Source organism: Salvelinus fontinalis, chromosome 10 (assembly GCF_029448725.1).
Source record: "Salvelinus fontinalis isolate EN_2023a chromosome 10, ASM2944872v1, whole genome shotgun sequence".
NCBI classification, from domain to species: domain Eukaryota; kingdom Metazoa; phylum Chordata; class Actinopteri; order Salmoniformes; family Salmonidae; genus Salvelinus; species Salvelinus fontinalis.
In genome coordinates, this window is record NC_074674.1 from 3,925,518 (window position 1) to 4,201,528 (window position 276,011).

A 276,011-nucleotide genomic window follows, 5' to 3' on the forward strand; every position below is an offset into this window, starting at 1 on the left:
AAAAAAACTCACTCAGAAGAAGCAGTCCTCCATAGAATGAATGGAATTCAACAGTATTTCAATTAAATGTTTCAAGGACAAAATGGCATGTATTTTGTTGTATTGGGGACAGTAATATTCTAAAAATGAAAGTGAAAATCCAGTCTACTTTTTCAAATTAGTCCACTGTTAAAAGGTCCCACAATGTTATGCATGTCTGCGTTAAGTTTTGGACGTGCAAGAAGCAAAGTGTTGCCGGCCACATCCTGATGATACAAACAGTGGACTAGTGGAAAAAAATACCTGAAGATAGTTTGATTTTCCCTTTTAGTGTCTAATAGAATAAATGTGTCAAAAACAAAATGTAGACATAGAAATGCTTTTCTATAACTCCCCCACTTACAACGGTGGGGGAGTGCCAAGATGGAGGTGTAACAGTACTCTTCTTGCGTTGTGTACAATCAATCAACGACACGAACTTCAACTTGTAGCACCAGTCATGGAGATTTATTCTGATAGAAACAGCACAGAATTGTACGTCATGCAATGCACGGCTCACCATCCAATGCTGCACTCACGCACGCTGGTTTGGTGCTTGTTCACTGGGCAATGTAGTTACCAAAATACTACAATTACAATATAATATTTTGAACAATGTACCTGATAGAAACAGCACAAAATTGCGCGTCATGCAATGCACGGCTCACCATCCAACTCTGCACTCACGCACTGTACAAAATATACGAACCCCCCCCCCCCCCCCCCCCCCCCCCCCCCCCCCCCCCAGACAGTAAGTTGCTAGCTAGTATTAGCTGGAATTCTCTACAACAAATGTGCACTAAAAACGCCACATCTTATGTGTGGTGTTCTAATAACATTTACAAACAAATTGATATAAATTGTACATTTAAAATCATCACTTGTGAGTATAAAAATCACTTTTGACGTACAGTGCTTTGCAACCAACAACTTACCGCTGGTTTGGCGCTTGTTCACTGGGACGATTCTAACTGAAACCTCCTCCCTCGTAGGCAAGCTACGCAAACTAGCCAATAAGATGCCATGTTGAGTAGGCGGAGGCAAGACAAAAATAAAACCAAAAACCCATTGGCCTAACAATGAAGTGGCCAAGGGCCTGCTGGATGCCCTGTTAGAGGCACGGTGGCTTTAACATCGGACCCCATCAGTCATCTAGTGTATATACACTGCTCAAAAAAATAAAGGGAACACTTAAACAACACAAGTCAATCACACATTTGTGGCCTGCTGGATGTCATTTTGCAGGGCTCTGGCCGTGCTCCTCCTTGCACATAGGTGGAGGTAGCGGTCCTGCTGCTGGGTTGTTGCCCTCCTACGGCCTCCTCCACGTCTCCTGATGTACTGGCCTGTCTCCTGGTAGCGCCTCCATGCTCTGGACACTACGCTGACAGACACAGCAAACCTTTTTGCCACAGCTCGCATTGATGTGCCATCCTGTATGAACTGCACTACCTGAGCCACTTGTGTGGGTTGTAGACTCCGTCTCATGCTACTGTAACAGTATAACTTTAAACCGTCCCCTCGCCCCGACACGGGCGCGAACCAGGGACCCTCTGCACACATCAACAACGGTTGCCCACGAAGCACGGTCGTTACCCATCGCTCCACAAAGGCCGAGGCTCTTGCAGAGCAAGGGGCAACACTACTTAAGTATCAGAGCAAGTGACGTACCTGATTGAAATGCTACTAGCGCGTACCCGCTAACTAGCTATTTCACATCCGTTACACTACCACTAGAGTGAAAGCACCGCCAGCATTCAAAAGTGACCAAAACATCAGCCAGGAAGCATAGGAACTGAGAAGTTGTCTGTGGTCACCACCTGCAGAATCACTCCTTTATTGGGGGTGTCTTGCTAATTGCCTATAATTTCCACCTTTTGTCTATTCCATTTGCACAACAGCATGTGAAATTTATTGTCAATCAGTGTTGCTTCCTAATTGGACAGTTTGATTTCACAGAAGTGCGATTGACTTGGAGTTACATTGTGTAGTTTAAGTGTTCCCTTTATTTTTTTGAGCAGTGTATATAAATCATTGGTCTGTACTGAAGTCAAAAATATAATTTGAAGTGGTCAGTACATAATGGAAAAGATACTATAATGTATAATTAGTTGCTCATCCATAGTTATGTTTCATCCTCATACATACCCGCCATACAGGACTATGAATGACATTTATATCGGTGTTTTCTCATGGTGATAAAACAAAAGAACAAAAGTACAAGGAAGTACTTAAGGCTTTATTTAAACAGATAGTGACATTGAAACGATATTGACGTAATCAAACGAATAGACTACAGGTTTCTAACATTAGCAATATATTTGAGTATTTAAAAAAAAATACAATATTTTCTTATCTACATAATAAACTTCCTATTTGTCCCCCTCAAATATCACATCGATTATTGCCTATCCTTATTAACATATTTCTTCAATTTAATTTAAATTCCACATCCAAATCAACACATTTTGTTGATGAATTTGACTTTTAGCAAAATTTCAGGAATCCAGCTTTGTGGATCTGCATAAATTATATTAATGTTAAACAAAATGTATTTTGATATTGAAATCTTTCTGCTTGTGGGTTTGTCTTTATCTCCATGTTGCCAAATTCTACCTTGTAATTTCCCTTATACAACCTATTGTGTTACTCTCGTTTGTTTCTCTTTTTTCCAGAAAAGTTCTGTCGTTTCTGACCACCCCCTCCGCGTGGCCCTCCACGACCCCTCCCTCCTCCCTCTCTCCGTCCCTCCCACATGGGCATGGGGGCCTCAATTTCTCCTGGCCGTCCACCCCGGTCTGGTACACTGCCCATCAATACCTTCACAGAGACAGAGGAGAAGACAGAATAATCAGAATAGTTCATCTCTTTATCTTCATTCTAAAAATCAAACAAAACTCAAAGCTAGTTAGCTACAGCATACCTTGTAGACTTCAGTGCTTTCCCCTGCCTTTACTGGTAAAATGTAAGATTGGTCTTTTCTTGCTGCAAGCAGAAGAGACATGGAGACTTGGGATACGAGGGGAAGTGATGAGAGTGGAGGTATTGAGGCAAGCACTTCACTGCGCTCCTGTGGAGAACATGGAAACAGGTTTACCATTAATATACATGTAGCTACTAACAATAAAGGAATATAGAACTAAACAATATATTTTGGGGATCTGTGTTACTGTCAAAAGTCTATATTCAGATATATATGCAAAAAGTTAATGCTGACTTACACAGATCGTCAATCCTAATTTTCTTGCTGACTGTGGAACTCCACTTCTGGTTCTGACTTCATCCCTGCGCTTTGCTGTGCTCTCAGTAAATGCTCACTGAATGCAAAAAATTCTGTTGCTCATCACACCATGGTGAAAGTCTCAATCCTCTTCCTTGATTTTACATCTGAGGACTTCAACTTTTTGCTCCTGACTGACATGCCTTAACTTGCTGTTCACTGCAAAGACTCTCCCTCTCAAGATCCTCTGACCCTATTCAATGAAAACCTGTCACCTGGTATCCAGGGGGGAGGGGAGGGAAACATTGCGCCAATGCAAGAAAAGGGCATGTTTATGTTTGTTTTATACTGTAATGTATTTTTGTGGAATATAATTGTGGATTCTTGCAACTCCAGACATTTTTTACTTATTCTGGAGATCTAGGTCTGATGGAATATGGTCCTAAGGAGTTGGAGATCTTATCACACTACCATATTTAGCAGATATGATCCAAAGGTCAGTGCTGGCAACGCCTTACAGACTGTTCCACAAGGGGCGCAGCTTGCTGCCCGAAGCTGTGAAGATAGGAACAAAGTCCATTTCTGTGCTGTGCACATGCCTGCTAATTCTGCTCGACGTGGCCTTGCGTTTGCGCCCCATTGACTACAATTAAGTAATTTGCACTCAAGTGCTTTTAAATGTGGACATACATTAGGAACACCTGCTTTTTCCAATGACAGACTGACCAGGTGAAAGCTACGACCCCTTATTGATGTCACTTGTTAAATCCACTTCAATCAGTGTAGATGAAGGGGAGGAGACAGGTTAAAGAATGATTTTTAAGCCTTGAGACATGGATTGTGTACGTTTGCCATTCAGATGGTGAAGGGGCAAGACAAAATATTGAAGTGCCTTTGAACAGGGTATGGTAGTAGGTGCCAGGCAGACCGGTTTGAGTATGTCAAGAACTTAACAGTATCCCGTTTGTATCAACAATGGTAAACCACCCAAAGGACATCCAGCCAACCTAACAACTGTGGGAAGCATTGGAGTCAACATGGGCCAGCATCCCTGTGGAATGCTTTCAAAACCAAAGAATTGAGGCTGTTCTGAGGGCAAAAGGGGGTGCAGCTCAATATTAGGAAGGTGATTGTAATGTTTTCTAGTATCGATTTAGCCTGCATATTAAGTAATGTTTAGTAAAGAGGCAGTATTGCATACCTTTTCCTTCTCTCCCCAGGCAAAGGACTGAAGTGTGACCTGAAAACGTTTGATCATCATTTGGCGTCGACAATGATAGTCCTCTAATAGAGCCTGATTTATCTTCTGGACATGCCTCTAAATAGGTGGAAAACCAATACAGAAATGAATAACCTGGTGAATAAATAAGGTACCAAATACACTGACAATCTTCAGCACTGTCATGAGGAACCCCCCCCTTTGACAACCTACCCATTGCTCAGAGTTGAGATTGGTGTCCAGCAGAGGTTCTGTCACATCGCCACACGGCAATATCGCAAGACGTGACTTCACCTGAATAGTAAAGTGTGATAGAGAAGTGGGCACTGTATCAACAGCAACATGCTGCAGACACTTTTCATATCACATCCTGTCTGAGTCGGTCTCCTCCTTACCTGATGGCACACATCTGTAAGCCGTGAAGACTCGTCCATGTTTAGGGTTTTAAGCAACAGAGCTAATTCACGCTCTGTTTCTTCCTTCCTGTCACCTTGTTCCATCTCCTGGCCATCTTCATATTCTTTACACCAGTTCTTTGTATCAACAATGCTGGGATCTTCCGCTCTCTGCTCTTTCTCAGATTTACCTTCACTCTTCTCCTCCTCTGGATGTAATTCTTTATGTTGAAGTATGCGTGCTGCTTGTAATTCTGACACCATGAACTCTGCAAATAAGACCATAAGGACAATAGCGTCAACAATACACAACTTACATTATTCACTTCGTTTCAACACTTTGACATTTCAAGAACTCCCACCTGCCTAATCTCTCTCACCAGTGACTTTGTTGAGGAGAGGAGGACTCAGTAGATCTGTGGTCAGTGCAGCGTAGGGACAAAGTAACTCGGTCAGCAGGGTCCGCAACTCCCCCACTAGGACAACACCAGTCTTTCGGTCTGAAATGCGTGCGTACCAAACACACACACCATAATTGAGCAGGGCACTTAGCTCTAATGTGCTTCAGGGACACCATACTACTATGACTGACCCTGTAAAACAACACATTTCACTTCATCTGTCCTGTGTATGTGAAAATAAAAATCATATATATAGTGTGCATAGCTGTCATCAAGGCAAAGGTTGGCTACTTTGAAGAATCTCAAATATAACATTTTGATTTAACACTTTTTTGGTTACTACATAATTCCATGTGTTATTTCATAGTTTTTTTGTCTTCACTATTATTCTACAATGTAGAAAATATAAAATATAAAAATCCCTGGAATTAGTATATATAGCAAGTGTCTGTAGGTGCACCTTCTAGCTGCTACCCTTGTATCATGTACAATTGCATGATGACTTAGTTGTAAGGTTATACCCTGTAACTCTGAACAGACAGCCCTCAATTCTGACGCCAGCCAAGTGAGCAGCGGACAAGGAAGCTCATCACACCTGCACCGTCTGACACAGACACTGCTTGTGTACCTGAAATAATGTTAAAGTAATGACCGAGATCAAGCAACACATGTAATAGATAGATAGATAGTTAAGGTTCAGAAAACACAGTGGCGAAAGCAAACGTATTAAACTGAGTCACTCAGCGACTAGCTGAGCTACTATTGTGCTGTTTACTTGTGTATCCCATCTGGCACGTGCAGTACGTCTGCTAGCTAGGTAGCAGACATAACCTAATCTGTTTTAAAAATACACGTACAAACTCACCCAAGAGCCTTTATAGCATATATTGTTCCTATATCTCTCTCCATTATAGACTCAATAGAACACATTGAAACATGTAGCTATTGCATTTGCAACAAGTAATTTTCCTTTCCCGTCTTTTCCAAATGTTCGGTTAAAAAGTTGCAGAAGCTCTGTACTTCCGGGTTCTGTACGTATACAATGGATTCAAGGCAAGGTTAATAGATCGAAACTCCACTTTGATGCATCGATGCGAATGTCACATTTTATGAATAACACATTACAGGACATATGCATGGATGAAATAGCCAGTGTAGCTTTTAATTTATGTGGGTAAATTACAATAATTATCGTGCATTGGGACATTTTATTATAATATCCGTTACCTAAAGGTGTTATTCTGCACTATATGTTTTACTCCTTTACACTGTGCCTTTAAAACAGGTTTCAAAGGTTATAGGCACAGCTGCAGGGGGTTAATTAACAGTATCTGTTATAGCTATGTGAGTCTGATCCATAATTAAAATCAACTTGTGACCAGTAATCAAGAAACATGACAGAAAAAAAACAAAAAAAACAAGTCAAAGTCTTCAGATTTTATTCTCAAATACAAAAAGAGTAAGTTTTGATTTAACACAGAACCACATGCAGATACTGTTTTACATACATGGTATATGGTATAAAAAAGTTTTACAACCACACATGAAACTAGTTAATGATCACAAAGATTGGAAAAACAAGTTGGAGGGACAATAGATGACCACCACTGTTACATAACGTTTTAAATGGTGTGAAACAAAACATTTTGGTAAATGTTGTTTTACAAGCTCTCTTTATACAGGTTATAGAAAAAAGTAATCAAAATGTTTGTCTTCAAGACTTCAATTTCAATAAATATGGGCAAAATATTAATGGATTAAATCAAAACCTCAACAGTTGAAGATACATTTTTTTGTATATATATAATTAGTCCAGACTCTACACCAATTTCTTTAAAATGTATGGTTCTTTGATCTAACATTAAAACTAAAAATGACGCGTAAACAGCAAAATATTAAAACAAAAACAAAATGTTGTCCTACAATCTTCCATCTCTCTTAAAAACACATTGAAATGTACACATGCAAATCCCAGCTACCTTTTATGAGCTCTAATAAACATTCACTGCACAACACTGAAAAGTGTACTACATATGCATGTTAAACTACACCACTGTTGCTCATTTAAAATAGCCAGGGTCTACAAACAGGCAAGACAAATAAGCTGAATGTTACTAAATGGTTGCAGGACCTACTGCAAAAACAATGCTAATGTTGTGGCGTGACATTAAAAAATAATTCCTATACCAGAAAGGCAGGGAGAAAAACCACTAGACCCTGAAAAGAAAACCTTGAAAATGTTAGCTATAAGAAAGGGAAGACTAATCATTAAGGAGATGATGGATGAGGACGAAAAGACAGGTGTAGCCTGCAGGCAGGATAAGCAATGGAATGCTGCTCAGGGAATGGATCCGTCTCATCAGTGCACTACTGTAGGCCTACTGCGTGCCTTGGGAGCCCTGAGAACCCTGGCTGTAGTTGCCATAGTTGCCGTATTGGCTGTAGTACTGATTCCATTGGCTCTGGTTCTGGTAATACTGCTGCCACTGCTGTGCATACTGGATCAGAGAGGGAAAGAGAGCAAGACATTATGAAGTGAGTTTTAGACAGGTGACAGGTTAACGTTGAAACTAAGAAACTGGCTAGTCACCTGTTGATACTGCTGGTTGTAGTTCTGCTGCTGCTGGCTGTAGGTCTGTCCAGTGGCGGCAGGAGCAGCAGCAGCAGCGGCAGGAGCAGCAGGAGTTTGGCTATAGCTCTGGCTGTAACCTGGGTATTGGCTGTAGCTGCCGTAGTTGTAACCTTGGTTGTAGTTGCCTTGATTGTAGCCTTGATTGTAGCCCTGATTGTATGTCTGTGGCTACAAGTTAACACATACAATGTCAGAAAGTTGGAAGGACTGGTGAAGTGTTGACAGAGGAAGAACCACATGTAAGGAGATGCCATTAAAGGGAAACACCAACATTTTGCAACTTCATATTCATTATCTCCAGTGGTGCATTTCTATGTTGTTGTAAAAAGATAGGAAGATAAGTGTTTCCAATTACATCATGAGTGCGAGTCGTGTGACTTTGACCAGTTGTGAGTAGGCATTGCCTTCTAATTGGTTGATGACGTCATTATCCGTTTTACTACAAAACATAAACACAGCATTTTCACACGTTGATGTTGGTGTGGTACTGGAAACAATGAATATGAAGGTGAAAAAATTTGTGAAAATTCCCCTTAACAAACAAAGTAACCAAGATATTAGACAGCTTACCTGTCCTTGGCTGTAACTGCCAGTGGCTCCCTTGTTATATTGTCCTTGGCGGTGTTGATTGTAGCTCCCTACAGATTGTTGGTTGCGGTTGTAACCATGTTGCCCTCCTGCTGCACCATCACGGTTGCCTCCCCAACGATTCTGCTGGTAGCCTCCACGGTTATAGCCTGTCATGTATAAAGGGCAGGAAGTTAAGTAGGCTCACAACACAAATTTAGAAAAACAAAACAGTTGAGCAGAAACCTTGCTCCTCACCTCCTCTGAAGTTGCCACCTTGGGGTCCACCACGACTTTGGTAGCCTCCCCTTCCTCCTTGGGAGCCACCACGGTTGTCATAGCGCTGATAAGGTGCATCGCGACCACGGAAACCTCCTTGGCGGTTGTCGAAGCGTTTGTCAGGGGGTGGGCCGGCCTTGCGGCCCTCCTCGTTGTACTGCTTCACCAGCGTGTCAGCCTCTTCTTTTTGAAGCTCGATGAAGGTCACGTTGTCAAGAAACTCACCAGCTTCTGGGAGCACAAAGTTGGCTACAGGAAGCAGAGGGGTTGGACGTTGTCAGGACGAGTATAGCGGCGCCGTCGAAAGACAAAGAAAATCATTATTACTATCTGATAGACAATAATAGGAAGGGGTAGAAAGGGAAAAGAGTGAAGTGGGGGAGAATACATGTTAGGTGAGAGAGTGGAGTTGCACCAGAATTGGAGCAAAACATTACCTCAAGGGACAGGGGAGAATTTGCTCCAGTTTAGGGAGGACAAGGAAATAGAGGAGAAAAATAAAATAGCAAAACTAAGGAGAGTTATGAATATGTAGATAGGGGAAAGTTTGCAACTGCAAATCACAAGCATAGCCTATGGGCGTATGTATGTCCTCAGTTCTTAAGTGATAAATGTTTAATATTTCCCTCCCTTGGTACTGGAAATTGCACTGCCAATGGTTTTGTTTAAAATTTAAATTGATAATCTATTAAAATCTCATCCTTCAAGGGTCAGAATCAAAACCAACACTTGAAATGGACGTCACCCTGAGTTTGCAGTGCTAAATAGATGAACGAGAAGTTTGACAGAAATGGTTCAAATAAGAGAATGATGGATGATAGGGGGAAAGTGGGAATAGCTCTCTGAGGGGAAGGGGATAAAATAAAAAATAAAAAAAATACATAGGAAATGCATTGTCTTTTTAAATTTTGTTATCCATGGAATTCCTACCTTTCATTTCTAATACGGCATGATCGGGCACATCCTTCCCTTCCTCATCAGTTCGCTTTAACGTTCGCTCTTTTAAATCCTCGTCCGTGGGACAAATTACAATAGCCTTGCGTTGAAAACCTTCAAAAGGACGCATTTTTCGTCTCTGGGCTGATCCATATACATTTGTCTAGCAAAGTTGACAAGAAAGAAGTAGAAGCTGTTCATTATTGTTCACTTGTCTGGTTTTGTTACAGCTTTGCGTTCCATAGGAGGGAAATTGGATTCCTGCAATGATGAAAGTGAGAGTTTTTTTTTCTTCATGCCTATATTTACTGTTCTGGAACTACATATGGTTGTCTCTCACAACTTACCGTTGTGTCTGGAATGCATTTCCTGTGAGAAAGAACTTTGGGGACCCATGTTAGCCATCTATTGTGTTAATTCTTGCAAGTTCTCAACGGGTCAACGTTTCCAATGAATAGCTAAGAACGTTAGCTACTTAAAATGTAAAATACTACATTACACAAGAATAGTAGCATCTTTAAACATGTTCCATCTTTGAATCTATTTTTGCCATATTGACAGCTCACTCTTACAAGCTTGAGCAAATAGATGAATGTTCCTGGTAATCCCTTCTTCCACAGAGCTCACATTAACTTCCATACAATTAACAGAAGAAAAACATCTGTAAAATCAATTGAATTGTCTCCAGATAAACCCTTTTAGGGCAATCAATGTACTGCTTTTCAAACTATTCTCTGTGCTGTCATTGAGTTCATGTAACTTGCTGAATAAACCAACAATTAATAGTTTATAGAGCTGCGTAATATCTTGCCTACAGTAACAGGGCCCCCCTATTTACTTACCAGAACTTACCTGCTTGTCATTAGTCCATCTGTCATGACAATAACAACATACACTACCTACCTGTCAATACTCACCAATTCCATGGCATCCATAAGAATGTCCAAGACCTCACCTACCTTGAGTAACTTGAACAAACGCCCTGAAAATTCAAACATGTTAGTTTTCACTTACCTTAATGTTTTATTCATTTTACATACAACATTCAAAAGTTCCATATGCTGTCTGTATAAATCAGCTATCTTACATCAAAGGTGATGCGAGTTTGAACTAATCTTACAGTTAACGAACAACAGAAGGTGTATTTCTTACTCACCACCCGGCAGTGTTTACTTGTTTTTCAACATCTTATTATAGACATGGACTATTTGTACAGCTTAGAGCTCTTTTTCAACAGGACATACAGAGAGGAAATAAAAAAATATTGAGTAAAAACATACAATGTCAATACTGCTTTCATTTAAGCGAAAACAGAAATAATGATTTCAGCAGCAGGTTCAGGACAATGAAAAGTGTGATAACTTCCAGGAGTTGTTGATCAAGGCTTCTACACTAGAGACAGTATATCAAAGAGTGCATTAATGGACATGTGCATCAGTGAACAGCAGTGGGCGGGAGGTTGAGCACATTAACATAGAATGGGGTGAGAAATCAGACAGTAGATACCTGATCCAGGATGTAGTTACGCTTCTTGCGGGCAGCGATCTGGATCAACCTGTTCAGACACTGTGTGGCCTGCTGGATCAGGACATCCCAGCGACCAGCATAGTTCTTCTGGCGACGCAGTCCCATCACCTGAGGGTGGAGGTTTTCATTACGTTAGTGGGGAACTTTACACTAAAGACCAAGACTGAAGGATTCTGTGTTCAAACAAAGATAACTGACCTTCATCTTCTCCATTATGGCATTGGTGCCCAGGATGTTGTATTTCTTTGCAGGGTGCTCTGTCGCGTGCTTTGAGGCCCAGGTGGTTTTCCCAGATGCAGGTAGGCCAACCATCATCAAGAGCTAAGGTAAAAACAAGAGACAAACACGAGGAATAAGTCCTGGCATCTCACAGCTACTGACGACAGAAGGAATCTAGTCTAATGATCCAAATCAACAAACCACTCAATGAACCAATATGGCAGACACGCACCTCACAGTCAGCCTTGGTTGCAGGCCCAATTGTTCCCCGTATCCTGTTTTCCAGAGGGACGTTCTGAATGAAGGTGTATCCCTCGGGCAGGGGGAAGAAGGGCTCCTCTTTCTGGCCAAAGTTAAATTCAATTGCACAGTTCTTCACAAGAACGTGGGGAAAGAGTGGCTGTTTAGCTAACTCCTCCCGTGACACACGGAAGGCCACATCCAGCCACTTGCCGTTCTTTGAGAAGGCCATCTCCACTTCATCACCACTATCGAAGTCCTGAACCAGACATGGAGAGGAAAACATTTAGGCTTATTGAGTACTCAGCTTTTATTAGGCAGACGAATCTAGGTAAATCTTCTGTACTATCACAAATACTTACAATGTAGCACCCAAGGACATCATTTTCACGAAACTTTTCCCCGTAATCCTCAAATTTACAATTTGAAGATTTCTTGCCAGTTCCTCCATAACCATAAGATAATTGTTCTTCACCTGGTATAGAGTCAAAAACAATGAGTTTTGTGTTAGTTTCAAATCGCATAAAATATTTATAATAACAATGAGATAATCCCAAATTTTCCAGCTCAAGTACAGCAGCATTTTCACAAACTGACCGAGCTGGGTGTTGCAGGTATCCAAGGACCAGCCAATGCGCACTACATGTGGATCAGGCTCACTGCTGGGAAGGTGCTTCACAGAAATCTCCTCGTTTATCTGGATAACAAAACATGCACCAAATTCATATTTATTCAAATCAATGAGACTCCTCAATCGGAAAACACAACCTGAATATTCCATCAACAAAGCGCCTAAGTGAAATGCAACTTAATTTAAACAGGAAATACCTTCATTTCAAAGCAGACTTGCCCTTTGTTGATGCCATAGGAAGCTCGTGCACCTGACCACAGGTATGCAAAACCTTCGATGGTGAGCGGGTATCCACTATACCGGTCACGTGATACCTTGAAGTGCAGATCGCAATTATCTGTGAAAAACAAAACCATACCCCCAAAGGTAAATAAATACAGTTGAAGTCAGAAGTTGACATACACCTTAGCCAAATACATTCAAACTCAGTTTTTCACAATTCCTGACATTTAATCCTAGTAAAAGATTCACTGTCTTAGATCAGTTAGGATCACCACTATTTTAAGAATGTGAAATGTCAGAATAATAGTAGAGAGAATGATTTATTTCAGCTTTTATTTCTTTCATCACATTCCCAGTGATTGCCTTTAAATTGTTTAACTTGGGTCAAACGCTTCAGGTAGCCTTCCACAAGCTTCCCACAATAAGTTGGGTGAATTTTGGCCCATTCCTCCTGACAGCTGGTGTAACTGAGTCAGGTTGGTAGGCCTCCTTGCTCACACACACCTTTTCAGTTCTGCCAACACATTTTCTATAGGATTGAGGTCAGGGCGTTGTGATGGCCACTCCAATACCATGACTTTGTTGTCCTTAAGCCGCTTTGCCACAACTTTGGAAGTATGTTTGGGGTCACTGTCCATTTGGAAGACTCATTTGCGACCAAGCTTTAACTTCCTGACTGATGTCTTGAGATGTTGCTTCAATATATCCACATAATTTTCCTCCCTCATGATGCCATCTATTTTGTGAAGTGCACCAGTCCCTCCGGCAGCAAAGCACCCCCACCACATGATGTTGTCACCCCCGTGCTTCACGGTTGGGATGGTGTTCTTCGGCTTGCAAGCATCCCCACTTTTCCTCCAAACATAACGATGGTCATTGTGGCCAAACAGCTCTATTTTTGTTTCATCAGACTAGAGGACATTTCCCCAAAAAGTACGATCGTTGTCCCCATGTGCAAACTGTAGGCTGGCTTTTATATGGCGGTTTTGGAACAGTGGCTTCTTCCTTGCCGAGCGGCCTTTCAGGTTATGTCGATATAGGACTCGTTTTACTGTGGATATAGATACTTGTGTACCTGTTTCCTCCAGCATCTTCACATGGTCCTTTGCTGTTGTTCTGGGATTGATTTGCACTTTTCGCACCAAAGTACATTAATCTCTAGGAGACAGAACACGTCTCCTTCTTGAGCGGTATGACTGCTGCATGGTCCCATGGTGTTTATACTTGCGTACTATTGTTTGCATGTGGTACCTTCAGCCGTTTGGAAATTGCTCCCAAGGATGAACCAGACTTGTGGAGGTCTACAATATTTTTTCTGAGGTCTTGGCTGATTTCACCCATGATGTTAAGCAAGGAGGCACTGAGTTTGAAGATAGGCCTTGAAATACATCCACAGGTACACCTCCAATTGACTCAAATTATGTCAATTAGCCTATCAGAAGCTTCTAAAGCCATGACATCATTTTCTGGAATTTTCCAAGCTGTTTAAAGGCACCGTCAACTTAGTGTATGTAAACTTCTGACCCACTGGAATTGTGATACAGTGAAATATAAGTGAAATAATCTGTCTGTAAACAATTGTTGGAAAAATTACTTGTGTCATGCACAAAGTAGATGTCCTAACCGACTTGCCAAAACTATAGTTTGTTAACAAGAAATTTGTGGAGTGGTTGAAAAATTTGTTTTAACGACTCCAACCTAAGGTTATGTAAACTTCCGACTTCAACTGTATGTTGTTAATGCACACAATAAACCATTCAACACAAATTCTACTACCATCACAAAACAAACAGTACTTTCACTTACACGTATCAATAGCCACAAGAGTGTCATCAAAATCTTCTTCCTCTTCCTCTGCTGGGGGCTGTGGTGAACGTGCCCTGTGCGCGAGAGCGTGGAGCATAAGCTAGGGGTATAGTTCGGAAGAATGTTTTCAAGGCACTTTAGTGAAGTCGTTTTCAAACCTGTTCCCCCACACTTACCTTCTTTCCTCTCGGTGTTCATAATAGCCATAGCCACGGCCTTCATCGTGTGGCCTCTTACGGTTGCATCGGTCATCCTCCGTTTTGGCTTGGCTCACCTGCTCAGCCTCCATGGCCTCGCATTCATTGGCAGCATCTGGAAGATGTGCCTCTGGCTGCTTTGGCTCCTTCTTCAACTGCTCCTGCTGCAGAGGTTCATCTGCCTCTTTTTTCAACTCTGCTTTCATCACAATCTCATCTGCACCAAAGAGGACAATGTTGTCAATAATTACAGCGTGAGCAGCAGGGTGAATTAAGAGAATATACTAAGCACTAATCTGTTCATTTGAGGTATGTTATTACTGACCTGGCTTAATTTCAGACATCTCCACATGCTTTGCTTCAGGCTCAATTGATGCTGGTTCCACTGGCTCTGGTTGCACTGGTTCAGGTTTCATAGCCTCTGGTTGTGGTGGCTCTGGTTGCACAGGTTCTGGTTGTGGTGGCTCTGGTTCCTCCATCTCTGGTTCTGCTCTCTCTGGTTCTAACACCTGTGCCCCTTCTCGGCTGTCTTCCTGTGCCCCATCCCGGCTGTCTTCTTCCTGCTCATCTTCACTCTGTTCACCATCACCTTTCTCCTCATTAAACTTTTCTTCTTTAGCCTGCGGGACAAACTGTACTTCATCGTCCTCACCATCTTGGTCTTCTTCCCCATCATCTTTAACTAGTATGGAAAACACAGTGTCAGTATCACAACCTGCTTGATTTACAACTTTGGAATAACAGCAGTTTCATCCGCATGTTTACAATTGACAGCCCACTAGTCACGTTGAAACAAACAGTACCACCCCCATTTAAAAACGGAAAATCTGTTAACAACAGTCAACGTGGCTCTACCAATGCAATCGTACAACTGTCTACATACACATAGAAACCCCTAAATATTTGTTTACCTTCATCTGAGTAGTCGTCGCCATCTGCGCCAATATCGTGTTCCTCATCCCCCCCAACATCAGCAGTCGGTGGCCCGCCCTCTTCACCTGCAGCCTCGGTCTCAAGTGCTGATTGCAACCTTATGACAAGATCCGCCTTCAGCCCACGAGTATCCAGGCCTCGCTGCTGAAGTTCCTCTTTCAGCTCGTTGACTTTGAGCTTCTTCACATTGATTCCACTCATCTTTCATGCAACTTATTCAGTGATCAGAAATCCCAATCTGTAAGAAATTTGTTTACATACAAGGAATGTAGTTTAGTAGACGCCTAGCATTGGCTATGTTTGCTACTGTATCCATTTCGTTCCATTACAAAATCGTACATGGACATCGCTCCCGTTAACAGAAACATAAAATCCACGGCAAAACAACGCATAGGTCCAAAGCCAACAGTTTTCATAAAACTAACTAGTGCCTAGTTACATTATAGACTTCACTACGGTCTTTGCTACGCCAGTATTGCCTGCCAACTACCGGTAGTTAGCATTAGCAACTAGGCACATTTTTACAGGATAGTCACCTAAGGTCGGACACCAAAACAACGGATTCTGAAACGTCATAGCTAGCTAGCTGTATACAAACATATGTGCATGATAACTAGCGTCGCTACTATTTGTAAATCATGCGAGTTTACATTCAAAATACACTAGCGTACATTACTAACCTCTTTTCTCACTCTTTTAATTTCCTTGCTTGATTCATGCAGTGACCAACTCAACTGAAACAAAATGGACGATTCTGTTGTAGCCAGAAAAGGTTAGCGCTTGCTGTCTGCTCTGTGATTGGCTAGAGGCCTTGTAGGTAATATTTGAACAACAGTGTTCCAGTTGCTGTGCCTTTCTACAGGCAGCAGAGGGCGAGGAAGGGTTGCTGTTTGTTACAGCTTAATACAATTATTGCAAGCCGTTAAATAGATACGTTATTATGTTAGGTCTATGGTTCAGACAGATGAAATGGGTTGGCTATCAGTACCTTTGGTGTATTGTATTTTTTAAATACTCCGACAAGTGTTTTTTTATGTACAGTTTGCAACCCTTTAAAAGTTGTATGGGTTTACCTCACGTGTCCTTCTATAGGCTACAATTTTGCACATAAAAGCATACATAAAACATCTGTATATAAATATAATAGGTTCAGAGGTTTAAAATCATATTTGCCAATTTGTCTGGTAAATGTATCTAGTTATGCGTAAAAGGGAACTTAAAACACCCAACCGTTGTTGCAGCCGAGGGACGCTTTTGTTGCACAGCTGCATTATTAGTACCTACATTAGTACTTCCAATATGGCGGTGTATTAGCGAAGTTGCGCCCTTGTTACACCAGTGCAAATATTTCATTTTAATTTATGAATAATAAAGGATCTAATAAGGTAATGTGTTTGCCTCATTTTGTGCTGTAATTGTTGTTGTCAGTAAAGTTATTTTGCACAGGCAGGTGACGGCTAACTTCCGTCACCTAACTAGCATAGCCGGCTAACGTTATGGTTGGTAGCTAACGTTATCTGTTTGTAACCAAAGTGCGCCAGGGTTTGCTCTTATTTTTCCATCGCATGTAACTAACTAGTAAGTTAATTTAATGTTATTATTTAATTTAACTTTGTTTCCGTGTATGTTTAGAAGATGGCCTCAAATAACGGAGAAAGTGCTGGTGTGAGGACCAGTGTGGCATCACAGTTTTTCAATGAAGACGAGGACACGGCTATTGTCGATATGACCACCAGTGAAAAGGTATCCCCGAACAACCCTTGGAATGATTTGGTTCATATTTGAATAAAATCGCGTCAAATTATCTATGTTTGACAGTTCCAACATATGTACCTGATTGTCTGTTCTCAACTTACAGGTTGTTGATCTCCTGAACCAAGCAGCTCTTATTGCTACAGACAGCAAACTCACGGTTCTCAAACAGGTTTGTGATCAGCTCTCTGGCAGGCCAGTATAAGGCCATCAGTAATAAGCTCCTTCAAGAGATCAGATAGGAATGTTAGGACGGCTATACATTATACCCTTTTCTTCAGACCTGTAATATATATGGGGCGGCAGGTAGTCTAGTGGTTAGAGCATTGGGCCAGTAACGGAAAGGTTGCTGGATTGAATCCCCGAGCTGACAAGGTAAAAATCTGTCATTCTGCCCCTGAGCAAGGCAGTTAACCCACTGTTCGCCATTTGGCCATCATTGTAAATAAGAATGTTCTTAACTGACTTGCCTAGTCAAATAAAGGCACATTTTTTTTTTTTTTTTAAATATATATATAATATTTACAAGTGTCTTTTCATCATTCAGGTCCAGGAACTGATCATCAACAAGGACCCCTCTTTACTTGACAATTTCTTAGATGTAAGTATGTAGTTATAACTGTATATTGGTTACCACTAGATGAGGAACGCTCAGCTCCATTCTCTTGTATCGAGGGCAGAGTTGAGTTTTGATAACTGGTTGCACAATTTGCTAGGAACAACATTGTCACCATCAGTCGATACTTGTAGAAATGTCAATTCTGAAAATCCTTACCTGTACCTATGTTTGTCTTGTATAACTTTTATCGAATAACACTGACTTTTTCCTAATTTGTGTTGCTCAACTGGAGACGTAGTGGCCTTGACATCACGTAAGCTGAGATTCAGTTGGCACATGCACTCGCGCTGAGTTGTGCAACACATGAGGAAAAAGTCATTGGTTGTATTCAATAAGTTTTTATTAAAAGTAGGAATTTCAGCACCCTGCGAAAGGACTGCGGAGAAACATAGGTACAGGTAAGCTTTTTCAGAATTGTCATTTTTACAAGTATTGACTGATGGTGACACAATGTTGTTGCTAGCAAACCGTGCAACCAACTCCGCCTCGATATACTATAACAAAGTTGAGCGTTCCTCAGCTAGGTTAACACCAGTTGTAAAAGCAATTTTATAAACTGGGTGGTTTGAGCTCTGAATACTGATTTTGCTGAAAGCCGTGGTATATCAGACCGTATAACCAGTTTATAATAGCAATAAGGCACCTCTGGGGTTTGTGGTATATGGCCAATATACTATGGCTAAGGGGTATATCCAGGCACTCTGCGTGGGTCGTGAATAAGAACAGCCCATAGCTATGGTATATTGGCCATATACCACACCCCGTCAGGCCTTATTGTTTAAGTGTAAAATGCGCTCTCTCTCTCATTGTCACCCTTTGTCTGTAGGAGATCATAGCCTTTCAGACAGATAAGTCAATGGAAGTAAGAAAGTTTGTCATTGGCTTTATTGAGGAAGCATGGTAAGTGTTCATCAGTCTCACACACACATATATAGAACAGTTGTTAGAATATCAAGTTTACGAAAGTCATGTATGTTGATATTTTTAACTTGGGGTGTTTTTGTCTTAACAGTAAGAGGGACAACGAGCTCCTGCTTAAACTGATTGCCAACCTGAACATGCTGCTGAAGGACGACAGTGTCAATGTGGTGAAGAAGGCTATCCTCACACTCACTCAGCTCTACAAAGTGGCGCTGCAGGTACACGCTTTCATGAATCAATGCCTTCTCATTGTTATCCCATTCAACCCATATTATGTACCCATGTGTGTTGCTGTGTGCTGTACTGAGGCTTGTATGTTTTCTATGCCAGTGGTTTGTGCGTTCCAAGACCATGTCAGACATGCAGGAAGCATGCTGGGACATGGTGACTCAGATGAAGGAGGAAGTTCTGGCTATGCTGGAAGTTGACAATGATGGAGTCCGCACTCATGCTATCAAGTTCACAGAGTCTCTCATCATCACTCTTTCACCGAGGACGTCAGACTCAGACACTCCCAAGCGCCAAGAGGGAGACATCAGCCTGGATAAAATCTCCAAAGACCATGCCTATATCCGCTACGGTGAGAGGAGATGATTTTCTTTACTGTGACATTTTAAAGCTTTACATACATACATTTTCAGTTGAGTTTTCCCTAATGTGTTGTGCACATTAGGTACTTCTGGGTGGTTTGAGCCCTGTATGCTGATTGGCTGACACCCGTGGTATATTTAACCAATAAGGCCCGAGTGTTGTGGTATATGGCCAATATACCACGGCTAAGGGCTGCTGTTATCCACGACGCATTGCTATTATAAACTATTTATCAACGTAATTAGAGCAGTAAAAATAACTTTTGTCATACCTGTGGTATATGGTCTGATATACCACGGCTTTCAGCCAATCATTCAGGGCTCAAACCACCCAATTTATAACAGACCGTATGGCAAAACATTTATTTTTACTGCTCTAATTATGTTGGTAACCAGTTTATAATAGCAATAACGCACCTTGGGGGTTTGTGGTATATGGCCAATATACCACAGCTAAGGACTGTATCCAGGTACTCCGCGTTGCGTCGTGCATAAGAACATCACATAGCCGTGATATATTGGCCATATACCACACCCCCTCGTGCTTTATTGCTTAAATGTAGCATTGCTGTCTCTACATGTCTTGATGCACCTTACACAATGTCTGCAATATCTTCCTAAGATACCCTGTGTGGGGAGGGCAAGTCTGCGCTGGAGCAGCTTCTGAAGTTCATGGTCCACCCTGCTATCTCCAGCATCAACCTGACCACAGCCCTGGGTTCCCTGGCCACACTGGCCCGACAGAGGCCTATGTTTATGTCTGAAGTGGTCCAGGCTTATGAGACTCTGCATGGTCAGTATGATACTACAGTGAGATTAAACACAAGATTCACAAGCTTATGTGTATGATACCTGAAGCATTTTTATTTTTTTATCAATGCCCAAGAAATTGATCTTGGTCTCCTATTTTGAGTACAGAATCTGATTTTGAATGAGTGGTGAACTGGCTGGAGGTGAAGTTCAGTTTAATTTAAATCATATTTCACTTGTTTTTGTAGCCAACCTACCCCCAACGCTGGCCAAGTCTCAGGTGAGCAGTGTACGCAAGAATCTGAAGTTACACCTGATGGCAGTGCTCAAGCACCCCTGCAGCCTGGAGTTCCAGGGCCAAATCAGCACTCTGCTCCTAGACCTGGGGATGTCCCAGAATGAAATAACCCGCAACACGCCAGCCCCACGTGAACCGCGCAAAAGGCCCCGCCATGAGCCATACACAGAGGGCAAAAAGCTCAAGATTGGTTAGTTGTAAAGATATTGCACCAGTTACCATTCAGACTGATACCTTTTTTAGAAGTACCTAGTTGACTCCCACACCCCATAAATCCAGAATCAACCTGTGGTTCCATATGCTAGATCTGTAATCTAATGTTGTTTTACTTTCAGAGCCCGCTCTTATAGAAGATGATGAAGATAAAGAAGAGCCAGCCCCCCCTTCCATCTCCAAGCCCTCCTCTGTGCCAGTAGCCCAGTCAGCCATCGACCTCACTGCAGAGTTCTTGCGCCCCCTGCTCTCCCCAGAGAACGTGGCCAATCTGGTAAACTGCTGTGGTAGAATGTGATTTATTCATTTTTGACACCTGGAGGATGTGAGGGCCATTCTCATGTTTGTGTTCCTCTTCCACATACAGGTTCTAATCAGCATGGTGTACTTGCCTGATGTCATGCCAGCATCCTTCCAGGCCACATACACACCAGTGGAGTCTGCAGGAACAGATGCCCAAATCAAACACTTGGCCAGAATGATGGCCACTCAGATGACAGCAGCTGGAGTTGGACCAGGTTAGAGAGAGGGGGGGGGGGGACTAGGACAAGGAAATAAAGATAGCAAAATGACTGAGCACAATGGGCCACCCAATTCACAGATTTCAAAGATGGAAATGTTGGTTTTAATTTCTGAAAATCTGTTCTCCAAATTCTTAATTCTAATTAGATCTGTTTCAAACTTTCTCCAATCTATCCCTTAGGACTGGAGCAGTGCAAAGCAAGAGATGAGAAAGCTGGAAAGGAGGAGGGCATGGATGAAGGCATAGGGGAGTCCTCCAAAGACCTGCTCATCAAGCGTAAAGTACCAGTTATGGGCCAAGCCATCTCTGTGGTTGGAGGAGGCTATGGAGATAAGAGCCAAACTGAAACGGGGGAAGCCCCCCAGGTCAAGAGGCTGCCTGAGCCCATCCTCCCCTCCACACAGATCAAGTGAGTCTGAAGCAGTACAACTATCACACATAAAAGCAAACCTGGTACCCTATAACCACCCTGCCATTTAACCATTCTGACTGTTTCATTTGTGTCTTTTATTTGATTTGATTTTTTTAGAACACCTGGTGCAAGTGGGAAGAGGAAAGTGTTCAGATTAGCTGATGTGATCCAGCCTTTGACAGACACCCAGCTTGAAAAGTTGACCAACATGGCCGTCAAGCGCATCCTGCACTCAGAAAAAGCTATAGCACAGAGTGGGATGGCCCATGTGAGTGTTTCAAAACATTCTTCCTCTCCAGTAGAGAAATAAAAGAAGGCATCAATTTCCATAGTAACTAACATCTATAGGAAGAGACAAACATCTTATTTGAGTCTATGATGTAGCCATATGTCAAATTTGATTGGGTCTCGTACACATTTTGTGGATGTTATCGTGGGTGTATCAAAATGCTTATGTTCCTAGCTCCAACCGTGCAGTAATATCTAACAATACACGCAAATCCCCCAAATTAAAATGAAGAAATCTATAAATATTAGAACGCATGGTCAGTATGGTACGACAGTGAGATTAAACACAAGATCACATACTTATGTGTATGATACCTGAAGCAAGGTTTTTTTGATCAATGCCCCAGAAAATGATCTTGGTCTCCTATTTTGAGTACAGAATCTGATTTTGAATAAGTGGTGAACTGGCTGGAGGTGAAGTTCAGTTTAATTAGTTGTACTGCTTCAAATTAAGAAATCTAGTAATATTAGAACGAATGCTGTCTGAGTCCGGAATATAAATATATATGTACTCTTCCTGGCAGGTGCGCGTGAAGCTGCTGTCCAGACTTGTGACTCAGTTTGAGGGGATGATGAAGGATGATGTGCTGGAGTTCATTCTGGAGGACATTAGGACCAGGAGCGACCTGGCCTTCTCTCTTCTCTACCAGGAGTACAACACATACCTCAGTCAGCAGCCCACTGGCTTGTTGGACAGCTACGACCACTGTCTCTTCACTCTACTGTCCGGCCTGCAGGAGAAGCCCGAGCAGAGGGATGGGTGAGGACAGTTACGTTGTTCTTCTGTGGACACCAGCTAAAGGGCTCCGCAGTCAAATAGCAATTATCTAATCCACTTTCCTATCCATTTCTATCCCATCTCCTAGGCTTTTCACAAAGATTGTGCTGGAGGCTCCGTTAATCACAGAATCTGCTTTGGAAGTAATACGACGGTACTGTGAAGATGAGGTAATGACATTCGATTGTCTTTAAACTTGAGCAAAAAATTACAATGACGTACCGGCTTTGTCATCATGACACTAGTGATTTTCTTTCTGGTTGAATGTGTTTCAGTCGCGGGTGTACCTCGGCATGACTACTCTAAAAGAGCTGATTATAAAACGGCCCTCAAGGCAGTTCCAGTACCTCCACGTGCTTCTGGATCTCAGCTCACATGAAAAGGAGAAGGTAACATAGTAAAATGAACAAAACTGAGTCTCTGTTGCTGCTAGCTTGTGTTTTTCTTTAGTTAACTGTTTTCTGTCCAGGTGCGCTCCAATGCCCTGTCCTTCATAAAGCGGATGTATGAGAAAGACCAACTGAGGGACTATATTGAGAAGTTTGCACTGAACTACATGCAGCTTCTCGTACACCCTAATCCTCCGTCGTTACTTTTTGGGGCTGACAAGGATACAGGTTTGATTTCCAGTTTAACTTTTATACACACACGACAATGTCTCTCTCTTCCCCACTGACCCAACCATGCCTGTTTGTCCCTCTCACTCCCACAGAGGTGGCCTCCCCCTGGACAGAGGACACAGTGAGGCAGTGTCTGTACCTCTACCTGTCCCTTCTGCCTCTCAACCACCGCCTGGTTCATGAGCTGGCCTCTGTCTACACTGAAGCCATTGCTGACATCAAGCGCAGTGTGCTTCGAGTGATAGAGCAGCCAGTAAGCCCCTTCTTCTTACCCACTCTCTTTAGTTTTGTCTAATTCCTTACACTCTCCCTGCACCAGTCTCCCTGGTCCTCTCTGCTGTTTGGCTTGCTTGTCCACCAGTGTGTGTTCGTGAGTTTTCTCCCTGCCCAATAGATCCGTGGAATGGGAATGAAGTCTCCACAGCTTCTGCTGTTGGTTGAAAACTGTCCTAAAGGAGCAGAGACTCTGGTCACTCGCTGCCTGCATATTCTCACTGATAAAGGTAAAGTGTATTTCACTCCACTGCCCAGCTTATTCGCAGATGGTCTGTGTGCTTGGCAAAAGGGAGATGAGATGGGATTGTCAGCTTCTACATGGATTCTTGTCTTTCCTTAGTGCCTCCGTCACCAGAGTTGGTGGAGAGAGTGAGGGACCTGTATCACAAACGAGTGCCCGACGTTCGTTTCCTAATTCCTGTCATCAACGGCCTGGAAAAGGTAAGTTCCTCAAAGAAACAATGGTGTCATTCACAAAGTGTAACAATAGGGAGATAACTGTGATATTAAAACAACAGGATCAGTGTTACATTGGTCAAATCAAATTTTATTGGTCACTTGTGCTGAATACAACACGTGTGGACTTTGCAGTGAAATGCTTACTTACAAGCCTGTTCCAACAATGCAGAATTAAAAAGTAAGACAAGTATTTGCTAAATAAAAAAGGAAACCGTAACACTGGAAACAATAACAAAGCTAAATACAAGGAGTACCAGTACCGAGTCAATGTGCAGGGGTACGAGATTGAGGTAACACAGAATGTACATTTGGGTAGGGGTAAAAGTGACTAGGCAATCAGGATATATCATAAACACAGTTCTCCCTGATTCTGCTGTGTTTCTGTGTACAGAAAGAGGTGACCCAGGCTCTTCCCAAGCTTATCAAGCTCAACCCCATTGTGGTGAAGGAAGTCTTCAACCGTCTCCTGGGCACCCAGCATAGTAAGATCCCGTCACATCTTCCAGTGATTGCTGTCCACACTTGTATGTCACAAGTGTGAATGACGTGTAATAACGCTGTCATCTCTCGTTACTAGGCGAGGGTAGTTCCTCAATGTCTCCTCTCACCCCTGGCGAGCTTCTAATTTCTTTACACAATGTTGACTCAACAAAGTGTGACATGAAGTCCATCATAAAAGGTAAGTTGTCTTCTACCTGAGAACAATTCAGTTTTGTTTTCTCTGGTACACTATTACACATTGTCATCAGTGATATTTTTCTGATGGAACATTTCTGAGCTGATCAAAGTGTATTATTTGTGTGTCCATGTCTGCAGCCACCAACCTGTGTTTTGGGGAGAAGAATGTGTACACGTCAGAGGTCCTGGCTGTGGTAATGCAGCAGCTGATGGAGCAGAGTCCTCTCCCCATTCTGCTGATGAGAACAGTTATCCAGTCCCTCAGCATGTACCCCCGCCTGGGAGGCTTCGTTATGAACATCCTGTCCCGACTCATTGTCAAGCAGGTCAGTAAACGAGGAGGTTTTCCCCTACACTGAGCATTAGGTTAAGCCAACATTTAGACGCAGACTTGATTTGACGGCTTTGCTGTTTAAGAACACAGGATGCCGGTAACCTGCTATATGTTATACACTACCGTTCAAAAGTCTGGGGTGACTTCAGAATTTCCTTGTTTTTGCAAGAAAAGCAAAAAGAATTGTCATTAAAATAACATCAAATTGATCAGCATTTGTTGGTTCGATTACAGGCTCAAAATGGACAGAAACAAATAATTTTCTTCTTAAACTCTTCAGTCTATTCTTGTTCTGAGAAGGACAAGTACATTAGAGTGTCTAGTTTGAGAAACAGACGCCTCACAAGTCCTCAACTGGCAGCTTCATTAAATAGTACCCGCAAAACACCAGTCTCAACGTCAACAGTGAAGAGGGGACTCCGGGATGCTGGCCTTCTAGGTAGAGTTCCTCAGTCCAGTGTCTGTGTTCTTTTGCCCATCTAAATCTTTTATTTTTATTGGCCAGTCTGAGATATGGATTTTTCTTTGCAACTCTTCCTAGAAGGCCAGCATCCCGGAGTCGCCTCTTCACTGTTGACGTTGAGACTGGCGTTTTGCGGGTACTATTTAATGAAGCTGCCAGTTGAGGACTTGTGAGGCGTCTGTTTCTCAAACTAGACACTCTACTGTACTTGTCCTTTTGCTCAGTTGTGCACCGGGGCCTCCCACTCTTTCTATTCTGGTTTGATCCAGTTTGCGATGTTCTGTGGAGGGAGTAGTACACAGTGTTGTATGAGATCTTCAGTTTCTTGGCAATTTCTCGCATGGAATAGCCTTCATTTCTCAGACCAAGAATAGACTGATGAGTTTCAGAAGAAAGATTTTTGTTTCTGGCCATTTTGAGCCTGTAATCAAACCCACAAATGCTGATGCTCCAGATACTCAACTAGTCTAAAGAAAGACAGTTTTATTGCTTCTTTAATCAGGGGGGAAAAAAACGTTTTCAGCTGTGCTAACATAATTGCAAAAGGGTTTTCTAATGATCAATTAGTCTTTTAAAAGGATAAACTTGGATTAGCTAACACAACATGGCATTGGAACACAGGAGTGATGGTTGCTGATAATGGGCCTCTGTACGCCTATGTAGATATTCCATTAAAAATCAGCCGTTTCCAGCTACAATAGTCATTTACAACATTAACAATGTCTACACTGTATTTCTGATCAATTTGATGTTATTTTTTAATGGACAAAAAATGTGCTTTTCTTTCAAAACAAGGACATTTCTAAGTGACCCCAAACTTTTATTTACTACCATTCAAAAGTTTGGGGTCACTTAGAAATGTAGAAAATAATACAAATAAAGAAAACCCCTTGAATGAGTAGGTGTCCAAACTTTTGACTGGTACTGTATATACAAATGTGTGTCCCTGTTTGTTGTGCAGGTGTGGAAGTATCCTAAGGTGTGGGAGGGCTTTGTGAAGTGCTGCCAGAGGACCAAGCCGCAGTCCTACAGCGTGCTGCTGCAGCTCCCACCAGCTCAGCTTACCAGTGTGTTTGAGCGCTGCCCGGAGATGAGGGAACCTCTTCTACAGCATGTCCACTCTTTCACCCCCCACCAGGTAGCTAGCTAACGTTATCTCTTTATTTTAGTGGGAGACATTTTAAGCTCATACCAATGAAATGCACCAGTGTAAGAAAGTCTCTCTATTGTTTATCAAACTGATCCAGCTCCCTATTTATTAGTCTCTCATAACAAAACCTTACCTGGTTGTTGTTACAGCAAGCCCACATTCCCGCCTCCATCATGACAGTCCTGGAGGCCAACAGCAAGCAGCCAGAACCAGAGGCCATGCAGCCTGTAGTATTGGAGAGACAGGTAATGGGCACAGAAACAACAGATGGCTATGTGTCTGTCACTAACGATTGTCATGTCTAAACTCTTAATTATGTCTTTTACTTTTTTATTTGATTATTCTTCTTTCACTACATACAGGTTGAGACACCTGTTGCAACCATCGCACCCAATGTAACCTTCGCACCTGTTGCAACCTTCGCACCTGTTGCAACCCCTCCAGTACGGGCAGAACCTATTCCAGTACCACTGAGAGATCCAGAGCCAGCAGTCCAGCAGCATCTGCCAAATAAAAAAGAAGAAGAGGAACCCATGGAGGAAGGAGAGACGGCCCCCGCTAGTCAAGAGGAAACTGCAGACACCACTTTGCAGGTAAGTCGAGACTATTGTCATCCTTTTGTCGCCGTTACAGCAGTTGGTTGTATTTATGTGGAAAGTTTTGAAAAGGTGTAGATTTACACAACTGGTGTCTTGCAACTGACAACAAGCAGAATAATCTAGTCACTGAGCTTCCCCTCAAAATAACACTTATAAAAGCCATGCTGAAATATTATTACATATAGATAGGTAGTGTGTGTATATACACTGCTCAAAAAAATAAAGGGAACACTTAAACAACACAATGTAACTCCAAGTCAATCACACTTCTGTGAAATCAAACTGTCCGCTTAGGAAGCAACACTGATTGACAATAAATTTCACATGCTGTTGTGCAAATGGAATAGACAACAGGTGGAAATTATAGGCAATTAGCAAGACACCCCCAATAAAGGAGTGGTTCTGCAGGTGGTGACCACAGACCACTTCTCAGTTCCTATGCTTCCTGGCTGATGTTTTGGTCACTTTTGAATGCTGGCGGTGCTTTCACTCTAGTGGTAGCATGAGACGGAGTCTACAACCCACACAAGTGGCTCAGGTAGTGCAGCTCATCCAGGATGGCACATCAATGCGAGCTGTGGCAAGAAGGTTTGCTGTGTCTGTCAGCGTAGTGTCCAGAGCATGGAGGCACTACCAGGAGACAGGCCAGTACATCAGGAGACGTGGAGGAGGCCGTAGGAGGGTAACAACCCAGCAGCAGGACCGCTACCTCCGCCTTTGTGCAAGGAGGATCAGGAGGAGCACTGCCAGAGCCCTGCAAAATGACCTCCAGCAGGCCACAAATGTGCATGTGTCTGCTCAAACGGTCAGAAACAGACTCCATGAGGGTGGTATGAGGGCCCGACGTCCACAGGTGGGGGTTGTGCTTACAGCCCAACACCGTGCAGGACGTTTGGCATTGGCATTTGCCAGAGAACACCAAGATTGGCAAATTCGCAACTGGCTCCCTGTGCTCTTCACAGATGAAAGCAGGTTCACACTGAGCACATGAGCACATGTGACAGAGTCTGGAGACGCCGTGGAGAACGTTCTGCTGCCTGCAACATCCTCCAGCATGACCGGTTTGGCGTTGGGTCAGTCATGGTGTGGGGTGGCATTTCTTTGGGGGGCCGCACAGCCCTCCATGTGCTCGCCAGAGGTAGCCTGACTGCCATTAGGTACCGAGATGAGATCCTCAGACCCCTTGTGAGACCATATGCTGGTGCGGTTGGCCCTGGGTTCCTCCTAATGCAAGACAATGCTAGACCTCATGTGGCTGGAGTGAGTCAGCAGTTCCTGCAAGAGGAAGGCATTGATGCTATGGACTGGCCCGCCCGTTCCCCAGACCTGAATCCAAATGAGCACATCTGGGACATCATGTCTCGCTCCATCCACCAAAGCCACGTTGCACCACAGACTGTCCAGGAGTTGGCGGATGCTTTAGAAAAGGTCTGGGAGGAGATCCCTCAGGAGACCATCCGCCACCACATCAGGAGCATGCCCAGGCGTTGTAGGGAGGTCATACAGGCACGTGGAGGCCACACACACTACTGAGCCTCATTTTGACTTGTTTTAAGGACATTACATCAAAGTTGGATCAGCCTGTAGTGTGGTTTTCCACTAATTTTGAGTGTGACTCCAAATCCAGACCTCCATGGGTTGATAAATTTGATTTCCATTGATAATTTTTGTGTGATTTTGTTGTCAGCACATTCAGCTATGTAAAGAAAAAAGTATTTAATAATAATATTTAATTCATTCAGATCTAGGATGTGTTATTTTAGTGTTCCCTTTATTTTTTTGAGCAGTGTATTATAACTCTAATCAATTATGTTTTGTACCAGGTGGATTTGCCAGTAGTGGAAGAAAACCCCACTCCGGATCCTATAGAGACAGTGGAAGACCCAATGGAGGAGGCACCTACTGAACCTTCAGATGTCACTGACCAATTAAAAGATGTCACCGAAGACAGTACCGCAGAACCTGAGACTGGCACAGGAGATGCAGAATGATGTTCCATCTAAGGAGAAGTCATAAAGTAGAATATAATGAACCGAGTGTGAACTGTTGCGAAATTGTTTTGACTTCTTGGTCATCCAAAATGGTCATTGAATTCTTGGTCATCCAAAAATATCTATGTTATGTGTCCTTAGTTTTGTATTTGTCGAAATTGCGAAATGCACTGCGGAACTCTAGTCAGGAAAAATATTTACTACAATTTATTTTACTTTTGAAAGTCCTTAATAGAAAATGTATTTGTCATGAAAATAAAACAGATTTGTTTATTTGTTCCATGTCTTTTTATTGTGCCCTAATTAATTATACAAACTATGTATAGCATATGTGTACTGATCAACTCTCTGTCGAAGGTGGTCAATGAATTCAACCTTTATTTCATGCTTCGATTGAGAACCTGCAGCAAGATCCTGCATGTCATTACATTTTTAAAGACTGTTAGGAGTGGAGGATATGCTGAGACTAGTGGACATTCTATGCATGAAGTACCACGAGCACAGCAACAGTATTGTTTACCCTAGAAACAGGCCACTGATGATGTGGACTTTCTGGAAAGGAACTTGGATAGCAATTTTAAAAAGCTATGTTGAGATTTGCCTTTTTAATGTTTTGGAAAAGTGTTGATTTTGCCGCATGATGAACAACCTAAAGTTAACCGCGACACTGGGGCGTACTGGGTGCTAGCGAGTTGTTTTCACAACAGGACCGTTTTCTGTTGTGTTGTTGGGAACGAAAGAAATATGGAGTCTGAGGGAGCACCACTGAACAATCAAAGGGAGCAGACATCGATCTGCTTCAAGGCCTTTATGCTAAAAAATAGCACAAAAAGTAACCTCAACCTGTGAGTTGAGGTTGATGAGGTATGATTGCTATAGTGGATGGGTGATGCTAGCGTGTAAGTATGACACTCTTCTCCAACCTTTCCAGCTATGACCATTTTGCACGGGTACTGACCAAGGTGATGGATGAGCGCCCAGAAAATGTGGTTGACGTAATTGAAGACATGAGCCATGAGGTGAAGCGGGGATTGCTGCTGGACAAGCAGAGCACATTGAGAGACATACCTCTGTCAGCTGCTGCACAGCTCCTGGCTGAGCAGCAGATGCTGCTGTTTTCACGGGGAGGGAGTGATGATGGTGACCAAGAGGTAAGGTGGCCAGGGCTACGTTCAGTACCAAAAATGTAATAGATAGTTCAATTGAACGGAAACGCTGCAGTACTGAAGGACCTGTTGAAAAACAAACACACAATATATACAAAAAGTATGTGTACACCCCTTCAAATGAGTGGATTCAGCTATTTCAGCCACACCCGTTGCTGACAGGTGTATACATTTGAGCACACAGCCATGCAATCTCCATGGGCAAATATTGGCAGTAGAATGGCCCGTATTGGAAGAGCTCATTGAATTTCAACGTGGCACCGTCATAGGATGCCACCTTTCCAACAAGTCCGTTCGTCTAATATCTGCCCTGCTAGAGCTGCCCCGGTCAACTGTAAGTGCTGTTATTGCAAAGTGGAAACGTCTAGGAGCAACAACGGCTCAGCCGTGAAGTGGTAGGCTGCGCACGCTCACAGAACGGGACCGCCGAGTGCTGAAGCACGTCTGTCCTCGGTTGCAACACTCACTACCGAGTTCCAAACTGCCTCTGGAAGCAACGAAAGCACAAGAACTGTTCGTCGGGAGCTTCATGAAATGGGTTTCCAAGGCCGAGCAGCCACACACATGCACAATGCCAAGCGACGGCTGGAGTGATGTAAAGTTCACCGCCATTGGACTCTGGAGCAGTGGAAACGTGTTCTCTGGAGTGATGAGTCACACTTCACCATCTGACAGTCCGAAGGATGAATCTGGGTTTGGAGGATTCCAGGAGAACGCTACCTGCCTGAATGCATAGTGCCAACTGGGAAGTTTGTTGGAGGAATAATGTTCTGGGGCTGTTTTTCATGGTTCAGGCTAGGACCCTTAGTTCCAGTGAAGGGAAATCTTAACGCTACAGCATACATTGACATTCTAGACAATTCTGTGCTTTCAACTTTGTGGCAACAGTTTGGGGAAGGCCCTTTCCTATTTCAGCATGACAATGCCCCCGTGCACAAAGCGAGGTCCATACAGAAATGGTTTGTCGAGATCGGTGTGGAAAAACTTGACTGGCCTGCACATAGCCCTGACCTCAACCCCATCAAACACCTTTAGGATGAATTGGAACGCTGACTGCGAACCAGGTCTAATTGCCCAACACAGCCAGACCTCACTAATGCTCTTGTGGCTGAATGGAAGCAAGTTCCCACAGCAATGTTCCAACATCTAGTGGAAAGCCTTCCCAGAAGAGTGGGGGCTTTTATAGCAACAAAGGCGAGGACCAACTCCATATTATTGCCCATGATTTTGGAATGAGATGTTCAATGAGCAGGTGACCACATACTTTTGGTCATGTAGTGTATATCAAAGTCTGTTCAGGAACGTTTTTGGGAAAACGTGTTGTTCAGCAAACTGAACGACCTATTTACCACAGCCACAACGTCTTTATTGTAAAAATACATTGTGGGAAAAAATTTACTTTTTGGTCTTAATTTAAGGTTAGGGTTAGGCATAAGGTTAGCAGTGGGGTTAGGTTTAAAATTTGATTTTAAGAAGATACATTTTAGAAATATCTCTTTGTGGCTGTGGTAACCAGTGACGACCCCGATTTAGGTGTCCTGTCTAGAGCTGTCCCCGGAAATGTCCCTGGTTAGTCCTCAGAAAGAAAAAAGCAACTCTGATGTTAAATTGAGGCTGATTTAGCCATCCTATCAATAATTAAACGCTGTATTCGCATGTAAACATGCTGTATATCCCTGTACCCAACTCGTTTGCTCCAGCGGCTTTGCAGCCGACCTTTTATGAGAACGTTTGGTTAGTGATACATTGTAACCACCGCATGATCAACCATGCCCATGGTTAGAAAGTGCATCCAACAGCATAGGCTACCAAACATGGGTGATTCAAAAATGACTAAATAGGCTAAGATTAATAAAACGGTGGAGGGGTAATACATTTCTGTGTTATAATTAATACAAGTACTTGAAAGTACTCACTGCGGGTCCGCTCATTGGGCACGGGCAGCCGCCTATGGTGGCATATTGATGAGGGTGGCATTTTATGAGCTAAACTTGCCGATACGCACCACCAACAACAACACAAAAAACTCACATAATTCTGTCAAAAAAGAATGACAATTTATCTCAAACAGTGGCATATGGGCTTTTTAGGTGTGCGCTGATGTCGCCCTGTGCCGCAAAATATTTTGTGCGTTGATGCCGCAAAATATTTTGCTTGTCCATTCCCAGCGCGCCTCTCCAGGGTGCTTTTGGAAAGATGCATCGCTGCAGCGCTCCACCAACGTTCCGTCAAAAAATCTAATAAAAAAATCTAACATAAATCATGTAGCAGATATAGGACATGGTATAAATAGTTTGTGACCTTTTCATTAGCCTACAGGCTGGAGATAAAATGTATGACAATGTAATGAGACACTTTTTACATCATGCAGGTTTTTCAGATCAAATAGCCTAACCTAAATGACACTCAATCAAATAAAAAAAGCGCTGTCATTTTAACAAACAACATACACTAAAAACAGCACAGGTCAAAGTAAAATGGACAATATGGAATGGACAATGACAACTGTTGTCCTTGAGTTTCACCCCATTGTCATGATCAGTGTGGTTTCCTGTTTGTATCAGCAGATTTTTGACAAGCTGATCATAACGAAAAATAAAATGATTCTGCATTTCCTGCTGTGTAAACACATAGCAAATAGGCTCCCTATAACTCCTTATAACTTTTGGTAGGAGATATTCAGAGCTTAAATAGCCAAATTGATTAGTCACAGGAATCAGGACTAATAAAGCCGATGTAATGGCCTGTTTTACAAACGCTGAGCCTATACCACATGGACGGGCATTCATAAAATTTAATTGCGGGCCGAAATGGTAGTCTACACCTCAGTAAGCACGAGCCGACGTTTTTTGGACTTCTTTGTTTGTGTTTTACAAACGGTAGGCTTACCACAGATGGGAATACATAAAATTCAATTTCAGGCAACACTGTGGGCTACACCTCAGTAAGCACGGCCGGGCGACGCCTTTCGATGTCTTTTTTGGTGCAGTTACGGACCGGCCTTGATTTCCACATCCACATCCACATTGGTTTTTGGTCCGGTCCGGAACAAATCTGAACCAGTCATAGACGTCGATGTGTGGTCCAGACTGGCCTTTATTTCAATGCCCACGGTCATTGATTTTTGGTTCGGTCTGGACCAAATCTGAACCAGACATTGACCAATCATAGAGGTCTATTTTTGGTGATTTTGTCCAGTCTGGACCAGCCTTGATTTGGCCAAAACATATGTCTATAAATTACTTATTTTCAACTTGCATTCAGAACCAAAAACGAACCTGATTCCAACATCCGGAAAATGCGTATTTTTCAACGTCCGAAAAATATGTATTTTCAACGTCCTGGAAAATATTATTTTAAACACTCAGAAAATATATTTTCACCTTTCATTTTGCTTAAAGAGACTGTTCTAGTTTTCGGGGCAGCATTGGTCTGGCAGAACGGCAAGGACCGGCCCTGATAAGTGCTATAGTGAAAATTGATGGTAAAATAAAGTTCCATTCCAATGTTTTTATATATTTCTGCGCAGCGACACCCCTCATTTTCTTTTCCAAAATCAGATCACTTTACCAAGAGGAGGAACTGGTAAGAAAACAAATTACGATAGTAGTCCTTGCACATTCACTTTACCAAGACTGATCTGGGGATTGGATGAGCAAGTTGTATAGTGTGATCAATAATTATTTCAATGTGTCTATGTCTCATTAGGTAGAAACACCGCTCCCCAATGTGAGTGAAGTCGGCTTTTTACTGGAGCAGGCTGGAGTGGGACTGGGCAGAGAGGAGATGCTGAAGGTTTTTCTGGCACTCAAGCAGTTGGTAAATTCCCAACCACTAGCACGCTGCCGACTCTGGGGTAAGATCCTGGGCACTGAGGGCAACTATCTTGTTGCTGAGGGTGAGTATAGAGATGAGGAGGAAGGGATTCATGAGGAAACAGCGGAAGACGCAGAAGGAGAACCTCGGGATGATGATGAGGAAGCTGAGATGGTGGAAGTGGTGAGTTACTGAAAAAATCTGTCTGACTATGTTGCTTTCATATTACGTTTCTTCTTTTATGAAAAATGTATAATGACTTTACTTTTTAGATTGATACACTCCCAAGATCCACTTTCAAGCCGCCACCTGTGGTGCCAAAGGAGGACAACCGCACAGGTGTGAACAAATTCACTTACTTTGTGTGCAGAGAGCCTGGCCTTCCCTGGATGAGGCTGCCCACTGTCACTCCTACCCAGATTACAGCTGCGCGCCACATCCGCAAATTCTTCACAGGGAGACTGGAAGCCCCCATTGTTAGCTATCCTCCTTTCCCTGGCAATGAGGCTAACTATTTGCGAGCCCAAATTGCTCGCATCTCTGCCAGCACACAGGTCAGTCCCCTTGGGTTCTACCAGTTTGGAGAGGAGGAAGGTGAGGAGGAAGAGGAGGGAGCCCGAGACAGCTTTGAAGAGAATCCTGACTTTGAGGGTATTCCTGTTCCTGAAATGGCAGAATCTCTATCCACCTGGGTGCATCATGTCCAGCACATTCTCCAACAGGTAATTCTGACTTAAAAACATTCATTTTTTCTGTGTGATTTTGATCAACAATTTTCAGGTATACTCCAGACCATTTTTTTTTTGCCCAGTAAATTATCATATGGCCTCTCCTAGGGTCGCTGTGTGTGGGTGAACCTGGCTGAGAAGCCTGAGGATGACTTTGAGGAGGAAGCAGAGGAAGAGGTGAAGGAGGAGGCTGATGAGCCTGAGCCAGAGGTGGGCCCCCCCCCCCTCCTCACACCACTCTCTGAGGATGCAGGTCAGTCTATTCTAGTCTGTGTTGGCCTACGATAAGGTGAAGAGACATTTTCACTCGATTCTGGTAGCATGTTATAAAACAATTTATGTATTAAACAAATTTTGACTGTTTGCTTGTATGTGCATTTCAGAGATTACCACCACCCCTCCCTGGAGCTCCAAGATGTCCTCCACCCTCATCTCTCAGTTTGCTGTTGCGGTGCTACGCTCCAACCTCTGGCCAGGGGCTTATGCTTATGCCAGTGGAAAGTAAGTTTGGGTTCTTTATTTGCTGAATGTTATTCAGGGAATGTTTTGTTATATGTTGTTGTAACCGTGGCATAGACAACATCCCCAATCAAATAAATGTTTTTGTTTCCTAATTTAGGAAGTTTGAGAACATATACTTTGGCTGGGGCCTGAAATTTGCAGGGGAAGTCTACACTCCAACTTTTCCAACAATGCCCCAGCGAGAATACACCAGCGGGCCAGAGATCACAGAGGCTCTGGACCCCAGTCTGGAGGAAGAGCAGGCCCTGAAAGCAGCCCTGGAGGAGCAGAAGGCTGCCCAAGATGAGACAGGGGGCCTGGGAGGAGATGAAGAGGAGGATGATGATTGAGGAAGACTTTGTAGGAAACAGACACTACATTACAAAATTGACTGTTGACTAAAGCCATAACTTGTCAAGCTATCACAAATTAAACAATTCGCAGAGCAATGTCCTGTGCCTCTTTTTTTTTACAATCACAAAGCTGTTTTTGAAGATGAACTGAGAAAATTATGTTTGTGCATTTAATTCACATCTTTTTGTTTAATAATCTTTCTTGGACATCAGACCGTAGTCAGATGTGTTGGCATGGCAGACTTCACTGTTTATTCATTTCAATATGAAGCGGACAAGGAACTCATTACCTCAATGATAACTCCTGTCAGAATGTGTGGGGTGTTCCTTCAATAAGATATCTCTATAACCATAAATGAGCATGACAGAAACTACAGAGAATAAGAAAAATACATAATTTTAAAAATGTATTTTGCATTACAACAAAACATGTAATGTAATGCAATACAAGTCTGAGGTCAAAAATCTAATTAATATTTGATTAATCTGCCATCCCAGGGAATTAGGTTAAAGTCCATTCTGTAGATCAAATGAGGCAGACAATTATATGGATAATGAACTGCTTTTATTTTTCACTGCAAACTTGCACATCCTTCAATCACAGTCATCTGTAGCTGTGTAATACAGCTGTTTGAGTAATGCATACTTCAATGTACATGCACAACATGTTACCTGTTATTAATCAAGCCAGAATATAATTGAAAACCAAATGTTTAATCAAGATGTGAAATAAATAAAAGATGGGATAATACAGGTTAATCCATGGAATCATCCTAGTTCTGCCAATAGCACTGAGGTAATCCAGCTTCCTGTGTAGGAATTTAAAGAGATCCCCTTTGGAATGACAACATAAAAATAGTATCTACAGTATAATAATAAAACAAAATTCAAAATGTTCACAGTTCAGAGATCAATAAATAATGATTAAAAGGGGAATGGCTGCTAGTAGACACACTGAAATAATTATACTCATCAACAGAGTTAAACATGTGTTCCATCTCTTCCAAAGTCTTAATTCAATATAAGATAGTAACTAAAACATTTTTGGCTGATGAGACTTTGCTATTGTGTAACACAACAGCAGCATAATTGAGCAATGACCAATATATTTAAAAGTAGAAGCCTCAATTTATGACTAAAACACTGTTTTTAATTAACTAACCAATTTAAGACATATACTGTATGTTCTAGTAGAATATACTGTTGCCCCTGGAAATGTCCAGTTCAGACATGACCTAAAACCATTAACACTTAAGACAGTTGTGTGGAGTTACTATTACAGAAAATAACACAACAGAAATAAACTATAACAAAGTTATTATCCACCTCATTTGGATGGGCTAGCTAGTACACCTTTATCTACTTGGTGCTATTCTACACAGGTTTTAGCCAGTAGTTCTTTGGGGTCTGGGCCAGAACCCTTATTGCTTGACAACACATCACACAGATTAAGAAGTGGATAGACAGTTATGAAACACTAAAGGGTTCAATGCCTGGTGATTAAAGGATGAAAACACTCAGAGAGAAACATTTAAGATTGGTAAGTTATTCAGGAATGGGATGTGATAAAGTTCCAGGAGTAGTGAGGGAGATGATGATTAGTTCTGATGGATTAGAAGAGGGGAGGGGATTAGCGAAGGTCGCTCTCGTCATCCTGTATTTGTTTTTTTATCCTCAGTAACATAGTAGTGTTCCACTGATCCAATCTTGAGATGGAGTCAAAGTCCTTCACCTGTTAAGAGAAGTAGAAATGGTTTAATAGACAAACATAATTCAGTGATCATGGAATGGCAAGTATAAGAAAAACCTACCGCATCAGTGAATGCATCAACATCCTGCTCCTCATATGCATCTAGAAGTTTCTGTTAAAATAAGCATAAGCCATGTTTTGTATACAATATAACACTCAGGAAATGCCATGTTTTATTTTTGGTTTCTACTACAAATACCATAAATGTTATATTCAGTATGCACTCAGATAAAAAGCCATTTAAAGAGCTGTTTAACTTTGAAACACAATAGACTTACCTTAACCAGTTTGCACTCTCTAGCATCTGAGAAGGCTGGAAACATATCCTCATATCTCTGTACAGACAGCTGTTGGTAGACAAGAAATATGAACAGGGTCAAACCTAGTACATAGAGGCTGTGTGATGTAGGTATACAGAAATAAAAGTCTCACCCTTGCATTAAGCATGTCCACACAGAAGTGACAAAGAGCTGCTTTGAAGAAGTGGTCTTTAGCGCCATACTTCAACAGGACGCTATCCATTGCATAAGTTCCGATCTAGGAATTACACAAAACAAACTCATAATGAGGTAATTGGGAAAGCCCACTAAGTTAATTGGTGATTTAAATCACCATAATATACAGTGCATTCGGAAAGTATTCCGACCCCTTGACTTTTTCCACATTTTGTTACGTTACAGCCTTATTTTAAAATGGATTTAACAAATCTCAATCTATGCACAACACCTCATAATGACAAAGCAAAAACAGGTTTAGATTTATTTGCAAATGTATAAAAAAATATCACATTTACATAAGCATTCAGACCCTTTAAATCAGTACTTTGTTTGTTGAAGCACCTTTGGCAGAAATTACAGTCTCGAGTCTTCTTGGGTATGACACTACAAGCTTGGAAAACCGGCATTTGGGGAGTTTCTCGCATTCTTCTCTGCAGAGCCTCTCAAGCTCTGTCAGGTTGGATGGGGAACATCGCAGGTCTCTCCAGAGATGTTCGCTCGGGTTCAAGTACGGCCTCTGGCTGGGCCACTCAAGGACATTCAGAGACTTGTCCCGAAGCCACTCCTGTGTTGTCTTGGCTGTGTGCTTAGGGTCGTTGTCCTGTTGGAAGGTGAACCGTCCCCACAGTCCCTGCCACTGAAAAACATCCCCACAGCATGATGCTGCCACCACCATGCCTCGCCGTAGGGATGGTGCCAGGTTTCCTCCAGACGCGACGCTTTGCATTCAGGCCAAAGAGTTCAATCTTGGGTTTCATCAGACAGCTTTGGTAGGCAATATAGTGGTGTGTGTGTGTGGGGGGGGGGGGGGGTGGGGGGGGGGGGGTTGCCATTTCACAGGCTCCTAACCAAAATGGGCTATTTCTATATTTTCGCATTTTTTGTAACTAATTTTGTACATAATGTTGATGCTGCCATCTCTTATGACCGAAAAGTGCTTCTGGACATCAGACCAGCGATTACTCAACTCGAACTGGACAAAGATAATTTTCTTTAATGAGTCCGATGCGATGGATATACTGCTTTGTCAAGAAAAGGGCCAAATCCCCATCATCAGCATGACGAAAAGATGGAGAAAAAGGGGGAGGAGGGCCTTGTAGGGGGAGGGGTGCCTTGTAAGAATTCGCAGACGAGTGGGTAAACCACCACTTCCCTCCATATTATTGGCCAACGTGCCATCATTGGAAAACAAACTGGGCGATCTACAATCAAGACTATCCTAACAGCCGGACATTACAAAAAAAAAACGAAAATATTATGTTTCACCGAGAAGTGGCTGAACAAGCCCCCATTAACATCGACAGGGCTGAAGTGGAGCGGGTCGAGAATTTCAGGTTCCTTAGTGTCCACATCACCAACGAACTATCATGGTGCAAACACACCAAGACAGTCGTAAAGAGGGCACGACAACACCTTTTCTCCCTCAGGAGACTGAAAAGATTTGTAATGGGTTCCCAGATCCTCAAAAAGTTCTACAGCTGCACCATCAAGAGCATCCTGACTGGTTGTATCACCGCCTATATGGCAACTGCTCGGCCTCTGACCGTAAGGCGCTACAGAGGGTAGTAGGTACAGCCCAGTAAATCACTGGGGCCAAGACTCCTGACATCCAGAAGCCATTCTCATGGCTTCTGGAGGGAAATGCTGTTGGAATGCTCAACCGGTGTCGCTCATTCAGCCGACAGAAACTTTCAACCGGTTTTCCCCATTATGTAGCGAGTCGGAGTCTGAGTCTGAGTCTTCTCTTGTCTCTACTCCTCCCGTTACGGGGTCTGAGACGCCGAAGGCTCCCACCGTTAGCTCTGACAAATTGAAAACCCTAGTCATTGGCGACTCCATTACCCGCAGTATTAGACTTAAAACGAATCACCCAGCGATCATACACTGTTTACCAGGGGGCAGGGCTACCGACGTTAAGGCTAATCTTAAGATGGTGCTGGCTAAAGCTAAATCTGGCGAGTGTAGAGAGTATAGAGATATTGTTATCCACGTCGGCACCAACGATGTTAGGATGAAACAGTCAGAGGTCACCAAGTGCAACATAGCTTCAGCGTGTAAATCAGCTAGAAAGATGTGTCGGCATCGAGTAATTGTCTCTGGCCCCCTCCCAGTTAGGGGGAGTGACGAGCTCTACAGCAGTCTCAGCACTCAATCGCTGGTTGAAAACTGTTTTCTGCCCCTCCCAAAAGATAGAATTTGTAGATAATTGGCCCTCTTTCTGGGACTCACCCACAAACAGGACCAAGCCTGACCTGCTAAGGAGCGACGGACTCCATCCTACCTGGAGGGGTGCTCTCATCTTATCTACCAACATAGATAGGGCTCTAACTCCTTTAGCCCCACAATGAAATAGGGTGCAGGCCAGGCAGCAGGCTGTTAGCCAACCTGCCAGCTTAGTGGAGTCTGCCAATAGCACAGTCAGTGTAGTCAGCTCAGCCATACCCATTGAGACTGTGTCTGTGCCTCGACCTAGGTTGGGCAAAACTAAACATGGCGGTGTTCGCCTTAGCAATCTTATTAGGATAAAGACCTCCTCCCTTCCTGCCATTATTGAAAGAGATCGTGATACCTCACATCTCAAAATAGGGTTACTTAATGTTAGATCCCTCACTTCAAAGGCAGTCATAGTCAATGAACTAATCACTGATCATAATCTTGATGTGATTGGCCTGACTGAAACATGGCTTAAGCCTGATGAATTTACTGTGTTAAATGAGGCCTCACCTCCTGGTTACACTAGTGACCATATCCCCCGTGCATCCCGCAAAGGCGGAGGTGTTGCTAACATCTACGATAGCAAATTTCAATTTACAAAAAAAAAAATGGCGTTTTCGTCTTTTGAGCTTCTAGTCATGAAATCTATGCAGCCTACTCAATCACATTTACATTTACATTTAAGTCATTTAGCAGACGCTCTTATCCAGAGCGACTTACAAATTGGAAAGTTCATACATATTCATCCTGGTCCCCCCGTGGGAATTGAACCCTGGTCCCCCCGTGGGAATTGAACCCACAACCCTGGCGTTGCAAGCGCCATGCTCTACCAACTGAGCCACACGGGACCAATCACTTTTTATAGCTACTGTTTACAGGCCTCCTGGGCCATATACAGCGTTCCTCTCTGAGTTTCCTGAATTCCTATCAGACCTTGTAGTCATAGCAGATCATATTCTAATTTTTGGTGATTTTAATATTCACATGGAGAAGTCCACAGACCCACTCCAAAAGTCTTTCGGAGCCATCATCGACTCAGTGGGTTTTGTCCAACATGTCTCTGGACCTACTCACTGCCACAGTCATACTCTGGACCTAGTTTTGTCCCATGGAATAAATGTTGTAGATCTTAATGTTTTTCCACATAATCCTGGACTATCGGACCACCATTTTATTACGTTTGCAATCGCAACAAATAATCTGCTCAGACCCCAACCAAGGAGCATCAAAAGTCGTGCTATAAATTCTCAGACAACACAAAAATTCCTTGATGCCCTTCCAGACTCCTTCTGCCTACCCAAGGACGTCAGAGGACAAAAATCAGTTAACCACTTAACTGAGGAACTCAATTTAACCTTGCGCAATACCCTAGATGCAGTTGCACCCCTAAAAACGAAAAACATTTGTCATAAGAAACTAGCTCCCTGGTATACAGAAAATACCCGAGCTTTGAAGCAAGCTTCCAGGAAATTGGAACGGAAATGGCGCCACACAAAACTGGAAGTCTTCCGACTAGCTTGGAAAGACAGTACCGTGCAGTACCGAAGAGCCCTCACTGCTGCTCGATCATCCTACTTTTCCAACTTAATCGAGGAAAATAAGAACAATCCAAAATTTCTTTTTGATACTGTTGCAAAGCTAACTAAAAAGCAGCATTCCCCAAGAGAGGATGGCTTTCACTTCAGCAGTAATAAATTCATGAACTTCTTTGAGGAAAAGATCATGACCATTAGAAAGCAAATTACGGACTCCTCTTTGAATCTGCGTATTCCTCCAGGGCTTAGCTGTCCTGGATCTGCACAGCTCTGCGAGGGCCTGGGATCGGGAGAGACACTTAAGTGTTTTAGTACTATATCTCTTGACACAATGATGAAAATAATCATGGCCTCTAAACCTTCAAGCTGCATACTGGATCCTATTCCTACTAAACTGCTGAAGGAGCTGCTTCCTGTGCTTGGCCCTCCTATGTTGAACATAATAAACAGCTCTCTATCCACCGGATGTGTACCAAACTCACTAAAAGTGGCAGTGATAAAGCCTCTCTTGAAAAAGCCAAACCTTGACCCGGAAAATATAAAAAACTATCGGCCTATATCGAATCTTCCATTCCTCTCAAAAATTTTAGAAAAAGCTGTTGCGCAGCAACTCACTGCCTTTCTGAAGACAAACAATGTATACGAAATGCTTCAGTCTGGTTTTAGACCCCATCATAGCACTGAGACTGCACTTGTGAAGGTGGTAAATGACCTTTTAATGGCGTCAGACCGAGGCTCTGCATCTGTCCTCGTGCTACTAGACCTTAGTGCTGCCTTTGACACCATCGATCACCACATTCTTTTGGAGAGACTGGAAACCCAAATTGGTCTACACGGACAAGTTCTGGCCTGGTTTAGATCTTACCTGTCGGAAAGATATCAGTTTGTCTCTGTGAATGGTCTGTCCTCTGACGAATCAACTGTACATTTCGGTGTTCCTCAAGGTTCCGTTTTAGGACCACTATTGTTTTCACTATATATTTTACCTCTTGGGGATGTTATTCGAAAACATAATGTTAACTTTCACTGCTATGCGGATGACACACAGCTGTACATTTCAATGAAACATGGTGAAGCCCCAAAATTGCCCTCGCTAGAAGCCTGTGTTTCAGACATAAGGAAGTGGATGGCTGAAAACTTTCTACTTTTAAACTCGGACAAAACAGAGATGCTTGTTCTAGGTCCCAAGAAACAAAGAGATCTTCTGTTAAATCTGACAATTCATCTTGATGGTTGTAAAGTCGTCTCAAATAAAACTGTGAAGGACCTCGGCGTTACTCTTGACCCTGATCTCTCTTTTGACGAACATATCAAGACTGTTTCAAGGACAGCTTTTTTCCATCTACGTAACATTGCAAAAATCAGAAATTTTCTGTCCAAAAATGATGCAGAAAAATTTATCCATGCATTTGTTACTTCTAGGTTAGACTACTGCAATGCTCTACTTTCCGGCTACCCGGATAAAGCACTAAATAAACTTCAGTTAGTGCTAAATACGGCTGCTAGAATCCTGACTAGAACCAAGAAATTTGATCATATTACTCCAGTGCTAGCTTCCCTACACTGGCTTCCCGTTAAGGCAAGGGCTGATTTCAAGGTTTTACTGTTAACCTATAAAGAGTTACATGGGCTTGCTCCTACCTATCTTTCCGAGTTGGTCCTGCCGTACATACCTACACGTACGCTACGGTCACAAGACGCAGGCCTCCTAATTGTCCCTAAAATTTCTAAGCAAACAGCTGGAGGCAGGGCTTTCTCCTATAGATCTCCATTTTTATGGAACAGTCTGCCTACCCATGTGAGAGACGCAGACTCGGTCTCAACCTTTAAGTCTTTACTGAAGACTTATCTCTTCAGTAGGTCATATGATTGAGTGTAGTCTGGCCCAGGAGTGTGAAGGTGAACGGAAAGGCTCTGGAGCAACGAACCGCCCTTGCTGTCTCTCCAGGGCCGGTTCCCCTCTCTCCACTGGGATTCTCTGCCTCTAACCCTGTTACTGGGGCTGAGTCACTGGCTTGCTGGTGCTCTTTCATGCCGTCCCTAGGAGAGGTGCGTCACTTGAGTGGGTTGAGTTACTGACGTGAACTTCCTGTCTGGGTTGGCGCCCCCCCTTGGTTGTGCTGTGGTGGAGACCTTTGTGGGCTATACTCGGCCTTGTCTCAGGATTGTAAGTTGGTGGTTGAGGATATCCCTCTAGTGGTGTGGGGGCTGTGCTTTGGCAGAATGGGTGGGGTTATATCCTTCCTGTTTCGCCCTGTCCGGGGGTTTCTTCGGATGGGGCCACAGTGTCTCCTGACCGCTCCTGTCTCAGCCTCCAGTATTTATGCTGCAGTAGTTTATGTGTCGGGGGGCTAGGGTCAGTTGGTTATACCTGGAGTACTTCTCCTGTCTTATCCAGTGTCCTGTGTGAATTTAAGTATGCTCTCTCTAATTCTCTCGTTCTCTCTTTCTCTCTGAGAACCTGAGCCCTAGGACCATACGTCAGGACTACCGGGCATGCTGACACCTTGCTGTCCCCAGTCCGCCCGGCCTTGCTGCTATTCCAGTTTCAACTGTTTCTGCCTGCGGTTACGAAACCCCTACCTGTCCCAGACCTGCTGTTTTCAACTCTTAATGATCGGCTATGAAAAGCCAACTGAGATTTATTCCTGATTATTATTTGACCATGCTTGTCATTTATGAACATTTTGAAAATCTTGGCTCTCTCTAATTTTCTCCTTCTCTCTTTCTCTCGGAGGACCTGAGCCCTAGGACCATACGTCGGGACTACCGCCCGTGGTGACTCCTTGCTGCCCCCAGTCCGCCTGGCCTTGCTGCTATTCCAGTTTCAACTCTTCTGCCTGCGGTTATGGAACCCCTACCTGTCCCAGACCTGCTGTTTTCAACTCTTAATGATCGGCTATGAAAAGCCAACTGAGATTTATTCCTGATTATTACTTGACCATGCTTGTCATTTATGAACATTTTGAAAATCTTGGCTCTCTCTAATTTTCTCCTTATCTCTTTCTTTCTCTCGGAGGACCTGGGCCCTAGGACCATGCGTCGGGACTGCCGCCCGTGGTGACTCCTTGCTGTCCCCAGTCCGCCTGGCCTTGCTGCTATTCCAGTTTCAGCTGTTCTGCCTGCGGTTATGGAACCGCCACCTGTCCCAGACCTGTTGTTTTTCAACTCTTAATGATCAGCTATGAAAAGCCAATTGAAAATTATTCATGATTATTATTTGACCATGCTTGTCACTTATGAACATTTTTGAACATCTTGGCATAGTTCTGTTATAATCTCCACCCGGCACAGCCAGAAGAGGACTGGCCACCCCTCATAGCCTGGTTCCTCTCTAGGTTTCTTCCTAGGTTTTGGCCTTTCTAGGGAGTTTTTCCTAGCCACCGTGCTTCTACACCTGCATTCTAGCTGTTTGGGGTTTTAGGCTGGGTTTCTGTACAGCACTTCGAGATATTATCTGATGTACGAAGGGCTATATAAAATAAAATTGATTGATTGATTGATTGATCCAGGACCTATATACTAGGCGGTGTCAGAGGAAGGCCCCAAAAAATTGTCAAAGACTTCAGTCACAGACTGTTCTCTCTGCTACCGGAAAGACAAGTCTAGGACCAAAAGGCTCCTTAACAGCTTCTACCCCCAAGCCATAAGACTGCTGAACAATTCAATCAAATGGCCACCCAGACTATTTACATTGAGACCCCCCCCCTCTTTATTTTTACACTGCTTCTACTCGCTGTTTATTATCTATGCATAGTCACTTTACAAATTACCTCGACTAAATTGTACCCTCGCCTCAATATTGACATGTAATGTTGTTGTTCTACTTATTTTTTTAAAATTCACTTTAGTTTATTTAGTAAATATTTTCTTAACTCTATTTCTTGAACTGCATTGTTGGTTAAAGGCTTGTAAGTAAGTATTTCACGGTAAGGTTGTATTCGGTGCATATAACAAATACAATTTGATCTTGTTTCTCATGGTGAGTGTCCTTTAGGAGCCTTTTGGCAAACACCAAGCGGACTGTCATATGCCTTTTACTGAGGAGTGGTTTCCGTCTGGCCACTACCATAAAGGTGGAGTACTGCAGAGATGGTTGTCCTTCTGGAAGGTTCTCCCATCTCCACAGAGGAACTCTGGAGCTCTGTCAGACCAAGACCATTCTCCCACAATTGCTCAGTTTTCCCGGGCGGCCAGCTCTAGGAAGATTCTTGGTGGTTACAAACTTCTTCCATTTAAGAATAATGGAGGCCACTGTGTTCTTGGGGGCCTTCAATGCTGCAGAAATATTTTTGCTACCCTTCCCCAGATCTGTGCCACGACACAATCCTCTCTCAGAGCTCTAGAGACAATTCCTTTGACCTCATGGCTTGTGTGCCTTTCCAAATCATGACCAATCAATTGAATTTACCACAGGTGGACTCCATTCAAGTTGTAGAAACATCTCAAGGATGATCAATGGAAACAGGATGCACCGGAGCTCAATTTCAAGTCTCATAGCAAAGGGTCTGAATACTTATGTAACTAAAGTATTTCTAAAAACATGTTTTCACTTTATTATTATGGGGTATTGTGTGTAGATTGATGAGGGGGAAAAAAACAATTTAATACATTTTCAAATAAGGCTGTAACGTAACAAAATGTGGAAAAAGTCAAGGGGTCTGAATCCTTTCTAAATGCAATGTACATGAGTTAATACACACCTGTTCATAAATGTCAATGGCTTTCTGGTACTGTTCCAGTTGGGCAGTGTAGGTGGCAACTTTCAGAAGGCATTTATTTGCAGCACTACAATGAGATTGGCAAGTAAATAATCAGTTCAAAAGACATTTACACAACACCAAGAGAAAAGTATGAAAATTGGGATGGAATACACCAGTAAATCCCATAAGGGATTATGCAAGAACGTTAAAATACCTCTTTGACTCTTCCCCTTTGTAGTAATCTGCTGCCTGTTCATAGTGACAAATGGCCTGTGGATAAAAAAAAAAAATCACATTTACTTTTCCTGGCCTCTCATTGATATCAAAGGCTGAAATATGAGCGAAAGATCTATGAAAACAGTACATCCAGGCTGTATCACAACCGGCCGTGACTGAGAGTCCCATAGGTCAGCGCACAATTGGCCCAGCATTGTCCAGGTTTGGCCGGTGTAGGCTGTCATTGTAAATAAGAATTTGTTCTTAACTGACTTAACTACTTAAATAAAGGTTAAATAAATAAAAAAAGATCAAATATATTACAGGATACTACATTCTCTATTAGGCTCTTATGAGTGACTGGCCTTATCAACATCTAATAGCTCACTCTCGTAGATCTCAGCAATAGATATGTGGTGTTTGGCTGCGATGGTGAAACGGCCCTGCAGACAAGAAGAGGTGAAATAATAATCAACACACCATACAACTAGTGCTCCTGAACACTAGGCACAACTGTCTATCATTGAGCAGGCTTGAGATTTACTTCTTTAATATTACACTGTGTAGTGAATGCAGAAATTCTCCCAGCTTCTCACCATGTCTGTGTAAATTTCAATGGCTTGGTTCAGGCAGTTGATGGAGTCTGTGGAGATAAAAAGTACATTCAATTAGAAACCCAAAGTTACATTATAATAGGGCATATACAGTGGCATACATTTTTCAACCCTTGAGAATATAATAACATGTATATATGTCTGTCCCATAACCCCAATAAATGTTGACAATGCAACTAATCTTTTTCAGAGTGTAAAGTAAAACGGATGTACCCTGTGGGTCTGCTTTTTTGAAAGCATTGCCTGCATCAAGGAAATTGATGGCTCCATCAAGTTTGTTGTCCATCTGCAGATGAAGGTGTGCTGCTTGAGAGAATGCGTTGCCAGCAGCTGGAACAAAATATGAACCAAGATATTATGTTGGTGACACCCCACACACCCCTTGCAGTTCTAAATGTACACTATTCAATTCTAACCAAATCTTACCACTCCAATTCTTGGCCATTTTGAACATGTTTGCTGCCCTCACATACATGTCACAGGCTTCCTCATACTTGCGGGATGAACCTCTGGAGAAATAGACAGAAAATGTTATTTAGACCTAATACTACATATCACTATCAAAACATGTTGGTCATGACAACGAAGGAACAAGACAAAAAAAGGTGTTCCCGATATTTTTTCCCATCCAAATGGAGACAGATTTTTATGCAAATATTCAAAAAATCGTTTAAAAACAATATGCAGTGTGCCAACTCTGGTATTGGCACGTGGTTCTAACCAACAGCGCTGTTGGCTAGAGTGCACATATAGCCTACATGATGAGATTATTATTATGGACAAAAGAGCGAGACTATTTCTGTTTGTCAAATGGAAGCCAAAAATCGAGTATAGCGTCACCAGAATAAGACCCTCGATAGTGCTGTGGGCTAGAGCAAACTTGCCAATAGCAGAATATATAAAGCAACAACAAAAAGTGTGATTTAACCATCAGTAGAGTGGAAAATGCGATGGAAACCCATTTAACGTGTATGTTTTATTTTGTGCATGGGAATTTAACCGCAAAATGTATTTTATTTTCACTACGTCATCGCGCACATGCCTTTTATCTGCAACAAGTCCAATTTGATGGAAACATCTCTGTTGGGAAAATGCACATATAGTTTTTAATGCGGATTTTTGAATAGTAGCATGAAAATCTGTTGCCAATTGGATGTTAACAAAGTTTATGATTAAGAAAGCGGAGGGGGAACATTATGTGATATTCTCGATATTTTAACTTTCCTTACAATCAATCTCAAATCCTTTTTGTAATATTTAATGTAAATGTAATGTTTTGATGCTAATTTCCTCGTTTGATTACAAAAACTAGAGAAATATATAGGAAATAAAATCATAATAATATGATTATGATATGGAATAAAGATCATTCAAAAAGAGAAGCAATAAAAAAAAAGAGATGATGCAAAACAACTAACGTTAACTCATGAAAGAGAAAAGGAACAGAGATATGTTGTTGTTGTCATTATCTTGTTTAAAAACATTTGGGGGGGAAGGTGTTGGCTAAACCATTTAACAGGTGGAGCCAGCAAAGTGACATGACAACACTGTCAGTAGACCACAGATGAATAGGGAATCTGAGTAGACTGCGGCTAAACATTTGGTGTGTGTGTGTGACATAGCTAGTTAGTTAATGTTATCGTCACTGTACATAACGTTATTATTTTAGTGGTTTTTATTGTGTTTCGCAGCTACATTCTTTCATGTTAAAATAAATGTATGGGATCTGGAACAAGTAGCGAACGTTAACTAATACAAAACAAACACGCGAACGATAACTACTAAAGGTTAGCTAGGCTAGTTTGCGTTTACCCGAACAACGTCCCAAATCCTCGTGAGGATTTCATCTTTTTATCAGCCTCGGCCATGAGAGTCAAAGCCTCCTTCTCTTTCCCGGAATTATCCATCTTTTTAAAACAAATTATTATTCGTGAGCTCTGAAAATCGTACGTGGTATCCACTGCAGAAAACAGTAAACTCAGTAAAATGTATTTATGCTTAACTACGCGTCACGTCACACTGAAACCGGAAGTGTAAAATCAGGTGATCAGTAATAAAAACACGTGGTGGTATGGTACTTTTGTGAGACATTTTAGCGAAGGTTATCTATATCATTGACAATTACTACTAACAATGGAAGGCTATAAACCACTCAAAGGAAGTTTATATGGAAGTTTTGGCTTTAAATTGGATGCGAAAGGAATCTTAACAGACAAAAGCATAGTTTACTGTTTCCATTGCGAACAGAGTTTTTCCTACCACCGCAGCAAAACAAGCTTGCAATACCATTTGCGAAAAAAACATCCTCTTGTCACTAAAGCTAAACCTAGTGATGATGTAGAGTCAGACTCGGAAATCACAGGTATTTTTGCATGATCATATACATTCATTTGGTCAAAATTGTATTTGGTTATTTGAATGTTTCTCGTTTTTCTCAGCGCATGCACTTTTGACTATAACCCAAAGTGTTTGATCAGTTCCCGTTCAAAGGTCTCTAGTTTGATCGAGATGGCCTTATTTGAATCTACGGGCGCCGTAATGTTATTTAGCTATTCAGATAGAGTTCCGATATTTGTGATACATTTAAAAAAAGAAAAAAAAATATATAATAATCAAATTATTCTGGACTCGAGATAATTAGTAGTTGGATATAGTCGTTCATCTCAGGTGAAATATACCATTATCAAAGATCATTGGACCTTAGTCTGAACTGACAGACAGGCCAGGTACAAAGGGACCTCTAACTCTTTGGAGAAAATATTTCTGTCAGGAGAACATCTTGAGATCCTTAGTCATGTTTTGAGATAGAAAAGGAAATCAACATGCATGCCAAACATGATGGTGTATCATACAATTAGTGCATGTTTTCTGTGCCCATTTTAATTAGCTGTTATTGCCAAAGTAGTTAAATGGCAATTATTTTTCTACATCTTAATATTTGGGAGCTATGTAAAAAGTCACAGATTGACCTAACATTGAACAAATGTGTATTTATCTTGCATTCCAGTGATCTCTGACAACTCTAACATGGATTTCCGAGGGTACCCGTTGTGCAGCAGTCTGGGACCAAATTTGAGGAGAAGGGGGGATCGGGGAGCATCAGGACTGGTTCTGGATAGACGCAAGTCTACAGTTTGGAATTACTATATCCAGCTTAATGAGATGTATGTTGAGTGTAATATATGCAAGAGACAGTTGTCTTTTCACAACAGCACTACGACTATGAGGGAGCACCTTGTCCGCAAACATAATATACGCGACAATGGGCCACCTGTACTCCATAACACAGTGGTGGCCTTGGCCCCGATTCCAGCTACATCACTTCAGCCAATGGCCCAGCCCAGATTCCCCTGCAACATCTCCACTACATCTACTACTGCCAACACATGCATGTTCCAGCCAGATTTGCACGTAGTTGTAAAAGAGGAGCAGCAGGATGCTGGCTTATCTCCTGAACAAGGGACGGCCAAACGTGCACGAATCACATGTGCTCCCCAAGATGTAGGATGCGGTGCCAATGCAAACCCTGTCTGCAGCCGAGATTTGGAACCGTCAAATTCAAATACTGGATTACTATACAGTGAGAACAACCACTTTGGTGATAGCAATCGCAGTGGCACTTGTATCAAGGAATCCAATGATAAGCGAACTGGGTTCCTGACTGACCTAATATTAGAAGTGGTGTACAGGGACTTGCAGCCACTGTCTGTGGTGGATGAGAGGGGATTTCGTCTTCTATTGAGCTGCTTAGAACCACAATACCCAGTGCCGTCTCCCTCTCAGCTCGGCAGCCTTATTTGGCATCGCTATGATGTTCTTAAACGGCAACTGCAGCAGTGTCTTCAGTCTGGCCTGGCAACACGTGGCATAACACTTTGCACTGAATACTGGAGGTCAGTAGCAGGTTGTGAGGTGGGAGCAAGCGGCCGGCTGTTCTTAACTGTAAGTGCACATTTTATTGACAAAGACTGGCGCTTGGCCCGTTGTGTGCTGCAGACCCGTCCCATGACCGTTATCAGAGAGAGGGCTTGTGGAAGTGGGTTCACTCAATTTGGTGACACCCTAAAGGCAGTTCTCTCCGACTTCCATCTCCCCCAGAGCTCTGTTTTCTGTGTTGTGCACGATACTCCCAGGATCTCAGAGGCCAGAGGGACTGCGAATATGGGACTTCAGAAAGAATATCAAATTGCTGGACCAGGCCAATCGCCTCAGGATCTCCCAGAGAGCTGGGTAGCATTACACTGTGCAGGGGAAGCCCTCAAACTCTGCATCCAGGAAGGACTATGGATGGAACCTGTCAGACAGGCTCTTTCTGAGGCCCGCAGGATTATTTCACATTTCCAGCATGACACACCTGCTGCTGCCGCTCTGATCCACAAAGCAGAAGCTGCTAATAAAGCCGGTGCTTGTCTGGCGCTGGATGACCCAGGGCGCTGGGCAACTACTATCGACATGTGTGAGAGTCTGCTAGGGCTGAAATGGGTGGTGAGCTCCGTTCTAGAGGAGCAGAAAGCTGCTCCAAATTTAGTGGACCACCAGTGGCGTCTCCTCCAGGAGCTGGTGCCAGTTCTTAAGACCATGCGCATCGCTGCCTCCTTTTTGAGTGAGGACATAAATGTGTCCATCTCCGCCCTTATGCCGTGCCTGCATGGCGTATTCCGTGTCCTAAGGCAACACATCGCAGAGAGCAGCTGCCCTGTGGCTCGAGGAGTCATGGAGACCGTGCAGTCAGGAATGGAGCGACAGTGGAGACTGGGTGAAGAGGAGGCCTTACTGGACAGCCCTGCCGTCCTCTCCTCATTCCTGGACCCGAGGTTTAAGGAGCTGCGTTTCCTCAGCCCACATGCACGTAGTAAGCTGCACGACAAGGTTAAAGAACTGTTATCTGCTCAAGCGCAAATAGAGGCAGAGGAAATAAGCAGAGAGCGTGATAAAGGAGGTGATGATGAGAAGGGCGAAGAGGGAAGGGAAAGGGGAGTGACTAATATGAGATTGATTAACTCTCAGTCAACAATCGTTCATCTGCAGCCCCCTTCCTATAATCAAGTGAGCCCAGTGGCCAAAACCATGTACGACATACTGCTAGGAGAGGATCCCACTGAGCGAATGCCTGAGATCCACCAACAGCTGGAGAACTACATTGCAGAGCCGTTGTGCACACGTAGCCTGTCACCTCTCCACTGGTGGCGTTCTAAGGAGCATCGCTTCCCTGCCGTGGCCAGACTTGCCCGTACATTTCTGGCTATTCCTACTACGGCTGTGGCTGCAGACAGAGCTTTTGCTCCTAGAGAGACTACTGTTGCTCAACGCAGGGCCATTCTGGGGCCCCAGCATTTGGATCATATTCTTTTCCTTCATCAGAACAGTGACTATGTGGAGAAACTGATGGGAGGGTCTACGGGGCATGGAGAAAGGGGCAGTGACAGGAATGGAGCCAAGAAGACAAGAGAGACTCTGTATCAGTCTTTAGTGTCCTATGAGAGCAAGACTTGGTTGGGAGGGGAGGAGTTGTGAGCTTGTAGTCAGTCTAAATACCTTCCTTTATCATAGTAAGAACAGAGTTGTGGATATGCATACTCAACATAGGCCTGTGAGAAAATATCTATCCATTCCTGCCTAAGATTTAGCTGATTTCAACTCATCTAGGTAAAGAGTTGAAAAATCAATGACAAGGCAAACAAATAATGCAGCTATTGGGCTCAAAGCCACACTTGTGTGCCGTCTGTTTTTACATGTAAAAAAGTGTCTGGCCTACATATCTACATGTGAGCTGTGAATTTTCATCAGAAGTCGTTGTAAAGTGCTTTCAATGTGTACCATACCAAATAATATGTATCCTATATGTAAAGTTGTGAGGAGTTGTTGCACTTTGTCCTTGGTTTGCATGAAGTAAAAACACTGGTTCAGCAGAGAAGCTTGTACAATAATTGCAGAATGATGTTCATTTAGAAGTAAGAAATGTCTCAACACTATCCGTGAAGAACTGTAGCATTAAGGGAATGGTTAAACATTCAAACATTTTCAAACAAACAAAAGTATTTAACATTTATTTTAAAACAACACCTGAGTGAGACAAATGTAACTTTCATCAACACTCTCACAATAGAGGAAATACCACTTAGGTGAACAAAAATATATACGCAACATGTAAAGTGTTGGTCCCATGTTTCATGAGTAGAAAAAAAATCCCAGAAATGTTCCATATGCACAAAAAGCTTATTTATTTATTTCAATAGACGGATTTCCTTATATGAACTGTAACTTTTTAAATTCATGTTGCGTTTTATATTTTTGTTCAGTGTAATTTGAGTCCCGGATTTATGTTTTCTATGTTACGCATAGTCTATGAGACCAGTCTGCCAAACTAACTGGCCTGACTGGCTGATGAATTGCATAGGCATACTTGCTTTCCTATTAGTCTTCTGGTTTGGCACAAGGGCTGCCAATTTTTTACAATTATTATTATTCAATTTTTTTGACCCTTTTTTTCCCCATCCAATTTCGTGATTACAATCTTGTCTCATCGCTGCAACTCCCCAACGGTAGAGGGAGAGGGGAAGGTCGAGTCATGCATCCTCCGAAACATGACCCGCCAATCTGCGCCTCTTAACACCCGCTCGCTTAACCCGGAAGCCAGACGCACCAATGTGTCGGAGGAAACACCGTTCAACTGACAACCGGTGTCAGCTTGCAGACACCCAGCCTGCCATTAGAAGTCGCTAGAGCCAAGTAAAGCCCCCCGGCCAAACCCTCTCCTAACCCAGACGATACTGGGCCAATTGTGCGCCGCCCTATGGGACTCCCGGTCACGGGCGGTAATGACACAGCCTGGGATCGAACCTCAGGCTGTAGTGATGCAGCAACACTGCGATTCAGTGCCTTAGACCGCTGCGCCATTTGGGAGGCCAGGGCTGCCAATTTTTATCGGTACCATGTGTGTCCGAGCTTTTTTTTTTTTTATGTCCGAGCTTTTCTTATTCGCCTTCTCAGTAGAAAATTGCATTGTTTCACTCCTCCACCGAATCCCAATTGATATGACTGTGTTCGGTGCACTTGAACAGCTGTGGTCAACACCCATCTCCACCCTCTGAGCATGTCCCCGAGGCAGCATCGGCTCAGGCAGCTCACGCCACTGTGTTCTATTCACAATTTCCAGCTCATTCTTTGCAATCACTACTTTTCACATTCTTCTACAGCAGAATAATAGACTTACCAACACTTCAAGGACCTTTATTTGTTCTATATTACTCCACCATCATGTCTAGTGGGGGGCTGAAGGACAGAAATGCTGAAACGCTGGAGGATGTAAACGCAGTCACAAAAGAGCTCAAGTATCTTTACTATAAGAGGCTGCTTCCCATAGAGAAGCAATATGGCTTCCAACACTTTCACTCTCCCAGCTTTGAGGATGCCGATTTTGACAACAAACCGATGGTGCTGGTGATGGGTCAATACTCGACAGGGAAGACTACTTTTATCAGGTGACTAAGTTATTTAATCTATTATAATGGCTCACGGGCCTATGGCACAGATACAATATTTGCCATACAAATGTCTTTCTTTTATATGGTGTATGTATGTATATTGCTTATTTATCTCTGTGTGTGTGTGATAAAGATATCTCCTTGAGCAAGACTTTCCAGGTAGCCGTGTTGGTCCAGAGCCCACCACAGACAGCTTCACTGCCATCATGCATGGGGAGGTAGAACAACTAATCCCAGGCAATGCTCTGTCAGTAGACCACAAAAAGCCCTTTCGCCACCTCAATTCTTTTGGAAATACCTTCCTGAACAGGTAAGAGGACATCAGGGCAAAGTTAGTGGTTGTTGGCAAAATAAATGTTTTAATTGAGGTGCAGGGACAGGAAATATAACCATGCCAACAAAGCAAATCAAGGAGTGGATGGAAAACTGAGAATAGGGAAAGGGGGGGACATGAGAAATGAAAAAGTGAGCTGCATTAACTTTAGTGCTACCAAAGAGGACAAGCTTGGAAATGTTATTTAGAATTTCAATTTCAACACATACTGCATCTTCTGTGATGTTTGAAAAACATGCAAAGTTTGATGCAGTCAGTCAAATTCTTGTTTTCTCTTTCCCCAAGATTCCAGTGTGCCCTGCTTCCAAATCAGGTCCTGGAGAGTATCAGCATTATTGACACACCAGGCATCTTATCTTCGGCTAAGAAGAGAATGAGTCGAGGTCAGATGCAAGAAAGATAAATTGAATGGGGGATGGAGAAGTCCTACTGTCCTAATATATTATCTCAAATCAATTGTTTGAATTGAAAAACTTTTCAGCAGTCCATGTATTCTGCGTATACCTTACCCTGATGGAATTTTGACTTATAAGACGGGTGTTGATTTAAAAAACAATAATAATCATTTGGAGGGTGCTTATATTTGTACAAGTGTGTTTAATACACTTGTGAATTGGAATAGTTTTTGGGGGATATCCCAACTCTCCCTGAGACACCCTCGGTCCTCAGAGAGAGGGTGGGGTCTTGATTTGAAGCAGAATGTATGATGTCAAATTATTGTATGGGATGGGAGGACTCTGCAGATTATTTTTACTCTGGAGATATTCATCCAAGGGTGGAGCTGCTAACAGCCGCTCAATCAAATGAAATATTTTAGGTCCACTGGGATTATGCATGTTGACCTAATTCATAGAGTTATTAAATTTCACTGTTCCACTTCTTTTAATGGATTCATACAACTTCTGTGCTGTTCTTTTTTAATTTAGGATATGATTTCCCAGCAGTGCTGCGCTGGTTTGCAGAACGTGTGGACCACATCATCCTTCTGTTTGATGCACATAAACTGGAGTTCTCTGATGAGCTCACACGTGCCTTTGGGGCTCTGTGTGGCTATGAAGACAAGCTGCGTGTGGTACTGAATAAAGCAGACAGGGTCGACTCTCAACAGTTGATGCGAGTGTATGGTGCTCTCATGTGGTCACTGGGGAAGGTGTTTCAAACCCCTGAAATACTCCGGGTTTACATCGTCTCCCTCTGGTCACAGCCACGTCTGTTGTCTGACCACTGTCAACTGCTGGAGCTTGAGGAACTGGATCTTTTGGAGGATATCCGGAACCTGCCTCGAAATGCTGCCGTACGGAAACTTAATGACCTAGTTAAGAGGGCACGCCTAGTTAGGGTGAGGCACGTTTATTGTCTATATTCATTTGATATAATTGTTTATAAATAAACATAAGTGTATATTTGGAGAGCATTTGCACAGGCATGAATCTATAAAAATGACGGACTCTTTTGAAACCAAGGTTAAGTGCTTCCCATCTTTGTCCTCCTCACTCTAGGCCCATGCACATATCATTAGCCATCTCAAGCAGGAGATGCCCACAGTTTTCTGCAAGGAGAGCAAGAAGCAGAACCTGATCTATGAGCTTCCTCTCATCTTTTCCAAGATTCAACAGCAACAGCGAGTACCAGCTGGTGACTTCCCTGACTGTGCCAAGATGCAGGTCTGCTACCCTCCCAATTTTGTTGCATGCATATTTGGTTGGATTACCTATTCCGTTTGTCCAAGAACTCATAATTAGAGTCCTATGTTTTGTGCAGTCATAATGTGACATAGTAAGATTTTATCCTGTATTTTAAGCCATCCAGAAATAAGAATTACACAAAAAAATGTAAGCAATTGTCTGACGATGGCTCTGTACCAAAAGGGAAGAATTTTTGGAAAAAGCTTAAAATAAAGGTTCAAATCCAGTCACGTCACATGATTGCACAAAACACAGGGTCCTACTCATAATGGTTATTTATTACAGGAAACAGAAAGCTCTCAGGATCAGTACAACTTCTAGAAAATCAGACCAGTTGATTATCACTTACTCAAAATCATGCTCGTATGACTTTCCTGCTTTTTTCTGTTCTCAGGAACGACTAATGGGTCAAGATTTCACAAAGTTCAAGACACTCAAGCCCAGCCTAATGGCTTCCTTGGACAAGTTACTGTCCAATGACATTGCAAAGCTGATGCCTTTACTACATCAACAGGATCTGAAGAAGGCTTCCCTGCCAGGGATTCCGGATGGAACCTTCTTGGAAACTGGCAGGTCTCTCTTTGAGCAAGTTACAAAGAGTGGAGAAAGCAGGGAAATACAGAAGGATGAATGGGTGGTGACAAAAGATAAACAAAAATATGATGAGATATTCTACAATCTCTGTCCAAATGAGGGCAAACTGAGCGGTACTAAGGCCAAGGAGTGGATGGTCAGCACCCACCTGCCAAACTCAGTACTTGGCCATATCTGGAGGCTTTCTGATGTGGACTGTGATGGCATGCTGGATGATGAGGAGTTTGCCCTAGCCATCCACCTCATTGAGGCCAAGCTGGAGGGCCATGGGCTCCCAGGAGAGCTGCCTGCCCACCTGGTGCCACCTTCGAAACGTTTGCATAAAGGATTAGCTGTTTAGGTTAGTCTGGCAGGTTGAACAGGAGCCTATGATAGGCTGGGCAAAGCAAAACTAGAGAACATCAAATAATGCAATCAAAAACAACAACCCTTTTGAATGAAGAGAAATAATTAATTAAACAAAACATTTGTTCCTAGAAAAGATGACTGGACAGGATAGATTTCCAACAACTTGGTCATGTCAGTCATGTCATTGATTTTCCCTGGGAAACCACAATCCTGGCAGGATTTTCCTTCCAAATTATGTACTGTCTACAAACACTACGCATTTATATTGTGGATGCTGACACTGGTTCACTCCAATAGATCGCTAGATTGTGAATTGGACTCGTTCTGTCATTTCCTGATTTCTTGTTTTGATTATATGTATATTTCTATTGTATTTTAAGAAATACAAATCACTACAAGTGAATTGCCAGTGACAACAATTTCACCGAAATGCAAGTTACTCAAAATAATCAGAAAAAGGTCAGGGGTTACAATTGTATAAAACTATGATAGAGTTGTAAGAATACATTGTTATGTCATTGACTAATTCTAGAGATTTTATTACATTTGGGGACAGATTTCAAATATTTGTTTTTGTGTATGTAAAATTGACGAGAGAGAATTAAGAAATGAACAACTAATTCAGTAGCTTGTTTTCATTTGAATAATATATTACATCTTTCATTGTAAATACATGGGTCTTATTAATGAGAAAGCACATGTAATTACTTAACTCGCTCCAAAGTAACTTCAGTCGTACTCACAAAACGTGTATAGTAGTTTCCCCTTTTTTTAAATCACAAAACATGCTATTAAAAGTTATTACAATGGTATAGTTTGTGCAATATTTTAAAGTGAATTTGTTTTACTTCATTTGAAATACAACATTTGTGAGGGAGCAACCAAGCTTTCTTCCATAAAATGTCAGTAATATGTCTACATTCCAGAAAAATTTCCCCCGAGAGAGATCTTGTTCTTGGAATGTAAACGTTACCTTAATAAATTTCTTATCCAGCTGGGGGCAACCATACAACATAAATTGTGCCTCTGTCTTGACATGTTCTACAAAACACAAATTAGTTTTAATTGAGTAAATCCTGAAGGTATTGCTTTGCATGTAGAATTAAATTATTTAATGTAATGAGAAGTTATGTTTCTAAGAACATTCTATAAGAGAGTATATTCCCGTTATCAAGCAAAAATATAATGGTTATTTCAAATCACTTAGGGAAGAATAAAGACTTGTTTTTAACAATATCTTTGTTGAAGAAGTGTTTTGTGGCGGGAGAAGATGTGGACATTACGCATTTTCCAGGCTAAAAGGGCTTCGTCCTCGAAAGTCTAGTGGTCACGTGAATGCAACGATGACGTGGTTGGAAGGTCGAATTTCCCAACCAAACCATTTGATGCAAGCTTTTAGGGGTAGACAAAATTGACTGTTTTATATATTTACTTATGTGAATAAATCTATGTATGAAAACGTTATGTATATGCATAGAAATAATCAAGACTAGAACATGCACTTATTCTTGCCATACTTGTTTTCATGTGAAGTATTTTGGTAAAGCTAAAAACACATCTCTCCTCCTTGGTAAAGATGTGTTCTCCTGTGTGAACGGGGGACCTCATGAAGATGATTCGTGGGTCGCTCCGCCTTATTTATTTCATAACAACGTCAAATATCAAGGAAATAGCCTTACACCGACAACTCTTTTGCAACTACTACCTCTCTCAGAGAAGGGCTGCAGCGACTTGCGATATGGGAGTCAAAGTTCATATCATCTACTGGTAGGTTGCTATTTTTACTACTGCTGACGGTACAGTTTATCCTCCAGGCAGGGGTTTATTTAGGTAACATTACCGCTTGGTTGCGTTTGAAAATTGCCAGATTGATTGTTAGGTAGGGAGCAGTCCTAGGCCTTCACCCAAATTTGTGGTTCTCTGAAAATGAGTTGCTGTAGCTATTTGCTTATAAAGTTGCATAGACACAGTGAAATGAAAGCATGTTTGTTTGACACAGTGTTGCTAATCCTCTCTGTTTCTTATGCCTAGCGGTGGATGAGGGTACAGGCCCAAGGTACGTGTCCATTAAATGTACATGTACTAGTCCATTTTTTTAATCAAATTGTATCTTTTGATTTAATCATTCTTTCTACATCTGAGTGATATTTATGCTTTAAATTTTAGTTCACCAGACTCAAGACACAGCTTGAGGATGAATTCCCAGGTGATCTTGAGATTGTGAGTCATTTTAAGTAGCCTAAAGAGTAGAAAATTGCAGATGAATGTTACCAGATGTTTGTTTCAAGTTACTATAATGACACCCCTCTTTCTCTCACACATCCTTTCTATCTATCACTCACTCACCAGACTGGTGAAAGCACACCTTCAACCTCTGGGTGGTTCGAGGTGGAGGTGAATGGCAAGTTGGTCCACTCAAAGAAGGTACAGTATCAAACAGTGGAACTTGTTTCTTCACCCAACAAAACATGTGTGCACAGTATGATTTAATACAATATTTTAAAAATACAAACATTTGCTTTCTGCAGGAGGGGTCAGGCTTTGTGGACAACGAGCAGAAAATGTCAACATTGGTTGATGCAATTGATAAGGTGTTGGGGAAATAAGAGTGCTGATTGTGGAGGTATGAACCACAGGAGGTTGGTGGCACCGTAATTGGGGAGGACGGGCTCATGGTAGTGGCTGGAGCGGAATAGGTGGAATGTTACAAAATAAATACATCTAACACATGGTTTCCACGATTGTTACACAATGTAATTTTTTTATATTACTTTGGCTTCTTTCTTGTACACTGTTACTGGTAGCAGCATACATCCATTTCAGTGTACATTTTCTTAATTTTAATCATTTTCTCTTTCCACAGTCTGTTTGTCATCTCCTTGACATTGCATAATGATGGTGGTGCTCCAATTGTCAAAGACATGGGTGCTGCTTGATGAAACCTGCTCTGCCAGGGAGGTGCCCTGCAGATTCCTTCAACTCCTACAGTGGCACTGCTTTTGTAAGATGGAGGGTGATACAAAGGGAGAATATACTGTTTATTTGTAATTGAAACATAACATTTTAATTGAGCTTCTTACATTGTTCCATTATTTTTACTTTTAGGCATGGTCAAGCTTTAAAACATTTAACATTGTATGTATCTTTCCAAATGTTGATGCGACTATGAAATGCAAGTTCTTAACTTATCTTTTGTTTATATGTCAACTTTCTTCTCTTAGTTTGTCTGTATTTTAAAAAGGCCTGACGTTTTGATTAAACAAGGAAAGGAAGACGCAACACCTTGACAGAATAGAAATGCATATTGCAATGTCCAGTAGACTAGTGAGTGACAGTGACACCCTTGGTAGACATGCCTCATGGAAAGTTATAGAGCTGCACTGTCTGGTTCTTGAGTGTCTTTTCCATGACAGATAAATAGGATACATTTTCATCTTAAACAGCATCTACTTAGTGTAAGAACAAGACGGTTAACCATTTAGTGTTACACATTCATTTGGGGTTTTATACACATTTCTATAAACATTACAGTAGTTTTAATCTACATTCAAGATTGGTGTTACATGTATCTTCTTTTAAACTAGATCATGTATAATGAAAGTTGAAACTGAAATATTTGTCAAATGTGATATCTGAGACAGGCAGCCTGTAGGCATGTGAAACATGATCCCCTTGCCTAGGTATGGTAGATACCAGTAGGTTGTGTACTTGTTAGAGGAAGAGTATACTAAGTGTACAAAACATTAAGGACACCTTCCTAATATTGACTCCAATGCTTCCCGCAGTTGTGGTAAGTTGGCTGAGTGTCCTTTGGGTTTTGGACCATTCTTGGTACACACGGGAAGCTGTTGAGTGTGAAAAATTGAGCAGCGTTGCAGTTCTTGACACAAACCGGTGCGCCTGGCACCTACTACCATATCGCTTTCAAAGGCACTTCAATCTTTTGTCTTCCCCATTCACCCTCTGAATAGCACACACACAATCTGTCTCATGTCTTAAATATTTTTATATTTTTTACCTGTCTCCCCTTCATCTACACTGATTTGAAATGGATTTAACAAGTGACATCAATAAGGGATCATAGCTTTCACCTGGATTCACCTGGTTAGGCTTTGTCCTGGAAAGAGCAGGTGTCCTTAATGTTTTGTACACTGTATAATTGTCCCTACCAAGATGGCACATGTCCAGACACATTCTAATTTTCACATGTCTTTCCATCAACAGAAACTTCTGTGATATTTCATTATAAATGTGATTCTTCAAGGTCCTATGATGTAATCTTCTAGATCCAACCCCTCAATAAAAGTTAGGTTTTCATTAGTCATTCTGAATATTAGTTCAGGATACCAAAATCAGTTAACATCTGTTTTCAAAATGGTATATCACTACACCTTCAGAGTGAAGCTGGTAAAAGGCAGAAATTAGCATTATGCAGATAGAGACAGTGGCAGATGTAAGTGTCCCTATGTGAAGGATTGCCATCTGGTTCATTCTCAACAGTAACAGCAGAGATACTGTATATAGTGATGAGATGGTCTTGTCTCCGCCCTAACAATGGGAGTTGCTCTGCTTGACAGATAAGCAGAATCACTGTATTCCCACGTGGACAGATTTTGACGGGAGTGTACCCTCTCGCTTCGCCTCTTCCTCCCTGGTAACCGCCTCCAATTAAGGTAGAACAACCTATGCATTTGATGCATTAAAGCAGTGGTTCCCAACCAGGGATACTAGGACTTGAGTACTTGAGAAGACTCATGAGACCATAGGCTTACTGGTAAAATGCACATGAGTGGGTACTTCAGGGGGACTCCGGGCAGAGCAAAATTAAATTGGTGGTACAGTAACCGAAAACGTTTTGGAACCACTTCATTAAAGTGGCAATATGTGAATGCTACATACATTTTCTGACTTTTAAATTAATTCTATATATTGATTCTTGAAAAATACATAAAACTAAGCCTCATGAGCTTAGTTCAACTGTCACACTCCATCAGAACCCAAAACATAAGCTTGTTTTTCTCCATTGTAAACAATGTCATTCTAAAAAACACTAGCTTCAAAACATTATTAAAACTATCCTGTCCTTCATCTATAGCCCTGTCTATGAATTTGATAAGCCATTTAGCCAAAAAGGTGGCGGGGAACCAATTTGTTTGAACTCCAGATTCCCCTTTAACGTACATTGAAATTATATTAAACAGCAAAGGTCAAGAAGAACATAAGCAATTTTATTTGTATTTATTTAACCAGGAAGGGCTCATTGAAATTTAGATAGGCAGCACCAAGTCATTACACAATTACAGACAGATAATCTAGTAAAAAACCATAGCATTCACAACAGTATTACAAAATCATAAAACAGCCAATTAAAAATATTGACAGGTCAGGGAATCAACCTCAAAATCCTTCATCAATAATTTAAAAACACCAATCAGGACAAGTTATTCCAGTTTAAAAGTATTTTGTAAGGCGTTCCAAGACGATGGCGCAGAGTACATAAAAGCCCTTTTACCAAATTTAGCTCGGACATTTGGAACAGTTAGAAGGATAAAGTCCTGTGGACGAGAGAGTACGCACCACATTTCTGAACAATAAAAATGCCCAAATAAAATTGTAGTAAACCCAAAATGGCTTTGTAAATAAAAGTATACCAGTGACTGAGCCTACGAGTGACTAGAGAAGGCCAGCCAACCCTGGTATATAAAGTGCAGAGGTGTGTAAGGATTTTGCAGTTTAAAATAAATCGCAATGCTCCATGGTAAAGGGTATCAATTGATCTCAAAAACTGAGCGGAAGCTTTCATATAAAATATCCCCAGACCTAGTATAGGCATAAATGTAGCTGATACTAGCCTCCTGGCTTCAGAACAGGTAGATCTGTGGGTGCACTGACAATGTGACATTTGCAGTTGTGTGATATTTTAATACTGAACACATCACCTCGCTGGACAAGGGAGATATAGTGCACTAGATACAAGAACGTGTCCAACTGTTTGCACATGATAGACACATGTACTTTCCCAGGGGTGAGTTCAGTTCGATTCCTTTGAGGTATGTTTGCTCCCTTTCTATGGTGTGGCCTGGTCAATATGGGCGTGACCATTTTTGAAATCTCTAAACTCCTGTAGCACACCGTAACACAATCGCCCTCTGGGCCACCATAACCACAACGTTCTTCAACTGGTTGTTCAGTACACTACCAACTCCATTGAATTTAACGTTGCACACCGTTCTGTTGTACTAAACATACCCCAGGTGAGTCACTGACTGCTCATGTTCAAGTAAAAGTAAGCGCATGTTCTAGGAATGACTGCCATCTGGGTTATTCTCAACAGTAAAATAAGTGCCTCTGACCTTTTGTCTTTAAAGGAGTGTTGTATTTGAGAGTAACCCAGATGGCAGTCATTCCCAGAACATGTGCTTACTTTCCCAGAACTCACTTGGGGTATGTTCAGTGCACAGAACGGTGTGCAACGTTTAATTCAATGGAGTTGGTACTGTACTGAATGACCAGTTAAAAGAAAGTTGTGGTTATGGTGGCCCAGAGGACTCCCGAGTGGCACAGCGGTCTAAGGCACTGCATCTCAGTGCAAAAGGTGTCACTACAGTCCCTGGTTTGAATCCAGGCTGTATCACACCCGGCCGTGATTGGGAGTCCCATATGGCACATAAGGCGGTAAACAATTGGCCCAGCGTCTTCCGGATTTGGCCGGGGTAGGCCGTCATTGTAAATTAGAATTTGTTCTTAACTGACTTGCCTAGTTAAATAAAGGTTAAATAAAAAAATCAACACATTTAAAATACATTGAGGCCAATAACATAATGAGCATGGAGCAGGTATATCTGATTTTGTTTCCCCCTAAGGATCGAGTCAATGGAAATTTCATATTGGCAGTGGTGGAAATGAGGGGGATTCAGGGAGTGAATTATTTCAGCATTCAGTTCGAACCCAGATTACCCTTTGTTGGGTTTTCTCAGTGAATCCAGTCCACCATTGGACAGGCCTATAAGTTACACTGAATAAGAACATTTTATATTTTCATTATTGTAGTGTACACAAGTACCGTGCAAATAATGTTTTTTGTAGCTTTTGTGGTTTCACTGGGCATTTACATGTATTTTATTATTTTTTGGCCCACCTCCACCCTCCACAATGGAAGGACAACTTCATTATTTAGAAATACTTTATAAAAAAAAGGGTGTTTCAGATAAAGAGTTAGTAGTGTGGGTCAAATATACAGCGCCTTCGGAAAGTATTCGGAATCCTTGACTTTTTCCACAGTTATAGCCTTATTCTAAAATTGATTCAATATATTTTCTCCGAAATCTACACACAATACCCCATATTGACAAAGGGAAACGTTTTTTGAAATTTCTGCACATTTATTATAAATAAAAAACAGATACCTTATTTACATAAGTATTCAGACCCTTTGCTCTGAGACTCAACATTCTGCAGCATTGAAGGTCCCCAAGAACACAGTGGCCTCCATTATTCTTAAATGGGAGAAGTTTGGAACCACCAAGACTCTTCCTAGAGCTGGTCGCCCGGCCAAACTGAGCAATCTGGGGAGAAGGGCCTTGGTCAGGGAGGTGACCAAGAACCCAACGGTAACTCTGACATAGTTCTAGAGTTCCTCTGTAGAGATGGGAGAAGGACAACCATCTCTGCAGCACTCCACCAATCAGGCCTTTATGGTAGAGTGGCCAAACGGAAGCCTCTCCTCAGTAAAAGGCGCATGACAGCCCACTTGGAGTTTGCCAAAAGGCACTTAAAGGACTCTCAGACCATGAGAAACAAGATTCTCTGGTCTGATGAAACAAAGGTTGAACTCTTTGGCCTGAATGCCAAGTGTCATGTCTGGAGGAAGCCTGGCTGCATCCCTACGGTGAAGCATGGTGGTGGCAGCATCATGCTGTTGGGATGTTTTTCAGCAGCAGGGACTGGGAGACTAGTCAGGATCAAGGCAAAGATGAACAGAGCAAAGTACAGAGAGATCCTTGATGAAAACCTGTTCCAGAGCGCTCAGGAACTCAGACTGGGGTGAACTTGAACCTGATCGAACATCTCTGGAGAGACCTGAAAATAGCTGTGCAGCAACACTCCCATCCAACCTGACAGAGCTTGAGAGGATCTGCAGAGAAGAATGTGAGATACTCCCCAAATACAGGTGTGCCAAGCTTGTAGCGTCATACCCATGAAGTCTCGATGCTGTAATCGCTGCCAAAGGTCTTCAACAAAATACTGAGTAAAGAGTCTGAATACTTATGTAAATGTGATATTTCAGTTTTTAATTGAATAAAGTAGCAAAAATGTTTTTAAAAACCCTGTTTTTGCTTTGTCATTATAGGTTATTGTGTGTAGATTGAGATAAAAACAACAACAATGTAATACATTTTAGAATAAGGCTGTAACGTAACAAATGTGGAAAAAGTCAAGGGGTCTGAATACTTTCTGAAGGCACTGTATATAAAAGCAAGTACACCAGGCACCAAATATGAGCTAGTATCTTCTTGATACCCACTCCCGTCACATAGCTCTTTACCCTCCCCATCCCACCATTCAACAGTACATACAACTGTTTATTATAGTGAAGAAGGTCAACTGCAACAAAAAGGAGAGAAAGAGCAGAAAGGTTGGGTAAGAATAAAAAAAGAGGAGCAAGCAAAAAAATAAATAAAGGAGAAGTCAAAACAGGACAAAACAAGAGATGACCAGACTGGAGAAGACAGGACAGAATGGAACGGAACGGGACAGGACAGTTAGCAGAGAGCTAATCATTAGGAAGGATGTGCCATATTTGATCTTGTCTGTGGTTGCCTGGGGGAATGTAGTATAGTATTGGTTCCCAGATTATGTTAAAGTCCTTCAGTTGTTATTTCGTTTTAAGGTGGATCTCTCCAGGGAGGCCAGGTCAGACAGTAAACTAAGCCAGTGTACGGTTGGAACATTGGATCTGGTTTTCCAGTTGAACAGTATCACTTTTTTTGCAGATTGTTAATGAAATGAATAGGAACAGTCTTTTGTCCTTGGGGATAGCAAAAACACAGGGGATGTCATCATCAGAGGAGTGCAGTATACAGAGTGATGGGGATCTTTGTCCCCATGTGCAGCTGCAAACCGTAGTCTGACTTTTTTATAGCGGTTTGGAGCAGTGGCTCCTTCCTTGCTGAGCGGCCTTTCAGGTTATGTCGATATAGGACTTGTTTTACTGTGGATATAGATACTTTTGTACCTGTTTCCTCCCGCATCTTCACAAGGTCCTTTGCTGTTGTTTTGGGATTGATTTGCACTTTTCACACCAAAGTACGTTCATCTCTAGGAGACAAGTTAGCAGAGAGCTAATCATTAGGAAGGATGTGCCATATTTGATCTTGTCTGTTGATTTGCACTTTTCACACCAAAGTACGTTCATCTCTAGGAGACAGAACGCGTCTCCTTCCAGAGTGGTATGACTACTGCGTGGTGTTTATACTTGCGTACTATTGTTTGTACAGATGAACGTGGTACCTTCAGGCATTTGAAAATTGCTCCCAAGGATGAACCAGACTTGTGGAGGTCTACAATATTTTTTTCTGAGGTCTTGGCTGATTTCTTTTGATTTTCCCATGATATCAAGCAAAGAGGCACTGAGTTTGAAGGTAGGCCTTGAAATACATCCACAGGTACACCTCCATTTGACTCAAATGATGTCAATTAGCCTATCAGAAGCTTCTACAGCCATGACATCATTTTCTGGAATTTTCCAAGCTGTTTAAAGTCACAGTCAACTTAGTATATGTAAACTTCTGACCCACTTCAATTGTGATACAGTGAATTATAGGTGAAATAATCTGTCTGTAAACAATTGTTGGAAAAATGACTTGTGTCATGCACAAATTAGATGTCCTAACCGACTTGCCAAAACTATAGTTTGTTAACAAGAAATTTGTGGAGTGGTTGAAAAACTTGTTTTAATGACTCTAACCTAAGTGTATTTAAACTTCCGACTTCAACTGTATGCACTAAAACCGAATTTCTTAAGTGCCAAGTTCAGGAAGGTCAGATTGACTGTCAGATGCCTTCTCTGCATCCAATGTCACTAATGCGGTAGGAATATCGGTTTGGGAAGCGAGATGCGGAGTGAAATTTGTTGGGAGTTAGCGCAGTATATATAGTAGTTTGGAATAAAATACTTTGAAGATGGAATTAATATTTTCATTATGGTTGCTAGATTAACGTTACCTTCAATGTTTTTAATAGAGTGGATTACCAATTTTTCCTTGAGTTCATGGTCATTTTGTTGCGTTCTCATAATTAAAGCCTCTGTTTCTGCAGAAATAATTAAATTAAATTCGAGTTAGGCCTGTAATAGTCGCTTATGAATATCATCGGTTTGAGTGGATGTGAAGAGGGTATCAAGCTCCTTGACAATTTTTGCAAATTCTACTTTTTTATTTTCCTTATTTTTCTTCTTTGCTGAGCAGAAAGATTTTTTTTCCTCTAAGTACAACTTTTGCAGTTTCCAAGAGTAGTGTCAGCATTCATTCAGCCGTGCTAGGATAGGGGGCAGCATTTGGAATTTTGGATGAAAAGCGTGCCCAAATTAAACTGCCTGCTACTCATGCCCAGAAGCTAAGATATGCATATTATTAGTAGATTTGGATAGAAAACACTCTGAAGTTTCTAAAACTGTTTGAATCATGTCTATGACTATAACAGAACTTATTTGGCAGGTGAAACCCTGAGGACAAACCATTCAGATTTTTTTTGAGGTCACTCTCTTTTCAATGGGATTTCATTGGGAATCCAGATTTCTAAGGGATCTCCTTGCAGTTCCTATCGCCTCCACTGGATGTCAACAGTCTTTAGAAATTGGTTGAGGTTTTTCCTTTGAGAAATGAAGAAGTAACACTGTTCAGAATGAGGCTCGAGGGAAGTGTACTCTTTGTTAGAGGCGCGTTGCACAGAAGCTCGCTACACTTTGTTTTCCTCTGGTATTGAACACAGATCATCCCGTCTTCAATTTTATCGATCATTTACGTAAAAAAATACCTAAAGTTGTATTACAAAAGTAGTTTGAAATGTTTGGACAAAGCTTACAGGTAACTTTTGTAGTCATGTTGCGCGAGTTGGAACCGGTGTTTTTCTGGATCAAACGCGCCAAATAAATTGACATTTTGGATATATATTGACAGAATTAATCGAACAAAAGGACCATTTGTGATGTTTATGGGACATATTGGAGTGCCAACAGAAGAAGCTCGTCAAAGGTAAGGCATGAATTATATCTTTATTTCTGCGTTTTGTGTCGAGCCGGGGGGGGGGGGGGGGGGGGGGGGTTCTGGGGTTGAAATATGATGGTCTGTGTTTTTTTTTGCTTGGGTGCTATTCTTAGATAATAGCATCGTTTGCTTTCGCCATATAGCATTTTTTTAAATCTGACACGTTGGCAAGATTCACAACAAGTGTAGCTTTAATGTGGTATATTGAATGTGTGATTTCATGAAAGTTACATTTTTATAGAAATGTATTTGAATTTGGCGCACTGCATTTTCACTGGATGTTGGCCAGTTGGGTCGCTAGCGTCCCACATATCCCAGAGAGGTTTTAAGCTCAATGAATTTGTTCCATTTCATATTAAAATGCGTATCGAATTTGGAATCTGATAGAAGCAAGGTGTTACATTTCCATATTGAAGGATGACGTTCGGAGTTGATAGTTAAGACAAGGCTGATCAATGCGTAATCGGAGGTGCTACTCGAATGAATTTGGGGTTTGGAAATTTGGGATTGCAAAAAATGCATTACAGATGAAAAGGTTTATACGGGATTACGTTTTATAATGAGGTGAGATACAGGTAAACTCTCTCTCGTCCGGATTGAAGAGGCGCCAAATATCCACCATACCTTGTTTTACCATGTAGCTGTTAATGGTTTCTGGAGCGCTTGTTGAATGCATGTGCGTACTGCCATGGGACTTGTCAGCTAGTGGATCAATAACAGCGTTAATGTCTCCTCCAACTAGAATTCTGGAGTTGGTAAAATCTTGTAAATGCTTTAAGATTAAATGGAAAAATTGAGGATAGTCAGTTTTGGGACCATATAAATTCAGCATGGTGTATGATTGATTGTTGATTGTACCATGAATTAAAATGAAGCACCCTAAACATATATTAGTTTAAATGGTGTTTCTTTGTTGATGAGGAGGGCGACCCCTCTGCTCTTGGTGTTAAAGGAAAAATAACACATTTGGCCAATCCACTTTATTTCTAATGTTTCATGTTCAAGATCAGTTAGATGTGTTTCTTGTAATAAACAAATATCTGATTCGACCAGACTGAGTGATGCCTTTTATTACTTTATTTGGTAACACTTTATAACCTTTCATGAATAAGCATTTATACACCATTAATAAGTATTTCATTATTTGTTAAAATGTATAAAGCATTTATAAAACCGCAAAATGGATTGTTCATGAAAGTTATTAAGTATTACACATTATTTGGCTAAAAGATATAGTCTATTTGTAAGTTATATAGCTAGGTCAATATGTATCATGTTGGTTTCTGAACTGGTTCTAATCTGGTTCAAAAAGAGAAACCTTCAGGACACCTGCTTAAACACACTCAAATTCTCACACATGATAAAACATCCACATGGTCAGAGGTTAAGTCTATTTAAGGAGACACCTGCACCCCTTCTGTCCAGACACCAACGAAGCAACCATGAAGGTGATGATCGCTCTGCTTCTGAGCACTTTGTGCTTTGAAGTCCTCAATGCCCAATGCCCAGAAGCCAATGCGTTGAAAGACGCAGATGGCGTGAAGCTTTGCGCACGTATGTTCGAGGACAGTCACTATTATTACGAGCAGAGTTGTGGGGGAGAGTACCTTGATGCTTACCCAGGTGAGGACGTCCCTATCATCCCATGGCGCTGGAACAACCGCATCTCTTCCTTGGTGGTGTCAAGGGGTTGCAGCCTTACTGTTTGGAAATACACCAAGAAGAGAGGAAGCAAATCTAAATTCGGTGCTGGAATCAAATATCGCCTCAAAGAAACGATGCAAGGTCTTTTCGGTGATTGGGAAAATGACATCTCTGGATACTACTGTGTGTGCTAGAGGCCAACATCATCACGTTCACCAGACACTTCTACCCATTCCTCTGAATTGTTATGCGCAATTAGCCTGAGGACGAGTTTAGAGATCATGCAAGAAGAGAGTCTGCCAACAGGAGAGTCTTCCAACAGAAGAGTCTGCCAACAGAAGAGTCTGCCAATTAAAACAGAGACTATGTTGAGTGCATGATAATGATATCCTGTGTCTGGAGAATAAATGTATTTCTGCAAATCATCTTTAGGCCTATGTGAATTTATTTCAGGGAAAATGTTTTGTCCAGTTCAGTTCATAATAGCAGGCCTTAAAACAAAGTACCCCTTTTAAAAATGTGTTGTGAATGTATTCATTGACTAAATGTTAAGGGTAATGGCCAGTCAGCATGTTATGGAGCGAAGAAAACAAGTTTAAAATGCACCAGAATAGTCTCAGGTATAATCTGAACAAGTTAGTGTCTGACAATGGGCCGTCATTATCGTCTGCAGAATTCATTCAGTTCAATGTGAAGTATAGATTTTAGCACAATATATAATAATGAAACATAATAATAGAGTTAATTTATATAGCAAAAAAAGTGCATGTAGTGCTTGGGCTGGAAAATGATCTTCAACAGAGGTTGGTGCCTCCCGGTCACATCCAACTCCGGTGGGCTGCACAAAGGCCTAGCCTAGAACAATTATATCATCAACAAGTGTACATAAACTGCTGTTATTTAACCTATAAACATCTCAATGACTCACCAGCTGCTTGGCCCTCTGTGGCAACTTCCATATGTAACGGATGTGAAATGGCTAGCTAGTTAGCGGGTACGCGCTAGTAGCATTTCAATCAGTTACGTCACTTGCTCTGAAACTTTAAGTAGGGTTGCCCCTTGCTCTGCAAGGGCCGCGGCCTTTGTGGAGCGATGGGTAACGATGCTTCGTGGGCGACCGTTGTTGATGTGTGCAGAAGGTCCCTGGTTCTCGCCCGGGTCGGGGCGAGGGGACGACGTAAAGTTATACTGTTACATTGGTGCCGTGACCCGGATCACTGGTTGCTGCGGAAAAGGAAGAGGTTGAAAGGGGGGTGAGTGTAACGGATGTGAAATGGCTAGCTAGTTAGCGGGTACGCGCTAGTAGCATTTCAATCAGTTACGTCACTTGCTCTGAAACTTTAAGTAGGGTTGCCCCTTGCTCTGCAAGGGCCGCGGCCTTTGTGGAGCGATGGGTAACGATGCTTCGTGGGCGACCGTTGTTGATGTGTGCAGAAGGTCCCTGGTTCTCGCCCGGGTCGGGGCGAGGGGACGACGTAAAGTTATACTGTTACACATACATGGTATGATATATCATTACACCATGGTCTAGACCCCTCAAATTTAAATCTGGACCTCGAAGCCACTTCCACTGCAATTTCTCATTGTTCCCCTCTTATCAAGGACTGATTTAGACTTGGAACACCAGGTGTGTGCAATTATTTATCAGGTAGAACAGAAGTCCAGAAGGCTCCGGACAGAGTTCAGTACCCCTGGTCTAGACTCTAGAGTAAAAGTTTGATAAAATAACATGAATTCAATAAAAAATCACCATTTAACAGAACACATTTCTGTGGGCAAACTATCCACCTGTGCCCCAGCAGAGAAAGGGTTAGTCTAGAAGGGCTAGCTTGTTGGGCTGGCTGGAGCCCCCTACTTGCAGTGAGACGACCAATTAATGCAGGAAAACACCTGCTAATGAGACGCTTGGCATTCAACTATGAGGCAGGCACTGTGCCCCCTGCTGTTGTCTGGCAACCCTGCAAGCCCTGCTGGAGATACTGACAATCCATGCAGTACTATGAGTTACTGGAAGCTTACTGTAACTGCCCTTTGAGAGATTTCACTTCACATTCTATATCAGACTGTCAGGATCCCTAGCCGCACAATGAATTATGATAATAGGCTAGCTATATGTATTAAACATTCCGTATTACACTCCATCAAGAGTATTTTAAGATAACGATGATATTCTCTCCCTTCAATCCCAACAGATAAAATGTGTCGAGTCTGATACGAAGCTTCCTCTCTTGTGTAATCTTGCAGGTACATATTTGTTGAGGGAGTATGTGGGAAAACAACCACTGGGCATATCTCTCATGACACCGGTCCTGCCTAAGGCTCTTGGTTACACGCAGATCACTGGCTTAAATAATTACATCCAATAAGCATTACCCAAATTTGCAAGAAAAATTATGAGAAAAAAAGTACAACCTTTACAACAAAATTACAATCTCTTTTTCCAAAGAACGATCTAGTTGTCTGAGGTAAACCGATCAAATTCTAGTCTAATTGATGACAAGCAAATGATAAAGAAAGGAAGGTCACACCCCACGTCGCCTGCTACTACTGTTGCATTGAGCCCAACATGGGGGTAGAAAGACAGCTAATTATAAGAGGAGGCAACCTATTCAAGCACTCCTCCCCATCTTACCCCCTAATCTCTCTCCATTTGGAACTCTAAGTGGGTGGAGTGTGCCTTGTTCAACTATCACACCTCAACTGTAGAGCCCTGGAACTACCAACCCGTCTGTCTTGTTTTTGTGGTAAGTGGCTAATTAGATTCTTTGAATTAGATTGTGCTGATGTTTATGTGTTGTAGTCCATAGTGACAGTGACATTGTGTTTTGGCAAATAAAACATACATTTTACTGTGTTCTGATATAGGCCAAAAATTATAAAGTTTTACATATTTTTTGTTGTACAGTCCATTAAAGTGTAGGTCATGTTATGTAAATGTTCATGTCAAAAACAAAACTAGTTTTCATCATCAGTTCATTCAGTTGTCTATGAAAGAAAAGTCTGAGAAAATAAACTGCAGTTAAGTTTGGATGTTTCACTGCCCTCTGAATGGGCATAGTGGGCAACAGTCATCAAGAGACAAACTGTGCCACATGATTACCAGCAACAAAATTGGGCATTGTATATGGAGTGATGAGAGAAGTGATTGTTATTTTCTTTATTCACATGCAATGCGTAAGAGAACGAATGCTACTTTTAATCATCACAAATACAGTACGATCCTCATTAAACGATAATAAGTGTTAAGCAAATTTAATTTACAAATAGATATACAGATACAGAGAAACAAGTGAGGTGCCCCCTGGGTAATGCTGCTGCCTATGCATGCCCCTCCCTGCACCTCTCCCTCTAAGGCCCTCACTGTAACACTTCCAGCTGAGACCCAGGCAGCAGAAGCAATAACAAGCACATGAAACCATTACACACTATCTCTTTGGCATGTATGCGTTGGCATGTATGTATGATGGAAAATGGCACTACGCGTGTAACTGATTTTAAGAAAATTGTGATTTTGACGATTCTTGTTAATTGCATTAAATTAATGCATAATCTACAAACAGTTGGACCAGGCTGAGGTACAGCGAGAGGAAGCAGGATGTCCAATAACATGGCTAAGATTGCAGATGCTCGCAAGACAGTGGAACAGCTGAAACTGGAGGTCAACATTGAAAGAATGATGGTGAGCAACGAATGGTTACAAGGCATAAGAGCTGGAGTACCAGTAGTAGATTATCTCTTCATGTTACCGAATAAGCTGTTGATTATCAATAACTACACTGTAAATAGAGCACATTGTCTTTTTCCCCACTCTCCAATCTTTTATCTTTGTCTTTATTAACCATGTTTTATATGTGCAGGTGTCTAAAGCAGCAGCTGATCTAATGGCCTTCTGTGAGGCTCATGCCAAGGAGGACCCGCTGGTGACACCAGTGCCATCCTCTGAGAACCCCTTTCGGGAGAAGAAATTCTTCTGTGCAATACTCTGATCCCCACACTTATAACCCCAAGTTTTGTGTCATTATTAGCAATAATTAATTGCCAGTTCTAAGGAATAAATCTGATAGTAACAGTGAAGAACAATTGAATATGTTGGTTTTGGTATGCCTAGTCAGGGTGATGATTTTGTATTTAAAAACCTGTATAGTAAATGCTTTAAATATTTATCTGTATTGATCTGATTGACTGAAATAAACATTATCGAATTTCATTTGAGTCTGGCATTTACACTGGCCTCTCCCTTCCAGCAAACACCTCCCTGAAAGTAAGAGATTACACATTAACTGAAATTGTGCCTAAGTCCTCCTAAAACCCCCAGCAATACTCTACTGTAAAATGCCTGACATCTGAGAGTTCTGTGACCCTTTTCAGAGGTTACACAACAGTGTTGAACAGGGCTGTTCAACTCCGGTCATGGAGGGTGAAGCCACTTCTGGTTTTTATCCTCTCCTTCTAATCAGGGACTAATTCAGACCTGGGATACCAGGTGAGTGCAATTAACTATCAGGTAGAAACAAAAAACAGAAGTGTTTCAGCCCTTCAGGACTGGATTTGAACAGTCCTGGTATAGAAAAGTCAAATTTCGGTTATTTTGAAATTGACAACAAAATAGCTACCTGCCTTCAGAAAGTACTCATACCCCTTGACTTATTCCACTTTGTTGTTACAGCCTGAATTAAACATTTATTAAATCAGGGGTTTTTCTCACCCATCTAAGCACCATACTCCATGATGACAAAGTTTAAACATGTTTTTAGACATTTTTGCACATTTACTGAAAACGAAATACAGAAATATTTTACATAAATTTACATAAGTATTCACACCCCTGAGTCAACACTTTGTAAAAGGACTGTCACGTTCCTGACCTATTTATGTTAGTTGTTATGTGTGTTAGTTGGTCAGGATGTGAGGTTGGGTGGGCATTCTATGTTTTCTGTTTCTGTGTTGGTTTTGGGTTGCCTGGTATGGCTCTTAATTAGAGGCAGGTGTTTGGCGTTCCTCTAATTAAGAGTCATATTTAGGTAGGCGTTGTCACAGTGTTCGTTGTGGGTGATTGTCTTCCGTGTCTGTGTTATGTTTGCACCATACGGGACTGTATACGGTTTGTTTTGTTCATCGTTGTTTTTGTGTAGCCTGTTTTCTCTATTCGTGCGTTCTTCTTGTTTCATGTAAGTTCGTCGTCTAGGTCTGTCTACACCGTTTGTTGTTTTGTTAGTTTTTCCAAGTTCGTGTTTCTTCGTTAATAAATATGTGTTCAAACTCCACTGCGCCTTGGTTCGATAAATACTCCTCCTTTTCGACTGAAGAGAGGGAGGACCACCGTTACAAGGACCTTTGGCAGCGATTACAGCTGTGAGTCTTTATGGGTGTCTCTAAGAGCTTTCCACACCTGGATTGTGCAATATTTGCCCATTATTATTTTCTAAATTCTTCAAGCTCAGTCAGATTGGTTGTTTCAGGTCTTGCCATAGATTTAAGTAAGTTTTGACTTAAATCAACTCGGCCACTCAGGAACATTCACTGTCTTCTTGGTAAGCAACTCCAATGCAGATTTGGCCTTGTGTTTTAGGTTATTGTCCTGCTGAAAGGTGAATTCATCTCCTAGTGTATAGTGGAAAGAAGACTGAACCAGGTTTTCCTATAGGATTGTGCCAATGCGTAGCTCCATTCCGTTTATTTTCTATCCTGAAAAACAATTACAAGCATACCCATAACATGATGCAACCATCACTATGCTTGAAATTATGGAGGGTGGTACTCAGTAATGTGGTTTATTGGATTTTCCCCAAATATATTCAGGACAAAGTTAATTGCTTTGCCACATTCTTTGCAGTATTACTTTAGTGCCTTTGTTGAAAACAGTATGCATGTTTTGGACAATTTTTATTCTGTACAGGCTTCCTTCTTTTCACTGTCAATTAGGTTAGTATTGTGGAGTAACTACAATGTTGTTGATCCATCCTCAGTTTTCTTGTCACAGCCATTAATCTCTGTAACTGTTTTAAAGTCACCATTGGTGAAATCCCTGAGTAGTTTCCTTCCTCTCCGGCAACTGAGTTAGGAAGGACGTCTGTATCTTGTAGTGACTGGGTGTATTGATACACCATCCAAAGTGTGATTAATAACTTCACCATCCTCAAAGGGATATTAAATGTCTGCTTCTTTTTTTATACCCATCTACCAATACTGTAGCTGCACTTCTTTGCGAGTTACTGGAAAACCTCCCTGGGCTTTGTGGTTGAATCTGTGTTTGAAATTCACTGCTCGACTGAGGGACCTTATAGATAATTGTATGTATGGGGAACAAAGATTAGGTAGTCAATCAAAGATCACATTAAACACTATTATCATAGACAGAAGGGGTAACCCAGACATGTCACAGGGGCTGTAAAGCTGAAGCACCCGTTTGAACTATTTTGGGTTAGTTATAAATTATTTGCTAATATTGCACACAGAGCGAGTCTATGCTACTTATTTTGTGACTTGTTAAGCAAATGTTTACTCCTGAACTTATTTAGGCTTGCCATAACAAAGGGGTCAAATACTTGACTTAAGACATTTCAGCTTTTCATAATTAATTGGTACAATTTTTGAAAATGGGGTAGGGGGTATTGTGTGTAGACCAGTGACCAAAACAATATCAATTTAATCCATTTTAAAATCAGGCTGTTACAACAAAATGTGGGGGGAAAAATCAAGGGGTGTGACTACTTTCTGAAGGCACTGTATATTACTAGATCAAACTGTTTGCATATGAAACCGGTATTTATTAGCCTATTGAAGTAGGCATAAACACTGCAGGTGTCTCACATAATTCCATTGATGCACTACAATGATCAACAAAAAATACATTAATTTAATAAATAGATAATTAAAATAAGCATACCATGTGTTTCCATTTGTAATTAGAACCCTGGGGGCTGTGCTCATTGGTCGCAGTCAAGTCATGCAGAGCAAGCAAGAGCAGCGTCGCATGATGATTTCAATACAGGTAGACAAGCAGGTGTAGACAGGTTACTGTTATTGCAATTCATCTCAACTAACAGGATTCACTGATTTGAGAGGGAGCAGTCGTCCAACTGCTCTGTAACAACAAACAAGGTATGCACATTTTAAACTTTCTCTGGATTTTTATGGTTGTTTTGTATACAGTTTATTAATAGTGGAAAAAAACAGTGTTCTTTCTTGTTTGATGAGTAAGGGTACAAAGTCTCTGGTGTTAATCTGGTAACGGCCCACATGTCAACAAGTCTGACGGTTTCATTTATAGGACCAGACAGAAGAGGAGAAATACTCAAATTAAACTCAAAATCAACAATTCTTAGTTTTAAAAATGAACAGAAAATAAGGCAATATTTTATGCAATGTTGAATGCAAGGCGACCGGTCGAGAAAAACTTGTCTGACATAGTTTACCACTCCTCTTTTTTAGCTCACACACACACACACACACACACACACACATCCTCTGTCAAACTAAAATAAACAGTAACCAACCAAAGGTATACAATACATTACACCAACAACCAAAAAATAAAAAAGATGGAACTCCAGCCTACTGTGATGCCTAATAAGTAAGTGACATCCCACCAGCATGACTTAAAGGACATCACCCGCACAACCAACTCTTGTTTTTTTCCCCAGTACAGACAACATAGCAACATTGACCTATTATACACAGCACATGCATATTCAACTCAGTACAGCATTTCTTTAAAGGTAAAATTTACTATGATCACACAAGTGCTTTTTTATATCAATTATCTGACATGACTGGAAACTACAAACCGGTGTGCAAACTCCAGAATTGTCTAACCTTGGTCCCTCTCTCTTTACTATGCACCTCTGTTATCTCTAACCATCTAGCTCTCTTTTGGACTGCACAAATGGATTTGCATTTTAATTTGCAAGATAAATGTCTTTAGGACTGGTATCTATCTCCCGGATACATGGGAGTCATTGCCAGGACACAATGCGTGTTCTAAATTGACCTCAAGATAAAAAAACAAATATACTTTCATTCTGGATGACTGAATAGTCCTAGTACAAAATCATTTCCATCTGCATCGTTTAGCTCATACGCACCTTTTTGCATATTTTATTAAAGTTGTGAAAATTGTAAAGTTGCTCAAACAATTACTCTCTGTGGTACTTTCTATTATCACAAAACAACTTGTTTATGATTTATTGCTCATTTAATTTATCATTCATATTTCAAATTTTTCAGTTTTGACAGGAGGATGGCCAACTTCAAGGGACATGCCCTTCCCGGCAGCTGCTTTTTGCTGTTAGGCCTGTGTTGGTCAATGAAGTACCCTCTCCGCCACTTCTGGAGGAGGCGTCAGCCTAAAGGAAGACAAAAACTGCCCCTGTTCTTTAACAGAATCGACTTAATCGAGGGGGCACTCATCATTTTCTTAGCCTTTGTGGGTGAGTGTCTTCCTTGGTGCACTTATTTGTACCACTCTCTCTTTCAGGATTTTACACTATGGAATCTCTCAACCACATTTGACCTAGATGTTGTTCTGTCATTCTGTAGGCATCATGGCAGAGCAGTTTGTGCCCGATGGGCCCCATGGCCACCTGTACCTCAGAGAGACTAAGTCCTGGGTGAAGCTGATGAACTGGCAGCACAGCACAATGTACTTCTTCTTCGGCATTTGGGGAATTGTTAAAGTCCTCAGTATGTCACCGCTTCCAGTCCCACTTGGTCTTGACCGCCTTGCTCTCTCTCTGGCTTTTTTCATTGAAGGTACAGTGTCAAAAAGGTTGATTGTACATCTCTAGTCATTAGCAGACTTGAGGCGTATTTTAATTTGCAGGTATTCTTACCATCAGGATAATTGTTATAGTTATCACAAATAGTATTTCCTTGCTCTGAAGTGTAGACACTGACTAGATGTTATCTTCATGTTGTGTTAATATTCCAGGATGTTCCATTCCCCTCCAGGGTTTCTGTTTTACTTCCATGTGCATATGCGCCCTCCTCTGGATACCCACATCCACTCCCTGCTGTTTGTGGCAGTGTTTGGTGTGGCGGCCAGCACCCTGTTGGAGGTGTTCATGCGAGATAACATCATACTGGAGCTGCTCAGGGTCAGCCTAACCATCCTGCAAGGCTCCTGGTTCTTTCAGGTAATACAGAAGCAAACCATCACCAAAATAACCACTTTCATTTTCAAACGAGTCGATCTCATGAATCACACTCTCAGAGAAACTGAGCAAATATGTGTTTGTTCTTTCAGATTGGATTCGTGCTGTACCCATTAAACGGAGTACAGTGGGATCTGAAGGCACACGATAACACCATGTTCGTCACCATGTGCTTCTGCTGGCATCTAGCTGTGGCCCTGCTGATCGTTGGCATCAACTACTGGATGGGCTGGTGGTGAGCATCTTCCTTTATCCACGTTTCATCCATACGCTTTTATACCGTCTCCAAATAGGTCAGTTAACTTTATCCCTACTAGCACTGACTTTGCTGATAGCTAGTTTGAGGAAAAATGTGTTTACTATGACTGAGATGTGGATATCCCACCTAGCTATCTTAAGATGAATGCTAAATGACTAAAATGTACATTTCAGTTTAACTTGAACGAAATAAACTAACTCATTACATTAATTTAGCTTGGGTAAATTCACTGCCAGTATCGGCCAACTTCCACCTATGGCTTCTTCTTCTCTGGTCCTAACAGCTGTGTACAAAGATGTGCAGGGAAGGGAGGTGACATAGAGATCGGGATGAGAAAGACATCCAGCTCCCAGAAGGCTCTGCTGCAGGATTCTGATGAAGAGTAAGTGGATGGATCATGAAGTGTACCACAGGAGGTTGGTGGCACCTTAACTGGGGAGGATAGGCTAGTGGTAATGGTTGGAGCGGAATAGTATCAAATACACTACATCAACACACATGGAAGTGTTTGATGCCATTCCATTAGCTACGTTACAGCCATTATTGAGTCGCTCTCCCCTCACCAGCTTCCACTGGTGTGTACAGTAGTAGATCACTGTTATTGTTTTCTGCAATTGTTATTTTTTTGTCTGAAGTTTGATTAACATTTTTTTAACATTAACATTTGTATCCGTGCTAGCGTGTATATTTTTTATTTTGAGTGATATTTTTCAATGAAATAATGAGATGTGTTGTTGAGTTCAGATTAAGGCCAAATTAATTGCAAATAAAATGATTTACAAATGCATGTAATTCAAACTATAAAAGCTAATTTATGATTGTCAAGATAAGTGAAATGTACTAGCATTCCTTTGAGGTTTCCTCCCTGAAGTGAAACATGAACACCGGACATTGTTACCTGACAGGGTTTCCTCTCCTCTTAAGACGGTTTAAACGTGCTCATCCTGCCTGTGGCTATAGAGCACGTACTTCCTTCCATCCTGGAAACAACACAATGTCTAATGGATTACCAAAGAAAATACACTGAACAAAAATTGAAACGCAACATGTAAAGTGTTGATCCTATGTTTCCAATCTGAATGTGTGGCATATCAAGAAGCTGATTAACATGATCGTTATACAGGTGCACCTTCTGCTGGGGACAATAAAAGGCCACTTTAAAATGTGCAGTTTTGTTACACAACACAATGCCACAGATGTCTCATGTTTTGAGGCAGGGTGCAATTGGCATTCTAACTGCAGGATTGTCCACCAGAGCTGTCACCATACAATTGAATTTTAATTTCTCTACCAGAATCCGCCTCCAAAGGAATTTTTGAGAATTTGTCAATACGTCCAACTGGCCTCACACAGACCACGTGCATGGAGTCGCGTGGGCGAGCGGTTTGCTGATATCAACGTTGTTAACAGAGTGCCCCGTGGTGGTGGGGTTATGGTATGGGCAGGCATAAGCTATTGACAACGAACACATTTGCATTTTATCGATGGCAATTTGAATGCACAGAGATACAGTGATGAGATCCTGAGGCCCATTGTCACGCCATTCATCCACTGGCATCATCTCATGTTTCAGCATGATAATGCATGGCCCCATGTCACAAGGATCTGTACACAATTCCTGGAAGCTGAAAATATCCCAGTTCTTCCATGGCCTGAATACTCACCAGATGCTCTGGATCGACATGTACGACAGCGTGTTCCAGTTGCCACCAATATCCAGCAACTTCGCGCAGCCATTGTTCTTATTTATTTAACTAGACATTGAAGAGGAGTGGGAGAACATTCCACAAGCAACAGCCTGATTAACTAAGGAGAACATTACCTGCCCCAATTCATAGTGCCAACTGTAAAGTTTGGTGGAGGAGGAATAATGGTCTGGGGTTGTTTTTCATGGTTCTTGTGGCAACAGTTTGGTGAAGGCCCTTTCCTGTTTCAGCATGACAATGCTCCCGTGCACAAAGTGAGGTCCATACAGAAATGGTTTGCCGAGATCGGTTTGGAAGAACCTGACTGGCCTGCACAGAGCACTGACCTCAACCCCATCGAACACCTTTGGGATGAATTGGAACACCGACTGCGAGCCAGGCCTAATCGCCCAACATCAGTGCCCGACCTCACTAATGATCTTGTGGCTGAATGGAAGCAAGTCCCCGCAGCAATGTTCCAACAGCTAGTGGAAAGCCTTCCCAGAAGAGTGGAGGCTGTTATAGCAGCAAAGGGGGACCAACTCCATATTAATGCCCATGATTTTGGAATGCGATGTTTGATGAGCAGGTGTCCACATACACTACATGGCCAAAAGTATCTGTGACCAACAGTATTCCCAGTCATGTGAAATACATAGATTAGGGCTAATGAATTTATTTAAATTGACTGATTTCGTTATATGAACTGTAACTCTGTAAAATCTTAGACATTTTTGCATGTTGCGTTTATTGTTGTTCAGTATATATTTCCAATAAATCGCAAAAATATTTTTTTCATTCATTGTACTGTAGTTATTTATTTTTTAGGTACAAAATACTTCTACTTTCACAACCACAGAAAAAATAAGACTATATTACAACCAGAATCATCAAGAAATGAACAACGACAAATCACTGACAAGGATGTCAAGAGAGGTTACTCTGCAATCATATTTTATACCATGTCTTAAAGATGGAACCATAAACTTTGCATTCAAATGGTCAGTAATTGCAATGATAAGGCCCTCCATAGACTTAGAGATGAAGGATACCTAGAACAATGTATCTGCTTACTGGATAAGACATCATACCAGTCTGGCTTTAAATTGGATAGAAAGAAATAGCAATCAACTTGAATTTGTTTATAAAGATCAATGAGTAAGGTGAAAATACACTTTGTCTGTTTACCATTAGTAGAAACTAGGCTAGTTTCAGTCTAGTTTGTACAAGCTGTTGACCGAGCCTTGCCTGAAACCTACTGTAAGAAAGCTTACAGTAAGGATGGATTGAAATTGACATAATGGGTACCTGGAGGAAAATGGGGGAGGGTCATGCTTAGTCAATTTTATTCAAGAAGAGTGTTAAGTATTTTCTCCATCTAGTCCAGGGGAGCGTCATCATTTGTAATTGATGAAATGTCTATATTTCTCAGTGTTTTAGAATTAGTTGCGTATAAGGCGATGTGTGCCCGATGCCACCCCTCATCTATGATTCTCCGCTGGGCATGCTATTTAAGTGCCCTTATACGCTATTTAGTGTGGTCTCAATCAAATGACCCATACCCTATAGGCCAGGGTTCTCCAACTGGCGGCCCGTGGGCCACATTTTAGTTGGTCCCACAAGTTTCTTTTGGTGTGGAATTTTCATTGTTGGACATAAGACTGTAAAAACACCAGGAAATCAGCTCCAAGTGGTTTTCATTGAAGAAATCTGTTGCCAAGTATTTCCACGCATAATAGAAAGACACGTGATCATATACAAATGTAAATAAGGTTTGAAATGATTGTTTTAGTCAAACATTAAATCAGTTTGGGCTTCTTGTGGTCAATCTGCAGTCTACAAATGATTTGTAATTATGTTCTGGCCACCTGACCATCCACTCCAGGAAGAAATGGTCCCACGGCTGAATCTAGCTGATGATCCCTGCTGTAGGCTATGAAGTGCATCCTCAGACAAGCACAGAACAAAGTTATATTTTATTAGGCCTAGTCCAAAATATTCACTATCTTGCCCATGGTCTGTTCAGTTCAGTTTGAGAAGGAGGGTGAAGATGAGGAGGATCGGAAGTAAACTTTGATAGCTTGCTACAATAATAGATTTGATTAAAAACAATATGTTTCTTTCCCATGATGTAGGCCTATTTACCAGAGTTAAATAATAAGCCAGGTTCGAGCAACTTACATTGTGGTGCTGAGAGCAGCAGCCACGGCACAATCAATCAGAAATGGACAGCTCATGGTGCTAAAAGTAGGCATAATTCATTTGAACCATATTCATTTTTATTAGACTTTACTAACAAGAGGGCTGTTGGAGCCTGTTCCTTCTTATTTAAGAAATAAGAGGTAGGCCTACCTGTTTGACAGAAAAATTAGGCTGCTGCTATATCCATACATTTGTCAGTCAATTCCTCCACTCTTTAAATAGCCTACCTCCGTGTCATTGAAGGGCTGTTAAGTTAAAACCAAGACTCGAATTGAGAGGGTATGAGATGTTATGTCATATGCCTACTTTTTACTAAAGAGAATGGCAAAAAGCACAGCCCTACCCCTTGTTATCTTAAGATTTTGAAGAAAATAGAATGGATCCGATTATATAAAGTGATCGATAAAATCGCTTTCGTCCGCGATGCTTTATGCTAGAAACAATCTGTATCATTGTTTCGTTTCTTTGACATTGAGAGGCTGATCTACAACCTCTTATATCCGAGAAGACAAAAAAAATACTTCGCTTGGGAAGCAATCTAATTCTGTCACTATCAATTGATTAAGCTATTCACTTTCTGTACAATAAAATATGTTTAAACCCAGACAGCTTTTAGGGAAGCACTTACGACCTTCTCTCACTGGGTTAAGCCATGGAGGAAGAGTAGCCAGCAGTTAAATCTTACATTTTTCTGCGTCAGTAGGCCTACTCTGTCTGGGGTGGAAAGGTAGACCTACTCTGTCTGGGGTGGAAAGGTAGGCCTACCCTGTCTGGGATGGAAAGGTAGGCCTACTCTGTCTGGGGTGGAAAGGTAGGTCTACTCTGTCTGGGATGGAAAGGTAGGCCTACTCTGTCTGGGGTGGAAAGGTAGGCCTACCCTGTCTGGGATGGAAAGGTAGGTCTACTCTGTCTGGGATGGAAAGGTAGGCCTACTCTGTCTGGGATGGAAAGGTAGGCCTACCCTGTCTGGGATGGAAAGGTAGGTCTACTCTGTCTGGGATGGAAAGGTAGGCCTACTCTGTCTGGGGTGGAAAGGTATACCTACTCTGTCTGGGGTGGAAAGGTAGGCCTACTCTGTCTGGGGTGGAAAGGTAGGCCTACTCTGTCTGGGGTGGAAAGGTAGGCCTACTCTGTCTGTGATGGAAAGGTAGGACTATGTCTGGGATGGAAAGGTAGACCTACTCTGTCTGGGGTGAAAAGGTAGGCCTACTCTGTCTGGGGTGGAAAGGTAGACCTACTCTGTCTGGGGTGGAAAGGTAGACCTACTCTGTCTGGGGTGGAAAGGTAGGACTACACTGTCTGGGGTGGAAAGGTAGGACTACACTGTCTGGGGTGGAAAGGTAGGTCTACTCTGTCTGGGATGGAAAGGTAGACCTACTCTGTCTGGGGTGGAAAGGTAGACCTACTCTGTCTGGGGTGAAAAGGTAGGCCTACTCTGTCTGGGGTGGAAAGGTAGGACTACGCTGTCTTGGATGGAAAGGTAGACCTACTCTGTCTGGGATGGAAAGGTAGACCTACTCTGTCTGGGATGGAAAGGTAGGCCTACTCTGTCTGGGATGGAAAGGTAGGCCTACTCTGTCTGGGGGGGAAAGGTAGGACTACACTGTCTGGGGGGGAAAGGTAGGACTACACTGTCTGGGGGGGAAAGGTAGGACTACACTGTCTGGGGTGGAAAGGTAGGACTACACTGTCTGGGGTGGAAAGGTAGACCTACTCTGTCTGGGATGGAAAGGTAGGCCTACTCTGTCTGGGATGGAAAGGTAGGACTACACTGTCTGGGGGGGAAAGGTAGGATTACTCTGTCTGGGATGGAAAGGTAGACCTACTCTGTCTGGGATGGAAAGGTAGACCTACTCTGTCTGGGATGGAAAGGTAGGCCTACTCTGTCTGGGATGGAAAGGTAGGCCTACTCTGTCTGGGATGGAAAGGTAGGCCTACTCTGTCTGGGGGGGAAAGGTAGGCCTACTCTGTCTGGGGGGGAAAGGTAGGCCTACTCTGTCTGGGATGGAAAGGTAGGCCTACTCTGTCTGGGATGGAAAGGTAGGCCTAACTTTTGAAAGTACCATGTTCAGATTCATAATGACATCTCAGATGTAATTATTTGCAAACAGGGCCAGTGTCGTTGCAAACAAGACACACTGATTTGACATTGGAGAAATATGACAAGACGAACAGATAGGCCTCTCTCTCTGTCCCTTCGTTTGGTAATTTGTGTGGCATTAAAAAAATATTGTAATATGTAAAATGACGTAGAACTGCATGACATGATACTAGATTCATGCAATGTTTTTACTATAAAGCAGATCTTTCCACCCCTGCTCTTGTTCACATTGGTCTGCGAACCCACAACCTTCTGGCCCACAGCCATGTGCGCTCTCAAAAGTCCTTTGTTGCCATGTAATGCTTACAGGACGAAGAACAGTTTGTAAAACTGCATATGTAAGGCTCTGGTCTGTCCCAGAAGTGAGTCTAAACGCTAGACGTACTCTGCTATCCACTTAGGTTTATTATTAGTGTGTTCAGGGAGGGTTTAGGTCAAATATATTTTGCTGGAGGGAGGGCCATTCATTTTCATTTCAAAGAGGTCCAATTTTCTCCATGTAACTCTTATTATAAATAACAATTACTCCCTAAATGCAGGCTATTTCATTAGTGTTGCTGAAACTTAGCCTTGCACAACAGATATGTCAGGTGAAACCACTGTCTATAAATGGTCTAGTGATATGCTGTCCTGGGATTACTCCTGTGTTCATCTGCTGCCAGATTACTCCTGTGTTCATCTCCAGACATCCGTCCTAAACATTGAGAGAGCAGAGTTGGGCTATGGCTACTAAGCATCACCTGCCTCTGGAGCGGTGGCACTGCACAGAGCAGTAGCTGGCTTAGGGAATGCGTGTCACTGTGCTGGTGGTGGCGGGTCCGGGGCCCGTTTGGGTGAGGGTGCGGTGGTGACTACGACAGTGGACATTGACTTGGGGGAGCCTGCTGCAGAGCGCTGCTGGGCTGGCACCGTCTGGATCCGCACCTGGAGGAGACAGATACATCAGCCACTCCTACCAACTACTATACCTGATGGGTCAGGAGTTCCCCCATCACATGGTTAGGAACAATTCTTGTCCTGCAACAGAATGTAGTTTGTTTGGGAGCTGGGTGAGTAACGGATAACAGGTGAGCTGCTGACTGACCTGTGTGGCCTGTCCCTGCTGCTGCAACTGCTGTAACTGTTGAGCCGTGACAAAGCTGACTGGCTTGTTCCCAGCTATCAGCTTGGTACCGGCAGGCATGGTGGTGAGGATGATGTTCCTGCCCAGACTGCTGATACTGCACCGACCATATACATACACAGTGAGCTACAAAAGTATTGGGACAGTGAAAATGTTTTGGTTGTATTGGCTCTGTACTACAGCACTTCTGAAATGACTGAGGTTAAAGTGCAGACTGTCAGCTTTAATTTGAGGGCATTTTCATCCATATATCCAACAATTACAGCACTTTTTGTACATAGTCCCCCCATGTTAGGGGACCAAAAGTATTGGGACAAATTCACACATCCTGAATGAATCGTGAATAATGATGAGTGAGAAAGTTAGAGGCATAAATATCATACCCCCCCAAAAAATGCTAAACTCCCCTGTTATTGGTAATGGTGAAAGGTTAGCATGTGTTGGGGGTATGTTATTTGTGCGTCTAACTTTCTCACTCATCATTATAGACGATTAATTCAGGACATCTGTAATTATGGTAACATCCACATTAATGTAGACGTGTTTAGAAACACATTCTATTCATTTTGCTTCATAGGATGCTGCGTTTTGCATCCTATGATAATCAATAATAATTCAACATAATTTGGGAATGATTTGTGTATTTTTAAAGTTACATATCTTCAAAACTTGATTGCTGACAAGCAAAACATTTTGGGACTATGTCAACAATGGACTAAAAGATAGTTTTGGGGTAGAGTTTTCCTTTAAGGCTGAACTGAACATGAGGACTCACTTGGTACTGAGGTTTCCTTTCAGTATGGGCGTGGTCATCACACTCTTACTTTTCAGTGGTTGGCTGAGGACAGACAGAGGCACTGTGAACCGTGCTGGTAACTTCCCCTGGGGAAATAAAAGAGGGAGACAATCATTGGATGATCCTTTAAAAGGTGGGGTGGTGGGGGCTATAGAGAATGGGGCTATAGAGAATGGGGCTATAGAGAATGGGGCTATAGAGAATGGGGCTATAGAGAATGGGGCTATAGAGAATGCGGCTATATAGAATGGGGCTATCGAGTCTATCGAGAATGGGGCTATCGAGAATGGGGCTATCGAGAATGGGGCTATCGAGAATGGGGCTATCGAGAATGGGGCTATCGAGAATGGGGCTATCGAGAATGGGGCTATCGAGAATGGGGCTATCGAGAATGGGGCTATCGAGAATGGGGCTATATAGAATGTGGCTATAGAATGTGGCTATCGAGGCTATCGAGAATGGGGCTATCGAGAATGGGGCTATCGAGAATGGGGCTATCGAGAATGGGGCTATATAGAATGTGGCGATCGAGAATGTGGCTATAGAGAATGTGGCTATCGAGAATGTGGCTATATAGAATGGGGCTATCGAGAATGTGGCTATATAGAATGTGGCTATAGAGAATGTGGCTATAGAGATTGTGGCTATATAGAATGTGGCTATATAGAATGTGGCTATAGAGAATGTGGCTATGTAGAATGTGGCTATAGAGAATGGGGCTATAGAGAATGGGGCTATAGAGAATGTGGCTATCGAGAATGTGTTACGTTCCCCAGTTTCTGTGTTCTGTTTTGTATTTGAGTGTGTGTTTCAGGAGATGGCTTCCTGAAGTACTCCCCAACCAGCTGATTGGTCAACCCCAGGCTAATTGGTGATTGGAGCTGACCCCGCCCCCTCGTCAAGAAGCAGCTGACTCTAATCACCATTGCCACCTGAAGATAAAAGCCAGTGTTCTGCCCAGGATTGAGAGAGAGATGAGATAAGGAGTAGAGATTTGGAGAGGAGAGAGATGAGATAAGGAGTAGAGATTTGGAGAGGAGAGAGATGAGATAAGGAGTAGAGATTTGGAGAGGAGAGAGATGAGATAAGGAGTAGAGATTTGGAGATTGAGAGAGAGAAATTAGATTGTGATATAGTGTTGGTTGTGTATCAGAAAGTTTGGTATGTACTGTTGTTGTTGGTAGCAGTTTTTCTATGTCCTGTGTTTGAGTGTTTGTGAAATCATTAATAATTACTCTGTTTCATTTGTTCCCAGGGGGGAAGGAGAAGGCACTTTGGGAGTGCTTAGGCAAGAGGCCCGCGGGCATACATATACCCGTAGTATATTTACTGTCTAGGCACACTAGGTAAGACCTGGGCGGACCACCCCCTGTATTTTGGTTAGGGCACCATTCGGTGTTAAGTGGGTAGGCAGGTTAGATAGGAGAGGGGGAACTTTGATATTTACTTTCTTTGCTTTGGTTCCGTCCAGCCCCTTTTCCCCATATTACCGTGTAAGAAAATAAATTCTAGTAAACGGTAAATTCTGCTTTTGTGTCATCCTTACTCGCACCTACAGTCCATACCTCTTGAACTTCAGAGAGTTGAGTTGTAGCAGGGAGTTGCGTTCCCTCTTCTCAGAGGCGTGCGTAACAAATGTGGCTATATAGAATGGGGCTATAGAGAATGGGGCTATAGAGAATGTGGCTATAGAGAATGTGGCTATAGAGAATGTGGCTATAGAGAATGTGGCTATAGAGAATGTGGCTATATAGAATGGGGCTATATAGAATGGGGCTATAGAGAATGCGGCTATATAGAATGTGGCTATCGAGGCTATCGAGAATGGGGCTATCGAGAATGGGGCTATCGAGAATGGGGCTATCGAGGCTATCGAGAATGGGGCTATCGAGGCTATCGAGAATGGGGCTATCGAAGCTATCGAGAATGGGGCTATCGAGGCTATCGGGGCTATCGAGGCTATCGGGGCTATCGAGGCTATCGGGGCTATCGAGGCTATCGGGGCTATCGAGGCTATCGGGGCTATCGGGGCTATCGGGGCTATCGAGAATGGGGCTATCGAGGCTATCGAGAATGGGGCTATCGAGGCTATCGAGAATGGGGCTATCGAGGCTATCGAGAATGGGGCTATCGAGGCTATCGAGAATGGGGCTATCGAGGCTATCGAGAATGGGGCTATCGAGGCTATCGAGAATGGGGCTATCGAGGCTATCGAGAATGGGGCTATCGAGGCTATCGAGAATGGGGCTATCGAGGCTATCGAGAATGGGGCTATCGAGGCTATCGAGAATGGGGCTATCGAGGCTATCGAGAATGGGGCTATCGAGGCTATCGAGAATGGGGCTATCGAGGCTATCGAGAATGGGGCTATCGAGGCTATCGAGAATGGGGCTATCGAGGCTATCGAGAATGGGGCTATCGAGGCTATCGAGAATGGGGCTATCGAGGCTATCGAGAATGGGGCTATCGAGGCTATCGAGAATGGGGCTATCGAGGCTATCGAGAATGGGGCTATCGAGGCTATCGAGAATGGGGCTATCGAGGCTATCGAGAATGGGGCTATCGAGGCTATCGAGAATGGGGCTATCGAGGCTATCGAGAATGGGGCTATCGAGGCTATCGAGAATGGGGCTATCGAGGCTATCGAGAATGGGGCTATCGAGAATGGGGCTATCGAGGCTATCGAGAATGGGGCTATCGAGGCTATCGAGAATGGGGCTATCGAGGCTATCGAGAATGGGGCTATCGAGGCTATCGAGAATGGGGCTATCGAGGCTATCGAGAATGGGGCTATCGAGGCTATCGAGAATGGGGCTATCGAGGCTATCGAGAATGGGGCTATCGAGGCTATCGAGAATGGGGCTATCGAGGCTATCGAGAATGGGGCTATCGAGGCTATCGAGAATGGGGCTATCGAGGCTATCGAGAATGGGGCTATCGAGGCTATCGAGAATGGGGCTATCGAGGCTATCGAGAATGGGGCTATCGAGGCTATCGAGAATGGGGCTATCGAGGCTATCGAGAATGGGGCTATCGAGGCTATCGAGAATGGGGCTATCGAGGCTATCGAGAATGGGGCTATAGAGATTGTGGCTATAGAGATTGGGGCTATAGAGATTGTGGCTATAGAGATTGTGGCTATCGAGAATGGGGCAATATAGAATGTGGCTATCTAGAATGGGGCAATATAGAATGTGGCTATCTAGAATGTGGCTATAGAGAATGGGGCTATATAGAATGTCTTGAAAATAAGAGAGATCCCACATTAGCCCTCCCAACAGAGGCAGAGAAGGTGTCTGGATAAAGAATTGCTACACTCCTGTTATTACACAACCATCCTGAATCCCACAGTAGATATAAGAGGGGAGTTAATGGTGATGTTGATGAAGCTGTGGGTCTTACTGGTTGTGTGGACACCACTGTGGCTGTGACGGGGACCTGGCGGACAGTAGATGTGGCTGTTCCCAGAGTCAGGGAGCCTGAGGCAGAAGAGCCTACCGTCACCCCTTTAGCTCCGGCCAGTACGCTGGTGGCTATGGTGACAGTGGCGGCTCCAGTGGAGACTGGTTTGCTGCCAGTGGTGGTAGTCATGGTGATGGTTTGGCCCTGTTTCTGTGGGATGATCCCGAGGCCGGGCATGATCCGTATGGTGGTGCTACTCTTCGAGTCAGACGAGGAGACGGTGGAGAAGGTTCTGGTCTTCTGCTCGGCCATAGTGACTGCTAGGGTGGGCATCAGGCGGATCGTGTCCCCTGCAGCCTTCAACAGGGTGGTGGTGCCAGCAGAGGCCTTGCTGGTCCGGACTTCACCCGAGGAGGAGGCTGGGCTGGAGGTGGAGTGGGGTGGAGTTACATGGAGAGTAGCAGATATGCTCTTGGTAGTGGCAGTGCCTAACATGTCGGGGGTGAGTTTGACGGTGGTGAGAGGGGACTTAGTTAGGGTGGCCATCATGTCAGGAGTGATCCGCAGCACCGTCTGTCCTTTAGAGTCTGTGGTGATGGAGGAGGGGGGCAGGCGGAGCACATCCTTGCCCTGGATGCGAAGATTGGTAGCCGTTATTGGAAGACCCGGTCTACCTTGAGACTTTATGCCCAACTGGCCTGTGATAGCCACCTTTAGAGAGATAAATTACATGAGAATAAAACATACAGGAAATACTCTGACAAATGAAAAAACAAATCTCTTTCATGAACACATTACAGCGAAACTATAAATATCTTAAACCTTATTTACATGTAAATCCTTAAATGCCTCCTAATGAACTGTAATAACTTCCTGTTCACCTGTTTGATGATGTTCTGGCTGGTGACTCCCTGTCGGACAGCGGGGGAGGTAGGGTTGTGTGCTGGGCTGCCAGGGGACGCAGTCTGAGGTTTGAGTACAGTAACAGCAGTGGTCAGGCCTGACACTGACAGGGTTGTCTGCCCTCTGGACGCCTGCACCTGGATGGGGCTACCAGCAGACTGGGTCCTCAGTGGTAATGACACCACAGCCTGCTCAGTTAGGGTGGAGAGAGGAGAAACACAACCCTTCAATCACATGCACCAGTGTATTACAGCAACACATGCCTCTTATCTGTGGTTCAAGACCATGTCTGATTAATACAGTTAAATATGGTGCAAATTCCAGGTAAATGTTTTTAACTCAAAATCGATGTAACACCGAAGAGACTCAGTTCTCTGGATAGTAAGCATTGCATTGTTTTGTGGGTAACAGAATAGTCAGTGATTAACCTGCGTGATGCCCTTGGTTCCCATGGTGACTGGCACTCTGATTTGATGAGGGGTTTGGTGCAGCAGCGTGGCATGCTGTCCTCCTGCTGTCTGGGAAGAAACCACTCGTACCTGTGGGAGAGAGCCTGACTGGTGGCCCACTACCCTGGCTGTGTGTTGGGAGGTAGCTGGCTGAGAGACCTGGGAGCCAGACTGGCTGCTGGACAACAGGGTCCCCAGCTGGGGCATGGGGGGAGGAGACACCAGTAGAACACTAAGGGTGAAGAGAGCAGTGCATTAGTATTAACATAACATAAAGAAGTTCTATAATTGAGCCTGATAAGAGTTCATCCATGGTATCTGGGTTATACTGACCCAGGACTGGTCTTGACTGAATCTGGGATCCCAGCTTTGGTGGGGGTTGTGGCTACAGGGGCGAGGGGTGATTTGGGGGTTCCAGGGGTGCTGGTAGTGGGGGTGGTCGGAGTTGGGGACATGGGACCCCCCACATCACTTGCTTCCAGGCCTCCAGGGGTCTTCCCACCCCCCTCCTTACTTCCAGACTTCTATAACACACAGGGTGCATAGTCACCATCAACACATACCACAACCATGACATACAGTTACAGCCAGTTATATTGGCATCATTGCCAATATAAAAACAGCTTTTATCTCGAGGCAATCAGAATGTTAAATAGCCATTAATAGCCGGCCTCTGAGCAGTACCCTGCCCTGAACTTAGTGACTGTTACTAGCCGGCTGCCACCCGGTACTCTACCCTGTACCTTAGAGACTGCTGCCCTATGTACATAGTCATTAAACACTGGTCACTTTAATAATATTTTCACACCGTTCCACATACTTTATTCTAGTCAAGGCTCATCCTATATAAATACTTCTGTACACACCTTTTCTATTCATATACTGTCCATGTCTACAGTGCCTTCATAAAGTATTCACACCCCTTTACTTTTTCAGGAGTACACCTTTAAGTTGGATGGACTCACTCTGTGTGCAATAAGTATTTAACATTCTTTTTTTAAATGACTATCTCATCTCTGTACCCCACACGTGTATAATGTTTACATAGCTTTACTCATCTCATATGTATATACTGTATTCTATTCTACTGTATTTTAGTCTATGCCACTCCAACATTGCTCATCCCAATATTTATATATTCCTTAATTCCATTATTTTACTTTTGGATTTGTGTGTATTGTTGTGAATTGTTAGATACTACTGCACTGTTGGAGCTGGAAACACAAGCATTTCGCTAGAACCCGCAACAACATCTACTAAACGTGTATGTGACCAATAAAATGTGATTTGATTTGACATACAATTATCTGAAAGGTCCCTCAGTCGAGCAGCGCATTTCAAACACAGATTCAACAACAAAAACGAAGGAGGTTTCCAATGCCTCGCAAAGAAGGGCACCTATTGCTAGATGGGTAAAAAAATAAAAAAACACAGACATTGAATATTCCTTTGAGCATGGTGAAGTTATGAATTACACTTTGGATGGTGTATCAATACACCCAGTCACTACAAAGATACAGGTATCCTTCCTAACTCAGTTGCCGGAGAGGAAGGAAACCGCTCATCGATGTCACCATGAGGCCAATGGTGACTTTAGAACAGTGTTAGGAGAAAACTGAGGATGGATCAACAACATTGTAGTTATTCCACTATACTAACCTAAATGACAGAGTTAAAAACAGGAAGCTTGTACAGAATAAAAATTTTCCAAAACATGCATCATGTCTTTTTACCTTTATTTAACTAGGCAAGTCAATTAAGAACAAATTCTTATTTACAATGCCGGCCTACCCCAGCCAAACCAAGACGACGATGGGTCAATTGCGCGCCGCCCTATGGGACTCCTAAACATTGCTGCTTGTGATACAGCCTGGATTCGAACCACGATGTCTGTAGTGACGCCTCTAGCACTGAGATGCGGTGCCTTAGACCGCTGCGCCACTCAGGAACCCCAGTCGGGTAAAATGTATGGAGTAAAAAGTACATTATTTTCTTTAGGAATGTAGTGAAGTAAAAGTAGTCAAAAATATAAATAGTAAAGTACAGATACCCTCCAAAACTACTTAAGTAGTACTTTTTACTTAAATACTTTACACCACTGCAAATTTGTGCCTGAAATTTTTGAGAAATGAATGTGTGTGTATGGAACATTTCTGGGATATTTGATTTCAGCTCATGAAACATGGGACCAACACTTTACATGTTGCGTTCATATTTTTGTTCAGTATTTTTGTGAAGAAATAGGGAATTATTTAAGAACAGTGCAAGGGTGCCAATATATTTGGTCGCAACTGTATGTTAGACAACAACAGAGCTCATTCCATAGTAACAGTCTGATCAGCCTATCATCAGGATTCTAGACAAAAATGACAAGTGGTGTAGCAAGACTTTCCACATTCAAAGTTGCAAATTCTCCAGTCTACATACAAGCTGAGAGGGTATGTCAGTGCACAATAGCTGAGAGGGTATGTCAGTGTATATGAGCTGACAGGGTATGTCAGTGTACATTAGCTGAGAGGGTATGTCAGTGTACATTAGCTGAGAGGGTATGTCAGTGTACATGAGCTGACAGGGTATGTCAGTGTACATGAGCTGAGAGGGTATGTCAGTGTACATGAGCTGAGAGGGTATGTCAGTGTACATGAGCTGAGAGGGTATGTCAGTGTACATTAGCTGAGAGGGTATGTCAGTGTACAATAGCTGAGAGGGTATGTCAGTGTACAATAGCTGAGAGGGTATGTCAGTGTACAATAGCTGAGAGGGTATGTCAGTGTACAATAGCTGAGAGGGTATGTCAGTGTACATTAGCTGAGATGGTATGTCAGGGTACATTAGCTGAGAGGGTATGTCAGTGTACATGAGCTGAGAGGGTATGTCAGTGTACATTAGCTGAGAGGGTATGTCAGTGTACAATAGCTGAGAGGGTATGTCAGTGTACATTAGCTGAGAGGGTATGTCAGTGTACATTAGCTGAGAGGGTATGTCAGTGTACAATAGCTGAGAGGGTATGTCAGTGTACATGAGCTGAGAGGGTATGTCAGTGTACATGAGCTGAGAGGGTATGTCAGTGTACAATAGCTGAGAGGGTATAAAACCTCAATTTGTTGGATGTACAGCAATTACAGCAGAGTAGAGGCAGTGGGACTCACAGGCTTAGACGCAGGTTTAGGTTTCTGCTGCAGAGCCTTTCTGGCCTTGGCAGCAGCAGCTTGAGCCTGGTGAATCCTCTCTAGATGAGGACAGAATGATTAGTTGTAACAATGTGCCTGTGGGCTACTGAGGAAAGCAATGTCAACCACATTCAGATCTTATCACTTCCCATTGTTAGAAAGTGCTGCTCACCAAACTCCTCCTGACCGCGGTCGCGGTGCAGGTAGATCCACAGCTTGCGGCCGATGTCATACTTCACACAGGGGTCCTTCTCATAGTGCAGCCTGTCCAGAGCCCCACTCACAACCGTGTTCACCTGCAGGAAACATTACATGAGGTGCAGTGCTCAGTCACAGACAAACAAGGACAGACCGATAACAATAACCCAGTCGCCGTGAGGATCCAACCTGAGCACTGGTGACATCTGGTGCCAGGAATTGAGAGTCCTTGAGCAGCTCACAGATCTCAGCTCTGGTCCCCTCTCCGTTGGGCAGCCGGGCTGCTGCGTCCCGCACTGAGGGAGAGGAGGAGGAGCAGAATAGTCCTATCTAACCTGTGGCTACTGCAACAACACCACATACTGATGGCAGGTGTATACATGACTGTGACTGGTTATATTGAATGGGTCAGTCTTACCCAAGGAGAGGATGGTGACATAAGCTGGGCGGTCGGAGCGCAGCAGAGTGTGTTCTCTGGCTTTGTTGAGAGACATCTCCTTGTCAAAGACCCCCTTAACAGGCCCCACCACAGACTCAAAGCCATGCATTCTGAAGGTGAAGGCTTTGTGTGGCTGGTCATACCGCTGCTGCTCCTGATGATCAAAACAAGAACATGGACGCATAATGATTACAGAGAACACTGTGTGATCGTTGTAAATAATACTCAATACAGAACAAACCCTAGACTAAAAAGGTAGAGACGTGACACGGACCTGCACTTGGAAAACATGCCTCTCGTCTCCTGTGCTGGGCCGCACCACGAAGTCAGTCCAACTGCTTAGTTACAGATAGAACAGCAAACAGTAATTCAATCAAATCTAAATCCCACTATGGCAATAAACACATACACTACCCAAGTCATTCAGAGTAAGAGCATTTGTGAAATGAGTATAGTGGAAACTTACACTCTAGGGGTGGGAGAAGTCATCTCTGTTAGTTCTTCACATTCTGTCTGTAGAGGACATTGTTTTTTTATTCAAGTGTATTAGAGGGAACAGAAAACGACCATACTGACAGAGTAGTGAGAAGTGGAAATGTGTACTTGCAATACCTTGACCACAACCAAGTCCTTGGAGTCGACCCACAGCTGACACAGAGCACTCAAATCCTTCTCTCCATCCTGACTGGGACCTTCGAGACATGAGATCGAGACAAACCTCTATGTCTCAAACTATAATTATTTTTATTTGCAATGTGACAGAATTTGGACAGATCATCTGACAGACAAAAAGGAGATCTTACCAATCCATTTCCATCGCTGTGAGTTTTCCCTGAACGCCACATAGGGAGTGAAGCCACTGGGAAGAACCAACATACCGACTGAGTGAGAGAGAGGAAGACATTGAGCGAAGAAGAGAGAGAGAGAGAGAAGAAAGATGAGAGGATGCTGATATTACTGCTTTAACGATGCAGAGAAGAGGATGTCTGCCTGGTCACCTTTAGTCTCCCCAGCCAGGAAGTGCAGGGCCGGCAGCACCATCTCTGACCAGCAGGAGGCCGAGGAGAACCAGGGGTTCAGGGAACTAGCTGGAGATGTCTGCCACTGTTGGACCTTCTCCTCCAACTAACAACAGGACATACACAAATCATGATATACTCTTAAAGTGTTACAACAGTTCCAATTCAAAGTAACAGTTCAGTTCATCACATACCAACTCAGTGGTCTTGTGGTTAGTGTCCGCCCTAAGTCATACCAAAGACACTAAAAATGGGACCTGATGCAACTCTGCTTGGCACTCGGCAGTAAGGAGATAGATTGTGGGTAAGGCCCTGCGATAGACTAGCGTCCTGTCCACGGGGTGTGCTTGTACATCAAGCTGCCTCACACTACAGAAACAGGAGATAGACTAGCGTCCTGTCCAGGGGGTGTGCTTGTACATCAAGCTGCCTCACGCTACAGAAACAGCAGATAGACTAGCGTCCTGTCTAGGGGGTGTGCTTGTACATCAAGCTGCCTCACGCTACAGAAACAGGAGATAGACTAGCGTCCTGTCCAGGGGGTGTGCTTGTACATCAAGCTGCCTCACGCTACAGAAACAGGAAATAGACTAGCGTCCTGTCCAGGGGGTGTGCTTGTACATCAAGCTGCCTCACGCTACAGAAACAGGAGATAGACTAGCGTCCTGTCCAGGGGGTGTACTTGTACATCAAGCTGCCTCACGCTACAGAAACAGGAAATAGGCTCCTGATCCTATGAGCCTCTCTGCCTCGCTTGTGCAAAGCTTCTTACTGATCACATACGTCACCATGTCGCCAAACCTACTAGCAATATACTTGTGAAGGTATAACTGAGTGAATACCATGGTGGTGCTGGCGAGGCCATCTAGTTTTAGGATGTTCTCCAGCAGGTTGAAGAAGCTCACAGCGATCTCCTCCACCATGACAGGGCTGTTCTGCACCTCCTCCATCGGCCTGCAGAGAGAAAAGTACGGTGTGCAGTGTGCAACTGAATTCATGATAGCATCTAAATATCTGGAGCACAAGAATATCAGTCAAGCTGTCATTTTGCTTCACTCATTGAATGTCATGTTAGAACATCTCTGTTCATACAACAGCATCAATCAATCAAAGGTATTTATAAAGCCCTTTTTACATCAGCCGATGTCACACAGTGCTATTTAGAAACCCAGCCTAAAATCCCAAACAGCAAGCAATGCAGATGTAGAAGCACGGTGGCTAGGAAAAACTCCTAGCCACTCTACTCTACCCTACCCTGCTCTGCTCTACTGCACTGTACTCTACCCTACTCTGCTCAGCTCTACCCTACTCTGCTCTACTGTAGCATGTGATATTTCATTCCTAACATGTCAGGTAAAAGTGCCATCTTTGTGGGATGAGTACATAGACATCGCACTGTTACCAGTGCCTGTAATCTGCTTTGGGTTATTAATCAACCTACAAGGGTGTTTACAAACACAAGATCATCCACATGTATTGATCACATTTTTACTAATACAGTAAAACTTTGTTCTAAAGCTGTATCCGTACCCATTGATCACAATATAGTCCAAACGCTCCAAACGCTGGGCCTAAAATAGTGTATAAGAAATTATTCAAAAGATTTTGACTCTTATGTGGATGATGTTAAAAAATATTTGTTGGTCTGATGTGATAAGGAGCATCCAGACGCTGCACTTGATGAATTTATGAAACTCCTTCCTATTATTGATAAACATGCACCTATTAAGAAACTGACTGTTAGAACTGTTAAGGCTCCTTGGATTGATGAGGAATTGAAAAACTGTATGGCTGAAGCTGAAAGAGATGGGGCAAAAGGAGTGGCTAATAAGTCTGGCTGCACATCTGACTGGTTGATTTACTGCAAATTCAGAAATTACAGTTGAAGTTGGAAGTTTACATACACCTTAGCCAAATACATTTAAACTCAGTTTTTCACAATTCCTGACATTTAGTCCTATTAAAAAGTCCCTGTCTTGGGTCAGTTAGGATCACCACTTTATTTTAATCATGTGAAATGTCAGAATAATAGTAGAGTGAATGATTTATTTCAGCTTTCATTTCTTTCATCACATTCCCAGTAGGTCAGAAGTTTACATACACTCAATTATTATTTGGTAGAATTGCCTTTAAATTGTTTAACTTGGGTCAAACGTTTTGGGTAACCTTCCACAAGCTTCCCACAATAAGTTGGGTGAATTTTGGCCCATTCCTCCTGACAGAGCTGGTGTAACTGAGTCAGGCTTGTAGGCCTCCTTGCTCGCACACACTTTTTCAGTTCTGCCCACACATTTTCTATGGGATTGAGGTCAGGGCTTTGTGATGGCCACTTCAATACCTTGACTTTGTTGTCCTTAAGCAATTTTGCCACATCTTTGGAAGTATGCTTGGGGTCATTGTCCATTTGGAAGACCCATTTGCGACCAATCTTTAACTTCCTGACTGATGTCTTGAGATGTTGCTTCAATATATCCACATAATTTTCCTTTCTCATGATGCCATCTATTTTGTGAAGTGCACCAGTCCCTCCTGCAGCAAAGCACCCCCACAACATGATGCTGCCACCCTGTGCGTCATGGTTGGGATGATGTTCTTCGGCTTGCAAGCCTCACCCTTTTTCCTCCAAACATAACGATGGTCATTATGGCCAAACAGTTCTATTTTTGTTTCATCAGACCAGAGGACATTTCTCCAAAAAGTACAATCTTTGTCCCCATGTGCAGTTGCAAACCGTAGTCTGTCTATTTTATGGCGGTTTTGGAGCAGTGGCTTCTTCCTTGCTGAGCGTTTGGAAATTGCTCCCAAGGATGAACCAGACTTGTGGAGGTCTACAATTTCTTTTCTGAGGTCTTGGCTGATTTCTTTTGATTTTCCCATGATGTCAAGCAAAGAGGCACTGAGTTTGAAGGTAGGCCTTGAAATACATCCACAGGTACACCTCCAATTGACTCAAATTATGTAAATTTACTTATCAGAAGCTTCTAAAGCCATGACACCATTTTCTGGAATTTTCCAAGCTGTTTAAAGGCACAGTCAACTTAGTGTATGTACACATCTGACCCACCGGAATTGTGATACAGTGAGTTATATGTGAAATAATCTGTCTGTAAATAATTGCTTGAAAAATTACTTGTGTCATGCACAAAGTAGATGTCCTAACCGACTTGCCAAAACTATAGTTTGTTAACAAGAAATCTGTGTGGTTGAAAAACAAGTTTTTGAATCCAACCTAAGTGTATTTAAACTTCCGACTTCAACTGTATGCACTAAAACCGAATTTCTTAAGTGCCAAGTTCAGGAAGGTCAGATTGACTGTCAAATGCCTTCTCTGCATCCAATGTCACTAATGCGGTAGGAATATCGGTTTGGGAAGCGAGATGCGGAGTGAAATTCGTTGGGAGATGTGTGTTTGAGCAAATACAATGCTACTTCTCTGGTAACAAATTAACAACAGATTTTCAGCATGCTTATAGAGAAGATTGCGAAAAAGAAATTGAGAAAAAGAAGATTGCGGGAGCTATACTGTTAGAGATCAGTGCAGTCTTTGACTTTATTGAACATAACCTACTGTTGAAAAAACTTGTGTGTTATGGCTTTTCAACCTCTGCCATATCATGGATTCAGAGCTATCCATCTAATAGAATTCAGAGGGTTTTCTTTACAGGAAGCTTCTCTAATGTCTGTGGTGTACCGCAGGACAGCTCTCTAGGCCCTCTACTCTTTTCTATTTTTACTAATGACATGCCACTGGCATTAAACAAAGCATGTGGGGGCCTCCCGGGTGGCGCAGTGGTCTAGGGCACTGCATCGCAGCGCTAGCTGTGCCACCAGAGTCTCTGGGTTCCAGGCTCTGTCGCAGCCGGCTGCGACCGGGGGGTCCGTGGGGCGACGCACAATTGGCCTAGCGTCGTCCGGGTTAGGGAGGGTTTGGCCGGTAGGGATAACCTTGTCTCATCGCGCTCCAGCGACTCCTGTGGCGGGCCGGGCGCAGTGCGCGCTAACCAAGGGGGGCGGGTGCACGGTGTTTCCCCCGCCACATTGGTGCGGCTGGCTTCCGGGTTGGAGGCGCGCTGTGTTAAGAAGCAGTGCGGCTTGGTTGGGTTGTGCTTCGGAGGACGCATGACTTTCGACCTTCGTCTCTCCCGAGCCCGTACGGGAGTTGTAGCGATGAGACAAGATAGTAATTACTAGCGATTGGATACCACGAAAATTGGGGAGAAAAGGGGGTAAAATAAAAAAAATAAAAACAAAAAAAAACAAAGCATGTGTGTCCATGTATGCTGATGATTCAGCCATAAACAGTTAAATGCCACCCTTTTTCCACATTTTGTTACGTTACAGCCTTTTTCTAAAATTGATTAAATACATTTTTTCCCCAATACATCTACACACAATACCCCATAATGACAAAGCAAAAACAGGTTTTTAGAAATGTTTGCAAAATACCTTATTCACATAAGTATTCAGACCCTTTGCTATGAGACTCGAAATTGAGCTCAGGTGCATCCTGCTTCCATTGATAATCTTTGATGTTTCTACAACTTGATTGGAGTCCACCTGTGATAAATTCAATTGATTGGACATGATTTGGAAAGGCACACACAGTTGACAGTGCATGTCAGAGCAAAAAGGGTCAAAACAATTGTCCGTAAAGCTCAGACACAGGATTGTGTCGAGGCACAGATCTGGGGAAGGGTAGCAAAACATTTCTGCAGCATTGAAGGTCCCCAAGAACACTGCTTCTTGACACAATGCCCACTTAACCCGGAAGCCAGCCGCACCAATGTGTCGGAGGAAACATAGTGCACCTGGTGACCGTGTCAGCGTGCCCGGCCCGCCACAGGAGTTGCTAGTGCGCGATGGGACAAGGACATCCCTGCCAGCCAAACCCTCCACAATCCCGGACGGCGCTGGGCCAATTGTGAGCCGACCCATGGGTCCCTGGTCGCGGCTGGCGGCGACAGAGCCTGGACTCGAACCCAGAATCTCTAGTGGCACAGCTAGCACTGCGATGCAGTGCCTTAGATCACTGCGCCACTCGGGAGGCCGTGGCCTCCATCATTCTTAAATGGCAGAAATTTGGAACCACCAAGACTCTTCCTAGAGCTGGCTGACCAGCCAAACTGAGCAATCAGGGGGAGAAGGGCCTTGGTCAGGGAGGTGACCAAGAACCCAATGGTCACTCTGACAGAGCTCCAGAGTTCTTCTGTGATGATGGGAGAACCTTCCAGGACAACCATCTCTGAAGCTCTCCACCATTCAGGCTTTTATGGTAGAGTGGCTGGACAGAAGCCACTCCTCAGTAAAAGGCACATGACAGCCCGCTTGGAGTTTGCCAAAAGGCACCTAAAGGACTCTCAGACCATGAGAAACAAGATTCTCTGGTCTGATGAAACCAAGATTAAACTCTTTGGCCTGAATGCCAAGCATCACGTCTAGAGGAAACCAGGCACTATACCTACGTTGATGCATGGTGGTGGCAGCATCATGCTGTGGGGATGTTTTTCAGCGGCAGGGTCTGGGAGACTAGTCAGAATCGAGGGAAAGATGAACGGAGCAAAGTACAGAGATCCTTGATGAAAACCTGTTCCAGAGCGCTCAGGACCTCAGACTGGGGCGAAGGTTAACATTCCAACAGGACAATGACTCTAAGAACACAGCCAACATAACGCAGGAGTGGCTTTGGGACAAGTCTCTGAATGTCCTTGAGTCACCCAGCCAGAGCCCGGACTTGAACCGATCGAACATCATTGGAGACCTGAAAATAGCTGTGCAGCGACACTCCCCATCCAACCTGACAGAGCTTGAGAGGATCTGCAGAGAAGAATGGAAGAAACTCCCCGAATACAGGTGTGCCAAGCCTGTAGCGTCATACCCAAGAAGACTCAAGGCTGTAATGCTGCCAAAGGTGCTTCAACAAAGTAATACATTTGCAAAAAAATTCTAAAAACCTGTTTTTGCTTTGTCATTATGAGGTATTGTGTGTAGATTGATTAGGGGAATTTTTTGGGGTCAATTTTAGAAGAAGGTTGTAACGTAACAAAATGTGTAAGAAGTCAAGGGGTCTGAATACTTTTCGAATGCACTTTACACATCAACAACCACAGCTAATGAAGTTACTTAAACCCTTAACAAAGAGTTGCAGTCTGTTTGGAATGGGTGACCAGTACTAAATTGGTCCTGAACATCTCTAAAACTAAGAGCATTGTATTTGGTACAAATCATTCCCTAAGTTCTATACCTCAGCTGAATCTGGTAATGAATGGTATGGCTGTTGATATTTCTTGTTTTCATAAGAAACATTCATTTGTTATATCTGGAGTATTTCTCCTGTCTTATCTGGTGTCCTGTGTGAATTTAAGTATGCTCCCTCTAATTCTCTTCCTCTCCCTCTCCCTCCCCTCCCTGAGGAACTGAGCCCTGGGACCATGCCTCAGGACTCCCTGGCCTGATGACTTCTTGCTGTCCCCAGTCCACCTGGTCGTGCTGCTGCTCCAGTTTCGACTGTTCTGCCTGTGGCTATGGAACCCTGACCTGTTCACAGGACGTGCTACCTTGTCCCGGACCTGCTGTCTCTCTCTACCACACCTGCTGTCTCTAACTCTGAATGCTCGGCTATGAAAAGCCAACTGACATTTGAGGTGCTGACCTGTTGCACCCTCTACAACCACTGTGATTATTATTATTTGACCCTGCTGGTCATCTATGAATGTTTGAACATCTTGGCCATGTTCTGTTATAATTTCCACCTGGCACAGCCAGAAGAGGACTGGCCACCCCTGGTTCCTCTCTAGGTTTCTTCCTAGGTTCCTGCCTTTCTAGGGAGTTTTTCCTAGCCACCGTGCTTCTACATCTACATTGCTTGCTGTTTGGGGTTTAGGCTGGGTTTCTGTATAGCACTTCATGACATTGACTGATGTAAGAATGGCTTTATATGGAACTCCCTTCCATCTTATATAGCTAAAGTGAACAGCAAACCTAGTTTCAAAAAACACATAACGTAAGACCTCTCCCCCATGTGACCTACTTGTTGTGTGCATGTACTGACATGTATATGTAACTGATAGATGCACACACATACTACATGCTAATGTTTTAAATGTATGTCAATTGTAAAGTATTTTGTCTGTAATGTCTTCTTCATTATGTCGGACCCCAGTCAGACTAGCTGTTGCCATTGGCGTCAGGGAATGGGGATCCTAATTAATTAAATCAAATCTCCTGTAACCCTTTAAAAAAAATGTATTTTAGGCTATAGATGCCAGGACAGTGATGTTTTGCTAACCATAGAGGGGTTGGTTGTTTAGCAACAAAACCTACGCGTGCTTAACTATGTGGCAAAACAGATGGTGTTGGCTTAGATTGTTGACAACATGTAAACTATATTTCTAATGAATCAAATCAAATCGACTCACTCTTCCTTGACACTGGGCAGTGGAGTGACTGGGGTCTCAGGCAGAGCAGCTGTGATGTTAACTGATGGAGCTGGGGCTTCTGAAGGCATCAGAGCCTCACAGGGATCCTCAGACTCCACTTTAATTGTCCTCATCTTCTTCTTTCTCCTCTCCTCCCTCATCTTCCTCTTGGGCAGAGCCAGGTCAAACAGTGCTAGATCATAGAAGATACTAGTTAAGAATGTTTCTACACTAGTTGTGCCTTACATCATTCAGAGGATCTAATTGAATCTAGCTACATATACTACAAACCAAAAGTATGTGGACACCCTTTGAAATTAGTTTATTCGGCTATTTCAGCCACACCTGTTGCTGACAGGTGTATAAAATCGAGCACACAGCCATAGACAAACATTTAGCAGTAGAATGGCCTGTATTGAAGAGTTCAGTGACTTTCAACGTGGCACCGCCATAGGATGCCACCTTTCCAACAAGTCAGTTCATCAAATTTCTGCCCTGCTAGAGCTGCCCCGGTCAACTGTAAGTGCTGTTATTGTGAAGTGGAAACATCTAGGAGCAACAATGGCTCAGCCGCAAATTGGTAGGCCACACAAGCTCACAGAACGGGACCGCCGAGTGCATAGCGCCCAAAAACTGTCTGTCCTCAGTTGCAACACTCACTACCGAGTTCCAAACTGCCTCTGGAAGAAACATCAGCAAAATAACTTCATCGGGAGCTTCATGAAACGGGTTTTCATGGCTGAGCAGCCGTACAAGTCGGCTGGAAACGTGAAAAGCTTGCCACCATTGGACTCTGGAGCAGTGGAAATTCTGGAAAATCTTAACATTACAGCATAAAATGATTCTAGACGATTCTCTGCTTCCAAATTTGTGGCAACAGTTTGGGGAAGGCCCTTTCCTCTTTCAGCATGACAATGCCCCCATGCACAAAGAGAGGTCCATACAAAAATAGTTTCTCAATATCGGTGTGGAAGAACTTGACAGGCCTGCACAGAGCCCTGACCTGAAATCCATCGAACAACTTTCGGATGAATTGGAACACCGACTGCGAGCCAGGCCACATCAGTGCCCGACCTCACTAAATGCTCCTGTGGCTGAATGGAAGCAAGTCCCGCAGCAATGTTCCAACGTCAAGTTGATAAGGGAATTATATGCTTAAAGGTAATTACTAAACAAATTCCACCCTGAAACGTAATTATGACATGATGTAACAGATATAATGAATAATTAGACAAACGTAACTATTAGTGATTATTAGTTTATGTAGCATGTATAATGAATAATTAAAGTACTAAACGTAAGTTCAATAAGGTTCAGTAGAGACATGTGAGGGAGAGAAAGGTGTGTGTGTGTGTGTCCAAGAAAATACCGAGAACAATTCAACTGTGTTTCAACTGGCTAGAACTCTGAGAAACTTATGATAGGACAGGGAGTCCTTCTCAAGGTTCCTCTAATCTCAGGGGAATGGAACTGTCGGCTGGGTAGTGATAAACAGTGGTGAGAACACACCTACTGTTCGTGTGTATATATGTGCGTAGGATATCTACTGTTTGTGTGGAGGTATGTGCGTGAGTAAGGAGCAAGTTATAAAATGGATGTCTTTGTATTATGGACTTCAGAGCGCTCTCGTGAATAAACTATACGAACCTTTTGCATAAGCTGACTCTTTGCCTAATTATTATTAAACCCATGGTCTTACAAACCTCTGGGATTGGTCAAAGCTATTGATGTTAGTTATTATTATTGGGATTGAAAATTCTCGTGACACAAGTGGAAAGCCTCCCCAGAAGGGTGGAGGCTGTTATAGCAGCAAAAGGGGGGACCAACTCCATTTTAATGCCCATGATTTTGGAATGAGATGTTTGACGAGCAATTGTCCACATACTTTTGGCCAAGTAGTGCATGATTAATTTGGCTTTATGATTATGAATTTGGTGTTTTGGTTATAGACTTGACTTGTACTCACTCATCATGGAGCCTTTACGACCTATGTTCACTCTAGACATCATGTCACCCAGGCGGATGTCAGAAGTCATCAAGTCTGGATGATCCTGTGCAAATAAGAAGGACTAGAATTAGGATACAAGGAAATGTTGTACAAGATGGTATTAGGTAGATAAACAGTGTCCCCAATTTCCATTCACACCTTGATTTTATGAATAGCACAATTCTCTGCTGTTTTTGTGAATGGAGAAGCATAGAAGAAACTAACCGGTTGTCGTCTCCTCTTCTCTCTATGTCTCCGTAGCATGGCTCTCATGTCCTTCTCTCCCAGTTCTTGCTTATCTGTGTAAGCAGGCACCACATATCTTCAATCACTACATCTGCAGAGTCTTTATGTACATTACAGCAGTAGGGCTGGGAATTGCCAGGGACCTCACGATTCAATATTATCACGATACTTAGGTGCCGATACGATATGTATTGCGATTCGATGTTCAAAACATATTGTTCACTATATGTCTGCTGGGTTAGGGTTAGAGAGCAAGAGAACTCAAGTTTTGATCAATCATGGAAATACAAGTGCTGAAAACATGTTGGCTCACTATTTAAAAAGAAAATGGAGAACAAGCTATAGGACGAAAAATACCGGAGTTTTGGCACAGTTACAGCTGACTAGCGCAAGATAGTGCTATCTAGCAAAATCGATACTTGGAAGTCAAAGTATCAATTTAATATCGTCCAAAACAATATTGAGATATGTAACCATAAATGTTTTTCCTCAATCATTATACAGTAGCTGTATAGATCTACTGTAACTGACCAGTGGTCTTCATGTCCTGGGTGGAGAGACTGGGCAAAACCCTGACAGAGACTGTGGGCGTTGGAGAGGAAGGAGATTGAGGTGTTGGCAGCCAAGAGGCTGTATCTGCAAATACAATGCAAAGGACACGTATGTGACATAGAGAAAACATTGAAAGATGAATTCTGACACTTATTCAATGCTGCTAAATGCAATTACATTTCAACATTCTAGGCTGATGAAAGCAGACTCACCATCATCGTCGGATGAGGCATTGCTGTCTCCACACTCAGTTTTAACTTCCCTCAGTATCCGGCACACTCTTCCTCTGACCCTCTGTTCCTGCACCTCACCGTGTGTCTGGGTGGGATACTTTCTGTTCACCGCAATGTCAGGGCCACTGCGTACAGCCAACTCTAGCAGTTCCTAAACACACAGAAATTATATACGTGAACATACTGAGAAAGGCCATTCACCTTGTTCTTGAGAATGAAGCTTGAAGATATATGCATACCTTTCTAGAGACCAGGATCTGTTTAAGGAGTTTGTGGTAGTACTGCTGCAACGAGTTCAGCTGACGTTTTTTCTGGGACTTGGCACACAGTTGTCTGTACTTAACCACTTCTGGATTGAAATGGCCATCTGGGGAGAGCACAGTGGTACACGATATCACTGATATGCCATAAACAGTCCAAAAACGTACTCAAAATCAAGCCGTTTGAGAGAGGCGGAATGTTACCTTGGAACAGTTTCTGTGCAAGGTGCAAGGGGTTTCCGAAGCAGAAGTTCTGTTTGTTGAAGAGTTTGCTGATGGTGCTGTCCTGCTCACTAGTGTTGTCTTCTTGAAAGTGTGGTAACAGTAGACGGAGATGTTGCCTCTGGTCATCTGTCAGTACTTCAGACCAGGTGCTTTCACTCAGCACAGAGAAGAAGATTTCAGGCTGTTTGCCCAACAAAAACAAAACAAAATATATAAACAGAACTGTAAATGCAACAATCAATATACAGTACACCTTTATATATACTGTCTATGCAGTGTACACAATGGATAAACAGCATATGATAAAGTTAACACAGAAATCATTTGCAGTATGCTATTATTAGCTACTCACATCCTCAAGCAGGTCTTCTGGAAGACTCACTTGACAGTTTCCCAACATGCACTCTTCAGTGATGCGCCCATCATTGCCCTCCCCTGGGTCTAGGGGGTCGGTCAGCATGTGATCAAGGGCATCCATTCTGATCTTCCTTCACAATCTGAAGAAAAAAAATGAATTGCATTGGTAGCTACAGTAACGTTCGCTATCTAACGAAAATCACTAGTCCATTGGCGTTGTTAGCTAGGTAGCTAACGTAAAATAGAACAGTTTAGTCTGCATTTCTACAGAAAACATTATCGATCTTGTTAGATGGCTAACTAGATATTACATTATCATGTCTAGGATGAAATACAAACCAAAAACACATGTCAACGTGAGCTACTAGCTAAATTATGCTAGCCAGCTACCTAAGGCAAGATAACTACACCAGGAAAGATACGATTCAATTAAGTATTCTGCGCACTTTGGATATGATTATCTAGTTAGCAATGTGAGCTTAAACAATAGATAACTAGTTTAGCTAACAAAGCCAAAATTACCTAATTTACCAGAAAATAGAGCACACTGGACATCGGATAAAAGACTCAGAGGGGAATCATAACAACGACGTACCAATACGGTTTCCGTCCCGTCCGCTAAGTCTACCGTGAGTACTTCCAATTTCCTCGATTCTGGTTGCATTCGATGCACGAAATGTTCAGCGATGATTAAAACAAGTTCTTTAGATAATACACAACAAAAGACATTTCCCTTCAGACTCATTTCCCCAATCATACAGGGTATTGTAATTTAATATGAAATGAGGCTTTACATAGAATTACACTGAAATAAGGCACATTGGCACTCCCACAATCTAAATTTTTCAGAGAATGGTGAAATTACTGGAGAGTACATTACAATAATCACAAACTCAAGTAAAAGCACAGGTTGTCATGACCCTGAAATTCAACAAATACACGAGTACAAGTCTTTTTGGTGTTGTTACTAGGCCTTTGTGTATTACAAGCCCAGCTTGACACTCACACAACATACACGTTTTAAAATTATCAATAAAAATGTCCTAAACTGTACACAAGAAAAAATATCTAATTTACATACCACAACTAATTAATGATATACTGTAAGCACCAGAATGGAATGGATACATAGAACAGAGTATATAGGCTGCTTAAAAAAGGCAGCCCAATTTTGATATTTGTTTCCTTTTTTGAGCAATCAGATCTTTTCTAAACACCAGCTACTGGAATAAAGATCAGAATTGGGCTGCCTGTGTAAATGCTGCCATAGTAATGTTAACATCACTTGTTAAAATGTGTACTAGGAGCAATGAGATGTACTTTCAACTAATGTATAAACCTAGACAAGGACCAAGCAACCAACCATATTGACATACTATAAACCAGAAATATATTACACACCAAACGCTCTCTATACTCTATGACATTTACATATTGATTACAAATTTAAATCTGCCTAGGGAAGAAAATATAAAAATCAATGAACTGAGTTTAGTATAAAATCACGAAAGTATATCTAAAATGTTTGTGTAAAGTATAGCTCTCTGAATATGTGAAATATCTTCCTTTACCATTTTCCTGTTCAATCAAACCATTAACTGAGTTTCCAGGACAGTCATTATTAGTCTATGGTATCTCAGAAACCCAGTCACCTGTTTTGACCGAAAAGGGCCCTACATCTCAGAGCATATTAGACAGTAAAAAAAAAATGGGGTACACAAGCTGTCAGGTTTACTGAGGTACAGCAGTCTGAAGATCAATTCAAAAATAAATATAAACAGGCAATGAAAACATATCCTAAAAAGAAGACACCTACATTAACAAAACATAATATAAAAATACAAAGACATATGAGATTTTAAGCTTCATATAACATATAACTTTTGGAAAAACAAACGATTGCCTAGGCAATGTAAGGATAAGAATTCTGACACATGAACAAAGCAAATTCTAAACAAAGAAACCCAGGGGGGAAAAATGCCTACAAGGTCACAAAAGCAGGCAATTTAGTGCACTTGGGTGCAAAAATCCATCTTTAACCTGCAACCAATGCTTGCTAAATATTTATTTAAGCAACATAATAACACAGCTAATGTAATGCCCAGTCTATTTTTAAGTAAGTGTATGTATAAGTATGTACAAATTGTATTTTCTGTATAAAGTAATACTTTTGGATAGAACCAAACATCACGTATAAGTGTAAAATAAGGAAAACTCCTTGTTGAGTCTTGTAGAATCCCAGTAGTCAATAACTGTAGTGTGCATACCAAGGTTATTATAGTCTTGTTTTTAAATTCGTTTTTTATTTCTATTTGTTTAATTTTTTTAAATTTGAAATTCAGTTTAGTTTAAGTTAGTTTTCGGACCTGATTTGCTAGTTTTTATTTAGTTTGAGTTTTATAAAAAAATATGTATATTTAGTTTTTATATTATTTAGTTTCAGTTTTAGTATTGCTACGAGCCATTTGGGTTGTATAGCATGTGTGTTGTTTTTGGGATGTCACTTCTTACCACTGAAGTGTGTCATGTAAAAATATTCCCAGCGTGAAATAGTTTCCAATAAAAGTTTAACATGACAAAGGGCAGTTATACACAAGGTGATGGGCCAGCTCATAGGCTAGGTTTACATTATAAAGTCAATCTCATTGTGACTTGGATTTAAAGGTAATAGAGCGGAGACTGGTGAAAAATAATCATGTAGAAGGAAACCCCATATTTACACCAATCCAATGCTTTCAAAAAACTTAGTAGTACATGTAAGAGGAATCAAGTTAGCTACCTAGACAATTTTTTCCCTGTTAGCTAGTGATAGCTAGGGATAGTGATGCACAAACTAGGCCTATTTGAAACATCACCATCTCCTGGAAGCATTTACCCACCAGATTCAGTAGCTTAAAAAACCCCTAAAGCTTAACAACTTTTTTACATTTACATTTGAGTAATTTAGCAGATGCTCTTATCCAGAGCGACTTACGGTATTGAGTGCATACATTTGTCAGGTATCAGTTGCAGCCTTCATCTGCCTTTGAACCCCATTGAAAACCCAATCAGAAGTTTAGAAAAAAAACTAAAACTGAACATAACTCATTATGGTTTTTATTTTATTTTAGTTCGTTTTGGAGTGAAAGATAATAGTTTCAGTATAGTTTTAGTTTTTTGAAACAGGTTTGTTATTTATTTTATTTCAGTTTACTAAATCGTTTTTTCAAGATTCATTTTTGTTTTAGTTTCTGCATTAGTTTACTATAATAACCTTAATGCATATCAATCAAAGGTCTGATGATTTAAAAAACTTGGACAATGACCAATCTTCTGAGGGCTAAGTATTGCTCAGGCTTGACAACCAGGTTTCCCACTCAGCTAGACCCTGGTCTTCTCAGCTACACCCCAGTCTTCTGCTTTATCCAGTCCCTGTATTTGGTGACTTGGGTGTAGACGCCAGGCTTGTTCCTGCGGGCACAGCCGTCACCCCAGCTCACCACTCCGGCCAAGAAGAAACGTCCACTGTCCTCCATGGAGGACAACGGACCTCCAGAGTCTCCCTGTCAGAAGGAGCAGGGCAAAGACAGCATGATGATGATGATGATGATGACGTAAAGAGGGGGAAAGTAAATATGCAACAAGAAAGATCATCTAGCTTCTGGCTGGGTTACCTGACAGGCATCTACTCCTCCGTCCAGTACACCAGCACATAACATGTTGGAAGTGGTCTGCCCTTCCATCAGGGTGTTACATACTGTGGCATTGATGATACGGACCTCTGCCTTCTGCAACATTGCTGCCTCGAAACCTGGGATAGTGAATGACACTCAGTCAGCATCAACAGTAGTCAGAGGTTAAAACATGAGGAAATGTCAAGTGTATTACTACAGAACAAGGTGGGAGAAACTACTGCAGCTATACACCGGATTCAACTCACCCCCCTCTCTGGTGGTCCCCCAGCCAGTGATCCACACTGGCTTGCCAGCAGGGAAGTAATGCCTGGCCGTGGGCAGGCAGATTGGCCAGATGTTCTGGTTGAGTGTGACAGGACTGTCTAGTTCCATAAGAGCTATGTCATTGTCATAGGTGTCAGCTTGGTAGCCAGGGTGCTGGATGATCTGTTTCAGGTTCTTCTTCAGCGTCCACTTGTTAGTCTGACTCTGAACATGAAGTCCAAGGTATGCTTCCCATTGTTGAGGTTGAGAATACCTGTTGGATAACACACTCTTAGTTCACGGTCCTCAATCCTCAAGAACACAAAGATTTTGAAAGCTGAAATGTAAACAGGAGAGGTTACAGGGAACAGTCCTTAGAGCAGTAAATAAATTGGGGAAACGTACAATGGTGTGAATTAAACGTAGAAAGAGTAGGAACAATAAGGTGAGCACGTACTTGACTTTGATGTCATCCTGGACACAGTGGGCAGCAGTGACGAGCCAGCGGTCGTTGATAACTGAGGCTCCACACACATGGCTAGACCCTCGGATGTGAAGGCTAACCTGCCAGGGCCACTCCCCCTCAATGGAGGCCTGCCCACCCACAATACGGGAGTGTCTGTAAGGCCGTATACCACACTCTGCACACAGACACACGCAAAAAACAATCAGTAAATAAAGGAGGACCACAATGGAAACAAGTCTGACTTTTTGTCTACATAACCCTCTGCGATTTCGGTACATGTATTGTTTGCCTGTTGTTTTAAATAGTCAAATAAAATATAATCCAAATGACATTCAGAAGTCAGGGTAATGGTGGTAAAAGTTGGTCTGATAATGTAGAGGAAGCTGTGTGAGATATCTAAACTTACGACAGTCTGCCTCGTCGGAGCCATCATCACAGTCCTCTTCTTCATCGCACTCTGGGTTCAGCTTGCTGATGCACATGTTGTTCTTACACTTGTAAGTATTCTCTGAGCATTGCAGGGCTAGAGCTGGATACAAGGAGATTAGGAGTCAGTCACACAAAGGTCAAAGGTCATGTTTATATGGTAGCCAGTTGTATTCTACTACAGCTATTTATCTTTGGATACGTACATTTTGCGCAATTTGATTCATCAGAGCCGTCAGCACAGTCAGCACGGCCATCACATTTCAGTCTCTCTGAGATACAGCTTCCAGTTCGACAGGTAAACTCACCTGATTTACAACTCCCTACAGAGAGGACACAGTAATACACAGTGGTAACAATGATGATATAATCTTGTGTGACCTCTCTACTGATCTATATTGTTGACTTACCACAGTTTTCCTCGTCTGTGCTGTCCCCACAGTCATTGACTCCATCACACTGCCAGAACTTGACTTTACAAAGACCATTTCTACATTTGATTTGATCTGGCTCACACTCTGTACAGAGACAAGACATCAACTCAGATTACATCATACTCATTTGGAGGTAACCTAATCTCTCTTGTAGAGGCAAATCAAGCATCTGTTTACAAAGGTGACGTTATAAAACTTAAACACACTCAGATGGAAACACTTGAGAAGAATAGACATGTTATAACGTAGTTATAGGTCTGTACTCACTGCAGATCTGTACTGATAACAGGTTTTAAAGTATACACTGTAGATGTTAGTTTAAGAAACAACTGTGTACTGATAACAATGTTTCTGGCTTACGAGTAGTTGGCACAAAGGCTTCAAACTCAGCAGTGAAACCTGAATCCACATAGGACATGTCAGAGTTAAATATCACTACTATCTTGTTGACTGTGCTGGTGACCACAGTGCTGTATGGCTTATCGCCACATAGCCTGCAACACAAAAGGTTAAAGAGGCAAAGATCAGCAATGTTCATCAATTAGGGACATTGCAGAGTCATTGCTGATATTAATATTCAATTCTTCCAAATTCCTAACGGATATACTGACACCAAAAAGATCCCATGACTCACTTTTCACTGTTGATCTCTACGTAGTCCTTAGGACAATTATTATTGTTCTGTCCTGGCTCAGACATCAACAGCTTGTTGAACTGCACCTTGACAGACTTCCCTTTTGGGACCTGAAAGAGAATAGAATGGTAGGTGGAACTTCAGAAATAAATACATTCTCACTCTAAAAGGTCAGCAGCAGGCTCCACAACACAAATGGAACATTTGTTTACCTCAATGTCCCAGACACAGTTGGTCAGAGGTGGGTAATGGGAGGGAAAGTTTGGAGATGTGAAGGTGCCATTAAGTCCTGATAATTGACCACCACAATCTACACAGAAAGAGTAACAGATAATGAGTCTCGTGACCATTGGGGACACAACATGGTACACCCCATGATCATCATAATAGTAGCTGCACCTTGGCTATTGAGGGGAACCTGAGAGTAGGTGGCTCTGAAGCCAGGGAAGTTCTTCTGCTTGTTGGTTACCAGAATCAGCAGCATGACGTTTCCAGAGGAAATGAACGACAGAGGCTCATTGCGAGTGTAATATCCACATTTCCTGAACAGAGATCAACACATGATTTAACTGAGGCAGACAGTTGCACTTGGATGGAACTCATGAGTCATGAGGCTAGCATCTGAAGGAAATATCAATGGGAAAATGTAGACTGTGTTTCTTGTCTCCACTTTCTCTTGATCCTAAAAGTACTGTACAACTCCTCACTACTCACTCTGCCATGACCTGCTGCTCCAATGGCACCAGGGAGTCATACACCTTGATGAAGTCATTCTGACAGTCAGCCTCCAAGTTGAAGGTGTCAAACTCCAGTTTAATCCTGTAGCCTCGGTCAGCATGTAGTCTCCACGACACATATGTGTTTGGAGGGTATGGAGAATCAGGAAAGCCAGGTGACTGTAATGTGGCCGTGTGATTCTCACTGATGTGATAGGAATAGGTTTGGGGGGCTGGGAAACGGACAGACAGATACAGTAGACAAGCTCAGTGAGCTGTACAAGGACGGCCTGTGACATCCAGAAAGATAATAGTTGAAACCATAACAGCGAATGTTGTTTCTCACCATTCAATAAGGCCTGTGTCATACGTGCATCCAGAGCTGTGAAATGGAGGCACATATGAGACATTAGCATGGAGCAAATAAAAACATCTACTCTGACCTTTAACAGCTAATTTTTTAACTGTGTGATAGAGAATGTGAAGGAGATGACTACAAAAGCTCCTATTAACATAGGTCTTAATAAACAGGGATGCATACAAGAGTATAGGTAACTTTTCACATCCCAAGGCAGAGTGATGTTCACCCTTTACTGTACCTCCAGACATCACATTGTTGATGAGCAGGGAGCTGGATGGCCGGCGACCCGTCCCCATCCTCCCCTTCGGACTTCCCTCCATCGGATCCATGGAGCCAATAGCTGCATCCACTGCAGACCCCCGACCGATCGGTACATCAAACTCAGACAGGTAGTAGGCCACTACATTGTCCTCACTCCCTCTGTTGCCTTCACTACAGTGGAAAGACATAGAGCATTGTAATTTTGAATATGTTAAGCAGCAAGAAAACATAACAATTGTGGGTTGAATTGAAACAAATGTACTGTCTGCTACCCTTTGTTGTAATGTCTTTATAATGTTATCATCTTCAAGTAAGCAACCAAAACTATCTCTGAATTTCAAAGTGACCTTAGGGAAGTGGTTAAATGGGGAACAAATACCTGAAGGCTTGCACTGTGGATCCCACTAAATATTTATCCAGATCTTTGTATTTAGAGTAGATCCCCTTCAGCTGAAAAGCAGCAAGATGAAACGTGTTATTGTAGCTACCAGGACTTGCTACAAATAATAGAGAAGTTGATCAAGTAGAAACAACAGAAAACAGTAGACACACAAATACTTTATACAACAGCCATTTAGCAATGCGTGGTTTTAGTGTAAAGCACTCTTAAAGATCCAGATCACCATCACCCTGTCTTACCTGCTGTGACACCTGCATGGCCAGTTGTTTGAACTCATTGCTGTTGGGGTTGTCGTAGGAATCTATAAATCTTTGGTTGGTGATACTCATAGAGCCAATGTACATCTTTGTCAATCGCACCTCTCCTCTCCGCACTGCAAAATAAGAGAGGGACAGGAGTGAGGACCAGAATAAGTATACTACTGGAACCAGAATAAGTATACTAATGGAACAGAATAAGTATACCAATGAGGCCAAAATAAGTATACTACTGGGACCAGAATAAGTATACTACTGGAACCAGAATAAGTATACTACTGGGACCAGAATAAGTATACTACTGGACCAGAATAAGTATACTACTGGACCAGAATAAGTATACTAATGGGACCAGAATAAGTATACTAATGAGGCTAGAGTAAGTATACTAATGAGGCTAGAGTAAGTATACTAATGAGGCCAAAATAAGTATACTAATAGGACCAGAATAAGTATACTAATGGGTAATGGCTCTATAGGGGTTCAGTCAAGGTGGACAATATACTCACAGTGAAAATGCCAAACCAGCAGGCCTGTCGTCAGCGCAATGACTGCTGCCAACCCCACGAGGCCAATCCCAACAAAAAGTGTTTTACTCCCTCTATTTTTCTCCAGCTTCTTGGTGTCTGGGGCTGGCAAGAATATGACAGAATTTTCCCAGTCATCATCCTACAAGTGAGAAAATAATGTTATTTTACTTGCATTTAATTTCAACATAAACATTTCAGTGCTCATGTCAATGGCAGCAAAAGAGAAATGTCTCCCTAGATAGTAATTGGGTTTATATCGACAGCACATTCAATCAATCCATGACAACATGAATATACTAACTTGTCAAATGATCTGTCCTTAGGTGTTATACTACTTATGGTGCCTGCATAACACAGTTATATTCATTGTTACTGCAATTGAACTAACCAGTGCGAGTCAAGTCCTGTCAGATTCAACAGTAACTACATTTTCCAACAACCACACCCTACTTGAACGTATCAGTTATAGACTACTCTTTCGTGTCTAAAGAGCCATACCCTTTTTGACAAATTGACTCACATGCAGCCTAGGCCATATGATCTACCAGGCATTCCAATTCAAAGGGAGCAGCACTGAGAGGAATGCTGCTTACATAATACACCGTGCATACAAAACATTAAGAACACCTGCTCTTTCCATGACATAGTCTGACCAGATGAATCCAGGTGAAAGTTATTATTCCTTATTGATGGCACTTGTTAAATCCACTTCAATCAGTGTAGATGAAGGGGAGGAGACAGGTAAAAAATATATTTTTAAGCCTTGAGACAATTGAGACATGGATTGTGTATGTGCCATTTAGAGGGTGAATGGGCAAGACAAAAGATTTAAGTGGCTTTGAACAGGGTATGGTAGTAAATGCCAGGCGAACAGGGTATGGTAGTAAATGCCAGGCGCACTCAAGAGACATGGATTGTGTATGTGCCATTTAGAGGGTAAATGGGCAAGACAAAAGATTTAAGTGGCTTTGTGGGCCAGCATCCCTGTGGAAGCTTTCGACACCTTGTAGAGCATGCCCCACGAATAGTGGAGTGAAGTCCACAGTGTTCGATCCAAATTATCCCAGTCTCTTGTTTTTTTTAAGAGATAAGACTGAACTACAACATCTGTTTAAGAACTAAACAGAACTCAACAGAGTTTGGAGTAAAATGGTTTTGTTGATTTTCTGTTGCTTTTTTTTTTAACAGAATCGGTGCAATGAATCAACCCCTGGTTTCCACTCTAGAAATACACTGAGTGTATGTATGTAGGAATGTTTTGTACAGTCAGTGTATTTCTAGAGTGGAAATCAGGGGTGTATTCACACTATTATATTACAATTACACATAGCCTACATTTGATGAAACGTGCTATAAAGATTTGCTTAGATTAGACTAAATAGATGATCGATAGCGTTATAACAAATGTATTAGTAGCATTACAATACCTGCGTTTTCGGGGTAAACTTCGTTCCAGAATCCAACGAATCCATGACTGAAGAACGTCACGTGTGGAAATTGACCCAAATTTAATTTCACTGTGCTTGAATTTTTTTATTATTTGTCTAGTTTCGGTCAACTTCTACAAGCCTTGAGAATTATTATCGACAGCCTCGGTCCATTGTCTTCAATAGGATGGCAACAGCGACAGGTGTCTCGCAGGTAAATCCACACGTCATTACGAATAGGTTGTAATTTTTCCCATATAGAAAGTATTCTGAAGGATATCAGAACAACCGAAAAGTTAATTAATTCCGACACTAATTTGTGTTTATTTAGCTAACTAAAAAAATGTCGATATTAGGCCTATTGTAGACAGAAACCAAGCCGCCTATCCATTCGACTTCCTGTGTACAGGTGATACACTGAACAGTGGGGGAGAAGGCGACTGACTGAATAGAGAGATGAACGAGGAAATAAAACCTGTGGCACATATTCTGCTCATCCATAAGTTACTATTACAATCCTGATGTCTTCAGTTTAGACTACCCTTTCCTGGTCATAGTTTTGTATCCTGTAATATTTGTTAATTTTGAATCACATAAAATGCTTGGTGTACAGGACCAACAGCTCTGAGTTCATCTCAGGGCTAGTGACTATCAAACAGAAGACAAATCACTGCCATTTAGATCAAATAAAGATATGGAAAGAAGTAGACTAGTTGAGGACCTGAACGGATGTCATTATACGACTACAAATTGGTATGCTTAGGCCACACACTGTATATTATACGGTATTTGTCTCTCACTGGAGGGCCAGTAGTCTGTCTGATCCCGCAACACTAGAGGGCGTAGTATACCATTTCAATATGACAGTGAGTCTACGCGATTACTATTGTTGTGCAGTTAACAATAGCTCCTGCGTCATCAGAGTGGTGTGTTTCGTGCAGTTTCATTGCAGTTTGACAGCATTGGCAGTATCGTAAAAACAACAGCCATATTTAGATCTGGGCAGAGAGCTGTACTGAAAGAACAGCATTAAACACCCTGGAAAAGACACAGTTGGATGAGTTATTTGTATCTTAATCAAATAGTTATTGAGATAATTCACCATAGTCGCGGGAAGTAGTTTGAGAGTGGGTTGCTGCGAATTTTTTGCACGCGCTGAAGAGTCAATATTGGTCCTCTAATACAGGATTAGTAAAGGCCCAGTGCACTACTTTTGTGAAAAAAATGTAAACTAAATGTATTTGAGTGTTTACCAGCATTTTCAACTTGAGTTAATCTGATAATACTTGTGGACTATAAAATTACTTGCTTGATGTATTTTTTCCAGTTTCTGCAACATATTGTGAAAAATTTGTGGCCTGCTGGAGGTCATTTTGCAGGGCTCTGGCAGTGTTCCTCCTTGCACAAAGGCGGAGGTAGCGGTCCTGCTGCTGGGTTGTTGCCCTCCTACGGCCTCCTCCACGTCTCCTGATGTACTGGCCTGTCTCCTGGTAGCGCCTCCATGCTCTGGACACTACGCTGACAGACACAGCAAACCTTCTTGCCACAGCTCGCATTGATGTGCCATCCTGGATGAGCTGCACTACCTGAGCCACTTGTGTGGGTTGTAGACTCCGTCTCATGCTACCACTAGAGTGAGAGCACCGCCAGCATTCAAAAGTGACCAAAACATCAGCCAGGAAGCATAGGAACTGAGAAGTGGTCTGTGGTCACCACCTGCAGAACCACTCATTTATTGGGGGTGTCTTGCTAATTGCCTATAATTTCCACCTTTTGTCTATTCCATTTGCACAACAGAATGTGCAATTTTTTGTCAATCAGTGTTGCTTCCTAAGTGGACAGTTTGATTTCACAGAAGTGTGATTGACTTGGAGTTACATTGTGTTGTTTAAGTGTTCCCTTTATTTTTTTGAGCAGTGTATATATTTTTAAAGTAATTATTCTCTCTTAAAATGGAATTCCTTCAACACTACAGGTATATTATAGAAATCAAGTACTATTTCCATTGTGAAAATCTCATGGGATGTAGTTGCTTCATTGTCTGTTTTGGTTGGTGGCCCTGGACCACTCTGTGATTGTATGCTCATTACGGAGTGTGGCTCTGACTCTGCTAGACTGTAGCCAACACTCCAATCCGGTAGGTGGCAACACGGCTGTTTATCTACTATTAACCAAATACCGGCAATGCACTATAGAAGTTGTTCAGCGGTGGATGACGTCTGGACGAGATGGTTGAAACATGCTTGGATGAGAAGGAATTTGATGACTGGTTTATCGAGTCTTTGGAAATGTAAGTATGAGGTATTTTGTGAAAGTGAGTTGAGACTTCGATGATATCTTTTAGTTGCATAAATCATGCTTCACATCGCACGTCTCTGTAGGAAAACACCAAGGGTACATTCACAGGCGTAACGTTTTAGGACGTTGCAGATAGGACTAGATTATAGATAAAAGTAATCCCTACACCTCCCTTTAAGATACAATAATATTCATGAGTATCAACTTGAACATCCTACAAGAGTAATTGAATGGACCGCAGAAAAAAGTAGGCCTATTCATAATTGGCCCATGTTATAAGGCATTTGGATTATATGTACATTTGGATTATAACCAACATCATTGATTGTGTTTCATTGCCCTTTTGTCTTTACCCCACAGCAATCTGTGTCGCAGGTTACAGTTTATCTAAACATGAACTTTTAGAGCTGCTTTTGCCTATGAAGCTCTTTGCTGATGACAATCAGGTAATGGATTGAAATGATAAATGCTTCACGATATCAGTGATGAATTGGCTGCCAAGGTGTCTGTCTATTCAATGTGTGCAGAGCGAGATTTCGAAGTGTTCCATGGAGGTTTCTCAGATGGTGCCATTCATTGCCTTAAACACATTCCAGGAACAAGGTAGATGGATCATAGTAGCCATTGCTTATGTAACTTCCTTTTGCTGTCATTAATATTCATCTTCTTACAGTTTTTCTCAATCGTGTACAAGCAATTTTGGGATCTGTATTGAAACGCATCTATAGCAGAACAGCAATGGCCAAATGCTCAAATATACACACCTTCTGTTCTTTTTCTTTCTTTTGTACCTCACTTGCATATCTTAAACCACTTTTTGCAAAACTTTAAATACAAAATGTCATTAGTAAATACAAAACACACTTAAGTGTTTTGTTTACGTAATATTAACACATTGTTTTAATCAGAAGAGAAATGTCTGCAATTGTGTGCACTGTTTCCAGCAATCAGTAAATACTACTGCACTACATTTCTAACCATCCCATCAGGTTCATACCATGTACAATATAGGGAAAGACCTAGGCAATAGGTGCTGTCTATTTTTTTCTATGATTTTTTACAGTATTGTGGACATGCAGAGAATGTAGTTGGTGTCTTCAAAGTAAATAGGGGTACTTCTAAGTTATCATCTCGAACATTGACCATCCCTTAGGCTATAGGGCTTCGCTTTGGTGTGGATTGAGGCTTTACATTCATATCAGTTGTGTTTCTCTATGGGATTCACCTTTCCTTATTTCTATTGTGGATTGTGTTTCTGTGAGCCAATGAAAAGTCTACAAAACTATGAGCAAACCATCCTACAGTGCAGTCGGAAATTATTCAGACCCCTTCACTTTTTCCACATTTTGTTAAGTTACAGCCTTATTCTAAAATGTATTTTTTTTTTAAATCCCCTCATCAGTCTACACACAATAGACAATAATGACAAAGCAAAAACAGGTTTTTGTATTTTTTTTAAATGTATTAAAAATAAAAACAGATCACATTTACATAAGTATTCAGACCCTTTACTCAGTACTTTGTTGAAACACCACTGGCAATGATTACAGCCTCGAGTCTTCTTGGGTATGATGCTACAGGCTTGGCATACCTGTATTTGGGGAGTTTCTCCCATTCTTCTCAGCTGATCCTCCCAAGCTCTGTCATGTTGGATGTGGAGCGTTGCTGCACAGCTATTTTAAGGTCTCTCCAGAGATGTTTGATCGGGTTCTAGTCCGGGCTCTGGCTGGGCCACTCAAGGACATTCAGAGACTTGTCCCGAAGCCACTCCTGCGTTGTCTTGGCTGTGTGCTTAGGGTCATTGTTCTGTTGGAAGGTGAACCTTTGCCCCAGTCTGAGGTTCTGAGCACTCTGGAGTAGGTTTTCATCAAGGATCTCTCTGTACTTTGCTCTGTTCATCTTTCCCTCGATCCTGACTAGTCTCCCAGTCCCTGCTGCTGAAAAACAACCACAAAGCATGATGCTCCCACCAGCATGCTTCACCGTAGGGATGGTATTGGCTAGGTGATGAGCGGTGCCTGGTTTCCCCCAGATGTGACACTTGGCATTCAGGCCAAAGAGTTCAATCTTAGTTTCATCAGACCAGAGAATCTTGTTTCTCATGGTCAGAGTCCTTTAGGTGCCTTTTGACAAACTCCAAGCAGGCTGTTGTGTCTTATACTGAGGAGTGGCTTCCGTCTGGCCACTCTACCATAAAGGCCTGATTGGTGGAATGCTGCAGAGATGGTTGTCCATCTGGAAGGTTCTCCCATCTCCACAGAGGAACTCTGGAGCTCTGTCGAGTGACCATCAGGTTATTGCTCACCTCCCTGAACAAGGCCCTTCTCCCCCGATTGCTCAGTTTGACCGGGCGACCAGCTCTAGGAAGAGTCTTGGTGGTTCCAAACTTCTTCCATTTAAGAATGATGGAGGCCATTGTGTTCTTGGGGACCTTCAATACTGCAGAGTTTTTTTGGTACCCTTTCCCAGATTTGTGCCTCGACACAATCCTGTCTCGGAGCTCTACGGACAATTCCTTCGACCTCATGGCTTGGTTTTTGCTCTGACATTTACTGTCAACTGTGGGATCTTATATAGACAGGTGTGTGCCTTTCCAAATCTGTCCAATCAATTGAATTGATGGACTCCAAGTTGTACAGATGGACTCCAAGTTGTAGAATGATGATCAATGGAAAAAGGATGCACCTGAGCTCAATTTTGAGTCTCAGCAAAGGGTCTGAATATTTATGTAAATAAGATTTCGGTTTTGTTTTTATAAATCTGCAAAATTTCTAAACCTGTTTTTGCTTTGTCATTATGGTGTATTGTTTATAGATTGATAAGTATTTTTTTTTTATTAATCAATTTTAGAATAAGGCTGTAATGTAACAAATGTAACAAAATGTGGATAAAGGGGGGGGGGGGGGGGGGGTGTCGAATGCACTGTATGTATTGAATACATGGAATTGGATTGTGATGAATAAGTCCTGCACACAATGTGCTTATTTTCTTTTCTTTTTTTTATCAGGATTAATATTTCATTTGAGGTATATGGAATTGTTTGCTGAAATATGCATGAAAGGACAGTAATTACCCATAATTCTGCACCTTTGGATAGTTATACTTCCAATTTTGATCGTCATGATTTAGTGACTGCAAAATATGTACTGGGCTTTTTAAAAGACAGATTCACTTTTTGTTTTGTCTGCATGGACCCAAGAGATAAGTATGGTTGCATTAGTCTTTTTGCAGGCAGTAATTTTTTTAAATTCATGTATTTGCAATTATGACAGTATAATATAGTTTTGATGACTATTTTAAAGACTATTTATATTTTAGGAACTACATTTTGAAAACACATTTACTGTTTTGCAACAGAGTTCTGTGTATTGTGGACTTGTGGACTTTTAAAATCGTCAACATTGTTCCAAAACATGCTTGTACGCAAATGAAAAAACTGTAAATGGCTACTTTCAAACTCTTGTTTCTTGTTAAGAGGTGTCGTTACCAATGATGGCTTCAGCTCCAAGCTCCTGGTGTGGGACTTGATTGTGGTGAGTAAACCTACTGTCTCCTCGTCATATTTTCAGTGTATTGCAGTGTAATCGACTCTCCACTTTATACTGTAGCTACATCCACTAGGCATGGATGATTTACAACCTGATTAGGTCACAGTACACATTGGTCTTGCCCACATTGAAAGCACATTTCTGTTGCGTGATTTGTCTTCAAATGATAGATGTCATAAAGACTACTGGAGACATACAACTAAAGAGTGCATCGTCAGATAAAGGTGTCAAGGTAGCCTCCGGTTCAACTGGAAACCCCTGCATTCTTCATGGCTCTCAGATCAGCGATATTCAACTGACTGAGCTGATGTCAGGGAAACCACTCTACTCTGTAGGTAATAACCTGTTTTATATACACTGTAGCCTTTTTGGACTGTGTCAATTTAAAATTTCCTTTACAATATGATATTGGGTGTAGAAACACATCTATAACAGTTATTTTGTTTCCTTCTATCGCAGAAACAGACAGTCCAGATGCACTGAGCTCCCTGCAGTTTGTGAGTATTTCTCGCTTGTGCCTGCAATGGTGACCTGTATGTGGGGGACACACGGAAGCCTTCAGCTCTTCAGCAAACCCCAGCTGGAGGGAGAGGGAGCCCAATGGTGTATGGGTGTTAAGACAGACCTGTTCTCATCAGACACATCCTCCTGTAGTGTAGCACGGCTCTCCTCCTGCCAAGTGTTTGTGTCTGATCTTAGGGACCTAAGAGCCCCCAGCTTGATGTCCAGAGGAAAACTACCGATAATGACCTCATGAAGGTGACATGGGCGCCAGCTTTAGACCACTGCCTTGCTGTTTCAGGTAAGCACAATGTCACTCTTTCATTTTTTGTTGGATTAATGACATTAATGAATGTCTTATGGACAGAACAAAGTTGTTCTTGCTTTTTTAGAACGGCTGTCATAATAAAGCAACTTGTCCTCAATTATCAATTGAATTTATCTCCTCTTCTAGGTTTTGATGGAATGGTGCAAATCTACAACACTGCCTCTTGGAGACTGGAGTTGGTGGAATTCCAGCCTCTTTTTGTCCACCGTGGTCACATGATGTCTGAGGATCAGTTTGACACTTCATCAGCTGTGGTCACCACTCATGTTTGGCATCCAAGTCGACCTAAGACTGTCCTCTCTGCTGCTGTAGACGGGTCTGTGCATGTATGGGACTGGGTCGACAAAGCCACTGCCAGCTGTTGACATTCAAACAAACTTACAGTTCAATGTTAATCATTACGCAGCTTTGGACCTTGCCTGCAGTCTAAATATGTTTTTCATTATGTAAATATGTAAGGAAAAAACATCCTCTGTATAGCACATTTTATTGTGATAGGATAAGATGATGTAAAAATTACACTGTTATGAGTAGTTTTTCAATGCTATGAGTAGTTATTCCATACTATGAGTAGTTATTCCATGCTATGAGTAGTTATTACATGCTATGAGTAGTTATTACATGCTATGAGTAGTTATTACATGCTATGAGTAGTTATTACATGCTATGAGTAGTTGTTCCACGCTATGAGTAGTTATTCTTATACTGTACACAACGTTGCATTATGGAAGAGGTATTCTGAGTTTATACTATTATACAATGCATTCAAAAATATTCAGAACCCTTGACTTTTTCCACATGTTGTTACGTTACAGCCTTATTCTAAAATGGATTAAATATTTTTCCCCTCATCAATCTACACACAATACCCCATAATGACAAAGCGAAAACAGGTTTTATACATTTTTGCAGATGTATAAAAAATAAAAACAGAAATACCTTATTTACATAAGTATTCAGACCCTTTTCTATGAGACTCGAAATTGAGCTCAGGTGCATCCTGTTTCCATTAATCACCCATGCGATGTTTCTACAACTTGATTGGAGTCCACCTGTGGTATATTAAATTGATTGGACATGATTTGGAAAGGCACACACCTGTCTATATAAGGTCCCACAGTTGACTGCATGTCAGAGCAGAAACCAAGCCATGAGGTCAAGGGAATTGTCCGTAGAGCTCGCAGACAGGATTGTTTTGAGGCACAGATCTGTGGAAGGGTACCAAAACATTTCTGCAGCTTTGAAGGCCCCCAAGAACACAGTTGCCTCCATCATTCTTAAAGGGAAGAAGTTTGGAACCACCAAGACTCTTCCTAGAGCTGGCTGACGGTCCAAACTGATCAATCAGGGGAGAAGGGCCTTGGTCAGGGAGGTGACCAAGAACCTGATGGTCACTCTGACAGAGTTCCTCTGTGGAGATGGGAGAACCTTCCAAGACAACCATCTCTGCAGCACTCCACCAATCAGGCCTTTATGGTAGAGTGGCCAGACGGACGCCACTCCTCAGTAAAAGGCACATGACAGCCCGCTTGGAGTTTGCCAAAAGGCACCTAAAGACTCTCAGACCATGAGAAACAAGATTATCTGGTCTGATGAAACCAAGATTGAACTCTGGCCTGAATGCCAGGCGTCACGTCTGGAGGAAACCTGGCACCATCCCTACAGTGAAGCATGGTGGTGGCAGCAGCATCATGCTGTGGGGATGTTTTTCAGCGGCAGGGTCTGGGAGACTAGTCAGAATCGAGGGAAAGATGAACGGAGCAAAGTACAGAGATCCTTGATGAAAACCTGCTCCAGAGCGCTCAGGACCTCAGACTGGGGCAAAGGTTCACCTTCCAACAGGACAATGACCTTAAGCACACAGCCAAGACAAAGCAGGAGTGGCTTCGGGACAAGTCTCTGAATGTCCTTGAGTGGCCCAGCCAGAGCCTGGACTTGAACCCAATCGAATGTCTCTGGAGAGACCTGAAAATAGCTGTGCAGCGACACTCCCCATCCAAGCTGACAGCGCATAAGAGGATCTACAGAGAAGAATGGGAAAACTCCCCAAATACAGGTGTGCTAAGCTTCTAGCGTCATACCCAAGAAGACTTGAGGCTGTAATCGCTGCCAAAGGTGCTTCAACAAAATACTGAGTAAAGGGTCTGAATACTTATGTAAATATGATAGTAAAGTATTTTTTATTTATTTATAAATTTGCAAAAAATTATAAATTATTTTTGCTTTGTAATTATAGGGTATTGTGTGTATATTAATGATGGGGAAAAAAGCCATTTAATCAATTTTAGAATAAGGTTGTAACATAACAAAATGTGGAAAAAGTCAAAGGGTCTGAATACTTTCCGAATGCACTGTATTTTATAAGAAAGCAAGATTGTTCACTTTTGTTACATATTTGATAATAAAATGTTACTAATTAAACTGATTTCTTCTTGTACCTGGTAAATAAGTCAAACCCTGGCCTGGAGATAAAGGTGAAAGGCAGTTGCATCACATTGTTTGTTCACAACACTTTGTAAATCAAAAAGCTAAACATAGTTTATCAGATTTTTAAAATGTATTTTCAAAAGATAGTTCTGCATGCCATTCACAGAAATTATTAACAATATGTTTCCTGCATAGCCAAGGATACAGGCAGGGACAGGATTGTGCAGGAAGTTGAGACAGGACTATTATTGTAGCATTATTTAGAGATGGGAAAATAATCTAATTTGGCACATTGGAGTTCTCAGCAAATGAAGCTGATCTGTCCTTTAGCAGACACTTTTCAGAGTGGCTCACTGTCAGTGAATTACAGAGGGTCTGAACAACAGCATAAATTATATAAATAACATTCACAAATTACATAGTCATAACATTTATAATGCTATGGGGAATGTTTGAACTGTCCAGACAGGGATACAATGTGCTTAAAGACAGGGTTGGATAGTGTGGCATTGGGAGGCCCATGCAGTTTGAACAGATGAGTCACAGTAGATAACAAACAACTTCATGATTGAGGGATGTCTGTTCATTCAACAGGGAGCAGAGTTGTGGCCTGGTCATGGCCTGTAGGTGGTTGTTCTTTTCACAGTGTGCTTGGCAAGCATGAGGAACTGAATCCTTTGAATCAATGTAGAGGTGAAAGGAGTTACATTGCAGAACTAAGTAACAAACGTATGCTGTTTAAATAGACTGTCGTCCCATGACAGCATGCATTGCAGTCCATAGTCAGACATCATAAAATGATCACATCTACAGATTATATCACATTTAACTATGATTGCATTTCAATTAAATTTGACTGTAAGTTTCCTTTTCTACACAAAACTTTGATATAAATGATCATATTCTTTTCAGATTGCTTCTTTTTCTATACTAATAAAGTATAGCGATGATAATGCATCTACTGATCACTGAATCTGATTGGAGTACAACCCTAACGAAAACCTAGAAGGTTTTTTCTTTCTCATCAATGGTCTGCATGACATCACTGAGTGGAAAAGACACAAAAGCAATCTGTTCAATCTCACTCTTCTCCCCACATTCCATCAGGCAAGCAAAGTGCTCAGTGTCCTCACTGTAGGCCAGGTCTGAGTAGCCACTGGGTCCACTGTGGACGATCCAGGGCCGGTCCCAACCTGACGTGTGCAGTGGGGAACGGTTCAAATACACGCCCAAGTCTTTCCTCGTCCTCTTATTGGTCGGGTGGGTGAAGAGTAGCCAGGTTTGCGTGTCTGAGGCCCGTGGTGATGATGTGGTACCACCCATGCCCTCTTCACCTTGCTCAGGGGCAGGGAAGCCAATCACACTACCTTGGCAACCACCATGACCTGGCTCCACTAACCTCGGAGCCAAGCGAGGTTTGTCATAGTAAACCCCACTGCTCTCACTCAGAGCCTCCACTCTGTGTCCTCCATGGCGGGCATTGCAGTACAGGTGACTCCTGCCCTCGTGGTCTATGATCTCTGCCATCTCACATTCACAGGACTTTCTTTGAAGCATCCTGCCCATTTGCCATGTCTGACCGAAGTCGTCACTGTATATTGAGAGAGCATGAGGCTGTACCATGAAGGGGAAGGGGAAGGAGAAGCATTTGAAGTGGATATAATAGGCATAGGTAGGTATGATCAATCTTCCACTCTCCATTTGAATGCCATGGCCTGGTCCCACAGCAAATGTAGCCCACCTTCTGACCGTTTTGCCAATCACACTCTCTGTCAAGTCCTTTGTCTGGCTCCAGCTCTGGCCCTCATCATTACTTGTGATGTAACACAGGTGGGCCTTATTCTTGCCTGTCCAGATCTGATGGTGCTCTGAAGTGTTCCCTAAAATGCAGATGAAAAACAGGAATAGAGTCTTGGTATTCTTCTCATAAACCGGGCAGGGGTTCATGGTGCGATGGTCTGGTAAACATGCTGATAACAGCTCCTGGGATTCTGACCACTGGGGAACAAGGGAAAAGAATTGAAACAAAAATTAACAAGTAGAAACTGTAAGTATTATGTAACAACTCAATTAAAGATGAACACCTTCAACTGTGTATTATGACTGTGATGTGTTTAGATTTGGAGGGGACATTTACCTGAGTGGATCCATTTTGTTGAGTTCCTCGCCTCATAACAATACTTTTTGCATCACTGTCACTGAGGGAAGAGCGCTTTTCTGCAAAGGCGAGGAATGTCTGACTCTCTTTTAGGTAAATGAGAGCTGGAATTCTGTATCTTGTCCCAGTTTGCTCCTGTTTGAACAGAGTTGTTTTTGCAGGTTGCATTTCGATTCCTGGGAAATAACTCCTTGATGATGTATTCCCCATAGCTGAAATTGCTGGTTCCTGCTAACAGAGGGATTCCTTCAAACACAAATGACATATCACCTGAGCCACTAAATTCACTATATTTATTCCATTGACATGAAAGGCGTATTGGTTGGATCGGATAAACGCTTCGCACGACTGCTAGCTTACATTCAAGTAAATCATCAAGCTATTTTACATGCAAAAAGATGGTCTACTACGTCGACGTCGTAATAAGCCAAAACACATACTTACAGGAGCAGGCTTCTTAGCCTACAAATCACACCGTTGAGTCGTGTGACCCAGTTAAAACGACCATAGCTTAGCTACCTCTAAAACTATTTATTATTATTATTTTTCCTTTCGCTATTAAATGTGGAACCGTATCGTGAAATAACAGCGTACGTAGCTCGTCTGTGGTGTATTCATTACGTCCTGCAACGGAAACCGTTTGCCGTTGAAGAACCAAACGGGGGCAAACAGAGCATATGGAACAACACCGCTACCAGAGGTGTAATCATTACGTCGATTATTTTGCAAAACCGTTTACTCCAAACGGAAAACGCAAACGAGAGATTATATTGGACAAATTTAGAGAGGTCCTTCAAAGTTTCGTTCTGTTTGCTTTCGTTTGCTTCTTAAACTGTAAACATTTTCCGCAATAAATAGCCTACACACCTGAATTTGTCCAATTGAAACTCTCGTTTTTGTTGCAAATTTGCACATTTCCATTTGGAATTTTGCAACAGATTAAACGTTTTGCAACATATATGTTGTAATGAATACACCCGTGTTGTGTGAAAGTCAGTGGCGGCAAAAGAGACCAAAATATTCTATACTGCCAACAGCTGGAGGGAATGTAGTCCCGATTTGTTGACGTGTTGCTAGGATACTGGAGTCTTGACTGATTCGATGTTTATCCATGTTCGCACATCATGAAAATATATATTTTTTTATGTCTGGTTGGTAAATGAACAGTTATGGTAAAATAGGTCAACTTGGCCTGTAAATTGTGTAAATAATCTGGATAGCTCTCAACAAAAAGGTACTTGCTGTAGATGTAACAGTGGACGTTAATGGCTGCAGCCGGACTCTACAAATTAGATGTGGGAGACAGTTACCCCGCCAATTGTTTTCCCGTCCGACCATTGTTTCATCAACGAAAAAAAGGTATGAATTCACCACTCTCTAACAGCAATAGTATTCACTGTTCACTGTAGTCTTATCACTTCACTGATAGGCCTATAGAATGGCATTTGATTAATCTATCCAAGACTGTCTGGAATAAAATAATTCAGCATGGTGCTTGTTTTCTGTTGATTCGTTAGGGGCTGGTCACTGGCTGGTTGCTCACAGAAATGCAGTGGAACATAAATACAAAAATACACGAACTAAGAAATCAGAGGGAAACAGTTTTGCCTCAAACTCAATTGTGTCTGAGTGCACACGGGTTGAAGAGTGTGGTGCATCAGATATTCCTGGCTATACATTGGATGCTCCTCTCCTGGTAAGCAAAGAACACATTTGGTTTACAACTCTTTTTCATTTGAGAGAAAACCGCAAACCCATGCAGTAAACAATGAACAATGTATCTATGAAATAATATATTTAATCTCATTAGTTAATAAAAATAACTATTTTGAGATTGTTTTATATTGCCTTGTAGTTGTCATTGCATTGTGTGGACAAGCCATCTGACCTGTGTTCTGTTGACATCAGTGAGCAGAGATTGAATTTGGTAAGATTTGCTCTTTGAGCGATTCATTTAATTTAGTGTTGGATGAATTCAAACAGTCTTAGAATTCCAAGGGGAGATAGTTTATAGGTTTATAGGAAGTTTTTCTCTCTTTCTTCAACAGATCAATACAGAAGATTTCCTGGATTTTGAGAATGTTGCTTATGTCAACGCATCTGACAACAGTCTTACCATAGGTATATCATGTAATTATGTGTTTTTTTCTTCATTATTAAACATCTTATACATAAATGTTAATTTAAACAGAATAGAAAAGTAACAACAACAAAAATTATTTTCTGTTTCAGAGCCTTTTGGTAAATTCCCCTCCCTGAGGGAACTTGAGCTATCATTGAATGGCCTCTGCAATGTGACACTCAATGCGGAAGATTTCCCTCACCTGGAGGTAAAATTACACTATGATTCTACAATACCCTGTACTCTCATGATTAACATGTTGGCAAAGGTATATTGGAAAGGCAGATACATTCATTGTTTAAGCCAGATGTTTTTAGATGTTCTAATTGAATCACTACACTGACTTGGATTGAGTAGGAATTACCTTAATCTCTGCCAACTAAATGATATTTAACTGTATTTCATGTGACACAGGTGTTGGATTTGTCTTACAACAATCTGTCTGGTGATGACATCATGTCCATTGGTCTACTTCCCTGTCTGAAAGTCCTTCATCTCACCGGGAATCAACTTCAGTTTCTTCCTCCCAACCTGGCAGCCCCTCCCCATGGCCCCTCACAACGGTAAGTTTATGTTACTGGAATCAAATTGTTTTTATTGTAAATAGTCAACTTTTTACTGTAGGTAGGTGCAGTTTTCTGGTTTAGTTCACCCAGTCATTGATGAAACATTCCTACTCAACAGGGTTTAACCACAGGAATGAAATGAGTGGCTTCCTGGTGTGCAAGTGTTCAGAAACGTGGCTCTTGTTAATTGTTATCTGCTTAAAGTTTATGGTGTAGTACCCTACATTCCATTGGGTGGCAGTATAGAATCACAAAGAAGAGAGATTTACATTCTGTCTCGTTATACAAGTTTGCACCGAATACCTGCAAACAGTGATGGACAATACACACTTAAAGTAATGTTATGAAAACTATAAGTATGTGGAATAATAAGCTAATATTACCTCCTACTGAATAGCGCAAAGGATAATGGCATGCGATTTCAAACTCTTGAAGTGCTGATGCTAGATGACAATAAGCTGTCTTCTGGTGTCTTCAGCAGCCTTGCCAACCTGAAAAGGTCAGTCATTGTTTATAAAGTTAGTACTTTTACTGTCCACAGTATGGTAAATTAAGAAAATACTCCCAATACATTACAGTACATAATACACACCTACCTGTATACCTACTGTATATATCTGTAAACTTCCATAGTAATATGGAATGTCCATTTTAGGCTACAGCATTTAAACCTGCAAGGGAATCGTATCTCAGAGGTACCAGAGGTGTTGCCGAGGAACCTGCAACAGAAGGGATATCTGCAACACCAGCAGGTGTTTCACAAACAAAATTGTGACGTACAGGACCTCAGGAATCACCGTGTCTCTGAGGGGTTAGAAACTGAATACATGAATGGTTGGTATGCCATATTTTAAAAATAACGTAGCTGGCTTGTACACTTCTTTGGACAATATTCATGTGTTTCCTATTTCTTAAATCTAGCCCTCTCCGGCGTTCCGAAACACCAGCATGAACATATCAAGAACAGTTCAGAGGTACAAAGTTGTTATGGGGATTTGTATCACTTCTTTGTGCTTTTATTACTTCTTCATACTCTATAACACTAACACTTGCAACTTATTGCTCTTTTTTCTGCATGTTCTTTCTATTATAGGATGACTGTGGTCAATCCAAAAACTATTCCCCCATTCGCATATCCCTTGACACTGAGGAATTTTCTGGAGCATACGGTTTGCCACTACCAGAGCTTTGTTTCCTCAATCTGGCTGACAATAAGGTCTGTATATTGTCTTAATATATTTGGGAAGACTATACTGTAAGTAAGTGAAGTCACTTGTGTCTCATTATTGCCTCCAGATTGTTGAGGAAGAAGCACTGTTGTCTGTGGCCCTGTTTCCTATGCTCAGTGAGATTGTTATTCACTCCAACCCACTGACCACACAGAGAAGTGGTATGTTGACTCTCCATATTTATTTGAAGCCTTTATTAGATATGAATTTGAGCTTTTGTTAAATAATCTATTTCAGTATGAACACAGACATTTTATTAAAGTTCCAATGCAGCCATTTGAATCTCACTATCAAATCATTTAATATGGTAAAAAAAATAACCAAAAATAGCTTCTTAGCAAAGAGCAATTTCTCAAGCAACATTTTTGCTTGGACTGTCTGGGAGTGGTCTGAGTGGGTAGGGGAAAACTGAAAACTTGCTGTTGGCAGAGAGGTTTGGAACTCTCTTTCTTATTGGCTAATTTACCGCCTGGTGATGTCACCAGGAAGGCCAATACTCCAACCTACCAAAACAGGCTGCAATTTCAGGTGGTCTTTTCAAACAGTTGTTACACAAAAAGGGCATTTATCAGAATTTTCTTAATTTCACAGTATTGTTCCTAACTCATAGTGTGGAAATATATATAAAACACAGGAAATAAAGTGTTTGACTGCACTGGGCCTTTAACTTTTTTTTCTTATCATTCATTGTATTTCCATCCAGGTGACCCACCACTTCTGACATACTTTCTCCAGGAAAGGTTGGGTATTAGAATTAGGCGCAAGAAGACATCAGAAGTTGTGAAGCCCCCTTTGATATTATGTATTGACTCAAAACGAAAGGTTTGAATGCAATATTCTTAATCCACATTTTGGCATAGCACATACTCATTTAACTAGGAAATAAGATATAACTGCACATTTTTGACTGCACAGTCTTAGTTTTAATTTAAATATTTTTCAAACTCAATGCATCTTACATCATTCGAGTCTAACAGAGACTAACTTTTGATTTTGAAACTAATTGAGGAACATTCATATTTATCTTTTTCTTCAGGTAAAAACCAAAATCCCAAAGGTAACAAAGGTGTCTTTATTGATTCTCCTTGAAGCACCTTGTAGTCCTGTCTTACATGATCCTGGCTCTCTGGAGGAGAAGCATGTTGAAGATCACTGTACGAATCCTCTCTCAGTAGAGAGAAAGTCAACAGAAAAGTCTGGCTGTTCCTCACGCGCAATGGATGAGGAAAATAAACAGGAATCCATGGGAACTGCTCATAGAGTCGAGGCAATAGAGGAGGCAATAGAATCATCAGATGATACCTTCCAAAATGGAGAGTCATTCTTTGTGACACAGGTGATTTGCATGGTCTCTTTCATGATATTCAGGAGGACAGTTATTTGCTTTGGTTTAACATGCCAATGTACAGTATGGTGACATGAGTATAATAGTTCACTTGTTATTCTCAGGTGACAGATTTACATGATGAATCTGAATACCATCTGCTATCTGACGAGACAGAAGAAGTCAAAGAGATTGAGGAGAAAAATGAGTCAAATGCAATTCCAGGAAAATTCAGAGGCTTTGAATTGCTATTGGATGCCAAACCAGATCCAGACATAGTGGAGCCTGTTGGTGAGGAGGACCCTTTTATGAATCATTTAAGTAGAATTTTCCTACGAGTTAACGGGATTGTGGGCAATTTCAATGCTGCACTCCCTTAAGTAATGTAATGTTATGTGTTCTACAGGACTACAACATACTGTGAGAATGTTGGAACAAAAACTCAAGAATCTCCTAGTTTACAGAGATTCCAAACCTAACCTTGATTGCCTGCAGAAGCCATATGAAGAGAAGGAGAAAAGGGTGAGCTATGTGAATAACATTCGAAGCACATGCCTACTAGTGAAAATGTCATATGATCTTATCTGTCACGTGTTATCTGCTTCAACCTGTTGAGTTGTGTGTCAGTCATCCATATTTAATAATAAAACAACAACAACCTTTAATTCTCAGATTGGAAATCTACCATCTCTGAGACCAAGAAAGCAGAGAGGAGAAAGAGTTGAAGAGATGCTCATACAAATAAACGAGAGGAAAACAATCAGCGAAATCCCTCTAAGTACTAAACCTCTTTTTATTGTCATCAATAACATGGGAAGTGAATATCTATCTATCTATTATATGGAATATTATTTGTTAAGTATGTAATCCTGTTCTTTCATAGCTAACGTCTTAGAAGGCAAGGGCGTCTTCAAGGATGAGTATGAAGAGGCTTTGACTTTGCTGAGGGATATGAAGAAAAGGTACAAGATGGTTCACATGAAGGCAGTGGAGCAAGCAACACGTATTGAGTATGAGAGGACCACCAACCACAAGTAGAGATTCACAAACTCTGTTACTTTCATGAAACATGAACATTAAACAGTCAACCAAAAACTCGTCTTCCAAGTAATTTAGGTGAAGAGAATGATCAGCTACAAATTCTTTCTGGGCTGAAGGGAAAACGTTCTTATTGAGTTTATTTAGCCCATCTATGACAACTGTTATGTATAACATTATCATCATGCATGTGTTTGTCTGTTTCATTATTACATAGCTCTGTTTCAACGTTATTCAACCTTGACAAGAAGGTGACAGTGGATCTTGCAAATGGAGGCTGCTGTCACCCAGGTTTATTTCAGTGGGGTATCAATCAAATCTGTTTTAATAAATTAGTTGGTAAAACAGTCTAACAAGGTGCCAATGTGATATGGGGTGTCGTGTCATCACTTCAACTTTGTGTGTCATTATGATGCTGTACAAATACTATGCAACAGACCCTGAACGCTTGATACTCTTGAACATATCCCGCGCAAACACTCATGACAGGAAGTAAATAAAGGGCCGTAAATGACGTCGGTGTGTTCCCGCCTGAAACCGAAACGGAGGAAAAAGAGCTATCGAATAGATAGCAACATACATTGGACAATGGATGACCTATATTTGGATAATATTGATGAATTTGTCAACGACCAGAATAAAATCGTAAGTCACTTAGCTAACTAATCTATCTTGACCGATCCAACTAGCTGTTGGGGTCGGCTATCTGACTGCTCAGGCTAGCTACACTAGATAGCTATCACTTGCCCACCTTGCTATTGTCGAATGATGCAGTGTAACGTTAGTTTTAAGACCGCAACAGGCCCCCAAATTGTGTGACTACACAGTTGGTTCGGGAAACTTCGAGCTGTATTCCTTCCTAGAAGATAGGAATATAACGTACCAGATCGAGCTTGCAAGTCTCAGGGTAAACTACATAAATTGTGTCGGGAACTAGAAGCACGAGCATTTCTCTACACTCGCATTAAAATCTGCTAACCTTGTGTATGTGACCAATACAATTTGATTTGTATGGATCCCACAGATCTCTGTTGACAACAGACGTTTTTTTTGTTATTGTGTGTGTGCTAACAGGTGACATACAAATGGCTGAGTCTCACTCTTGGGGTCCATGTCAACTTAACCAAGCAGTGAGTATCCAGATCCAACCTCTTAAACTGCCTTTTGGGGGGTGGGGGTTTAAACCACCACCTGTAAATTACAACCAAGTCCATCACGATGCGTATATTTCAGAATGCTATATCATTACCTGGACCGCAAGAGGAACGAAAGCTCAACTCTGCTCCATGCTACCTACCTTGTGTCTGGCAAGTTTGTCAAGAATGGTACCACGGTAAGAGAACAAGCCAAAATGCCCAATTTCATTCACCATGCCCCTACATAACACGACATAAAACAGTAGGCCCATTTGGAAACAAAACGTTGGACATATACGATTCTTGCTTTGTTTTGGTATGTCTGTGTTTGTACTTAGTTATTTTTCAATGCTTTTTTCCCCCTTCAGTGTCACAAGGTGTCAGTAGTGCAAGAGGATCAGTTGGAGGGTAAATGACCAGTTCACCTGCCTCCTTTCCTAACTCCATCTAGATGAATATGAAGTGTTGTGAATGTATAAATGTCATCTGCGATGTGTTGTAGATGTGAAGTCGAAGCTGAGCCTGACCGTCAGTGTACACGTGTCAGTGTTCAGAAGGCAGTGCTGAAAGACAGTGGTCCCCTGTACAGTGCGGATTATGATGCTGTGAAAGAGAACCTAAGGAACTGCAGCAGGTATATCCGTCTTCGCACTTCCAACTTTACTCAGTCAAAATGATAGATTGAGCAATTGCTGTTAAATATAAAGTTTGGTGAGTTATTTATCAGAACATACCAATCTATTTGCAGGTACAGTGCAATTCGCTGTGCCGATGCAGTACCCATGTCCTCGACAGAGGTGCAGCAGGCTCATGAGATAACACAGGCCCCACCGCCAGAGACGGCGCACACCAAATCTGGCGTCAATGGTCAATCTAGTCTGGCCTCTAAACCCACCTCCAAGCAGTCCAAAGGCGTTATGGGAATGTCTCCAAGAATCAAGAGTCAAGCAAGAGAGAACATTGGAGCAGAGAGAGGATGCACCTGTGGTACGTGTTTCTGTGCTCTGCAAAAGCCATGTGATGTTCATTTCATCCAGTGCAACCCATAATGCTATACCTTGTGATGTCACATTTATTTGATATTGTAGGTTGAGACCTCCAGAACTAAACCAGCTCCAAAGACACATCCTATGAGTAACTTCTTTGGGAATCAAGCAACCAGTGAGTTTTTCAACATTCACATATCATATATGGGGATATCGTTCTATAATTTCACATGTAAATACTGCACTATTGTCCTTTACATCTCTTAAGATAAATCCTGTATGTCCGGCACAGAAAAACCTGACAAATCCATCAAGGAAGAGGTAGAAGCAGCCCAGATGTCCTCTTCAGTGGATGTGAAGCCCTCAAGCTCAGTCCCTAAAGCAGAGACTACTGTCAAGGAGGAACTACCAAAAGATGCTGTGGTTGAGAAAGATATTAGGTGTGTATTATTAACTCTTGTAGGAGTCCTTGTATGAATATACAACTTGTGTCGTAATTAGAAGTACCAGTGATTATAAGAGAAAGTATTTGTTTGACACAGAGCTTGTATATTAGAACCAGTGATGGATCTCAAGGATTTTGGTCACCAGCCAGCCGGGCTAGTAGACTGATAGATTAAAAAATATATATTTTTTTTTTAACTAGCCTGGGTATTATTCCTATCCAAAGTCTGTGCCGAGCGATACTTGTTAAAAAAAAATAACAATAATTCACTGGCCACCGGGCTAGTTTGGCACATGTTCTACTAGCCCAGTCTGATAAGTGCTAGCGGGCTAGCTTAACTTCCATCCCTGCTCAGAACCAACATCTCTCAGAAACCTTGTCGTCTTGGTGAATGGTGAGTGTTTTGAATGGCATTTCCAGAATATGCTTTAACAGAATATTTTCCTTTCAGTAGTAAGAGCAAGCGTCTTGACCATTCCGATAGTGAAGAGAAGAACGGGAGTCAGAAGAAGAACAAGTGTCGGAGGATAAAGAAGCCCCAGTCAGACAGTAGTGATGATGAGGGTAAGATGAGCTGTAAAGGGAGGGCATGCTTATTGCTCAGGCTCCCCTCGACATTCACACTGGACTTCAGAGTTCAACTGTTTCATGGTTAATAACAGAACTATTCTATGTTAGTTATTCCAGATTCTCATCCAAGGTTGCAAGAACAGAGGGGCCCATCACCAAGCCTTGTGAATAAAAAAAAAGAACCTTTTGCTATTTCTCATTCAGATGTAAGCTTTCACATTTTATTTAAGTACTAAACTGTTGAAGTTGCAGGATATAATTAGTAAGATTTCTTTTTAATGAATCTGTTTTTTTTTTATCACCAATTTGTAATGGTCGTTATCTACCTATCAATCCATGCAGGAACGTTCGGATTGTAAGCGGAGGAAGAGGAGACGCGTCTTGAAATCGCTCACCTTTTTGGATGACGAGGGATGCATTGGTAAAATATAGATTTTTTTGTTTGTTTCTATTCTATGTTTCTATTTCTATTTTCTTGTAAACATTTTGCCTAAGTATAACGCCTCTGACATACACACAACGCCTATTTCTTCTCCTTGAAGTGTGTGTTAAAGCTAAGATATATATAGATAGATAGATAGATAGATAGATCAGCATGTATGTGTGTGTGTATATGTATGTGCTGATCAATGTCTTAATGATGTCGGATCTCAAAACCATTTTAAACTGTCTACCTTCCAGTGACTGAGAAAGGCTATGAGAGTGAATCCTACTCTGAGACAAAGGATGACTTTAAGGCAAGTAAATCATCCCAGAAGAATCCAGACCCACCAAAACCATCAACTGGCATGAAAGGGGAGGAGAAGAGAAGGAAGAATGTTGCAGCCTCTAATAGATCAACTAAGCAGGCTTCTATTATGGGATTCTTTCAATGGAAATGACCGACATACTCACAATGTACTGAACACTGAGAAGATTAACATCTATTTTGAGGGACTTGAGGCCTAGACTGACGCACATGATCAAATGCTCCGGAGGATGGATGTAGTTACTTGACTGGCAACATTTGGAAGAATGCTGTAATTTTTTTCCTATTTAAAAAAGAAAGAAAAAATAATTGGAATATATTTCCACATTACTGTATATGATAAAGTGGCATAAATATATCCACAACACATTGTAAAGTACCGTCAGAGCTAATTGACCATTGCCATGTTATTGTAGCATTTATTTTGTGGGTGTGAAACTGGTTACAATTCTGCAAGTATTTAAGGGTTCATACTGTGGGGAACCAGAACAGATTCTGAACAGCCGCAGTACGGCATGCTCTTACCTGCCTCTTCAACTGGTGCCTTTACTTGTGTTCGCTACAGTATATTAAAGCCAAGTTGAAACATTTTCAATATTCACAATATACAGTCTGATCAATCACAGAAATGGTTTGTGTAGAAAATGTGTATTCCCAAACTGGGGTGCAATGCCGTCGGGGGTATGCCAAATAAAAATGTGAATCACATAAAAATATATATTTAAAAAAACATTTTAACTTTTTCCCCCCTCACTTTTAAACAGTCCATTTATATTTTCCAACAGGGCTATACATTGGGTGAGGTTTTTTTCTTGCCTGAGTAGCCTCGTTTCACTGCCAAAAATAAAATTAAACCATCTAGTGTTCAGTGAAATAACACAATGTCAAATACAGGTAGCCAAGTCAAGTAAGTAACATCCAATCACATTAACCGTTAATCTCTCCTGGGAATTCCACTAACGTCTGTATGTAGCCAAACGTAGCTGCTGCTCATGTTGGTATCTGTACTGATGGTGCAAAAGACAGGACGGAGACAGTGGAGTGGTAACGCGTGTGCAAGCAGTTGCTCCCGACGTCACTTGGGTACACTGCAGCATCCACCGAGAGGCTCTTGCTGCCAAGGGAATGCCTGACAGATTGAAAGACGTTTTGGGCACTACAGTGAAAATGGTTCACTTTGTTAAATCAAGGCCCCTGAAATCTTGTATTTTCTGCACTATGCAATGATATGGGCAGCGACCATGTAACGCTTTTACAACATACAGAAGTGCGCTGGTTATCAAGGGGCAAAGTATTGACACGTTTTTTTAAATTGAGAGACGAGCTTAAAGTTTTCTTTACTGACCATAATTTTCACTTGTCTGACTGCTTGCATGATGAGTTTCTCACACGACTGGCCTATTTGGGTGATGTTTTTTCTCGCCTGAATGATCTAAATCTAGGATTACAGGGACTCTCTACAACTATATTCAATGTGCGGGACAAAATTGAGGCTATGATTAAAAAGTTGGAGCTCTTCTCTGTCTGCATTAACAAGGACAACACACAGGTCTTTACATCAATGTATGATTTTTTGTGTGCAAATAAACTCAAGCTTACGGACAATGTCAAATGTGATATAGCCGAAGCACCTGAGTATGGGTGTGACAAAAACTCACTCATTCTTATGTTTAATAAATGTATTGTATAGTGTGTGGCAGGCTTACAATGATGGCAAAAAAACAACATTTGAGAGTGCTGACCCTGGATCTAGAGGGGGTACGCAGCTGGAGGTTGAATGTTTGAAGGGGTACGGGACTATGAAGTTTGGGAACCACTGGTGAAGAAAATACAATGGTGGCATTTTAGATGCATCGTATCTTTGAGTAATAGGTTTGCTTCCTATGGTTTTGACATGCATGATATTACTTGGGCACAATCAGGCACTCAGGTTATGTTTGATACACAATGGTCTGCCTTTGGCAGGGCTTAACTCTGGAAGCACACTTTGGAATCAACTGCTGTCTGATCCAGTGCCACAGCTGTGTTATTGCTTGCCGCATGGCTTGCAACGTCCCTTGATGCAGGATAGTACCCGGTCCCTTTGACAGGCTTATCAATTGAAACTGGCTCTCTGAATTTCATAGGACAAGATGAAATTACATTCATGTGCTTTGGGAATGTATGTTTGGATTAATTTAATCAATCAACAGTTACCAAATCTGAACTGACCCCAATCTTACTTTTAGGTGCTCTGGGTCAAAAGCATGAAAGTTGTCTTATTTTAGATGCCAACATAAGGCATTACACATTTGTAATAGATCATATTATTGAATAATAAAATAACACATTGCGTGTGCCATGCAGTAAGCAGAGTTGCTTTCATGAGTAAAAGGCAACTGTTGAGCAAACCCATGCAATGGAAACACAGGCCATGGATGGTCTACACTGAGGCAGGGTTCCCTCTCCATGACTTGGCTATGCAATGAGGGAACATGATGAACTGTTTCCAGGTTTCTTCAAAGGTACATTCGTGTGAGGGAGGGGCTGGGAGATTCATACACTATCATACGCAGCAGGAAAGAACTCTACGAGAGGATGGGGCATGCAGGTATGTGGACTAATAAATCTTTGTTTTTTGGTACATAAAAGAAAACAGTCAAAATCCCTGCATCTAGACTGATAAAAGTGTTACTCAAAGAAACTGTGAAAGCTGTGAACAAAACAAATGAAACCAGGCAAATAAAAGTGAAAACACAATTACTTATTTGCAGATCTGAAGTTTCCGAGCCCAACAACAGCACAACATCAAATATACTCTACAGATAGTTACCTACGGAGTCTAGAAGCCTATAGCATTATGTATTATTAAAAACTGACATGCTGAGACTTTATGATTAAAACTCAATTCAAGGAAAGAAATTAAAACACAGTGTCAGTCAGCTGTGCGTTTGCTAAAGGAGGGAAATTATTTCACAAATTTCATAATTAGTTATTCAATCAGCGTAGATTAAAGATCTCTACTGTGTAACATACAGTCAATTACAAAGTACTCCGACATTGTGGTTTAGTGTTGCCACACCACCTGAATGTGGTACTGAATGTGCACTCACTGCCCATCCCTTGATCACTTCCCATCCCTTGATCACTGCCCATCTCTTGATCACTGCCCATCCCTTGATCACTGCCCATCCCACATATTGGTTTCACTGCCCATCTCCTGATCACTGCCCATCTCTTGATCACTGCCCATCCCTTGATCACTGCCCATCCCACATATTGGTTTCACTGCCCATCTCTTGATCACTGCCCATCTCTTGATCACTGCCCATCTCTTGATCACTGCCCATCCCTTGATCACTGCCCATCTCTTGATTACTGCCCATCCCACATATTGGTTTCACTGCCCATCTCTTGATCACTGCCCATCCCTTGATCACTGCCCATCCCACATATTGGTTTCACTGCCCATCTCTTGATCACTGCCCATCTCTTGATCACTGCCCATCTCTTGATCACTGCCCATCCCACATATTGGTTTCACTGCCCATCTCTTGATCACTGCCCATCTCTTGATCACTGCCCATCCCACATATTGGTTTCACTGCCCATCTCTTGATCATTGCCCATCCCTTGATCACTGCCCATCTCTTGATCACTGCCCATCTCTTGATCACTGCCCATCTCTTGATCACTGCCCATCCCACATATTGGTTTCACTGCCCATCTCTTGATCACTGCCCATCTCTTGATCACTGCCCATCTCTTGATCACTGCCCATCCCACATATTGGTTTCACTGCCCATCTCTTGATCACTGCCCATCTCTTGATCACTGCCCATCTCTTGATCACTGCCTATCTCTTGATCACTGCCCATCCCACATATTGGTTTCACTGCCCATCTCTTGATCACTGCCCATCTCTTGATCACTGCCCATCTCTTGATCACTGCCCATCCCACATATTGGTTTCACTGCCCATCCCTTGATCACTGCCCATCTCTTGATCACTGCCCATCTCTTGATCACTGCCCATCTCTTGATCACTGCCCATCTCTTGATCACTGCCCATCCCACATATTGGTTTCACTGGCCATCCCTTGTTCTGTCCCTCTCCTTGATTACATGGTCTTGCCCACCTTACGATTTAAAAATGATACTTCAGCCAGGCAGATGTGGAATGCACTTCAAAACCCAGGTGGAACAAATCAGTGGGCATTAAAAAAAATATATCAAGTGATTCCACATTACTATATTCAAACAGGCCTTGAGCACTGGATTTCTTCCCAGTCTCTGAATACATTAGATATGATGTTGTCTGTGGTAAACAGGCGCAGCCCATGCACATTCCTTCTGCAGTCTTATTTGCAAGTATCTCTGTCAATAATCACATAAAACAACTAACATACATTACATTCATATTCTAACAAGCAGAAATACATGTTGAAATCTGAAGATAATATGGCATGGTAATTTACCTGCACATTTTAGTTAGAAGTGTTATTAAAAAACACTTGCCTGTAGAAAAACATCTATGATTGATTTCATGCATACAAATAATAAATATGTTGAGTTGCGTTTAAATACTTTCTGTCATCATCACATGAAATCCTATGATTTACAGAGTACATCTGGAGGTTGTTATACAGTTCATTCGTTGCTCTCCTGGTTTTTTTTATGTATAAAATAATGTTTGTGGTTATATTTATGTTTATTTTAGGTCCGCAGAAAACCCTAAATATGAAGTTATCTCAAGGTAAAGCATGTTGTAATAGATCTACAGCTACAATGTGAAGACATACTACACTATACATATACAGCACCCATTTGACTACTGGCACAGCCACTGCTCAACCTCTTGATACAATTGACTAAATTGCAAAGGCACCTATTGCCAGTAATCTTTATTGAACATATCTCTCTCTCTCTCTCTCTGATTCTAGATGTTAGAGAAACATGTGGTTGTGAATTGCGTTTGAGAAAAACAGTTTGAGAGAAAAAACGTTTTTGTTCTTGTCTATTTTGAGTTCTTGTTCAGATTAATATCAACAAACAACTTTAAAGGGAAATAAACATTCACTTGTAATCTACTTTTATAATCCCTTTCTTTCTCTTCTTGAAAAACTCTTCAAAAGAAAATGATTAATTGAAAACAGGTTTTTACACATGCTCTTAGGACTTGGTGATGTAATAGAATCTGGCTCTGCTCTCTGTCCAAAAGAAAACATAGGCAGACATAGCTGGGAAAGGCAATGAGGAGTCTGAGGATCTTCAGGAATTTATATCCTCGGGTCAATTTCAGTGTATCTGGGTGCGCCAGTATCTCCACATCTGGCTTAATCGTTGCAATCAAGCCTGAGAGATGTTTGGATACAACTGTTGTTTTGGATCATAAATTGAGGCCTAACAGTAGGAGAATACTACTGTGTGGGGAGACTGAAACAGTTCATTTGGCTCTGGGGCCAAGCAGCTGATTACCTCACCAACACTCCTCATTAATCAATGTGCCAAATGAGTTTATTCAAGATTGGCCCCATTCATCATAGTCTTTTTGATGCACAAGTATACTTAGAAACTGTAGTACACACTTAACATGAAATCATAGGGAGAGTGATTGAATGGTCCATAATTGTACATTTGTAGTACATTTTTCTCTTGAACAATAATCATTTCAGCGATGAACAAAAATATTCCTGTGAAACCTGGTCTTGGTTTATCAATCATGCCTCCATCACAAGCATGTGTTTAAAAATGTGAACCTCTAACAGTGGGGTTCAGGAAAGAGGGTGTAATGACTGAAGTGTTTATGACATGAATCCCAGTATTGTCCATATTTTCTTGGCACTGCCCAGATCATCAGCTGAAATGATCAGGGCCAACTTAATTAAGGAAAGGGGTAGGGTGTAAAAAACAGTGCCCTTAATAGATTTCGGAAGTATTTTGATGAAGCAAAAACTCAGGGGTTCTCTTGAACACCTTAATCAGCTATGAAAGCAAACACATCTATCAGACTTAATTAACTTAACACAATTTGGCTCCCTTTGAATCAAAAGACTGCCTGATTGATTTTCAATGCCTCAGTTCCTCACAAACACTGTTTCTGTGAGGCACCATAATTATGGTGTAGCAGCCTAGGGACAGATATTTCGAATATTTATTTAGTTTGCTCACCTCACCTGCCTCCATCTACTGCAACTAACTGCTCGCTGTAGCCCGTTATCAACAGGAAATGGCTACATTTCGGATAGGTTGTGGGCTCGTACAGTAGGCCCATAGACTGTAGCTATCTTGTAGCATACAATAATATATTGTTGCTACTCACACGTTGAGACACTTTTCAATAGAACTACAGATGTAATTACAGTATTGTAGTAAATATTCTTACTCCGATTCTAACCCTTAATGTACTTGAAATAGTGAGGTTTCTTCAGTTCTGTGAGAATTCCCTGGTTTGACATATTCTCTAACAATGGGCAGCAGCAGGGTTGAGTAGACATGCTCCTACAGAGAGCTGACCCCACTAGCTGATTTATACCCACTGACTGCCCCCAGCTGTTACCACTGCCTGAGCCAAGACTAAGCATGCATAGCTGAATTGGCCAAATGCTACTTAGAGGGAATTTGAAACGTCCTCTCCAAAAAATTAACAGACCATATAAATGCTGAAAAGTTTCAAGATTTTCCACCAGCAATAAAATAAATAACCGTTAATGTGACAAAAAAATTCAGCACCACCACCCCTGTTCACTACCTGGCCTGCCACAATGAGGGATGCTGTACTTTGCGTTATTATCCGGGATCAAGTTACTTTCTCTAAACATAACACTGCATTCTGGCATATAGCAAATACCTTCTCATTCATCAATTTGGAAGAGAAATAAGATGTGTTTTTTTATGGAGAAGTGGAAAGAGGCACATCTACCTCCTTTATGGAAGAGGACCACCTTGAACCTCTCAAAATAAGATATTGCCAGGAACTGTCAAGTCCAACAGCCTGTTGAAATAAGTCACAGCTTCATTGTAAAACTATTAAGGTCTACAACTGAGGGGCTTCTGTTTCAAAATATTTTGTCAGGCCTTTAGTGAGAGATGGGCAGCAATGTCTGGCGCAAAGTGTGAAGCCAACACAATGAGTCATTGTAGTTGTGAAGGGAGAGAGTGGACTGTTGGGGTTCACAGATGAGGGATATTAGTCACAAGTCTGTGCACTGTTCCCATATCGACAGGACTCGGTGTATGGCTCTTATCTACTGCAATGAAAATGGCACAGGGATAAATGGGCTTATCTTACACCTGTTGACCTAAACAAGCCTTTTGACAAGCTGTTCACAGGGCAACTCAACTCAAAGGCGAACATGGATTTCAGATGATGTGATCATAAGCCAGCTTCTCAATGTGTGTAGAACAGTAATGACATGCTATTTCAATAACTTGTCATAATAGTTATTTGATGTGGTAGAACAACACTCCAATAATATCCTACATTTTTAAAGACCAAGGATTTATTTTTCTTGGGTTTGGTGTATTATACATACGGCAAAGAATCAAATTGTGTCTAACTATTTGACAAGCATGTTACTGTTGTGCTCTATCCCAGTGTGTCCCAAACTCGGTCCTGGGGCCCCCCCTGGGTGTACGTTTAGTTTTTTGCCCTAGCACTACACAGCTGATTCAAATAATCAAAGCTTGATGATGAGTTTGTTATTTGAATCAACTGTGTAGCGCGAGGGCAAAAAACAAAACGTGTACCTGAGGGGCAGGACTGAGTTTGGGAAACCCTGCTCTATACCTTTTTTTAAAAGACTGGGTCATCCATCAACAGTATTCTTATTTTTCAATATTATTCCTCCCTGAGCCCTCTCTTCTTCAGTTCTCTGTATTGGAAAATGTTGGTGTCCTTCCAACTCATGACCTACATTTATATCAAATTAACAGAGCTCTATTGTTGTGCTCATCCTGTTAGGCCATTACAACCCTTGAGAAAACAAACTATAGCACTGGAGCACAAATCCAAATTACAGGCACAATTTATAAATGAGAAATCCCCCTGGTCCGACTGGTCCGACTGGGTTCACTGGAGGGTAGTCAAAGGAATAACAACAGTCTGATTTGTGCAGGAATTCTTGCCTCAGGTAGAGCTCAACTAAATCATATTTTTGGTTGGCTCCAACTTTTAGCCTTGTCAATCACGTGCAAGAATGCCTTGCCACTGTGCAAAGGGAAAAAAGACCCATCAAGTACTGAAATCCCACATAATCCTATGGAAACTTGGTCTGTAGAAAACTGGCTAAACATAATGATAAACACCTCAGAGAACATAATAGAAAGTAGTTCCAGCAAACCAATGTAGCCACTCTTATGACAGAATACATACAACTGCTGTTGCAGGGCAATACCGATGCCCAGATATCAAACCCACATTTTCTGAGGAAAGCCCTATATGTATACTGCCCTACCAAGAAAAAAGTCTGTAACTGCTCATAGCGTGGAACTGAGAAAAATTGATTTTATTTACCTTGGTTTCACAGTAACTTTATGCAGTTACTGCTAACATGACCCCCATTTTCTCCAAAACACAATAGAGGCAGGATACTTGTCCACATGATTAAGCATGTACAGTGGGGCAAAAAAGTATTTAGTCAGCCACCAATTGTGCAAGTTCTCCCACTTAAAAAGATGAGAGAGGCCTGTAATTTTCATCATAGGTACACTTCAACTATGACAGACAAAATGAGAAAACAAATCCAGAAAATCACATTGTAGGATTTTTAATGAATTTATTTGCAAATTATGGTGGAAAATAAGTATTTGGTCAATAACAAAAGTTTATCTCAATACTTTGTTATATACCCTTTGTTGGCAATGACAGAGGTCAAACGTTTTCTGTAAGTCTTCACAAGGTTTTCACACACTGTTGCTGGTATTTTGGCCCATTCCTCCATGCAGATCTCCTCTAGAGCAGTGATGTTTTGGGGCTGTTGCTGGGCAACACGGACTTTCAACTCCCTCCAAAGATTTTCTATGGGGTTGAGATCTGGAGACTGGCTAGGCCACTCCAGGACCTTGAAATGCTTCTTACGAAGCCACTCCTTCGTTGCCCGGGCGGTGTGTTTGGGATCATTGTCATGCTGAAAGACCCAGCCACGTTTCATCTTCAATGCCCTTGCTGATGGAAGGAGGTTTTCACTCAAAATCTCACGATACATGGCCCCATTCATTCTTTCCTTTACACGGATCAGTCATCCTGGTCCCTTTGCAGAAAAACAGCCCCAAAGCATGATGTTTCCACCCCCATGCTTCACAGTAGGTATGGTGTTCTTTGGATGCAACTCAGCATTCTTTGTCCTCCAAACAAGACGAGTTGAGTTTTTACCAAAACGTTCTATTTTGGTTTCATCTGACCATATGACATTCTCCCAATCTTCTTCTGGATCATCCAAATGCTCTCTAGCAAACTTCAGACGGGCCTGGACATGTACTGGCTTAAGCAGGGGGACACGTCTGGCACTGCAGGATTTGAGTCCCTGGCGGCGTAGTGTGTTACTGATGGTAGGCTTTGTTACTTTGGTCCCAGCTCTCTGCAGGTCATTCACTAGGTCCCCCCGTGTGGTTCTGGGATTTTTGCTCACCGTTCTTGTGATCATTTTGACCCCACGGGGTGAGATCTTGCGTGGAGCCCCAGATCGAGGGAGGTTATCAGTGATCTTGTATGTCTTCCATTTCCTAATAATTGCTCCCACAGTTGATTTCTTCAAACCAAGCTGATATCTATTGCAGATTCAGTCTTCCCAGCCTGGTGCAGGTCTACAATTTTGTTTCTGGTGTCCTTTGACAGCTCTTTGGTCTTGGCCATAGTGGAGTTTGGAGTGTGACTGTTTGAGGTTGTGGACAGGTGTCTTTTATACTGATAACAAGTGCAAACAGGTGCCATTAATACAGGTAACGAGTGGAGGACAGAGGAGCCTCTTAAAGAAGAAGTTACAGGTCTGTGAGAGCTAGAAATCTTGCTTGTTTGTAGGTGACCAAATACTTATTTTCCACCATAATTTGCAAATAAATTCATTAAAAATCCTACAATGTGATTTTCTGGATTTTTTTTCTAATTTTGTCTGTCATAGTTGAAGTGTACCTATGATGAAAATTACAGGCCTCTCTCATCTTTTTAAGTGGGAGAACTTGCACAATTGGTGGCTGACTAAATACTTTTTTGCCCCACTGTATTTAATGTAGAAAAAATGACATTAACTCATTTTCAACCAAATGAGCAGTTACTGCCTTTTTGCTTGGTAGGGCAGAATAGCCCAATGAACTAAAGCCATGGCGTCTCAGGCAAGGACCTTCCAGTACAAACTCAAATGTCTACAGAATGTACAAACAAACATGTCAAACAAACCAATGTTGTACACTCTGCCTCAAAATGACATCTGTTAGCATATTTGTATTTACAATAAATATGTTAATTAATATTTCTCGGTACATTCTGAAAAGGCATACAATTTCAAACAGCAGTATTTAGCAGAACGGTAAAGTGATTGTAAATATGGTCTACTCTATAAAGGTGTTATTGCCAGATGGCTGTCTAATTTACCCAGTGTATTTTTCTATTATATACATGTACACCTGTATTTTTTAGATAACTGTTTTTACTGTATTTCAGTATGCCAGAAAACAAAAATGAGATATAACTGTAATTAATTTAAAGTATTTTTTGTATTTTGGTTTCTTCTACTACCAAATGCTACCAACAATGTTGACAATTCTGCTGACAATATGGAACATCACATTGTAATGAGTTATGATGACATTTAAAAATAAACAAAAGCTTGTTATTCTATAACCAATAAGCAGTGCTATGTTTCATGTTTAATGAAATGCATATGAATGCTGTGCATTTTCCATTGATGTCAAAGTCAGGGGATGAGAGTTAAGAAGAGCACAGGCTTTCTAGCTGGTCTGGGTACAAGAACTTCACTACCTCCCTGATCCCATCCTCACAGGTCCTGGTCTTGGGAAATTCCTTCTGATTGTCTTCTTCCTCCTTGAATCTTTTCCAAGTCTCTGTATAAAAAGAACAAAGAATTGACATGTTGCCATCCAACAGCAGACAAAAAGCGTACAAATCCATAACTTTTTTTCCCTCAGCAGGAAACAAGATGGTCACTGACAAGAGGAAGCAGCCATTTTTAAATCAGTTGAAATGAAATGAAATTTCCTTTGGTCTACAATATGTCTGGTTGGTCTATGACCTTATGTCTAGAAATGGTTTGAGCTGTATTGCCTAACAATTCAGATTGGCAAAACAATGGAAAAGCTTTACTTAAAAGAAACTAAAGGATTACAACATTTATAACTAGAGGACTTTTAAATGACCGGAAAATAAAGGTACGCATACAAGAAAAAAAAACCACACACACAAAAAACATGGATAAACTCACCTTCATCCAATGTTGTCAGTAAAGTGTAGTCATCTGGATTATCTAGAAGATCTTTCTTCAGAACATCCCCAGTTTCCATTAATTGTAAAACTCCTGGGAAAAGTGAAAATACATATTGGGTGACATTCCAAATAGTTAGGTAATCGACAGCTGGAGCTTTGTTATTAACACTGCCATGCTAGTGCCCTCTAATGCTTCCCCCCTCCTATTACCTCCTACTGTCTTCCATACTTGCACTTCAACTTCAGCAGTCCCTTGTCTTTCAATAGCAATTATCCTAACTGTGTCCTCTGTGTGAACCTTTGACGATGGCTTAACTTTGTACACCAAGAGGTTGTTATTGTCATGTCCAAGATTCATGTTTATGTAACAGTCAGTCCTGTTGCTCTCAGCATTATGTTCTAGGGGCAGAAATCAGAGAGATTAAAAATGTATATTGCTCAAAACCTATGCTTAAAATAATTTTCTGAATTGCATTGTGAATACTGCTGAGCTACAGTACCTGGACAAATCTTGCAGCATTTCCCCTCGGTTTTAACGGGATTTTGGCATGGATACTGGCTGGGACATGAGAGGCGTTTGCAGTCCTGTATGCCATCCTTACAGGTGCACAAAATGCACTCCAGGACCTTCCCCAGGACTGGGTGCCACACATCACCATGAGAGTAGGTGTTGCCGCTGTACTGACATGCTGAGAGAAATAGGAAAAACATATATGCTCTAGTACTACATATTATTACAATCACAGATATAAGAGTTAGAATATATTGACTGCTCAATGACCAGGGAAGTGACTCCCTATTGTAGGCCATGAAAATAGTACTACTATTAATAGGATAATAATAATAATAATAATAATAATAATAAGATGAATAGCATTAATTAATATTATTAATATTATTCATTATTGTAGGGCTATCATTTAACTCACCCTTCTGGTGCTTTTTCTGCAGCAGGAAATTCACAGTGGTCTCTGCAGCACCTTTGAAGTGGAGCTTGGGCAGGCTCAGGCCTCTGGGAGTACCCCTGACTGTGGATGGAGTAGAGCGGACAGACCGCCCTCGGAACTGCTCTCCAGCACACTGGTCCACTGAATGCCTCTTGTGTATTCACAGAGACAAATAGACACAGTTATTATGGGGTTATTTTGGATTTATGTGCAGTTCCGATGCCAGTGAGTTGGAACCCCACCCCACTCCAGGTAAACTTGATTTACATGCCCCACAAATGACGATTAAATATTAGTTGTTGTCTTCTCTGCAAAGGTGTGGTGTTTTGGATGTTATGGTTTGACAAATCTACAAGACTAAACCCATCAATGAATGAACAGAAAACCACCTACAACGCCTCGGTTCAGCTGTTGGCCTACATCCTCCACTGATGAGTACCCATTAATGCCACCATCTAATCAAAGACAAATGAAGAGGACATACATTGACTTTGATTACAACAGAAAGTAGGGTGAGAATCTGTGGTAAGAAACAAATGTGATCACCTTTGCACACCAGACAGCAGGTATCTGGGAATGAGACTGGTGAGGAGCAGGTCAGCGGCTGGCAAGTTTTCAGAGCACAAAAAATATTTCCATTCTAAAAACAAATGTGGAAGAAAGCCAAAGGAAGAACAGAAGTGATTGCAGACATTGCCAGCCCTAGCTTTTTGGGGGCCCGAAGCTACATGTTGTTTCGGGGCCCCCAACTCGCGAGCAAAACATTTTAGTGGCTTCCCTATAGAGATAATTTTCTAGAGATAATTTTTTTAACAAGTTAATTTCCTGCAATTCTACTCATTTTGCCATTGTGCGGAGATAGAAATGTGCAGTTTTAGAGCCAATTTCCTGCAATTCAGCACAATGCCATAGGGTGGGGGATACATTTTTGCAGTTTTAAAGCTAATTTCTTGCAGTTCTACACACTTTGCCATATCTTTTGCCATGTTAATATGATATCTGAGTGAGAGTGACTAACAAAACCAATGGATAGAAATTTGGGAACATGCCCTTTCTTGCCCGGTCGATAATTCAACCAGGATTATTACAAGTTTAGATAGTTGGCTAGACTAACATACCAATCTGAAAATGTTTTGCTGACATTGGCTAATTGAGTGATTGTCAGTGACTGAAATAACAAGAAAAAAACTGCTGATGCTCAACCAAATATTAAAATTGCACCTTGTGTATTCTACTATTCTAACTCTCAACAGTAAGTTGAGACCAAACTGAGTTCCTAAAAAATAAATTAAAAAAAGAGTCGCTTACTGCCACAGGGAATTGTAGATACATTAAGAGCTCCAGTATTACAGTATTATGGCTGACGCATGAGGAAAAACTCCCAGTTACGTTCTCAGAGTAATGAGCTGTACACCATAAACTAGAGGAAGAGAGAGTGTGACTTACTGAACATGTGCACATGACACACTGGTTGGTTTGTCGAGATGGGAAGAGGTCATGGTTGGCAAAGGTCTCCCCTGGTTGGTATAAAGTTCCATTATACCTGCAGGACTTCACTGAGGCTCTCAAGCCTGCTGGAATCCTAGGCTCATCTGAGCAGATAATGAATGGTAAGCACAAGATGAGTAAGTGAATGCCAAAGCAGGATGTTTTTGTTTTACACACCTCTAGCCTTATTTTCCTCAAGGATAGAACTGGTGTATGCAATTGAAGATCAAGTCCTGTGACTAGACATGGCATAAAAGCACACAGGTACTACTATACCAAATGGAGTCATAGAAATTATTAAATAACTTTATCGTACTGCCTGTGTGTACTTATTGTATGAGAATGCCTGATCCTACCTGTACAGCGAGGGCAGCACTGCTGAGAGTCAGTCACTGGGTTGTCACATCGCAGAGTAGGGCACTTAATTGTGTTACATTTCACATGGCCTGTCTATGAGGGAAACGTTACATGGTTTACAGGCATACCTTGAAATCCCACCCACCAAAACCCTTTAAAGCAACTGCCAATATGATGTATAGCCAGTAGCCTAAATCCTATTTGCACACAGTAGCCTACAATCCAATACTCAGGTTTAGACAGTTTGATACAGTAGCGTATAGGGCAGTGTTGGGCTTCTTTTGGTACACTTTTACATGGTTTCATATTAGGCTACAGATGTGACAAAACTGACCAATGATGTACTCTAATTCTATTGGTACAGTACCTCAGTGCAGGAACACCGCATACAAAACATGAAACCAAAGGGTTCCAGATAAGGATGCCAGCTGTCTCCAGGACTGTATGTTTTCTCTTTGAAAGAACAGAAAACTGCAGACACTGGGTGAAAAAAAATGGAAGATGGAAAGTTATTCTAGCAGTAGAAGCACTTTAATATGAAGCAAATCAGGAATTGTCATAAACAGAAAACGAAAGAGACTAATCTAATAAAAAAGTATCTTCTATGGCTCACAAACCTGTCAGAGTAATAACTGCTAATATCTTCTGGCAAAAAAAACATGTGGATTAAATCAGTATACTGTCATAATTGATGTTATGTGGTTATATAATTAATGTTGTGGTTATAATTAATACATTTCAACCGGAATTAGCACAATTTAATACAGTTTAATACTACACTGACCTTATAGACACGCTGTATAAACTTGCCAAATATACAAAAAAAAGTTGGTTGCAACAATGATGAAATCCAGAAAAGGAAAAAGATAACATAAACCCATGTTTGATCGCCAGTAGTGAGTAATGGTAGTGTGTTCCTATAGTAAAACTCTTCGTTTGATTTGAGCTACAGACTCATTTCATCAATTGTGCATAACGGCTTAACTTTAGATTTGCAGAGACAGTCTGTCCTACCTTTTCTTGCTCTTATAACATCCGAAGCACAACCAACGAACAAACAGATGCAAATTAATAAGAATATATGCTTCATGTTGGGGGATAAATCCTTGTCAATATGAAATGAAATAGCAGCAACTGCGACAGCAAACCCCAGGACAGTGTGAAACTCCCCATAAAAATCACGAATTTATTCTTGGTTTTCATCGAAGGCGCCTCCTACAGGAAGAATACGCCAATTTATAAACTGGGTGAAGTGAATGATGTGATGTTGTCAAAGAAAATGGAATGAATAAATCTAAGTTTGTTGGTTGTCAAGTAGGCCTAAAGTAGGAATAAAGCCTATAAATAGTCAAATATTTCTCTCAAATGCACAGTAGCCCTAACATAAACATGTACAGTATAACACCCTGCTAGACATGTCAGTGACATTATGGGTGCGTTCGTAAATTCACTCTGGCTATCTACTCCGATTTCAGAGCACTCTCGTCTGTGTGCCAGAGCGCAGAATAACTGATGAATTTACGAACACTTAACACCCGTTGAATATAGCCGGTGTCAGTAAACGTCGCCAAAAAAACATAATTAAATTGTCAACAGCAGTTAGTCACCAACGCTCTGGACAACATAACACCCTAACCAGCTCTGCTAGGGTGAGTAAAATGGTCAGAATGAGATTCTCTCATTTGTGTCTGGAGGTAGCTAGCAAGCGAGCCAATGTTAGCTTGGGTGCTTGACTGCCGTTGTGGGGTCAGAACGTTCGGATCAACCCTACTCCTCAGCCAGCACAACACTCTGAATTTACTAATGCCCAGAGCACACTCTGGCACTCCAGATTGAACTCACCCGCTAATGAAAGCGGGATGGGAGCCTGTGATGTCATAATAAAAATGTGATGGGAGCCTATGATGTCATAATTGAAATGACCTCCCTGAGGTCAAAAGCCTGCCACTAATTTGTCAAAGATTCTAAGGCAGGTAAGACCTTTCAATACGGAGAACCACATTCCTACTGGAGCACAATGGTTAGAACCCGTGCGCAAGTGGCGCTGCTTGCTCAACGCAACAACCAGCATCTGGGTCGCCGTGGAGGGCCACAAAGCCTGAGGCCCCGTCATGACAGACCTCGGGGAGAGAGGCCTCGGAGTCGACGCCCCCGATGTCAAGTGGGTCCGATGGTTGAGAAATGGAGATGGCCACGAAAACGATTAAGCTTGCTTCCACAGTCAAGATCATTCGCAGATGTGAGACGAGGACTGAAGGGCCGACGCGTGGTACTTCGTGTTGGAGAATTGCCCAATTAGAAATGAAAGTGCAGATTGATGCCTCAAATCTTTAAAACTTTTGTAAAGATACTTTTAGGCCTACTGTTTTTGTTCTCTAGACATCTAGCTACCCTTCTAAAAATGGTAAAAGGGCCTACAAGTGCTACCAACACACTGCAATGTTATGGGACACAACATAAAAGGCGTATTAAATCAACATTTCTCCAGCATTTATTAAAACATACAGGAAACATAAAGGGATTAAAATGGTTACAGCTAGATGCCATCATGCCAACATCTTTGCAGACTGAGCAAGTGAAATAGCGCATAGAATAAAACATTGACAACACAGCATTGTCCACATAGCATAGGACACTTATTTCAAACCTCATTTAAAAATGTGACATTCAGTTTGACCAGACTACACAACGGAGCAGAGTTGTATTACATTTGCTGAAGGTAACAATGATTTATAGACATTGAGATTCAAACAGTGCTTTGCGTCTCTAAATGAGACACTTCCCCATGAATATGACCCCAGAAATGTAATCATCATCAACTTGATGTTTGCTAGTAGATCTACCATGTAGGCCTACAAACTGCAGTGGTTTCATTCTCAAAGTAAGTCTTCAGCCCCCATTCACTTTTCATTTGTGGGATCGAAACACTGTATGGGCCTGAGAACAAAGATTTAGGGCTTTATTCAAGCCGTAACGCAGAAGTTCAGTGTTACCCTCTGGGCACAGCCGTCAATTCAACGTCTATTCCACATTGGTTCAACGTAATTTCATTGAAATGACGTGGAAACGACATTGGTTCAACCAGTGTGTCCCCAAGTGGGTACAGCGTGATTGACATTTAGCGGAGACTGCATTCACAGTAAACGCTGCATATGTCAGCTCAATCTGAAATTACCTTTCTATCAGGTAATCTGTAACGCTTCAGCGATGAGACTGAATAGAGCCCATAACGTAGCTAAAAACAAACATAATAAAAAAATATCCTGTAACTCCTAACTGCCACGATATGTCACAATAGGAATTATTTTCCTTGTAAAAGGTGAAAACAGACAAATGCTAAACTATCGGCAACCTGCTGTTGCCCCTCATGGTTGTGCTACTCTCCTCTTTGCTTTCACTGAGAAAAATGATTCATTTGTGTGGGAGAAATTACAGGACTTTGGGGTAAAAGAAAGAAAGCCAATAGACAAAATGCTCTTAATCAGACTTCCACACGACCAATTTGGTCGGAACATAAAAACAGTCAACCCGAGTCAAGGACAGAGGAGAAACATAATTCAAGAACCTTCCTTACATACCCACAAGTTTCACCTACTGTATATGTCCTGGGAAACATGTAGGATCTTTCAATGTAGTAGGCCTCCTGTAGGTTAATACAGATGAGGTACTCCCTCTGTGCCCCTCATACGTTTTCTCTCTTTTACACTCAGTCACACACACACACACACACACGCCCTCTCAAGAGGTGGAGGTGCTCCCTGCCCCGGTGTCTTCATCTCCTGTCTTCTGACGTTTCTTGGCCCGAATCTCATTCATGGCCTGCTCTATGGAGCGGGTGTCCCTTTTGTTGGCCACAGGTACTGAGGGAGGAGAGGCAAATATATTTTGTTACGCAAAGAACACAGCACACACCATGAGGAGATGTGATTCTCTGAGGATGAGAAATCAATACTGAGCCTCTTCACACTGACCCATGCCATATGCCTGGTTGGCCTCTAGCGTATGTGCTGCATCCTTAGCAGAAGAGGTGCCGATCAGATGGCTGTACTTGTCACGGTAATTGGAGCTGGGAGACGCTGCCCTCTTCTGTGTCTTACAGGCGGTCTCCTCTTCTAACGCAGCCTGCTCCTGAAGAGTAGTGGACAGGTTTAATTATCAAACACTTTCTTTGAGCAATAGCTCTGAACCCAACCTATACTCCGTAGATATTACGCTGAGTGAACAAAAGACAGCAGCATATTATAGAGCAAAGGGTTACCTGCAAAATGTCAAGGACTACAGCTAGAGTGATTAGATCTATTAAGGTGCAATTTGGTTTGATTTGTTTGATCTTAGCTAGCTACATAGCCGTCTTTGTATCAAAGATAATTGTGTAGTTTAGAGCAATTATCTAGGTTAGCTAGCCAGCTATTTTCGTCCTTTTAACGTAACGTAATCAACACTGCTAGCTAGCCAGCTAGCCACCGAATAGCAGCACTGTAGAAACTATTACATTCAACGGAACAACGGAACGACTTGATTAGTGTAGTGTTAGCTAGCTACATAGTTGTCTTTGCTGTCTTTGTATCTAAGATAACTGTGGAGTCTAGAGTAATTATCGGTTAGCTAGCCAGCTATTTTCGTCCGCCGCGCTGCCGTTCTCCTACCTAGTCAACACTGCTAACACTGCTAGCTAGCCAACTTCTACCGAATAGCAGCACTGTAGAAACTATTACATTACAACGGAACGATTTGATTAGTGTAGTGTTAGCTAGCTAGTGTTAGCTAGCTACATAGTTGTCTTTGCTGTCCTTGTATCTAAGACAATTGTGTAGTTTAGACTAATTATCTAGCCAGTTACCGAGGTTACCTAGCCAGCTATCGAGGTTACCTAGCCAGCTACACTTTCAAACAAAGTCAACAACGCAGCCACTGCTAGCTAGCCTACTTCAGCAGTACTGTATAATTTTAATCATTTTAGTCAATAAGATTTTTGCAACGTAAGCTTAACTTTCTGAACATTCGAGACGTGTAGTCCACTTGTCATTCCAATCTCCTTTGCATTAGCGTAGCCTCTTCTGTAGCCTGTCAACTATGTGTCGGTCTATCCCTGTTCTCCTCTCTGCACAGACCATACAACCGCTTCACACCGCGTGGCCGCGGCCACCCTAACCTGGTGGTCCCAGCGCGCACGACCCACGTGGAGTTCCAGGTCTCCGGTAGCCTCTGGAACTGCCGATCTGCGGCCAACAAGGCAGAGTTCATCTCAGCCTATGCTTCCCTCCAGTCCCTCGACTTCTTGGCACTGACGGAAACATGGATTACCACAGATAACACTGCTATTCCTACTGCTCTCTCCTCGTCTGCCCACGTGTTCTCGCACACCCCGAGAGCTTCTGGTCAGCGGGGTGGTGGCACCGGGATCCTCATCTCTCCCAAGTGGTCATTCTCTCTTTCTCCCCTTACCCATCTGTCTATCGCCTCCTTTGAATTCCATGCTGTCACAGTTACTAGCCCTTTCAAGCTTAACATCCTTATCATTTATCGCCCTCCAGGTTCCCTCGGAGAGTTCATCAATGAGCTTGATGCCTTGATAAGCTCCTTTCCTGAGGACGGCTCACCTCTCACAGTTCTGGGTGACTTTAACCTCCCCACGTCTACCTTTGACTCATTCCTCTCTGCCTCCTTCTTTCCACTCCTCTCCTCTTTTGACCCCACCCTCTCACCTTCCCCCCCTACTCACAAGGCAGGCAATACGCTTGACCTCATCTTTACTAGATGCTGTTCTTCCACTAACCTCATTGCAACTCCCCTCCAAGTCTCCGACCACTACCTTGTATCCTTTACCCTCTCGCTCTCATCCAACACTTCCCACACTGCCCCTACTCGGATGGTATCGCGCCGTCCCAACCTTCGCTCTCTCTCCCCCGCTACTCTCTCCTCTTCCATCCTATCATCTCTTCCCTCTGCTCAAACCTTCTCCAACCTATCTCCTGATTCTGCCTCCTCAACCCTCCTCTCCTCCCTTTCTGCATCCTTTGACTCTCTATGTCCCCTATCCTCCAGGCCGGCTCGGTCCTCCCCTCCCGCTCCGTGGCTCGACGACTCATTGCGAGCTCACAGAACAGGGCTCCGGGCAGCCGAGCGGAAATGGAGGAAAACTCGCCTCCCTGCGGACCTGGCATCCTTTCACTCCCTCCTCTCTACATTTTCCTCTTCTGTCTCTGCTCCTAAAGCCACTTTCTATCACTAAATTCCAAGCATCTGCCTCTAACCCTAGGAAGCTCTTTGCCACCTTCTCCCCCCCCCCTCCTCCCTCTCTGCAGATGACTTCGTCAACCATTTTGAAAAGAAGGTCGACGACATCCGATCCTCGTTTGCTAAGTCAAACGACACCGCTGGTTCTGCTCACACTGCCCTACCCTGTGCTTTGACCTCTTTCTCCCCTCTCTCTCCAGATGAAATCTCGCGTCTTGTGACGGCCGGCCGCCCAACAACCTGCCCGCTTGACCCTATCCCCTCCTCTCTTCTCCAGACCATTTCCGGAGACCTTCTCCCTTACCTCACCTCGCTCATCAACTCATCCTTGACCGCTGGCTATGTCCCTTCCGTCTTCAAGAGAGCGAGAGTTGCACCCCTTCTGAAAACACCTACACTCGATCCCTCCGATGTCAACAACTACAGACCAGTATCCCTTCTTTCTTTTCTCTCCAAAACTCTTGAACGTGCCGTCCTTGGCCAGCTCTCCTGCTATCTCTCTCAGAATGACCTTCTTGATCCAAATCAGTCAGGTTTCAAGACTAGTCATTCAACTGAGACTGTTCTTCTCTGTATCACGGAGGCGCTCTGCACTGCTATAGCTAACTCTCTCTCCTCTGCTCTCATCCTTCTAGACCTATCGGCTGCCTTCGATACTGTGAACCATCAGATCCTCCTCTCCAGCCTCTCCGAGTTGGGCATCTCCTGCGCGGCCCACGCTTGGATTGCGTCCTACCTGACAGGTCGCTCCTACCAGGTGGCGTGGCGAGAATCTGTCTCCTCACCACGTGCTCTCACCACTGGTGTCCCCCAGGGCTCTGTTTTAGGCCCTCTCCTATTCTCGCTATACACCAAGTCACTTGGCTCTGTCATAACCTCACATGGTCTCTCCTATCATTGCTATGCAGACGACACACAATTAATCTTCTCCTTTCCCCCCTTCTGATGACCAGGTGGCGAATCGCATCTCTGCATGTCTGGCAGACATATCAGTGTGGATGACGGATCACCACCTCAAGCTGAACCTCGGCAAGACGGGGCTGCTCTTCCTCCCGGGGAAGGACTGCCCGTTCCATGATCTCGCCATCACGGTTGACAACTCCATTGTGTCTTCCTCCCAGAGCGCTAAGAACCTTGGCGTGATCCTGGACAACACCCTGTCGTTCTCAACTAACATCAAGGCGGTGGCCCGTTCCTGTAGGTTCATGCTCTACAACATCCGCAGAGTACGACCCTACCTCACACAGGAAGCGGCGCCAGTCCTAATCCAGGCACTTGTCATCTCCCGTCTGGATTACTGCAACTCGCTGTTGGCTGGGCTCCCTGCCTGTGCCATTAAACCCCTACAACTCATCCAGAACGCCGCAGCCCGTCTGGTGTTCAACCTTCCCAAGTTCTCTCACGTCACCCCGCTCCTCCGCTCTCTCCACTGGCTTCCAGTTGAAGCTCGCATCCGCTACAAGACCATGGTGCTTGCCTACGGAGCTGTGAGGGGAACGGCACCTCAGTACCTTCAGGCTCTGATCAGGCCCTACACCCAAACAAGGGCACTGCGTTCATCCACCTCTGGCCTGCTCGCCTCCCTACCACTGAGGAAGTACAGTTCCCGCTCAGCCCAGTCAAAACTGTTCGCTGCTCTGGCACCCCAATGGTGGAACAAACTCCCTCACGACGCCAGGACAGCGGAGTCAATCACCACCTTCCGGAGACACCTGAAACCCCACCTTTTTAAGGAATACCTAGGATAGGATAAAGTAATCCTTCTGACCCCCCCCCCCCCCCTTAAAAGATTTAGATGCACTATTGTAAAGTGGCTGTTCCACTGGATGTCATAAGGTGAATGCACCAATTTGTAAGTCGCTCTGGATAAGAGCGTCTGCTAAATGACTTAAATGTAAATGAAAATGTAAAAAGACTCAAGTGTGAACCATCAGTACTTGCTATGTTATAACAAGTCTACATTACTTGAAATCGGATCTCTCTCTGTGTAAATGAATGTATTCTGCCAAATGATATACAGTTATGGACATGTACAATAGAGTATGTGTTTCTCTTCAGTTTTGTTCATCAGTGAGTGTGACTGAGTCTCCAGTCTTACTTTAAGTCTGCGGCGGTATTCAGCTTTTTGGGGGTCCCACTCCTCTCCTTTCCGGTAAGCCTCCAGCTCATCGTCTGATGGAGCAAACTCCTGCCACAGTCATTTTGAATACATACTTTCAGTTACACATCAGTAAGAATAACACATATACAACAAATAATAAAATGCCACCACTATGCATGAAAATAATAGTGCAACTCATGGGAAGGGCATGTAAATCTGGTGATATTTGTGAATGCAGCCATAAAGAACACCCAAAAGAGGTCTGACCTTCTTAAAAATCATGACGTATCTGCTCTCCTCATCCTCTCCGAAAGAAAACGATGCCAGACCAGCGACTTCTGCAACATCATGCCTTTAACAAGCCAGGATGTCAGTAAAAGTTTACATGCAAACTGTTACATATTATGTTTGTAGTCCTCTCATAAAAAAAAAACGTATTACATAATGCTCTCTATTTATATATTCAAGGATATATTTTTAATTTTTCACTTACAATATGCTCCTTTCAATCTTTCCCATGGGATTGTACTTCCTCTTCTGTTGCTTAGTGTCTTGAATGAATTCTGACACCTCTTTCTCCATCTGAAAAAGAGATGAAGGCAGTATAAACTCGATTGTTCTTTAACCACCAAAGATCAGTCAATGAAGAATTGGAAAGAGTTATTGGATTTGTTTCTTGGGATTTGGGTTGTCCAAGTTACTGACTGGACATTCAGCTGGATGAGCAGAAAATGAGCCCACAAAGGAGACAGAATATAATCCTCCACCTGCAGGCAGAGCCTCTCACCCTTTTCCTGAACTCTGCTTTCTTTTTCTTCTCATCTTCCTGCATCTTCTTCATTCTTGCTGCCTGTTCTGTTGAGGGATAGAAAACAAGGTTATATTATTCAATTGTTTTCATACTGAAAATATAAGCCTATTAATTCCCATGAGATGTTATAACATATCGATTGTCTGAAAAGCATATATTTCCTATACCATACTTTAATTACCTGGACATCACTTTAATAATGTTGGTAAACTCTGGATTTAGTGTCATCTGAGCAAATTAATCCATAGAGCAACAGGATCCTATGCTATAGCTGCTTAAGTGTAATTCACATCATTTTTGGATGAGGGACTACTGACATAGTACATGTGACTTGCATAACAAGTGTTCAGTATGATGTTCATTATTACCAAATAACACACCCACTGGGCACACTACGTCATTTCAATGTGGATAATATTTGGTTGAGACGTTGTTCAATAAGATAACCTATAAGTTAGTTGAATTTCTAATGTGTTATCACTATGCTTTCAACAATCTAAAAGCACAACCAAATTCCAAAGGAAAAACAATGTCTGTTTTTTGTTTAGTTGTCACCCAAATGTCAATTACAGCGCTTTCAACCATTTAAAAGTTAAATAAAGGTTACAGTGCCTTGCAAAAGTATTCATCCCCCTTGGCATTTTTCCTATTTTGCTGCATTACAACCTGTAATTTAAAGGTGTTTCTTTATTTATTTGGATTTCATGTGAAGAAAAAAAAGTATTGAAAAAAATTCATTAAAAAAGACAAAAAAATGAAAAGTGGTGTGCATATGTATTCACCCCCTTTGCTAGGAAGCCCACCTCCAGAAGTCACATAATTAGTTAAATAAAGTCCACCTGTGTGCAATCTAAGTGTCACATGATCTCAGAGAGATATATCACTACACACACACAAACCTGTTCTGAAAGGCCCATAAGTCTGCAACACCACTAAGCAAGCGGCACCATGAAGACCAAGGAGCTCTCCAAACAGGTCAGGGACAAAGTTGTGGAGAAGTACAGATCAGGGTTGAGTTATAAAAAAATATCTGAAACTTTGAACATCCCATGGAGCACCATTAAATCCATGATTAAAAAATGGAAAGAATATGGCACCACAACAAACCTGCCAAGAGAGGGCCGCCCACCAAAACTCACAGACCAGGCAAGGAGGGCATTTATCAGAGAGGCAAAAAAGAGACCAAAGACAACCCTGAAGGAGCTGCAAAGCTCCACAGTCGAGATTGGAGTATCTGTTCATAGGACCACTTTAAGCCGTACACTCCACAGAGCTGGGCTTTACGGAAGAGTGGCCAGAAAAAAAGCCATTGCTTAAAGAAAAAAAATAAGCAAACACATTTGGGGTTCGCCAAAAGGTGTGTGTATGGGAGACTCCCCAAACATATGAAAGAAGGTACTCTGGTCAGATGAGACTAAAATCGAGCTTTTTGTCCATCAAGGAAAACGCTATGTCTGGTGCAAACCCAACACCTCTCATCACCCCGAGAACAACATCCCCACAGTGAAGCATGGTGGTGACAGCATCATGCTGTGGGGATGTTTTTCCATTGGCAGGGACTGGACAACTGGTCAGAATTGAAGGAATGATGGATGGCGCTAAATACAGGGAAATTCTTGAGGGAAACCTGTTTCAGTCTTCCAGAGATTTGAGAGTGGGACAGAGGTTCACCTTCCAGTAGGACAATGACCCTAAGCATACTGCTAAAGCAACACTCGAGTGGTTGAAGGGGAAACATTTAAATGTCTTGGAATGGCCTAGTCAAAGCCCAGACCACAGATTCTCAATTGGATTGAGGTATGACTTAAAGGTTGCTGTACACCAGCAGAACCCATCCAACTTGAAAGAGCTGGAGCAGTTTTTTCTTGGGGAATTGGCAAAAGCTTATAGAGACATACCCCAAAAGACTTGCAGCTGTAATTGCTGCAAAAGGTGGCTCTACAAAGTATTAATTTTGGGGGGGTGAATAGTTATGCACACTCAAGTTCTGTTTTTGTGTCTCACTTCTTGTTTGTTTCACAATAAAACATAATTTGCATCTTCAAAGTGGTGGGCATGTTGTGTAAATCAAATGATAAACACCCCCCCCCCCCCCCCCCCCCCCACAAAAAAATATATTTTAATTCCAGGTTGTAAGGCAACAAAATAGGAAAAATTACAAGGGGGTGAATACTTTTGCAAGGCACTGGGCACTTAAAAAATAAATAAAATGCACAGTAATGTTCAAATGGAAATACAATTTCAGATATATAGTTTATTTACACAACAGATTGTGTTATCACTGTGCTTCATCTAATAGCAGAACCAAATTCCCTGGATTGCAGTTGAGATCACCTTAAAAAATACATGGTGCAAGTGATCAATGTCATTCGAGATTCTGAGCAGATTATTACAGCAATGTGAAGATCTCCACTGATCTGTGATGACCTATGCATGCTCTCTTGAACATAAGAAATGTATAGTTACAATAATCTCAAAATGTGGCCACGGATGTTATTAATTTTAAAGGTTAAATGTTATAAACTCAGCAAAAAAATAAACGTCCCTATTTCAGGACCCAGTCTTTCAAAGATAATTAGTAAAAATCCAAATAACTTGACAGATCTTTATTGTAAAGGGTTTAAACACTCTTTCCCATGCTTGTTCAATGAACCATAAACAATTAACGACCGTTCCACAGGTGCATGTTCATTAAGACACTAACAGCTTACAGACAGTAGGCAATTAAGGTCACGGTTATGAAAACTTAGAACACTAAAGAGGCCTTTCTACTGACTCTGAAAAACACCAAAAGAGAGATGCCCAGGGTCCCTGCTCATCTGCGTGAACGTGCCTTAGGCATGCTGTAAGGAGGCATGAAGACTGCAGATGTGGCCAGGGAAATAAATTGCAATGTCTGTACTGTGAGATGCCCAAGACAGCGCTACAGGGAGACAGGATTGACAGCTGATCGTCCTCGCAGTGGCAGACCACGTGTAACACCTGCACAGGATCGGTACATCCGAACATCACACCTGCGGGACAGGTACAGGATGGCAACAACTGCCCGAGTTACACCAGGAATGCACAATCCCTCCATCAGTGCTCAGACTGTCCACAATAGGCTGAGAGAGGCTGGACTGAGGGCTTGTAGGCCTGTTGTAAGGCAGGTCCTCACCAGCAACAATGTCGCCTATGGGCACAAACCCACTGTTGATGGACCAGACAGGACTGGCAAAAAGTGCTCTTCACTGACGAGCTGCGATTGTGTCTCACCGGGGGTGATGGTCGGATTCGCGTTTATGGTCGAAGGGATGAGCGTTACACCGAGGCCTGTACTCTGGAGCGGGATCGATTTGGAGGTGGAGGATCTGTCATGGTCTGGGGCGGTGTGTCATAGCATCATCGGACTGAGCTTGTTGTCATTGCCTGCAAACTCAACCCTGTGCGTTACAGGGAAGACATCCTCCTCCCTCTTGCAGTACCCTTCCTACAGGCTCATCCTGACATGACCCCCCCCCCCCAGCATGACAATGCCACCAGCCATACTGCTCGTTCTGTGCGTGATTTCCTGCAAGACAGGAATGTCAGTGTTCTGCCATGGCCAGCGAAGAGCCCGGATCTCAAAACCATTGAGCACGTCTGGGACCGGTTGGATCGGAGGGTGAGGGCGAGGGCCATTCCCCCCCAAAATGTCCGGGAACTTGCATGTGCCTTGGTGGAAGAGTGGGATAACATCTCACAGCAAGAACTCGCAAATCTGGTGCAGTCCATGAGGAGGAGATGCACTGCAGTACTTAAGGCAGCTGGTAGCCACACCAGATACTGACTGTTACTTTTGATTTTGACCCCCCCTTTGTTCAGGGCCACATTATTCCATTTATGTTAGTCACATGTCTGTGGAACTTGTTCAGTTTATGTCTCAGTTGTTGAATCTTATGTTCATCCAAATATTTACACATGTTAAGTTTGCTGAAAATAAACGCAGATGACAGTGAGAGGACCTTTCTTCTTTTGCTGAGTTTATTAGTGTGTGTAACTTCAGGCTATTTACTGTATTACAAAAGTAATAGACAAAAGTTACAGAATAGGACTAAATCAAATCAAACTTTAAATGCACTTTATATGAAGTTTGATTTGATGTAGTCCTATTCTTTAACTTCGATTGTTGGTTAAGATGAAGACTTGAATCCAACATATCAATTTGAAATTCAAACAAACTGGAATTAAAGCCAGACTAAGTCAGATGCAAAGATTGTCCAATCCAAGCAGAAGACATCTCCTTCAAAATGTTGATATTTGGTTGCGTTGACACCAAACAATTCAATATAATTAAAAAAAAAAAAGTTATATATATAAAAAAAAAAAAATCCACCCTAGGCCTAATTTATTGTCTATTTTTTGTTGAATTCAAACAGTTGCTCGGTGACTTGCAAATGCTATAAACAGTGCATTCAGAAAGTATTCAGACCCCTTGACTTTCCACATTGTTACGTTACAGCTTTACTCTAAAATTGATTTTTTTTAAAAATGATCCTCAATCTACACCCAATACCCCATAATGACGAAGCAAAAACAGGTTTTATGAAACGCTTGAACATAAAATATTAAAAAAGAATTACAAAAAAAGACCCTTCCCTAGAGCTGGCCGCCCAGCAAAACTGAGCAATAGGGGGAGAATAACCCTTTGTCCTGAATGCCAAGTGTCACATCTGGAGTAAACCTGGCACCATACCTACGGTGAAGCATGGTGGTGGTGGCAGCATCATGTTGTGGGGATGTTTTTCAGCCGCAGGGACTGGGAGACTAGTCAGGATCGAGGGAAAGATGAACGGCACAAAGTACAGAGAGATCCTTAATGAAAGCCTGCTCCAGAGCGCTCAGGGCCTCAGACTGGCACAAAGGTTCACCTTCCAACAGGAAAACAACCCTAAGCACACAGCCAAGACAATGCAGGAGTGGCTTCAGGACAAGTCTCTACAAATACAGGTGTGCCAAGCTTGTACCATCATACCCAAGAAGACTCAAGGCTGTAATCGCTGCCAAAAGTGCTTCAACAAAGTACTGAGTAAAGGGTCTTATGTAAATGTGATATTCATTTTTTTTTTTATACATAAAAAAAAAAAAAAAAAGGTTTTGCTGTTTCATTATGGGGTATTGTGTGGATTGGGGGGGGGGGATACATGTTAGATTAAAGCTGTAACGTAACACAATGTGGAAAAAGTGAGGGGTCTGAAAACATTTTCCGAATGCACTGTAGGCCTAAAAAACATAGTTGGTGATTGACAAAGTAAGGTCACATTTCATTTGCTCTCTTAAACCTACTCTTTGGAATGACTTCAAAACCAACAGTGAAGTTAAGTGCAGATCTCTCAACAAATCATTCTCACGACTGTGCATGGGTAATAGTCAGTGTCAAACATAGCTGGGCTTGGTTAAAACCCCTGGAAGGGAGCCCAAAGGGCAGATAGATAGTTCTCCAGTAGGAGGTGCTGCCCAGACTATTTTGTTTTCTGATAGCAGATGTTGAAAGTCTATTATTTTAATAGGTATACATTCAACACTTTATACAAGGTTGGTCTGTTTCAATATTTGGTAACCATGCGGAGATAATCATGTAGTTTAAGTTTATTACTTTTTTCAAATCAAATGTATTTTTCACGTAGATTCAACGTCACAATACGTTGACAAATTACATTGAAACAACCAGTTTGTGCTGCTTTGCGAGCGCAAACAAACAATGAATGATGGATCATTTGGCCAATGAGAGCACTAGAAGGACTGACTTTGACCAATAGGATGCATCTTAAACAAAAACGTAATTCACTACAAGGGCAAATACTCGTTCGTGACTGGATACTTTTCTGTACAGACGATAGGGAGGTTGAGAACTCCACGGAACAGCTACATTTACGAAATACTCTTATCTTTACAATCGAATAATACAATCGAATTGAGGATAAATAACTGTAGAGTATTACTGAATATACCTCGGGCCTTTCGTCGGCTCTCCTTGTCGCCGACTGTGGGAGGTTTTTCCATCGAACTCAAGATTGAGCCCAGAAGGTCCGCCATTTTGGACTGAATGATCACTACCGGAAGCATGATCTTTAAAATCATTCGTGGGTAGGGGATACGCATGCGCATATCAACAAAGAATATTAGAATAATCGGCATAACAGGCTATTTATTGTAGCCTTCTATTGACAAACGATGGGTTGTATTAGTGAATGTACTGAAATAATATATATATTTGGTTTCTTGATGGTAATTACGGTGCCTTTTTTGTTGTCTGTAAATTGTCTGTGTATGCTACAGTACACAGAAAAATGTAAATTAAAAACACGTTTTTTCAATGTATTGCAATTTGCAATATACGTTTATCAAATTTTTATAATAGCTCTAATCAATGATAGAACATTTTCTTCATGAAATTAATAGCAGGTAGTCCAGCGTTAGCGGTTAGGAGCATTGGGCCAGTAACCGAAAGGTTGATGGTTTGAATCCCTGAGCCAAGGAATTTAGGTGAAAAATCTGTCTATGTTCCCTTGAGCCTAGTGATCAACCCTAACGGCTCCTGTAAATTGCTCAGGATAAGAGTGTCTGCTAAAATGTAACATATAAAACATTAATATCCCTTTTCATGAAAAAATACAACTAGTGATTGATCAGATGAAGGGAGGATTATATCTTTTATTTATTTTTTTTATTTTTTTATTTCACCTTTATTTAACCAGGTAGGCTAGTTGAGAACAAGTTCTCATTTGCAACTGCGACCTGGCCAAGATAAAGCATAGCAGTGTGAACAGACAACAACACAGAGTTACACATGGAGTAAACAATAGACAAGTCAATAACATGGTAGAAAAAAGAGAATCTATATACAATGTGTGCAAAAGGCATGAGGTAGGCAATAAATCGAATAATTACAATTTAGCAGATTAACACTGGAGTGATAAATCATCAGATGATCATGTGCAAGAAGAGATACTGGTGTGCAAAAGAGCAGAAAAGTAAATAAATAAAAGCAGTATGGGGGTGAGGTAGGTAAATTGGGTGGGTAGTTTACAGATGGACTATGTACAGCTGCAGAGATCGGTTAGCTGCTCGGATAGCAGATTTGTAAAGTTGTTGAGGGAGATAAAAGTCTCCAACTTCAGAGATTTTTGCAATTCGTTCCAGTCGCAGGCAGCAGAGAACTGGAAGGAAAGGCGTCCAAATGAGGTTTTGGCTTTAGGGATGATCAGTGAGATACACCTGCTGGAGCGCGTGCTACGGGTGGGTGTAGCCATCGTGACCAGTGAACTGAGATAAGGCGGCACTTTACCTAGCATAGCCTTGTAGATGACCTGGAGCCAGTGGGTCTGACGACGAACATGTAGCGAGGGCCAGCCGACTAGGGCATACAGGTCGCAGTGGTGGGTCGTATAAGGTGCTTTAGTAACAAAACGGATGGCACTGTGATAAACTGCATCCAGTTTGCTGAGTAGAGTATTGGAAGCTATTTTGTAGATGATATCGCCGAAGTCGAGGATCGGTAGGATAGTCAGTTTTACTAGGGTAAGTTTTGCGGCGTGAGTGAAGGAGGCTTTGTTCCGGAATAGAAAGCCGACTCTAGATTTGATTTTGGATTGGAGATGTTTGATAAGAGTCTGGAAGGAGAGTTTGCAGTCTAGCCACACACCTAGGTACTTATAGATGTCCACATATTCTAGGTCGGAACCGTCCAGGGTGGTGATGCTAGTCGGGCGTGCGGGTGCAGGCAGCGAGCGGTTGAAAAGCATGCATTTGGTTTTACTAGCGTTTAAGAGCAGTTGGAGGCCACGGAAGGAGTGTTGTATGGCATTGAAGCTCGTTTGGAGGTTAGATAGCACAGTGTCCAGGGAAGGGCCGGAAGTATACAGAATGGTGTCGTCTGCGTAGAGGTGGATCAGGGAATCGCCCGCAGCAAGAGCAACATCATTGATGTATACAGAGAAAAGAGTCGGCCCGAGAATTGAACCCTGTGGTACCCCAGCAGCATACCACCCTGCATACCACTGCTGGCTTGCTTCTGAAGCTAAGCAGGGTTGGTCCTGGTCAGTCCCTGGATGGGAGACCAGATGCTGCTGGAAGTGGTATTGGAGGGCCAGTAGGAGGCACTCTTTCCTCTGGTCTAATAAAATATCCCAATGCCCCAGGGCAGTGATTGGGGACACTGCCCTGTGTGTAGGGTGCCGTCTTTCGGATGGGACGTTAAATGGGTGTCCTGACTCTGAGGTCATTAAAGATCCCATGGCACTTATCGTAAGAGTAGGGGTGTTAACCCCGGTGTCCTGGCTAAAATTCCCAATCTGGCCCTCAAACCATCATGGTCACCTAATAATCCCCAGTTTACAATTGGCTCATTCATCCCCCTCCTCTCCCCTGTAACTATTCCCCAGGTCGTTGCTGCAAATGAGAACGTGTTCTCAGTCAACTTACCTGGTAAAATAACGGTAAAATAAATAAATAAAAATAGAGACTGCCAGAGGACCGGACAACATGCCCTCCGATTTCACACACTGAACTCTGTCTGCAAAGTAGTTGGTGAACCAGGCAAGGCAGTCATTAGAAAAACCGAGGCTATTGAGTCTGCCGATAAGAATATGGTGATTGACAGAGTCGAAAGCCTTGGCCAGGTCGATGAAGACGGCTGCACAGTAATGTCTTTTATCGATGGTGGTTCAAGTCACACTAAACGTATGAAAAGAGGACCTCCGTAAACAGTTGTAACAGAAGTCTAGTAAACCATGCAGTGTGTATACGGATGCGACATTGAACTTCATTGGCATTGTATCAGTCAATGTGATTTCTATCTTTCAAGAGGTGAAGAATCTTGTTGATCTTAAGATGAGGTATGAATCAGCTCTTTCATTCACACACAAATGGAAGGAGCAGCAAGTAGAACTTGTAGCACTTGTATACCGTTTCCAGCAAAAAGATGGTGTTTCAACGATGTAATCTGACATGAATTCTGGTTTTCCAGTATGTGCAGTGCATAACACAGAAGCGGTCAGGATTGGCAACACAACAAGTAACCTTAATGTCTCTCCCCGCTCCCCGCTTCTCACTCTGCAAAGGTCAGACCTCCAGTTGTCTCGAGGGTTTACTTCAACACAGGAAGTGAGGCAGAAGGAGAGAGTCAAGGAAGTAGTGATGACAGACTAGTGACAGACAGCAGACTGGAGGGGGAAGATGTGACGTGCAGCAGTGAGAGTGCAAGCAGACTCACCAGGACACTTTTGTACTCTGGCTGGCTACACATAGTGTCTGTGTGCTGTGAAAAATACATTCCACATGGTTGAGAAGAGCCTGTAAATGCACTAGGAACAGATGTTGGTCCATGAAGGTGTGTCCATTAGGGATGGTGAGCACAGTAGGTGCTGACCAGTCACACAGGCACAAGGTGGTGATGATGAATGTCTTATCGTCTCATCTCCAAAATACCTGTCCACTGCTGCCAGGGTAATGATTCTCTTGACGTTCCCCTTACATGAATTCTGTCTGCTAAATGTAAACCACCTTGTTTTCTTTCTGCTCACACACAAATTGATAACCAGATCGCTCAATGAGTGACTGTGTGCGATGAATATGTAAATAACATCAGATTTGATGCATACAGTATAAGGGATGCACTAATAGAAAGCCACTAGAATATTTTCTATAACCTGTTTGTAGCATGCAATAACTATCAACATACCTGTCATTGAAATACTGCTCATCCCTGTTCAAAAATGCAATATTGTAAAACACTTTAGCCATTTAATGGTTATTGTGGGAACATGGATATAGAGTACTGAAACTTGATATTATTTAAAATAAATGAAAAATATTTATCTTAATTTTCACCATAGTCGGAAGGCAGACAGACCATGGAATCTACTGTGTGTGTGGCCCTACCAAGCTGCCAGTATATCTGTTTGCATGGCAACCTACAAAAGACATAGGAGTTATACGAGATATAATTTTCTCTGATATTTTAAGGGCGAGCATAATACATTCAAAACAGGGATTCTTTCTCTCTTTTTTACTTTTCTTTGTTTCAAGACAGTAAAATATAAGTTATGCAGGCAAGTTACAGTCTAGGCATTTATGTACATTGGGTAGTTGATTTTCAGTTCAACTTAGATTCTGTTAATAATGTTACAGAAACACAGAACAAAACCACATGTCAAGCTGGTTGGATCTGTCATTTGCTCACTTCAGAATCTTCACATGAATTCAACATATTCCAATTAATAACAGTAAAGTATTTACATACACCAGGGATTAAAACATAAACAGACAAGTATCAAAAAGCACCGGGAACACTGATCAGTAATGACAGGGGGATAACAATGGTGGAACAAATCTCTCTCATTCCAAATTCACTAGTGCCCTGGAGCATTTCCTGAGCCTTATCACAAACCAAGGGTTTACATGACAGGGTCACATAGTAGGAGTAAATCCTGATACTGGGGGTAATATCTACATGTAATTAACAGATGTTAAATAGTGACGAAAATTGACAGAAATATATAATAAAATTGGGAGAGATTCGACAATATTTATATTTGGTTTGAAAGAAAAACTACAATGAGCCACAGAAATATGCTAAGCAGCTGTGTGTCCAAGCTGTCCAATAAAATACACAATATAATCTGCTTCCAAAACAACAGTCTAAATCTCAATCAGTCAGAATCATCATTTATGTCCCTGACCCCAAATATAACACCTCCCACCAGTCTAAATCCTGATCGCCCTTAGGTCCTGTGCATTTATTTGCATCTTTTGCAACATATAGAAATATACTTTCACAGGCTGATGACAGTGTAAGCGAGTGTGTACATGTGTTTCTGTTTTGTTGAATGTCAGTGTGCTCACCCATCATTTGTCCACTGCTAAAAGAATTCCTAACTTCCTATGTCTAAAATGATAGTCTCATCAATTCAAACACCCGACTGGGCACAGACGTCAGTTCAACGTCTAGTTTTGATTTGCATTTGGTTGAGTTGTCAAATAGTGTGAATTCAAGTTTAAATCTACAACAAAAATGGCACCCTGTCATTGGATTGAGGTTAAAGGTTGGGTGAAAAAAAGACGACATTCCCCGACGTTGATGACTTTTTACAGATCCAATCAGTTTTCCACGTTGATTCAACATCATCACATTGATTGTTTGGGAAATTACAACGTTGATTCAACCAGTTTTTGCCCAGTGGGACTTGACTTCACTCTGCTACCAATCTCTCTGTCTGACTCAGTCCCAGTAAGACTGAACACAGACAACATTATGGGGTGAACATTGCACTTTTAGGACACCGGAATTCTTGATGTAAAGGTTATGATTTGCATGTTATCTGGCCTCATTTAAATTGTTTTTGTTGCTAAAACAAAGCATCATAAACACATTAAAAGACTGCTAGTTTACCACAGTAGGTTCTACCCTGTGTCTCAGGCTGAGTAGGAATGATCTACTGTGCCTCTCATTACGGGGTCTACACTCCAGTCTTTAATGAAGGAGTAAAGAGGTTCTTCCAAACAAGCAGGGAAAGCCTTGGTGTTAATTGTCATTGACGCAGAAATGGTTTGATATGGAGGACAATACACATCACATGGACACAGACCATGTCAGCAGGCTGCAAACAGTAAATAAAGCGAAGCTCCACGATGTGCCTGCCAGTGCAGAGCCTGGATCAGCCCATCCCACCTGCTAGTGCAAAAATACTGCTTACAGGGGCACTGCAAATCTGCACAAATAACTAAAGCCATGCCACATTTACACCCTGCTTGGGCTGGTCTCTCTTAAAGGGACATGCGCACAGTTTACACACAGAGAAGATACAAAGGAAGAAACTGCTGTTAAAGGACATAGAGTGACAGGCCAGTCACATACGGCGATGACGAGATGATGCTAACCTTTGGCTTTCTGCTGGGTACTAGGCATTCTACGGACTCAGAGGCAGCTGCAGAGAAAGAGTGTACTATGATAGCGCTGGTCACACATTCAGTGAGAGAGCTGAGCCTCATGTTGCTTCATGGCATCAAAGAGTTCTCCTCTCATTGATAACACCGTCATGTTTGATAAAATAGAGTGCAGCGCCTCCTTCATTCAACCACCATCTCTCTCCATCTCCAACTTTGCCCTCATTGGTCTCTCTGGAAGACAGAAACCTAATGGTCCATGATGCTTTGGCCTCTGTTTGTGGACATGATCAGTCAGTGAGGGATCTGTAATATATAAGATCTAATTAAGCAATAAGGCACAGAGGGGGTGTGGTATATGGCCAATATACCATTGCTATGGGCTGTTCTTATGCACGACGCAACACAGATTGCCTGGACACAGCTCTTAGCCGTGGTATATTGGCCATATACCCCAAACCCCAGAGGTGCCTTATTGCTATTATAAACTGGTTAGCAATATAATTAGAGCAGTAAAAATAAACGTTTTGTCATACCTATGGTATACGGTCTGATATACCACGGCTTTCAGACAATCAGCATTCAGGGTTCGAACCACCCAGTTTATAATCTTTGTTTTTGCACGTTAAAATATTTCCTTTTTTCGTACATGGTACAATGCAATGCGCAAAATGGATATGCGCAAATTCTTGAAGCAAAATGTTGCTGAGAACATGCAAGTTGTTGATTATACTGGATGGTGAAAGAGCGATGTTCCTTGGCTTTTCTTCATCTTTCTCTGATTGTCTTTGGCTCCATCTTTTCCTCTTCATGCTCGCGACTCTTTCTTAGAGTGGGGCTTGTTTCCCAAGAGTGAGTCAATCTCAGCCACGGTCTGAGGAGTCATCTGTGAAATAAGCTGCAGGCGTAACATGTCAGTTTAGGACGAGGACATAATGGTCTGGTGTTTGTTCTATAATGGAATTTTAAGTGACATTAATAAGAATGTCTGAAAATAGTTTCTTTTTTTAATCATAAAAATATATTAATGTATATATGCAGGTATGCTTATATCACGACAATGTCATTAGTTTGATGAGCTCTGATTGAGTGTGCATTGCAGTGTAACATCAAGATGGTGTGATGTTGAGGGGAGGGTGGTTACCCTAAGGGCACCCAGGTTTTCCACCAGCTGGTCAGTGTTGGAGACACCCATCAGCACTGAGCTCACTCCCTCACTGCGCAGACACCAGGCTGAGAGGACAGAAAAGAGGGAGAGAACACAGAGAGGGCTTAGAGATGGAGGCTGTGTTGATGTGGCAGATTGACACTTCCTTTTAATTTAGTTTTTTAATTCTAAACAGTATGTTAGGCTACGTTTATCCAAATTCTGAGATTTTTTCCAATAATTGGTCTTTCGACCAATTACACCAGATCTTTTCACATCAGATCTTTTTCAGAGCTGATCTGATTGGTCAAAAGACCATTAAGTGAAAAATATATCAGAATTCAAATCAAATTAAATTTTATTTGTCACATACACATGGTTAGCAGATGTTAATGTGAGTGTAGCAAAATGCTTGTGCTTCTAGTTCCGACAATGCAGTAATAACCAACGAGTAATCTAACCTAACAATTCCACAACTACTACCTTATACACACAAGTGTAAAGGGATAAAGAATATGTACATAAAGATATATGAATGAGTGATGGTACAGAACGGCATAGGCAAGATGCAGTAGATGGTATCGAGTACAGTATATACATATGAGATGAGTAATGTAGGGTATGTAAACATAAAAGTACATAGTTTAAAGTGGCTAGTGATACATGTATTACATAAAGATGGCAAGATGCAGTAGATGATATAGAGTACAGATTACAGAGGTATAGAGTGCAGTAGATGATTTTCGGCTGCCTGTTTAAACGCAGCCTCTGAGTGTCAGACAGTCATAAGATAACAAAGATGGACAAAACAATTAACACACATACACACACTCACAGAGTCACATACACATACACACACGCATACACAAACACACACCATACCGATGGCTAGCTGTGCGGCGGTGCAGCCCAGTCTATCGGCCATTAGGTGGAGCTCTTTAATCTTGGCCAGCTGCTTGCGTCCCTCCTCACTGTTGACACGCTCCTTCAGCCACTGGTAACCCTGCACCAATATTAGACGGAACAAACACGGAAATATTTAATGGTGTCATTCACGGTTGTAGGCCTAATAGACACACAGTCGGGTAGCACCTACAGAACTCCAATTAAATAGAAAACACAGGGGAATATCCACTAATTAAAAACATGTTTATTTTGTCTGGAGAACTCACTTTCATATTAGCCCTGGAGATGTCAGGTACACCCTCACTGTACTTCCCTGTAATCAGTCCACATGCAAGGGGAGACCAGGTCATTGCCCCTACACCTAGACAAGAGAGGGAGAGACAAAGATCCTGTTGAGAGGACATTCGGTGCTGTTCGCTGGGCTGTGTGAGTGTGGATGACTGACCTATCTTGTGGTAGAGTTCAGGGAGCTGCACCTCCACCTTGTCCCTCTGGAAGTAGTGATACTCAGCCTGCTCACATACAGGTGGGATCAGGTTGAACTGACGCGCCACTGAGTACGCCTCCTGGTGGCAGGGAAACAGAATAACACCATCACCACAGAGAACTCATGGCGTTACGTCGTTGACTGACAAGAGCAGGTGTTGACTGCAATGTATTAGATAACAGGGAGAGATAACAGGGGACTCACCATGATCTCCATGGCACTCCAGCGAGAGGTGCCCCAGTACATTGCCATGCCCTGATTTATTACAAAGGTCATGGCTCGGACAATCTCTGCAAATAACATGAACCAACTTGTTACACGCTGGTAATAAACATACTGTAACAAAGACATTACATGCTTAGAATGTAAACATTAAGACACTTTTTAACGAGTGCATTTAGTAATAAATGCTACAAAGGGTTGTGAGCAGAGCAGAAGACACATTTCCGTTGTAACAGATGGACAATACAGTCGAAATACTGGTGTGACTATGACTGACCTTCCATAGGGCTGTTGACGTCGTTCCGGTTGGCAAAGACAATGTCCACATAATCTAACTGGAGTCTGGACAGGGATCCTCTCAAACCTGCAATGTAATGGGCATCATCATCATCATCATCATCTTCATCAGTATGGTCATCATCATTCACATCATCATTATCGTAATCATCTTCATAATCATTATCGCCACTGTATCCTATTATAAGTCAATTTGACTCTACCTTCAATGATGTGCTTTCTGGAGAGTCCCCTTTCTGTCTCTGCCCTGAGTGATAGCAACAATACAGAGTCACTTTGTCAGAACAATGAAGAAATTATGACTGTTATATCTGACATATTTTTCCCAGGATACTTACTGCCCTCCCCAATAGATCTTGGTTGTCACAACATAACTAGAACGCCTGCCAAAGAAATAGGAGGAGAGGTTAGAGGGGACAAGGAAATAGACTATCTTTTCATCACATAGTAATTTGAGAAACTAAAAGACTGACAGACAGAGAAACTAAAAGCATTTTTAAAAGTGCCAACAGAACCAGCAATAATAAAATAAGTATGAAAATAAACAATCTATTTATTCAAACAATCATATTTTAAAAAACAAGGTCGGTCTGTTCTTAATAAATGTGAAAAGCAAAGTTCACAGAAAAATATTTATGATGTAATATAGTTAGATAGACAGCTATTCATATCCACATGAGTCACATTAGAAATATGAGTAATATCACCTCCATCTTTTCTTCTTGACGATGTTCCCTAGGGTGATTTCAGCCCTGTGGAGAGAAGATGTGATGGAATAAAAATCAGTGGGGAGACAGAAAGATTGACAGAAAGAGATGGAGTGATAGACAGAGGCAGGAAGTGTATACAGACAAAGAGAAGGAATAGAAGAGAGCAGAGAAAGGAGGTGTGAAAAGCTGACCTGCCGGAGGCATACACCTCTGCTGTGTCAAAGAGGTTCACCCCGGCCTCATAGGCAATGGTCATCAGGTTCTCAGCCATCTGAGGGGACAGAGAGACAGACACTGAGAGAGAGAAGCTGAGGGAGAGACAGTGGACAGAGAGAGACTGAGAGAGAAAGAGAGAGAGACTGGGACTGAGAGAGGGACAGAGCGAGAGAGAGAGAAAGAGAGAGAGAGAGACAGACATAGACACTAACATTGTGATAGAGAGACTGAGAGGTCAAAAAGGTGCAGCCTCAGAATGGGGTCACCCTTTCCTGCAGTCAATGACCAAAAACGCTCTCTTTGGCCTCATGGGTGGAATGTTATTAGTATTTTTTATAATTACATAATTCATTAAGATTATTAGAAAAAACCGAAGTCAAACAGTTTTGTTATATTTCAGTAATGTATATAAAGTGTAATATTGGGATGCAAACTCAAAATATCTAACATGGTAAAGGTGTCTTCTTTTTGTTAAGCCCATAACCATGTGTGTGAGATGTACACATTTGTTCCCAAGTAGATTTGTTCAAGACTACCAAGAAACACTCTGTGTGACCCTGGTTTAGCACACTGCAGTAATTAAACAGGGTGTCCCAAAACATTGTTACATAACTCACCTCGTCAGATATCTGTGATCCAAATGTCACCCAGGTGCCTACGGTCAGACAGACAGAGAGACAGACAGACAGGCAGACAGATGGCGAGAGACAGTTCTGTTACATTGCTGAGGGAGTCTCTATTGCCAATTGTTATCAGTTCTGTTACATTGCTGAGGGAGTCTCTATTGCCAATTGTTATCAGTTCTGTTACATTGCTGAGGGAGTCTCTATTGCCAATTGTTATCAGTTCTGTTACATTGCTGAGGGAGTCTCTATTGCCAATTGTTATCAGTTCTGTTACATTGCTGAGGGAGTCTCTATTGCCAATTGTTATCAGTTCTGTTACATTGCTGAGGGAGTCTCTATTGCCAATTGTTATCAGTTCTGTTCCATTGCTCAGGGAGTCTCTAATGCATATTGTTATCAGTTCTGTTCCATTGCTCAGGGAGTCTCTAATGCATATTGTTATCAGTTCTGTTACATTGCTCAGGGAGTCTCTATTGCCAATTGTTATCAGTTCTGTTCCACTGCTCAGGGAGTCTCTAATGCATATTGTTATCAGTTCTGTTACATTGCTCAGGGAGTCTCTAATGCATATTTTTCTGGTCCATTTATTTTGTACCCACCCAGCCCTAAGCAGGACACACGCAGACCAGACTTCCCCAGGTTCCTGAGAAAGACAGGGGTCAGGGAAGAGAAAACAAGGCAACAGTAAACATGTTGTCCCCCACAAATTATGCAGCCTCCCCCCATGGGCCAATTGAGATATCGCGTGTGGGGGCCTCCCGGGTGGCGCAGTGGTCTAGGGCACTGCATCGCAGTGCTAACTGCGCCACCAGAGTCTCTGGGTTCGCGCCCAGGCTCTGTCGCAGCCGGCCGCGACCGGGAGGTCCGTGGGGCGACGCACAATTGGCATAGCGTCGTCCGGGGTAGGGAGGGTTTGGCCGGTAGGGATATCCTTGTCTCATCGCGCACCAGCGACTCCTGTGGCGGGCTGGGCGCAGTGCGCCCAACCAAGGGGGCCAGGTACACGGTGTTTCCTCCGACACATTGGTGCGGCTGGCTTCCGGGTTGGAGGCGCGCTGTGTTAAGAAGCAGTGCGCTGGTTGGGTTGTGTTTCGGAGGACGCATGGCTTTCGACCTTCGTCTCTCCCGAGCCCGTACGGGAGTTGTAGCGATGAGACAAGGTAGTAATTACTAGCGATTGGATACCACGAAAAATTGGGGAGAAAATGGGATAAAAAATAAAATAAAAAAATAAATAAAAGAGATATCGCGTGTGTAATCAGTGTAACTTTGTAAATGCCTGATCTCTATGGCAAGACGCATCATTCACCATCAAGTTCCAGCAAAATCATCCCCGTGCTTTCTGAGATATCGCGTGTGACTAACGTAGGAACGAACGGAGACAGATCCACAGTTCCCTACCCGATGACAATAAGAGTTATGAACACTTTCTTAGGGACATGACAAAGATGTACAGTATACCATTACCCCAAAATCTACCTACGTTTGCACTTCTTGTGCTTTCTAGCATAGTACGCACAGTCACAGAATGAGGTTCCTAAATAACTAGGATCAACGCCTACACCTCTCAACTAAATTTTACAACACAATCTGCAGATACGCATTCTGAATAACACTGCTTTATCAATCTGGATAAGTGAGTGTATTTCTGGCAGTGATTATCACCTGAGTGCCCAGACGGCCACTGTTGAACAGGTGACCTCTACCCTTCTCACATCAACAGTTCAGTGTAATATAGTGTACTTGGCTATAATAATAGGGCACTGGGTGGTTTAACCCCTACACCGGATAAAGCTGTACAGTATATACTCGTATATCTATAATAACATATTCTCCTTTCCACATGGGTTGATTGAAATTGTTTATATGGTTGGAGAGTCCAGTGCTGGGCATGCCACATCTGATTACCAGAAAGCTGACTGTTGAAGGGAAGGATAGAACTGGAATCAGAGAGCTGCAGTGAGCCCTGGTCATGCAAGCATGTGCCACTGAAATTCTGCGGGCTTCATCCCTGCCCTCCTCCTCCTACTCCCCTCCTTCGCTGGCGCTCTCCTCCATTCTAATTGGCCGAGGAGCCAGCTGGGAAGGCAGCAGAATTGCAGCAGAACTCATTGCTGCTCGCTGTCTTTTCATCTCCAGCGCCTCGCCTCTCTACCTCTCTGCCTGTCTGCCTCTCTACCTGTCTACATCCCTGTCTGTCTACCTGTCTGTTTACCTGCCTCTCTACCTGACTGTCTGTCTACCTGTCTGCCTGCCTGTCTCCCTGCCTGGCTATCTGCCTGTCTTTCTGTTTGCCTGTCTACCTGCCTGTCAAACGGTCTGTCTATCTGCCTGCCTGCCTGTCTACCTGCCTGTCTACCAATCTGCCTGCCTGCCTGTCTATCTGCCAGCCCGCCCGCCTGCCTGTCTGTCTGTCTGTCTGTATACCTGTCTACCTCTACCTCCATGCCTGTCTGCACACCTGTCTATCTGCCTGCCTGTCTGTCTGTCTGTCTGCGTCCGCTACAAATAGCTCTATGGAAAGAGACAGACTGTCAGAGCGTTTAGATCGAGGCAGACGAGAGCTGCTTTATTTTCCCTGCTCTATTGTTATTTGCCGGGCCAGCTATTTTTAGAATTGTGCTTTTGTGTGCCCTTGTGTGTGTATGTACATAGGCATGTTGTGTGTTTGTGTGCCTGTCACATGTACTCTCAAGAAATGTGTAATTGATCCAATGTAGATGTATTTGCAAGGAGTGAGGATGGAGTACTTTTTTTGTAAATTACATTAGTCATTATTTTTCCCCCAAAAAATCCAGCCTCTGGGCAACAGTCTAGCTCTCACTTTCAACACTGTCAGGGATTCAAATCACAACATACTGACCACAACAACACAGATATATTACAATTTAGCTGATATCTACAAAAAATCTCAAGCCTTTCCTGAAAGCTTATGTTTTCACAGCTCCCCTATGGGAGCTATATACTGTATATATATATGTATATATATATACTGTATAGCTTATGTACCTACACTCTTAGAAAAAATAGTTATTTCGCTGTCCTCATAGGAGAACCATTTTGTGTTCCAGGTCGAACCCTTTTGGGTTCCATGTACAGTAGAATCCTCTGTGGAAAGGGTTCTAAATGGAACCCAAAGGGGTTCTTCGAAGGGTTCTCCTACGGGGACAGCCGAATAACCCTTTTAGGTTATAGATAGCACATTTTTTTCTAAGAGTGTAGCTCAATATGCTTGCTTAAATATATCCTCAAATTTCTTTGGAGAACACAAACTGAGGCCGAAGCCTTTAGCGTATATCATGCATCAATGTCACTTTGAGAGTTGAAATCAAGTTAATATCTGGCCCTGAGACAGTCAGAGAGACAAACATACAAACAGAGGGGCATGTATGAATTAGAGCTGCCACTGCTAGATATGCAAAACACACTTATTATTAATATTCATATACATTGTTCATATTCAGATTATTAACATTCTTATTCTTATTATTATTATTTTGGGTTCTGGGTGACGGAGTGTCACTGTCATTGTCAGTATGTGTGACAACTGCCCCCCCCCTCCTCCCTCTGCAGTGTTCTGATCCACAAAGCTGCTGTCTGTCAGTCTGTGGGGCACTATAGGGACACACACATGCGAGCACACACACACACATACACAATAACAGAAAGAAAAAAGCATAAGGACAAACGAAACATACACAAATAAACATACAGTACACACATAAACGCACATAGCCTACAGTACATATTGCAGTACAAACTACAGTATATAGCCTACAGTACATACTACAGTATATACCCTACAGTACATACTACAGCACATACTACAGTATACACTACAGTACATACTACATTATATAGCCTACAGTACATACAACAGTATATAGCCTATAGTACATACTACAGTTTATACTACAGTATATGAGCATAAAAACATGCGTACATGTGAGCTGGTCTGTGAGCTGGTCTGTGTGTTGGTCTGTGAGCTGGTCTGTGTGTTGGTCTGTGAGCTGGTCTGTGAGCTGGTCTGTGAGCTGGTCTGTGTGTTGGTCTGTGAGCTGGTCTGTGTGTTGGTCTGTGAGCTGGTCTGTGAGCTGGTCTGTGAGCTGGTCTGTGTGTTGGTCTGTGAGCTGGTCTGTGAGCTGGTGTTTGAGCTGGTCTGTGGGCTGGTCTGTGGGCTGGTCTGTGAGCTGATCTGTGAGCTGGTCTGTGTGTTGGTCTGTGTGTTGTTTTGTGAGCTTGTCTGTGGGCTGGTCTGTGAGCTGGTCTGTGTGTTGGTCTGTGAGCTGGTCTCTAAGCTGGTCTGTGTGTTGGTCTGTGAGCTGGTCTGTGAGCTGGTCTGTGTGTTGGTCTGTGAGCTGGTCTGTGAGCTGGTCTGTGTGCTGGTCTGTGTGCTGGTCTGAGCTGGTCTGTGAGCTGGTCTGTGAGCTGGTCTGTGAGCTGGACTGTGAACTGGTCTGTGAGCTGGTCTGTGTGTTGGTCTGTGAGCTGGTCTGTGAGCTGGTCTGTGTGTTGGTCTGTGAGCTGGTCTGTGTGTTGGTCTGTGAGCTGGACTGTGAGCTGGTCTCCACACAACCTTCTCCTAACAACCCTACCCTGACCTTGTTCTTCTGGCATTCTTCCATCAGCGGCTCTTCTAATCTTGGGCCCGTTTTCCTGAAAGCATCTTAATGCTTAGCACTTCTTAGAACCTTTGTTGGAGCATTGTTAACTCTCCGAGCTGATTCCCAAAAGCATCATTATTAACATTGCTCTTGAAAACATTCAGAAGCCTGCCTCAGACCACTCGTAGAACAGCAAAGTGCTTCGTTAGATGCATTTTTGCTCTCCCGCGTCACTTTATACACAGAAGATCTCCGCTAAATATAGAATCATATGGTTTATCTGTCTCTCTGTGACCACCAATAATTTCAGAACAAAGTTGCCATTGTCTTTGCAATTGATACAAACAAGCCACATATAAAAAGACGGTTCAAATGAAAACCGAGATGACGCATGCAAATATAAATAGTCTACAGTAAGCTATAGGCCCATTTCATTCATATTGAAATAAATGTAATGTTCAATAAATTATATTTTGCTACTTGTGGGCTACCGTCTGTAATTTGTCTCAATATATTTCATGATGTGTAGCCTAACATGCACAATGACGTGCCAAATCTGTGATTTAGTGCATTTTTATTTGGTAAGAATTTATTAGAAAAAGGTGCCTCAATTGTTGAAGCCATATGTGGTAACATCTCTTGCTGATCCGTCTTCAGTATTGTGAAATAATTCTAATGTCAATTTAAGATTTAAATTGAGAAAGCTGATCCGAGAACAGCGCTGTCTTTTTTTTGATCCTATCAGTATCGACACATGCTCCAACGACACATGCTCCAACGACACATGCTCCAACGACACATGCTCCAACGACACATGCTCCAACGACACATGCTCCAACGACACATGCTCCAACGACACATGCTCCAACGACACATGCTCCAACGACACATGCTCCAACGACACATGCTCCAACGACACATGCTCCAACGACACATGCTCCAACGACACATGCTCCAACGACACATGCTCCAGAAAAAAAGGAGGTATCTAAAACCTAAAAGGGTACTTCGGCTGTCCCCATAGGAGAACCCTTTGCAGAACTCTTTTTGGTTCCAGGTAGAACCCTTTTGGGTTCCATGTAGAACTCAACACTTTCCACAGAGGGTTCTACCTGGAATCAAAAACGGTTCTCCTATGGTGACAGCCGAAGAACCATTTTGCTCCAACTCACACCAAGACTCAGAGAACTGGAACATACAACAAGACAGGGGAGTTTCATCTCAAACTGGATAGGCAGAGTATGCAAATATACATGTACACACTGCATTGCTTAAACATCACCCAAAGGAGTGGTTTAACACATGAAATTGTGTTGCGTGCACACACACACACACACACACACTCGCACATATTACAAACAAGCCTTTATGTTCATACATACTAATGCATGCATACTCTCATACAACATCTACACCTACTGACGTTCTATATGAAAACTAATATAAAACACACACACACTTATACAAAGACACACAACAGATTCTCCAGACTACCGTGCAGAGAATGCTGCAATGCACCGCAAGTGTTGACTGAGAAGAGGAGAGGAAGGGAGTGTAACAGGGAAAAAGAGAGAGGGGTAGAATGGTGGAGCGAGATTACAGGGAGAGAGAACATTTAGAGAATTAGAAAGGAGACAGGAGTGAGAGAGACAACATTAGACAGACAGACAGACAGACAGACAGACAGACAGACAGACAGACAGACAGATAGATAGATAGATAGATAGATAGATAGATGTTTCACACATGTACAAGTGTGTATTATATGCATGTTTGAAATAGATTATTAAAAATAAATAAACATTTCCACCCGTGTATAATATACACACTTGTACATGTGTTTTTCTCCTCTATTTTGCAACCTGCCAGAGGAGTCCCTCTCAGCTCTGATGAATGCTCTGGCTAATGAGTTAGAATATGCAGTTAAGGAACAATTAGAGAAAAGGGAGGCGGAGGGAGGTTGTGAGTTCCCCAACCTCCACCTCTCCTCCCCTTTCTCAGCTGTTTCCCTCAGAGTGGATGAAGACATGCAGAAGGAGAAGACTCACACAGTCAACACAGGGGGGCTCACTACAATCAGTATCATCACTGTCTGCTGTTCTCTTTACGAGAAGTGAAATGAGCATGTCTTATAGTAGATACGTGTGTGAGGTAAAGTCACTTTATGATGGTGGGGATAGTGATAGTGATGCTGATTAAGCTTGTTTTAGGAGAGAAGGCCTAGTCTTCGCTGGCCATTTTAGTTAGTGTGGGAAAATGACTTAATTTTCTATGATCATATTCAAACTGATTCTCATGCATAACATTTTGGTGTAACATGTGTCCAAAATGTTTGGGTCAAAAGAATGTTTCAGATGAATAATAATAATATATATTTATATAAAGTGCTCTCTGATAATCATCCTTGCACATGGGGCTTAGTGACCCTGTTCCCTGGTGGTGGAAGCAGGGTGAATTGTGAGATGAGTGTTCCAGTAGAGGCAGACTAATAAGTCTTCTGCTTTTGGAAATAACACAAACTGTGGGCACTAGGCACCACAGGGGTGTTACCGCTGGCAACTGGAGCGGCTGTCCCTATTCCATCGCCTTATTGGCTGCAACCTCATAAAAACAAAAAAAAAACTATGACAGAACCATTTACATTTTAGCAGACGCTCTTATCCAGAGCGACTTACAGGAGCAATTAGGGTTAAGTGCCTTGTTCAAGGGCACATTGACAGATTTTTCACCTAGTCAGCTCAGGGATTCAAACCAGCGACCTTTTGATTATCGGCCCAACGCTCTTAACCGCTAGGCTACCTGTCACCCCTTCAGGGGTATTATTCCCCATCCAATTAAATCAATATATGCATAAATGAAATAAACCACTATGTCCTGGCATCCCATTTCCTCCTGAGCCTCATTCCCTATTTAAACTGCCTCTTAAATGAAAACATAATTGAGTGAAGAGAATGGTGTCAGGATTGAGCTGAGGGGCATTTTCCTTTACCCATCCAGAATATAGAATGCCTTCCTACATCATCTGGTATAGGCAGCTTTCAATCTGATAAAGACTGTTGTATTCTATTACATTCCATCTGATTCTGGAATGAATAAAAGGGATTAGAGATGTCTGTCTGCTGTATTTCAATATCACAATATGTGCAATAGAAACAGACCATTATTGTTTTTATCTGGTGATGCTAATTCTATCAAAGGAGCACATAGTACGTACTGTACTTCCCACTATAAGGTTCACAGCTGGATGAATTCAACGTTTATAAATGCTCGAGAATCCATCTAAATATGACGAGGCTGTTGTGATTTTCACCGTAGCTTACACATACATGCAAGAACAGACATGAGAGACACAAACACCAAAACTCCCAGCCCCATAAATGATGTCATCCTAATGCAGCTGTTCACCGTCCACGACAACTCAGGTGTTAACTGAAATACAATGAAGTTACCCCTGGCAGGCGGTGCTGTCTGAGAGGCCCTTCATGGTAAGTGGAAGTGCTCTGGGGTAACCTGAGCTGACGTCATGTTCCATGGAGAGAGAGGGCAGTGTCTGAGTCCTTCATCATAATCATCCATCGTTTAAGTAGAGGTTCATGATTCTTCATTACTCTTCAGGCACAACATTAAAAAAACACTAATTGAATCAGATACCCTCCCAACCTGTTTGTGCCAGCTCTGTTGGCATGCCCTTTGACTCTCCACCCCAAATAATCAGCACTCCTCTCCGTATCCCTCTCTCCCCCTGCTCACCTGTATTTCATACTGCTGTGGCGCCCTATTGCCTCCTTCATGTGGGCATGGCCCTGGGGGACCGGGCGGGACCCTGACTGCTCCCTGGACTTGGCTGAGCCCTGGGTGTTGTAGTTGCCATTACCCCCTTGGCTGCTCCCTCCACCACCTCCTCCACCTCCCCCACTGCCTCCCCCAGGGGGTGGCGCAGTGCGAAGGCCACAAAGCCGGTCCTCACTGCGGCTCTTCAGGTTGTGCTCCGTGCAGGCAAAAGAGACCTGCATGGTGACCACTGCCTAGTCTCTGGTAAACTAAACTGGCCCCTGGAGAGGTTCTTTGGGATGCGGCTTAGGGTCAGACCCCAAAATACTAATGTCTGCTAAATTGATGCTACAACTTAAAGTTGCTTTGGTAGAGTGTAGATGTGATAGAGCTAAGATGTACCTGTCCAGACAAATGCCCAAACAGGGAAGGTTTGTCTTATCTGTCCAGAGCCACAGGCGCAGGCAAGAATCCAGGCCCAACCTGGCACACGCAGAGCCAGCGTCTGGTCTGTCTCGGTCTCTTCTCTCCTGTCTGGTCCTGTTGCAGCCCAGGCGGAGCTCCTCAGAGTTCGCTTAGTCTCAAGAGGTTTCTAGTGAGAACATTGGTTCCTCCCATCATCATCAGCGGGGAGCTAGTACATAGTGTCGTCCTCGTAGGCTCATCAAGGGGCGCAGCTCCACGGGCTCGGGTAGGCTACCTCTCGAACCGCGTTCTCCGCGAGCGCAACAGATTCCTCACTTGACTGACTTGCCTAGTCTTGCAGAGACATCCGGAAAGATCGTGGTGGCGAGGAAGACGCTTGCTATATGTTTTTGATACAGCTTGATTGATAGGCAGGGTGGTAAAGCATTAATCAGCTTGCTTGTTTCCTCTTCAGCTACAAACGTAGGTTAGTCTATCAGTGTCGAGCCCAGCTTGAGCCCCGGAGTGCGCCGCAACAACCACATTGTAGATGAGCTTCAGACATTTTTTCGCACCTTCCCATAAATGCATATGCTAACAGAATTAAACACGCATAAATGCATATGCTAACAGAATTAAACACGCGCTAATACACCAGTCTTCTAATGCAGACATCCAGTGTATTTCCCCTGTCTGGCACAGTGCCCAACCTCATGCAACATCGATCTGAGGCAAAAGACAGCATCAGCAGCGCCAAATCGTGTTGTCATTTTATCCACTTTGATGAATATTGTCAATAGCGTAACTGCTATAATAATCTATTTCGGATGTCAGTCAGGCTATACATTTCCCTAATCAAAAAGGATCCTGGCACGCAGTAACCATTTCACAGCATAATTGGCATGATCGGCAAAAATGTGATGATTTAATCAAATGCATAAATCGATGCCACAGTTACCCTGTGTCCCATCTGTTTCATTTGAGATGTTGGTGATGGTGGCAATTCTCTTCAGAAGTATCATTCCAATCCTTGGTTGTCCTTGCAGCGGGTCCCAATGTGTTAATCACGAAACATTCAAAGTCGATGATTGTGAAAGGCGCCCCCCCTCTCTCTCACACTCTCTGTACACATTAAACAAAACGGGTGCTTTCTAACACAGAAAATAACAATATATTCTGCGTGAATCTAATAGCACAATGCCAACGTGGTCTAAAGCATTTCATATTATTCTGTAAGCAAATCCGAGACACTCGAAGTGTGACATGTTACGTTTTGTATGGTATGTGTTAATTTGTGGACGTCATCATCCGTTACGAATTGCAATTTGTATGATATGTTACGAATTCCAATTTATTGTGGCAATTTTTTTACCTTTATTTAATTCGGCAGTTAAGAACAAATTCTTATTTACAATGACGGCCTACACTGGCCAAACCCTAACCAGGACGACGCAACTCTATGGGACTCCTGATCACTGCCGGTTGTGATACAGCCCGGGATCGAACCAGGGTATTTAGTGACGCCTCTAGCACTGCAATACAGTGCCTTAGACCGCTGCACCACTAGTTAGCTAGCTCTAGTGGTTAGGGTTAAATTTAGGAGTTAGGTTAAAGGGTTAAGGTTAGGGCTAGGGAAAGGGTTAGCTAAAAGGGTCAATGTTAGGGGAAGGGTTAGCTAACATGCTAAGTAGTTGCAAAGTTGCTAATTAGCTCAAATGCTAAGTTGTTCTTGATGAGATCCGAACATACAATCTTCGGGTTGCTAGAAGTTCGCGTTTTACGCATACCCAACCACCTTCCTTTCATGTTTATCTTAAGTAGCCTTCTATCTTATGTAACCATACCAAACATAACATATTATAATAACTTCAGTGGCCCGGATTTACATGTACTATGATACGTCTAGTCTATGAGATCAGTCTGACAATTCACAAATAAAGAATCTCATTCTTCCCTTTCACTAGTGCACAGGCTGTATCGGGTCCTATGTGTAGCTGGTGTAGAGAGCCAGATGCAGGACAGCAGATATGAGTAATCAACGTACTTTTACTCAAAATGTCAAATATACAAAGTAACAAATACACGCACACCATGACAGACCGAAAATACAATAAACAATCACTCACAAAAAAACATGGGGGAACAGAGGGTTAAATAATGAAACAGTAATTGTGGGATTTAAATCAGGTGTGTAAAACAAAGACAAAACAAATGGAAAATGAAAAGTGGATCGGCGATGGCTATTAGGCAGGTGAAGTCGACCGCCGAACGCCGCCCGAACAAGGAGAGGGACCGACTTCGGCGGAAGTCGTGACACAGGCATACACATCGATAAACCGGGACTGCACTGCCAGCCTTAAATTCAATACATTGTATACACGCAGACGCATGTCTGTTAAAAGCAACCTCACTTTTTTCAATAAACCCTAATGACCACTCCCTTTTCAATAAATACTCAAGCATATGGATGATGATTACCCCTCCCCATTTTTTTCATTCCATCTCTCTGTCTCTGTCTCTGTCACCCTCTCTCTCTCCCTGTATTGAAAAACAGGCATACAGTTGAGCAATCGCTTGATTAACTCCACAGTCTGTGAGGTAGTGTTAGTATTATGCAGCCTAGTACTGTTGGCAGTTCAGAGTGAATGGTGGGGACAGGGATACATGTGGATAGGAGACAATGGTTGAGACAGCTCTTATTCAATTGGCTTTTGAGGGAACCATGTCATAAGTCATCAGGCAGTCTACAGTATTGGTGCCAGATGGTTGGCTAGTGTACTGAGGGAGACCAAAACAAATCAATGATCCTAAAAGCAAAACTAAGCATTGATCTTTTTGTTGGGAATCTGAGTGCCCCACAAACTCATCCAACTAGGATTACATACACAGACTATATTAATAAATGTCTATGTCAAAATGATACATTTACAGTTACCTGTTTACCTGTAACATTTACTAACATTTACCTTTTGATTAAATAAAATGTGTCTTCATAATATAATAATATAATATAATATGTAAAACGGACATTAATATACAGCAGATAAGATCATTTCAGCTGTGTGAAATACAAATACACTTGCTTTTTCATTGGCGTGCAGAGTTTCTGATGTATGTATTTGCTATTTCAGCACCAGTGATGATGTGAGGGTTAAAGACCCAATGCAGACATGTTTATATCAATATCAAATCCCTTACTGTAAAATATTTCCATTAAAATTGGCAAAATAGATTTTTAGCACAAAAAAAAGTTGGTAGGGGAAAACTGAAAACTACACTGAACAAAAAATATAAACACAACATTGGTCCCGTGTTTCATGAGCTGAAAGCATTAGTCCCATCTTTCATGAGCTGAAATAAAAGATCCCAGAAATGTTTCACATGCACAAAAAGCTTATTTCTCTCAAATTTTGTGCACAATCTTTTTTACATCCCTGTTAGTGAACATTTCTCCTTTGACAGGTGTTGCATATCAAGAAGCTGATTAAGCAGCATGATCATTACACAGGTGCACCTTGTCCTGGGGACAATAAAAGGCCACTCCAAAATGTGAAGTTTTGTCACACATCACAATACCACAGATGTCTCAAGTGATTTTTTTTTTTTACCCATTTTTCTCCCCGATTTCGTGATATTCAATTGGTAGTTACAGTCTGGTCCCATTGCTGCAACTCCCATACTCAGGAGAGGCGACCCAGCCAAGCCGCACTGCTTCTTGACACAATGCTCGTTTAACCCGGAAGCCAGCTGCACCAATGTGTCGGAGGAAACACAGTACACCTGGCGACCGTGTCAGTGTGCATTGCGCCCGGACCACCAGAGGAGTCGTTAGAGCGCGATGGAACAAGGACAACCCAGCTGGCCAAACGCTCCCCTAACCCGAATGGCCAATTGTACACCGCCGCATGGGTCTCCCAGTCGCGGCCGTTTGTGACACAGCCTGGTATCAAACCAGGATCTGTAGTGACGCAGCTAGCACTGCGATGCAGTGCCTTAAACTGCCGCGCCATTCGGGAGGCATCTCAAGTTTTGCGGGAGTGTGCAATTAGCATGCTGACTGCAGGAATGTCCTCCAGAGCTGTTGCCAGATAATTTTATGTTAATTTATCTACCATAAGCCGCTTCCAACGTTGTTTTAGAGAGTTTGGCAGTACATCCAACCTGCCTCACAACCACAGACCATGTATATGGCGTCGTGTGGGCAAGCGGTTTGCTGATTTCAACGTTGTGAACAGAGTGCCCCATGGTGGCGGTGGGGTTATGGTATGGGCAGGCATAAACTACGGACATCGAACACAATTGCATTTTATTAATGGCAATTTGAATGCACAGAAATACCGTGAGGAGATCCTGAGGCCCATTGTGAGACCCATTTTTGGGGAGGAATCTTTGACCAACAGATGCATATCTGTATTCCCAGTCATGTGAATTCCATAGATTAGGGCCTAATGAATTTATTTCAATTGAAGGATTTCCTCATATGAACTGTAACTCAGTAAAAAAATTGAAATTGTTGCATGTTGCAATTATATTTTTGTTCAGTATAGCTGTTACTGACAGAGCAGTTTGGTCTATTAACCAATTTACAGCATGCTGAAGTCACCATGTAAAATCCAGAACTCATGCAAATCTGTTGATTTTGAAGGTCCTGTGTAGATTGTATTTTCAACCAGCAACTATCAGGAAATAGCAATGATCAAATGTTTTCACACTTTCAAGGTGTTAGTTTCATCAGCTGTTGTACCATATGATATAAATCACAGATAAAAAAAAAATGCATTTTGACTACATTGGGCCTAAACTGGGAGAGCATACCTGGAATAATTGCAGCACTATGGCCAGGTCCTCATGATACTGAAAATACATAATCCTGACCTCAACCACAACCTTTGACCCCTAAACCTAGCATTAGTCCAAACCTTAACCTACAGCTGTAAAATCATGTATCTAACATTGACCTTTAACCTTAACCATAACCCTGTCAAACTGAGGGTAATAGGCTAGAAGTGGTCGTTGTTGGGTAAAAAGAGGATGCCAGGGAATGTGACAGGCGGCTCACATCCTACTAACACTGACATGATTAGAATGTTAGGCACAAACATTTTTACAGTCAGAAAAATGGTTCACACAACCATATTTTACACCATCTGTGTGTTGAAATTCTGTTATCCTGTGCTGGGCTATAGGGACACACTGGCATTCTGTTGGTCTCTAGTGGGGGAAATGTATAACTGCAAGGTCAACATTTTTCACAAGCACCATGCACATCTGTCAGTCTCTTTTAGGTCATATCACCACCATATCTTAGTGATGATAAACAAGCCAGGGGCTTTCACCTGGGTTCTGGAGTAGAAAACAACACACACACCAACAACAGGCCATTCAAAGTGACAACTCCATACCAAAAATGTATTTTTAAAACAGTTTGCCAGTGGTTTAGCCACAGATAGCAGGAGTAATGAGAGCAGGCTGTGCCCCTGTCTGTCGCTCTGCCAAAGACTGATGTTTGATTTGTCACAACCCACACCCTATGCCCTCCCCCCTTCCTCTTATAAGAACATAATCCCATCCTCTCTCTCTTTCTCAGAATTCATTTGATTCTGTGTGTGTGAAATCAGGAAGCTTACCTCCACTACACTAGGAAATCTGATTTAAAACACATTGGAATATAAACCTATTATCATTTACAGATTGATGGAATCTGAGTGAACGTGATGAGAATATACATTCCTTTTTTTAGGCTACACTCTTAGAAAAAAGGTTCCAAAAGGGTTCTTCGGCTGTCCCCATAGGAGGACCCTTTTTTGGTTCCAGGTAGAACTCTCTGTGGAAAGGGTTTTACATGTAACCCAAAAGGGTTCTACCAAGAACCAAAAGGGTTATACCCCGAACCAAAAAGTGTTCTTCAAAGGGTTCTCCTATAGGGTTCTTCAAAGGGTTCTCCTATTCTAGATGCACCTTTTTTTAAAGAGTGTACTACCACTGATAATAGGACAGGACATACAAGGTGTTAAAAGGAGATGATTATGTTTTGTACCATTAAACAATTGAATATGTTTCACTAATTTTAGAGAGAGTGGGGCTACACTCTCTCTTTTATCTTTATCTTCACTCTCTCTCTCTGTCTCTCTGTCTACCTCTCTCCTACCTGTATATCATGGCAGTGCTCTCCGTCTACCTCTCTCCTACCTGTATATCATGGCAGTGCTCTCTGTCTACCTCTCCTACCTGTATATCATGGCGGTACTCTCCGTCTACCTCTTTCCTACCTGTATATCATGGCAGTGCTCTCCGTCTACCTCTCCTACCTGTATATCATGGCAGTGCTCTCCGTCTACCTCTCTCCTACTTGTATATCATGGCAGTGCTCTCCGTCTACCTCTCCTACCTGTATATCGTGGCAGTGCTCTCCGTCTACCTCTCTCCTACTTGTATATCATGGCAGTTGTCACGTTCCTGACCTATTTCTGTTAGTTTGTTATATGTGTTAGTTGGTCAGGACGTGAGTTTGGGTGGGCATTCTATGTTTTCTGTTTCTGTGTTGGTTTATTGGGTTGCCTGGTATGGCTCTTAATTAGAGGCAGGTGTTTGGCGTTCCTCTAATTAAGAGTCATATTTAGGTAGGCGTTTTCACAGTGTTCGTTGTGGGTGATTGTCTTCCTGTCTGTGTACCACTCGGGACTGTTTACGGTTTGTTCGATTTGTGTAGCCTATGTTTCCTATTCGTGCGTTCTTCTTGTTTTATGTAAGTTCGTCGTCTAGGTCTGTCTACACCGTTTGTTGTTTTGTTAGTTTAGTCAAGTTCGTGTTTTCTTTAATAAATTATGTGTTCAAACTCCACTGCGCCTTGGTTCGATCACTACTCCTCCTTTTCGGTAGAAGAGGAGGAGGACCGCCGTTACAGCAGTGCTCTCCGTCTACCTCTTTCTCACCTGTATACCATGGCAGTGCTCTCTGTCTACCTCTTTCCTACCTGTATGTCATAGCAATGCTCTCCGTCTACCTCTCTCTCACCTGTATATCATTGCAGTGCGTTCAGCCTCATAGTCAGTCAGGGAGATTGCACATTCTCTGAGGTACAGCGTCAGTCTGCGTTTCTCCACCAGCCTGTGGGCGGCCTCCAGGATCTGGGTGGCCAGCTCTGACTCACTCCTCTGCTCGGCACTCCTGGACCCGCTCTTGGCAGTTGTTTCCCAAGCGGAGGACGAAGATTTGGGCTTCTTGCTGATGCCACACAGATCCTCCACTGAGAACGTCTCTCCCTTACCACCGTCACCTCGGCTTCCATCAAACATGGCTGCTAAAAGTATTTTGACTAAGGTGAAATTGACTGAGCAGATCTTACTTTATTACTTGTTGCTTACAAGTCCTCTTTCTTTTGCATTTATGTGACCAAAAAGTAGCAAAAAATATGCTCACCAAAAATGTTATGCAAACCAGTATCGCTGTTACAGATCTACATGTTTATGCAGGTAGGATATGGCTGAGATGAAGAGTTAAAAAATCCATCTTGAAGACAGAAAAAACTCTTCACTGGTCCCGCTGATTCACAACACCTGTTAAACGTCAACAAGTCTTGATTGCTCTTTTCTGATGTCTTAATCCAGAATGCATCTAAATCAATCCTAAAGTGACAACAACATTCAAACACGGAGACGGATTCATGAGCATTGCTTCTTTTACTGAAGATGGACAGAAACAACAATCTGCATATCTCTCTCTTTATGTCCCTCTGAGATGAGGGACAGAGGGGGATTTATGTTGAAGCCCCACCAGCTTACATTTATCCAGATTAGCACGAGGCCTGGATGAAAGAAAAATAAGATAGGAACAGAAGACAGCGAGACCAAACCTATCCACCAGCTAAACATTATGGGGGTCCACACCACATTGGTCTTTATCTCCCGCTCCACGGGGAGTACAGCCATGCCAATAGGAGCCAGCTCAGTGAAGGTGTCTAAAGATCTGTTCTCTGACCTTTTCCTGGGGCACTGACAACACCATACTCTTTCATTAATGGAAAAAAACTATCTATTGATCCAAAAACCTATTTAGATATTATCTTCCTCGTGAATAATGGATGTGTTATAACAACTGAAGCTCATGTTCTCCAGTTTCCATTGGCTACTAAAGTGAGAGGGTGGCGTGCAGCTGGCACAGGCGTCTGGCCAGCGGTGAGTGTAATTGGCAGGTGCCGGGCTGGTGTTCTGGCTGAGCCCCAGTACTTAATGAGAGAACATCTCCTCTCCTCATTGGAGAAAAGCCACCATTCCATCTCTCACTGATTATGTAGGACAGTACAGGACAGGATTCTCTGGGTGCATCTGCTATGTAATGCAGTGGGCTCCTCTGTCAGTCCATCACAGAGACTGTTGGGGAAGTAGTGAGAGAAAAGAGGAAGAGGATACAAGAAAGAGCAGATGAAATTAAGTATAAAGAGTGAGAGAGGCATGTTGCCCTCATGAACATTTAGGGCAAGACACATTACCGATGAGCCCTAAGAATAATGCCTCAACCAAATTAGTTTCTGAGAAACCAGAATGTTAAGTCCTGTTCAACTGCAAGCCTTAATGCTCAAATCAGCTTTGTTTTTCAAATCCGTTTTGGACAACTGACTGTCCAACAGCAAGTTACAAGTGACTAAATGGATTTGTGTGTGTTCAGACAGCAGTCAAGGCTATGCTAGTTGTCATAGTAATGACAGGTGTATGCGCAGTGATGTAGGTTGATTGGTGGTGGTGATTGTGCTTCCTATCACTCAGAAGTTATGTAGCAAGGTAAGGTGACAACAATGTCTGCCATGGACTTTCCCAGTTGCTTTGAATATTCAACATCATTGGGTAAAAACACTGTTAATTCCTCAAAGGATACAATTATCCAACTTTCAAAACAAGTCCCTTTTGGCTAGTCACAGCAGTCAACTAGATAGCTAGGTAGCTGTTTAGCTAGCCACACAGGTCAACTAGTTAGCTAGGTAGCAGTTTAGCTAGCCACAGCAGTCAACTAGATAGCTAGGTAGCTGTTTAGCTAGCCACAGCAGTCAACTAGATAGCTCGGTAGCTGTTTAGCTAGCCACACCATTCAACTAGATAGCTAGGTAGCTGTTTAGCTAGCCACAGCAGTCAACTAGCTAGCTAGGTAGCTGTTTAGCTTTCTAGCACATTCACTCATTTGTTTGTAAACAATTAACAAGCTAGTTAGCTACCACATGTTCTTGTCAAACTGTCAAGAGAGTAGCTATCAAACAACAAAATATCTCAAATAACAGTCTTAAAACCACTTGAGGGCAAATAACACAGATTTGACCATTCAGACACAAGTCACATGGCCAGGAATCAGATTTGTATCTGACTTTAAATGTGGCTTGAAACATCCGATTCCATGTGCTTTTTGGCTGTTCAGCTTTTTGACTCTTCAAACAGATTTGAATTGGAAATGCAAATAAATAGAATTTGGGTCACTTCAGACTGCCAATGTGATCACGGCTTTAGTAATGAACCTGTCACACACACACTTGGGGAGACATTGTGGATCAATAGCCCTGAGCCCTCATAGAAATCTCATGTTTTATGAAACAGATAGATATAGGTATAGGTTACTATTCTAAACTAAGGAAAATATGATTACGCCTAAAGGAATCTGGAACTCTGTTTGGATACAATGTGAGGTCTGACTGATGACAGCTTTTGAATGCATGAATGAATGAGTGAGCATCAATACAGAACAACTCAAAGCTCATTGATGTTTGAGTGGATTTATCATTAGGTCTATTTTTGATCTGTCTGTCTTGTGCAGGGCCATCAGTTAGCCTTGTGGAGACGGCAGTAGGGACTATTTCAATGATGTGTTAGTCCTGGTCTATGCTGCAGTGGCGATTATCTGGGATTAAGCTTCTCTAAGCGCTCTTTTGATTGACTCAAATCACACTGGCAGCTGGCTAAGGCCAATCTCTCTTTTCCCGTTGAACATTACAGACCCCAAGGTTCTCTAACCTAGGCACCATAGAGCTTAGGAAACCATGGTTACTAATAGCGAGGGAGAGAGCCAGTGTGAATGCATTACTAGGATCTAGGCTGTTTTAAACAGAAATAATGGGTTGGCCTTTATTCTCCTTCAGTGCCTCCAGGACTGCAGTTGAGTACATTTCAGGTTATGTTTCATACTCACATTACACGAGTTTGACCTAAAACACATTTTATTCGCCGTCTACCTATATTGACCTGCGCCTCAAGGCACAGAAGAAGAGGTCAGGCTGGACAATTGAGGCATTTTCTTTTGCAAACAAAATGAGTGTGCACATATGAGTGTGCGTCTGTGTGCTTCATCCCCAATTTGATGCCCTCAAATAATTATCTAGGCTAATCCAGTGCAGCAGTGGAAGCTGCTGAGGGAAGGACAGCTCATAATAATGTCTGTAATGGAGTCAATGGAATCAAAGATGTGGTTTCCATGTGTTTGATACGATTCCATTTACTCCATTCCATCCATTATTATGAGCCGTCCTCCCCTCAGCAGCCTCCACTGCAGTGCAGGTTATTAGTATTATTATCTGCTGCATAACTGTAAAGAGATGTAAGAACCTGGCACTTTGATAATCCCACAGATGCCTGCAAATACAAACACACACACACACACAATAAGAAAGCGGATGTGATTGTTTGAGACAGGATGGACCTAGAAGGACACAGGAGCAGCCAGAGAACACGGTGACTACATCTGCAATGCAGCGAGAGTACCACCATCGTCACATCTGTGGGTTTCCTGAGGCTCTCTCACAGCTTAAAAATACACAATATTGGGTGTTGTTGCCTAAAAATGTTGATTTGCGTCATAGTCCTTGTAACACAATCAGTGTATTCACACCAGAAGTCTTTAGAAATGGTAGTTTAGAGTTGCATTCAACCTTGTGCAGACCTTCTTCTTTTCTGAAAAAAGTAAAAGTAATGTATTCAAGTAAAAAAATAAAAATAAATGAATGGTTCGATTGAATGGCCAAAACACTAATGGTCACTTCCATCTTCTGCAGTCAAATCAAATCAAATCTGCTGCTCTTTCATAGTACTCCCATCTATACAGTACTGAAGCTCACTGTTGCAAAGCTTTTCCTCAGTCCCCCATGAATCACACTACATGTTTTAACCATCATCCCAATCAATAGCAAAATCCCTGTAGCAAAATTCAATCTCGCATTAAGAAATAGTTGTAGCAGATCCAATACCAGAGAGTGGTTCAGTGTTTCACAAATAATCTTACTGAGAATATTTGAGAATTCCCTTCATATCCTGTTATCAAAGCATACAATTATAATTCAAGAAAGTCTGGCATGAGGCTTGCTCATAGATACTGAAAATTGAGAATTTTCTAAATTCATGATTTGACTATCATCTAGAACTGGCACTCCCACCTTTATCATGAAGAGGGCACAACAAAACCTATTCCCCCTCAGGAGACTGAAAATATTTGGCATGGGTCCTCAGATCCTCAAAAGGTTCTACAGCTGCACCATTGAGAGCATCCTGACTGGTTGCATCACTGCCTGGTATGGCAACTGCTCGGCCTCCGACGCAAGGCACTATAGAGGGTAGTGCGTACGGCCCAGTACATCACTTGGGCCAAGCTTCCTGCCATCCAGGGCCTCTATACCAGGCGGTGTCAGAGGAAGTTCCTAAAAATTGTCAAAGACTCCAGCCACCCTAGTCATAGACTGTTCTCTCTGATACTGCATGGCAAGCAGTAATGGAGCACCAAGTCTAGGTACAAGAGGCTTCTAAACAGCTTCTACCCCCAAGTCTTAAGACTACTGAACATCTAATCAAATGGCTACCCAGACTATTTGCATTGCGCCCCCTTTTATGCTGCTGCTACTTTCAGTCATTATCTATGTATAAGTCACTTTAATAACTCTACCCACATGTATATATTACCTCAATTACCTCGACTAACTGGTTCCCCCGCACATTGACTCTATACCGGTACTCTGTGTATATAGCCTCGCTATTGCTATTTTACAGCTGCTCTTTAATTATTTGTTACTTATATTTCTTATTTTTGTTTGTATTTTTCTTAAAACTGCATTGTTGGTTAAGGGCTTGTAAATAAGCGTTTCACTGTAAGGTCTACTACACCTGTTGTAGTCGGCGCATGTGACAAATACAATTTGATTTGTGAAGTTGTTATTCTCATGCAATCCAACAGGTGGCGATAGTCAGCACAACATAATTTGTTAAACCAGACCAGCGAAGAAGATCATTATTTCATCAACTGTCAAGATGGCTGCTGTGTACATGTCAGCGAACCGGTCCGAAAATGCTTTTAGTACAGTTGATTTGGTGCCAGAGTGGGCACAAGAAGAAGTTAGCACTGGGGTGAGGAAATGTAATATAGCACTGTTCACTTTACATTGGTTTGAATGCGTTGCCCAAACTGAACACAGAGGCATTTACATGCCACTTTATAGCTAGCTATAGCTAGCTAGCTAACAATGAGACTGCAGAAGCGCTCGCCATGTATGTAGCTAGCTATAGCATTTTACAGCTGATTATGTTGGTAACCAGCTAGCCATGACCGTTTTTTCTACATAATGTCCTTGGGATTATTTTCACATAAATAAAGCAAAAATGTTCTGATTCTTCATGTCTAATCACAGACTACCATTATGGCAGTAGAGTTTGATGGAGGGGTTGTGATTGGCGCGGACTCCAGAACAACAACAGGGTAAGTTACTTTAAATCATACAACTGTGTCTTACCCGGCTTCCTGACCTAATAGAAATAGATTGCTGATTAAGTCGTCCTCTATTCCATTGACATTTTTGTGTTTAAAAACTCTATAGCTAGAGCTGCCTAATCCTCCCAATCGTTATTTTTTCCCCAACTGGTTGTAGTGCTTACATTGCCAATCGAGTTACTGACAAGTTGACTCCCATTCACGACCGCATCTTCTGCTGCCGCTCTGGTTCTGCAGCTGACACACAGGCTGTTGCTGATATAGTTACCTATCAGCTGGGCTTTCACAGGTAACACACCCTATATGGCTATACCTCTACACAAAGATCAAAAACTCTTCAGCACAGCTATATAGTGGTTATCTTCATACCACTCCCAGGATAAAATAAGTGCTTTGAGAACTATGAAAATATTGTCTTGAGTGTCTGATTCAAGTTTTAATGTACAAGCACAGTGAAATGCCTTTCTTGAGTGTCATTCTATATTTATTCACTGTGAAATATCTCTCCCTCTATGCCTGCTGCAGTATTGAGCTGGATGAGCCTCCACTTGTGCAAACGGCAGCCAATCTCTTCAAACAGACATGCTACAGATACAGAGAGGAGCTGATGGCTGGCATCATTGTGGCTGGCTGGGACAAAAGAAGGGGTGGACAGGTGAGTTCTCAGCATCTGTATTTGGATCATACACTCCAACCACTTTTCCCCCACTGTCTCAGAGAAATGTGTAGGGTCATTCCACCGCAAAAAGCAAAGAAAGGATTTTAGAACAATCTGGGATGGTGGTGGGCAGGGTATAAAATTAGCACCTGCCAAATGTGGGAAGATCTGGGTATTGGTGGGTAAGAATGTCTGTTTCACCAGCCATGTTGGTCAATTTGCAGGGCTCTACAGTGAGAGCATTACATTCGCAAATAAAAAAAAATAGTAAAGTATGAGCCCGTGTGAGTTACATGCTGACCAGACCGGTCGCGTGCGCGAGTGTCGCAAAATAAATTTAGAAACCCATGTTATTCAATTATTGTACCCACACTGCTTGCGCGCGCCAACGAGCGTCTGCGACGCCAAGGGCTAAAATAGATGTCGTTCCTATTTCTGACGCAGATCGCGCTGCAAGTCCTGCCTTTCCCATCGCCTCATTGGTTTATAGAAGCAGGTACTCACGTGCCATCTCCTCATTGGTTATACCCACGTGGGTGATAGAAAGACAAACTGTTTTGCCGGTAGTCGTGGTAATACAATTAAAGTTTAGATGCGATCACCATATAATTTAAACGATGAAAAAGCCTGGAAGGAGGAGAGATGACTAGAAACGATTCGGTTGGCCGTTTTATATGTGGATTAATTGTCGGAGTAGAGATCCTTGTCCATTTCAGGTAAAATAACAACTCAATGTTTATATCCCAGGACAAATTAGCTAGCAACAGCAAGCTAGCTAAACAGGACAAATTAACGTTAGCTAGCAAGTGCAAGCTAACTAGCTAAAATACCATACATGTTTAATGCTTTTCGACCTGTCCCCAAATTTAATGTCATTGGTTCAAAGTTTGTTTTGATATTTTAACCTGCGTGTCGTGATCGCGTTTGGTGTGGGGGGCAAAATAAATTTATGCACGATAGCGCACGCGCGCAGCTGGTTTGGGCAAGGTGTTAGGGTTAGAAAAATTCTGCAGTAGCTGTTTTGTTTCATTAGATATTAATTACACAAATAAATAGGAATACTATATCCCACCTCGCACAGGAACACTGCCTGACAGGGGAGCTGCTGTGTGCAATGAATGAAGAACTGATGGATTCCTTTTTGAAAGCACTGCCCACAGGCATAAAAGTTGGTCTAATTTAGTCAAAAGTCTACTATGTAAGACTTTGTCCTTATGTTTTTTGGCAATTTACATTTAGCCCTCAAGGTCAGTTGTTTTTCAATGGTAGTTTGAGTCTTCTGCTTCAACTGATAGTGAAGACACACACTAGTCAGATCTCAAATTGTGACAGGAATCAAGTGGTGTCGTTACCATGGTAAACTCACACCCTTAAAGGGGCAGCTAAACATTTTGTCTCTGATATTTTGATTAAAAGACTGAGGTCACCAAAAATAAATGGAAATTGAGCAATATACCACATTACTTCTTACTAATACATTTCTTGTTTTAGAAACATTACAAAGCATGGTCATCCGTTTTGTGTTTTTGATGTAATTATGGTGAAAACATATTTTGGCTGGTAAAAAATCCTAGTGGCTGGTAGATGTATTTTTTTTATCTACCTACCACAGTGTCTGGTGACCAAAAATGACATTTTAGGCCCTGGTGGTGGGTGTCATGGCTTGCTGAGATTACATGGATTGACTCTCCAGTGACCCTTCCCTCTCACCCAGGTGTACACAGTCCCAATGGGAGGTATGATAGTGAGGCAGCCAGTGTCAGTAGGTGGTTCTGGCAGCTCCTACATATATGGCTTCATGGATTCTAACTACAAGCCTGGGATGACCAAGGAGGAGTGTCTTCACTTCTGTACCCAGGGTGAGTAGGACTAGAGGTTGACAGTCTAGCACAGTGGTGGGTAATTCCAATCCTGGAGAGCTACAGTGTTTGCAGGCAATTGTTTGAACCCTGAACTAACAAAGCTGATTGAAATATACCTAATAGCGTTGTTTAAAATGTAAGACCTTGATAAGTCGATTATTTGAATCTGTTGGGAAGGAACATTTGCCTGTACAAGCACAGCGGACCCTGTAGTCCACCTATGATCTTTACACTGTCATTAGGCTGTTTCAAATCTCTTCAACTGCTGCTTTTCTAATCTCTCTTCCACCATATGTCATGACAACTGAACTGAAAATACTTGATAGTCGGATCTGTAATATGTTGGTTGTCGGGTCACATCTAGGTGTTGTTAATGTCCCTCTCTCCATACAGCCTTGGCACTGGCCATGGAGCGGGACGGTTCTAGTGGAGGAGTGGCTCGTCTGGCAGCCATCACAGAGGAGGGCCTGGAGAGACGGGTTGTTCTGGGAAACCAGCTGCCCAAATTCTCCAATGCCTAGACAAGGAGCAGAGGGGAAGTTCCTTTGCTGTGCAGACAACGCACCTCCTGTCAAGTCCATCCACATAAGCGCTATACCTAGTCCTGTGCAGTGTAGGACTTTGGAAAGCCATGTGTTTGTGTCTCATTTATTTTTGTTTTGCAAAATAAGATTTGTCATGCAATAAAAAATACTTAACCTTAGATACATTTGTGTTCCCGTCTCTCAGGCCTGTTTTGCATTAGCTATTATTTCTTGGAAATTGAGTGAAACTGCACACAAGACAGACTATAAAAGATAACTGGAAGAGATAATTGGCATAACATTTTCAGAGGGATCTCACCTTCATTGCAGTGAGTTGGAAGTAGACTAAAGCACAACACCATTTCCAAGATGTATAGTGAGGAATGCAGACAGACACCATGGGGAGGACTTTTAACAAAAACTACCCGAGAAATGTTGCATGCGCAAGCAATACGGACTTGAAGAGGTGACGCCAAGGAGTAGATCTATTACGTTGATCTGTGTATTTTCCTCGCGTGCTGCTGACTTTTTCATGGCACGCGCTCACGTTTGGCGCGGGACTTTGATATCGTTTGTTTGCCTTAAATGCAGGCTAGATTGGAAACCGCCTGGCTAACGTTAGCCTATAAAAATACGTTTTTATTGTAGGGCCGTTATGGTATTGGCTAGGATACCAAGCAATAGTTTTATTTCAAGACTATTATTAATTGATTAAAGGTTACATTCTACATTAGTATTCGTATTTCAGCTGCTTTTCCCTCAGGGTAACAATGTGGCACCTAGCAGACAGAGTAACGTTAGTTAATAATGCTGGGCATTTTCCTCCGGTAGAACAACCAGTGGCAGAAGATGGTGATCAGTTCCTCTCGTTTGCCAAGTGAGTTGCTTATGCTGCAAGAGTTCAGGACGTATTATTTTTGAAAGATAAGCCATTATTTCAGGTAATATGAAGCTTGCTTTGTGTTGTATTCTTCACATCCTCAGGAGGTCCAAGGTTGTGCAGCGTCAGTGTTCAGAGATGGAGACTGAGCCTAGCCCTCCCCCACAGTCTAGCTCCTTGTCACAGAGTAGAGAACATTTCTGGCACAGGATTCTATGTCAGCCAAGGTGGATGTCCTCTTCACTTTCACCACCAACAATCTCACTCTTTTATAAACACATCAAGGTTTAGAAATGCTCCAGTCAAATTTTCTCTTACTGATAGAGGTCTGTATGCTGTTTGTTAGTGAAGTGTCTCCTGAGCCCACCACATCCTACAGCCCATTTCAGATGCAGATGTTCTCAAATAAACCTGAAGGACTAGTGAGTACCCTAAGACTTGGTAAACATGTGTTTCACTGTGGCTGACATTTTTTAAATGGCACGTCCTACGATTGAGGTAAAACGTTTTCTGATTTTTTGCCATTATGTTTACACGCAGGTTGGCGTGGACATGGCAGGATCACCTCCAGCAGGACAGAGAGTTAAAAAAGGGGGAAGTCTGGGTCTAGGAAAGCTACCCTCTCCAGTGGAACTGATGGGCCGGAAGAAGAAGGGGAGGACAGGGGGTGCAGCACAGGGCAGCCAGGTGGTGCAACCCAGGGTGGCAGCAGTGCTGCAGCACATTGGGGACCTCCGCAGGAGACAGAGCTCTATTGACCAGTAAGTGAAAGGTTTCTAATGCTAGATAGTGCAGAGGGGACATTGGAGATGGATGGCCTGAGCCTGTGGCTTGTTGGTTTTACTGTGCCATCAGGGTAGACTGAGGGGAAACTGATTTTAATTGGATGCCATGGGGGCAGAAATGTGGTTATACATTCAGTGCAGGTGTAAAGGACATCATGCTGCTTGCTTAGCGAATACCACTTCTTACCGATTCGGCCCATACCTGGCATGAACGCGGGAACTCTGCCTTGCTAGGACACGTGACCGCCCTCCTGAACCGTCTTACCAGTCAGCCCCACGCAAAAAGCTACTGTAGCTATTCGCTGGTGCAAGTGGGGACACTTCAGGCTGAGGATTAAGTGTCACACATCCCCATGTGCTACACAGGGATAGAAATCTACAAGGGCAACTCTGAAAGGCTGTTGAGTCATAGTAGAATATCATAGGTGACTGAATAAACCAAAAAACTCATTATTCCTACTTTTACGATTGTTGGTTGCCTTTGGACGATAAGCATTAAATATAGAACAGTAGTTCTTAAAATGAACCCAAACACGATCATGTCCCAGGTTGAAGCAGGGGAGTTGGTGGGGCTCCAAACCCAGGTGTAAGGCAGAAGAGGGCCATTCCCAGAGGCAAGCAGAGGACAGCAGCATGACTATCAGCATCACAGTGGAGAAGCAGGATGAAGCTACGGACTACCTCAGTCCAACCCTTACTCGTCCTTACACCCAGCAGGAGGTATGGACTCAACTCTCACTGACTGTTATTGTATTTAAGAGTAACTGGAATTGAGGAGGCAAATGTGGATATCCCTTATTCTACTGTGCTGTCTTTGCAGGGTCTGCTTGGAGGATTTGAACAAGCATCCCATCTTGCTCCTGGTGGAAATCCGATGATGTCATTTGTCCTGGCAACTGCTGATAGACAAGCCAAGGGGGGTTGGCAAGGCCCTCGTCTGTCCCACAATGAATTTTGGGGCATTGGGCACACTCCAGAGGAATAATTACATTTTTGTTACATTTCTCCAAAGCACTTGTAGAGTTCACATTGTAGAAGGGCTCATAGTTTGTATTGATCAGATTCAGAGTTCAAGCGATATGTTTTGCAATGTTACAATTGATTTGTTCAGATTTTACAGCTTAAAAATGATGTACAACATTTGGTCAGTCAATTTTATACTGGATAGCCAAGCAATGAAAAAAAAGTTAATAAATACATAACATTGCATTCCAGTGTGACTAGTATGGTCTTGTACTGGGGAGCGTTATATGAAGAAATGAATTGGAGGAAAAAAAAAGGATTTGACTTGGCTGCTCACCCTGCTCCTGTTTTGACAGACAGATCCCATCCCTCTCCTCTGAGAAGTTCCCGAAGGGCTGGCAATGCGGTCTGAGGTAGTGGAGTGCGAGACTGGTGGCATCAGCCTTCAACTGAGTCCATCTCTCAAAGGACCCTTTGACCTTGTTCTGTCATAGCCAGACAAGCACATAGGCCTGACTAGAAGTACATGTATTTATGTTTGGCTATCAAGGGTGCTGTAAAGTAAGCCTTTTCCCTCGAGAGCCAAGCATATATACATTCATGAATTATAATGTAGTCTACAGTGCTTCAAACCTACTCAACTGTATTCCCTTTTCATTCAGGTATTACAATCAGTTGTTTTTATGAGCCACTTGCCTGTCTTGGTCACTGCCTTTCTCAAAACAAATTGTAGTACAAACATTTAATAAAGACATTAACTTTAGCTTCAGACTTCAATGTAGGATAGTCCTATTGGCCTACTGTAGCCTATCACTTTGTTTTCACACGTCCTCCAGGTCTTTATAGCGGTTTTGTAATCCGAGACTGCATGAGTCATCGTTTTCCAAGTGATGGGATGATGACATTAAGAAAGTGAAAGTGCACATTGTAACAGGATTATTACGGCCCTGACAAAGCCTTCATTGAAAAAGAACGCCATCCCCTCGTCCTCGTAACAGTTGGTATCGCCTGTGTGACATAATGACAAACCGTTATACAGTACATTTTCATGGCACATATCTGCTGTACGCTGTGTCGCTGTTCTTGGCCTGCTTGATGGTCCTGCAGTCCAACCGGGTCAGAGAGATGCAGGTCGAACTGCGGGAGCTGCGTCAGTGGACCAGTCTGGTATGCGGGGACATAAAGGAATCGTCTACTGATATCTCGCGCTGCGGGGTAGGTGAGTTCATACATTTACTAATAGGTTATAGGCTACACGAAAAAGAAAACACTATTGTGAAACTTTGCTTGATGTGTGAAGTAGGTCTATGTTTTTGAGAATTTATAAGAAGTCATAAAATATTCTTAGGCTAGGCCTAACCACTAGGAAATGTCAGATTTTGAAGTAAGGAATCAAGATGCTTGTTAATGCTTAGAACAATAAGGCCTATTTCACCACAGTTATCAATGGAGAAAATGATGACAATGACTTAATTGTTTGCCACCAGGGTTGGGTAGATGTTACATGTAATGTGATTACAAAATAACCTGGGAAAATATTGAAATCAGATGACAGATACTTTTGAAAAACTAGAGGATTATTTATTCGATTACTTTTAAAGCCAGAAAGGATGTTTGTGAAAAAATACATTATCATGCCTTTCCGTTTCCTAAATGACATTCAATTCAGCATCGAAAATAGGCGCAAGTTTAAGTTTGTTCAGCCTCACAACAAGACAGAGACTACTATGATGATACACCAAATGCATTTGATGGATCCTTTTTGTCTTGCAGGGGTGGACAATTCCAGTCCTCGAGAGCCTGATTGGTGTCACAGTTTTTCCCCAGGTCCAGCTAACACACCTGACTCCAATAATCACCTAATCACGATCTTCAGTTCAGAATGCAATTTGATTAATCAGCTGTGTTTGCTAGGGATGGAGAAAAAGTGTGACAATCAGGCCCGCGAGGACTGGAGTTGCCCACCCCATGCCCCATAAGGGAAAAGTAATCAGATTACGTTACTGGGTATTCCAAAAGTTACATTGCTGATGACAATTTTGGACAGGCAACTTGTAACTGGAACGGATTACATTTAGAAAGTAACCTACACCAACCCTATTTACTACATATGACACATTTGATTCCTATCACGCTATCAGCTAATGTGTAAAGTATGTTTTTGAGAATTTATGAGACATCAATTAATATTCTTAGGCTACTGGGCTATTTTGAAGTTATTAAAGATCGAGCAATAAGGTTTATTATCCACAACACTTCTCAATGGAGTTGAAGTCTGGAAAAGGATGACAATTGATTGTTTACCACATATCTGAAACAACGGATTCTTGTCACACTATGAGGTTCACATCTGATGTCATCTGGCATTTGACACAGATATCTGACTCTCACAGACATACACAATGGAATGGAATTCGAGGAAAGAGGGAGATTTCAAGACATGGGAGACGGAGACAGCGACGCACTGGTCAGTCCCTTCCGACGCACACACACACACACATACACACACACACACACACAATTTACTTAATAATTTATAATTTTCATGTCATCCAGCAGGGAGGAGTGCCTTTCTTCACCTTGTTCCTCTGTCATCACACTCATATGGTGAGTCAAATGGGAAATGACTTCACATCTATACTGTACATTCTCTTTCTCTCACACACACACGCTATAGCCCTGTTTATACCTGCCGCTAACATGCGTCCTTATCTTGTCCTGATCATGCCCGTTTAAACTTATAAGATATTTTCAAAATTAGATCACTATGCATCTTTTAATTGTCTACGCCTGGCTAAAAATGTGGGCACAATCAGAATGTGGACAACATCTGGAATAAGGACGTATGTTAGAACCCGGTATAAACTGTGTTTTGCATTAACTACAATACTTTCAAACATTATTTTGTCTCCAACATACACATACTCCATGTTTTAACCACTATGTTGTCTCAGATGAAGATGACTACACTCTGATAGAATGGGCTCTAGGACTGAGTCGTCTAGGGGAGGGGCTGCAGGTCTTTGGAGAAAAGGTCACAGTGGTAACCGAAGGGACTTACTTCATCTACAGTCAGGTAGCCTATTAAAACTAGACATTGTCATCTCTTGAGATGCGGTCAAGCCAAGGTCCCTCTATACCATCACTGTGTTTGTGTACAGGTGCTGTATAAAGACACCACATGGACTATGGGTCATGTGATCAAGAAGCGTCTACATGGTATTGAGACCATCTTGATGAAGTGCATACAGAGCATGCCCAGCAACATCACTGTGGCCCAAAACACCTGCTACACAGCCGGTGAGTCGACCCAACCCCGGCCAGCGTGTGTTACAAACGAGATTCAAATGAATTACTTATAATACGGAACACAATTACAGCACTACTACACCCAGTGCTGAAGTTACTGGTGTTTCTCTCCCAGGTGTCCATTACCTGGAGCCAGGATCCACTCTGGAACTCTCCATTCCCAGGAAATCTGCTGGGCTTGTCCTCAAGCCTCACTCCACCTTCCTTGGCATGTTCAGGATCTGACACTGAGTGACGATCTAACACAAAACCATGTTTCTCCAGAACCCTACAATCACTGCCTATAATAACCTGACATGCTGACCTACTACATTGTGGTGCCTGATATTTAATAAACTCTTTTCAATATCAAACGTTTTGCAAGTACTACTCAGCCAGTGTTTTCCTTTCAGCACTCATATTGTGGTAGCTACCAAATATCACAAAATGTAGCCTATTTTAGCATTGGAAAGTGCACAGATGTAATGTTTGAATTCCATGATTGAAAATACATAAGATATTAATCAAGCAAACAATAGTGCAGTAGTACAGTGACCCAATATCAAATTAAGTTTTAATGATACGTACACAAGTACAGTGAAATGTCTTTCTTGCAAGCTCTAAACAGTATAGTGAGTGGTGACCCAATATGAGTACTGTTGAGTGTACAGCATCATTGTGAATTTCCCTCTGCTAAATTAAACTTTCTCAGTTTGCCATCCTTGTCTATTGAAGACTGATGTATAATCCAACAGGGACCTCGTGGTCAATACAGTGCGTTCAAAAAGTATTCAGACCCCTTGACTATTTCCACATTTTGTTATGTTAAAGCCTTATTCTAAAATTTATTAAATTGTTTTTTTCCCAATCATATATCTACACACAATACCCCATATCGACAAAGTAAAAACAGGTTAGTAGAAATTTTTGCAAATGTTTTAAAAATAAAAAACGGAAATATAATTTACACTTACATAAGTATTCAGACCTTTTAATCAGTACTTTGTTGAAGCACGTTTGGTAGCGATTACAGCCTTGAGTATTCTTGGGTATGACGCTACAAATTTGGCACACCTGTATTTGGGGAGTTTATCCGATTCTTCTCTGCGGATCTTCTCAAGCTCTGTCAGGTTGGATGGGGAGCGTTGCTGAGAAAGTACTGAGTAAAGGGTCTGAATACTTGTAAATGTCATATTTCAGTTTTGTATTTGTAATAAAATAAAAAATGTAAACTGTTTTTGCTTTGTCATTATGGGGTATAGTGCGTAGATTGATAAGAACAAACAAACAATTTAATCAATTTTAAAATAAGGCTGTAATGTAACAATGTGGAAAAGGTTAAGGGGTCTGAATACTTCCAGAATGCACTCTATATACATACGCACGTAGTTTACAACCCGTACAGTAGGTGGCGGCATGCACCTCTAACGAGAATATAGACTGGGGGAGAGAGAGATAGGGCCAGCAATTGCACTGGGGAACGTTCCTCTGTGGCTGTTTCCAAAACCATGTTTAGAAGTGGACATGACTGAGGGCAGGAGAGAATGGGGTGAGGACATGAGAAGAGATAATAGGTGTTATTTGTTCTTAAGGATATATACAGATGGTTCAAATGATCCAATCAGTGGCAGGGTGGGGGCTTGGGTGTGCTTATTTTTTAATGTATTATTATTACTATTTTTAACCCCTCCACCACCCCTCTCATCGGAGGACAAATATCTTTGTTTTTTCAGTTGTTTTGCTACATATACAGTTGAAGTCAGAAGTTTATATACACTTAGGTTGGAGTCATTAAAACTCATTTTTCAACACCTCCACAAATTTCTTGCTAACAAACTATAGTTTTGGCAAGTCAGTTAGGACATCTACTTTGTGCATGACACAAGTCATGTTTACAGACAGATTATTTCACTTATAAATTCACTGTGTCACAATTCCAGTGGGTCAGAAGTTTACATACACTAAGTTGAAGTTGTCTTTAAACAGCTTGGAAAATTCCAGAAAATGATGTCATGGCTTTAGAAGCTTCTGATAGGCTAATTGACATAATTTGAGTCAATTGGAGGTGTACCTGTGGATGTATTTCATGGCCTACCTTCAAACTCAGTGCCTCTTTGCTTGACAATCATGGCAAAATCAAAAATAAATCAGCCAAGACCTCAGAAAAAAATGTAGAAATCCACAAGTCTGGTTCATCATTGGGAGAAATTTCCTAACGGCTGAAGGTACCACCTTCATCTGTACAAACAATAGTACATAAGTATAAACACCATGGGACCATGCAGTCGTCATACCGCTCAGGAAAGAGACACGTTCTGTCTCCTAGAGAACGTACTTTGGTGCGGAAAGTGCAAATCAATCATGACAATTTATTTTTGAACTATGGCTCTAAAGTCTCCATGCCCTAATATGAAACCAAACTAAAATTAGTGCAAGGCAAAAAGATAACGGTGGCTAAATGCCAGAGGAGATGAGTCATTAAGGTGAGTTAATATGTGTGTGATGTAAGGAGGAAAAATGGTCTTCAGGTGCTCTTTAAGGCCGCGGGTTTGGGATTCTTTGGAAAAGAAGGCTGCCCTTGCATGACCCCCTATGTGTCTTCTTGAAATATTGAGTTCAACTCAGTAATCTGTCTTTATAGAATATTGTTCCAAAATTGCCTCAGGTCACAGTCACTCATTATGCTGGATGTTTTCCCTAATGAAGTTGTGACTACACTGTCTGCCAATTTTACAGGCAGTTTTCGCTGCCGTGATGCGCTCACATCCCAATTACTAATATCATGCTTAATCATCATCTCTTCAGTTAGCTTGAACTTTATCAAAGTCTCCCCTGTGTTATCTCTGAACGTAGAAAAGCTGCTTTTGAGGATTTCAATTAAACCAATACAGTCCGTCACAGACAATGTAGATCTTTGTAATCGCTTCGTACTGCAGCAAAATCACTAGTGTCAAACAATTTACTAAATGTGACTAACAGGAATAAAATTTGGTTCTCATTTGGTTTGTCTACAAGCCTCTGAAAACTCTGCAAGAACCTCTAAAATGACATCTAGCAGTAACAGCACTTTACTCACAGACCCTGATTTTGAACTCCACCGTACATCCGCAGATCTTTCTAGCTCGATACATGGCCTAACATGGCCTATTGGGATGCAACTCTTTCTGGTAAGTGGTGAAATAAGCATAGCCAGTTACAAATGTAATGGCTTAGCAGATAATAAGAAAAGACGATCAGTATTTACCTGGCTAACAGAGAAGGAATATAATATCTATTGTTTACAGGAAACTCATTCAACAATTTTAGATTAAGTTTTGTGGAAAAAGTACTGGGGGGGCGAAATGTATATTTCTTCCATGGGCAAAGAAATTCAAAAGGGGTGATTGTTTTAATTAACAGTAAATTTGATCCAAATGTGCAAATTGTCCAAACAGATCATCAAGGTAGATGGATTATTTTAAATATGTTATTGGATAATAAACAGATATGGCTTATTAACCTATACGGTCCAAATAATGATGCTCCAAGCTTATAATAATTTATCAACTCCACAAGCAACACTAGACTTATTATGGTGGGTGATTTTAATACGGTCTTAAATACCTCTGTGTCACGCCCTGACCTTAGAGAGCCTTTTCATGTCTCTATTTGGTTTGGGCAGGGTGTGATTTGGGGTGGGCATTTATGTTCTGATTTCTATGTTTTTGTATTTCTATGTGTTGGCCGGGTATGGTTCTCAATCAGGGACAGCTGTCTATCGTTGTCTCTGATTGGGAATCATACTTAGGCAGCCTTTTACCTTTTGTCATTGTGTGAAGTTATCTTTGTTAGTGGCACTAAAGCCCTACAGTTGTTTTTTCGTTTGTTGTTTTGTTGGCGACATTTACTAAAATAAAAGGAAAATGTAAGCTCACCACGCTGCACTTTGGTCCACTTCTTTTGACGGCAGTAACACTATGGACCGGAAAGGAAATCACACTACAAACTATCACCCTCAGGCACTTAGGGAAATCATGAATGTCATGGATATTTTGGAGTTAGTGGCTATATAGAGGCTTAAATACCCTGACCTAGTGAGATCTACATGGCGGAGGCTTAATCAAGCTAGTCGTCTTGACTACTTTCTTATGCCATTCTCTCTGGCACCAAAAGTAAAAAAAATAAATAAAAAAATGATAGGGGACAGAATGCGGTCGGATCATCACATAATTGGCATATATATTACTCTTACAGAATTTCCACGTGGGCGAGGATATTGGAAATGTAATCAATGCCTACTAGATGATACATTGTTTAGAACTAGGACAGAATCATTTACAACTGACTTTTTCCAAACATAACATAGTTACAGCAGATCCCCTTATTGTATGGGACACTTAAATGTGTAATTAGAGGCCATGCAATTCAGTACTCATCTATAAAACAAAAGCAATTTAGATCAAAAGAGTCCATATTAACCAAGGAAATTGAAAAACGAACAGTACAGCTAGATAGCAATAACACTGTAGCATAGAGGCACAGAATAAGTTAGAGGAAAAACAAAAAGAAATGGAGGAACTTATTGAAGAAATACCCAGTGTAATATATTATAAAAAATAAAGCGAATTGGATGGAATATGGGGAAAAATGCACCAAATTATTTTTCAATCTTCAACATAGAAATGCTACCAACAGTTTTTTATTGAAACTTGTTACCAATGATGGAGTCACGCATGATTCACCGAATTATATTTTGAAAGAGGAAGTAAAGTACTTTAAGAATATGTTTTGTTTGTCTCCATCTCCACTAACCGAAGCTAATTGTATGGATTTTTTCCCTAATAATGTAAAATTAACATCTGTACAGAAAGACATGTGAAGGCCAAATTACAGAGGAGGAACTTCTTGATGCAATTAAAGCCTTTAAGGCTGGGAAAACTCCAGGGCTGGATGGCATACCAGTGGAGGTATACATAACTTTTTTTGATATACTCAGAGGACCATTATTAGCATGTTTTAACCACTCCTATATAAATGGTAGATTATTGGACACGCAACAAGAAGGTCTGATATCATTATCACTGAAAAAGGACCCAAGTGGAATATATAAAGATCCAGTCTATTTAAAAAAAAAAATAGAGGCCTCTTACATGTCAGTGTTGTGATGCAAAAATCCTAGCAAAATGCTTGGCGCATAGAATTAAATATGTATTGTCAGATATTATTCATCCTAATCAGACAGGTTTATTACATGGGCGATACATTGGAGATAATATAAGACAAGTACTGGAAACAATAGAATACTATGAAATATCGGGGACACCAGGCCTGGTTTTCATAGCTGATTTTGAAAAGGCTTTTGATAAAGTATGACTGGAGTTTATATAGAAATGGTCTAGAATATTTCAATTTTGGGGAATCTCTTATAAAATGGGTAAAGTTATGTATAGTAACCCTAGGTGTAAAATAGTAAATAATGGGTACATCTCAGAAAGATTTAAACTATCTAGAGGGGTAAAACAAGGTTGTTAGCTGTTAAAATGAGATCAAACATTAATATATAGGGATTAAATCCGTGGTTTAAAAACGAAGGTGTCATTGTACGCAGATGATTCGTGTTTTCTTTTAAAACCACAATTAGAATCTCTCCACGGCTTTATAGAGGATCTAGATACTTTTGCTATCCTCTATGTATTAAAACCAAATTATGATAAGTGTACTATATTACATATTGGATCACAATTTTTTTTCACATTTTACATTACCATGTGGTTTACCATTTAAATGGTCTGACGGAGATGTGGACATACTCGGAAAACAAATCCCAAAATAAATAAATAATCTCACTCCAATACATTTTAATAGAAAGTTAGCAAAAATAGATAAGATCTTGCTAACTTGGAAAGGAAAATACCTGTCTATTTGTGATAAAATCACCATGTCGCTCTGGATAAGAGCGTCTGCTAAATGACTTAAATGTAATGTAAATGTAATGATTAACTCTTTAGTCATATCACAGTTTATCTATTTTCTTATGGTTTTACCTACACCTAGTGACCTGCTTTTTAAATTATATGAACAAAATTATTCAATTTTATTTGGAATGGCAAGCCAGACAAAATTAAAAGGGCCTCTTTATATAACGAATATGAATTCGGAGGGGAAGAAATGATTAAATATTATAGCATTAGACCTCTCACTAACCGCATCAGTCATACAAAAGTTATACTTAAATCCAAACTGATTCTCTAGTAAATTGGTAGGAATGTCTCATCCTATGTTCAAAAATGGCCTTTTTCCCTTTATTCAGATTACACCTGCTCACTTTCAGGTGTTTGAAAAGGAAATAATCTGCAAAATATTGTTATTTTTTAAACAAGCTTTAGAAAGTTGGTTGCAATTTCAGTTTAATCGACCTGAAAAGACAGAACAAATAATACAACTAATATTGTGGTTAAACTCGAATATACTAATTGATTTTTTTTAAACTTATTTTTCGAAGACATTTAAAAAAAAAAAGGTATAATTTTAGTGAATGATATCATAAATAGGACTGGTGTAGTTATGTCACACATGCAGTTAACACAGACATATGGAAATGTCTGCTCTACCCAAAATTACAACCAACTAATTGCAGCATTACCACAAATGGAAGAGGCAAGTAGAAGGGAAAAAAAGGAAGGAACTTGTATGTCGGCCCTATATTAAAAAACATAAATGGTTAAAGAAAAGTGTGATAAATAAAAACATATACCAATTTCATTTAAGGACCAAAACACTGACAGCTGTGCCATATAAATTGCAAAATAGTTGGCAAGAGATTTTACATGTTTTTCGACCCATTCCATGGCACCTGGTTTATGAATTGATTTACGCAAAACAACGCTGGATTCAAAGCTTTGAATTTTTCAATTTAAATTACTATACAAAATTCTTGCAACCAAGCTCTGCAGATCATGCTGAGAGGAGGCAGAGTCATTAGATCATTTATTTTGGTACTGTCCATATGTAGCTCGTTTTTGGTCACAGGTCCAGGAATGGCTGAAGAAATGCAACATTTGCCTAGAACTAACGCTGCAGATAGCAATAGTGGGTGATTTGAAAAGCCATAGTCAATCAATCAAAAATAGAATCATTATTTTAGCAAAAATGTTTATGTTTAATTTAAAATCTGCAATCCAAGAGTGTGCAGAGACCGAGGCACCCAACCATGAGAGGATCTGATGGTTCACGGTGTCTAAGGCAGCGGATAGATCTAGGAGGATGAACCGTCACACTTTACAGGAGGCCGATGTCTGATGAGAAATGTGTCTGTGTCATAGACCACCTCTCCAGGATCACCTGAGGGGTTGTCTTCACACTGGACTGGACCCTGAAACACAACACATAGTAAACATAGTAACCTAAAATATCAATGTTTCTGAAAATGTTTTTAATCATAAAAACTAAATCTATTTGCGCACGATGGCGCACACCCGCGGCCGGTTTGGGTACGGTATTAGTCTCCTATTCAGAGGACCCCCACTTTTGTTAGTGTTTTATTGGTCAAGGTCACGCCAAATACTTATTACCACATCTCGTTCAGCCTATCAGCAGCCTAGATTCCCAGGACTTCAGTTTTAGTTAGTCTGACCCCAGCATGCTGTGTGGTCAAAGACGTGCTTTCCCCATCCTGATGAGCACTTCCACAGTTCACCCTCCTGTTGCACTTTTCCTCCTGTGGACTGAATCTCTGTGTGTCTGATGTTTAATTGTGTGTGCATCTAAACAACACATAGTTAATGTCAGTTATCACTGCACATGATTCTCAGTTATCTGATCCATGAGTGGTCAGATGTGTGTGAATGTGGACATCTTCTTCCGTTAAACTCCCTTAACCTGGACAGCCTTCTCATCCTTGTTCTAACCGGACATTCTGAAGTGGTTGCTACTGGCCTTAAGCCAGCACCTAAGGTTTCTTATTACATTCATGATCCTTCGATTCTCTACAACCCTACCCCTATTTTTCAGAGACAGCAGTCAGACAACCAAACAACGGCTGATATGAACTGAAGGTCTCTGAACTGTCACACTTTACTCACAGGAGGCTGATGTCCGATGGGAAATGTGTCTGTGTCATAGACCACCTCTCCAGGATCACCTGAGGGGTTGTCTTCACACTGGACTGGACCCTGAAACACAACACATAGTAAACATAGTAACCTACAATATCAATGTTTCTGAAAACTGTTTTTAATCATAGTCACTGATTATTTGCCACTTTGTGTGTGTGTGTACACTCACAGGAAGAGGGGTGATGCTGGGAGGAGGGTTGGTCTCTCCAGTGAGAGGTTCTGGGACTGCCTGGTCAGGTTGATCATTTGAGTGTTTATTCTGTAAATTGGGTTATAATTTATTACATTGTAATAAGTAATCAAAACATGTTAATCTGACTGAGAAGTAGAAGAATAAAACAAGATGCCATTAGCTAATAAACACAACCACGACGCAATAAAACATCTGTCCTACAACCACGACGCCAATAAAACATCTGTCCTACAACCACGACGCCATAAAACATCTGTCCTACAACCACGACGCCATAAAACATCTGTCCTACAACCACGACGCCATAAAACATCTGTCCTACAACCACGACGCCAATAAAACATCTGTCCTACAACCACGACGCCATAAAACATCTGTCCTACAACCACGACGCCATAAAACATCTGTCCTACAACCACGACGCCATAAAACATCTGTCCTACAACCACGACGCCATAAAACATCTGTCCTACAACCACGACGCCATAAAACATCTGTCCTACAACCACGACGCCATAAAACATCTGTTCTACAACCACGACGCCATAAAACATCTGTCCTACAACCACGACGCCAATAAAACATCTGTCCTACAACCACGGCGCAATAAAACATCTCATGTCTGAAAAGGCAGTGCAATGGAGAAGAAACATTGGCTGCAATAAACCAAACTTAATACTACTACACTTGTAAAATAGCAGTATCTAGCCTCAACACATTTTCATAACAATAGACCCATATTATCTTTACAAACTGCACCATTTTAGGCTAAGGATGTCAGTCCCAGCTCTGAGTACGACAATGGTGTCTGAAACACCAAAAAAGGCCAAATCTAAACACCTGTTAATTTTTCTATAAGCTGTATTGTAATACACTGTATGTGTGAATCACAACTTTTTGTCTCTCTTCGGTCTGCTGATCTGCTCGACACGTGGTGTTGCTGTGTCATTAGCATGCCTCATCCAAAACTTAAAACCTTCTAATCATTCAAATATTCAAATGTATAACACAAGCAACAGATCATAAAGTACTGCAGCTTGGATGTCTGCTGACTAGCCCTATAAACACATATTCACAACATTCATCCGTATTATCTGTTCCGTACTGTCGATGCTAAGCATGGTGGGGACCACGTGCAACCACATTCACCGCCGCACATCACACAAAGTTTAATGATATACTTCCAGTACACAACAAATACAATAGTAAACATTTAACAAATCATGATATTAGCTAATAAACTTACCACCATGTTACAACATGCGATAATGTTGAATACTGAATACTTTACTTTGACAGAGATACCCTTCCTGTGTCGACCTTGTATAGTGTGGTAGATATTACCGGAAGTGTGTGTATCTTCCAGTAAAACTACAGTGATATACAGAACATACTAAATTATATCTTCATGCATATATTGCCGTGTGTTAATTTTTACCCCCAAAATTTGATCCCACAAATTCTCAATAGAGAATCTCCATTAAAAGTGTTTTAGTTTTGGACTAGGCTTAATACGAGTCTGGAAAAACTGCCCCTCACGTTTCGGGGCGGCATTCGGGGCGGCGTTGGGCCAGTAACTGAAAGGTTGCTAGATCGAATCCCTGAGCTGACAAGATAAAATCTGTCGTTCTGCCCCTGAACAAGGCAGAACCCCCTGTTCCTAGGCCGTCGTTGTAAATAAGAATTTGTTCTTAACTGACTTGCCTAGTTAAATAAAGGTTAAATAAAGAAATAGTGAGTAAAACTGTCCCAACATACCTTGCTTCTCCATCATGTGGGCCTCTGGTCAGGTTGAACTGTAAAATAATGACTTTATCTGTTCCATGACTAGTTTGAGTTTGGTCTAATGGTAGCGTAGTGATCCAGACTCAGGATGTAATCCTAGTAGCAGGGGTTCAATCCCGGAGACTTCCACCTTCCTCTTTCCCCACCTTCCTCTTCATGTTTTCTCCTCTCCTTCATACCTGGTTGAAGATCAATAACATTACAAAATCTACAAAACGAGGTGCTCAAACTCAGAGGTTTTCCTACAAGTCTGAGTAACAACAGATCAAACGAACACTGTGATTTCTATCATTCTATCAACATATGCAAATAAATGCAAAATCAAAACCTATTCGACTCCATAGATGTGCACAGAGTTTTTAGCAGTACTGCTACCAATGAAAGCACTGTTGCCATGTATATCTGTCTTGTGTATCTGTCATGGTGATCTCTTTTAATGTCTGATGTCTGTGTGTTGTTCTATTTAACTGTTGTCTGACCTCTGGACAGGTTGTCATTGTAAATAAGAATTAGTTCTTAATTGACTTTGACAAAACAAAGAAGAAATCCAATGAAATCACTGTTTCTAACAACATACGCAATAGAATATTATTTCTGTGGAATACAGTGCCATACAGTTGTTTACTGCTGTTTTCTTTCCCCTGGCTGTGAGGAAGAGGAAGAGTGGGAAGGGAGAGAGAGAGAGGAAAAAAAGAAAGGGAGAGAGGGGGGGGGGGGGTGTGTGTGTGAAGTAGGTAGGGAGTGAGAGGGGGAGGGAGGAGGGGTGGGAGATGAAGTAGATAGGGAGTGAGAGGGGGAGGGAGGAGGGGAGGGAGAGAGAAAAAAAAGAAAGGGAGAGAGGAGGGGGTGGGATGTGATGTAGGTAGGGAGTGAGAGGGGGAGGGAGGAGGGGGTGGGAGATGAAGTAGGTAGGGAGTGAGAGAGGAGGGGGGAGGGTAGAGAGAGAGAGGCGGGGAAGAGAGGGTAGAGAAAAAAGAAAGAGCTCAGTGTATTTACAGATCATTTGAATATATTCCCTGCCTACATACTGTAGTTATTGTTGTAGATGGGCATATATTTCTTACCATATTACTGTTGGAGCTGGACCTATATTTCTTACCATATTACTGTTGGAGCTGGGCCTGTATTTCTTAGCATATTACTGTTGGAGCTGGGCCTGTATTTCTTAGCATATTACTGTTGGAGCTGGGCCTGTATTTCTTAGCATATTACTGTTGGAGCTGGGCCTGTAACACAAATGTGTGCTATTGGGCATACTGGAGTTGGGAAACACTGTTCTAAATAAAGCTCAGGTTAGCTGGCTATTTAAGGTGAGTGTGTGTATCTGGCTGGCCAGTTCTCTGAAGCCCAGGTTAGCAGGCTGTTGGAGGTGTGTGAGGAGAGGGAGACAGAACCTGTTGGAGCACACGCCATCAGCTCACGATCCTGGGGGAGGAGCAATTCAAGATACATACAAAGACAAGAAGGCGTAGTGTTACATTACATATATTCATTGGCAGTCATTCAACTGTGTGTGAGTGAGTGAGTGAGTGAGTGAGTGAGTGAGTGAGTGAGTGAGTGAGTGAGTGAGTGAGTGAGTGAGTGAGTGAGTGAGTGAGTGAGTGAGTGAGTGAGTGAGTGAGTGAGTGAGTGAGAGAGAGAGAGAGAGAGAGAGAGAGAGAGAGAGAGAGAGAGAGAGAGAGAGAGAGAGAGAGAGAGAGAGAGAGAGAGAGAGAGTGAGAGAGTGAGAGAGAGACGGGCTGCTGAGCGGTTCTGCAGGAAGTGTGGGTTCAGGCCGTACTCGGACTGTAGCTCGGAGAACGTGCACACCGGTCGGCCACATCAATGCCAAGAGTGTGCAAAGCTGTCAACAAGGCAAAGGGTGGCTACTTTGAAGAATCTCAAATATATTTTAATTTGTTAAACACTTGTGGATACTACATGATTCCATATGTGCTATTTCATAGTTTTGATGTCTTCACTACTTTTATACAATGTAGAAAATAGTAAAAATAAAGAAAAACCCTGGAATGAGTAGGTGTGTCCAAACTCTTGCTAATCTCTTGTGATTTCTGTGTGTTGTGTTCTATTTAACTGTTGTCTCCACCTCTGGACAGGCCATCATAGTAAATAAGAATTTGTTCTTAATTGACTTGTATAAATGAAGGTTACATTAAAATAAAAAAGCGCTTCATGAAATCCAATCAATTGTTATTTATTATTATGAATTACATGAAACACATCTGAAAACAACCAGTAACAGAATACAGGACAGATGTCATACACACACCCGTCCATCCGTCTGTCTACCTGTTTCTATCTGTCCTCAGGCAGCTTGTCTGTTCTCTTCTTTCCTTCTCCATGTTCCTGAGAACAGAAAGAGAGAGAGAGAGAGCAGAACCCAGATGTGTGTTAGTTCAGTCTGTGGGGCAGAAGTCATCCATGTCAAACTCACAATATACTGAACATACAGTGCATTCAGAAAGTATTCAGACCCCTTGACTTTTTCCACATTTCGTTACATTACAGCCTTATTCTAAAATTTATTAAATTGTTATTTTTCCCCCTCATCAATCTACACACAATACCCCATAATGACAAAGCAAAAACAGGTTTAGAATTTCTTGCAAAATGTATTAAAACCCCCGGAGATTTCACATTTACATAGGTATTCAGACCCCTTACTCAGTACTTTGTTGAAACACCTTTGGCAGCGATTACAGCCTTGAGTCTTCTTGGGTGTGACTATTGGATGGGGAGAGTCGCTGCACAGCTATTTTCAGGTCTCTCCAGAGATGTTCAATCGGGTTCAAGTCCGGGCTCTGGCTGGGCCACTCAAAGGACATTCAGAGACTTGTCCCGAAGTCACTCCTACGTTGAAAACATCCCCACAGCATGATGCTGCCACCATGCTTCACCGTAGGGATGGCGCCAGGTTTCCTCCAGATGTGACGCTTCACCTTCTGTTCAGGCCAAAGACTTCAATCTTGGTTTCATCAGACGAGCTAATCTTTTTTTTCCATTGTCTGAGAGTCCTTTAGGTGCCTTTTGGCAAACTCCAAGCGGGCTGTTGTGCCTTTTACTGAAGAGTGGCTTCCGTCTGGCCACTCTACTATAAAGGCCTGATTGGTGGAGTGCTGCAGAGATGGTTATCCTTCTGGAAGGTTCGCCCATCAAGACAGAGGAACTCTGGAGCTCTGTCAGAGTGGTCATCGGGTTCTTGGTCACCTCCCTGACCAAGGCCCTTCTTGTGGACCTTCAATGCCACAGATCTTCTTTTAGTACCCTTCCCCAGATCTGTGCCTCGACACAATCCTGTCTCGGAACTCTATGGACAATTCCTTCGACCTCATGGCTTGATTTTTGCTCTGACATGCACTGTCAACTGTGGGACTTTATATAGATAGGTGTGTGCCTTTCTAAAAGTCAAGGGGTCTGAATACTTTCCGAATGCACTGTTAATATGTCTGATGACATCATCGAAAGCAGACAGTTGGTGGACATCAATCTAGATATGTTTAAGACTAATGGCTCTTTCTCAATTCATCTTTCCTTGGCCGTTTCTAATTCGGGCAAAAGTCTGTCCTCCACCCTCTCTACTCCATTCTCTCTCCTCCATCACACAGAAACCAATAAGTGGTTGAGTGGTCAAGGAGTTGCCGAGGAGTTGAAGAGTTTTGAAATCTTCCACACCCCCATTTGAATCAGCTTTTGCTTTGTCGGAGGAGAAAAGAATGTACATATTTAAAAACAACATGCTACTTATTACATTTTTTTGTATTGCAAAACTAACTTAATTTGTTTTCATCACTTAACACATGCATTTTGGGATCGACCCCTGTAAACATAATTTGCCTGATGCTGCACGAGTTGAGGAGTCTAATTTCATACCAGCACATTTTTGTCCATGCTCCCTTCCCTCTCCTCGATTACATTTGACCTTTTTTTTTTAAAGAAGTGAGAGAGAACATAGGAGAGAGGACGCAGGAGTTGAGAAAATCCAATCGAGAAAAGCCAGTTTTTTTCTTGCATCCTGTCTCCTCGCCGCCTCCTAAAATCAATTCACATTGGATAAGGGGGTCCGATGGGAGGGACCTTAAACCTTCTCCACCAATGCGGTTGACAAGGAGGCGAGGAATGGCAGAAAGATGAATTGAGAAAGATCCTGTGTTTCCAAATGTTATGGTGATATGTTAACTTTTTCATAAAAGCATGAAACTTAGTACAATTGTACAGTTTGGGGCCCTGAACATTTTCAGATATGTAGCCATCGCAAAAATGCCTCCTGGCAGCCGTGGTGGACATTTTCCATTCCCCTATAACCAAATAATGTATTTTGCATCATATCTCCTGAATGAACATGATGACACAAGGATTACAATTAATGCCATGTAAAACATAAAAAACTACTTCAGATGGCCATGGCGGACATTTTCCTATTCCGCCATAACCAGACAATGTATTTTCCTTCATATCTGTAGAACAAACCATGATACCACAGGAAAGCTGATGTCTACACCTATGTTTTAATGTCTACACCTAAGGTCAATGAATTCAATGGTGCCATGTACAACATCATACAGATTTCTGATTTATTTTATATTTGCAGTTTCTGACAACGTATACACAATAGAATATAATTTATGTGGCATACAGAGCCATACAGTTGTCTACTGCTGTCGTCTTGTCCCTGGTTGTGAATGTAGATACTGTGTGTGTAAATTCATGGAACACATGAAGGCCTTTGATATTGTCTGGACCAGGGACTTGGTGATTTCATGGGCATGTATGTATCTCAGGTGCTTGTCGGTCCCAAATGCCACCCAACACTTCTCAAATTAGATTTCAGAAGAGAACACTTCCATTTTGGAGCAATTCACAATTCTCCTTTATGCACGCACAACATCAGAAACAACTACAGGAGGCCATTTTGCTGTTCCGCCATAAACGGACAATGTATTGTCTGTTATATCAGTTTAACCAAACATGATAACAAAGAAAAGATGTCTACCCCCATGTTTTGATGGACAATTATTAAAATACCAAAAACAGTTCAGATTGTTGTTATGTAATGGTGGACGGCCATGGGAAGAAATCCAATGAAAACGCTGTTTCGGACAATGTAACATCCTCGAACAATATCATATTATTTCTGTTTTTTTTTTTTTTTTTTAAATGTCTTCTGCTTTACAAAAAAATCTATGTATGGAGTCACCATTGACACCCAGCTAAGGCAGGAGCAACTGCACACTGTTAACCCTAAACCTGATAACAGTAAAAAAAAGGCTGGACGTTTCTGAGATTCTATGGTATACTAATCAAGATTGATTCAATCATAGGGCCATTTTTCAACTACCTCAAATGTAGTGTCATTTTGGGCAAAACCAAAGAGTTTTCAAACCCAGAGTTCCAAGTGGCCAATACTACTGGAACATCTCGCGAAGCAGACTCAACAGACCAGCCATGGTTTGGGTAGTTAATGGGAGAAGTGAACATTTCTTTCTTAGTAGTTGCTTTTCTCTCAACCTATATTCAAGCCAATGTCTCAAGTAGCTGAACATGTCGTTACTACAACCTTGTGAAAGTGACAAACTGACACGTTTTCATTGGTCAAAAACAACTTGATATCATCTTGATTTGACGGCCTGCACATGAGCAACATGCGCATCTCTTTGGCAGTACCATCTCCAGGTAGTTCCCTATGCAGTCTGTAGTGAGACACTCATCTCTCCTATCGTCTTCCTTATTTAAAATATATTAATTTAACTAGGCAAGTTAGTGACGAACAAGTTCTTATTGACAATAACAGGCTGCCCCGGCCAAACACGGGCGACGCAGGGCTAATTGTGCGCCGCCCTATGGGACTCCCAATAACATCCGGGTGTGATACAGCCTTATTACCACTGACTGGTTCATGGCCAAAACCACATCATACCACCCAGAGGTATTGAGTGGACCCTGTTCTCCCCAGCTGTAAGATCTCTAGACAACAATCTCTCATTGTCCCATTTGGAGGTCTGAGCAGAACAGCCTCAAAACAAATATCCACCTATAATACAACAGCAACGTCAAATCTGTTCTGCTGTATAGTTTGGAGTGTCGCCGTGTTGTCAAGAATGAGAAGGATGGAGTCTTTCAGCAGTGGATGTCTCAACAGAATCTTCTGGCCGAATGAAACACACTACAGTAAGCTATACAAGAAGACCAGTTGTCAAAATGTCACCGAGCAGATCAAGAGACTAAGACTCTGGTGGGTTGGTCATGTTCTCAGAATGCCCAGATACACTCATTATGGACTTCAGTCCCAATGGGGATGAAGTTGATTGAAGTCTAGAATATTGACAATTTGTCTCACCTAGTTTCCATCTTTTAATGTGTACTTTGCTGCCACTTGCTCTTTGTGGGTGGGGTCTAGGCTGGTTTGTTGTAAAGCTCTCTGTGACAATAGTTGTTATGAAAAGGGCAATTTGTATTAACTGATTTTGATGTGCTGCACAAATGAATAATTTGTGGGAGGATTTTCTCCTTTTCTGTTCCTTTCATCATGAACATCTCAAAATGAGCTTGATTGATGTTATCTTGACTGTTAGTGCAATCATAAAGGAGAATTGTGAATTGCTCCGAAATGGAATGTTCTGTTATGATGTTACAGGCTTTGGTTTCTCCTTCTACATTTTGAGGTTGGACGTTAGCACGTCGGGCGCACCGATTGCTGTCACATCGTTAGTCAGTACGTGTTACACATGTGCTGGCTTGTTCATCTCATTAGTCGGAAGGTGTTTGACCTGTGCTGGCCCAGGTGATATTTAAGAGTGGCTGGCCCAGTGCTCCAGTTGTCTTGAGAGATGTGGAAGATTAACACCTTAAGTTGGCTCTCCCTATTTGTTTCTAGATAACTAAGTCCTTTATCTGACCTTCTGTGTTTTTGTATCGCTTCACTTTTTGTTTTTCTTCCTGTCTTTAAGTTTTTCTTTTGTTGGGCAAATTTTGTGGCCGCTCATGGTGGGTGTCTTTAAGGTCCCAGTTGTTGTTGCTATGCAACTTTCAGTTGACACCCCCATAAGTGTCTTTCAGAACCCCTCCTAAAACCCCACCTGTTTCATTTAGGTTATCAGTGACTTTGGTTTGAGTGACATTTTTGGTTCTCTTGCTGGTGAACGTAACAAATATAATTTGATGAGTGGCATTTGGGACCCACAAGCACTTGAGGTCCATACTGTACGTGCCCATGAAATCACCAAGTCCCTGGGTCCAGACCATTTCATAGGCCTTCCTGTGTTCCATGAATTTACAGTGTCGCACAGTATCCACATTCACAGCAAGGGGAACGACAACAGCAGTAGACAACTATAAGGGTCTGTATTCCGCAGAAATAATGTTCTATTGCATACATTGTCAGAAACAGAAATTTCTTGCCATGGCAGTCCAACATGAAATAATAATCTGAACTGTTTGATGTTATACATGGCACTGTTGGCACCATCAAAACATAGAGTAGACATTACATTTTCTATGTTATCATGGTTGGTTCTACAGATACAGTTGTGGCCAAATATATTGTCACCCTTGCACTTTTCTTAACGTTATGGTTGGTTTTAGTTCCTGTGTAAGAGTGTGCAGTGTGTGTGTTAATACCTTGTTGATAATATCCGTCATGGCCGGTAGGTTTCTGTTCTCTGTTTCCATAAAACACCAGCTCCTGTTCAACCGTCTCGACTGCTAAGTTCCTGAGGAGAACACACACAATGTAGAACATGTATTTAGACCGTTATGAGAAGAGGATACAGGCAAGTGAGAAGGATGGACACAGGGATTGAACCCCGGTCTCTGGTGGGGAGCTTCCAGCCAGTGTTATCACTAACAGCTCTGCACAACAGAGCTGGTAGTTATGGGTAGTGTAGTATAATATAAGTAGGTGGTTATGGGTAGTGTAGTTGAATAGAGGGTTCTGGGTAATGTAGTACCTGTGTCCAAAGTTAACAGAGACCAGGTTGTCCAGATTAAGGCGACACTATTCTTCCATGTCTGAAGCACACATCACAGCCGTGCAGGCAGGGAGGCAGGCAGGCAGGCAGGTAGGTAGGTAGGTAGGTCGTACACAGGAGGTACAGAGGACAGGTGAGATTCCACAGGTGGACAGAGAGAAGAGCTGTGTGTGTGTGTCCATCCGTGTGTGTCTATGTTTGTGTGTGTGTCTGTCCGTGTGTGTGTGTGTGTGTGTGTGTGTGTGTGTGTGTGTGTGTGTGTGTGTGTGTGTGTGTCTCCAAAGAGCACCTATTGGTAGATGAAGAAAAAGAAAAGCTGAAATTAAATATCCCTTTGAGCATGCTGAAGTTATTAATTACACTTTAGATGTTGAATTTTAGAACAAGGCTGTAACGTAACAAAATGTGGAAAAAGTCAAGGGACACTGATCCCGTAGAGGTTAATTAAGGAGTCTGAATACACTGTATGCTAGCAGCTAGGGGGTACAACAAATGACAGATTATACAAAGGCCTTAAAAGACACACGTATTGACAATAGGCACAACTCCAATATAAAGTAGTTTTTTTCAAAGTTGCTGAAATGCTCCACTTATATCAAATGATGTGTATTAACTCTGGATGACTGACGGAGGCTGTATTGAAGCCACCACACAGCCATCTCAGTACTCCTCCTCAATTGTAAAAAAGATTTTGGAAGCTATGGAAATGCATTTATGAATGTCTACTTTTGTTTTTGACACATTTATTCTATTACAGACACTAATACATGCATTTAAATGATATTAAATGGGTTAAAATAAAAAAGTATATAAAAACATTTTCCTTAAAATATATATATTTTTGTCCTTGAAATACTGTAGAATTCCATGAATTCCTATAGAATATCACAGTATGAGTCATAAAACCTAGCGGTCAGAGGGAAATGGTTCCAAAACAGTTAAATAAAGGCTGTGTTTCGTGTAGGCTAACCCTGGCATGACGTTTTGATAACCATGTAAATCTCTTTCAGACAAGGTGACTTATCAATATAGTCGTCTCTATTTACTCTCAGAAATCAAAAATGGTGGAAAAACTATTGGAACCGTTTCCCTGTTTGACCGCTAGATTTGATGGGTATTATAACAACTCCACTGTGGGGCTCTATGGAGGACTGCTCCTACTAGGGAGAGCCAATATGGCCGACCGGTGGCTTCAAAGCCTTTAAAAAATGTTGTTATTTTTATTTAACCAATAGCCAATAAATAACATCAGCAATCCAGGGTTTACATACATCATTGCTTGTATCTGTGCATTCATAACAACATTTCTATTAGATCAAATACGTTTTAATTACCAATTTAATTACCAATTCATTTTTGTTGTTGACCAATTTGACCTCTATACATTTACATGACATTTTAGTCATTTAGCAGACGCTCTTTCGCTTCGAACACACCGACTGTGTCATTGCGTTTCGATACACCAAAAGTACATTCATTTCCAATGGAACGCTGCATTTGCCTTGCAGCATTGCGTTGCAGAGGCAGTTGCAGTGCGTTCTGTGTGGTGCATACGTTCGATAAATCGAACGTATGCATCAAATTGTATGAGTGGACTTGACAGAGAGTAGCAAAATATGAATGTAGATTTTTTTGTTGTTGCACACATTCAGTAAAAAATTGGGATTACACAAAAACAGTTTGATTGCATAATTTCTTTACATTTTTTATTTATTTATTTGCCAAGTATATTATTTATTCGACACACGGTAATTTGACCAAATTATCAGGGGTACAGTAGTATCTACCATTTCCATTACTATTTATCTAGCATTCACACTCTTTCAAACATGAACATTTGGTAAAGTTATTAGGGGTAGTAACTAGCATAATTTATTTGACTATTTCTTTCACACACACCTCATTGGCTAGGTTAGCAAGCTAGGTTAGCTAGCTAGCTAACGCTAACTAGCCACATCTAGCACAAGCTCACTACTAAACTGACCTGGCAATCCTACTATCGTGGACACTTGTCTCCAAGCAGCATTTTTTGTGTTTATGTCCCTGTAGCTGTCAGCAGTTGTGTCAAAAAGACACGGTTTTGAGGATACTGCGAAAATGATTCTCTCCTCCATGTGTCCAACCGCATGCGACCATTTGCAAAAGGTACCTGCATCAGTATAGTTGCCTAGTTGCGCAAAATGTTATGCAGCAGTGATGCAATGACGCAGCCGGTGTGTTCGAAGCGTTATCCAGAGCGACTTACAGTAAAGTGCATACATTTTTTATTAAATTTTTTACATACTGAGACAAGGATATCCCTACCGGCCAAACCCTCCCTAACCCGGACGACGCTATGCCAATTGTGCGTCGCCCCACGGACCTCCCGGTTGCGGCCGGCTGCGACAGAGCCTGGGCGCAAACCCAGAGACTCTGGTGGCGCAGCTAGCACTGCGATGCAGTGCCCTAGACCACTGCGCCACCCGTGTATACGTTCCTCAATTTGTGGGTTTATTTATCACGGACGGATTTTCGGCAGATTAAAACCTCGCGCTGCCTCTTCCTCGGTTTCAACAAGTTATCACAGACAAAGTCAAAATTGTCTAGTAAAAAAAGTATTTTTTAAATTAAAAAATATATATTTTTGGTCTTAAAGGGATACTTCAGGATTTTGGCAATGAGACACTTTATCTACTTCCCCAAGAGTCAGATGAACTCGTGGATACCATTTTCATGTATCTGCGTGCAGTTTGAAAGAAGTTGGTAACTAGCACTAGCGCAATGACTGGAAGTCTATGGGTATATCTATGGGTATAGACTTTCAGTCATTGCATACTAGCAGATACCCATAAACTTCCAGTCATTGCTCTAACGCTTCGAACACACCGGCTGCGACATTGCGTTTCGATACACCAGAAGTACATTCATTTCCAATGGAACGCTGCATTTGCCTTGCAGCATTGCGTTGCAGAGGCAGTTGCAGTGCGTTCTGTGTGGTGCATACGTTCGATAAATCGAACGTATGCATCAAATTGTATGAGTGGACTTGACAGAAAGTAGCAAAATATGAATGTAGATTTTTTTGTTGTTGCACATATTCAGTAAAAAGGTGGGATTACATAAAAACAGTTTGATTGCATAATTTCTTTACATTTTTTATTTATTTATTTGCCAAGTATATTATTTATTCGATGACATCCTCAAATTAATTGTGAGAGCCTATAATATAATTTCCCTCCAAAATGCAGTTTTGGAGCGAAATGCAATAATAAATAGTCAAGATAGGCAGAGTAGGCTCTTTCAACAATGAGACCAACGTTGAGGAAGGTGGTATGACTATTTCTTTCACACACACCTCATTGGCTAGGTTAGCAAGCTAGGTTAGCTAGCTAGCTAACGCTAACTAGCCACATCTAGCACAAGCTCACTACTAAACTGACCTGGCAATCCTACTATCGTGGACACTTGTCTCCAAGCAGCATTTTTTGTGTTTATGTCCCTGTAGCTGTCAGCAGTTGTGTCAAAAAGACACGGTTTTGAGGATACTGCGAAAATGATTCTCTCCTCCATGTGTCCAACCGCATGCGACCATTTGCAAAAGGTACCTGCATCAGTATAGTTGCCTAGCTGCGCAAAATGTTATGCAGCAGTGATGCAATGACGCAGCCGGTGTGTTCGAAGCGTTACGCTAGTTAGTATTGGCTCACGAAACTACCTCTAACTTCCTTCATACTGGACACAGAGACACAAATAGAATCCACAAGTTCATCTGACTCTGTGGAAGTAGATAATTGCCAAAATCCCAAAGTATCCCTTTAGTTGTGGTTAGGGTTAGTTATAAAAATCACATTTTAAATTAGAGAAATTGTAGGAATAGGTGGGGTTCATGACTTTTGGCTGTGGTATTGGACCCTTTTCCTCTCTTCCCCCAAGCATGATGTGATGTTAATTGCTTACCACACCTGTGTGGAAGTACCGGCTTTCAATATAGACCCCTTTCCAGCACACGACACACTGACGTCATGCACAGATGCGCGTTAGCTGCAGTAAGAAAGCCATCGCCATCTGCGCCTGCTCAACATAGATTATATTTACGTTATTACTTCTAAACAAAATAACTTTTTGGGGTTCTCATAAGCTTACAATTATGTTTTGATTATTGCTTCAACAGTCGCTAAGATTATATTTGATTGTGATCTTTGCAAAATAACTATTTTTGGAAGCAGCAGTTATCTAAAATGCTAACGCTCATTGACATAGCTAACGCACATTTTACTGGTTGAAGTGTTAAAAAAATAAGTAAAATGCAGTTGTTTTGCGAAGATGACACAAACATATTAAACAGGACGTTCATACGAGCCTAAAAAAACAGTAGTGTGAAATGCAACATGTAAATAGTTTTTTTTGGTGGCATTCTATATAATGTTAAACGCCCCAGAGTTCTGACAAACTTGCGCGCATCGCCCTCGTGCGGCAATATTTGTAACATTAGTACTCTTTAAAAAAAATGGCTAACATCATTCTCGTTCAATCTTCTCTCACTGCCAGCCAGATGCCTTCCTCTCACTACCATATTTGTGACTGTAGTTAATGGCTAGCTGTTTGCGATGCGTGTAGTGACGTGGCTAGTTACAGGCAACTGCCAAATAAAGTAAACACTTGAGTAAATGAGGGACAAAGTATACCCCTTTCTGTGTTTACTAAAGTTGCTTACTCGCAGGCTATACCGTCAACGGTTCGCAGCATCGATTCTCCACACAATCAATACTCATTGTACATGAATGAAGAAATATCGGGCAACAACACCAATACCTTAAATCTTTCGGCATCCTTTTCAAACCCCTTCATCAAACTTATCTCCGGCTCCGAGCTTTCAAAACAATTCGAACGCGCCCATTGAAACAGACGATAACGGCATGACGAATCAATCCCGGTCTCGTTAAACCAACCGGTGACTCAACGATTGATTACAAAGCCTGGATGTGTTTGTGTGGTTGTACTTCGTGTGTATACCACATAGTGTCGCTGTTGTATTAGAGTATAATGAAAGATTATGATAACCAGCCCATAGCTAATGAAAGGTTTCCCCTTTCATCTGTGTTATAATACTTCAGAAATGGAATATGGAAACCAGAAGTATTTTGCACTGCCAGACATGTATTGCATATTAAATGTCTTAACTGGCAATAATGGTAGTAAAAATATTATTGAATACCACTGATGTTTGTATCCTTTATTTCCTCAGATACACATGATTGTCTCTCATTTACAAGACTGGAGTTTTGTGAAGGAAGATGTAAACACATTCAGCTAGTGTTTGTCATGGAGACATTAAAACCCGACGATGGTTATATTTACCAAAGACTGTCCAAGGCATCAGAATACCATCTATATAACAAGACCCCGGCCAAAACATCAACGCCACAGGTAACTTCCACAAAGCTGTGAACAATCTGAGAGACAAAGCAAGAAGGGCCTTCTATGACAACAAAAGGAACATAAAATTAGACATATCAATTAGGATCTGGCAACAAAAAAAAATAATCAGTTATAGAAGCCATTGCCCTTTATGGTTGTGAGGTCTGTGGTCTGCTCACCAACCAAGAATTCACAAAATGGGACAAACACCAAATTGAGACTCTGCATGCAGAAGTCAGCAAAAATATCCTTGATGTACAACTTAAAACACCAAATAATGCATGCAGAGAAAAAATAGGCCTATGCCCGCTAATAATCAAAATCTAGAAAAGAGCCGTTAAATTCTACAACCACATAAAAGGAAGCGATTCCCAAACCTTCCATAACAAAGCAATCACCTACAGAGATATGAACCTGGAGAAGAGTCCCCTAAGCAAGCTGATCCTGGGGCTCGGTTCATAAACACAAACAGACCCCACAGAGCCCCAGGACATCAACACAATTAGACCCAACCAAATCATGGGAAAACAGAAAGATAATTACTTTACACATTGGAAAGAAATAACAAAAAAAAACAGCAAACTAGAATGCTATTTGGCCCTAAACAGAGAGTACACAGTGGCAGAATACCTGACCACTGTGACTGACCTACAGAAGCTTGTGAAAGTATTCACCCCATTGGCATTTTTCCTATTTTGTTGCCTTACAACATGGAATTAAAATAGATTTTTGGGGGTTTGTATCATTTGATATACACAACATGCCTACCAATTTGAAGATGCTAAATATTTTTTTAATTGTGAAACAAACAAGAAATAAGACAAAAAAAAACAGAAAACTTGAGCGTGCATAACTATTCACCCCCCCAAAATTAATACTTTGTAGAGCCATCTTTTGCAGCAATTACAGCTGCAAGTCTCTTGTGGTATGTCTCTATAAGCTTGGCACATCTAGCCACTGGAAGTGTTGCCCATTCTCCAAGGCAAAACTGCTCCAGCTCTTTCAATTTGGATGGGTTCCGCTGGTGTACAGCAACCTTTAAGTCATACCACAGATTCTCAATTGGATTGAGGTCTGGGCTTTGACTAGGCCATTCCAAGACATTTAAATGTTTCCCCTTAAACCACCCGAGTGTTGCTTTAGCAGTATGCTTAGGGTCATTGTCCTTCTGGAAGGTGAACCTCTGTCCCAGTCTCAAATCTCTGGAAGATTGAAACAGGTTTCCCTCAAGAATTCCCCTGTATTTAGCGCCATCCATCATTCCTTCAATTCTGACCAGTTTCCTGCCGATGAAAACATCCCCACAGCATGATGCTGCCACCACCATGCTTCACTGTGGGGATGGTGTTCTCAGGGTGATGAGAGGTGTTGGGTTTGCGCCAGACATAGCGTTTTCCTTGATGGCCAAAAAGCTCAATTTTAGTCTCATCTGACCAGAGTACCTTCTTCCATATGTTTGGGGAGTCTCCCACATGCCTTTTGGCGAACACCAAATATGTTTGCTTATTTTTTTCTGGACACTCTTCCGTAAAGCCCAGCTCTGTGGAGTGTATGGCTTAAAGTGGTCCTATGAACAGATACTCCAATCTCTGCTGTGGAGCTTTGCAGCTCCTTCAGGGTTATCTTCGGTCTCTTTGTTGCCTCTCTTATTAATGCCCTCCTTTCCTAGTCTGTGAGTTTTAGTGAGCGGCCCTCTCTTGGCAGGTTTGTTGTGGTGCCATATTCTTTCCATTTTTTAATCATGGATTTAATGGTGCTCCATGGGATGTTCAAAGTTTCAGATATTTTTTTATAACTCAACCCTGATCTGTACTTCTCCACAACTTTGTCCCTGACCTGTTTGGAGAGCTCCTTGGTCTTCATAGTCCCGCTTGTTTAGTGGTGCCCCTTGCTTAGTGGTGTTGCAGACTCTGGTTTCCTATCAGAACAGGTGTATATATACTGAGATCATGTGACACTTAAATAAAGTTCACCTGTGTGCAATCTAAGTAATTATGTGACTTCTGTCGGTAATTGGTTGCACCAGATCAAATTTGGGGGCTTCATATGCACTCAACCCTTTTCAAATTTGAAACAAGTAATTGTTTTAATTTCACTTCACCAATTTGGAGTATTTTGTGTATGTTCATTACATGAAATCTAAATAAAAATCAAATTTAAATTACAGGTTGTAATGCAACAAAATAGGAAAAACGCCAAGGGGGTGAATACTTTTGCAAGGCACTGTAAAGCTTTGTCTATGTACAGACTCAGTGAGAATAGCCTTGCTATTGAGAAAGGCCGCTGTAAGACCTGGGTCTCATGAGAAAACAGGCTATGTGCACACTGTCCACAAAATGAGGTGGAAACTGAGGTGCACTTCCTAACCCCTTGCCAAATGTATGACCAAATTAGAGACCCATATTTCCCTCAGATTACACAGATCCACAAATAATTATAAAATAAACCTAATTTTTCTAAACTCCCATATCAATTGGGTGAAATACCACAGTGTGTCTTCTCAGCATCAATATTTGTGACCTGTTGCCACAAGAAAAAGGCAACCAGTGAAAAACAAACACCATTGTACATACAACCCATATTTATGTTTATTTATTTTCCCTTTTGTACTATTTGCACATAATGTGACATTTCAAATGTCTTTATTCTTTTGGAAATTTTGTGATGGTAATGTTTACTTTTAGTTTTATTCTTTATTTCACTTTTGTTTATTATCTACTCCACCTGCTTTGGCAATGTTAACATATGTTTCCCATGCCAATAAAGCCTTTACATCTCTCTCTCTCTCTCTCTCTCTCTCTCTCTCTCTCTCTCTCTCTCTCTCCATTAAACACACAGCAGAAATAATATACTGTAGCACTGTAATCACCTTGGCAGTAGTAAAATAATAGCACTGCAATTGTATAACTGAAATGGCACTGTAATATTATAACATTAATAATTGTATTGTAATATTATAACATTAATAATGGTACTGTAATATTATAACATTAATAATTGTACTGTAATATTATAACAGCTGTAATAGTACTCATGGCCGTAACTATATTGAACACAAATATAAAGCAACAATCACAACGATTTTACTGAGTTACAGTTCAAATAAGGAAATCAATCAATTTAAATAAATTCATTAGGCCCTAATCTATGGATTTCACATGACTGGACAGGGGCGCAGCCATGGGTGAGCCTGGGAGGGCATAGGCCCACCCACTTGGGAGACTGGCCTACCTGCTGGGGAGCCAGGCTCAGCCAATCAGAATTAGTTTTTCCCCAATAAAGGACTTTATTAGAGACATAAATACTCCTCGATTTCATCAGCTGTCCGGGTGGCTGGTCTCAGACGATCCCTCAAGTTAAGAAGCCAGATGTGGAGGTCCTGGGCTGGCGTGGGTACTTGTGGTCAGCGGTTGTGAGGCCGGTTGGACGTACTGCATAATTCTCTAAAATGACGTTGGAGGCGGCTTATGGTAGAGAAATTAACATTACATTCTCTGGCAACAGCTCTGGTGGACATTCCTGCAGTCAGTATGCAAATTTCACACTCCCTCAAAACTTGAGACATCTGTGACAAAACTGCACATTTTAGAGTGGCCTTTTATTGTCCCCTGCAGAAGGTGCACCTGTGTAATGATCATGCTGTTGAATCAGCTTCTTGATATGTCAGGTGGATGGATTATCTTGGCAAAGGAGAAATGTTAACTAACAGGGATGTAAACAAATTTGTGCACAAAATGTGAGAAAATAAGCTTTTTGTGTGTATGGAAAATGTCTGGGATCTTTTATTTCAGCTCACCAAACATGGGACCAACACTTTACTTGTTACGTTTATATTTTTGTTCAGTATGCAGTACCAGTCAAAGTTTGGACACACCTACTCATTCCAGGGTTTTTCTTTATTGTTACTATTTTCTTCCTTGTAGAACAATAGTGAAGACATCAATCTATGAAGTAACACATATGGAATCATGTAGTAACCAAAAAAGTGTTAAATAAATCAAAATATATTTTATATTTGAGATTCTTCAAAGTAGCCACCCTTTGCCTTGATGACTGCTTTGCACACTCTTGGCATTCTCTCAACCAGCTTCATGAGGTACTCACCTGGAATGCATTTCAATTAACAGGTGTGCCTTGTTAAAAGTTCCTTTGTGGAATTGATTTCCTTCTTGAGCCAATCAGTTGTGTTGTGCCAAGGTAGGGGTAGTATACAGAAGATAGCCCTATTTGGCAAAATTGTACATATTATGGCAAAAAGAGCTCAAATAAGCAAAGAGAAATGACAGTCCATCATTATTTTAAGACAGTCAATCCGTAAAATTGAGAACTTTGAAAGTTTCTTCAAGTGCAGTCGCAAAAACCATCAAGCGCTTTGATGAAATTGGCTCTCATGAGGACACAGTAAAGGAAAACCTACAGTTACCTCTGCTGCAGAGGATAATTTCATTAGAGTTAACTGCATCTCAGGTAGCAGGCCAAATAAATGCTTCACAGAGTTCAAGTAACAGACATATCTCAACATCAACTGTTCAGAGGAGACTGTGTGAATCAGACCTTCATGGTCGAATTGCTGCAAAGAAACGACTACTAAAGGACACCAATAAGAAGAAGAGACTTGCTTGGGCCAAAAAACACGAGCAATGGACATTAGACCGGTACAAATCTGTCCTGGTCTGATAAGTTGGAATTTTACATTTTTGGTTCCAAGCATGTGTTAGATTTTTAAAATTAACGTTACTACGACATACAGCGTGCGTTAAAGCGAGACCACACCGAAATTAATGGCGGAATATGAGTTTAACATTTCTCAACAGAACAACGAATTAACATCATAAATAGTTCTTACTTTTTGATGAGCTCCCATCAGAATCTTGGGCAAGTTGTCCTTTTTCCAAAAGAATCGTTGCTCGGTTGTAGATTGTGGCCTTCAACGTTGGAATTAGCAGTAAACATTAGCCATGTGGCAAAGACGTGTCCAACTCACTATAACGCAGCACTAATAAATATCCGAAAATTGCAATATACTGATATAAACTGATATAACTCGGTTTAAAATAACAACATTATGATGTCTTTAACACCTATATCGAATAAAAACAGAGCCGGATATATCTAAGGGCTATAACGGGAGCTTTCTAGAACGACATCCAGAGGTCCTTTTTGCGTCATGGCGAAAAGAAGAAAGGAAGGACCCCCCGTTGCCAGCCCATTTGTAAGCTCTCAGATCTGCCTAGCAACACCATTTCAATTCTCACTATTCGCTGACATCCAGGGGAAGGCGTATGCAGTGCATCTCAACCAATAGAAGACAGGCAAATGAATAAACGGACCTCAGAACTGCCTGCAGATTTCAGCATTCTCACATCCTCATAGGAAAATTGCTCCAACTCCAGTTCTGTTTGACACAGATATAATTCAAACGGGTTTAGAAACTAGAGAGTGTTTTCTATCCAATAGTAATAATAATATGCATATTGTACGAGCAAGAATTGAGTACGAGGCAGTTTAATTTGGGAACGAAATTATTACAAAGTGCAAACAGCACTCCCTATTGAGAAAAGGAAAAAGCTTCTTCCAGTCCGTTGTGAGTAAAAAGCTTTTTCCAGTCCGTCGTGAGTAATCCCAGTTCTGATGTCCAGAAGTTCTTATCTTCCGACTGTCCATCAAGTCCTGGCTGAACCCTATGTCACAGCCACTAACAACTCATATGCCTGGAATCCTTACATCATAACGTAACAAGAGAGAATGGTTTTGTCACGGATCCCACCGGAACTTTCATCACGCACACCTGTCCCCTATTCTCACTGATTAGTGTAAGAAATTGTAATAGGGACTGGAAACTAGTAATAACTACATTTCAACATAAGTCATCTTTTATACAAAATACACATACTCCTCATTTCTCTTGGACATATGCTGGACTTATTAAGACACCAACTACAGACACACATAATTCCCCTCCCCCATGATAACCACAGACACACACAACTCAGGGTTGGAGCTCAAGACAAAGAACTATCTCAGGAACCAATGGAACGTGGACACCAGGCCTGTCCAGGACTACCCAAGACCCAGATCGACCAATCGGAAGGCCAGACTCGCAGATCTACCTACTTTGCTTGTTGTCTATATAATACTGTACAATTGTTGAAACTACCTCTTTCCGGACGATTTCATACAAATCAGACAGAAAGAGCCGTGCCGCACGCTTTGCCTAATATCTTTACACTTGAATAAATCTGCCTTATTATAAAATTATACACCTTGTCATATGTCTCCTCTTGTTCTCCTGTCTCCAGTAAAACGAATTATCAACAGAAACTTGGTAAGCAGAGGATGGTCATAGACATCTTTGAATTCGGCCCAATAGAAAATTGATCGGACAGGAGACGAGAGGGAGAAAGATTCCAGAGGAGAGGTGACGTTTTCGAGGAAAATTGCGATTCAACGCACCCAGGAAACTGATCAGAGAGCTCGAAACTAAAAAGGTGAGCAGATGCCTGTTTAATCAAAATCTGTATATTGTATTATAGCCAATATCTAAATTATGATCAGGAGTACTTGGGTGAGTGTGAATCGTGTTAAATTTATGTGTAGAATCTAAGGCATTGTGTAAAGATATTTGCGAAGTATAAAATCAAGTTGTATTAGTAATCTGGAACTAGTTGAATTGTTCTTCAACTAGGAGTATCGGGGATAAATCTAAGCTTGATGAAGTGTTGAAATGTAATGTGATTTTGATGAAGTGTTGAAATGTAATGTGATCTGTTCAAGTCGTATTAGTAATCTGGGACTAGTGGAAATGGCACCCCACTAGGAGCATCGGTGATAAATCTAAACTTGGCGTATTGGGATTCAAGTCGCATTAGTAATCTGGGACTAGTTGAAACATTTTTCAACTAGGAGCATCGGTGATAAATCTAAGCTTGAACTAGGAGCAAGGGTATTAAACCTGAAACTCTCCAAATTAATGTGCGTGATTGAGCGTTCCACGAGATCTATTGCTACTAATTAGCTATATGCTAAATTCAGGCTCCGTTTGTAGTGACCGCCGAGTCAGAATCTGTGTGCCGCGGTGAAGCAGCCATTTACGGTTGATGAGTTGACCTGGTTTTCCCCTCTTGTGCTGTTGGTAAATCCTTAAGGGTTAGAATTAATTTGACAATTATTTCAGAAGCGCTGGAATTACTAGTATATTGTTCCCAAAGGAAACTTCTGAAATATTTTGCCAAAGTATTTAATTAATTGAGTAAGCGAAAAGCAATAATATTTTTTTTAAATATAAGTACCTAAAACTGTCATTCCAATTATATCAGGAGCGCGTGAATATATTCGTATATTGTTTCAAAAAGATATAGCTGAAATATTGTTGGAAAACAAAAATAATTCATCGAATACACGGCAATAAAATTATTTGTCCACGCGGCTCGAACACGAGACTGGGGGAGGTTAGAGGAAGAAAAAATACATCGCTGGTTTCGATCAGTGACGGGCTAAAGTATACAAAGATAATAATAGACCCAGACATAGCTTAACGACAAAATGACCACGACTATCGTCCCCAAACACAAATTCAATGAATACTTGGATCAGAGAATGCAGGACAGAAGAGGGGGAGGGGTCCGTCCCATGATGTATCAACCACGTGCGGCCCTTCAACCCGCATACAATCACCCCAATCCAGACCCGAATCAGCAATCACCTCCCCCTTTCCAGGGCATGTCTGACGAATATGCCCCATGGCCCTGAAGCTGCTCACCACTAACCTACACTCATCATTGACCTGGACTACTGAAGCATCAAAGGCTTTTGCACTCTTGAAAACAGATCTCTAAGTGGCAGTAGCCTTAACAGCACCTGACTAAAAAAAAAACAAGTTCCATCTGGATGTTTCTGAAAAAGAAGGATTTACATCATCCATCCTTTTCCAGAACCTAGAGGGGGAGAGTAGAGTGTTGAGGTATCACTCCTCCAAACTGGGCCACATTGAAGAAGGACAAACCACATGCTCCAGGTATGTGGCTGCAGTGGCAAAAGCTATTGGAAAAACAGCCCACATGATAATGTGCCATCCATTGGAAATCCACACCCACCATGGGGTTGCAGCATATCTGATGAGCAAAGAATTCACGTTCAGCGCTGAAAGGAAAACGAAAATCCAGAATAAATGCACACAATCACACATCACATTTGTCAACACTGACAAAAACATTGCAGACGCACTCAATGCTGAAGGTCTACCCCACTCCTGTGCAGAAAGAGCTGCACAGGAACTGAAACGGAGACCTGACCTGGGGAACGAACCACTCACCAACCCGGACCTATGGTTATACACAGATGGATGCCGCTATAGAGGAGAAGAAGGGAACATAGCAGCATACACAGTGGTGCAGCAGCTTCCGAAGGGATCACACGTGACTTTGGAATCTGCTACCATCCCACAACCTGCATCAGCCCAATTAGCTGAAATCATAGGTTTGACACAAGCACTGGAAAGAGCTGAAGGGAAGACTGAACATCTACACCGACTCAGCTTATGCTCATGGAGCAGTCCATACGAATGGATCACAATGGCTGAGACGCAACGTCATCACCACAGGAAACCTTCCAATCAAACACAAGACACAGATGAAAAAACTGATTAAATCGGTCTCACTACCTGAGAAGGTGGCCATCATGAAGTGTAAAGGACATCAACAACTGAAAAACAGAGTCAGCGAGGGAAATGATGCAGCTGATAAAGCAGCCAAGAAAGTTGGCGGATACACCCTGAGACAAATGGTACTACGGACCCAACCAGCTCGGACTGAGCACACAAAGCAACACATAAAATAACTCCAGGCCACAGCAGGACCCTATGAACACTCAGTATGGGGACAGAAAAGGGGCCACCAAGGGACCTGATGAACTGTGGAGATGCCATGATGACAGACTAGTGGCCCCAGCAAACCTATGTCCAGAACTAATACGAGAAGCTCATGGGCCCACACACGAAGGCAAACTAAAGACTTTACAGAAGGTGTCCCACATCTGGTGGCACCCCCACATGAAAGACATGACAGATTTGTTTTGTGACGAGTGTAGCATTTGTGGTAGACACAATCCAAAGAAACCATATCAAACGCCCATGGGTTCATACCCAGTCCCAAATGCTTGTTTTCAGGACATTAGCATAGATTACACAGATATGGGGCAAGACAATGTGACAAATGGGAAAAGGTACCTGTTAGTTATGGTAGACAGGTTCTCTAAATGGGTTGAGGCAATACCAACAGCAAGGGAGGATGCAAAATAGGTCATTAAGTGGCTGCAAACCGAACTCATACCAAGGTATGGAGTTCCAAGGCAAATCCGATCCGACAAACGGGTCCCATTTCAGTAACCAACACCTGAGACAGGTGGAGGAAAGATTGGGTGTGTATTGTTTAATGACAAACGCTCCATGTACCAATAGGGTCGGATGTGTAAATGTCAACTGATTAATGTGTATTGTTTAATGACAAACGCTCCATGTACCAATAGGGTCGGATGTGTAAATGTCAACTGATTGTTGTTTAATGATGGGGTTAGTGTACAGGCCACAATCTCATAAGTCTCGTGGAGCGCGCCAATCAAATGTATGTGCAGGTTTGAAGTTGATTTGGGTTGAAGTCCTGCCCCTGGCCTTGCTGGCCATGAGAGCCTCTCCAGGTGCAGGCACCCATCTCTCTCCTCATGAGACAATGGCTGGAGGAGTCATGCTTGGTCCACCAAGGAAGGGAGGTCATATGCCCGCCCTTGATGTACAACAAATTGTAATGTCTGATAATTGACGGAACTTTCTGCAGCTCTCTTCACACAGATTCACAAGGTCCAACGGGGAAGCTGACGGGAGATCCGGCACCACTGAAGGAAAATTGGTGACTGGGTGGGGTTAATGTCCACAAGAGAAAGTGGCTAGAACCCAGGTGGACTGGACTGTACGAAGTGAGGGAGGTTACTTCACACTCAGTCCAGGTCAAGGGTAAATCAGGCGCACCTTGGCACCACCTCACACATTGCACTCCAGCCCCAATCCCTTCTAGAACACTGACAGAAGTCAGAGCTGATTTAAACAGCTTAAATTCGATTCCAAATGAAGACATTCCTGACTCAGGTGATGCAGAATCAAACTCCGCCTCCCCTGATAAAGGAACCTCGCCCAGTTAGAGGGATATTTCTCCCTCCCTGGGCAAGGCTAGGGATATCTGGCCCATTATTTGTGATATTCCTACTGATATTTGGGGTGTCCCTGGGCACTTTCACATGGTTAATAGAATAACTATAACCGGATCCCCATGGATGTATGTCACGGACACTCTAGTCTAACTAGGTAATAATAGATTTAAAAATTAAAAAATTAAAATTTAGAAAACAATAGTTAAAATAAGAAACTAATATGGCTCAAATTGAGAAGGTTGAATAAGAGTGGGTGGAGAGCTGTGCAGAGAATGGACAGAAGATGGCAGTATTGCAGCACCCAATGGTCTCCTAGCCGACGGGGGGCCTGGTTGAATGCTGGTGACATAATTTTGTTTTTTGGAGTAAACATTAAGGTTAAGGGTTTCCGTGTACCCAGAGATAAGATATCTTAAAAGAATACACTCATATGGGAATAGGAGTTTTACTTTCTGAGTTTTATTTAGGCAAGGGACTTTGAGAAGATAAAGGGTTCTTTTGGTATGTCTAGATATAGAACACGAATGTAGGTGTAACCTTTTGACCTGTTTTCTGTTTTCGTTGCATTTTTCCGGTGACTTGATCACTCACGGGGAAAATGTAGTGAGAATAATGAAGTTGTGTCATTTGGGATACTAGTTTTGAGGTAAATTGATTATAATAAGAGTTTATAACTCTTGACCATAAGGTAAGCATTTGTATTGGCCATTAGAAGATAGAGATAGGTTAATTAAGGTTATGTTAGGACTTTAGGGATTGACACTATAAGACCTGTTGTTATTTTTAAATCCATGCAGATAAAGTCAAAACAGTGAGACACTTAGTTAATATTGTAAAGGAACACATAGTTGTTATTGACTATTATTAGAAAAAGGCAGACAGATGGGTCTACCCCGCACTGTTGAGACCTTGAAGGTTTGAGAGCAGAGTGGGGACCAGGAAATGAGCAAGGTAGGCTGTGAAATAAGATAGGAGAGAAAGGGGTTAACATATATAAGCAGCACAGATACATTTCAAAGTAGATAAGTCACTTGACAGAGAATTGGAAAAGAATATATATGAATGTACGCCCAAGGGAGAATTGGATATGCGGCGAATCAAAGGGACGTTCCTATAATATGATGTACTAAGTTATTATTTAGAGTAGGTAAGGTTGATACCTGGCCAGAGCCAGGTATCAAAACGAAGGAGGGTACATTGTGGACTAGGAAAGGATGGGGCCTATTGGATAATAAACTTATTTAAAATTAAACATTTATAGCAACAAAAAAAAATAGGCATAGAAGTTAAATATATAGTCAGAAAGAACAAATGAGGAACTGTTTGTTAATCAAACCTGTATGTCCAAGAGTTTATACATTGCAGGTGAATTAAGGGAGAAGGTGAATCACTCGACCTGGGGGCATATCGCACTTGGAGGGTGAGACACACTGACACTGCCGAATGATCACAGAGTTAAGGAGAAGAACCGTTGCTAATAGAGCTCGGGGATCAACTCCTTAATGAAGAATCCCTGACCCTGACCTCTCAACCCTGTGTACGCTCATAGAAGTGAAAGTGTTGCTTGATCTCTGGCTGATGATGTGTTCTCTGGGAGAGGGTGGGGTTTTACAGGACTGCTTGTAGTCCTGAGCTGTCTGATCAGGATACGATGGGGATGTTACCATCGCAGTGCTGCCAGAACCACCACCAGTTCCAACGGACCAGGGTTCAGCCGGCCTCCTCCACCACTTCAAGACCAAGTCCCACGCCATCACCTAAGCTCTCCAATCTGGTACAGATAATAAATATAAAAGACATCTCAGATAGTGAACATTTGGGGACTGAAACTGGTTATGAGGAAAGGGAGAATATGTGGTTGGCCTACAAAACACTTAATAGAAAGGACTGTGTCGTATGTGGACATGCCAGACCTATTCTGGCTGCTCACCCATTTGTCCTAAGTAATGGGGAAGGTTGGATGTGCATATTGGAAAGTTCAAGCCAAATTCAACCCTGTGTAAAACTCTGAGTCTTGTGTTCCCAGAGGTCCCTCCCCAGAAGGTACCGTGGGGAGTTAAGGCATATGGGGGATATAACAGCTGTATCACTGGTACAGGTAGAGGTATAGACTATGGAGGGCTCCCTACTACTACCTGCATCACTAATACCACTATTAACTAGAGGTGTTGCTGATGTATGGTGGATGTGTGGACCTGCCAGGCGGTTGACCCCATTTTTGAAAGGAAATTGTCGTTGCTCATGTGTTTTGGCCAGTCTGATACCACCATTGCCTATTATTATAGCTAATCAACTTCTGGGAGCTACACATGACACAGAGGCTTGGGACCAACCCAGGAGACGGCAGAAACGTGGCGCTCCTTGGTCCGAGGGTACAGATAACATGCACACCAACCTGTTGGGGTCCCAATAGGAGTCCCCCATGAATTCCAGACATTAAACATGAATGATGGCCTGTGGCATCTGATGCCCATCATTGGCCCAGCTATTGTTGATGCTAAAACAAAAGGTCTGGATCAATTATATCTACTATAATTAATGATGATTTGTTAAACACACCCACACAGGACTTACAGGGATGGCTGAACAATTGGATGCTACCTCACAAACCAGTACACAATAGACTAACACTGGACATAAGTCTGGCCAAGCAGGGAGGTGTATGTAAAAAGATTGTAGAACAGTGTTGCACGTTTGTTCCTAACAATACTAGTCCGGATGGGAGCATTTCAAAAGCTCTGAGTGGGTTGGCAAGGTTATCAGTGGAGATGAAGGGTCTTGCAGGTGTGGAGGAGAGTGGACTGTTCCCCTGGCTGGGTGGTTGTTTTGGTAAGTACACTGCAATGATGATTACTGGATTTCTGACACTAGTTGTTGTTTTTCATTTCTGTGTTGCCTGTATCATACCTTATTTGAAGAAGTTTGTTACAGATGTGTAAGGGGCCTCTGGTATGATGCCGTTGCTTGATGCTCCAGTTGGAGAGGCTGATACGAAAACGAGCTTCCGCAGGAGAGTGGGCTGACAGAGGAGGACCCTTGGTTTGCTGTAGATGATGTTGTTGAATGAATAAAAAGTGATGTTTGTCCTCCCTGTTGTGAAGGTTTGAAGTTCCCGGGTGGCGACGAGCCCACCTGGTACAGGTTGTATAGAGGGATCGACCTGAGGGTTTAACATATTCTCGTTTTTTGGTTTACTAATGTGTGGTTGGCCACTCCAGGTGTAGTTATTGGAGTGGTCTCCTTTTTGGTCCTTGCTCATTTACGACTCAACTTACATTGATGCTATTGGTGTCCCTAAGGGGTGCCAGATGAATATAAATTGGTTGACCAAGTAGCCGCAGGTTTTGAATCATCATTTTGTTGGTGGTGTACAGTTAATAAAAATGTGGACAGAATCAACTACATTCATTTTAATGTCCAGAAACTGGGCAATTGGACTCAACAAGGCTTCGAGGCGGTCCATGGACAATTGGCAGCTACGTCCCTGATGGCATTTCAAAATAGAATCGTGGTTGATATGTTATTGGCTGAACGGGGGGGGGGGGTCTGTGCAATGTTTGGTGAACAGTGTTGTACTTTCATTCCCAATAACACAGCTACGGATGGGAGTCTGACTGTAGCATTGGAGGGACTTCGTACCCTTAATGGCCCCGTTGGCCCCGTGTGGCTCAGTTGGTAGAGCATGGCGCTTGCAACGCCAGGGTTGTGGGTTCGATTCCCACGGGGGGCCAGTACACAAAAAAAAAAAAATATGAATGTATGTACTTGTAAGTCGCTCTGGATAAGAGCGTCTGCTAAATTACTTAAAATGTAAAAAAATTAATGGTAAGATGAAACAGCATTCTGGAGTGGACACTACTATGTGGGACTCATGGATGGATGCTTTTGGTAAATATAAGACGCTGGTTTCCTCCATCCTAGTATCAATTTCTGAAGAGAGGGAATTAAAAATTTGTCTTCTGACAAATTTTATCCCTTAGCTTTGTCTTTTTTATACTTTTATGTCACGTCTCTTGTGAGACGTGAAGAGAGGGAATTAAAAATGTGTCTTCTGACAAATTTTATCCCTTAGCTTTGTCTTTTTTATACTTTTATGTCACGTCTCTTGTGAGACGTGAAGAGAGGGAATTAAAAATTTGTCTTCTGACAAATTTTATCCTTTAGTTTTGTCTTTTTATATACTTTTATATCACGTCTCTTGTGAGACGTGAAGAGAGGGATTTGTAAGAAATTGTAATAGGGACTGGAAACTAGTAATAACTACATTTCAACATAAGTCATCTTTTATACAAAATACACATACTCCTCATTTCTCTTGGACATATGCTGGACTTATTAAGACACCAACTACAGACACACATAATTCCCCTCCCCCATGATAACCACAGACACACACAACTCAGGGTTGGAGCTCAAGACAAAGAACTATCTCAGGAACCAATGGAACGTGGACACCAGGCCTGTCCAGGACTACCCAAGACCCAGATCGACCAATCAGAAGGCCAGACTCGCAGGTCTACCTACTTTGCTTGTTGTCTATATAATACTGTACAATTGTTGAAACTACCTCTTTCCGGACGATTTCATACAAATCAGACAGAAAGAGCCGTGCCGCACGCTTTGCCTAATATCTTTACACTTGAATAAATCTGCCTTATTATAAAATTATACACCTTGTCATATGTCTCCTCTTGTTCTCCTGTCTCCAGTAAAACAAATTATCAACATTAGTATTTGTATATATGTGCCTTTTGGTTTCCATTGGGGGGGTCAATTATTGTTACTATGTCCGTTGGTGCGTGTGAGTACCTGTGCTGTGTGTTTGGCTTTCGTGACATTGTGGATTGCGCAGATGATTACGGGTCTAGTCCCGTGTGTTAATCATTGTGCACGTGTGTTATTTATTCAAGGTACTCCTCACTCTTTTGTTTTGGGTTTCTACCCTGTGTTTTGTTACGTGATTGTTTGGTCTTCATCCCCATGCCTTTCCATGGCACGCCGTAATTTTGGGTAAAATAAAAAACACAATTATGCATTCCTGCGCCTGTCTCCCGAATCATTCATACCAACGTGACAGGTTTCATGGCTGTAGCACATTCGGAGATCGATTTATAGCCAGCAATAAAAAAAACTATTCTGGGATTTTAAACTAACACGTTATTTTTGTCTTAGAAGAACAATATTAATATCAAAGGTGAGTTCCTAAAGAGTTCAGGAAGCCAAGCTAGAGCTCTGTGACATTTACAGCGACGGGGGCAGATGTTTTGATCAAGAGAGACCTTTAGAAAATATGCACATTTTCTCTAACACTAAATATACAAATATGTATTTTACAGTTATAAAGAAGGTGAAATATTATAGTTAGTCATTTGTTTTATTGATTATACTATAATTTGAAAAAATACAAGTCATTTCAAGCCTTATTCATACAGTTTTATTTCATATTTACATATTTGATTTGTAATTTTTATAGTGTGTACTTGAGCTTGTGTCCTCAAAGGTGACTACACCTCAGCAATTTATAACTATTTTTACCAGAAAGGTGAGATTTTAACTTTTCTTGGAGTATGCAGCTTTACTAGTTATTGTTTATGGCCGTCTCATGATAAATAATTACTTTTGGGGATTCGTAGATTTCATTTAGTTACATTTAAGATGTTTTAAACCAAGACAGGCCATTCATTTATCATTACTTTAGAAGGCTCAGATAACCATCTGTGTGTATGCGCCCTTTCTCTCTCCCTTCTGCAGGACTTTTATGGATCCAGGTGTGACTGTCGTGATTGTCACAGCTGCAACCTAACTATTTAACATGACTGAGTGTGTAATTATTGGATATCGACTGTGAATTTAACTATGAATACTACTCCAGTGTTACTGTTATTGTGTGCCACTAGGTCGGCTTTTATGGCAGCTTTTGTTATATTCAGGTGCCCTGACTCGAACATAGTGTGGAAGCTCTACCCACCTGGTGGCCTGGAATTGGCTGGAATCTGCAGAGGAGGAAGCCCTGCACAGAGGGAAGATTCATTTGTGTTCATTCACGTCACCTACCTGAGGTCCTCTTGTGTGTTTCAGTCTTGAAGCAACGCTGCTGATTCCTTGTCTCTCTACCAGATAGCTACCTGGCTGGTGACAGTGGAGCTGCAGGCTGCTGACCTCACCAGGCGATGTTCTCACACCTCAGCTGAGCAGTGGATCCAATACAACAAACCATGCAGCATATCCTCAATTTTTTAGTTTAGTTTATTAATTCGACCATTTAAAAAAACAAGCACACATAAAACTTAAAAGCCATACATGCACATGAATAAAATCATTGAGGATAACACACAATAAAGTCTGGGACTTATTTCTATTGTGGTCCTCTTGAGACAAGATGGCTATACAAGATCGAACACAGTATGGCAGTGAAATAATAAAACAAAAACATAAAAGAAGAACATCTATCTCATCATTCCAGTTACATCATAGGGGTTATTCATATGGGCACAGAGGACATCACACATATTTTTACTTTATTTTTTAAAGCTATCCAGAGAGGACGTTGTTTTTATAGGCAGAGGCAACTCATTCTATTCTGAGGCTCCAGTATACAAGAAAGTACCTTTCCCAGCATTACTCCTGAACCTGTATAAGCACACATCAGCAACACCTGATCTGGTGCTGGGATTGTGTGCATCCCTAACACGAGGAAAGTAATCACTTAAATATCTGGGCGCAGGACCATAAATACTCCTGTAAACCAAGCCTAGTCTAATCTGGGACACCCTAGCCTCAACAGGCAGCCAGTTTAGTTCCTGAAAGTAGATCCTGCCTATGTGCGTACGTGGACTCACCTTCAAAACTACCCTGATCAACTTATTCTGGGCTATCTCGAGCTTCCCCTTCATAAGTTTAGATAAGCCCCCAAACCAGGAAGTACTAGCATAGTCAAAATGGCATTGAATGAGGGCAGTAGCTAGCACTTTCATGGAGTCCTTATCAAGCAGCTTGGACTTTCTAGCCAAAAACTTAATCCTGGCATTAACCTTCCCTAGCACCTTATTGGCCATGCTCACACCTCCCAAGCTTCCATCAAGGATACATCCCAAGTAGCTAACAGGGTGTGAGGTGCTGACTACTAAAACCTCTAACTCCACTCTGATTTCAGACAACCTACACAATTTAGGCCTGGATCCAAAAATAATTGCTTCAGTTTTCCCTAAGTGCAGAGATAACTTATTATCTCCAAGCCATTTGCTAATGTTAGTAAGCTCTGTGCTAAGTATGCTCTCCAATATAGTTTTACTTTTGTGAGACACCAGAAGTGTAGTCATCCGCATAAAGAAAAAGACAGCAAGAACAAGCATCTTTCATATCATTAATATACAATAGTGTAGTAGTGTAATGGTATAGTAGTACAGCATCTTGGTTAAATACAAAGATTCTCTTTTATATTCTCCTCTACATTTGGATTGACACTGGTGCTTGTGTGCATCGAAGATGTTTTATGAGCTTTGATGAGAGGCATAACCATGTGGCTTTAGAAGTATAACACACAAACGTTTGATAATGCTATCCATAACTCTTACATACACTACTGTTTTCTAAAAGTTATTATTAAAACTGTGATGATGGTCCCTTTCCCACAGAAAATAATCCAACTCGTAACTTTGATTTGGACTACTGTGTTCTGTCATAGCACCCACACTATGATGAAAGTTCCTAGATATGGAATTTCTTGTTAACAAAGTACAGTTTTGGCAATTCGGTTAGGACATCTACTTTGTGCATGATACAAGTAATTTTTCTAACAATTGTTTACAGACAGATTATTTCACTTATAATTCACTGTATCACAATTCCAGTGGGTCAGAAGTTTACATACTCTAAGTTGACTGTGCCTTTAAACAGCTTGGAAAATTCCAGAAAATGATATCATGGCTTTAGAAGCTTCTGATAGGCTAATTGACATCATTTGAGTCAATTGGAGGTGTACCTGTGGATGTATTTCAAGGCCTACCTTCAAACTCAGTGCCTCTTTGCTTGACATCATAGGTAAATCAAAAGAAAACAGCCAAGACCTCAGAAAGAAATGGTAGACCTCCACAAGTCTGGTTCATCCTTGGGAGCAATTTCCAAACGCCTGATGGTACCACGTTCATCTGTACAAACAATAGTAAGCAAGTATAAACAACATGGGACCACGCAGCCATCATACCGCTCAGGAAGGAGACGTGTTCTGTCTCCTAGAGATGAACGTACTTTGGTGTGAAAAGTGCAAATCAATCCCAGAACAACAGCAAAGGACCCTGTGAAGATGCTGGAGGAAACAGGTACACAAGTATCTATATTCACAGTAAAACAAGTCCTATATCGACATAACCTGAAAAGCCGCTGAACAAGGAAGAAGTCACTGCTCCTAAACCGTCATAAAAAAGCCAGACTACGGTTTGCAACTGCATGCACATGGGGACAAACATCGTACTTTTTGGAGAAATGTCCTCTGGTCTGATGAAACAAAAATAATATGTTTGGCCATAATGACCATCGTAATGTTTGGAGGGAGAAGGTGGGATGCTTGCAAGCCGAAGAACACCATCCCAATCGTGAAGCACGGGGGTGGCAGCATCATGTTGTGGGGGTGCTTTGCTGCAGGAGGGACTGGTGCACTTCACAAAATAGATGGCATCATAAGGGAGGAAAATTATGTGGATATATTGATGCAACGTCTCAAGACATCAGTCAGGAAGTTAAAGCTTGGTCGCAAATCGGTCTTCCAAATGGACAATGACCCCAGGCATACTTCCAAAGTTGTGGCAAAATGGCTTAAGGACAACAAAGTCAAGGTATTGGAGTGGCCATCACAAAGCCCTGACCTCAATCCTATAGAAAATGTGTGGGCAGAATTGAAAAAGCGTGTGCGAGCAAGGAGGCCTACAAACCTGACTCAGTTACACCAGCTCTGTCAGGAGGAATGGGCCAAAATTCACCCAACTTATAGTGGGAAGTTTGTGGAAGGCTACCCGAAACGTTTGACCCAAATTAAGCAATTTAAAGGCAATGCTATCATATACTAATTGAGTGTATGTAAACTTCTGACCCACTGTGAATGTGATGAAAGAAATAATAGATGAAATAAATCATTCTCTCTACTATTATTCTGACATTTCACATTCTTAAAATAAAGTGGTGATCCTAACTGACCTAAGGCAGGGAATTTTTACTAGGATTAAATGTCAGGAATTGTGAAAAACTGAGTTTAAATGTATTTGGCAAAGGTGTATGTAAACTTACGACTTCAACTGTACGTGATAACCTTTGTATGCTTGCAATGCGCAATGATGGAAAAGTACTGGGTAAATGGAGATGTACTGCTTTAGTTCTCAAGCTGAGAATTGTCTGCACCTGCTGATAGTCACACAGGCTCATGGCCGAGATAGCAGAGTGAGAAACCCCAGTCTAGACAGGTTTTCTCATCTTAGATACTTTCTATCTAATCCAATACAACAATGTTAAGATATGATTGATGGTAGGTTGTATAAAGAGTGTTGTCTCCTGTTTCGCCACACAGATCTTTACTATAGACTACTGAGGTATTCTGTATCTGAATCTCTCTCTGCAATTGCATTTTATTACTAAAGAGTTTTATACCAAGGTTCCTGTGTCTGTGTCATCTATCTGGAAGACTGATTGTTAAAGGAAACGTACATCCCCCCATGCAAAGGACCACCCAACAACTCCTTTTCCCTGTCTCTCCTGTCCTCTCTGTCACTCCTTTCCTCTCTGTCACTTCTCCCCTATCACTCCTCTCTCCTGTACTCTCTCACTCCTCTCTCCTGTCTCTCCTGTTTTTATTTTATTTATTTAACCTTTATTTAACCTTTATTTAACTTGGCAAGTCAGTTAAGAACAAATTCTTATTTACAATGGCGGCCTACCAAAAGGCAAAAGGCCTCCTGCGGGGATAGGGGCTGGGATAAAAACAATAATACAAAATTAATAATATAGGACAAAACACACATCACGACAAGAGAGACCTAAGACAACAACATAGCATGGCAGCAACACATGACAACACAGCATGATAGCAACACAACAAGACAACAACATGGAAGCAACACAACATGGCTGCAGCACAACATGGTAGCAGTACAAATATGGTGCCAACATTATTGATCACAGACAACATCACAAAGGGCAGCACAACATCCTGCGAAGCAACTGTCAGTAAGAGTGTCCGTGATTGAATCTTTGAATGAAGAGATGGAGATAAAACTGTCCAGTTTGTTGCAGCTCGTTCCAGTCGCTAGCTGAATGGCAGAATGGGTGTTGTATGTGGAGGATGAGGGCTGCAGTAGATATCTCAGATAGTGGGGAGTGAGGCCTAAGAGGGTTTTATGAACAAGCATCAACCAGTGGGTCTACAGAGATGACCAGTTTATAGAGGAGTATAGAGTGCAATGATGTGTCCTACAAGGAGCATTGGTGGCAAATCTGATGGCCGAATGGTAAAGACCATCTAGCCGCTCGAGAGCACCCTCAGCTGCCGATCTATAAATCTCCATAGTCTAGCATGGGTAGGATGGTCATCTGAATCAGGGTTAGTTTGGCAGATGGGGTGAAAGAGGAGCGATTACAATAGAGGAAACCAATTCTAGATTTAACTTTAGCCTGCAGCTTTGATATGTGCTGAGAGAAGGACAGTGTACCGTCTAGCCATTCTCCCAAGTACTTGTATAAGGTGACTACCTCTAAACCCTCAGAGGTAGTAATCACACCTGTGGGGAGAGGGGCATTCTTCTTACCAAACCACATGACCTTTGTTTTGAAGGTGTTCAGAACAAGGTTAAGGGCAGAGGAAGCTTGTTGGACACTAAGAAAACTTTGTTGTAGAGCGTTTAACACAAAATCCAGGGAGGGGCCAGCTGAGTATAAGACTATCATCTGCATATAAATGGATGAGAGAGCTTCCTACTGCCTGAGCTATGTTGTTGATGTAAATTGAGAAGAACGTGGGGTCTAGGATCGAGCCTTGGGGTACCTAGCCGGTTCCCCTCTCTCCACTGGGATTCTCTGCCTCTAACCCTATTACAGGGGCCGAGTCACTGGCTTACTGGTGCTCTTCCATGCCGTCCCTAGGAGGGGTGCGTCACTTGAGTGGGTTGAGTCACTGACGTGGTCTTCCTGTCTGGGTTGGCGCCCCCCCTTGGGTTGTGCCGTGGCGGAGATCTTTGTGGGCTATACTCGGCCTTGTCTCAGGATGTCAAGTTGGTGGTTGAAGATATCCCTCTAGTGATGTGGGGGCTGTGCTTTGGCAAAGTGGGTGGGATTATATCCTGCCTGTTTGGCCCTGTCCGGGGGTATCATCGGATGGGGCCACAGTGTCTCCTGACCCCTCCTGTCTCAGCCTCCAGTATTTATGCTGCAGTAGTTTATGTGTCGGGGTCTAGGGTCAGTCTGTTATATCTGGAGTATTTCTCCAGTGTCCTGTGTGAATTTAAGTATGCTCTCTCTAATTCTCTCTTTCTCTTTTTCTTTCTTTCTTTCTCTCTCTCGGGGGACCTGAGCCCTAGGACCATGCCTCAGGACTACCTGGCATGATGACTCCTTGCTGTCCCCAGTCCACCTGGGCGTGCTGCTGCTCCAGTTTCAACTGTTCTGCCTGCGGATATGGAACCCTGACCTGTTCACCGGATGTGCTACCTGTCCCAGACCTGCTGTTTTCAACTCCCTAGAGACAGCAGGAGAGGTAGAGATACTCTCAATGATCGGCTATGAAAAGCCAACTGACATTTACTCCTGAGGTGCTGACCTGTTGCACCCTCGACAACTACTGTGATTATTATTATTTGACAATGCTGGTCATCTCTGAACATTTGAACATCTTGGCATAGTTCTGTTATAATCTCCACCCGGCACAGCCAGAAGAGGACTGGCCACCCGTCATAGCCTGGTTCCTCTCTAGGTTTCTTCCTAGGTTCTGGCCTTTCTAGGGAGTTTTTCCTAGCCCCAAACACCTGCATTGCTTGCTGTTTGGGGTTTTAGGCTGGGTTTCTGTACAGCACTTTGTGACATCAGCTGATGTAAGAAGGGCTTTATAAATACATTTGTTTGTTTGTTTGTTTGACCAGAAAGCCAATGAAGCTTACCAGTTATTCTATCACAGGAGGCATTCAGTGCGCCCCCTACCGGAATTACACCCTGAACAGAGTGTCAGAGTCAAGCTGGACGGAGAGAAAGGATGGAAAACCCCAGCAGTTATCATCAGCAAATCTCCAGAGCCGAGATCCTACGTTGTGGTAACTGAAAACAACACCATCGCTCGGAGAAACAGGTGACACCTTCAGGCTTTTCCAGAGCCACCTACTCCAGAGAGACAGCAGCAGAACAACAAAGGAGTCACCCAGTATACCAGTGAGGCCCCACCTGTGAGCCAGCCAACTCCCATCCCCTCAGTCCACCACCTCAGCCAGCCTCACCACAACTGGCGAGAAAGACCTCCAGAGGTCGAGAGGTAAAACTACCACTGAGGTTCAGAGACACTTGAAAAAAAAAGAAAAGAAGGAAAGCGGTATGGGAACAGCGACTGTTTCAGGGCAGAGTAATCATTATGTTGCTGTGGACAAAGGGCTGTCTACCCCAATGTCCTAGTTGACACAGTTATATGTATTGTTGATGTTAAAGAAAAACCAAATGTATGTTACAAAAAAAAATATGTAATTGAAATACAAATAGTTTGTATTGAAACGGTCCACAGGGTGAATATTTGTATTAGGTAGAGAGGAGGTTATAGTTTTGATTTCTCTCTGAAAAGGGGAGATGTAGTGATGTCTGATAGATATCTCCATAATGGATTGGTTATGCGTGTCATCGTCATAATCAGATATGTTTAACCTAGCAATGAGGGCTAGCATACAGTAGCTCGGTGAACTGCATGTTAATTGTCTGATTTAAGAGTTATTAACCTAACTAAACCGGATAATTCACTGCCTCGTCTCCATCATGACAAACGGGAAGTGACAACTTTGTGAGAATTTGACTTCTGGGTAACCGAGATTAGGCCGACATTAAAATGCAAGCAAGACGCAAACAATACAGCTCTAAAAATGTCAAATGTTTTCATTTTGTCGCTGGTGCTACATGTCAATGTGAATAATTTTTCATATTCACCCCCTTTAAGGGGTATAACATTACAATTGTATGGCTAATAGGCTATGTGTTTGTAGATCGACTGAGGTGAAAGAGCAGTCAAGGTGATAATGACCGGGGTCTGTTCTCCAAATAGCATTTGAAAGCATTTAAATTGTAAAGAAATGCAGTAAATGAGCTTTACAACACCCGGAAGTTGTCAAAAAAATTGAAAATGGTGTTGGAAAATTGTGTTTTAATGAGACGGTACGCATATTTTTCAGTGTCACACTGGTAAAGCTAGTTAAGGAGGAAACCGACCAGGGGTTAAAAAACGTTTACGGAACACAACCAAAAGACAAAAAATAACAAACTTTTTTGAGGAACGGAAACAGAACAGGAAACGAAAGTGATCCGGAACAGAACCATTCATTTGTTTTCTTGAGAACTTGTTACTAATGTTCCTTTTTGTTCTAAGTATATAATTCTGTAATATAGTGAAGTTATGACGCTAGTAATAGCCTAAAAACATTCCAATTCACGTCACGTAATGATCATGGTCAGCACTTCAAGCCAATCCTCCTCCATGTCCACCCCTCTCTCCCGCTCTCTCCCCACCAGTGAAATTTCAATCTCTTCTCGCGCCTGCACTTATCTGTCGATCAAACATGTTAAACTACACTACATGACCAAAAGTATGTGGACACCTGCTCGTTGAACATCTCATTCCAAAACCGTAATTCTATCCTCCTGATTCCTGCTTACAAGCAAAACCTACCAGTGACTCGTTCAATACGGAAGTGGTCAGATGACGCAGAGGCTAAGCTATAGGACTGTTTTTCTAGCACAGACTGGAACATGCTCCGGGATTCATCAGATAGGATTGAGGAGTAGACCACATCATTTCTCAATAAGTGCATTGATGACATTGTTCCCACAGTAACCGTACATACATATCCCAACCAGAAGCCATGGATTATAGGCAACATCCGCACTGAGCTAAAGAGTAGAGCTCCTGCTTTCAAATAGCAGGACAGCAATCCGGATCCTTATAAGAAATCCCTCTATGTCCTCCGACTAACCATCAAACAGGCAAAGCATCAATACAGGACAAAGATTAAAACCTACTACACCGGCTCTGATGCTCATCGGATCTGGCAGGGCTTGGAAACTATTACAGATTACAAAGGGAAGCCCAGACGCGAGCTGCCCGGTGACATGAGCATACTAGACGAGCTAAATAACTTCTATGCGTGCTTTGAGGCAAGCAACACTGAAGCATGCATGATTGCACCAGCTGTTCCAACTGTGTGATCACGCTGTCTGTAGCCGATGTAAGACCTTTTTAACCCGTCAACATTCACAAGGCTGCAGAGCCAGACGGATTACCAGGACGTGTACTCAGAGCCTATGCTGACCAACTCGCATGTGTCTTCACTGACATGTTCAACCTGTCCCTGACCGAGCTTGTAATACCTACATGTTTCAAGCAGACCACCATAGTCTCTGTGCTCATAAACGCCAACATCATCATTAAGTTTGCCAACGACACAACAGTGGTAGGCCTGATCACCGAAAATGATGAGACAGCCTATAGGGAGGAGGTTAGAGACCTGGCATTGTGGTGCCAGGACAACAACCTCTCCCTCAACGTGATCAAGACAAAGGAGCTGATCGTGGACTACAGGAAAAGGAGGACCGAGCACACCCCCATTCAAATCGACGGGGCTGTAATGGAGCGGGTTGAGAGCTTCCACATTACCAACAAACTATCATGGTCCAAACACAGTGCATGACAATGCCTATTCTCCCTCAGGAGACTGAAAAGATTTGGCATGGGTCCTTAGATCCTCAAAAGGTTCTACAGCTGCACCATCGAGAGCATCCTGACTGGTTGCATCACTGCCTGGTATGGCAACTGCTCGGCCTCCGACGCAAGGCACTACAGAGGGTAGTGCGTACGGCCCAGTACATCACTGGGGCCAAGCTTCCTGCCATCTAGGACCTCTATACCAGGCGGTATAGGGAAGGCCCTAAAAATTGTCAGAGACTCTAGCCACCCCAGTCATAGACTGTTCTCTCTGCTACCACACAGCAAGCGGTACCGGAGCTCCAAGTCTAGGTCCAAAAGGCTCCTTAACAGCTTCTACCCACAAGCCATAAGACTGCTGAACAGTTAACCAAATGGCTACCTGGACTATTTGCATTGAACCCCTTTATTTAATTTAAAGCTGCTGCTACTCAATTTTTATTATCTATGCATAGTCACTTACCCCTACCTACAGTACCAGTCAAAATTGTATTTATTTTATTTCATAGTGTTGATGTCTTCACTATTATTCTACAATGTAGAAAATAGTAAAAATGAAGAAGATTTGAATGAGTAGGTGTGTCCAAACTTGTGACTGGTACAAAAAGTATTTAGTCAGCCTCCAATTGTGCAAGTTCTCCCACTTAAAAAGATGAGAGAGGCCTATAATTTTCATCATAGGTACACTTCAACTATGACAGACAAAATGAGAAGAACAAAAAACCAGAGAATCACATTGTAGGATTTTTAATGAATTTATTCGCAAATTATGGTGGAAATAAGTATTTGGTCACCTACAAACAAGCAAGATTTTTGGCTCTCACAGACCTGTAACTTCTTCTTTAAGAGGCTCCTCTGTCCTCCACTCGTTACCTGTATTAATGGCACCTGTTTGAACTTGTTATCAGTATAAAAGACACCTGTCCACAACCTCAAACAGTCACACTCCAAACTCCACTATGGCCAAGACCAAAGAGCTGTCAAAGGACACCAGAAACAAAATTGTAGACCTGCACCAGGCTAGGAAGACTGAATCTGCAATAGGTAAGCAGCTTGGATTGAAGAAATCAACTGTGGGAGCAATTATTATGAAATGGAAGTCATACAAGACCACTGATAATCTCCCTCGATCTGGGGCTCCACGCAAGATCTCACCCCGTGGGGTCAAAATGATCACAAGAACGGTGAGCAAAAATCCCAGAACCACACGGGGGGACCTAGTGAATGACCTGCAGAGTGCTGGGACCAAAGTAACAAAGCCTACCATTAGTAACACACTACGCCGCCAGGGACTCAACTCCTGCAGTGCCAGACGTGTCCCCCTGCTTAAGCCAGTACATGTCCAGGCCCGTCTGAAGTTTGCTAGAGAGCATTTGGATGATCCAGAAGAAGATTGGGAGAATGTCATATGGTCAGATGAAACCAAAATATAACTTTTTGGTAAAAACTCAACTCGTTGTGTTTGGAGGACAAAGAATGCTGAGTTGCATCCAAAGAACACCATACCTACTGTGAAGCATGGGGGTGGAAACATGCTTTGGGGCTGTTTTTCTGCAAAGGGACCAGGACGACTGATCCGTGTAAAGGACAGAATGAATGGGGTCATGTATCGTGAGATTTTGAGAGAAAACCTCCTTCCATCAGCAAGGGCATTGAAGATGAAACGTGGCTGGGTCTTTCAAATCAAATCAAATCAAGTTTATTTTATATAGCCCTTCGTACATCAGCTAATATCTCGAAGTGCTGTATAGAAACCCAGCCTAAAACCCCAAACAGCAAGCAATGCAGGTGTAGAAGCACAGCGGCTAGGAAAAACTCCCTAGAAAGGCCAAAACCTAGGAAGAAACCTAGAGAGGAACCAGGCTATGAGGGGTGGCCAGTCCTCTTCTGGCTGTGCTGGGTGGAGATTATTTACATTTACATTTACATTTAAGTCATTTAGCAGACGCTCTTATCCAGAGCGACTTACAAATTGGTGCATTCACCTTATGATATCCAGTGGAACAACCACTTTACAATAGTGCATCTAAATCTTTTAGGGGGGGGGGGGGGTTGGAAGGATTACTTTATCCTATCCTAGGTATTCCTTAAAGAAGTGGGGTTTCAGGTGTCTCCGGAAGGTGGTGATTGACTCCGCTGACCTGGCGTCGTGAGGGAGTTTGTTCCACCATTGGGGTGCCAGAGCAGCGAACAGTTTTGACTGGGCTGAGCGGGAACTGTACTTCCTCAGAGGTAGGGAGGCGAGCAGGCCAGAGGTGGATGAACGCAGTGCCCTTGTTTGGGTGTAGGGCCTGATCAGAGCCTGAAGGTACGGAGGTGCCGTTCCCCTCACAGCTCCGTAGGCAAGCACCATGGTCTTGTAGCGGATGCGAGCTTCAACTGGAAGCCAGTGGAGAGAGCGGAGGAGCGGGGTGACGTGAGAGAACTTGGGAAAGTTGAACACCAGACGGGCTGCGGCGTTCTGGATGAGTTGTAGGGGTTTAATGGCACAGGCAGGGAGCCCAGCCAACAGCGAGTTGCAGTAATCCAGACGGGAGATGACAAGTGCCTGGATTAGGACCTGCGCCGCTTCCTGCGTGAGGCAGGGTCGTACTCTGCGAATGTTGTAGAGCATGAACCTACAGGAACGGGTCACCGCCTTGATGTTAGTTGAGAACGACAGGGTGTTGTCCAGGATCACGCCAAGGTTCTTAGCACTCTGGGAGGAGGACACAATGGATTTGTCAACCGTGATGGCGAGATCATGGAACGGGCAGTCCTTCCCCGGGAGGAAGAGCAGCTCCGTCTTGCCGAGGTTCAGCTTGAGGTGGTGATCCGTCATCCACACTGATATGTCTGCCAGACATGCAGAGATGCGATTCACCACCTGGTTATCAGAGGGGGGAAAGGAGAAGATTAATTGTGTGTCGTCTGCATAGCAATGATAGGAGAGACCATGTGAGGATATGACAGAGCCAAGTGACTTGGTGTATAGCGAGAATAGGAGAGGGCCTAGAACAGAGCCCTGGGGGACACCAGTGGTGAGAGCACGTGGTGCGGAGACAGATTCTCGCCACGCCACCTGGTAGGAGCGACCTGTCAGGTAGGACGCAATCCAAGCGTGGGCCGCGCCGGAGATGCCCAGCTCGGAGAGGGTGGAGAGGAGGATCTGATGGTTCACAGTATCAAAGGCAGCCGATAGGTCTAGAAGGATGAGAGCAGAGGAGAGAGAGTTAGCTTTAGCAGTGCGGAGCGCCTCCGTGACACAGAGAAGAGCAGTCTCAGTTGAATGACTAGTCTTGAAACCTGACTGATTTGGATCAAGAAGGTCATTCTGAGAGAGATAGCAGGAGAGCTGGCCAAGGACGGCACGTTCAAGAGTTTTGGAGAGAAAAGAAAGAAGGGATACTGGTCTGTAGTTGTTGACATCGGAGGGATCGAGTATAGGTTTTTTCAGAAGGGGTGCAACTCTCGCTCTCTTGAAGACGGAAGGGACGTAGCCAGCGGTCAAGGATGAGTTGATGAGCGAGGTGAGGTAAGGGAGAAGGTCTCCGGAAATGGTCTGGAGAAGAGAGGAGGGGATAGGGTCAAGCGGGCAGGTTGTTGGGCGGCCGGCCGTCACAAGACGTGAGATTTCATCTGGAGAGAGAGGGGAGAAAGAGGTCAAAGCACAGGGTAGGGCAGTGTGAGCAGAACCAGCGGTGTCGTTTGACTTAGCAAACGAGGATCGGATGTCGTCGACCTTCTTTTCAAAATGGTTGACGAAGTCATCAGCAGAGAGGGAGGAGGGGGAAGGAGGGGGAGGAGGATTCAGGAGGGAGGAGAAGGTGGCAAAGAGCTTCCTAGGGTTAGAGGCAGATGCTTGGAATTTAGAGTGGTAGAAATTGGCTTTAGCAGCAGAGACAGAAGAGGAGAATGTAGAGAGGAGGGAGTGAAAGGATGCCAGGTCCACAGGGAGGCGAGTTTTCCTCCATTTCCGCTCGGCTGCCCGGAGCCCTGTTCTGTGAGCTCGCAATGAGTCATCGAGCCACGGAGCAGGAGGGGAGGACCGAGCCGGCCTGGAGGATAGGGGACATAGAGAGTCAAAGGATGCAGAAAGGGAGGAGAGGAGGGTTGAGGAGGCAGAATCAGGAGATAGGTTGGAGAAGGTTTGAGCAGAGGGAAGAGATGATAGGATGGAAGAGGAGAGAGTAGCGGGGGAGAGAGAGCGAAGGTTGGGACGGCGCGATACCATCCGAGTAGGGGCAGTGTGGGAAGTGTTGGATGAGAGCGAGAGGGAAAAGGATACAAGGTAGTGGTCGGAGACTTGGAGGGGAGTTGCAATGAGATTAGTGGAAGAACAGCATCTAGTAAAGATGAGGTCAAGCGTATTGCCTGCCTTGTGAGTAGGGGGGGAAGGTGAGAGGGTGAGGTCAAAAGAGGAGAGGAGTGGAAAGAAGGAGGCAGAGAGGAATGAGTCAAAGGTAGACGTGGGGAGGTTAAAGTCACCCAGAACTGTGAGAGGTGAGCCATCCTCAGGAAAGGAACTTATCAGGGCGTCAAGCTCATTGATGAACTCTCCAAGGGAACCTGGAGGGCGATAAATGATAAGGATGTTAAGCTTGAAAGGGCTGGTAACTGTGACAGCATGGAATTCAAAGGAGGCGATAGACAGATGGGTCAGGGGAGAAAGAGAGAATGTCCACTTGGGAGAGATGAGGATCCCAGTGCCACCACCCCGCTGACCAGAAGCTCTCGGGGTGTGCGAGAACACGTGGGCAGACGAGGAGAGAGCAGTAGGAGTAGCAGTGTTATCAGTGGTAATCCATGTTTCCGTCAGTGCCAAGAAGTCGAGGGACTGGAGGGAAGCATAGGCTGAGATGAACTCTGCCTTGTTGGCCGCAGATCGGCAGTTCCAGAGGCTGCCTGAGACCTGGAACTCCACGTGGGTCGTGCGCGCTGGGACCACCAGGTTAGAGTAGCAGCGGCCACGCGGTGTGAAGCGTTTGTATGGTCTGTGCAGAGAGGAGAGAACAGGGATAGACAGACACATAGTTGACAGGCTACAGAAGAGGCTACGCTAATGCAAAGGAGATTGGAATGACAAGTGGACTACACGTCTCGAATGTTCAGAAAGTTAAGCTTACGTTGCAAAAAATCTTATTGACTAAAATGATATAGTACTGCTGGCTGGTGAAATAGGCTAGCTAGCAGTGGCTGCGTTGTTGACTTTGTTTGAAAGTGTAGCTGGCTAGGTAACCTCTAACTGGCTAGGTAACCTCGACAATTACTCTAGACTACACAATTATCTTGGATACAAAGATGGCTATGTAGCCAGCTAAGATCAAACAAATCAAACTGTTGTACTGTAATGAAATGAAATGTAATACTACCTGTGGAGCAAAGCGGAATGCAACTACTCGCTCCAACCCGGAAGTCCGTATCGTAGAGGGAGAGGCAATAGAAGTGTTGTTTCTTGTATTATTGTCTTTTGTGTCTTTAGAGGACTGCTTCACCTTAATGTCCCCTTTCCCCCCTTTCCCTTTTCTTCTGTCCTTATTTTGTCCCACTTTGTCCCTTCTTTGTCCCTTCTTCTCTTCTGCCAACTAGACACTCCTTGTTAGCTAGCTAGCTTCTTCCAGGAATGTCCCTAGCAACAGGTAAACAACTTAGCTAGCTAAGAAAACGGTATAATTTTATGAAAAAATTGTTACTTTTTCAAAAGCCTTTCTTCTTTGTTTGCTGCTTGTTTGGTCTCCTATTCAGTTTGCAGTTTTCTTTCGATTTTTTTTTAATGTACTTTACTCTAAAAAAACATTTAAATTTCAATATTTGTAGGAGCTCATCTTTTTAGCTGCTGCTGCTTAATTTGGAACTCCGGAATTATAACAGAACATGGCCAAGATGTTCAAATGTTCATAAATGACCAGCATGGTCAAATAATAATCAGGAGTAAATGTCAGTTGGCTTTTCATAGCCGATCATTAAGAGTATCTCTACCGCTCCTGCGGTCTCTAGAGAGTTGAAAACAGCAGGTCTGGGACAGGGAGCACGTCCGGTGAACAGGTCAGGGTTCCATAGCCGCAGGGTTCAGGATGACAATGATCCCAAACACACCGCCCGGGCAACGAAGGAGGGGCTTCGTAAGAAGCATTTCAAGGTCCTGGAGTGGCCTAGCCAGTCTCCAGATCTCAACCCCATAGAAAATCTTTGGAGGGAGTTGAAAGTCCGTGTTGCCCAGCAACAGCCCCAAAACATCACTGCTCTAGAGGAGATCTGCATGGAGGAATGGGCCAAAATACCAGCAACAGTGTGTGAAAACCTTGTGAAGACTTACAGAAAACGTTTGACCTCTGTCATTGCCAACAAAGGGTATATAACAAAGTATTGAGATAAACATTTGTTATTGACCAAATACTTATTTTCCACCATAATTTGCAAATAAATTCATTAAAAATCCTACAATGTGATTTTCTGGATTTTTTTTCTCATTTTGTCTGTCATAGTTGAAGTGTACCTATGATGAAAATTACAGGCCTCTCTCATCTTTTTAAGTGGGAGAACTTGCACAATTGGAGGCTGACTAAATACTTTTTTGCCCCACTGTATGACCTCTACTACCTCGACTAACCCGTACCCCAGGACATTGACTCGGTACCGGTACCTCCTGTATATAGCCTTGTTATTGTTATTTTATTGTGGTATTATTTTTACTTTAGTAAAAAGCAAATATAGCAAATATTTTCTCACTCTGCACTGTTCGTTTAGGGCTTGTAAGTAATAATTTCACGGTAAGGTCCACACCTGTTGTATTTGGCACATGTGACAAATACAATTTTATTTGATTTATGGAGATTACATGGCTTTGTGCTTAATTTTATACAGCTGTCAGCAACAGGTGTGGCTGAAATAGACAAATCCATTAATTTGAAGGGGTGTCCACATACTTTTGCATATATAGTGTAGCTTACCTGTTCCATAGCAAGCTGCTCTATCCACACCAATGTTCGGAGTAAATTAATTAGCTAAATCTACAGTAGCGTGATAATAGGCCAGAGAGGTAGTAGAGGTGGTAGAGATTAGAGTGAGAGATGGTCACTGACAAAAATGTGTTGGTCTTGTATTTCCATGGTTTCCAGGCGGAGTGGAGAGATCACCCTGACCTAGATAATGTTCAGAGGCAGATCTCTAGATAGCTCCTTTCCTACCATGTACACTGTCCGGATAGACACACAGGTATTATTCACACTCTGCAACGTAGCAGAAATGAATACAATGGAACAGGGTGAACGGTCACCAAACACACAAGCCGCGAGCGCATGCATTTACCTAAACACACAACACCTACTCTGGCACTGAAAAACCTCTCACAGTTGAGACCTTGAGAATAGGATCATATCCATAAATGGGTTCATGTCTAGCTGTCTGAAGGTCTACAACGCGTGTGTCCTGGATAAAACTCTAGAGGGCACTGTAAACGTTGCTAAATAAACAAGATATTGTCATATCGTTATATCTTGCCTCCCAGGTTTTCTGCTAGTCTTTCTAGCTGTAAGTGAGGTTTTGGCTGAGAAGTGTTTTTACTATGTTTATGAAGCAAAGTGAAGTCAACAGAGATAATGGGAAAGGAAGCAAGCAAGATGAAAAGGGATTCCAAGTGGATTGTGCTCCTTATAATGGATTTTTATCTAATTGTATATTTCTAATTGTATAAGCTTGAAAGCATGGTTTCTACAACTGTCTTTTTGTGACAAAACCATATAAACTGACTCAGAGCTCACAGATAATATTTACATTCAGCGGAAACCCACATCCCTCTCTTCCTCTGGTATTGCCTTGTTTTTTATTGGACTGATTCTCAGGCTCCCACTGCCTTGGGCTTATTGTTGCTTTAAGGGAGAAAGGTAGAGTAATCCTGAGAGAACAGACTACAGACCTCTGCTGCTACAGACCTCTGTTATACAGACTTGTTAGACTACAGACCTTTTTCTACTACTGCTTCTACCATATACCTAGACTACAGACCTGAGGATTCTGTCTCATTTTACAGGCTCATCCATGTCCGTATTTATCTACACACACTGGAGTGCCCTTCCTGTTACATTAATTACAGCCTTTCATATTCTTTGTGTTTCGTGTTTTACAGAGAACTTGCAACGGTGGAAGACAGGGAGAGAGAAAGAGAGTGGGGGTGATCGAGAGAGAGAGAGAGAGAGAGAGAGAGAGAGAGAGAGAGAGAGAGAGAGAAGGAGAGAAGGAGGGAGAGAAAGAGAGAGAGGGAGGGAGGGGGGAGAGAGGTGCAGGGGGGAGAGATATGGAGGGAGGGAGGCGGTCAGAGACAGGATGCAGCCGTCACAACCCTGTCAGAAGACCATCTACAGTGCATTCGGAAAGTATTCAAACCCCTTCCCATTTGTTACGTGACAGCTTTATTCTAAAATTGATTAAATAAAAAAAATCCAATCTACACACAATAACCCATAATGACATAGCGAAAACAGTTTTACCTTATTTACATAAGTATTCAGGCCCTTTGCTATGAGACTCGAAATTGAGCTCAGGTGCATCCTGTTTCCATTGATCATCCTTGAAATGTTTCTACAACTTGATTGGTGTCCATCTGTGGTAAATTCAATTGATTGGACATGATTTGGAAAGGCACACACCTGTCTATGTAAGGTCTCACAGTTGACAGTGCATGTCAGAGCTAAAAACCAAACCATGAGGTCGAAGGAATTTTCTGTAGGAAAACAAAAAGATCTACAGCATTGAAGGTCCCAAAGAACACAGTGGCCTCCATCATTCTCAAATGAAAGATGTTTGGAGCCACCAAGACTCTTCCTAGAACTGGCTTCCCGGCCAAACTGAGCAATCGGGGGACAAGGGCCTTGGTCGGGGATGTGACCAGAAACCCGATGGTCACTCTGACAGAGCTCCAGAGTTCTGTGGAGATGGGAGAACCTTCCAGAAGGACAACCATCTCTATAGCACTCCACCAATCGGGCCTTAATGGTAGAGTGGTCAGACGGAAGCCACTCCTCAGTAAAAGGCACATGACAGCCCGCTTGGAGTTTGCCAGAAGGCACCTAAATGACTCTCAGACCATGAGAAACAAGATTCTCTGGTCTGATGAAACCACGATTAAACTCTTTGGCCTGAATGCCAAGCGTCACATCTGGAGGAAACCTGTTTCCATCCCTACAGTGAAGCATGATGATGGCAACATTCTGTTGGGATGTTTTTCAGCGGCAGGGGCTGGGAGACTAGTCAGGATTGAGGGAAAGATGAACAGAGCACAGAGAGATCCTTGCTGAAAACCTGCTCCAGAGCGCTCACGACCTCACAACCCTAAGCACACAGCCAAGACAACGCAGGAGTAGCTTTGGGTCAAGTCTCTGAATGTCCTTGAGTGGCTCAGACAGAGCCTGGACTTGAACCTGATCGAACATCTCTGGAGAGACCTGAACATAGCTGTGCAGCAACGCTCCCCATCCAACCTGACAGCTTGAGAGGATCTGCAGAGAAGAATGGGAGAAACTCCCCAAATATAGGTGTGCCAAGCTTGTAGAGTCATACCCAAGAAGACTCAAGGCTGTAATCGCTGCCAAAGGTCTTCAACAAAGTACTGAGTAAAGGGTCTGAATACTTATGTAAATGTAATATATGTAATATGTTATTTGTATTTTTTTGCAAATATTTCTAAACCTATTTTTGCTTTGTCATTTTGTGGAGATTGTGTGGGTATTATGTGGAGATTGATGCGAAGAAAAAAAATATTTAATCCATTTTAGAATAAGGCTGATAAGTAACAAAATTTTGAAAAAGTCAAGCGGTCTGAATATTTTACGAATGCGCTGTATATAAGGAGAGAGCGATTAGGTTCATTTTTAGCTGTAGGAAGAGATGTTAAGGTCAGTGCAGATGTGATGATTTATCACCGTAACCACAGGAGCAGCAGTTGTGTTGTTGTCCTTCTCCCTTTCTCTCTCCTCAGGAAGTGGTTCAAGGAGAGGAACACAAACACTCACTGACCACAGACCACAACCCTGTTTACACTCAAACAGACTTAGCGTCTATCAGTCTCTGTCTCTACATCCGAGTCCTGGTGCTTTTGATTCACTACACTAAACATGCCGCCATGGCAGACATGGCCTGATGTTCTGGTCTCAGTATTTCCTTCCAGTACTATAACACCATAACAATTTTCTCTATCCCTTTTATATTCCCCTCCACACGCTCATCCTTTCTTGTATCGCACATCTGAGTCTCTCCCTAAATCCTAATAACTCAGAAGCAGCTATAATTTACCGACATGGACTTCAACATGCTGGGAGACTAAGCTGCTGTACTTCGGGGAGCTCATTTATTCCTGTTAACTGCATGCTGGTACGATCCCCAATAAAGATTCACATCACATCCCGAGAGAAAAACAGTGGACACAGAATCACAGATAGCCAGTGGGGGATTTGTTGTGATGGAGACTTCATTCATAATTGATCAGAGCTAATTAGGGAGCAGGTATTTCGTTGAGATGATGCTAATTATACATGCAAATTAGCAAATCAGCAATTGCCCGAGTCTACATTTTAAACAGTAACAAAAATATAAACTTAGGGACTTTATGGAAGTACTAACACAAATAGACACTAGTATACACTATATAGGCTCAGAGACCACACATTTAACAAAACTTAAGCTCAGAACTGCTCATATACATTGCAAAGGCTTTGTAATCTAAACAGTTGGTTGACCATGGTTAAGAGCTGGGACACATAATGAGTTTGTGATTACACACTGCCGTGCCAAAACCAGTCATGGGCAATAGGTCTGGAAACTGTGATCGACACAATCACTCACTGTGGAACATTTTCCAAACTGACATCAAAGCTCATAGAGGGGGAAACACATTGAAACGTTTAATGCTCAAAGGCGAGAGGTTGACTAAGTGGTGGTCAGATGTCTGTTAACGAGAGTGTGTGGTGCAGTCACTGCTCTAACATTCAGATCATACAATCCAGGACAATGAGCTCAACTCTCTCCTGAAATATAGCACAATCCCTTCACATAGCACACATTCGTTAAAGCAGGCATTTCAGTCAGTATAACACACAACAAACGGCTGTAGTGTGGTGTACCCATCCGCCTCAGCCTACGTGTGAGGGGCTCCACCGATGAGCAACACTTCAGTCAGTGGGTGTATTTGGTTCCTCGGCCATTTAGGAAGACAGGTTGTGTGAAGAGGCCTCTTATGTTCTGTCAGAAGCCTCATTTATACCTGGTTGTAACATGCGTCCTATCCTGGTATTGTCCTGATCTCGTTCGTTTACACTTAACAATCAGATCACAATGACTCTTTTAATCGTCTACACCTGTCTAAAAATGTGGGCACAATCAGAATGTGGACAAGATCAGGACAAAGGACACACGTTATTATCAGGTATAAATGGGGCTATAGAGACATGAATATGGTGGTTACACCACTCTGGTTCCACACAATTAGTCCCTGTATTACCACCACCCCCAGATACAAATTCCTGGCTCCGTCATGCTTCTGGGCTCTTGCTGCTCATCATCTACCACAGAAGTATAGAGGGTTTTAGATTGTTTTCAACATGGAGACAGACAGTCTTCATCAGTTTTTCTGGACCAGTGGTCAGATGGTCAAGAAGTACAGCCACGTATCATTATGGAACCATGGCCTTCTCAAACCACTGAGCCTCTTAAAATGTTTCCCTGTACTTTTCCTGTCATCTTCAAGTGACCAGGTTCAAAAACACACATCTATTTTAAGTTTGTGGGCAGATGCCGCAGTGTGTCCAGTTGTGCATGTGACCTTTGTTAGCTAAGACCTGGAGAAAAGGGCTTTCCACAACTTTACCTCTTTCATTGGGTTCAATCCAACTGAGAATGTATATGCAGAAAAGACTAGCACTCTTGGTTCTTCTTCACACCTCAACATCTGAAAGCAAACAAAGACATGATAATCCCTATTTTTCAGAATGGGCGTGTTTAATATCAGTTGTGTGTACAATCAATATCATGCTTAAAGACAATTATTTAAACTGACTCCTAAATGAAAACGAGAGAATTATTGGTTTTGAGGTTTGAACTCAAAAGTGCGTTTCAGTCAACCTGAATGACAGGAGTAAATGTTGTTGCAAGAGATAAATATAGAGACACACAATTAGAATAATATTTGTGTTCAATATCAGGACAATTATAGTCTCTATAGTCTGTGGAGTGAAGACAGCTTTGAAAACATGTCAGTTGTTCATGAGTGAGTGGGATTAGGTGTAGAGGAGTGATGTGATCTAGTTGGTAAATTCATGTGGTGGTAGTGATCACAGCTGAACAGCCTCCTATGTCACTGAATGGCCAATAAGCGGTTGTATACAGACCAGGGAGAGACAGAACATGAGAGAGAAAATATTAACACACATGTTTGTGTGTGTGTCCTTAGTGAATGTTGGATGAGGTTTGCAGTATACAAACAGAGGACAAAAAAAGACATCTTACTGCATTGAAGAAAATCTAAATCCAATCAAATGTTATTTGTCACATGCTTGGTAAACAGCAGGTGTAGAGTAACAGTGAAATGCTGACTTACGGGTGCTTCCCAACAATGCAGAGAGAAAAATTATAACACAAGGAATAAATACACAATGAGTAAGGATAACTTGGCTATATACATGAGTACCAGTACAGAGTAGATGTGCATGGGTACGAGGTAGTTGAGGTAGCTACGCACATAGGGATAAAGTGACTAGGCATCATCCCATACACAAGCACATGGACACGCACACACACACACACATACACACACACATACACACACACACACATACACACAGTGCATCCTTGGGGAGTTGAGGACTTTCATGGAATAAGAGGCTCAATTAGATAAATGAACACACAGTTATTACAGTCAGTTATGGCAGTCATTAAAATGGTCTTTAGGGGTAGTGTTGGGAGAAGGCAGTGGTCGGGCTGAACTGTGTCTGGGAATGTGGAAGAAGCAGGGGATAATTGGTGGCATAATATTGTGACAGCGTGTTTGATGGATGAGCCTCTAATTTTGAAAACCACAAGGGAAATCAGTGATGGAGAAAGTGAGTTACTGTTGTTAGCAGAGACACAGAACTCTAGGTACCTCAGTTAGAGCAGGGACTCACTGTCACCTCATAAAACAACTGATATTAATGCCAGCCTGAACCCTTGGGACTCTGAGTCACAGAAGATTATCTAAGTGCGCTGAATCCAGCTACAGGAAAATAATCCATCAGAAACAGGAAATGTGAATTATTATGTGGATTATAATTAATGGACACTTTTGTAGCAGTTGATACATTTTTCGAAAGGGAAAATCAAGTCTGAAATGTCAAAGTGTAAATGACAAACTTGAGAAGTCAAGTACACTACAAGTTTTACATTTCCTGCATTGCAAGAAAGTTCTCCTGCAACAGGGTGATCAACTTAAGACTCTGCATCTGTAGTAGGAAGCCTCTGAAATGAAGTAAGATATGGAACAATGTCCCAAACCACGTGTGTGGAGCCCGACCTACACTACGCAAGCATAAGCAATAGTGGAGAGAAACTGAAAAAGAACTGAGCATGAAAAAAGAGTGAACGAACTGTAGAGAATGACAAAGTAGCATATGCAATATCACATTGGTCCAGCCCCCTAGAGAGAGTAAGTCCAGCTATGTAACCTTATAAATGCAGTAATGGGAGAGATGGAGAGGGGGGGGGGGGGGGGGGGGTCTGAATGGATCTAGGATTTTAGAGAAAGATGAGCAAAAACCGTTTGATGCTAAGCTAACTTCTACCCTTTCCTACATATCAGTATATTCTGAGCCCTAGCACCTAGCATAAAGCACAGATAGGGTTTCATCAAAATGAGCCTAAATTGACCTGAAATGTTCCCTCTGCATCACCTTCGCAGGCACGTGACCAGCTTGATTAGCTACCTACCCTCTTCCTACCCTTTGCATGTTTACCATTAGAAGAGAAGAGGCCTTGGGGGAGGGGTCTGCTGCTAGTTACAGAGGTGAGCAGAGAAACCTGCCTTTCATTACCAGCAGAGAGAAGGGCCAGGGGTTCAAGGAGAGGGTAGGTTCTGTTCTCTGCTACATACGCATTTCTGTGATCTCACATGCACACACACACACACACACGCACCCACACGCGCGCACCCACACGCACGCACATACACAGGTATTGTGAGGTACACTACAAGGTGACATCATGTATATTCTGTCTCTAATGTGGGACTAAACAGAGAAAAGATGAGGTAGTTGACCTCCATTTTACTGAGGCATCCACAGGATGATTTACTGCAGCCATTTTGTGTAACAACACCTTCCATTATCTTCAAAACTTCCACGAACATAACAAATCTGCTTTTTAAAAGGTGATGACAGATCTTTATGAACTGTCACCTGTAGTTATACATTGTAATTTGAGAATAAACACAATTATGGCTATTGAATGTGTTTGGCTACATTTCACTACAGCCTGAGACAAATAAGTATTGAACTTCTGCAGTAGCTTTCCTCAGACATGCTTTTAATACTGAGTGCTCTGATCTCCTGGAGGAATTCAGTGGTCCCCTAACCAACAACACACACACACACACACACACACACACACACACACACACACACACACACACACACACACACACACACACACACACACACACACACACACACACACACACACACACACACACACACACACACACACACAACCTCTGAAAAACATGCATATTGACACCAGATGCCGGATAAATCAAGCCATATGCTCTGTCCTCAAGTTTCTATGTATGTGCATGGTGAACAAAGATACAGGGATTCAAAGAAACACACATGCATAAAGGATTGAGTTCCCTGCAGACCGTCATGATGGGAGTTCCCATAAACCATGCTGGCGGTTTGTAGAACAGGTCAGTAATGAGCGTGAGTGAGCATGTGTTTTCAGTCTAATGAATGAGTGATTATGAGGGGCTGTAAATCATCCACATGGGTCTGAAAGGAAAAGGAAGTGGGGGCTCAGGGGGGAGGTGAGGGGGGGCTCAGGGGGGAGGTGGGGGGCCTCAGGGGTAAGATGGGGGAGACTCAGGGTGGAGGTGATGGGGGCTCGGGGGGGGATGCCTCAGGGGGGAGATGTGGGAGACTCAGGGGGAGGGGGTGGGGGGCTCGGGGGGGGAGGTGGGGGGCCTCAGGGGGGAGATGGGGGAGACTCAGGGTGGAGGTGGTGGGGGGCAAGGGGGGATGCCTCAGGGGGGAGGTGGGGGGCCTCAGGGGGGAGATGATGGGGGCTCAGGGGGAGGTGGGGGGCCTCAGGGTGGAGGTGATGGGGGCTCAGGGTGGAGGTGATGGGGCCTCAGGGTGGAGGTGATGGGGGCTCATGTTGGAGGTGGGGAGTGCAGAGGGCTGAGGGACTTGGAGGGGGATGTGAGCCCAGGGGGGAGATTCCCATTCACTCACTGTAAATGGGTCTTATCAACTAAAGACGTCACTGATGATAGCTGTTCGTATTAATAAACAGAAAAACGAATGTGTTTTTCCATTTGGTTTCATCTGATTCAAAACCAAGCATAGTCTCCCCTCCCCTCAACGATGGCAGTTTTTAATATCCTGCCCAATGCGTTCGGCAAGTAATCAAGCCTACTTTTGGTTCTTTAGACTGCTTTGAAATAAATCTTAATCACTGAAGCTTAAAAGATCAAGTTTGGGGGTAGCAGGACAGTGAGCGGACATCCTCTTTTGCAGGGAAGGGAGATACATAGAAAGCCCTTGGATCAATAAAAACTAAGAAAAAGGGTTTTACAGGAACTCAGTTTTGGTCTCAACTTAGTGTATAGTAGAATATACAAGATGCTATTTTGAAATGTGGTTGTGTTTCAACAGTTTTTCTCTTGTTATGTCAGTCACTGACAGTCACTCAATTGTCCCATCTCAGCAAAACATGTTTAGTTTGTTAAGTTAGTCTAGCGGCCAGCTATCTAAACTTGTAGTAATCAGGGTCGAATTACCAGCCGAGGGGCCGCATTGATTTTGTTAGTCAATCTAACTAAAAATATCATATTAAAAACTGCAAACATTCCTCTCCACCCTATGGCAAAATGTGTAGAATTGCAGGAAATGATCTGTAAAACATCATTTTTAGCCAGCTCCTGTTTTGGTTGTGTGTAAAACGTCTTCATGTTGGCTAGATTTATATGCCCAACATGAAACAAGAGATATGAGGATGCTGGTGACCTTTGTATTTACAACTTATTTTCCCGTAACAATTGCTTGATTTCTGTTTCATATCATTTGAAACCCCCGTAGGCTACCCTGACCTTCGACCTACAGGCTGTTACGAAGGCTGCTTCAACAGCCATCTGTAGTTCTTTGGGTGCTGAAATACATTGTTTTTTAAATAAAAACGTAATTTTATGTGACGTCAGAGCTGCAGTCCGCCCACACTAGTCGCTGCTCAACTTCATCGTAAATCATGGAGTTGAGTTTAGCCAGTTAGTTAAAATAGAGCTCTAGATTGAATAGTGACAGGCATCATCATTCTGCTAATTCTGACCCAATCTGTTGAATCGGCAATCTATTGGGCACTTCTATGAAGATCCAGACTTGCTTGAAGACAAATAACAGTTATTTATGTGGTCCTGGGTTGAGTGGTCTAAAGAACAGACAATAGTAAAGATAACACACTCAGATAGGCTAGAGAGTAAACCAGGATAGGACAAGGACCAGAACCTGTTAGGAGGAAGGACAGCCAGACCTCAGAAAGAACAGAGCTTACTAGAGGAGACAACATCAGAAGAAAAAGCTGAGAAACACAGGGTGATGTAGCAGCACAGAAAAGGGGGATTGGCTAAAGGGATTTACGCTTCTGGGGTCAGAGTTGAGGAGGGGTTGGTCAGAGGTGAGAAGGGGTTGGAGTTAAGATGAGAGATTAAGCTGGGGCCTGTGTGAAAGGTTAAAGACATCCTCCAGTGATTTTTGAAGTTTTCCTGTTGAAAAGCGATATCCCAAGTATAAATACAGTAATATAGTTTCAGTTTAATTTCAAGTTATATTAGTTGTATCATGTGTATGTACAGGATACACATGGTATACACCGTCCAATGAAAT

The 276,011-nt window shown here is 42.2% G+C and overlaps 20 protein-coding genes, 1 non-coding gene and 2 pseudogenes across 39 annotated transcripts; 14 read left to right on the forward strand and 9 right to left on the reverse strand.

Annotated features, from left to right (window-relative positions):
• Nucleotides 1-2,236: 2,236 nt before the first annotated feature.
• Nucleotides 2,237-6,298, reverse strand: im:7138535 (uncharacterized protein LOC797998 homolog). The gene is made up of 8 exons (XM_055935396.1): nucleotides 6,119-6,298; nucleotides 5,775-5,881; nucleotides 5,233-5,352; nucleotides 4,853-5,121; nucleotides 4,671-4,751; nucleotides 4,440-4,556; nucleotides 2,942-3,088; nucleotides 2,237-2,838 (listed from the first exon to the last, which is right to left on the reverse strand). Exons 1-8 carry the CDS (start codon nucleotides 6,181-6,183, stop codon nucleotides 2,665-2,667), a joined length of 1,080 nt encoding a protein of 359 aa, XP_055791371.1. The 5' UTR covers nucleotides 6,184-6,298; the 3' UTR covers nucleotides 2,237-2,664.
• Nucleotides 6,299-6,675: 377 nt separating this feature from the next.
• On the reverse strand, nucleotides 6,676-16,232 carry hnrnpul1l (heterogeneous nuclear ribonucleoprotein U-like 1 like). The gene is made up of 16 exons (XM_055935395.1): nucleotides 16,123-16,232; nucleotides 15,421-15,680; nucleotides 14,835-15,191; nucleotides 14,489-14,726; nucleotides 14,313-14,386; nucleotides 12,482-12,621; nucleotides 12,251-12,350; nucleotides 12,016-12,128; nucleotides 11,646-11,912; nucleotides 11,393-11,515; nucleotides 11,174-11,302; nucleotides 9,662-9,830; nucleotides 8,711-8,980; nucleotides 8,456-8,622; nucleotides 7,844-8,053; nucleotides 6,676-7,751 (listed from the first exon to the last, which is right to left on the reverse strand). The coding sequence occupies exons 2-16, from the start codon at nucleotides 15,641-15,643 to the stop codon at nucleotides 7,632-7,634; spliced, it is 2,700 nt and encodes an 899-aa protein (XP_055791370.1). The 5' UTR covers nucleotides 15,644-15,680; nucleotides 16,123-16,232; the 3' UTR covers nucleotides 6,676-7,631.
• Nucleotides 16,233-16,688: 456 nt separating this feature from the next.
• Nucleotides 16,689-29,429, forward strand: sympk (symplekin). 2 transcript variants are annotated; one of them, XM_055935398.1, is made up of 27 exons: nucleotides 16,689-16,827; nucleotides 17,075-17,185; nucleotides 17,301-17,366; nucleotides 17,742-17,795; nucleotides 18,640-18,713; nucleotides 18,826-18,952; nucleotides 19,065-19,314; nucleotides 19,947-20,117; nucleotides 20,323-20,562; nucleotides 20,708-20,859; nucleotides 20,953-21,103; nucleotides 21,289-21,517; nucleotides 21,638-21,788; nucleotides 22,333-22,568; nucleotides 22,675-22,756; nucleotides 22,862-22,975; nucleotides 23,056-23,203; nucleotides 23,299-23,459; nucleotides 23,601-23,709; nucleotides 23,823-23,923; nucleotides 24,333-24,423; nucleotides 24,519-24,620; nucleotides 24,758-24,945; nucleotides 26,378-26,554; nucleotides 26,716-26,811; nucleotides 26,929-27,159; nucleotides 28,989-29,429. In XM_055935398.1, exons 1-27 carry the CDS (start codon nucleotides 16,804-16,806, stop codon nucleotides 29,154-29,156), a joined length of 3,804 nt encoding a protein of 1,267 aa, XP_055791373.1. In that variant the 5' UTR covers nucleotides 16,689-16,803; the 3' UTR covers nucleotides 29,157-29,429. The 2 variants fall into 2 exon arrangements, with proteins under 2 accessions (XP_055791373.1, XP_055791374.1); XM_055935399.1 differs by having other exon boundaries at nucleotides 17,078-17,185.
• A 144-nt stretch (nucleotides 29,430-29,573) lies between these two features.
• rsph4a (radial spoke head component 4A) lies at nucleotides 29,574-35,850 on the forward strand. The gene is made up of 8 exons (XM_055935400.1): nucleotides 29,574-30,001; nucleotides 30,088-30,307; nucleotides 33,899-33,907; nucleotides 34,031-34,321; nucleotides 34,411-34,860; nucleotides 34,975-35,119; nucleotides 35,250-35,367; nucleotides 35,486-35,850. Exons 1-8 carry the CDS (start codon nucleotides 29,901-29,903, stop codon nucleotides 35,715-35,717), a joined length of 1,566 nt encoding a protein of 521 aa, XP_055791375.1. The 5' UTR covers nucleotides 29,574-29,900; the 3' UTR covers nucleotides 35,718-35,850.
• A 413-nt stretch (nucleotides 35,851-36,263) lies between these two features.
• napaa (N-ethylmaleimide-sensitive factor attachment protein, alpha a) lies at nucleotides 36,264-49,270 on the reverse strand. Its single transcript, XM_055935409.1, has 11 exons — nucleotides 49,062-49,270; nucleotides 47,676-47,758; nucleotides 47,463-47,579; nucleotides 47,232-47,278; nucleotides 47,001-47,078; nucleotides 46,634-46,689; nucleotides 46,420-46,504; nucleotides 37,903-38,007; nucleotides 37,749-37,817; nucleotides 37,532-37,582; nucleotides 36,264-37,452 (listed from the first exon to the last, which is right to left on the reverse strand). The coding sequence occupies exons 1-11, from the start codon at nucleotides 49,154-49,156 to the stop codon at nucleotides 37,351-37,353; spliced, it is 888 nt and encodes a 295-aa protein (XP_055791384.1). The 5' UTR covers nucleotides 49,157-49,270; the 3' UTR covers nucleotides 36,264-37,350.
• Nucleotides 49,271-49,279: 9 nt separating this feature from the next.
• Nucleotides 49,280-53,163, forward strand: si:dkeyp-117b8.4 (E3 SUMO-protein ligase ZBED1). 2 transcript variants are annotated; one of them, XM_055935401.1, is made up of 2 exons: nucleotides 49,280-49,611; nucleotides 50,257-53,163. In XM_055935401.1, the coding sequence occupies exons 1-2, from the start codon at nucleotides 49,383-49,385 to the stop codon at nucleotides 52,761-52,763; spliced, it is 2,736 nt and encodes a 911-aa protein (XP_055791376.1). In that variant the 5' UTR covers nucleotides 49,280-49,382; the 3' UTR covers nucleotides 52,764-53,163. The 2 variants fall into 2 exon arrangements, with proteins under 2 accessions (XP_055791376.1, XP_055791377.1); XM_055935402.1 differs by lacking the exon at nucleotides 49,280-49,611 and adding an exon at nucleotides 49,692-49,975.
• An 80-nt stretch (nucleotides 53,164-53,243) lies between these two features.
• ehd2a (EH-domain containing 2a) lies at nucleotides 53,244-58,930 on the forward strand. The gene is made up of 6 exons (XM_055935403.1): nucleotides 53,244-54,730; nucleotides 54,867-55,043; nucleotides 55,353-55,450; nucleotides 55,994-56,406; nucleotides 56,567-56,731; nucleotides 57,147-58,930. The coding sequence occupies exons 1-6, from the start codon at nucleotides 54,507-54,509 to the stop codon at nucleotides 57,684-57,686; spliced, it is 1,617 nt and encodes a 538-aa protein (XP_055791378.1). The 5' UTR covers nucleotides 53,244-54,506; the 3' UTR covers nucleotides 57,687-58,930.
• A 338-nt stretch (nucleotides 58,931-59,268) lies between these two features.
• selenow1 (selenoprotein W, 1) lies at nucleotides 59,269-62,014 on the forward strand. Of its 2 annotated transcripts, none has more exons than XM_055935407.1 (6): nucleotides 59,269-59,461; nucleotides 59,726-59,750; nucleotides 59,861-59,914; nucleotides 60,044-60,118; nucleotides 60,223-60,333; nucleotides 60,558-62,014. In XM_055935407.1, exons 1-5 carry the CDS (start codon nucleotides 59,301-59,303, stop codon nucleotides 60,298-60,300), a joined length of 393 nt encoding a protein of 130 aa, XP_055791382.1. In that variant the 5' UTR covers nucleotides 59,269-59,300; the 3' UTR covers nucleotides 60,301-60,333; nucleotides 60,558-62,014. The 2 variants fall into 2 exon arrangements, with proteins under 2 accessions (XP_055791382.1, XP_055791381.1); XM_055935406.1 differs by having other exon boundaries at nucleotides 59,270-59,461; nucleotides 60,223-60,317.
• Nucleotides 62,015-70,400: 8,386 nt separating this feature from the next.
• On the forward strand, nucleotides 70,401-71,054 carry LOC129863426 (syncollin-like). The gene has a single exon (XM_055935404.1). The coding sequence runs from the start codon at nucleotides 70,401-70,403 to the stop codon at nucleotides 70,794-70,796; it is 396 nt and encodes a 131-aa protein (XP_055791379.1). The 3' UTR covers nucleotides 70,797-71,054.
• A 2,152-nt stretch (nucleotides 71,055-73,206) lies between these two features.
• Nucleotides 73,207-74,809, forward strand: LOC129863428 (guanine nucleotide-binding protein G(I)/G(S)/G(O) subunit gamma-8-like). Its single transcript, XM_055935408.1, has 3 exons — nucleotides 73,207-73,346; nucleotides 74,163-74,281; nucleotides 74,460-74,809. The coding sequence occupies exons 2-3, from the start codon at nucleotides 74,198-74,200 to the stop codon at nucleotides 74,586-74,588; spliced, it is 213 nt and encodes a 70-aa protein (XP_055791383.1). The 5' UTR covers nucleotides 73,207-73,346; nucleotides 74,163-74,197; the 3' UTR covers nucleotides 74,589-74,809.
• A 2,785-nt stretch (nucleotides 74,810-77,594) lies between these two features.
• On the forward strand, nucleotides 77,595-82,496 carry LOC129863433 (transmembrane protein 45B-like). Its single transcript, XM_055935416.1, has 6 exons — nucleotides 77,595-77,703; nucleotides 78,829-79,031; nucleotides 79,141-79,353; nucleotides 79,552-79,736; nucleotides 79,847-79,989; nucleotides 80,297-82,496. The coding sequence occupies exons 2-6, from the start codon at nucleotides 78,842-78,844 to the stop codon at nucleotides 80,397-80,399; spliced, it is 834 nt and encodes a 277-aa protein (XP_055791391.1). The 5' UTR covers nucleotides 77,595-77,703; nucleotides 78,829-78,841; the 3' UTR covers nucleotides 80,400-82,496.
• Nucleotides 82,497-85,636: 3,140 nt separating this feature from the next.
• Nucleotides 85,637-109,458, reverse strand: LOC129863430 (nuclear factor related to kappa-B-binding protein-like). 5 transcript variants are annotated; one of them, XM_055935413.1, is made up of 26 exons: nucleotides 109,371-109,458; nucleotides 108,771-108,915; nucleotides 108,398-108,599; nucleotides 108,173-108,300; nucleotides 107,913-108,084; nucleotides 107,680-107,784; nucleotides 107,128-107,201; nucleotides 106,882-106,966; nucleotides 104,916-105,108; nucleotides 98,343-98,454; nucleotides 97,480-97,606; nucleotides 97,285-97,362; nucleotides 97,094-97,173; nucleotides 96,948-96,994; nucleotides 96,756-96,816; nucleotides 96,461-96,635; nucleotides 96,232-96,338; nucleotides 96,017-96,140; nucleotides 95,824-95,903; nucleotides 93,008-93,198; nucleotides 92,654-92,906; nucleotides 92,204-92,413; nucleotides 91,323-92,033; nucleotides 87,900-88,006; nucleotides 87,086-87,221; nucleotides 85,637-86,925 (listed from the first exon to the last, which is right to left on the reverse strand). In XM_055935413.1, the coding sequence occupies exons 2-26, from the start codon at nucleotides 108,894-108,896 to the stop codon at nucleotides 86,797-86,799; spliced, it is 3,813 nt and encodes a 1,270-aa protein (XP_055791388.1). In that variant the 5' UTR covers nucleotides 108,897-108,915; nucleotides 109,371-109,458; the 3' UTR covers nucleotides 85,637-86,796. The 5 variants fall into 5 exon arrangements, with proteins under 5 accessions (XP_055791388.1, XP_055791389.1, XP_055791385.1 ...); XM_055935414.1 differs by having other exon boundaries at nucleotides 93,008-93,195; nucleotides 96,756-96,819; XM_055935410.1 differs by having other exon boundaries at nucleotides 96,756-96,819.
• A 57-nt stretch (nucleotides 109,459-109,515) lies between these two features.
• st14b (ST14 transmembrane serine protease matriptase b) lies at nucleotides 109,516-119,026 on the reverse strand. Its single transcript, XM_055935415.1, has 18 exons — nucleotides 118,605-119,026; nucleotides 117,157-117,316; nucleotides 116,630-116,763; nucleotides 116,370-116,440; nucleotides 115,968-116,161; nucleotides 115,715-115,750; nucleotides 115,367-115,601; nucleotides 115,052-115,194; nucleotides 114,865-114,962; nucleotides 114,653-114,762; nucleotides 114,379-114,512; nucleotides 113,995-114,102; nucleotides 113,791-113,907; nucleotides 113,565-113,687; nucleotides 113,150-113,333; nucleotides 112,695-112,966; nucleotides 112,429-112,565; nucleotides 109,516-112,317 (listed from the first exon to the last, which is right to left on the reverse strand). The coding sequence occupies exons 1-18, from the start codon at nucleotides 118,647-118,649 to the stop codon at nucleotides 112,156-112,158; spliced, it is 2,463 nt and encodes an 820-aa protein (XP_055791390.1). The 5' UTR covers nucleotides 118,650-119,026; the 3' UTR covers nucleotides 109,516-112,155.
• Nucleotides 119,027-120,832: 1,806 nt separating this feature from the next.
• Nucleotides 120,833-126,222, forward strand: LOC129863156 (WD repeat-containing protein 73-like; annotated as a pseudogene).
• Nucleotides 125,748-130,652, reverse strand: LOC129863436 (sialidase-3-like). 4 transcript variants are annotated; one of them, XM_055935421.1, is made up of 3 exons: nucleotides 130,309-130,652; nucleotides 129,844-130,095; nucleotides 125,748-129,704 (listed from the first exon to the last, which is right to left on the reverse strand). In XM_055935421.1, exons 2-3 carry the CDS (start codon nucleotides 130,072-130,074, stop codon nucleotides 128,709-128,711), a joined length of 1,227 nt encoding a protein of 408 aa, XP_055791396.1. In that variant the 5' UTR covers nucleotides 130,075-130,095; nucleotides 130,309-130,652; the 3' UTR covers nucleotides 125,748-128,708. The 4 variants fall into 4 exon arrangements, with proteins under 4 accessions (XP_055791396.1, XP_055791397.1, XP_055791395.1 ...); XM_055935422.1 differs by having other exon boundaries at nucleotides 129,844-130,110; XM_055935420.1 differs by having other exon boundaries at nucleotides 129,844-130,092; nucleotides 130,309-130,651.
• Nucleotides 130,653-130,808: 156 nt separating this feature from the next.
• Nucleotides 130,809-136,512, forward strand: xrra1 (X-ray radiation resistance associated 1). The gene is made up of 17 exons (XM_055935417.1): nucleotides 130,809-131,223; nucleotides 131,382-131,560; nucleotides 131,720-131,791; nucleotides 131,913-131,985; nucleotides 132,097-132,194; nucleotides 132,401-132,549; nucleotides 132,950-133,051; nucleotides 133,208-133,386; nucleotides 133,474-133,526; nucleotides 133,646-133,768; nucleotides 133,849-133,942; nucleotides 134,485-134,603; nucleotides 134,818-135,117; nucleotides 135,231-135,396; nucleotides 135,512-135,627; nucleotides 135,778-135,883; nucleotides 135,989-136,512. Exons 1-17 carry the CDS (start codon nucleotides 131,130-131,132, stop codon nucleotides 136,141-136,143), a joined length of 2,178 nt encoding a protein of 725 aa, XP_055791392.1. The 5' UTR covers nucleotides 130,809-131,129; the 3' UTR covers nucleotides 136,144-136,512.
• A 38-nt stretch (nucleotides 136,513-136,550) lies between these two features.
• On the forward strand, nucleotides 136,551-141,633 carry LOC129863435 (DNA polymerase delta subunit 3-like; annotated as a pseudogene).
• A 3,099-nt stretch (nucleotides 141,634-144,732) lies between these two features.
• On the reverse strand, nucleotides 144,733-156,605 carry LOC129863437 (chordin-like protein 2). The gene is made up of 11 exons (XM_055935423.1): nucleotides 155,251-156,605; nucleotides 154,604-154,716; nucleotides 154,236-154,329; nucleotides 153,838-153,983; nucleotides 152,938-153,031; nucleotides 152,785-152,846; nucleotides 152,374-152,542; nucleotides 151,945-152,133; nucleotides 151,655-151,843; nucleotides 151,443-151,535; nucleotides 144,733-151,065 (listed from the first exon to the last, which is right to left on the reverse strand). Exons 1-11 carry the CDS (start codon nucleotides 155,324-155,326, stop codon nucleotides 150,932-150,934), a joined length of 1,359 nt encoding a protein of 452 aa, XP_055791398.1. The 5' UTR covers nucleotides 155,327-156,605; the 3' UTR covers nucleotides 144,733-150,931.
• A 99-nt stretch (nucleotides 156,606-156,704) lies between these two features.
• spag7 (sperm associated antigen 7) lies at nucleotides 156,705-169,464 on the reverse strand. The gene is made up of 7 exons (XM_055935424.1): nucleotides 169,355-169,464; nucleotides 163,362-163,429; nucleotides 163,068-163,156; nucleotides 162,842-162,926; nucleotides 162,572-162,661; nucleotides 158,208-158,364; nucleotides 156,705-158,096 (listed from the first exon to the last, which is right to left on the reverse strand). The coding sequence occupies exons 1-7, from the start codon at nucleotides 169,437-169,439 to the stop codon at nucleotides 157,975-157,977; spliced, it is 696 nt and encodes a 231-aa protein (XP_055791399.1). The 5' UTR covers nucleotides 169,440-169,464; the 3' UTR covers nucleotides 156,705-157,974.
• A 3,933-nt stretch (nucleotides 169,465-173,397) lies between these two features.
• On the reverse strand, nucleotides 173,398-189,287 carry LOC129863439 (voltage-gated potassium channel subunit beta-3-like). 4 transcript variants are annotated; one of them, XM_055935427.1, is made up of 14 exons: nucleotides 188,255-189,287; nucleotides 180,500-180,543; nucleotides 179,892-179,929; nucleotides 179,250-179,329; nucleotides 179,056-179,100; nucleotides 178,687-178,731; nucleotides 178,552-178,595; nucleotides 178,329-178,415; nucleotides 178,034-178,119; nucleotides 177,788-177,908; nucleotides 177,609-177,703; nucleotides 177,319-177,439; nucleotides 176,434-176,522; nucleotides 173,398-176,187 (listed from the first exon to the last, which is right to left on the reverse strand). In XM_055935427.1, exons 1-14 carry the CDS (start codon nucleotides 188,515-188,517, stop codon nucleotides 176,098-176,100), a joined length of 1,248 nt encoding a protein of 415 aa, XP_055791402.1. In that variant the 5' UTR covers nucleotides 188,518-189,287; the 3' UTR covers nucleotides 173,398-176,097. The 4 variants fall into 4 exon arrangements, with proteins under 4 accessions (XP_055791402.1, XP_055791401.1, XP_055791403.1 ...); XM_055935426.1 differs by having other exon boundaries at nucleotides 177,319-177,442; nucleotides 177,606-177,703; XM_055935428.1 differs by lacking the exon at nucleotides 188,255-189,287 and adding an exon at nucleotides 187,954-188,205 and having other exon boundaries at nucleotides 177,319-177,442; nucleotides 177,606-177,703.
• An 11,630-nt stretch (nucleotides 189,288-200,917) lies between these two features.
• LOC129863442 (proteasome subunit beta type-6-like) lies at nucleotides 200,918-204,629 on the forward strand. Its single transcript, XM_055935437.1, has 6 exons — nucleotides 200,918-201,045; nucleotides 201,327-201,394; nucleotides 201,564-201,695; nucleotides 201,932-202,061; nucleotides 203,779-203,923; nucleotides 204,320-204,629. The coding sequence occupies exons 1-6, from the start codon at nucleotides 200,950-200,952 to the stop codon at nucleotides 204,445-204,447; spliced, it is 699 nt and encodes a 232-aa protein (XP_055791412.1). The 5' UTR covers nucleotides 200,918-200,949; the 3' UTR covers nucleotides 204,448-204,629.
• A 98-nt stretch (nucleotides 204,630-204,727) lies between these two features.
• tnfsf13 (TNF superfamily member 13) lies at nucleotides 204,728-211,085 on the forward strand. Of its 6 annotated transcripts, none has more exons than XM_055935432.1 (9): nucleotides 204,728-205,752; nucleotides 205,871-206,091; nucleotides 206,664-206,835; nucleotides 206,936-208,293; nucleotides 209,455-209,545; nucleotides 209,635-209,685; nucleotides 210,033-210,154; nucleotides 210,240-210,378; nucleotides 210,503-211,085. In XM_055935432.1, the coding sequence occupies exons 4-9, from the start codon at nucleotides 208,099-208,101 to the stop codon at nucleotides 210,610-210,612; spliced, it is 708 nt and encodes a 235-aa protein (XP_055791407.1). In that variant the 5' UTR covers nucleotides 204,728-205,752; nucleotides 205,871-206,091; nucleotides 206,664-206,835; nucleotides 206,936-208,098; the 3' UTR covers nucleotides 210,613-211,085. The 6 variants fall into 6 exon arrangements, with proteins under 6 accessions (XP_055791407.1, XP_055791408.1, XP_055791409.1 ...); XM_055935433.1 differs by having other exon boundaries at nucleotides 209,638-209,685; XM_055935434.1 differs by lacking the exon at nucleotides 210,033-210,154 and having other exon boundaries at nucleotides 206,936-208,297; nucleotides 209,472-209,545.
• Nucleotides 211,086-247,650: 36,565 nt separating this feature from the next.
• On the forward strand, nucleotides 247,651-247,726 carry trnaa-ugc (transfer RNA alanine (anticodon UGC)). Its single transcript has one exon. It is a non-coding gene; the product is annotated as a tRNA-Ala (tRNA).
• The last annotated feature ends 28,285 nt before the right edge of the window (nucleotides 247,727-276,011 follow it).

Excerpts from the sequence above, each read along its gene's own strand:
- spag7 (XM_055935424.1), bottom strand. The coding sequence starts at position 169,439 with ATGGCGGACCTTCTGGGCTCAATCTTGAGTTCGATGGAAAAACCTCCC. Across the intron at positions 163,430-169,354 it reads GAGCCGACGAAAGGCCCGAG|AACAGGCAGCAAGAATGAAG; the intron begins GTATATTCAGTA and ends ATCCCTCAACAG. Across the intron at positions 163,157-163,361 it reads AAGCAGAGTTCAGGAAAAGG|ATGGAGAAAGAGGTGTCAGA; the intron begins GTGAGAGGCTCT and ends TCTCTTTTTCAG.
- LOC129863428 (XM_055935408.1), top strand. The coding sequence starts at position 74,198 with ATGTCCAATAACATGGCTAAGATTGCAGATGCTCGCAAGACAGTGGAA. Across the intron at positions 74,282-74,459 it reads TCAACATTGAAAGAATGATG|GTGTCTAAAGCAGCAGCTGA; the intron begins GTGAGCAACGAA and ends TTATATGTGCAG.
- im:7138535 (XM_055935396.1), bottom strand. The coding sequence starts at position 6,183 with ATGTGTTCTATTGAGTCTATAATGGAGAGAGATATAGGAACAATATAT. Across the intron at positions 4,557-4,670 it reads ATCTCAACTCTGAGCAATGG|AGGCATGTCCAGAAGATAAA; the intron begins GTAGGTTGTCAA and ends CCACCTATTTAG. Across the intron at positions 2,839-2,941 it reads AAAGCACTGAAGTCTACAAG|GTATTGATGGGCAGTGTACC; the intron begins GTATGCTGTAGC and ends GTCTCTGTGAAG.
- LOC129863436 (XM_055935421.1), bottom strand. The coding sequence starts at position 130,074 with ATGGGGAATACATCATCAAGGAGTTATTTCCCAGGAATCGAAATGCAA. Across the intron at positions 129,705-129,843 it reads AACAAAATGGATCCACTCAG|TGGTCAGAATCCCAGGAGCT; the intron begins GTAAATGTCCCC and ends CTTGTTCCCCAG.
- LOC129863426 (XM_055935404.1), top strand. The coding sequence starts at position 70,401 with ATGAAGGTGATGATCGCTCTGCTTCTGAGCACTTTGTGCTTTGAAGTC.
- ehd2a (XM_055935403.1), top strand. The coding sequence starts at position 54,507 with ATGTCTAGTGGGGGGCTGAAGGACAGAAATGCTGAAACGCTGGAGGAT. Across the intron at positions 55,044-55,352 it reads GGAAATACCTTCCTGAACAG|ATTCCAGTGTGCCCTGCTTC; the intron begins GTAAGAGGACAT and ends TCTTTCCCCAAG. Across the intron at positions 56,407-56,566 it reads AGAGGGCACGCCTAGTTAGG|GCCCATGCACATATCATTAG; the intron begins GTGAGGCACGTT and ends TCCTCACTCTAG.
- LOC129863430 (XM_055935410.1), bottom strand. The coding sequence starts at position 108,896 with ATGGATGCCCTTGATCACATGCTGACCGACCCCCTAGACCCAGGGGAG. Across the intron at positions 108,085-108,172 it reads AGATCCTGGTCTCTAGAAAG|GAACTGCTAGAGTTGGCTGT; the intron begins GTATGCATATAT and ends CTGTGTGTTTAG. Across the intron at positions 97,174-97,284 it reads ACAGCGATGGAAATGGATTG|GTCCCAGTCAGGATGGAGAG; the intron begins GTAAGATCTCCT and ends CATGTCTCGAAG.
- sympk (XM_055935398.1), top strand. The coding sequence starts at position 16,804 with ATGAATAATAAAGGATCTAATAAG. Across the intron at positions 17,186-17,300 it reads ATATGACCACCAGTGAAAAG|GTTGTTGATCTCCTGAACCA; the intron begins GTATCCCCGAAC and ends CTCAACTTACAG. Across the intron at positions 22,976-23,055 it reads GCTCACATGAAAAGGAGAAG|GTGCGCTCCAATGCCCTGTC; the intron begins GTAACATAGTAA and ends TTTTCTGTCCAG.
- LOC129863433 (XM_055935416.1), top strand. The coding sequence starts at position 78,842 with ATGGCCAACTTCAAGGGACATGCCCTTCCCGGCAGCTGCTTTTTGCTG. Across the intron at positions 79,354-79,551 it reads TCTGGCTTTTTTCATTGAAG|GGTTTCTGTTTTACTTCCAT; the intron begins GTACAGTGTCAA and ends ATTCCCCTCCAG. Across the intron at positions 79,737-79,846 it reads AAGGCTCCTGGTTCTTTCAG|ATTGGATTCGTGCTGTACCC; the intron begins GTAATACAGAAG and ends TTGTTCTTTCAG.
- hnrnpul1l (XM_055935395.1), bottom strand. The coding sequence starts at position 15,643 with ATGAGTGGAATCAATGTGAAGAAGCTCAAAGTCAACGAGCTGAAAGAG. Across the intron at positions 11,913-12,015 it reads ATGTCCTTGGGTGCTACATT|GACTTCGATAGTGGTGATGA; the intron begins GTAAGTATTTGT and ends TGTCTGGTTCAG. Across the intron at positions 9,831-11,173 it reads GTAACTACATCCTGGATCAG|ACAAATGTATATGGATCAGC; the intron begins GTATCTACTGTC and ends CAACTTTGCTAG.
- xrra1 (XM_055935417.1), top strand. The coding sequence starts at position 131,130 with ATGGCTGCAGCCGGACTCTACAAATTAGATGTGGGAGACAGTTACCCC. Across the intron at positions 133,052-133,207 it reads AGCCTTGCCAACCTGAAAAG|GCTACAGCATTTAAACCTGC; the intron begins GTCAGTCATTGT and ends TGTCCATTTTAG. Across the intron at positions 133,943-134,484 it reads ACTGACCACACAGAGAAGTG|GTGACCCACCACTTCTGACA; the intron begins GTATGTTGACTC and ends ATTTCCATCCAG.
- LOC129863442 (XM_055935437.1), top strand. The coding sequence starts at position 200,950 with ATGGCTGCTGTGTACATGTCAGCGAACCGGTCCGAAAATGCTTTTAGT. Across the intron at positions 201,046-201,326 it reads AAGAAGAAGTTAGCACTGGG|ACTACCATTATGGCAGTAGA; the intron begins GTGAGGAAATGT and ends GTCTAATCACAG. Across the intron at positions 202,062-203,778 it reads ACAAAAGAAGGGGTGGACAG|GTGTACACAGTCCCAATGGG; the intron begins GTGAGTTCTCAG and ends CCTCTCACCCAG.
- tnfsf13 (XM_055935429.1), top strand. The coding sequence starts at position 205,221 with ATGTGGCACCTAGCAGACAGAGTAACGTTAGTTAATAATGCTGGGCAT. Across the intron at positions 205,328-205,434 it reads CAGTTCCTCTCGTTTGCCAA|GAGGTCCAAGGTTGTGCAGC; the intron begins GTGAGTTGCTTA and ends TCACATCCTCAG. Across the intron at positions 206,836-206,935 it reads GTCCTTACACCCAGCAGGAG|GGTCTGCTTGGAGGATTTGA; the intron begins GTATGGACTCAA and ends CTGTCTTTGCAG.
- LOC129863439 (XM_055935425.1), bottom strand. The coding sequence starts at position 188,517 with ATGCAGGTCTCTTTTGCCTGCACGGAGCACAACCTGAAGAGCCGCAGT. Across the intron at positions 176,523-177,318 it reads CGCCGCACAGCTAGCCATCG|CCTGGTGTCTGCGCAGTGAG; the intron begins GTATGGTGTGTG and ends CTGTCCTCTCAG. Across the intron at positions 176,188-176,433 it reads AAAACCTGGGTGCCCTTAGG|CTTATTTCACAGATGACTCC; the intron begins GTAACCACCCTC and ends TTACGCCTGCAG.
- st14b (XM_055935415.1), bottom strand. The coding sequence starts at position 118,649 with ATGGATTCGTTGGATTCTGGAACGAAGTTTACCCCGAAAACGCAG. Across the intron at positions 113,908-113,994 it reads CACAGACGAGGAAAACTGTG|GGAGTTGTAAATCAGGTGAG; the intron begins GTAAGTCAACAA and ends TCCTCTCTGTAG. Across the intron at positions 112,967-113,149 it reads CAGGATGACATCAAAGTCAA|GTATTCTCAACCTCAACAAT; the intron begins GTACGTGCTCAC and ends GTTATCCAACAG.
- LOC129863437 (XM_055935423.1), bottom strand. The coding sequence starts at position 155,326 with ATGAAGCATATATTCTTATTAATTTGCATCTGTTTGTTCGTTGGTTGT. Across the intron at positions 153,032-153,837 it reads GTGTCATGTGCACATGTTCA|AATGGAAATATTTTTTGTGC; the intron begins GTAAGTCACACT and ends ATTTGTTTTTAG. Across the intron at positions 152,847-152,937 it reads CTGCTGTCTGGTGTGCAAAG|ATGGTGGCATTAATGGGTAC; the intron begins GTGATCACATTT and ends GTCTTTGATTAG.
- si:dkeyp-117b8.4 (XM_055935401.1), top strand. The coding sequence starts at position 49,383 with ATGGAAGGCTATAAACCACTCAAAGGAAGTTTATATGGAAGTTTTGGC. Across the intron at positions 49,612-50,256 it reads GTCAGACTCGGAAATCACAG|TGATCTCTGACAACTCTAAC; the intron begins GTATTTTTGCAT and ends CTTGCATTCCAG.
- napaa (XM_055935409.1), bottom strand. The coding sequence starts at position 49,156 with ATGGATAATTCCGGGAAAGAGAAGGAGGCTTTGACTCTCATGGCCGAG. Across the intron at positions 47,580-47,675 it reads AATGGCCAAGAATTGGAGTG|CTGCTGGCAACGCATTCTCT; the intron begins GTAAGATTTGGT and ends ATTTTGTTCCAG. Across the intron at positions 37,818-37,902 it reads TGGACATGCTTAATGCAAGG|CTGTCTGTACAGAGATATGA; the intron begins GTGAGACTTTTA and ends GTCTACCAACAG.
- rsph4a (XM_055935400.1), top strand. The coding sequence starts at position 29,901 with ATGGAGTCTGAGGGAGCACCACTGAACAATCAAAGGGAGCAGACATCG. Across the intron at positions 35,120-35,249 it reads ACCACTCTCTGAGGATGCAG|AGATTACCACCACCCCTCCC; the intron begins GTCAGTCTATTC and ends TGTGCATTTCAG. Across the intron at positions 35,368-35,485 it reads TATGCTTATGCCAGTGGAAA|GAAGTTTGAGAACATATACT; the intron begins GTAAGTTTGGGT and ends TTCCTAATTTAG.